This window comes from Phalangium opilio, unplaced genomic scaffold, assembly GCF_054372755.1.
Source record: "Phalangium opilio isolate 3A_F unplaced genomic scaffold, DU_Popi_V2 ptg000031l_1, whole genome shotgun sequence".
NCBI lineage: Eukaryota > Metazoa > Arthropoda > Arachnida > Opiliones > Phalangiidae > Phalangium > Phalangium opilio.
In genome coordinates, this window is record NW_028324158.1 from 10,461,302 (window position 1) to 10,718,640 (window position 257,339).

Here is a 257,339-nt window from a genome sequence, read left to right on the forward strand (position 1 = left end):
GAAACTAAAAGATGAAACGCTAGATATCTAAATTAATTATTAAGGTTCGTGTTAATTAAAATTTATAGATTTTAAGGCTTCATTTAGACACATAAATTAATTAGTCAAATCAAGAAATTAGGTTAACTTGAATGCCTATCTCAGTTGTGACGTCAGTACCTAGGTAAAACGTCACGGGCTTAGCTTTGGCAGTCGGTGGCCATATTTGCTATGGGAAAATAGCATGGGTGACGACCTAAAAAATGTCGCTTAATTGAAAGCCAGGTTGGGTGGAAAAATTACCATCTCTTCATATCAAACCATATTTAATTCATTTTATACAATTAAATTCAATATATCTCTTAGTTTAATAAAGACTAGTGTAGCCGAAAAATACGTTAAATAATCATCAATGAAATAAATTAGGCTTCAATTAACCTTTATCGAAATCTAAACTTAGTGGATCACCCCCTATTTACGGGTACAGAGAAATTGGGTCGGGTATAACACTAGGAACGATTAGAAAATTGGAAACAAGACTAAAAGACTTAATACAGCGAGCCAACGAAAATTAATTCGAAAATTTAATCCGCTTAAGTTTTAGACGTTCGTGGAATAAAGAGGAATATTAAGGAAAATTAGGAAAAGGGAGAAAATATAGGAGAGAGAAAGAGAGGGGGCGGAAAGATTGAGGAGGGGGAAACTTGTCTTTTGTTGCGGCTGGGTATTTTTCATGGTCCATTCGAAATAATAAGCCAACTGATGACGAAGTAAAACAAGAAGATTGGGTAGACAGCCAAGGTCTTTCGTCCTGGAGGCTGAGAATCGCCCAAGAAAGCCGTAGCGGCTGCGAACAAATCAATTTAGATATATATATATATATATTGTAACATGGTATACTCGTGTTATGTCGTAGGAAAAAAATACAGGGTGTTCTTGGCGAGACATTTTTGAGTCGAAAATATTCAGAACCATCCTTTGAAAGTTTTAATTAAGGTGTTATAGGGATAACCCCTTAAATATAATAAGTAATAAACTGAATAGTCAATTATATTTTATTTAAGGGGTCATATGTTAAACACAGCTCTAATCATAATGTTATAAAAATTAAATTTTCGACTCAAAATCGACCACTGTACTTCGGTGCTACCATCTTCCTTTTATACAGTGGAACACCCTGTATATAAATATTCTGTGAAGAATGATTTACTAATGGAGATATAATATTGGCCGTTTTCGATTATATATTATATATATGGTTTAATAAAAATTAAAGAATATAATAAAGTAAATAAAGCTTTATACATGAGCTAATGAACCACTGGTCTCGTTCTTAAATATAAAACTACACAAAAATATTTTAATTGGCCAATTTATTTTCAACCAATCAAATTCCGTCTTAATTATCTAATAAAATAAAATAAATTTTCAATTGTTAATTAATAAACTAAAAAGGCTATTTAAACTCAATTAAATATAATAAACAACCAATATTTTGTATCTCCACAATAAACCAACTTTTGAAGATAAATTCTTCTTCAATCAACTTTAACCAATTCTCAGAGATGAACAGATGAAAAAAATGTAACGACTGTCGTAGTGAATAAGCGATGATACAATAAACCAATTAAAACCATCATCAAAGCCAACAAGAAAAATACTAAAACCAATGCGAACTAAACCACCAAAACTTCAACAACATGAAAAATACCAAATCCAAATCTCAACAGAGTCTGCTGGTAATAAACAGGTCGGGATTTTCACAGAAAAAGAAGTTGGAATTGATCAAAAGAAACAGAACAGCGGGACCATAAAGGAAATTAACCAATTGGTGCGGAAAAACAAACCAAATACATGCAAAAAAGGAATAAAAGGGGAACTTTTAACTACTGACAATCCAATATACTACGAGGGAATTCAAGGATTTCTTGGGAAAGAAAATAAGAGAAGCGTGCTGTACTCTCTACACCCCTATTGTTCGAATGACGTGAGTATAAAGTTAACAACATTTAATTCAAACTGCTCTGCTATATACCCTGCCGAATTTCACTTTGATTAAAGTCAGGTGCATCTTATAAGCGTGTATAGCTTTAAAAGCCATTTAATCTTAAGGAGAAGATGGAAATGTAGGGGGTTAAATTTAATTTAAATAAATTATTTTCAAAATCGTGCAAAAACATAAGTAACCTATCGAATTATAAGTGAGTCTTAAATAAAACATGAAAATAATGGTGGTAGGATCAGACTCAAAATCGCATCGGCCATAGAACCATTTCAATATAGTTCGATCCCACCACCACACCCTGTATTTTATAGCCATAGCCTTTAAGTAGTAATCAACTATACCATAACCCAATAAAATTATCCATAAGTAAGGGTCCTCAAATTTTATTTAACTTTCATGCAGTATACTGCGACAACCCTGGTCCTGGTTATATCGTACACTTCTCGACTTCCTACGTACACCTTTTACACCCCACAAAACAAACCGGAAATACGTTTTCTTGTTACATCCCCAAGTCTCTCACCCACCCCTCCCCATTTACTCTGTTTCAATCTTCAATCCTTTAAAAAAGTACAATAGAAGTTCGGTTCGATCTGTTTCAAAATAAACCCTCTTTCCTCTGTTTTTTAAGAGCGTTTTTCTTTTTTTAAACTTTACTAAGCAAAGGAGAGTTTAGCTTAAAAAAAAATGGCCGTCGTCTAGCTAGCTAGCTTTGGGTACCGACTGTGGCGCCACCGTTCGTTCGTATATATAGGGGTCCCAAGGAACGGGCGTTAAAGAATTCAACCAAGCGTACGAGGCCCCGAAATTGCCCGTTCAAGCGAAAACGTTCTTCAGATAAAACCGCGCCTTAGAAAGAGGAAGAAAAAAATTCTCCAAAAGAATACAGGAGCTTTTTTGGCAGGGTTTTTTCTCTCTCCTACCAAAAAGAGGCGAGTTTTCCCCCAAAAATAGTCTAACATTCAAAAGTCAAACTAAGCAAACTCGGCATTTTGCTCTTATTAATAAGAAAGGGTTAGAATTTAGGGCGGGCGGGCAAATGGATGAAATACATAACTTGAAATAGAAAAATATGCTTTCTGTTCGAGAAGCTCATTGAATCAAACTCTAGTCAGAAAAACATGGCTCGATATCATAGTCTACAATAAGCGCCTCACAGCTTGTTTTTCCGATGGGTTTACTACCTGTTTTTGTCGACGTCACACAAGGGCGTTCAGTGCACGTACCAAAGAGATTGATTATGTAAAAGTAAGTGTGATCGGTTTTCCTCGCTGAACGCCGTCAACATGTCCTACCCTAGCGTTCTACACTTTCCTGAAATTCTATAAACATTCGCTTTCGCGTTATCTAAATTTGCATACCCTAATAATCATATTTCAGAGCTTTTGATATAAGACTTCTAAATATGGACTTCTACCCATTCTTTGGGTTACGAACTTCTGAAATACGATGTCTAAATAGTGGCTGCAGTTTTCATACAAACATTAAGGTAAGCTGAAATGGCTGTTCTTGTAATGTTTCAACTATACGAGAAGGGTAACAGACCTTTTTCATACTGTTAGGAATACATACATCTACTGGGAATCATAGTACAGGCCTTCAGTGCCACTGGCAGATTGATTGGAAACTATACTCTCATAGAGACTCTGTAACTTACGAAGGTTCGCAGAATCACCGTCAGATGGCTCGAGCGTTGCGCCATCTGCCGGTGATTGTTAGATCTTTTGTAAATAACCCAATATCTATGGGAGTATACTTTCCAGAAGGCCAATTACGAGACATGACGTATAATACTCAAGCCCGGCCCACAAAAACCCGCATAGAAATTAACATGGTATATAACGCTGCAAAGTGATTCCTAGTAGACATATGCATTCCGGATACTGTATATAAAGACTTTGCCTTTTCAATTTTTGGCGCGTTTAGGAAAAAAAAATTTTTTATATATTTTCCAGCTGATTTCAAAAGGGGTCCCGAGAGCGCCTTATGGTGTTGGGGCCCCCATAAAAGATAACGTTCAAAAATCGCACCCCGAGGCCTAGACGTCAGGCCTTTCTCTATCTATTGAAGCGCAAAAACCGCGAGCTCTTTAATTTTATGCAAATAGAAACAAAAAAAAAATCTCCCAAAATCTCAAAATCCGGGAAAAATTCTGAATCAAACCTTTGAAGGGCTAACCCTCTAAAAAAAGAAGAGAAGCGTTTTGTACGATTTTTTTGCGCTAGAGTTTCTTTGAATAAATTGAACCAAATGCGGTTTATTCTCTAAAGGGACGGTGAAAAAATTCAACTATTTCCCAATTATACAGGGTGATACTCCAAGAAGGGTGGTTAGAACACGAAGTATGGTAGGTTCTATGGGAAATTAATTTTGAGTCGAAAATATAATTTCTATTTCATTTTGCACCAAGAGTTCAATGATTAGAGTGTTTTACTAGTGACCCCTTTCAGCTTCATGCTCAAATTTAGGAGGTCTTCCCTAAAATACTCCAATCATAACCTGTAAACGCAAACCCTTAATGTAAAATGGCGTAGAAGTTAACATTTTCGACTCAAAATCGCCGCATAAACACTGTACTTCGGTTCCACTTTTGGAATACCCTGTGTTTCGAATTTCTTTCATAGGTTCAAGTTTAAAACCCCGAAAAACTGAATGAAAATATAACTTAATTGATGTGGAAGCTTTAAGCTTTAAAAACCTTTGGGTATGGTATAGCAAATAGAAAACTTTTCTGCTTAGGAAAGTCGCCTTTCACTAATTATTAAATATTTAAAAGTTAATTCATTCACTCCCTTACACCCAAACTTCAAAATCATTCGACTATATATTAATGCGTAATTAATTAATTAGCATTACAATAAAATCCTTAAAAATGTAGCTGTTAATATACAAAATTATGCACCAACCAAAGCAAATCCCAAATTAGTGCAGTGTGAAACGAAACATGTTTCGGGGAAATGCAAGGATTTTTAAACATAAAAGTTAACATGAAAAATGTGCGTGATTCGTGTGTGACTCTGAGAATTTTCGGTTACCAATTTGAGAGGTCAAAGGTTAAGTATAATAAATAAAATTTAGACTTACCGAAAGTTGCCCACGCAAATCCCAACATGGTGACGACGAATCGGATTATAAACAGCGCCAATGTTTGTTCCGAGGCAAGTAAAACAAGACGGCAGATGACTAAGGCAATACACGGTGCTAATAGGCAATATCCCAATACGCAAACGCTTTGAAAAAATGATCTAGAAAAATAAAAATAATCACAAAATAAAATAAATAAAGTAGTTGCGGTTAAATTGCAATATAAATTACAGATTTACAAATAATTAAATTTGAATCTAGTTTAGAAAATTTTTAAATTTGAATCTGGATTAAAAAGAAATAAAAATTTTCACCGATATCAGTTTTAAAAAAGAGAAGAAAAAAAAAACATTCCCATAAGACATCACGTAAGCTATCCGTTAATATAATTGGTTAAAAATAAATTCCATTACGTTTAACTGAAAAACATTTTTTTCTTTAAAATGGAATGGTTTGAGCTCGGGTTTCTTCTGCAGATTCAAAAGTAGTGCTTGGTTGGATTACTAATCTTAAAGTTCATAATAACGAAATTCTTTACTCCCGAGTCTTTAAAATCAACTCTAGGAGAGAGTGGTACACAGTGCTGAGAGAGTATAAATTTTCCCCCCAACTTTTTTCCATGTCACATGGTAAAAAAAAAAGTTTAAAATAAGATGAAATAGGTTTTCAGAAAACTCATTTAGCAGCATTAAGAGACGCTACATTAACTTTTTTGAAAAAAAAAAAAAGGAAAAGAAAAACGGGTGAAGGCATCTAGATATCCTTCAAGACTCCCTTATCCTTAAAACTCGGGGGGGAAATTTTTTTAAAAAAATATATATATTAAGTTAAATGCTTGTCTAGACTCTGACTATCGTCTAGTTGGTTGCACCATCTAGGGACTCAGGGAGTAGTAAGTTTTTAAATTATTTTTAAATTAAAAATTTGTGTACAGGGTTCAGGGTTCAGGGTTCAGGGTATTGCCCTACACGTGAAATTAATTACGGTAAATTATGGGGAAAACTGAACCGAACTGTGTATTAACCAAGGGTGATATGAGTCTATTGCCATTTCAATTATAATGACCGAGCTATATTGATCAACCTGTACATATAAAAATTTGTGTACAGGGTCTTGGTTGTTGCCCTACACAAGAATTACAGTAAATTACGGAGGAAACTGAACTGAGTCGAACTGCGTATTAACCAAGGGTGATATCAGCAATTGTCATTTCCCTCGTGATGGTAGACAAATGTCAAACACTATGTACATATAAAAATGTGTGTACAGGGTCTTCTTGGATGTATAGCACCAAACGTGAATTGTAGTAAATTATAGGGAAAATAATTAACTACTTGGGAATCAATCATAAACAAGGGGTGCAATTATCGAGCACCCTGTATATTTAAGGGTTTGAATCTGAAGATTGTATTGGTTAATATTGGTTGAAAAACATAAAACTGTGGTTCTAGACATAGAGGAGGGAAATGCTATCTAAGGAATTAAACTTTTCCCTTAATTTGACGCTCATCTTTGACTTTAATCGGAGTCGAGCAAGGAGAAAATTGCTTCTCATTTTTTGAAAAATTGCAAACGAATTAATCTTCAAAATATATATTTTTTTCAATTCCAGTTTCTTAACATTATTTTTTTGTTGGGAGGCATCATCAAAACGCTTGAATTGCTCCGAAATGAATTATATAAAGTAATTTTAACCAAAAGAAGTGTTTCTCGAAGGTTTCATATATATGTTTGTATTTTAATTCAAGTTGCAACACTCCGAGAAAATATTGCAGTAAAAGAATAAGCGTTCTGGGGCTTTCTAGATTTAACCCGATTTAAAAAAAATATTTACTTAAATGATATTTAATAATTAATTTAAGTTAATTTTGGTTATAAAACCTTGCCAGGGTTCCCATGGCGCTTAATGCACGAAAAAATAATAGGTATTACAGGTTCAAATATGATCAATTTATAGGTTCAAAGTTTCAAACTTATGTTAGTTTTATAAGTTTAAAATTTCGAATCATTGGATCCTGCAATATCTCTTCCGATACCCACAAAAAATATTAAATTAAATCATGCTTAAATATTAACACACTTACTACAAAATCAGATAGATGGTACTCAACTATACCTCCATCACTAGAAATACCTCTACACGTTGTAACTTATCATTATAATATTACAAAACCAAAAGAAGAAACTAGCTAAAAATACTCAAACTACGTGGCGAAACTATTAAGTAATTAAAATTAACCAAAATTAGGGTTAAATAAATCGAATAAATTACATTTTTTCCCATTTTTCGTTGACAAAATTGCAGAGCGTCTATCGCCGAAGTCGAACATTTTTAAGCCTAACTTCCGTCTTTAATTTACGGTTGCCTAGCAACCAGAAATGGATTGGTCAATCACGGCTCGCTGTAGTTGTATAGCGTAATAACAATAAGGTCAAGACCAGAATAATACGAGAATTTCTTTTTAAGGCGGGAATTTCGAACGTTTTAAAATGAGGAAAACATAATTTTAATTAATTTTGTTCTATAAATATGAGAAATTTTGATTTTTAATGGTTAAAAAATAGCTATCGAGTCTAAAATTTGATTTTAGTAACAATATTATCCAAGTTTTCCCAACTTATGGCAAACCTTGTTTTAAACAACATATCAAAAACATAGGATAAATTTAACGAATTATAGGTTTTTTATAAGAACATCTCTGAATTATAGGCATTTATAGGTACTTGGGGAGCCCTGCCTTGCCCCGGCCAAATTTCAAGTTTCATACCGTTTAATGGATGGGTTAACTCTTCTAAAATTTCTAAATAAGGTCAAACTTCCGAAAATTTAATTAAAAATAAATTTGGCTTTAATTTAAGAAACGTCGCGAGATCAAAGGGTTTTTTCCCATAAAATTCAAATGTTTTTCAATGAAACTAATCTAACGAATCTCCCGTCCCACTTGAGACAAAATTCAAGATGAAAACCCAATAAAAAAACCAAACCAGTTCAAGTCCCATTGTTTCGACATCACTTTTGAAAATAAACGACATCACACCCGACCCAAATCAAAAAAACCAAAACCCTGAGTGATCTTTTTTTTCTTTTTTTTCATTCGCAGGCACTTACATATTTCCTCCCAAGAGTTTGGAGTTCAAAGTGACGACCGCGGAACCACACCAAACAATGATAAACACTTCGGTGAACTGCGGTCCTCCAGAATTGACATTGTCGGCCGCTTCAGACGATCCTTGCAAAATCCTAGAAAACAAAATAAAAACATTTTATGGTCGTGTCGAAAACGGACTTTAAAAACAAAAAAAACCAGAAGAAAAGAAAAAAAATTCTGCCAGAGGAAGTAAAGAAATATTTTGTCGTTTTTCCAAGTGGAATCCTTTAGACTAGCATTTTCAATGCAAAAATACAGTAAAATGTTTCAGTCAAATATCACACATAGTTGCTTGACTTGAATGGTTAGGAAAGCACGCCGCCTATATTTATTTAAAACTTTCTGAACCATTTCCTAGGGTTATTTCTTGAACTATAGGGCTTATAAAGTTGCAAAAATTTCATGGTTTCTTGATTTGTTTGGAAACTATACTGTCTATATGGAGAATTGTAAATTTCTCTAAAGGAAATATAGGAAAATGTAGGAGTAAATTGATGAAAAATATAGGGGAGAAATTGGTGAAAAAATATAGGGAGAAATTGATGAAAAAATATAGGGAGAAATTGATGAAAAAATATAGGGAGAAATTGGTGAAAAAATATAGCGAGAAATTGGTGAAAAATATAGGGAGAAATTGGTGAAAAAATATAGGGGAGAAATTGGTGAAAAAATATAGGGGAGAAATTGGTGAAAAAATATAGGGGAGAAATTGGTGAAAAATATAGGGGAGAAATTGGTGAAAAATATAGGGAGAAATTGATGAAAAAATATAGGGAGAAATTGATGAAAAAATATAGGGAGAAATTGATGAAAAAATATAGGGGAGAAATTGGTGAAAAAATATAGGGAGAAATTGATGAAAAAATATAGGGAGAAATTGATGAAAAAATATAGGGAGAAATTGATGAAAAAATATAGGGGAGAAATTGGTGAAAAAATATAGGGAGAAATTGATGAAAAAATATAGGGAGAAATTGATGAAAAAATATAGGGGAGAAATTGGTGAAAAAATATAGGGAGAAATTGGTGAAAAAATATAGGGAGAAATTGGTGAAAAAATATAGGGAGAAATTGATGAAAAAATATAGGGGAGAAATTGGTGAAAAAATATAGGGAGAAATTGATGAAAAAATATAGGGAGAAATTGATGAAAAAATATAGGGGAGAAATTGGTGAAAAAATATAGGGAGAAATTGATGAAAAAATATAGGGAGAAATTGATGAAAAAATATAGGGAGAAATTGATGAAAAAATATAGGGGAGAAATTGGTGAAAAAATATAGGGAGAAATTGGTGAAAAAATATAGGGAGAAATTGGTGAAAAATATAGGGGAGAAATTGGTGAAAAATATAGGGGAGAAATTGGTGAAAAATATAGGGAGAAATTGATGAAAAAATATAGGGAGAAATTGATGAAAAAATATAGGGAGAAATTGGTGAAAAAATATAGGGAGAAATTGATGAAAAAATATAGGGGAGAAATTGGTGAAAAAATATAGGGAGAAATTGATGAAAAAATATAGGGAGAAATTGATGAAAAAATATAGGGAGAAATTGATGAAAAAATATAGGGGAGAAATTGGTGAAAAAATATAGGGAGAAATTGATGAAAAAATATAGGGAGAAATTGATGAAAAAATATAGGGAGAAATTGATGAAAAAATATAGGGGAGAAATTGGTGAAAAAATATAGGGAGAAATTGGTGAAAAAATATAGGGAGAAATTGGTGAAAAATATAGGGGAGAAATTGGTGAAAAATATAGGGGAGAAATTGGTGAAAAATATAGGGAGAAATTGGTGAAAATAAAGGAAGACATTGATGAAAAAATATAGGGAGAAACTGATGAAAAAATATAGGAGAATATAGGAATTATCATGAAACTATAGAAGAAAATAGAAAGGACTTAAAAATAAAGGAAACATTCTAAGAGTGGTCACCATGTAAGCTGAAAAAACATAGTGAAAATGAATTACACCAAGTATTTCTTAACCATTTCTTCAATGACTTCTGGTACAAGCCATCTCCCAAAGTTACCATATTTTTGCATTGAAGATGCAACCGATTTTTGGAGTACTAGACCTATCTAGATGTTGTTTTGTTGAAAAGTTCTTTCGCGAATCTTTTTTGTTTAGTAGCTCTCGCATTTTGCGAGTGAAGAATGGTAGATAGAGTGGGGGTGGTCCTCGAACGTGACTAGGATGTTGGAATATTTCTACTTACATTGCCAGAAAAACGCACAACATCAAAGGTCCCCATAGATCCCCTGCCACAAAGAAATAAAACAAAAAGAATGAATATATAGAGAAGTTTCAACTAAGAATGCAGTAATGTTAAAATCGTAAACCACTGTCCCAAAACAACACGTCTCTTAGCATCGGACAAGCTGCAAACTCTGAGTCGAAAAAGGGGTATAAAACAACAAAAAAGGGACCTTCCAGATATTTTCTTGTTCTTTATAACAAGCGTAGACATTTTCTCAGTATGTAAGTGACCGATTCGCGTTGTATGACTTAATAAGTGTAAAGCTATAAACTGTATATTTCTGGGACAAATCCCTACCAGGCTTTCTACTCCCCTTAGTACACATTGATTCAAATACCGCTCTGAATTCGACATAAATAAATAAATAATAAATTGTAACGGATGTTTTTGGCCTATTTTTGATCTACTATAAAAGAATTGAATAGATGATCCATAAACTTCACCGTGTTTTTCATAAAAAAGAATTTCTCTGTCATATATAGGAATAGATAAATGTTTCACACTTCATGAACAAACAATTTATAGTGTAATATAATATTTGGGTTATTGATTTCTATAGAAATCCCGTCTCCTAAGACAAAATTATACCTCAAATTAAATAATCAAATTCTCCCTCTATGGTTTCCCCATAAGAAAATTACCATCAAACGCTCACGTGCACGTGAAAACTGAAAAGCGCGGGAAATTCTAAGTGCACGTGGGAACTGAAAAGAGCGGGAAATGTTTCTCGCGCCAAATTTGAAGTAATTTACATCTAAAGTGCATGCTGGACATTTTTGTACACAATACATTTAATCAATTTCTTAAACATAATTAATTAAAAGAAACTTACAATCTTTAAGTAAGGCCGTCTTCTGTTTAGGATACAGAACGTGGAAGAATTTGGTCCCAACAGCTTTGAGATCACGCATCTAAAAAACGATAAAAAGAAACAACAAAAATAGTTAAGAAGAGAATTAAGTCAACGCTCCATGGAGCATAACATGGAAAAATCAAAAACGTAACCCTTTCTGCAGACTTTAAAGTAAAGATATTCATCTAAGATGTAGCTAAGAAAAGCCGGAATAGGTTTAAAGAAAAATTACCACAAATTGAATGGACCTTTCCAATATTAAACTGGGTCTAGCCCTACCACAGGTATAAGTTGTACTGTGCAGTTACCTTCGAAAAAGTGTATGGAAAAGGCACTAGCGATTACCATAGAAAACGTCCATCAAAAAGTAAAGGGGTTTTGGTGCTAACCAAACCTAGCACAGCCGATTTCTCACGAGAGAGAGAGAGTGGGGCTTTTGGGCTTTTTGCGCTTTTTCCGGCTTTAATATGAGATAAGAACAAAGGAATTATATAATGGCTTATAATTTATAGAGGAAATAACAACGTATAAAGGGTAACTTCCCAGCTACTCTAGCTTTTTGAGAAAATAAACGGCCGGTTAGGGAAAGAGCTAACTATATACGTCCACTATAGCACATTTTTGATGATAAAATTATTTTTATAAACAAGAGAGGTTTGTTTAAGGAGATGCTATAAATGTCTAGCTCGCTTTCAAAAGCTTGGTTTGTTTGTTTATTTGTTTATAATACCGGTGGAAAGGGTGTTAAATAAAAGCTCTATACAATCAATGAATCAATGTTGTCATAATAAAATGGATTTGAAAAAAATAAGCTAATATTTACACCTTTCTTTCGAAAAAGATATACACAAGTTGCTTCTGATAAGTCTGCCATAGATTAAGGGGGATGTTCTTTTGGAAATCGATTTTGACTCGAAAATGTCGTAACTTCTATCTCCATTTTGTTAGGCCTAATTAGGGACACTGTTTTCGAGTTATGATTTGATGGGGTGTTTTAGGGATGACCCTTATTAAATTAGAAATCATTGTCTAAATCAGTTTCTTAATTAAATTGAAGGGGTCATCCGTAAAATACTTCAATCGATCAATCTTAACTTGAAAACAGTGACCAGGACGGGAAAAAATGGAGATAGAAGTTACAATTTCGACTCCAAAATTTCTAAAGAACATCCTTATTTATATATGGCATACTTATCAAAAACACACTGTATATATATTACTGATTAATGTTTACCTGTTTGTTTGATTTTAAAGAGATAAAAAGTAATTCATTTCAAAACAAAAATTCTTTTAAAATCAATCGAAAAAACAAATAAACTACACCAAGTCCTAAAATAAAACAAATTATTGACTAGGCCTAGCTAGCTAGCTTTTCTGGGAACTCAACTGAATACGTAGAAAGTCAAAAACATTGAAATTCAAAAATAAAGTTGCCTGGGGACTAAAACCAACCAAATCTACGTTAGTAAAATCATAAGTTCATCACTAAGTTTGTCACTGGTTACAAACTGGAGCTTGTCATGAAGTGATTGAAGTAGGTCATAGATTCGAGGTGAAGCGACGCCTAGTGAGGCGCTGTCAAACTTGGGCTTAGTACAGGGGGAGATGGAAGTCCTGCAAAATTAACCACCGAGTGTAGGACTTCAATTCTCGCGTCCGTCGTTCTCCCTCGAACTAGCTCGAGCTGTAAGTCTCTAGCATACTTATGGAACATATCTTATAAACTTATGATAAATCCAAGTGAAGAGTATAGAAGTAATAGTGAAGCAACAGTAAGTTCAGGCTCTTTTTGAAGACCCCGTGGGCATCAACATCTCTCCTCCGTCATACAGGATTAAGGGAACAAATTCATCAAAATCGGTCGTCAACCCCTAATTGAATTGTCCAGGCGGAAATAAGATTTATAAACAGGCCCGATGTATAGGAAGTAGAAGGAAGTACGTACTACCACAACCCAACTTTTCCCCTTAAATTAACATTGAAAGCCTTGGGCTAGATGGCAAGTGGATTGCGTATATACGCATGCACCGGCCCATTTGGTTTCCCCTTCACTAGTTCAATTAAAGAAGACAAAAACCCCCTGTCGGACTATTTCCCGAGGTACCTAGTGAACTGAACTACCTATCCAATGTATTTTTGGCAATCCCCAAGACGACCATGGTACACTCCAGGGTAATCAAGCTTTAAGAGTTTATATTACCTTTTACTAAAAGAAACTGAATTAAGTTGCATTTTTTTTAAAAAAAAAAAAACAAAGTTAACTTTAAACTCAATTATTGCGCAATTAAAATGTTATTACGATGTTAAAAAGGTTATTTTAAACTTTTTCGTATCTTCGCTGGTACTATCATGGAATTAACAAAGGCTTTTGGGGAATTGAGTCCTCCAATGGCAGTATATTAGAGAAAATATTTACATTGTTCAACCTGTAAATTGCTACAATTTTCCAAACATTATAACTGTAGGTTTTTACAATATTATCAGCCTTTCATTTGAATTAAAATTAGTTAATATATGAGCTGGATTAGAGCTATTGTATCTGGCACCTGGATTATATCATAAGTTTATAAAATATGTTACATAAGTGTGACGTTACCTATACTTTGCAATGCTAGAGACTTACAGCTCGAGCTAGTTCGAGGGAGAACGACGGAAGCGAGAATTGAAGTCGTACACTCGGTGGTTAATTTTGCAGGACTTCCATCTATACCTATTTAGTCTGTACTAAGCCTTTGACAGAGACTCACCAGGCGTCGCTTTACCTCGAATCTATGACCTACCTCATTCACTTCATGACAAACTCCAGTTTCTAACTTACCAGTGACAAACTTATGGAAGGAATATATCTTATGAACCATTGAATCCAAAAATTTCATGAAAATCTTTTATATTTAAACATAATGAGGTGGTATTAATTTTTTTCTCATTACTCTAACAGACGAGGACATTAAAATCTACATAGTTCTTCTTGTTTTACTACCACATCAAATTTAAAGACAATAGGTGAAAATTCCATTGAATAGAGTGTAAGAAATTTATTATAATTGAAAAGGTGGGGGGTTCTAGGGTGCGGCCACACCTAGGCAAACTTGCTTTAATTAGAAAATCGTTTTTTTTTTGTGGACTGCTTTAACCTGGCGAGATTAAAAAAGCCTGGGTGAGATGCTAGCATAATTATTTTTCGATTACCAGAGCAACTCCTCGTGAAAGGAAAAGTTATTCCTTTTTTTCAGTTCCTTCTTTAAGGGATATAAATAAATCAAGAATGATTAAGGAGGATAATCTGACACGGACCATTTCAATACCTTAATACGAACGAGCGTGATTAGAAAGAAATAAATAATAATTTTACCGATAATTACTTCCATCAAAGGCAAAAATAAAAGCAGCTCTTGATTTAAATTTAACAAGTCTATGATAGAACGACACGGACCATTTCAATACCATAATTTCACGAGCATAATTTAGCGAAAATTACTTCTGTCAAAGGCAAGAATAAAAGTAGCTCCTGATTTAAATTAAACAAGTCTATGATCGAAAGACACGGACCATTTCAACACCTTCACATCACGCGCGAGATAAATAATAATTTTACCGATAATTACTTCTGTCAAAGGCTAAAAATAAAATTAGCGCTTGATTTAAATTAAAGAAGTCTATATTAAAAGTCTAGAGGAGAATTGAAATCTATTGATCAGGGTTTAAAATTCATTAGAAATGTCTGAATCTAAGGACAAGGAGAGTAAGGTTTAAATTATTCAAAGAGGTCTGGTTGCTCCAGAAATTTCCGCTCGCTTACCGATTGCAGAATGCTACAATGAAGGGGGGAGGAAGAGATAGATCTTTCATTCGCTCATTAGCGAAAATAATTTATCCGCGATTTAATTAGGTCGGTATTAATTGGAAGATAAATGGGGAAGGCCATTTTACGCGAGATATCAATGAACGGGGGGATAAAAATTGTTGTAAATTATTGGTCAATTATAATAGGCCTTATCAGAAATTGATGCTTCATTAATTTTCTATCTAGGTAATTAAAATATTCAAGCAAAATGAGGATGGGGTGATTTAATATTTGATTCATGGTTGGCCAAGACCATGGAGGAGGAAAATTCGATTCTGGAGTCGTGAGCCCCTTTCTCATGCAATGCACGCAAAATTTACCCATACTACCCCACGATTTCAAATTTGTTTACGGGCATAAGCCTTAGGCGCCATCTCGTTATAAATTTTAACAAAGTTCGAAAGTGGGTCACCATTAACTTATATTAGAGTCAATCCTTTTTCTGTAAAAATAAATAAGAATTTCTTGCCTCTGAAGAAACTAAATAAATAAATAATTAAAACTGGTCTTTTTCTATGAAGTGACGAAGAAAGATAAAATTAAAACAAATTCCTTAATTATTCGTTAAGCCTTGGGTTGGGTTGGGTCCCTTCATAATTTATTAAAATTGCCTCCGGTTTTGAAAGAAAGAATAAAAAAGAAAGCTCTTTTTGCGCTTGCAATCAAATGAGCCGAGCAAAAATCGAGTACGATTATTTCTCGGAGATTAAAAGGATGGCAAAAGAGGGGATCTCTTGTTAATATGATTCAACAAGAACCCATCCATTATGTCGCGTCCTAAGCCTAACGTCCTTGCTTAACTAACGCGAACCAATATAGTTTCAGTATAAAAACAAAGGCTTAACTTAAAGTAAAAGTGTAGGGGAGTGGGACGTCGTTTAACCAGGGAGCAATGCAATAGAAAAAGGAGAAGTTAACTAGCATTCTACACCGTGAGCCTATAGATTCCCACAGTGGGAAATAGGGGGATTTAATTGGTTCCTCCTAGTCACGTGGGTTACTGTTTGTACATTGAGCGCCCTCTCTCCAACACAAAATGTACTATTTTCAAAATAGTCTCGTCTTCGTGATTTGGCGCAACTACATTTGTAGCTTTTAAATAATGACTAAATTATAATAAGAAAAAAAAAATATAAAGGAAGTTAAGGAACCCATATAGGCCTAACTTCAGGGTGATGTTACAGAGAAGTAACGACAATTTTACGTGGTATGATTATACTATGACGGGTCAGTCCTATAGGGTCTATTTTATGTTTGCTTTATGCACGAGCCATAATGACCCTAAATTTGCCTTTAACTCGGGGACCCAGTTAGAGAAGGTTATAAAGATCTAGAGCGGCTCCCGACTAGACCAATTTGTTTCACAGCAAAAGGCTTAAGGGGAAAACTATGATCCATATTTCCTTCCTCCATCTCATCTTCTCGTTAGGGTTAGGGTTACTTCAAAAAGGGGGAGTAGCTTTGGGATCATCACGCCATCTTTATTTATTCTGACGGATTATTAATAAGGGCTATAAACTATACCATGCAGGATTACGTGGAAATAAATTCTGTTGTAATTCGAACTTCTCGGTTTTCACCCTACTACCCTTTTCTACTCGAAATACGTATCCTTTAGACCCATACTTTTGGAGATTACTACTGGGTTATGGAAGCAATTGGGGAGAACTCTGACAACGTCCATGGGTCACTTAAAGGACGCCAACATCATGGCATATTATATTTTCTCGCGTCTATTGAAATGGTTCCATTACGACAATAATATTTTGGATAAACTCGTTTATATTTCTGACCTTTAAATTAAAGTACTAGGCAATTCAGATTTTGCAAAATAAAAATTTCAAACTTTACATATCTATTAATCTTAAAACCAAGGCTTAGTTCACGTAATCTGTCATTATGTCATAAAAATTAGGCCTAAAATTTCAAAACCAACTTCGAAAACAAGCCAAAAATAGAAACACTGTATCATCGTGTTATCAACGATGTATTCAACCACACGTCTTTCTAAAAAAGATCGATTTTAATTAAGCATAACGATACTTGAATCGTCCAAGGAAAAAAAAATATAGACAGCATCCTTAAACCTCGATGATCTTTTTATAAAAAAGGCCTACAAGGAAGTAATTTTAACAAGAAGGTTGTATTACAAACTCCACTAGTCCTCTCCCCCTAAGATGTGGTACATCCAATCAATTGTAGCTGTTAGGTTCTCATCATATAGGCCATAGGAAAAAGAGCAAAAATATGAGAAAAGAAGATCTAGAGGGCCAAAATCTTAGGAGATAAAGAGCGAGTTAGGAGGATGAGCCACGAAAAGATATGGTCTAAATTTAGACGGCTATCAATTTCCACAAGGGGGCGGTATGGTACGATGCGGTCCTGGGGTGACGGGAGCTTTAGTGGGGGTTTTTTTTCTGTACAAGAACTCGAGACCTATCCAGGGATATGGAAGAATGGGCCGGGGTTGTTAGTAACTTAGTATACACACTTTTTTCCCCTGCATCTTTATGGCTACAGAGCAACTTTGCCCAAGAGAAAAAACATGGTTAGGTTAATTGAGACATTCAACCGGAAGGGGGGTATCTACGTTAAGGAACCCTAAACAAAATTTCAAATTGAGCTGCAATTCTACTATGCACGTGGTGCTTGCAGCTAGTGGTTACTAATTGCAATTGTAGGCTTTTATATGAAAAACTTACAAAAGTGTCTTTGATTGGTTCATCCAATGTGTTAAACTTTGTGCCGGAATGTGCGCTTGGAGAGTCGGGTATGTTCATATCGCCTTCCAATGGTTCCTCATTAGCAAATTCCTGAAATGAAGATGAATCTTGCGATAACTTCTTAATCGTTCATTCCAAGGAAGCATGAAGGAAGAGAAAGAGTATAGAAAAGACCAGTTAGAAAAAGAAATCACAAAGCATATCCATATTTCCAAGAAATCAGTACATCATGCAAAGTTAAAAAGTAATCCCTCAAAGATGTTCAATATTCCTGATAAAATAGAATAAATTCTTGCTTTAGGAAAGGATTTTTGAAATTTGAACTCGTCAGATTTTAGAGCTAAGATACAATTAAAATGGGCGGCCGGTAAAAGGGGCCAGTAATTGAAGCTGTTAAGTGTTTCTCATTCCTGTTAATGCGAACAAAACTTAGGTTTAACAATGCGGCTTAAAACTAACAGACAGTTAATCCGTTAATTAAAATAAAAAAACCGGTTTTAAACCACCGGTATCGGCTTTTGGTTAATTGTTACAATTTAAGTTCTTTAGAAAAATTAGAACGCTTAATTAATCCAATTAAAACCATGTAACCAATTAAGAATATTTAGAAATATCAACCTTTGAAAATTAACTATTTTTTAAATAATAAAAAAAATATAATTACCTGATATTGAGCCATGTTGAATTGTTATATATGTTGACAACAAGAAATGATCTGAAATGAATTAAAAAAAAAACATTAAAATAAAGTACGATTAAACCAAAGAAGCTTAAATTTCATCAAAAAAATGAAAATAAAAAACCGCGCAATGCAATTAAAAAAAAAAACAAGAATTAAGGTAAATTTCAAACCAAAAAAAAAACTAATTTAACGTTAAATTAGGTCTAATGCTTATCCTCCCTAAGCCTAAGTAGACCTCAAGGAGATTCAAAAAGATTTAAAAAAAAAAGAAAAAGAAAACTAGACCCTTATTTCTGCTTTTAATTTAAACACGCGCTAATGGACGTCGACACTTAAGCCGATTAAATTAAAATTAAAACAGGAAGTAAAGAAGAAGAAGAAGTAGCGAGAGAGAGAGAAAAAAAGAGTGGAAATTATCTGAAGAAGTAAAGGTTCCGCTTCTGACAACGAATAAAAATGAAAAGTTGGACAAGAAAGAATAATAAAAAAGAAAAACTTAAGGGTTAAATTAATGAGAATGACCTTAGCAACCTATGTATAGGATTAATCGTTGTTTGCTGCTCTAAAGACGCGGTACTGTACAGGGTGGAAACTTTCCACATAACAAGGCCCAGACGCATATAGCGGAAATGCATTTTTCCATTTACCAATTTGACCAAAAAGGATGAAATAAGACCAAAGTAACTTCTATCAATTTGGGGTCGAGAATGTAACTTCTACAGCAACATTTTGACCTTAGGGTCACCCGAAATAACTTACGATTAGGGTGTTTTAGGGATTAGAATTTAAATTTTGCAACAAAGAACGCAGGACGATACGCCATTGGCCAAAGGTGTAAATATTAAATTACCTATGAAATCTCACTTGAACTAATTTGAATTTTAAAATTATTCGGAAGAGGCATGTCCTGGATGAAATAAAGGCTAAATATAAAAAACCCAATAAAACCCCGACAAAATAAAACCCGGTTTTTTTCGAACCCTGGATGTTTCACTAAACAGATAATTCTTATAATTAGTAGAAGAATAGATAATAAATAAAAAAAAATCAATTAATTTTTTCACATTTTCACCTTCCCTTTAATGCATTGCAGCGCGCGTTGCAATTGTTACGGTATTACATAACCGGCGGGGATTCCTTTTTCTAATTACCTAAATGTATACAGTGGTGGTGGCAGGGCAATTCCAGAAAGGTTAAACTCTTATAATTCCGACAACGTTTTCACGCAGCTTTTCCTCCAATAAAAGCAAGCTAGCTATATTCGCGTCTCGCTAGCTCGAGGTAAATTGTTTTTGGGGAAGAGAAACTCTTTTGAAAAATGTATTTCGCAGCTAGAAATAAGCCCCGCACCTCGACGCTTAATATCTTTTTATAACCCTAGCTGCTGGCTTCATTTGTTACATTCGCGGAAAGCCTTAAAATCCACTCCTAATTGCGGCATGCATTTTACTTAGAGTTATACGTGTACGGTGCTATGCGCGTTTACTTTTATATTATCTTAGTTTTAACTCTTTGTGTTCAAAGGAATTTCCCAATTCTTAGTGTATACTAGGTTTCTACCTTTGTCTGGTCTTAATCTTAAGTACAGCGAGATTAAATGAAGAACTATGAATATTAGGGTTCGAACTAAATTTTTATATTGGAAATAACTGACCTAGTTTTGCCAATATCTCATACCATTTTAAGGTAACTTTACCAGCAGAACCCACTTCAATCATGATCACACCTTACCCATATTTAGCATTGCTAGAAGCAATCATGCTTCTAGCAATAGCTATTGCTACGTCACACACTGCTAAGTCCTAACTCAATTCTGTTGGCCACACTGATTGGATTTAAGATTGCTTCCCCCCCGTGGCGTGAAATAAACCCACCATTACGTCACGAACCTTAGCTCCTCCTATTAAAAACCTTATGATATCAAAGACTCGATAATAATTGCTTGACCACATGCTTACACATAGGTCACTCGAGTCCAAGACCATACCACTAGGGTCAACTAAGGTCAATTTATACCTTCCATGTTTACATCTTTTAAAAGCATAAATATTTACCTTCTATGATAAAAATTTTAAAAGGACTAATTTGTTATTTTTTTTAAATATTTTTTCATCCTTCTTTTTAAAAAGGAGTTCTTTAAGAGCTAGCTAGATCCCTAAGGTTTATAATACACAAGCATTATTTTCTTTTTAAAAACGCTACGACTCTTGAAAGAAGGAAAAGGAATGAGGAGCTATACTGTACGCTGCGTTCCTTATTACGTCAACGGCAGCTGCCTTAAAAGAACTCCCCCGTTTCCTTATATTCTCTCTCTCTCTCTCTCTCTCGCTCTCTCTTTAAAGATCAGGGAGCCGAGGATCCGAGGATAAAGAGAAATCTCTTAAGGAAGCTTTTCACTAGCTCCGCAACCACCCTTATTCCATTTATATACAGCCTATGAACTCTCACAGGGGTTATCGACTGGGATATCAGAGGGGGGTACCACCACAACAACAAGATGGATAAAATACTAATAAAAGGTCACCAAAAAAAATAAATACACATCCAATTTTCTTTCCTTACAATCATCTGCGTACTCTACTCTATCGTCAATGAAACAAATCTGAATTACAAGTAATGATCTACTCCTATACTGATAATTCTCTATGTTACTAGCTTTTCTTCACCCTAAATTTGTCAAATCCGAGAACGTTTGATTATTCATAGTTTACAGACAAGGAGGATTCATATCATTAACACAAGGAGGCCTGGCTTTAGAGTCACCCAGTGAGTCAGCTCTCTTTGTGTAAACCCTGAAGCCTGGCCTCCCTGTGTAAATGGTATGAATTGACCTTGTCTATAAACTATGTATTCTATATATACTACGATAATTTTGTGACCAAAAATATAACTTATCGACATAAAAAAGAGGGTGATACATTGCCATCCGTCTCAGCGCAATCTCATGATACTAAAAGACTACAGCGCAAGCGTCAAAAAGGGAGATGAAGTGCAGAGTTTTACCCCCGTGTCTTTCCCTATTAGTTACATCGAAATTGTCTATTCAGAAAAAATCAACGTAACATCTACTCCTATACTATTAAATCTCACTTTCCCCTATTATCAATTCCACTTCAGACAAATCTGAGAATCCGTGGCTTAACTTTCATCAGGCACTTATACACTACATTACCACCAAACTTAATCGCGGAACGCACCTAAAAAGACTACACAACACCCACGTTGTCATAGAGAAAGCATATATACGTACGAGTTTCCCAATCAAAGTAAAAAAGGCCCACCAAGAAAATAACGCAATAGAGCATTAATAAGGAGGAAACACTAACGGTACTGTCTACCAGACCCAACCAGTCCCACCCATCGCGGACAAAAAGCAACTTCTTTAGCATACATATTGGCACGATACGGCTTAAGTCTTGACGGGTGGCGACGCCATTGTGTCCGCAGATTAAAAAACAAGACTGAAATCCCTCGCCATAGGTGACAAATACATCCATTCGGGATACCCAAAGCTTCATAAAGCTTTTCTTACCCCGAAAAACCAAACCACCATACGACAACAACAGCGCGTTATAAAATAACCGTGCTGGAGAAAAAGCGAAAGCCCAGCACCGCAGTTCTTCTACACCCACCTCAATGCCTTTCTTACTCTATATAAAAATAGGGTTATAGCAGCTATCCATACGTTCTTATGTAAAAATAACATAGAGTGCCCTTATTCTCAGTTGAAAAAAAAAATGAATGAACCCTTTTGTGCTACAGTTTATTAAGCTAAACAAGAACATAAGCTTCATATTGGTTGTGGTTGGTTCAAAAGGAAATTCTGAAATGCCACTTATTTATTATGGAAACATGTGCGGGGAGAAAATAAAGTTCATGAAGGTTTAATTTTTGGTCTATTCTTTTGAAATCAGTTTTGAGAGGAGGATTTTCATATTGAAAAGTCCTTGTAAATGGGATTGCGGAAAGGCAGGAGAATAAAGAAGACTATGTTGTAATTTTATAATTTATACTCTAAAACTTAAGGAAGGTTTTCAAGGAAATTCCCCAGACTTGAATTCTCCTGGATAAGCAACTGACCAGGTTTTTATCTGCATCACCACCAAAACTGTCAAAACACCACCATTTTTATTAACTTTTGACATTACAAAACTCTTAAATCACTTCGGATAAAAATTTTACAATCTAACAGCAACCATAAAAATGGCCGGAATGGTTCTCTATAAAACACACAACGTTAAGTTGAAAGTTCAATACTTAATACTTCATGACTTTACTAAGTTAGCCAGCGATTTCTCTTATATACCTGGCGCTCGTGATTGTATCATAGTTCAGAAAACAGTGGCGTTGCTATAGTAATGTGGTATTAAAGATAGTTTTAAGACGTCTTTTCCGCCCTTTATAAAGGGGTTTCACCTCCCATAAAAGCCGGCTGGGGGTGACTGAGCTATAAATGGCACCCAATTTGACCGCTGGCCCCAGCTAATAACCGTAAAAGGTCGGCGGGGCGGGAGAGAGGGGTTCATGGCGATAAAGGCCTCATTCCGGGGTCACAATCCTTGTGCTTCAAGTTTTAACTGACTTTGCGCTCTTTTACACAAACAAATAACATTTCACAGGGATGTACCATAATAATAGCAATACAAACTTCCACACATAACCCTTCAAACCAACCCTAACTCAGAAGCACGTCAACCAAAGTGACCCAATTAAGCCATCAAATGTTTTAGACCACCATTAGCATTAGAAGTCGGAGGACAGGAACACTGATGTCCTCGTGAAAAATGTATTGGTCTTTGCTTATTATAGCTTGTGCCAATGACAATACTGACAAGTACAGCATAGTACCAAGCTATATACATTTATACCTCTCTTTTATTTTAGGCGCCATTTTCTCTCTGGGGCGAGTTGCTAGCGCTATATTTTATATTGCTTAGTTAAAGACCTCATCCAGGGTTCTAATTGGGCCCATGGAATCCCCGAGATAGCAAGCACTCTTTTACGGGCCATGGGTGCATGGCGTTGTATACTTACAACTTAATCAGAACTTTCCCCTAGCTTTCTAACCTATAACCAATGCAATTTTATTACAAGTATTAGAAGAAACTTTGGGGTATCCTATAGCTAGAATGGCTCCCTTCATTTGGAACATTTATGAGTTTTCCATCGTATGTTCAATTTTAACTTGACAGGCAGTATTACCCGTTCCCTTGGATAAGACTTAATTGATACTGTTTCTAATGTACATGGAGGATTTTTTAATTAGATAATTAAATATTTGTATTTAAATAAATACATTTCTAGACCAATTATTTTGGTTTTAATAATATTTATAAAAAACTTGCAAAAATATTTTAACCCTATTCTATAAATACATCTGTAGTTATATTAAAAATACCCTTATTGAAGGCAGTCATCGTGTACCCAAAGGGTTCAAATATAAGTTAAATACCAGCATAACAGTATTGTGTTTGGCGCCATAGAACCCACAAGGCATGCGGGGTAAATCCACCTTCATAAACATCGTTACCCAACTATTACAGTTGGGTTTCGACGAGCATAACATCACACCATACAGTATCCCTACGGTTAAACCTTCTGACACTATAGCTAGCTACCCCCCCCCGTTCCATAAAAGATTAATACGCTCTTAAAGAGCGGAAAAAGGCCCTCGCGCTAAAGTGTATTCGCGTTGTACCCCATTAACAAAGTAAATCATACATCAGGTAAAACTTAACCCTGGTTCAGTTACGATAAATATCATTAACCCTTTGAACGCGAATAGATATCAGTCGAGATCCCGCCAAATCTGACGCGAGAAACGAAATAAAAACGATCGTAAAAATGGCTAGCTAGGGAAAGACCCGCCGCTTCTTCTTCTCCTTCAGTATAGGCCTAGATTCTCGCGCCATTTCCAGAGGAAAAAGGGCGGGAAAAACGAATAAAAGTGTATATAAGGGTGGCCCAAATGCCTAGGTCCCAAAACTCTCGCGAGGGCACTTGGGTAAGGGCTAGCTTTTATAACAGACCCTATTAACGCCATTACGTGTCGTAATTTTTGTCCCCCCTTCATTCTCAATCGCCCCCTACAACTATACCCACCCCACCCCTTAACCTTCGACCTTTAATATAAAAGCTTAGGTCAGCGTCGCCAATTCTCATTTCGCGCCGTCGGATAACATTAAAAAGAAGTGTGGGAGGAATGCATATATATTCGTTTTAGGCCTAACGAACTGTAATGATACTTAATGTTTGTAGATAGAGATAAAAATATTTTTCCATTGTATAATAAAGTGGTTTTGACTGTTAAGAGGATTGTTAGTGTGTTTCTGTATTAAAATCCTGGGTTTTCCGCGACTTTTTCAGAAAAGTAAGGTCGTAATCCCAATCTAACGCCTTTTGGATACACCTAGATATTTTCGGATAAAGGGTTAATTAGATTTTCCCTACATTTTAGATCCATATAGGTTTTTTTCAGCGCATCTTATAACGTAATATTCTTAATAAACTCGGGATGGGGTTGGATACTTTTTCCGATGCGTTTATGCCACGGTATTTAGATGATAAATGGAGCTGCTTTTGGCGTATATTGATTATAAAGCTACACTATATAGGGGAAGACGTCGCCAAGTCACGTGACCCGTCAGAAGCCCTCTTCCAATTAGAGGAATCCATCATTTCCTAGACGTCTAAGGGACAAACACACCTGTTACCTGATGAACTACGTAAAACGTAACGTACGAAATGTAGCTACATCCTTATTCCACTATAGCATAATATATAGAAGCCAAGGCTTAAAGTCATTTTCTTTTAGAATAAATCTAAAAAAATAAAGAAATCTTTCGGAAGCTGAAGAAAAAAAGGAAGAAATTTCTAACTCTTCCTGGACAGGAATTTGTATTGTAACGCTAGAAAACAAAGGGGGGCCAACCATGTTACCGTCACTTTGAAATAAATAAATAAATAAAATCGGATCCGTTTTGATATAAATAGGGTGCAAAACGCGTCGAGAAAACAATGGATCATTCGCCATTGTCAAGAAGTAAGGAGCCATTGAAAGGAATCAAATCCCAATTGCAGAATGTAACGCAAAAAAACACAAGACTTTATCTTATTCTTTTTACCGAGTATTTTCCTCAATGAGAAAATGGTATAGCTCTACCTTCGCGCGTATTGCAAACTCAAGGTAATAATTCACTAAAAAAAATAATACATTGGATACAAAAATAGGGACACTCCCAGAGAACCGGCTAAAAAAAAAGTTGAATAAATCGTCTTTTTCCTGTGCCGTTCTGGGTTGAAAACGCGTCCTGTTGGATAGAGTAGGATGTGTGTGTACTGAAGCACGAGCTCTGGAACAAACCACAGATGAGATGGTTTAGGTCAACACCCAACAAACTTTAGCTCCAGATAAATTTAAATCATTTATTCAAAATAATAAAACCTCAATTCCCATTTTAATTTTTGTCAAACTAAGAGAGAAAATTCTAAACTAAACTATTTTTATAGTACTACAACTACCTCGTCTACTAATATCTCAGGAAGAGGGTATGGGAGGGGAGCTGGTAGAGAAGGCAAGAATGACAATTCAATTGCATCTCATCGAAAAAGGGAGTGAGGAATTGCGAGAGGTCAAGGGTCAGCTAGGGAACTACATGCATCAAACAAAAAAAAGAGGCCTATTTACAAGTCTAATCTATCCACGTATACTGTACCTAGACTTTAATGTTTTCCTATTTCCCTGACTCTACAAGACACACAATTTGGGTATATAAGCCCGGGGAACTGCACTTACATGTACATGTACATCGTAATAGGCACTTGAATATATGGAAAGATAAAATCAAAAATGATTGAAGATTGGTTTTACATTACCATATTTTCTATAATAAATTACGATAATATGTGCCATAGTTCTGCAGTCACGAAAAGGATTAAATAATTTACTTCCGATAATGAACTTCCGCAACATATTATGATAACCAAATTATTTCTTCCAAGTGGATATTTTTAAAATGAATTTGTTTTCATAAATTTTAAATAAAAATATAACAACTTTTGTAAAACCGATTTTCCAGGTTTTTTCCCAAATATTTCTAGGTTTTTTCCCAAATATATTTCTTTGACTGTCCCAGGTTTTTCCCCATATATTTCAATTAGTTTACAAAATTTTCTTTATATATTTCCCAGAGTTTTCCAGGTTTTTTCAGAAATAGTATTTCCCTAAAGTACCTAAACAATCTGAATTTCTGTGCTCTCTCAGAAAATAAACTAGGCCTATCATTGAATCTCCTTGTACAAGTTCAAATAAAACTTTTTGAATTTTCCCATGCACTGAAACGGCGTTAGAAGACATCTCTAGCAAGTCACCGCGTCATTTCGAATAGATTCCCATTCCATGTTAGTTTTTTTTTATTGAAAAAGAGAAGATAAGCTAAAATATTTTGACTGTGGGCATTTTCTTTTTTTTTTTCTTTATTATTCGAAGTAGAATTTAGAATCGAAATAAATCCTTTCTCCCCCATCTTTTTAGAGTGTCGCTTTAAACGTTAATGATAATGTTCCGCCGGTTTCCATTTTCAAATGCCATTTCAAATAATATACGGATGGCCAATTTGATTCTATTTCTTATATCCAAGCTCTTATCCTCAATCCTGAATATATCCCCCCTCTCTCTCTCTAAAAAAAAAGCCTCTTTATTTTTGACTACAACATCTAGAAATACTGAGAAAAGGGGCGAAAGGTTTTTTTTTAATATCTACAAAGGGAGGTTGAAATTAAAACGCAAACATATTTATAAAATAGAACGTTTTTAAAAGGGGGAGGGGCGTTTAGTGTCGTCTGCTTCAGGGTTAATAAGGAAGAAACATTGATGGGTATGTATGGAAGCAAAGACGTTAGATAGGGTCTTTAAAGTTATCAGTCCTGGTACTAAGGCTTTGACAGCAGCGCCTGACCAGGCGTCGCTTTACCTCGAATCTATGACCTACTTCAATCACTTCATAACAAGCTCCAGTTTGTAACCAGTGACAAACTTTAACTTATGAAACATGTCCTATGAACTTAAAGGTTTCTTTTCCATGCAGTTAAACGCGACCTACTTAAAACCAACTTGTTATTCATCAAATGAAAAGAAAAAATTTCAATTACCGCAGATAAAACTAATACGTTATATAATTAACAATTCAAGCTCGAATCCTTAATTCAATGACTCTTAATTGACACGGTAAATTAAATTCCAAAGTCAAATTCAAATTAAGGCCTATTTTCTTTTTATGTCCAAAACTTCAGTCACACAATCCCTTTAAATTTGTGGCGTGTTTTTCTGCCTTTTTACCCTTGGCCTTTCGGTGGGGGGGGGGGAAGAGAAGGAAGGGAGGGGGCGTTGGGGTCCATGTTAGATTAAAAATACTCGGTCGTTGACTGACTCTTTAGCATAATGGTTGGAGACTTTTCCTTTGTTATTCGGGGTAATGTCGCTCTTAGGAAATTTTTTCGCGTTGTTACTCTGCTGCTCTAGAGTGGTTTGAGGAGATGTTTTAACGTCGTTTCTAGTAAAGGGTATACCATCCAATGAGGAAGGGGGGAGGGATTCAGCCTCTCCTCCAATTCCTACGCACTTTGGGCTTGCTCGGTAGCCAGCCACCACCGAATCTTGTTGTTAGATTGACTAACAAAGGGGACAGCAGCCGATCCCGGCTAATAACGCTTTTGTTCATCTTGTCGCGCGGTGGCTCTTTAACAAGATGCTAACCGTCTTCATTTCGCTAAAGTCTTCCCCTCTACCCCATTCCCAAAAGCTTCCCCTTTCTCTCTCTCTCTCTTTGATATGGTCATGCAAATTGAGACTACCCTAAATGCTTCCTGGTCATTTTATCCAAAAATTCCCTTTCGGAGGCCGGAAAACGACATTTTTTAAAATGGAATTTTTATATTAATACTGAAAGGGGAGGGAATTGTTTTTAGTTAGTTTAATGTTACTTTGTAACCGACGTGTTTGTATGGTTTGTTGTATTTTATTTTATTTATTAGTCAGTATTGTGTTTATGTTTACGTATGTATTACCAGGGATAGATTTAATTTTAGAAGTAGGAATGGAGAACGGTTAGTATTTACTTCAGTCCGACTCATAGACCACCCAGTATAGAGCCCCTCCCTCCAACACGTAACGAAAAGTTTAAATTATCTTATTGGCTCACTTAAACTACGTTTTTATGACGTTGTTGACGGGGACGGGAAAAAATACGTAATTCCTTTTTACCTCTGTCGCTATGACCCGCCTCTTCTTTCATAACTGCCCCCCCCGTCCCGTGGAAGGGGGTCCGGGACTTTGACGCTCGCCCACATTACTCTGTTCTCCATTCCTACTTCTAAAGTTAAATCTATCCCTAGTAATTTCTATCATATTTTGCCACAAGGATCACCGTTAACGAGTTATGATTGGAGTGTTTAACGGATGGCACCTTTATAGTAAGAAAAAAAACTGAAAGACGATGCTAATTAAATTCAAAGGGGTCATAGGTGAAACACTCTTCATCATAACTCGTAAACTGATTTCAAAATGTCAGAGAACATCTTAGACTCAAAACTGTCCAAAGAACCCACTGCCAACCACATTTTGGGCTAATGTTTAAATTCCCTGACTTGTCCCTGCCCATCTTAAAATTCCCTAAGTCGAGGGAACAAGCTTTGGAAAAATTGGGAATCGTGAAATGGTACACTTTTTTTTTCAAATGTAACCCGTTCGAAACGGGATACACACCTATCCGCACAATACCAAAAAATAAAAAGAAATAAAATTCCCAGAAAGCATTGCGGCCAAGAAAATCGTGACTATTTGCCAGCAAGAGAAAGAAAAACATGTATAGTGCGGTTCGGAGAAGAAATCCCAAAAAGAGACGGAGAATAAAAAAAATAGAATGGGTTTTTCGGGATGTCTATTTCGGTCATAAAAGCAAAAACCTTTGTCGATGGAACGAACTGACGCCTATTTCTAGTATACTTTTACGGAACATGTACAACAAACATCAAACGTTTGGCCAAGCAACCGTACCGATATATACACACAGTATAGCACCACAATTCAATATCATCCTCTACTTTTTTTCAATTTTATTTTTCTTGTTCGTCAATTCAAGAAAACCTCATTGCTTTTCTTAACTTAGCTTGTATCAGAAGTGTTTTAAAAGAATGTAATAAGGACGACCAAAAAGACGGTAGAGATAAAGAGAGACTTCATGTTGAAAACATCATACTGGGCACTACTCCTAAATCACACTTTCTGTCTATTCTATTTGCCTTTGACTGGATGTAAAAATACGACAGAAGTCTGGATCCCATATTTTGCATTTAAATAAATTGCTATAATTAAAAAATAAAATACTAAATTTAAAAGTAAAATTTAACATCATGTTCACTGCATATCTATTACCCAATAACAATATCCAGACACTATACTAACATCAAATTACGAGCTTCTGTCTAGGTATTGCAAAACCTAACAAAGAAATATTCTTTTTTAACCTTATCAACAAATGTAGGTTAAGTGAATGCTATAGAATTGAGAAAACTTCCAGCCTAAGTCGGGTTTATTTATTTTTTCCCCCCCGGAACATTTTTGATGCCGGAACCTTTACTATATATATCTACTTTATTTATTTTTAACTTTATCTACTTTTCTAAATCGGAGAAAAGGTATAAAAGACCACCAGGCAATGCTGGCAAAGGCCTAAAGTCTCCAAAGTTATAAGTAAAATTGAATAAAAAAATATAAAAATAAGAAGCCAAAACTCTTCTGGAAAAAGCTATAGCACCTAGCTTAGAATTTATATTGGAGCAAATGGTATTGAACAACTTTTTCCTAGACGCCGCGCCGAATCAATTTTTTTTTCTTTTTTCTTTTAGGGTTTGTGCAGTTGAGTTTTGATCTTTATACGTTGAAAAAACACGGGCTGCTAGTGCTATATATATATATGAGAAATAAGTTCAATGGAGCAATTCTTAGAAGACCTTATAACTCTAAGGGAAAAAGTATAAGAAAAAATATTGGGTGGTAGGTACATGGTGTTCTGATTTATTTTTCTCAAAAGTGAGCGACAAAAAGGTGTTGTATTGAAAAAAATAAAAAAAGGTAGGTTTAAAAATCAGAGGCATTTGAAGAAACGGTGTAATCATTTTGTAATTCACAAGTTTGCTTAAAATTTTTCTTCCCCAAACGACATATTTCCTAAATTACGACAAATACGAATTGGTTTAATACACTTGACAGAAGAAATGGTTTTTATTTTATCTTTACCGCCATCTTGTAAAATGGCGCCCAAATAATTAAATATCAACTTGTCTAATTTAAAGAAGAGAAAAATCAGAGGGATTTGAAGAAACGGTGTAATCATTTTGTTTTGTAATTCACAAGTTTGTGCAAATATTACTTCCCAAGCGACATATTTCCAAAATTGGGAAAAATTCGACTGAAATTTTGTATTTTGATTCAATATCCTTGATAGAAGAAATGGTTTTGATTTTATCTTTACCGCCATATTGTAAAATGGCGCCCTAATAATTAAATATCAACTCGTATAATTTAATAAAAGTACAGTCCAACCTGTACTGCTCATTAAACAAAAATTAACCATATTAGCCCTAAATAAAATTATTTTTTTTTAAAACTTGGATTTATTGAAAAAAAAATCCCTTAAAATAACCCAATGCTTTCTCCTAAAAATCTCTAGTACGAAAAAAAGTACAGTTTAACCTGTACTGCTCATTAAACAAAAATTAACCATGTTAGCGCTAAATAAAATTATTTCAAAGTTTTAAAAATTGGATTTATTGAAAGAAAAAAAAAACCCTTAAAATACCCCAATATTTTCTCCAATATTTGAGCACGAGATCTAGAAAAGCGTAGGACGTGACCAACACCGAGGGTTGTCATATTAAGCTACAAGTAAACATAAAACATAAATTTACAGCAGGGTTTTACGATTTTAAAGTCCCCATGGAGACACGCTGCCTATTTTTGTTCAAGAACTTTGATTCAATGCGTTCATAGTAAAAGAGGTCGTATATTTTATCCACCTTGAAAATGTATTACTTCATTAAATGAAATAAGGTGAACACTTGTTACTCTAACCTAGATCCCTTTAAAATACTTTTCCTCGGGAAAAAAGGGAAAAAAAACCCACTCGTAAACATAGTGTTTTTAGATATTTATGTCTTTGAAGAAGATGAAATTTTGTAGAAAGCTTTCAGAGCCGGTTTTTTGATTATTTACAAGAAAGAGATTACGCTGTCCTTCTTCATCCTTGAAAAACTTCAAAGCAATTAAGTTTAATATAGGGGTAAATATATATGCTTTTTACTGTGTGTGGGAGTATGGAATTAGTCTGAGTGAGTTCAAAAACCCTTAGCTATTAAAAGAATGTCTACAATCTCAGGGGTATCCAGGAAAGCCCACTCAATTTTCTAGTTCGATAAATGAAAGCTTGGTTTTCACTTAGAACTGAATTGGAACTGAGACAAAAAGGCACAAAAACGTTTTGGAGGAAAATTGTAAAGAGGAAAGCTGCAACTAATGAGAACTGAACTTTAGCTCGTGTTGTTCTTCAAATCCCAAGGTTTGTTTCTGCTTGAGAAAAAGAGTACAGGTCAAAAGTCCCCAATACAAAATATGTAGCCCGGGGCTGGAAGCAGAGATGGAAAGCACTCGTATCTGCGCGCGCACCTGATGAAACGTCATTTTTAAAATCGCCTATTAAGTTTTGGTTATTGATCGACTGATTTCTCCATATTTCAGAACCTAAATAGAAGCAGACGATGGAGCTAACAGCCGAATTCTTAAACTATCTAAGCAATGATTCCCTTAAATTATTTGTAGTATTATACAGTCTCGTGAAAACCGGGCTTATCTCTCTGACGATAAACAAAAATAAGTATATGCTTTTATTCCCAAAAGTAACGTGGGAATATTGCCAACAGTAGGCAAAATAAAGCCTATAAATACTTCCAAATTGTATTTCCACGTGGGTAGTCAAACCGATTAAAAATATTTCATATTTCAAAAGAACAAAGTTACGTAACGTGCATATAAAACGAATCATTAATTTTAATTATATTTAGAATTAAGCAACCGATCGATGCATTCTAACGGAGCTGAATTTTCCTCCAACGAATAGAAAAATAGTAAAAATAAAAAAAACAACTCAAATATTTAACAATGCAGCCGAAACTCTATTCATGCATTTATGAACTAAAGAGCGTGATTAGTTCGCGAATAATGGTTTAATTAAATTAGAACAGGGAGGTATTTATAAATAAAATAATCTCCCTGCCTTCATACGTATTAACAAGCCATTAACGAATAAGGTATTCTTTTATATTGTTAAAATAAAATACGGAAAATCTATAATTGGATCGATATAAAAAGCAGGCACGAAAAGCGTAATGTTTTATTCAATATTGTTATATAAAACTGCTCCATTAATATTGCCATCTCATATTACTTCCATAAAAGAGTTAATACTCGGTACAATGTTGAAATAATATATTGCGTAATAACAGAGATTAAGTGGGTAGAATAGACCACCTATAATTTATAGTATTTTTCTACTAGATTTCAAAAGAATTGCATAATGGCACGATGACGCTTAGCGGAGAAGCCAACATTTAGGGTAAAACTCCTAATGCATTTTCCCATAGCCCCTGTAGAAATGTTTTACCCGCAACACACCGGTGTTCAGTGTGAAGCCACCCAAAAGAGGCAAAAAAATATCACTGACGCTCAACGGAGAAGCCAACATCCTGGGTAAAACTCTTAATGTATTTTCCCATAGCCCCTGTAGAAATGTTTGAAGCCACCCAAAAGGGGCACAATAAAATAAAATTACTAAAAACATTATAAAATCTAAATTTTATTTTATTACCGCATTCGATACGCGATTTTAACCACGACATTCGTAGCCAGATCTTAATGATCCTGGATGTTTTATACTTAAGAGTACGTATTTTGGAAAGTTCTATAAGAAAAAGCTAAAAGGAAATAAAAAAAGCGTTGGGTAGAAAAGTGTAGGGAGTGCTGGTTTAGGGCGTTATCGGCTTTTGGCAGCCTTCGTTCCGCGTAATAAGCAGAAATTCTCGGTTCAATAATGAATTGCTCAGAGATGTTCTTTGACGGAGCGGAGCGTTGGTGCGCCAAGCGTTTTCCCTACGCCCCCCCTTTATCCCGCCCTGTACTTAAAGATACCCTTAAATCATCCGCAAGTACTTTCTAATAATAATAATACCCAAAGAAAATTCACCCAAAAACCTAATTTATTCAACGTAAAAAATCGATTTAAAAAAGATGACTTTCCAATTAGCATTGGTTCCATTTAAGTGTACCTTTAAGGGCCAAACCGTCCTACTCTTAATACACACTCCATCCGTTTAAGGACTCCCAATAAATTTTCATAAATGACTAAATTGTTTATCGATACAATAAAATGGGAGGTTTCAACCGTTCAACTACAGCTCCCTTTCAAAAATTATGCAAATCTTGGTACTCCCCTCTCTTTAAACATCAAATTTCAATAATAAATATGGTGCGGTTCATTTCGAGTTTCGTGAACTGAACTGAACTGAATGCAATAACGAGGATAAAAAATTATTGGGTTATAGGCTTGTCCTACAGTAAAAGCACAATCTTATTTCTTAATTATAAATCTCCCTGAATTTTTTGTCAACAATTTCCCTGATACTTCCAGGTTTGACTGGTTTGTAGGAACCCTGAACTTCATTTCATCTACTTCTAATGCAAAAGCAAGACCTCTACTCCTCATTAGTCTCATTTACCGAATAAAAATAACAAGTCCTTGACGTAAAAATGCGCCAAGAAGTTAAAACAAGAAAAAAACGTTGAATATTAAATTATCTCTCACTCTCTCTCTCGACACCTCTTCTAGTTCTACACCCAAAAAATGGTCTTAACTATTGGATGTTTACTTAAGCTCAGAGCCTAATTAGAGGGCTTGGGGCGGTCGTCGCAAACACGGACGGACGGAGGAAAGACATCCGAAAGATGGCGCGTACCGACCAACGATTGGCCAATCTGTCTCCATCTATAGCAAATGAGATAGATCTAAACCCAAGCAAGCTCGAACGAACACCCAAAACTAACCTCATCCATAGAAAATGTAAGTCTATCCATCTAGAGGAGAAGAACTTTCTAGACCAGTAGAAAATATCTCCAAACGAACGTAAACCGACTGAGAGATGTGGAAGATGAAGGAAAGATCTAACAGCTAGAAGGAGCAATTGTATAGATGAGATGGTTGAGAAATTGAATTAATTGAAATAATACAATATTAACGATGTTTTGAAATCATATCTCTACACAAAAAGGGTTGGAACAGAAATGGATGTTATTTAGGGAGCTCTAAAATTGTGGTAGGGCCAGAATACAGCGAGCACTCGGTGGAAAAGTCAAATTTTTAATTGGAGTGTTTTAGAGATGGCACCTTAAAACTGAAAGATAATGCTAATTTAATTAAGCGAGATCATCAGTAAAACAAGTACTCCAATCACAACTTACAAACGGTGTCCCTAAAATTACATTTTCGACTCATTTAATTTAATTGGACTTCGGTTATATCACACCCATTTTGGAACACATGCACAGTTCTTTAACCATTTCATCTACGAATCCTGACGAAATCGTACATGCGCACGTGAGATGAACGGGGGAGGGGAAAGGGTGGATAAAAGAGAGAAATAGAAGTTGAGCACTTTGAGGCGGAAAAGTGCTGCAAGCGCCCTCTAGATTCTCGTAAAAATAACTCGACAGCCAGCCAAGAGGAGGTATATATACGAGGGGGGGGGGTAAAGATCTAGAGTTGTGTGCGAGAGAGGTTGTGCTTGGGCCTCGGGACATTCATTATCGGACGCCAACTAGAATTAAGTCCTTCCTCTTTTCTACGACTCCATCTCGTTCGTTCCGTGGCACTTCGTTCGTCCCCCTCCCTCTCCACCCTCACCAGGCCTACCTACACTCAAACACCCGTACCACCATGAAAGGTTTGGGTCACATCTAGAACAGTTTCACCAACGGGAATTCTGTAGATCAATTTTAGGTCAAGTAAATGAGGTAGAAAAGGTGGGATAAATTGAAAGTAAAAAATGGAAATAAAGAAGTTCAGAAACTCAAGCAGTAAGGATAACGACCAAGAACCAAAAATATTCTAACATCTCAAATACCCGATTGTTTGACGAAAGAATCAACAGATAAACACCAGAATTCGTGACGTAAATATCATATTATAGGAGCGAAGTACCTCTTTCAACCTGCCTTTACTATTAGTTCACATTTGATTATTTTAAAATTTCATAATTTAAAGATTGTTTGCGATAAACTTCGAAAAGCAAAGAAAAAAAAAGGTTAATGCGAACAGAAAATGAAGCAAATGTCAAGTCTTATCGAAAAGTGGGGGAGGTGAAGGGGTTTTATACAGTTGGAAAATAAGGGAAGGATATAAACGTTGGAAAAGTGTCCTCCTATCAGGAAAACCTTAGATCACGTGACCAGAATCGGAACCGACGGAATTAAAAGGAAAAGAAAACAGAACCCTACAATCCGTCGTCACATTCGAGCCCCGCAGCGAAAACAGAACTTAGTCTAGCAGCACTCCTATATCTCCTTCCAAGTAAGATTTTTTACACTCCAGTAATTTATTAAATCCTTACGCGAATACTGAACCATTGGAAAAACAAACAAGCTTACGACAATTGTATAAAATAGCTCTAGCTGGGAATATGAATTTTTCATAGAGGATAATTTAAAAATTCAATATTATAGTCGATATTCAGGGGAATATTTAAATAAATTCTGGATATAAGATAGAAAGGGTTAAGGGGTTTTCTTCCCTAATTCCCACTTGATCAGGGGGGTCGGTCGAAGTGGGAGGTGGGGAGTGGGTAACGGCAGCAGCGGTCATTCCTAATTAGTTCTTCGTCCAGATTTAATCATTAACTCTTCTTACCCCATCTGAAACCATGCAGAGAGCCATCCTTGAACTCCCAATGCAGCCCGAGCACATTTACCGAAATCCCCTGGATGCTTATACGCTAGTTTTAAATCCTTCAACGTCCCCCTTTTACAAAATTCAAGCAGCTCTCTTTTAAAGCCCGGGGACATTTTGAGTCAAGGTTTCGATTTGGTTTACAAAATAATGTATATAATGACAAACCCCAAATCACCCAAAAGTCTTTACATCCCCAGAAGCAATTGAATTTTTCCAAGATGAGAAAACAATCCAGTTTAAACTAATTTAAAAGGATGGGATAATTAATTATAGTAAAATATCTATATATATACCGTTTCCGGATAAAAGGAGCTACGCTAAAACGCTTATTTATTTTTAATTGGTAAGATCATATAAAATAATTAATATTTAAAATTAAAACCATGATTCTATCTATAATATTAAAGAAGATATGAGCAATTAATGTTAGGCCTATTTTTGTAGCAGACGACGTAGGGTACAAAATTATATTGGACGAAATGTACCACGTGACGGTTTATTTACTTATCGCTCATATCTTCCTTATTATTGTAGATAAACATATAGTTCGAATTTGAAATATTCATTATTTTATATTCTCTATTCAACAAACTAGTAAACATTTTCGTGGTCCTATACCAGATAATTTTCCTCTAAATTTAATAATTTTTAATTCAATTTTAAAAATATACCTGTAGAATTTTAGGTAAGGTACATGTACTTCTAGATTGAGTTTCCCAGCAGCGAAAACGAGTTAAATACTACGAGTATTAACAAGAAATTTGCGATTAAAAAGCGTACAAAATTCCCTATGGGTTTTTAAGTAAGGTCACGGTGATTTTTGCTTCAGTAATATGAAGTGGGAGCAGAAGGAAACATAAATTTCGCAATTTGCATTTAAGAGTTGGTAATTCATTCGCATACGTAATCAGTTTTTTTTTTAACTTAACGAGTTATGGCCTACTGCGCGATTTAAAGCCTAAAATTCTCTCTAAAGTCATTTGCACGAAATACATTTGCGATAAACAAATCGTTTGCCGTATAGAAAAGCTCAACAAAGAACTTTAAAAATAGAGATTTAGCATTTTATAGACAGAATTTCAAGCGATTCTTTCAAATAAAAAAAAAACTAAAAAGTTCATTTTGACTTACCGTTTTGTAGTAGATTCTTAAAAAAAAAAGTTTATTTTGACTTACCGTTCGTTTTGTTGTAGCGCAACTAAAGTTTTGGAAACTCGATAAACACGTAGTATTTCTGAAATTAGAAAAAGGAAAAAGAAAAATTTTAGTAGATATTTATCTTTTTAAGCAAATTTGAATATCGATAATAATTTAATAACTGAAGCTAAATTATGTAAATTAGAATTTAAAGACTGTTATAAAATTCGGATAAATGAAACATAACCAAGAGCTTAAAATTATATTTAACAATGAAATAACAACAATATTAAAGTTATCTTGAAAATTATTAATGGAGTTTAACAAAGAAAAGATGAAAAGCATTTTGAACCAGCATACAAAATTTACCATAATTCCAATTTCTAAGATTATATGCAATTAAATATTCTATTTAAGAGGTAAAAATGTTCTTGGAAACTCGTTAAAACTGAACTTTATAATAGACCAGAATACGTAATTACTTTGAAAACCCGCTATTCCCGATTGACTTTCAAATATTCAACCAGTTTTCTGTTTCAACTACGTTACATCTTTAAAAGGAAAAGTCAAATCCAATTACCAAGGGACGAGCACCATTGAATTTAGTAAAGAATTCAATGCCTAAGATAACTAGGCCTCGGTTCAACGTCCCTTCGAAGACGAAGATCGCGTGTTAGGTGAAGTAATGCCAATACTGGGCACGCGTGTCCTTGCTTATTACCGTCAATTAACGAGTTCCTGGCAGACATGGGCGCTCTCCTCTCCTTTTGGAGTGAAATGAGCGTTTTGAGAGGAGATAATCAAAAATTATACTATTGTGAGTGGAGGGTGAGTGGGAGTGGTAGGCCTTTAACAAAACAATAGGCAAGAAAATGAGCGCATCGTTATAATATCATGAAACATTGGAGTGAACCTCTTTGCCTACTCGAAAAACCTATATTAAAAGAGCGCGAGTTTTTACGGGCGGTGTAAGGGGGGTGTAAAAGAGGGTGAGTTTTAAAAACATGCGTTTCACAATGCCTCGTGAGTGTGAGAGGTGAGTGGGAGGAAAAATATTTTGGGAGAGGGGGTTCTCTCCTTCTCGCCTTTGGAGTGGGGGGAAAATAAAAATCTTTCCACTGTACCTCGATGGGGGTTTGGGCGACTAGGGGGTAGGAAGGTAAATAGAGAAACAAAACTGACAGCTGTGTATTGAAATAGTCATGTGACTGTCTGGGTTCCCTGTGCTTGTCTGAATCGGTCTAGTGGTGAAATACGAATGCTTATTGGTTGAAACAAAACTTCGAGAATGTTCTAGGAGCGTTGCTAGGCTTGTAGTGTAAGAAAGCCTGGCAAACTAGATTCAATAGATGAAACGAAGTGGGAGAGTTAAGTTGCTAATTTAGGGAGACTTAAGTTGAAAGTTTAGGCATGGATAGTGAGGAAATGAAATCGGATTATGATGGTAGTAATGAAACGGAAGCGGATTATGATGGTAGTGATGAAATGAAAGCGGATCGTGATGAAGAAAAGACTGAACAAAAACATCAGCAAATAAAGAAAAATAGCGGTTTCTGTTTTGAACTTTCAACTGCGGGAATGCGTCTGAAAAACTATTACACTTACGAAGGACATACGTTCTATGAACCAACCAGTTCATATCTACAGTTAGTTTTGAAATGCGTTTTTTGTGATAAATGCATCAAGGGAAATGTAGGAAATTCAATATACAACTTTGAACGACATCTAAAAGTGAGTGCTATTATCTTTTACTTTTACTTTTACAATTACATTTTTAAACTTACTGTCAACCTCTTAGAGACTTCATAACATCGAGTTATCTAAAATAAAAGTTAGTGGAGAATGTGGGAAAATTCCCGTCTGTACTCAATCTGCACCAAGAACTCTCTTTGACCTTGGCTTTAAATACACTGGTTCAACGTCTGTCAATATGAAAGGAGCTTCTACCAGTGATTCTTCTTGGATACAGAAAAAATATAGACATGCTGTTTTGAACTACATATGTAGAGATGGATTGCCATTGAGCTTGCCGGATTGTAAGTGTTTACAATCAGTATTCTACTGTTAAAATTATACTTTTACAATTTTTGTTCTAATTTCCTGCAGCTCCTGGATTTAAGGAATTTATGCATGAGTTGAATCCAGAAATCAAAACATTATCAAGGCAGACAATATGTAGTGATTTGAAAAAATCAATCGATACAGTAGTAATTCCCGCCCTAAAACTAAGTTTGGGTTCTATCGATGAATGTGCTTTGCATCTATCTCTCGATATCTGGACCTCTAGATCAAGAGAGGGAATTATTGGAATTAAAGCACACTTTTTATCTGGTATATATTTATGCATACTTAATATATTGAAACAAGTATTTCATTTTCTACCTTTCATAGATAACTGGGATTTAGTATCGAAAACAATTGCCTTTAAATATTTTGGAGAAAAACACACAGGAGAAAATATTAGAGAAAAAGTAGTCCAAGCTCTACGAGAATTAAACATTGATCCCTTGCAGGTATACTCGATGCGGTTACCATGTCATGAATATAGAACCTTTTAAAGTTTATCTAATCCTTCCTTTTACTTAGATTGGAAAGGTCATGGCAGACAATGCTTCCAATATAACGGCTGCTTTTGACGTAGTTCAACGAATTGGCGTTGACTGGACCCCAATGGCTCCAGCAATTCGAAGTGACAAATTTGACAAAACAAGCAACTCGGACGAGCATGAAACTGAAATTGATTTTTTTGATAATGAATTTATTGAAAATGATGAAGAGCACCTTCTTCTCAATGAACAGGAAGGTACGATTTGTGTAATTATCCTGCAGGAAATGGAGAATAAATTTGAAATTCTTATACAATGAATATGTTAGCTCTCTCTGAAAAGGATATTGCGGAAATTTTAATGAATTGGGACCGAGTGAGATGTGCGGCTCACACCTTACAGCTGGTTGTGAATGATGGCTTAAAACTTGATGAAAAAGCAGCGTCCGTGATAGAGCATTGCAATAAAATAATCCGATTTATCCGAAAGTCCAATCATTATTCAGGGGAAATAAAGAAATTAACCGGAAAGGACTTACGCATTGCTAATGTGACACGTTGGAACTCGACATTGCATGCGCTGGAAAGACTTAACGAGGTTAATTTGAATACCATCTTAATTTCCGGGTCATTAGATTTGAGTATTCAGTTATTTACTTCTATTTTAGGATAAAACGTTTTACCAAGTTCAACAAGTACTTTTGAAAGCAGCTAATGAAGAACGCAAGAAACTTGATTTCGCATTGCCTCCAACGTCAATGAAGTACAATAAGACACGTTTTAAATTTAACAGAAATTATACTTTAATCATTACTCTATCTTTAGGCTTGATATTTCAAATTTGATTAAGCTTTTGAAACCAATTGAACAAGCAACAAATATTGTTCAAGGCGCTAAATATTCAACTTCAGCTGTCGCCATTTCTGCAGTTATGTTTGTTTATCACGAGCTAATTAAGTCAAAACCCTGTCAATATACTGGTTTGAAATATGGGCTCTTAGAGAGTATGAAGAAACGCTTCCAAGAGTTATTTCATGAAGAATCATTTCTAGCAGCTACCATTTTAAATCCCAGGCTTAAACTTGCTCTATTTGAAGGTACACAAGGTATTTCTGCCAAACGTTTCAAGTTTTTATGTAAAAATAACCAATATTGTAGGTGACCAAGCGAAACAAATTGGACTAGCTTCAGTTGAAAAAGCTAGACAAGCCTTAGAAAATTTACTCTCTACATATGCCCCAGAACATTGCGATGTTTTATCTCATGAAAATAATAATTTAACAGTTGCACAAAATGAAGCACCAACAGGTAAATGTGCTGGAATATTTTTCTGACCTATCTTTCACCTGGTTTTTGATGGTTCAACACTATATTACGCAGGCTTTTTTGGGTTCCTAGAAAGCATGGTCCCATCAAAACGAGGGCCAAGCTCTTCACATGAAATCTCAGAAATAAACATGTATTTAGCGGAACCCTACTCAACTGAGGACCCACTGAAATATTGGTCTTCAAATGAAAAAAAATTCCCAAGGTAACACCTTTAATCCAATCTAACTCTAAAGAGACTGATTTTTATAATTTTAATGCAGATTAGCTAAAGTTGCAAAAGTTGTGTTGTCTATTCCCGCGTCATCTGGCGACGTTGAAAGGCTTTTTAGTGTAGCTGGGGCATTAAAGCGGGCGCGACGTGGCCGATTAACTCCAGTGCAACTTGAAAGATTAATTCTACATAGAGAGTATAGAGTTGCAAACTTGCAATGACTATGAAAAACAATATTCCCTAATTGAAATGCACTAAATGTGATAGCATAAGTAACATAATAATATGTTACTTTTGGTGATAGTAAAAAGTACAAATAATTGAAATAAATAAATAAATATGTTCTGCTAGTCTAGTGAATGATCTAGTCTACCTTTTCAAATAAAAAATTTACTATTAAAATAATGTCTCATATTTTTTTTTGGAAAGTTTTGATGAGTGAATTGTTGCTAATGAAAGAGTGACACGGAAGGTGAGGCTCTGAAAGTACCGGAGTAATTTTCATATTTTGCACTCCTTTACTATATATATCAAAATTTGAACTATTTTTATGAATTACTAAATAATGATGAGAGGATGAGGTCTGAAAAATATTTTAGATTGAGAGAGATGAGTAGTCTTGGAAAACATTTTACATAATAAGAGGTGAGAGGAGGTTCAATAAAACTACGAGAAAAAATGAGTAGTGAGAGGAGTGAAAAATTTTTAATTTTATCTTAATTGAGATGAGAGGAGGTGTAAGAAAACTACGAAAGAAAATGAGCAGTGAGAGGAGTGAAACATTTTAATTTTTATCTTAATTGAGATGAGAGGAGGTTTATTAAAACTACGAGATAAAATGAGCAGTGAGAGGAGTGAAAAGTTACTATGATGTTTTGTTTGGGAAAGGAGCGAGGTTTACTGAAAAGTCCTACTATGGAAAACCAGTTGGAGTGAGCTGCTCCTTCCCTGCTAAAAAAATTTGAGGAGTGGGAGTGGGAGAGGCTGGGGGTTCGCCCATGTCTGGTTCCTGGGGCAAAGACCCAGTGAACGTTCCTATATGCATGCATACAAGGAAGTGGAACAAGAAGAAAGGAAAGAAAAAGAAAAAGTAGGCTTAGCTTCAGAATGTGTGAATGCAAGGTAGGACCGCCTGCCACCGTGCCACGCGGACTCGAGTCACTTAATCTAATGATACCCATGGGGCAATTGACGGCGCTCGAACCTGCGAAGCAACATAGATAAGAAATGCCGCATGCATCTCACGCCTATCTTAGACACTATATGCCTTTATTTTCCTAGATATAACCACGGAACAGGGAAATGAGGATGAAGACACGTTTTCAGAGGACATTTTGCTATATTCCACAACAGGGTTGCCATAGATTTTGAACTTAAAAATTCCAGGGGTTTCCTTAACCGCTTAAAGTAATTAAATTGTTAATTTTAAAGTCATAATGTTGCGTACTAGGAACAAATGTATTATTATAAACAATGGTTCATAAAATTTTCGATATGCCAAATAACTGCAGGGGTGTTTTTGAGGAGTAATAGCTATGAGTGTGGTTATCAAGCCTCACAAACGTCCCTGACTTTTCCCATGAATTTTTACACTCAACAAATTATTTCCCTGAAATTTCCAAGTTCTCCAGGTTTTCAAGGTTTGTATACACTACATGAAAATTACCTAACCAATGTGATACTCCATGACCTTTCTGACAAGGCAAGGATCGTTAGTAACAAGATTCTATACGCCTCCTTCACGCATACACCTAGTCTTACTCTTTCCACGAATTGTCTAAAAGTCAATGGACATTAGACAAACTATTTCTTACTTTAGTATATACGGGTAGTGTTTTTCTTATCAAAGACGAGAGAGAGATAATGGGAATTGCACCCGCTTAGAAACTATATTTATAATGATAAGGAAGCCTGGTGTAAGACGTTTTAAGTCTCCGTGTCTTTATAGAAGGGTATTCTTCTTTTGAAAAGTTGTATATTACTGGTTACGCTACACAGCCCATATCCAGGCACCGTATACCGTTCCGTTTACTTTTATTGTTTACTGGGTCATAAGGTCATAGTTGTTTTTGTGTGTGTTTTTCTTTTCTCTTTGCGGTTCTTCCACCACCGTGGGACCACGGTGTGTTACTATGGGAACGTGCCACGATATTTATTGATTACATAAAGTTCTTCTTAAAAACGTGGAGGGTAAACAGGAAGTAACCAATTTGGAACATTATAACTCTGGAAATTAAAAACATGGTTATGTCTATATAACTGAACTAAATACGTCGAATTTCAAAGTATTTCTCTAAGTGTAATAAGTATAATAACCTAGGGTGTAGAACTTCCTTCATTTTTATACGATGTTTTTATAGGAATTATTAAAGTTTGTTTACGCGAATTATTAGTCTGTTTACATAAATTATTTAAGTTTTTCGTGTGAATTATTTAAGTTTTTTATGTGAATTTTTAACGTTTTTATGTGAGTTATTAACGTTTTTTATGTGAATTATTAACGTTTTTTATGTGAATTATTAATGTTTTTTATGTGAATTATCAATAGCGTATATATGTAATATCTGTATAATTATTATTTTTAAAAGGTTAAGTATAAATATAACATTTATGACACGATAAATAATAATGAGTAATTATTAGATAATGATTTTTGGCGTGTTTACACGTTATTTTTTGAAAGTAGAGTAATTAGACTTAGAGGTTCATTAATGTGGTAGATAAAACGGTATGAATTTAAGCTTCAAATTTTAGACGAACTACGGTCCATGGAAAATGTAGATATATAAAACCCCAGGAAATTTAACCGCTGCAACACCCATTATTCATTATTTTAATTTTTTTGTTCCCTTGTCGCGTTAAACTTCCTTTCAGAAAGATTCGATAGAATTCGAACAGGAAAATTTTTAGGAACCTTCTAAAACTCTTGTCGGAATAAAACGTAATTGGAAAGGGAAATTGACAACAATTTTCAAACACGTGCATGCATGCGTGTGTTAGGGTTAGGTCTCCTGACTTCCCGCCTTTTCCTCCTCCCAGCACGTAACCCGGGTGACGTAGCTCGTGCCACGGGAGGAAACTTTTTCCCGCGCGTTTTTGATTTGCAACTAGTCCGGAAATTAACTATCGGAACGCATTTCCGGTTTCGATTATCGACAATGCTACCACCATGGGTATATAGTATTATATATACTAGGCCAAACTAGGCTTCAAAACTTGGTGCTCGTTTTAGCTTTACAATATAGTTTGCCAACCTAATTATTTTATATCCGTTTAGGCATATAAGTCTAGATAAATTTATAACTGGAATAACTATGGGCGCAATGTTACAAAAAAATGGAAAGGGAAACAAAATGAACGAGGAAGTGGAAATAGAAATCAAAATTTGGTAGCAAAAATCTGACTCAGAAATTCATTGTCTTGCTTTAAAATTAGATTTAGGATAGTTGGCATTAAAGTTGGAGTGAAATGAGAAGAATTTTTCGAAACTTGACTTAAATATTTAGGCCTAAAACTGGTATAAATTTTCAAACTTGGAATTAGGCCTTAGTTAGGTTTAGTTACATATTCTTTCTCTGAATTTAAATTAGGCTTAACACCGATTGATTTACAAAAATACCTTCAACTTCTCTTTAGAGATACTAGAAAATTTAAATATGCAAATTAAGCTTCCGAGAAATAAACAAAAAACGAATAGCAAAATTTGAGAAATTGTAAAGTTAATTCAAATGATATGAAATAAAAAAATTATTTTCAGGACGTTGAAATTCCATTCGAATTTAACGTTCTTGAGTTGGAAAGATTTTAATGCATTTTTAGGCCAAATTTGACATTCTTCTCGCCAAAAAAAAAATTAGATTAAAAAAAATGTAAAAAAGATTGGGAAAGATAAATAGGAATTTATAGTCTTAAGATGATAGAGAAAAGAAAAATTTATTCGCGCCATTAACCATCGATTTCCATTTACCATCTCTCGTGTCATTCTAAATTTGAACTAAACCCTAAACCTATTTCGTAATGCACTCGTAATCCGTATAGAAAAACACTACACGCCACACATCCGCAACAGTGCAAACTCCGCTTAAGACAAGCTATCTTACGCCAAAGGAGAAAGGAAAGTGTCGCCTTTTTTCCATGGAAAAGGAAAAATTAAATGACAATTTAACTTGACAGCAATGACAAAGGTTGAGTTAATATTAGACTATATCGTAATTCGTGGTCATGTTAGACTGGAAACAAAAACCCAAAACCTTGGGTTTATATTATGGTAAGAAGAATCAGTTATTATTCAGTTTTATCGAATTTTCTGGGGGGGGGGGAGACGAATAAAGAAACAAAAAAAAAAGGAATTAATTTAATTTTTGGGGTTTCTAAAAATGGGACAATTTTTTTATGAGGGAAAAAATGTATGTAAGAACACGTTAATGTGAATTTATGTATCAGAGAGATTTAAATATTGGGAATTCTGTGACTAATGACTTTGCGTCAATTAAAGGACAAATTTATGGGTTGTTTAAAAAAATTAAATTAAGCTTTGAAGCTTAAAATATTAAAATTCAAGATTTCAACGAAATAATGAAAGTGTCCCCTGTAAGGTGGCTTCTCCCTGAACACTGAGATGCGGCAGGAAAAACATTTCTACAGGGGCTATGAAAAAACGGAGGCCAATGCTGGGTTAAATTTGACTGTACAAGGCGTGAACGGAGATCAACTTCTTGACTCTATTGATAAGATGTTAATACATAGATTAGCTGTTGGGCTGGACTCGCTTAGATCCGAAATGTCATCAGATTTCGATCGTAAGCTCACCGGGTTGAGACTCGACATGGAGAGCTACTGTAATCAACTGGTCACGCAAACAATTAAAACTGAGATCAGTGTGGTAAATGATCATTTCGCGGCGGTAGAAGTAAAGTTGACGGATGTTTCTGCGGAGGTAACAAAGTTGAAGGAAATGAATTCGCAGAATGTTGAGGACATTCGCCAGCTTACGCAAAGGATTGAACAGGCTCTTTCACCGGAAAGTGACCATGTACCGAAGGAAAGCGCAGTGGCTATCATGGCTCGGAGAGTAGTGAAAGAGGTGCAGGATCATGAGGCCAGGGCCCTTAATATAATGGTCTTCGGTTGCGAAGCGCAGGAGTTGGATGATCCGCATACAGCCGCAAGTTGGCTGGAAAACGCTTTGGACCTTGAGCCATCTTCAGTCAAAATTACCGACATCCGAAAATTTAAACCTTCTGGTAACAAACCCCGCCCATCTCGACTTACAGTGGAAACACAGGCTATGAGGAAACTCATTTTGGAGAAGGTTGGTGGGCTTAAAGATAAGCCAGAGTTTAAGGGGGTATACATCCGTGAAGATCTGTCACCGCAACAACTTTGGCGACGTCGTGCGTTTTACTCTCGCAAACATCAAAAAGCTGGACGGAGTACATCGAGTGCCGCCGAGGACGGTGGTGCTAACAACCAACAATGATTCGGAGATAAGCAGTGGGGTCGTGGGAGGAGGAGGAGACGTAGGAAGGCCCGTGTAAATAGTAATTTCAAAATATCGTTCCTAAACATCCAAAGCGGTCGGAAGCGCGAACTCTGGTCTGAACTGTATCCCCAAATGCTACAAACCAACACTACCGTGTTCGCTGTCGCGGAAACTCATTTACGCGAGGACGAAGTTCCAGAATCGTGCCCGGGTTTTCGCTGGTTTGGTGTAAATAGACGGCGTGAGTCGAAGAAAGGTGGTGGTCTGGGAGTCATGGTCGCGGACCCTACGCCATGTCAACTGGTGCGATCTTGCGATGAACACATGTGGGTGGAGATGCGGTGTGGATCGATTGATATACTGATGGGAATTGTGTATTTAGCAACGGCTAAAGAGGACGCAAGTTGGAACGAAAGTATTTTTCAATGTCTTGCCAGAGATCTAGCCCATCTAAATGCCCATGGTCGCAAACCGCTTTGCATCTTGGATGATTTTAACGCCCACATTCCAGACTTGGATGGTCGCGAAAATTTGACTGGTCGTAAACTAATTACTTGGGTTATGGATCACGACCTAACGATCATAAATACCCTCAGCGAAGTATGTGTCGGCAAGACCACTTGGTCGGCTCGGGGGCTGTCGACTACCATTGATTATGCTCTTGGGAATGATCAGTTCCTCTCCCTTTTATCGCGCATGGATATTGATGAAGACGGTCTTATTAGCCTCGGTAGCGACCATAACGCCATAACTCTGACCTTAGATGTCTCGGTAAGACGTCACACGAAGGTGGGTCCGGTTTCGTGCCGCCCGCGTTGGAGGACCAGTGACCCGGTAAAAATGGAGAACTTCAAAATGGCGACTCATGAAGCGCTGCGTGGTAGGCCGTCCTTGACGCTGGACGATTTTCAGGCTACCGTGATTTCCGCAGCATCTGATACGCTGGGCCGTACGTCGGGGACTGGCACGCGAAAACCGCTGAAGCATTGGTTCGACCCTGAAGTGAAGATGGCCATTAATAAACGCAAGGAGGCGAACCGTCGGTACCGTAAAGCAGCGCGTGAGGGTCGTCGTCTTGACAATACAGTTTCGCCGGAATATATATCGCAGCTCTGGAATTCCTATCGCGAACTGAAACGGAGCGTGGCACAGCTTGTTGCGCGTAAGATTGGAGAAGTTAACCGAGCTACGGAACGCGATATCCTGTCGGATAAACGTTTGGCGAGTAAAAAATTCTGGCGGTTATTTAACCCACCACCTCAGACTCAGACCGTCGCGGCGGTGAAGGCGGACGATGGTTGCACGGTATTATCAGGCCCGGCCGCAATACGAACGAGGGTTTTAGAATTCTTCCGCGCGGAGGAAGCCGCTTTCCTTCAGTGCCACGCATCCCTTACCATCCCAATTGAACAGCGAAGTATCGATCCCAATCTCTCTCTTGTTGAGGACATTCAGGTTCAGGAAATTGACGCAGTTTTAAAAGCCCTACCCACGGGGAAATCTGCAGGCGAGGACTCAATATCCTATGACCTTCTAAAACATCTGGACGATTACTCGCGACGCGTTTTGTGTGAATTGTTTAATGATATCATGCAACAGTCTACTATTCCCGACTCGTGGGGGCTCACAGAAATTAAGTTATTATTCAAAGGTGGGGGAAAAGACATTGAGAATATCGCATCGTTCCGTCCAATAGCCCTTTCCCAATGTGTATCGAAGGTCTTCATGGCGATTTTAAAGACTCGGCTCGAACGATTTGTCGAGGAAAACAGTATTATGGGGGAGCTGCAGAACGGGTTCAGGAGGGATAGGAGAGGGTCGGATAGTTTATTTGTTGTTTCGCAGTTGATGGACATTGCGCGAATTGAGCAACGCCCAGTGTTTTTCGCGTTTCTGGACTTACGTAAGGCCTACGACAGTGTCTGCCGTCCGCGATTGTGGGCGACCCTAAGGTACTTGGGCATTCCTGTTAGCTTCGTAAATCTCTTGGCTAGACTTTACGACGGCGTAAAATATCGCTTCTGGTTTGGAGGGGATGTCACGGACTTTATGCCTAGCGGGGTGGGTTTGAAGCAGGGGTGTCCCTTGTCTCCACTTTTATTTGCGCTATACCTGGAACCCTTAGATAGGGCCCTCAGTAAATGCAATTATGGGTTCCCTCTTCGTTACCCTGGCAGTGCCTATGAGGAAAAAAGGATCCCGGGTGGTTTCTTCGCTGACGATATTTTTGCTGTGGCTGAGTCAAGGGTCTATCTACAAGCCATTCTGGATATCTGTGGGTCGTACGCGATCGAGTATGGATTGACCTTTAGCACAGACAAATGTGTCGTCTTCGCGAACACTTCACCAACACCTGGCGGGACGGACCCCATTTATTTACAGGGTGGGGTTTTGGCGGAAGTGCTAGAGGTGACATACCTAGGTGTGAAATTTAACAGTGGACGCCACTCCATGGAGAGCCAGGAGATTAGTTTGGCGGCGAAGGCAAACCGTTTGGCTGGCGCTATTAAGCACAAAGCGTTGCATTCCTACAACAAATATAGCGTCATGAGAACTCTATGGAAGGCGGTAGCGGTCCCGGCCCTAACCTACTCCAATGACGTCCTGTGTATAAGCGCGGATACATGTCGACGATTAGATAGGGCCCAGTTTTCGGTTGGGAAAGCTGCGTTGGGGGGAAATTTCATGACGGCCTATGCAGCCGTCAAGGGTGAAATGGCGTGGTCCGAGTTTGAGGAGAGGGAGGCCAAGAGTAAGCTGCGGTATCTCGGGAGGTTGTGGTTTATGGCGGAGACTCGCGTCGCGCATTGGGTGTATCGCTATGTTCGCACGATGCGCCGTAAAACTACATGGCTAAAGAGGTTAGAATACCTACACGAAAGATATGGCGCCGGCTTGTCGCGCAGCTCTATTGCATCGCTGCATGAATGGTACCTAGAAATAGATAGAGCGGTGGTAGCTACTTCCCAGGCAAGATGGCGGATGGAGCTTGCTCGTCATCCGAGCTTAACCCTTTACAGCCTGAAGGAAAGCCCGAGCCTAGAGTCGTTCTACGACAATTCTCTCGCGAGTGGCTATTTCTTCCTTGCTAGGACGGGGGCCTTGCCAACCAGCGAACGCTTGTCCCACATTTTTGGGACCGGAGATACTAGTTGCCCTCTTTGTGGCGCGGTCAAAGAGGACATAGCGCATGTCATCTTGGAATGTCCAGCCCTGGAGTTGGCGAGGGCGCCGTTTAGGACCTTTGGGTTGCCCGCGATTGAGGATACCCTGGCGCTTGGCGAGGGGCTACACTTAGAATTGGTAGGGACGACAAAAAGCATTCTCCGACAATGGGCCAATTTGCGCCAACAAAGCCCACCTTAGCCTGTTCTGCAATTCGTCGATGTACTTAGTCAATTGTTTAAGTGTTTAACTGTTTAACTGTAAATATTATATCGATTCCTGTATTGTATATCATTGTTTATTGTTCCGGACCTGTGAACACCGAGAGTGTTCCTCCCTGATTTAAAAGGGATTGTTTACAAAAAGGTCAATAAAATATTCATTCATTCATTCATGGGAAAATACGTGTATTTCGTAACCCCTGTATGCAGTCTTTTCCTAGTAGCATTCATTTTATTTTCAATATTTATTATTTATTTTAAAATTGAAAAAGAAGAAAATATTTTTAAAAATTCACTGAAAATATTAATTTACTTCCCAAGTTTCGCATTTTAGGGAAAAAAGACGTTAATAGAAAAATTCTAATGAAAATTGCGCATCAATGAAATGGGCGAACGAAAAGTCTAGTGTCTTTCTACCAACATTGAATTATTTTACTGAAGGAGAAAAATTTTCTCTAAACAAATATCTTGAGTAAATACCACCACCACCACCGGATTTAATTTTGTATTTTCTTTTCGCGTCCTTTTTTTCATCCAAAGAATTCTTTTTAAAAAAAGAGAGAATTTTTCCATTAAGTTTAAATATTTCAATGCAGAGAGCGAAAACATTTTCTAAAAACGCCTCTTTTTCCACCCAAAGCTTAATATTAATTTATATAAAATAAAAAAATGGCTTTTTTTAAATTCAACCAAGGCGTAAGAAAGAGACTGAACAGAGGGGTATATCACTTCCTAGCTTAACGACGTACTTCTCAATTGATTTAATACTGTTTAATCACGATTAACTTAGGCTAATTAATTATGTTCGGATATAATTAATCACGTAGAGATTAAATAAATCATGTTTAGAGTGATTACAGTGCTAAAATTTTTAGATTTTTTTTCGTATAAATTGTGATAATATTAATTAAATGGTGATTATGCATATCGTAATTAAATATTAAATAAATGGTGATGAAGTATATCCTGATTAAATGAATTAAATGGTGATTAAGTACATCCTAATTAAATGAATTGAATGGTGATTAAGTACATCCTAATTAAATGAATTGAATGGTGATTAAGTACATCCTAATTAGATTAATTAAATGGTTATTAAATATATCGCAATTAAATTAATTAAATGGTGATTAAGTACATCCTAATTAGATTAATTAAATTGTGATAAAATATATCGCAATTAGATTAATTAAATCGTTAAACATTTAACTAACGATTACCCTGATTTAATCACTTCACCTGATTAATACACCACCTAAAACCATGATTGCAGAAGTGACCTACCCCTCGTAGGGAACGTTACAGAAATCACTTTAGAACCTTTAGCTTCGGGGGCATAACCCTATTAGTTTTTTTAAGCGGTTTTTTTTCTTCTTCCTCACCAGGGCGACCGTAGTGTAATTTATTTTAAAATGTGGGTGGAAAGGGGGGGTTAGGGGGTTTAACATCAGACTCATTTAGGCGAAAACTTTGCACTGGCAAGCCATATCCTTTTCTTTTTTTCCCTAACAAAAACTCTTTTCTTTAATTCGGCGCATGCGTGTAGCTGTTATTTCCAAGCCATACTCTTGATCCGCTTACTATATCGCGTCCCCCCCCCCCACTAGAATATAACGGGATGATAGAAAAAAAGTACCAAGGCTTAAGAAACAAGATGTAGCTGAAGGATTAATGAAGTATTGAATTACGATAATGAACATAACATATTATTGTTACTCATTTATCAATAACAATAATAAAAAATTAAATAATAATTTAATTTAAATATTTTAACGCCAAGTTGATAATTATTTGTCTAAAACAACACGTCAATCAACTCATTTCACGTGGTTTTGCGCCAGTAATAACTGCATACGTTTGTTTAATCGCTTAGCATCTTGGAAGTACCTTCGAGGTTTTCAAAATCGCCTCAAACAAACGTTATAATTGACTTAAATAATATTATCAATTATAAATTAAGTCCTGTTCACACTTGACCAATAAAAATATTTCAATATTTGTCAAGCTTGGTTAGAGTCAGTTCAGTTCAATTATGCCAACAAAAAACCCCTGACGGACAGAAACGAAATTCAAAAGCGACCGTCGCCATCTTGCAAAGAACAAAAAGAGAGTTAGAGAGGGCCCCCCTTTTCAAAAATAGCTGTTTCAAGCGTATAATAATGCGGCCAGTTTTGGGGGGAAACGCGTTTTGTAGGAAAAAAAACGAGGGGATGGTTGGAGGGAGAGAGTGAGTGAAAGAAAAAAAAAGTAGAAATTCCTAGTTTCTTAGGACGGAAATTGAGCATCGTTTCAGTGCAAGGAGAGAGGAGAGAAGAAATAAAAAAATGCATCCCTAGGTTTGCTATAGCTTGGTATACTTTTTTTAAGGGGGTGTTTCTCCGACTCTCGCTTCATTTGGCACCTAATCTGGCAAAGACACTTTTCCTAACGCCATCTCGCGACGGTTCCTTAGCCACATACCTCTTTAACTTCCTTACTTCCTCCCCCCCTCACCCATGGAAGGGAAGATGTTGGGGATGGATATGGGTGAATTTTCTTTTTTTTTAAAACATTTGTTGCTATGAAAGAAAATATATATATATATACAGGGTGTTTCTGAAAGGTCCATCAATAATGAAAGGGCGTGTTTATTGGGCCATTTTGAGTCGAAAATGTTCAATGGCATTTTTCCGTCCGGGCCACTGTTTTCAAGTTATGATTGGAGTAATTTACGGATGACCCCTTAAATTTAATTAAGAAATTTTAAGACAGCGCTAATTTAATGAAGGGGTCATCCCTAAAATATTCAAATCATAACTCGAAAACCGTGGCTCGGACGGCAAAATGTCATAGAACATTTTCGACTCAAAATGGCCCAGTAAATACGCCCTTTCATTATTGATGGACTTTTCACAAACACCCTGTATATATGTATTTATATCTAATATCAGAGCAAAGTGGCTCTAAGGTTTACCTCCCCCCCGGCTTTATTTAACTGACCCAGTTTTGGGATATCGATGATGCTTATTACATTTCGTAAGGTAAGAGCTTTCAAATTACCTTAACCTGTATCTTTTTGGAATAGAAGGATTTAGTTCAAGAAGTACAGTATCCAAAAATATACAGCGGACATTAATACAGCAGGTGATGATTTTAGGTTTAAGGAGCACTATATTGAAGTGTAGAAATAACGTTAATCTTCATATAAATTGTAGAAATAACGTTAATCTTCATATAAATTGTAGAAATAACGTTAATCTTCATATAAATTGTAGAAATAACGTTAATCTTCATATAAATTGTAGAAATAACGTTAATCTTCATATAAATTGTAGAAATAACGTTAATCTTCATATAAATTGTAGAAATAACGTTAATCTTCATATAAATTGTAGAAATAACGTTAATCTTCATATAAATTGTAGAAATAACGTTAATCTTCATATAAATTGTAGAAATAACGTTAATCTTCATATTAATTGTAGAAATAACGTTAATCTTCATATTAATTGTATAAATAATGTTAAACTTCATATTAAAGTGTAGAAATTACGCTAAACTTCATATTAAAGTGTAGAAATTACGCTAAACTTCATATTAAAGTGTAGAAATTACGCTAAACTTCATATTTAAGTGTAGAAATTACGCTAAACTTCATATTTAAGTGTAGAAATTACGCTAAACTTCATATTTAAGTGTAGAAATTACGCTAAACTTCATATTAAAGTGTAGAAATTACGCTAAACTTCATATTAAAGTGTAGAAATTATACGCTAAACTTCATATTAAAGTGTAGAAATTACGCTAAACTTCATATTATAGTGTAGAAATTACGCTAAACTTCATATTAATTGTAGAAATAACTTTAAAACTTCATATTAATTGTAGAAATAACGTTAAACTTCATAATAAAGTGTAGAAATAACGTTAAACTTCATAATAAAGTGTAGAAATTACATTATCATAACGTAACATTCCCGTTTGCATATGACGTATAGTGAGTGTCAACAAAGATAGACACGTCAAAGTAAAACATTATTTCATAAAAATGAGCCATTTAATTTAATAGCCCCTCATTTTTTAAAAATTAACCATAAAAAGGTTTTTATAAGACAACCCATTAACGATTTATGAACAACATAACAAAATCCACATAGAAAATAAAACGAAGTCCAACTATCCCAACAGACATTTCGTAATAGTACAGTTATTTTTTTTTTCATACGGTTCTTAAACACAAGCAACACGACTAGCGCTATAAGACGGGGGAGGTCAATCCCAAGCTGGGAGAGTTTCCCGGGTTTCCTTGAGTAATATTTTAAGACTCTGTAGGGTTTATTTAAGGATCATATAGTAGCTTTCCCCCTATGCCCCACACGCTGGAAGAAGTTATAGGAAGAGATAGTAGGATAGATGCAACAACAATGATCTCTGGGATCAGCGATGCGGATTTGATAGGGAATATATAGTGATCTATAAAGAAGAGAAGGAACTATATAGGAGGAATAGATGGAATTCGAGCACACACATGTATACATATATACCTTTGTAGATCGAGTACATTATACCATTACGAAGGTACAATGTTGAAGAAGCTGATATCTATGGGTTTTAAATGGGGCTAGTTTTTAAAGGGTGGTTGGGTTAGGGACGAATGGTATATTTAGGAATGACATGAACTTAAGTTTGTTCGCGTTTGCTTCGTGAATGAAGGCGGATTGTTAGGAAGGGGCGTTTCTTCGTAAAGTGCAAGTCTCATGAAAAAATACTTGCGTTGGAAAATTTAAAAAAAGGGGGAAATACGATAATTTAAATTATTTTGTCACGTATTTTTTCACCAATTTATGTAAAACGCAAATTGGTCAGCTTGGTTCACCCAGAAATGCAAATTGGAAATTTTAATTTTTGGGCAACTCAAGCCATTAAGGCATTTATAAATTTAAAATTTTAGGGGAAACTTGAGCTGTTTAAGAACATAATGTAAGGAATTATAAAAAATATAAACATTCTTAAATCCTTAATTTATTGGGCAATGAAAGAAGCCAAAAATTTGTACCCTAATCATAGGATGAAGTCAAAAGAAACACCCAAATCTTAAAAAAATAAAACCAATAACGTGACGTGTCGAATCATCCCCTGACTTTAAAACTCTTCACGAAACTGTCCCTTTATCACAACGTCCCTAGTCCTTACATATATCCTCATCCTTCATTCCACTTTTCTCATCGAACGACGTTAAATACAGAATCCTACTTGGGAGACGATGGGTGGGAGAGACGGAGGATGAAGTCCTATAGATTCCGCTTCGACGAGCTTTCCGAGGTAATATCACATAAAAAAACCTCCATCCAAGAGGAGAAGGAGGGATTGTAAGGAGCCAAAAAAGGACTCTTACTTACCGAAATAAGAAAACGCGAGCAACGCGAGTGAGGAGCTAGGGCCGCGTCGGAATTATAGTACTAGATCTGAATTGAGAAAGAGTGTAGGGATGGGGGCTGACTATAGCTTTCTTGTACGGATAAGAGGGACTTTCCGATGGTGGATATACGCCAACGCTGGTTTTTAACATAAGGACTATGACTTGCTGATGCCTAAAGAGGATGGTATGAGGAGGGCTAAAGGCGTCATCTAGTGGACTTTCAAGATGTTTTGATCCAAAGCCCCGTTCGCATAACCTTATACAATACATATCTTACTTCATTCAAATAATCTTAATAATTAATAATACAGACAAAGCTAGATCTAAGTCTCAGACAGGCAATAAGAAAAAGAACCAAACGTGGATATTAAGAGACCGTTTCTTAATAAATTAGCTAGCTCTTGCTGCGGTCGGTCGGTTGTTTTTGGGGCCACTAAAAGAAAAGGACATCAGAGAAAAGGGTACAGAGATTAAAATGCTCATCTTTTCTTGTTGTAAATAGAATATAGTGCAGTCGAAGGTTCTAACTTGAAGTAGGCAAGGTATTACTTGAAAATATCTTGGTATTATGAGCTTCCCAAATTCTCTAAATAGTAGAAAAATTCATCGCATACCTACTATAAATTTACGAACACTACATAAAGGCGTCTCATGCCCTTCAAATACAGAGTTCAAGGTCATAACAGCCCCAAATGTTTAATTTTCAACTCTAGGCAATTAAAGATGCTTTTCCAAACAGCGACATCGTTATCATAGATGACGAACAAAGTTAAATCAACAACAGAATCAAAATGATGAATTACAAGAAACTCTGTATGGTCTATAGAAGAAGATTTTGTGAAGAAAGTTACCAACGAATTATGACCTTCTGAACAAACAGAACGAAGTGAAACTGGAGAAACAAAACTAGAAAAGCGAGGCAGGGTGGGTATATGCGGAAAAGAGCGAGTGCAAGCCAGGACAGGACAGTGCTATAGCACCGTTTTCCATTCATCCTTGAAAAAGGACAGATACAATACGCTAGCTCCTTTCAACCCTGTTCCTTAACAACATAAATTTAACCTACCCTCTTTCATAAAGGAAAAGGGGGGCTTCAGGGCTATGCCCCTCAAGGGAAAGATACTGAAAATACCCAAAGAGAGAGAGATGGAGGAGGAGAAGAGTGCACAGAGCCGCGGGTCCTACAAATCTGGTGTCGTTTATTAATGATCCAAAACCATTGTATTCGAGGCGCTACACCACCTAATGTTAGCCCATGCAGTGTAGATAGCCACGCCTCGTGATTCCGTTTGGCAAAAGGCTTAGCTCTGCGGTACGGTTCCTCTTTCAGTCTTAAACCCCATTCAGACTAAACTAAAATCATTCGTAATCAGTCTGTTAACACACGTGTCAACGACTACGTAAAAAATAATAATTCGCGGGTTTAATTTGAAAATAAAAAAATTCAGTTTAGTCGGACAGTGTCGAGATGGCACCACATGGTTAGCCATAGCTCACTCGATCATGCCTTAATAACGCATGATCGAGTGAGTTACGCTTTAGCAGACAATACAAGAAAGTTTAATGATTCTTGGTGCTGTATTTCTAATTTTGTGTTCGGCTATTTTGTATTTTAGTATTCAAAGGTCTAAGGTCTTGGAACAAAACAATCACCATATACGCGACTCGTTTTAAGTCGTCTGCTATCACGTCTGAACAGGGAAATGAACGTACCGACGCTACGGAAAGATGTTACTCCGTCTGAATGGAGCTTTAGTAGCTAGATACGGAGATGAGGCGGTGGAAGGGAAGGGAGAAGCTTTACGCATTCGCAAACAATAAGGTCGACACTAATCGGCATTTTGTTACACAGTTCGTCAAAGGAGGAAAATGACTCCAAATTCGGCCAGAAGCCCGACCACGAAGACGACGAAAGACAGAGAATTAATTACTAATGTGCAGGATTGTGTTATGTTTCGTTTTGTTTTGTAGTCTGATGTTTATAATATTGTATACTTCTTTTTGCCCGAGAAAGTTGTTTGTTGTTTTAATAAAATGAGGCAGAAACTTCTTGTACCTCAGGAGTTTAACAAGATAAGTGTTTAGCTGGTTCGACTGAGAATATAAAGGGTGCTCCAAAATGGCTGATTATTTAGGATCGAAGTACAGTGCATGGGAGCTTGCTGGTTCCATGGCCAATTTTGAGTCAAAAATGTAATTTCTATGACAATTTGTCCTAAGGGACTCTATAAACAAGTTATAATTAGATCATATTAAGGATGACACCTTAAATTTAAGTAAGATAATGGTAATTTTAATTAAGAGCAATAATAACTGTAAACTGTGGCCCTTAGGGCAAAATATCATAGACGTTACATTTTCTACTATAAAAAAGCCCATAAAACCCACAATACTTCGGTGCTACCACCTTTTTTTTGGAATATTTAAGTACGGCGTTCAAGAAAATAGGTTAAAATTAACCAGAAACATTATAATAGCTATATAAGTGTGTTTATCAGAAATGGAGCGACTATTGGGCTCAAGAATGGCTAAAGTCTAGTTAGAGTAGACAAAACCCAGAATACCACGTGACTATCACTATCATTTACAAAATTAAACGACCCAAATAAAAATATCTCGCAAAAACCATCAATTTAGTCAGGTATGGGTAATTCCCATAACCACGCAAATAATTAAATATTTACTTCCAATACACGTACATAAATAAAAAACACACATCGCAAAATCCCAGGCGCTCGCATCGCATCAGAACATTTGGGGGGTCATAGGGAAGTCTTTCATAATCCATTTCCCAGGACCATGGAGGAGTGTAGGAATATTAGGAACAGTCCGTGAGAGACAAGTTCGTAAGCAGCTGCCCCCGTAAAAGAGAGAGCGGGTTGGCGAGCGAGCGGGTGTCACTAAATTATTTATCAATAGATTAAATATTTTAAAAGTCGCTCGCCAGGAGGATGGTAGTGTGGTAGAATTTTGAAGCGTCGGAAGAGAGAAAGTCATACGGGGCGTCGAAAGCGACCTCTTTTAATATATTCCCTAAGTTATCCATCAATGTCCGTCTGTCTTCCCATTACCACAGCCCTCGGAGGGAGTATTACAGCAACGGACCCCCCACACACCCAAAACTAAACTCAAACCTCTACATCAGGCTCCAAAATGCGTTAGTTGGCCACTTTATCCGATCATCGGAAACTGTGGCAGATTCATTCAGAGCTAGCTGGAATCCAGTCATTTATAGGAAAAATAAGAAGAAACGCCCCAAGGTTATCGTTCGTATCCGGTCAGTTTTATACGTCATTAGCAATTATAATGACCGGTCACGATAACTGGACAAGTTTCCAAAATATTTAATATAAATTGAAAAGAGACGGTGAAAGAAATGTATCAGGAAAATCCTGTAGTGTCTGCAGTTTAAAGGGATAGTACCATGAGTTCATAAGATATGTTCCTTAAGTTTGTCACTGGTAACTTAGAAACTGGAGCTTGTCATGAAGTGAGGGAGGTAGGTCATAGATTCGAGGTAAAGCGACGTCTGCTGAGGCGCTGCATCAAAGGCTTAGTAAAGACTAAATAGGAAGATGAAGTCCTGCAAAATTAACCACCGAGTGTAGGACTTCAATTCTCGCTTGTCGTTCCCGAACATGACAAAGCACAGGAAGTGTCATACTTTTGTAGCATATCTTATAAACTTCGTAGTGTCAATTTCAAGGGATGGTTATCATAGCAATGACCCTTACGCCCTTTTAATCTGAAATAACCCCTTAATATTGAATAATAATTTATAACTACGCACTTAACCCTTACAGACAGACCTACGACCAAACTTTTAAATAAAATCAACGCGAAAGAAAACTTTTAGCTCTAGAAGGAAGCCAGGAGAGAGAAGAAAAAAAGTTTGGCTTGTTGTAATAGGATAAAACTTTGAAATAACAGGGATTTGGGGATCTCTTCTTTCTCTCTCTCCTTCTTCTTCTAGAGTTGACGGGTTGCGGGGTTCTAGTATTATTTTAAGAAAACGAGAATGAAATATCGATTAAATATTCATAAGCTACGAAGCTCCGAAAAATCGCAGCAAGCTTTTAGTAGTAAATTCATTCAAGAAAAGAAACGAAAAACTAGTTTTTAAGAAGAACGTAATCGATTCCCGTCGATTAGGACCAGAGAGAGAGAGAGAGAATTTCCAGTCGAGATGTTTATCCTCGATGAGATATTCCTCATTGGAATTGCAGATTAAGAACTCCTAGAGCTCTAGAATTATTTTCATTTGTCATCCCCCCAAAACGTTTCTGTCCCCAATGACTTAATAACCCGAGATTCCAAGAGACCTTCAAAAATTCAAGGAATTAATTATTTAAAACCAAGTTCTGAATGAAAGGTAAATCGTTTTGTTTTTCATTTAGATTTAAAAATATTTCTCTGAATATTCCAAGAAACTTTCAAATTATCAGTCTGTTTTTTAGGTTGTAATTGTTCTGAAAAACATCAAGTTCTTCATTTTGAAAAATAAAACTTTAAACTTCAATTTAAACTAGGACTATTTCAAATGCCTACGCGCCCGAGACTCCAAGAGACCTTCAAAAATTCAAGGAATTAATTATTTAAAACCAAGTTCTGAATGAAAGGTAAATCGTTTTGTTTTTCATTTATATTTAAAAATATTAATCTGAATATTCCAAGAAACATTCAAATTATCAATCTGTTTTTTAGGTTGTAACTGTTTTGAAAAACATCAAGTTCAAAAAGTTCCTCATTTTGAAAAATAAAACTTTAAACTTCAATTTAAATTAGGCCTATTTCAAATGCCTATAAGCGAAAAAGGGACTAATTTTCGTAGATTAACCTCGTAATAAGGACCGAGTACAAGCTATATACCAAAATATAAAACTATACAATTTACAAGAGGAAGTCCACATTAAACCGCGCGCCGTCTAATGAACTCGGCGGATCATAGTATTTACACAATGTCAAAACACAACAATCCCTTCATTCCTCTAAACTGATTTGGAGTTTGCGGTTTAGAGTTTTGCCTGGAAGCGAGTGAATGTCAGGAAGATATATATCATTAGCTTTGAGTTTCCCCGGCTATATTTCCCCCCGTTTTTCCTTAATGAATTTATTAATTTCAATTATGAATATGAAAAAGGATTGGAAATAATAACAGCTCAGGAGAGAAGTCGGGTCAACTTACGTCAAAGGAAACGCAACCTGACAAAAATTATTTAAGACACTCATAACGCTAGTGCCTTTAACACTCGTGATGACAATGAACCAATTCATGGCCTGTATGGCTTTACTCAATTAGAGATCCAGCGAATTCCTTAGAAGGATGAAGGGAAGAAACTCGGGCAATTCAAATATATAAAAAAAGGATGAAAACATCATGAAGAGCAAAGAAAAAAATATAGAAAAATAAATTGGCGTTGAACACGCTGCAGAAAAAAAAATATAACTGGAGCAGTCAGAGCCTGGCGAGAAATTAGGTTGGCTAGCTAACTCGGTTAACACGGCCACAATATTTCTACCATTATCGAGTTTCGGGCGACTATAGCTAAACTAAAGGCGCACGGCGGCCATCTTCGCGACTGTGGCGCCTGGGTCCCCCCCCTCTCTCTTGCTCGGAGTCTCCCTTCCACCAATCAATAGCCATAAATTCAGGCCCCGTCGCGCCCAATTGATAGCGCCAGTCCTACGGTATCCCACTTTCATCCGTATATCCTATCCAATCCTATTCTATGAAACGAAGGGAGCGTATAGTCGCGAGAGTGGAAGAGGACACAAGGAAAGAGGTTGACAACATCAGTCGTCAGTAAGACTAACGGTGTAGGACGTTTCCATCGAGTAACGACTCCAGGGACCGTCATGGATAGACGAGAGAGCGAGAGAGAGCTAAGGAAACTCACATTTCACTCTCGAGTAGGTTAAATTGAAGACGAATTTAGGGAAAAGGACCAAGACGCGCTGCGCATCAAGCCAACCCAGCGATGGAAGAGAAATTGGAGATGGGTGATGTAGAGGATAAAAATGTGACGAGATAGTTGAGGAACTAGCCTACAACACGTATAACGGATAAGACAAACACTTATTTTTGAGTAAGATATCGTTGTATGATATATTTCTGACCTATGACACCTAGAATCTACCTGCGTTTATGAAGCTGGAAATAAGAATGAGCGGTCTCATTTCACAAGTAGTACAGCTACATTTAAATGTACGCTGATCAGTTCCATAATGCATATTGCATGCACAACTGCAACTATTTACCACGAGTTAACTTAACTCTCTTAAATCTGTCTAAAAAGGTCTCTTTGATGTAAAACGAAGTATAGACAACCCTTAAACCCTCAGTATCGGACCCATAACCGTCTCTGCGCACTTTCTAAACGCAAAAACGTCTAGAGCGCAGGCGCAGAGTAGCGAGACGGAAGGCAAAGTTTTACCCCCGTGTCTTCCCTGTTAGCTACATAAAAGAGGCTTATTGCGCAGAACAGTGCGCGAAATACCTTTTTCTTTCTTTTTTTTTAAGGGACACATGACCAAGTCTCCCCTGTACACAATATCCCTGGCTGCGTTCAGTAACACTCATCAGGAAAAACATCGAAGTTTGGGAAAATGAAATCGGTGTTCTTTTGACGTCATGATGACGTTGCAGTTGTTGAACGGCACAGTTTTGTTAATCGATGCTTTTCTTAATGGCGACGGTATTATGATAACGTTACGGCAGAGGCTTAAATAATAAATCCAAGATATTTACAAAGATATTGTACTTCAATTTATCAATTAAATCAAAATTCTGTCAGAATCCATTTTTTACCGAAATAATATATTGCTTTTTAGTATTATTATCCATAAGGATAATATTTGTCAATTCTACATTATTTTAATTGTAGCGGCGCAAAATGACGAAATTTACGTCATGAATCCGATGCTCATCAAAAAAAAACCTCCTCTCACAGCTGATTTTTCTGATGGGCATCCGATGAGCATCATGACGTCACGCCCAAAGACGCGAAAAACCGTTCAGTAAGACATTGATGTCATCTTTTAGTCATCGATGTTTTTGATGCCGGTTACTAAACGCAGTCCCTGATAAAGGCAACTATCAAACAGTTCAACCATTTCATCTGCATTAAATAACCGATGCATGCCAGAGTACATGGAAGATAGAAACTCACTGCATGGGTATCACTATCTCTTCGCTTGGACTCGGTTTGATTTTGAGCTCGAAAGAGTTTCTCTAGCTATTATTATCAAAGTTAACTTGAGGAGAAACAATTTTGGGCGAAAATCGAATTTTTAAAAGCCGCCCATTCTTATATTATAATAATAGCATACAAGTCTCAGCTCCCAAGCAAAATTATTATTACGAATTCTGCATCGCGAGAATTTTCCAATTAAAAGTGATTATACGTAAAGAGGATTACATCTACGACGAATTTACCCGGGGACACAATTAAAATTTTGTTTAATATATATAATCATACATAATCTATAAGATAGGTATATCTATAGTTTAAAATAATTAAATTTTGACGATAAGCATCTTCGTTTGAAATTATAACGCTGTTGGTAGACAGTGATGTGTTTCTGATAAGTTTGCCATAAATTAAGAGGCGTGTTCTTATAAGGTCAAAGTGAGTGCAAAGTGTCACTTTAGGGGTCAAATAATTTTCGAGAGTCCATATCTGTTGTTGACCCCATGTTCTTTAACACATTCCACTCAGATTGTCCCAAATAACAAACCCTTTAATTTATGGCAGACTTATCATCAGAAACACCCTGTATACCGTAGGGACAAAGACGCGTGTTTGAAACGGATTACAGCGCAATCTTTTGTTTAAAGTTTTCGAAACTTGATTTTAATCTTCAGTTGGATATTATCTTATCGATACAAAATTTTAATAAATTAGGCCTAGATATTATTGTACAAATTCCTCGTAGACTAAATCCTTTAGGGAAGGGGGTAACACATTCCATACAACGATCCGAGCAAACAGGGATGGTTTTCCACGAATGCACGTAGACGAATTATAGAAATATTAAAAACGCATTCAATTTTCATTCATATACATTTACTGACCAAGGCCTAACTAAATCCCTATATTTATGGGGCATTATTTTGCCCTAAGAGTTTGGGTTTTCTCTACACTATATAGTTTGGTATAATATAATGGTGCGGCACTTAGTCCCATAGGAATATCGTGAAGAGGGTTAGATAGGCATGCAAGCTAGAGAGAGAGAGAAGGTGCAAGGGTAACCCTATATCTACGAGTTGTGGGATTTAAGGAAGCTTTATATTACTATAGTATTGTGTTTATAGGATAGTCTATAGGATAGGGGAAGGCTAAGAGAGGGGGGTCAGACGCCGGGGACAAGAGGGGGGGTGAGAGTTCCAAGGGTATTTGGCTACGAAAGGGAAAACAAATTTCTCACTTTGGCGCCCCGATCGTTTCGATGGAATGTGTCGCTAGGGGCAAAGAATGAAGTTCCAGCCATTGGTGGATAACAGTGCCCTTCTTGGTGGCTCTTAATACCCAATAAGAGTGAAGTTAGCTTCAACTTATATAATTCAAATATAAGGTGGGAAGGTAATGTATACTATTTCATATTGAACTTGGGAACTCAAATAGGACTTTCATGTACCAGAGTTAAATGGTGTCGTGTAAATAAACACTTGTTAATCCCATGAGTAGGACGTTTATAAATATTTCGTTTAATTACTTGGGCCCTGATTATTGTAATCCCAAGTATTTGTATCGTTGGAAAGGAGAGAAAATAGAGCTATAACATATACTCAAAGGAAATTCCTGAACCATGTTAAAGGGTTAACCATGTTAACTATATGGAGAGAATGTTTATGAACATTTCGCTTAATTACAGGACCCTGTAGAATAGGTACATCATTTTGACAATAGTGCCTCTTCAGCATTTACCAGCTTAAACCTTGCTTAAACACACGAGTTCAATTTTGATCAATTGAATCCCTTAGGCCTATATCCGAAGTGCGTTTAGGCCTACAGGATTATCGGGAGTTACGATACGGTTCAGCTAAGAAGGGTGTATGTAGTACGTAGTTGGGTAGGGTAAGTCAGTGCATGAGTTAGCGAGTGAGAGATAGTGTAGGAGGTCTATTAGAGAATAGGCATGCACCCAACGCATCTCGTCCGTGTTATAGATAAAGCGAGTGAGAGAGCACCAAGCCGAGGAGCCATATCTTAGATTGGTGTAGAATCCCGGGGGAACCAGAGTATTCTCGACAGAGCGGCAAAGGAGCGAGGAGAGACGTCCGTGGCCAACTAACCCTTTCCTTCCAAAGACCAGGGTTAATAGATAAGATGGTTATTATCAAGTCTTTAACTTGTAGAAAAGCAAGACACGTGTCTAATTAAGCGAGAAAACCGACTTCACCAACGTGAACCTACGAGTTCATAAGATATGTTCCAGTGACAAACTGGAACTTGTCATGAAGTGACGTAGGTCATAGATTCGAGGTAAAGCGATGCCTGGTGAGGCGCTGTCAAAGGCTTAGTATATTCTAAATAGGAAGATGGACTGCAAAACCGAGTTCTAGTGAATACCGCTTGTCGTTCTCGAACGAGCTCTCAGTAAGTCTCAAGCATGGTGAACGTAAGGGGCATAATCCGAATGGGCCTTGCACTGTCACTTCAACCATCTAATCTAAGGTCTCTCTCGGACGTCCAAGACGCTAAGCAATTTTTTTCTTCTTCCCCTATTGCAGAATCCTAGAACACCCCAACTAAGAATAACGGTCCGAATAAGCGCTAGCGTCCCGTCCCGCTGGCTGCTGGGGCAAAACCAAAAGACGAAAGGCTCACTCGAAAAAAAAAAATGCAGCTCTAGAAAAATATCTTCGGTCCAAGCTAGCGCTAGCTAGCCCTAGTTTGCTTGGGAACATTATTGGTAAGGTCGGGGGATGCCAAGAAGAAACCCCTAAGGCTAACGCGGAACCAGCAACGCAATCAATTAGATTGGACCTCTTCCGAACCTATCTCAAGGGGTTTTTCATTAACACAATACTATTAACTCACCCCCCATCCCCTCCTGTTTCTATAGCGTATATAGCTTGACATCCCCCTTCCTAACTGACAAATATCGTTTAATTTAACGATTGACATGTTTCGCCTATAATCCAAGATATCTAACTAACAAGGGGAGGTTTAGGAACGTAGACTCAGCTTTAAAGGGGGGTTTTAGACGTTTGCTCTCCTACCATTGTACAAATATCCTGCAACATACCAAATTCATGTTACACCTAAAACTCTGGTTCTACGGACGTAGAAATCCTTCGAACATATTATATTTCAACTTATTAAATTTCCACTTACGATATTACATTCTGGAGGTTACAAATTAGCAATCAGGGCTCGAGTAATTAAGCAAAATTATAAAGTAATGTCACTTGTATCGCACAGCACTCCTAGAAACTTTCAAACGCACCCTCAAAGTTCAGAGTAAAGATAACTTCCCTTCCAGTCAATAACATTACAATGTCACATTTTTTTTAAGACGTTACGTCAGTCATTCAAGTAAAAACACACACAAAATGACAGTTTTTCTCGCCATTTCATACCAACTATAACAAAAGATTTTGATTCAATACCCCCATCATGATCGCATCTCTTCGCAAAGTCATTGAAGTTAAGAATGAGTCCATATAACAAAAATGCTGGAAGAAAAATATAGAGAAAAAAAAACAGAGCAAGTAGATCATTCTTTCCAGCATCCTCTTCCAAAGAGAGAAAAAGTCTACGAGCAAACTATTATGGCATCTATGACGAGGGATGGGGGAAAGAAAAACTGTTGAAAGAGAACTCTTAAAAACGTAATTCAATTTCGTGAGGTCTCATAGCCTTCACATTGAAGAAGATATGCTGGGGCTTCTTGGAGAGAGAGAGACGCGACTTTGTTCGAGGAGACACGATTAATGAAGAAAAAGATGGAAATAGTTCCATCAAAAAATAAAACGAAACGGTAAAGGGACAGTATTACGACAATTTGTCTCCGAGTAGAACTGAGACTGATCTAAAAGACTAAAAATGTCTAAATATCTATAGTTGAGACTTTACAAAGTAAACAGATGTTATTGTTATTGTTGTCCGAAAGAAATCTCTTCAAGTGACCTTGAAATACCAGAAACAAACAGATCCTCATTTGCATATCCCTCCTGGACCCCAATTTCTAGCAGTATAGTCTAGATAAACTTGATTGAGATGAGTATTTAAGGTGTTCTTTGAAAGAACGGTCATTGCAAGGCAATTATTATTGACCTTGAAACACCAGAAGAAAAAAACCCACCAGATCCCATTTATGGGTGACCGCCCTAATAGTACCGAGAACGATAAAATGACCTTCAAATACTAGAATCCTGATCTTCCTCGATCCTGCATTACATCGACAAAGCACCCTGCTTTCCCATTCCAAACAGCAGAAACTTCACAAGATCCACGCTTAACCCAAGCGAGAAAATAACCGAAAATATCCCTTTATAGGAAACCCCATCGCAAAATGAACATTTTACAACAACTGTCCCACGCATTCCGCGTCTCCCGACGGACACTACTTTATCAAGAAGAAAGAGTTTGACAAAAAAAAAGCCGACTCAGCTAGATGAATATTGGTTCGAGAGACAGGAGAATGGTTACAGAATGTGTCAGGAATACATACTACTACTTGGAATCATTATACCCCCACATACATCCCATGTTTATTTCCATACGGGTTTTGTGGGACGGCCTTGAGAACTTACTATCCCGTCACTCCTTATAATTCTGATGGCGTCTTTAAATTCTAACTGAGACCTCAATGGCTTGAAGCAACGCGAGGTCAGATCCGCCCAGATACGTTGAGAGAAAATGTCTTCACGACTATTCCAATCATCTGTATGCATTCCTCAATGTGTATATAGATATAAGAGCGGCCAAGAAGGGGAGGCAAGGAAACTTGGTTATAAAATGAGTGCTATACTATAGTAGTAGCACCGCCATAAAAAAGGGCATAGCTACTTTTTATACTTTGAAAAGCTTTTTAAAGAGAGATTCGGTGGCGGTCGTTAGGTACCGTGGCAGGCACGTTGTCTGGAGTATAGTGTGGTGGCATAGCTAGGCTAGCGGTACGCGTTTCGAAAATTGGGTAACAAAAAACCAATGGAGCGACTGCACCAAATGGTGACGTCTTCGCGGTCGTCCCCAAAATGACAAATGACGGACATTGTAGCGAGAGGGCGCTTCTCAAACTCAGTCTGCCTATTTGGCTTCGAAGAAAAGAAAGAAGAAGAAGAAGAAGAGATACGCCAGCGATATTGCAAGGAGTATAACAAGAAGGACGTGAATAGTAAGGTATAATATGGGTTTAACTTCTCTTAGAAATGAGTGACCCAATCATGGGCGAACCAGTTGTCAGGTGCTACGTCACACAATTGTTTTTGAAATTAGACATGTCATTTTAAACTATTTCACATAATCACATCTGTAATTCACGTGATTTTGTTATACAGTATGTAAAAATATATAAAATGTATTTAACACGTGCTGCTTCCCGCCAAAAAACCCCAAAACGCGCGCCACGAAGATCTCATCGGATAATTAACACGTGCTGCTTCCCGCCAAAAACGCAAAAACGCGCGCCACGAAGATCTCATGGGATAAGTTACGTATAGTATCCCATATAAGGGCGCGAAATACAGTAAAGAAAAGAATAGATAAACGACATTCAGGGTATAGGAGAGAAAAAAGGGGGATGGGAAAAGCAAATATTTATGGGGCGCGATAGTTTCGCATTCATTCCGACTATTTTCTCTTTTCACGCGCAGTTCCCATGATATACTTTCGCTTCATAAGCCCTTATGGAGGAGCTAGAGATTTCTCAACAGCTAGCGCCCAAGGTATAGCGCGCACTAGTCCATATACTTCAATAGGTTCTTTGGAATGACTCTCTTTCGCCTAGCCAACCCCTAGTTACATAACACTTCAGCACCTATACGGATCAAGCATTCGCTACATTACCGGATAACTGTCAAATAAATTGCGCGCGACTTGCTCCTTATTTCCCGCCCCCTACCATGCACGTTCGCGCCAAAAAAGAAGAAACTTTGAGTTCCGCGAGATGATAAAAATGACGGGAATCTTACCGTGATAACTTTTGGCGGGAGTGCTCTGAAAGGCCTGCGGGGAGCAACTTTTTGGTGCAGGATGGAGATGAGTTCTTAGAAGAACGACGTCCGTCCTATAAGATCTCCGGAGTTTAGTAATACGTGTGCGTAGGTATTAGGTCACGGTAAATAACCTGAAATTGAAGAGGGAGAATTAGACCTTTTGATACCAGAAACAATTTATCAGTAAATATTCGGTAGTATACGAAGTTATTTGGCGTTGTTTTAGAATATTAAGGATATTGTTGGTTATTTAAGATGCAGAACTAAATTGTTCTTTACGATGTTTACATCACGTGATATATTCAAAGGAAGAATTATATATATATTGCCAAGGGAAGAAATACACCATTATCATAAACATTTTCTATCTCTCTCTCTCTCTCTCTTACAATCCGCTCAAAGAGTATGAAATGAACTACTAAGCAATTCTAATTGTTAATTTAAATTCCATGAAACCAAACTGAAATATTTCACATATCGAAAGTTAAACACAAGCTATAGTAAAACAATTTTTTATCATAAAACTTAGTTATATCTTGGATAAAATTAAATTAAACTAAAATTGCCAGCAGAATTTTTTAAACTTACAAATAAATCATATTAAAACGCATAAATAAATCGTATATTTCTTATATTTAACCTTCCGATCGATACACCACTCTGAATCAAAAAACATGTAACGTGTAAAATCCTTATTTAATTTATCTAAGAACCCAACCCGAGCTCTGCGTGTTAGAAATCCAAAATCCATGTAAAATCCAAATCCATAATTTTTTTATCCTAAGTTAGGGATGGGATACACAGCTTAAACTTGGGTTAGAGAGGGTCTAAAAAAACAGACCATTTAATGATGACCCTAAAAAGCCGGTCCAACAAAAACTCGAATCCTTTTCCCTCACCGTGTTACTAAAAACTTTGGGAACGTAACAAAAGTATACGGTAAAAACGCTGAAGGGATTGAGAGATCTGTAGTTTTGAATTTCAAAAGAGAATGCCCAAAAACCTCGTGGGACAATACATGGGCAAGCCCCTTGGAGGAAGAAGCGGGCTAGTTTTTTTTGGGGGGGGGGAGCTAAAATAAAAATCTGGGCAGGCAGTATTCTGTTACGTCGTACGAAAGAATTTCTTTTTCTTTTTTTTTTAAGGATCCTAAAAAATCGGAAGAAGAAAGTTAGCTTTTAAGAACATTCGACAGCATGCATGCACGCTTCGAGAATAAGTAGATTCTTCAGAAGTTGCATGCCTTTACGTTTCTTCTACCTCTTTTTAATGTTTAAAAATCTATTCGACCTAACCTCGGAGTTGTGTGTGTATGTGTTCCAGGCGAAATGTTCTAAAGGTTTTTCTAATAAAATTGTTGTTGAGATTCTACGAGCTTTCTTTCAAAAAGGAACAGTGAAACGTGTACAGTTTGTGATATACCGGAAATGCATGCGGAAGTAAAATGTAAATTTTTATACTTCCTTCTATTCGATAAATTTCAACCGATTTTAACCAAAATTAATAGATTGATTTATCATAATCTGTTATATCGTTTTCGTTTCAATCTGAGGACGGCCATCTTAGAAAATGACTGCCAGATATAATATAAGTAAGAAATAACGCTAAATTTCAACTGATTTAACCATAAATTTTTGAACACAGATTGATTTTATATACCAATGACGAGCTGCATCGCAAATTACGGTTTAAATCAGCGGTTATCTTGAAAACTGGCGACTCTATAATAACCATACGTCCTTTTAAAGGCCTTTCCAGACGATGCAACTTTTGATTCAACTAGATGGGTCAAAAAATTGAGTCGGTGATCAATTTATTTTTATTTTTTTTTTTTTTTTAAGCTTGGTCTAGGAAGGGATATCCACACTAAGTCAACTCGCGACTTATTTACAGGTGGGTCCCTTTACAATGCATAGAGGGGTGGTGGCTAGCCCCTATGCCACAGCTAACCTACAGCGCCCTATACTAACTATTACCGTTAACCTCTGCAAGTTTTGATGGAAAGGAGAAACCGGGTTAGACCGCGGAGGAAAACTCCTTTTAACAAGCGGGGAGAGAACTTGCAAACTCTACGCAGAAGGATTTGTTCCCAGATTTTCACCCGGTGGTTCAACTTATTCAACATCTGTTCACGAGACCCAACTAGTTTACTCAACTCAAGTTGACTCATCTAAATGAGTCAAAAAAATTGCATCGCCTTTAAAGGCCCAGTCATTGGATCTAATACCAATCAAAAATATAAACCAACTTAATTCATTACAATTAAAAAAATAAATTTTCTTTCGATTAAATGTTGTTTCACGTTAACTTTAAAAAGGGCTCTATCCGAATAGGAATTTTACACTCATAGTTTAGTCTTCGAAAAACCTTAAGGCTTAAAATTCTTTGATGCCGCAATAGAAAAATCCAGATTCAAGATGCTTAAACCCTTAAAAGAAAGGCGTAAAAACTTTTACGTACTTTCTTCCAAGCTCTCTTTTTCAAGGCTTTTTACATCGAAGAGTCGTAAAAGGTTTTACTATTGTTTTTCCTAGCCGTTATTCCGCTTTAGTTTATTACCACCACCACCACCACCACCACTTCTTATGGGTTTCTGACCTTTTTTATGACCTTGTCATCGTGGTTAATTAGACAGCCATATTAGGCCTATTAATCATTTTTATTAGACCTGGTTAGGACATACACGGCTCAGGTTAAACAAAGCTAAAAATTTATTAGGGTCATACAGTCAAAAAATAAAAAATAAATAAATTTACAGGTTAATTGGTTTAATTACGTAATAAAACTCCTACCACCCCCCCCCAAAATGTTCAATCTTTTTCACGTGCAATTGTAAGAGAAAAATCTGGTGGCACGTGAAATAACCTTTACATAATTTTAAGCATGCGCAATAGCGACATCCATTTATTTATTTATTAAGCGCCAAACCAATTTTACACGTGTTCATTTCCCATGCAGTTTCCCGGCGTATTTGAGAGTCAAGCCCTCTTAGCTCTACATGACCTAAATTCCCGCCAAATATACTTGGGCGCAAAACCTATAACCAAATTTTATAGTCAACGCCCCCAAGTATGCTAATGAAGATTACAAAACACTTTAACCATTAAGTAAACCACCCCAAGAGAACGTGTATACACGAATATTTACCAATCAGTCTGAACGAGACCAAACAGAAATCGGAGGGATCGGACAAAAACCTTAATTCCACGCATCGAAAACTATATATATTTATAATTTAAATCATTTATATGAAAATTGTAAGTAAACTATCTCTCGTACGTATAATAAGTAAGGCTACAATATTAAGTATAACCCCTTAAAGTCGAAGCTCATTAAATATAGATGAAAATTTCAATGCTAAAGTGGTCTCTATATAACGGATACGGTTAAGGCGTGCTATGTAATAATCAGATTTAGGGTTTAAAGCTGGAAAACGGCCGTTAAAAGCCTCGGCGACTGCGTAATAAGCTCGTTTCCGTATTCAGGTTATAAGGATATCCCCTATTTTAAAGGGTCCTTAAACACCACGATGAAATATTGCCTAAATCCTATTTGCAAGTATAAGTGACTTATAATCAAATAAACTATCAAACAAATGGTATATACGGATGGTAGCGATAAAGATGTATAAAGTATATATAACACCCAAAAGAATGGGTGTGAGGATTTCTTCTTGTTTAGGGTTACTTATTCCTTAAGAATTTCCAAGGATTTTTCAATTCAAAATTCCCTGACTTTTAAATGTTTTCCCTAACCGTCTAAAGTCATTCTCCCTGATAAATTTTAGTAGTTTAGTTTTGAGAAAAGTCAGAAATTTTAAAAATCCCTGATTTGTCCAGGGGTTCCGAGAGCTAAGTCAACCTTGTCCCAATATTGGAACACATCTAAATAAGTATTGAATAATCCATTTGGAACCGAGACAACCAGGCTAATAAAACCATGGTGCACTAAAGCTATACCCTACAGAAAGGAAGTCGAAATCCGAAATTCAACACAAAATCACAGGCATTTATTTGTATCTAAAACAACTAACTGGAGAGATAGAAAGAAGGAGATGGGGGGTGGGAAAAAAGGGTTAACTTTTAAAAGGTCTGAAAGACGTAAAATAATTGTCCAATAATCCTAAAATAAACAGGACAGCTCGTAGCGACTCGGTTAAGAGCTAGTGTTCCCTTTTACCTAGAGTACAGCTAGAGATAGACTGGAATGTGGTATTAAATAAAGAGAAGAGCTTCTCGCCTATGCAACCTCCTAATAGAGCATCCCCAATCTTATATAATATACCGCATTGCAACGGGATGGAGTGTGAGAGAGAGAGAAAAGATACGGCAAGGAGGATTAATATAAGGAAAGGAAATTAGACCACTTTCGTTCACAAATTTTGATGAACACCCTTTGATGATGAAAATTGCACGCCTTCAGTTGTTCTCTTATCTAATGACAGTAAACTTAATGTCAACACTATATCCCTTATGCCAATTAATAGACCAAGACCCAAAGAAGTAGACGATTTTAGGGTTAAAAGAGAATTAAAGTTTCCCTACTCCTATTTTGAATGCTCCTTGGGTCAAAAAAGGAGCGCGAGATCGAGCCATGCCATGCCATGGAGAAGAGAATAGAGAATCCGAGTCTGTCAGATAAATTGAAGCAGTTGGTATGTATGCAGCAGCGGCAGCAGAGGCGCGGCATTGAGCTATGAGTATAGTAGAAGTAGATTCAAGAACGGGATGGTGGTGCGAGCCAGCTAGGAGACGAGTTCGTTCTAGCATGAATTATTCAGAATGGGCTAATGCGGTTGACGTGGAAACCCTGGGGGATAGTTTTCCTGCATGGCCTCCTAACCAAACTATATAATATTCCAATCCTTTTCCTTTCCAAGAACGAACGAACGAAAGAACTAACTATCCAAGAATAGACCATTGCATTAATTCCAGCACAAGAGAAGCAAACACGACATAGGTGATGGAGACTGGAGGACACCTTCTTGGGTTATTTGTAGGCACCGCTAGAGGCAGCTTTCCAGGACGTGTACTGAACTCTGCCTCCGTCTGGCGTTGCATCTTGGCGCCAGGGAAATAACCCCCAAGAACGTGACCTTCGACCTGTAGCAATAGCTAAAAAACCACTGCTATATACTAAAGAATTACTAATAAGTGTTTTTTTGAGTTATAATGAATTAAAAAAATACCTTTGGTCTAAAGCATATCTATCTAATACGAGATTTAGTTAAAAACTGGACTGTAATAAACGATCAGAACTTTCTGTGACCACGAATAATAAACATTACGTTTGCATGCTGAGGCCAAAACAATACACCCTCACCCCTTCCCTATGTGTTGGTTTCTCATCAAGTAATTAATGAAATAGTCTATAGATTCCCGGAATTCATCACATGTAGTAGACCTATAAAGAAATCACAAAAACTGTACTATAGGAGTACGAGGGATTCTTACTAACAGCGTAGTAAGAACGCATTTCTCTATCTTGGTCATCCTTCGAAAGGACTTTTAATTTTTTTTCTTTTTTCGGTTTGTACCTAACGTTTTTCTACAGTTAACTCTTGTCCCGAATCGTCTATATAGCAATGTTTTTCTAACTTCGAAATCGTTAAGCTGTGGCGCAAAAGAAATTCGGTGGGTTTTTTTTTATTTCTTCTTCTATTTTTGAAAGCAGGGATTCCAAAGAGGAAGGAAGCTTCCAAAGTGGATATAGGTGGCCCTGTTAATTGACATCCGTTTTCAGAACTGTTTCGCGGACCCTGAAAGTTTTGGTTTATAGAAAAGGGGGTAGGGCGGGGGTTAAAACGAGAGTTCAAGAAATGTTAATGCGCAATTTTGGCGAAGTGTTAAGTGCTGGAAATTACGTTTGACCCCCATTGAAAATTAAGTAAGAAATTTTGAGAACCAAATTCCCTGACTTTTCCCTGACCTTTTAGGGCGAAAGTGTAAATATTTACAGCACTTTTTTGAGTGCTTATAATTAAATAACCTCTCTACATAAAATTTTCCATTGTATTTCTTGCATCAAAATGATTAAGAAACATTTTAACTATAAATAACAGTCTAAGAGATTTTTAGAGAGTGCTTATAAAAACAATTCTAGACATTTTTAAGGATTGCTCTTGAGTTTTCAGTGTTAAGAGAGGATGAGGAGAAAATTTCATTACTCTTTCAATGAAGACTTATTTTACCCGCTAAAATCAAATTCCCTGACTTTTCCGGCCCATTTTTAAATTCCCTGACTTTTCCAGGTTTTCCCTGAACCGTGGCAACCCTGTCCAATATGGCCGCCAAAACCGAGGTAAGACGTCACGAGAAAGTTCGTGGTAGCAGACTATACTTCGGACCTATATCACACCCCTTTTATAACACCCTTTATTATTACACATTTGGGTAAATAAAACACGCAATATCTAGCCACTTAAATGTACACACACAGACACTTCTGGCTCGCCTACACTTTTAGTCAGTATCTATCCATTCGTTTCCGGTTTTTGGAGACTATATGTCGATCGGGGGGTTTGGGGGATATCGATTTTAGTTGGAGGTGGTCTGCACACATCCCAAAGACCACCAAATCCAAGGGGCTCAACGCTCCGGGGGAGATTTCCCAGTCACGTTATACCTATAGCTGACCAGCAGCTTATAAGCTGAGCTGATCATTTCATGACCCTATACCCATCCGTGAAATTTCAATATATTGGAGAAAGAGCTAGCTAGCCTAATCTAATATTATGCTAATCGATTGATCAAAAGGTAGATGATGAAGGGGGGAGGGGGAGAGGCACAAGATATTTAACTAATTAATTGATCCGGTGCCAAGGTGCTTGCTTGATATTATATTAATGTAATCTTTTCCTGGTAATCGAATTCGATTTCTCCCTTAAAGTTTCACTAAATACACGCATCAGTTTTCCATTATGACTCTTAGTAAAACCATAAGATTATATAAGATATGATCCTTCCATAAGTATGACACTACTTATACCTAGAGACTTACAGCTCGAGAGAGAACGACAAGCGAGAATTGAAGTCCTACACTCGGTTGTTAATTTTGCAGGACTTCCATCTTCCTATTTAGTCCGTACTAAGCCTTTGACTGCGCCTCACCAGGCGTCGCTTTACCTCGAATCTATGACCTACCTCCCTCACTTCATGCCAAGCTCCAGTTTCTAAGTTACCAGTGACGAACTTATGGAAGGAACATATCTTATGAACTTATGTTAAAACGTATAACCTTGCGCTATGCAATATATAATATTTATTCCATTATAATATTCTTCTTAAGCCCTGGCTAACATAACTAAAAAAAAAGAAACCTGTAGCGTGTTAAATATCTTGACGTTTCACTTTAGCTCCTTTGGAGCTCAGGGGAAAAGTTCTAAAACAGAAGCTTAATTTGCCATACGTTTGTTGAAAACGCGAGACATCTTTACGGGGGTGCTTTACACGTAAACACGGCAATCCCTTACACCGCATTTAGGATGTTGTCTCGCGATACTATCACACGTAATATTAAGTTCCAGCTCCTTTTCATTTTTCGTAATATACAGCAAAGAGCTCTCTCGCACGTCATTTTCAATCTTAGCATCGCTAAATCGCTAATTGAGTGTAACAGGCAACTTGAATGCAACCTATAGCTATATTATCACGTCACCCTTATTTTCCCATCCCTAATTCTGGTATAAATAACTTCAGCAGAAGATAGAAGTGAAGTGAATTAACAAACTATAAAAGTGCGTTTAATTTTTGCTTCCAGACTTAAAAACTTCCATAAACTTCAACCGTTTTCACTGATATTTGGTACGCTGGTTCATCATTTTATACTTCACAGCTGCCATAAATATCAACCGATTTCACTGAAATTTTTGTACCCTGGCTCATCATTTAATGCTTCACAACTGACAAGTAAATATCAACCGATTTAACTGAAATTTCTACCCTGGCTCATCATTTAATACTTCACAACTGCCATGAATATCAACCGATTTCACTGAAAATTTGGTATACCCTGGTTCATTAATTCATAATTACCACAAATTTCAACCGATTTCACTCAAAATTTGTACCCTGGTTCCACACATCCATTATGCTCCCAATGGATATCTTACAGTACTCCTTATTATATAGTTTAAACTAATTTCCACTTAAATAACAATATATCGATCCGATTACTTCTGGTTTACGTTACTTCCGATACAAGGCCTGAAAAATAGAAATCAACAAAATCTCCATACACAGTCTCATTTAAAAGGAAGCTGTCTCTCCTTTCCGGAAACAGGAAGCTGGAAGTACATATTGTAAACTTCTATCCGTAGAAGCTTTTGTTCTATAATTCTATGGCCATGGGAGTGGGGCTAAAAGCACGAATTTAAAAGTGCCAGTATATTATAGGAACACGTCGTACACACACTTTTGTTTTGAGTCAAAAGCGCCCTCTGTGTAAATATTTAATCTAGATAAAGGGTAAATTTAATGAGACTCAATTTGGGGACAATTTTGAGCCATTCCCTCTCTGTTCTATGGTATATGGTTAATTCCTTCCCCAGCTATCATTACAAACAGTCTACTACAACTGCACGCCCTCAAATGATGTGTATATCACCATAAGTTTATATGATATGTTCCTTCCATAAGTATGACACTTCGTAATGCTAGAGACGTAGAGCTCAAGCTAGTTCGAGAACGACAAGCGAGAATTGAAGTGCTACACTCGGTTGTTAATTTTGCAGGACTTCCATCTAGGTCCTATTTAGTCTGTACTAAGCCTTTGATAGCGCCTCACCAGGCGTCGCTTTAAACGAATCTACGACCTACTTCAATCACTTCATGACAAGCTCCAGTTTGTAACCAGTGACAAACTTACGGAAGGAACTTATCTTATGAATTTATGATATCACGAATGAGGCTTGTTATGGATGAAGTTATTTTAGTATTCAGTTTGCAATTACCGTCCCCCTTTCCCCCCTCCCAGTTTGATGGTTTCTATAGTCTCTTAGAATCTTGTATCGATCCCAGAGTATAATTTTTCCAAATCCCAATGATTTAATCTACGTTCTTGTAATAGGCATACAATTGATTTAAATTATTTAACGAAATTAAATACTTCTTAGGTTATTTGATTCACGATATTTAATTATCAAGGCGCTAAGATATTAATATAATCGCTAATAAGCTTATCTCGACTATATACCTGGTGCCACGGAAATTACCGGATGCATTCCATGAATATTAATATTTTTCCTCTATAAAGAGACTATTACCACGCATGCGCGCGTTTAATGGATATAAATTACATGTACTTTAAGCGGCTAATTATTATTTAGAGTTTATTAGATGAAGACACCGAGAATTTTAAACTAAGGTGGATATAAAATATCAGAATTATACCTACAAGAACAAGAACAAAAAATTTAAATTACGAAATATAAAACAAAGGTTACTGAATTTTCTAAATTAATTTACATAACATTACAACGGGGGCTTGGCTTTTCCACAATAGTTCGATAAATAGTGGAAAGGAACCAGTCACAAGAACAATGCATACTCTTTAAGCGGGTCCGGTCGCATTGACCAACGACGAAACCCTTGATAAAATGACCTATTATTGACCAAAAGATATGTTCTAAATATAACATAATAATAGACGTATAAAGATAAGTCCGAGGATGCTGGTGGTACGGCGCATCAGCATCCGGGATGATCTCTTCTCCTCCTCATCCTCCATCTCTCCAACATCCTCTTCCTCAAAATATTCCCATCCTCTTCCACCATAACCTTTAACCTATTATTACACAATGCAGCTAGCTACCGGTAATCTATAGATCATTATATTAGTCGCGGTTCGTCGAAAAGGTCTGATTTTTAACGACAATAGAGAGAGAGAGAGAGAGAGAGAGAGAGAGAGAGAGAGAGAGAGAGAGAGAGAGAGGCGGTTGTTAATAGAGTCTCTCCAACTTCTACCCCATCTTCCAACCAAGTACAAGTACTAATAATAAGGTAGGGGGGCCATGACTAACGACTGAAAACTTCTATTATACCTTTTGTAGAAAAGGAATTCCGATGAATGGAACAATTTGTAATGAAAAGTATGTCGGATTTCTAGCAATGGCACTGCAGAATTAAGCGATAGAGAATCTAAAAGTTTTAATTACGTCGACAAGGAATGGCGTACCGGGCACGAACTTCATTTTATTACGATCGCGATGGTTTAGGTAGTAGCACCTGCGGGAAATTTTGGGGTAGGGTGTATATAGGAATAAAGAACTTTTGCGTTCCAGAGAGAGAGAACTAGGGAGAGAGAAAAATCTATATTTCGATGAATAAAATTAATGAAGTCTTCAAAAAAAAAGAAGGTTAAAGTTCAAGGTAATTTTGTAAGCCCCGGGGTTCTCTGTTATAAGTATACTAACGGGCGATCAAAGTCGGATATTCCAGGGAAGAGAAATAAAAAAAAAAAACAATCTAGATCTTAGCAGAAAAAAAAAATTTAAATATAAAAGACACCTTTTTTAATATTATTATTATTCGCTGCAAGGTGATAAATAGTTTGAGATGGAATTTCAATCCCAGGGACACAAGGAGTGTTTGAAATAAAAAAAAATAGAAAAAGCTTAACTGATTTAGGACCGATAATGAGCTCTCCAGTTACAGTAACTAATTTTACTAAGTAAATTGGAGAAAACAGACTATTAAAGTAATTAACGAAAAAAAACCTATATTGACCATCTCTGAAAGGTTCGAATTTCGAATTACAAAATAACCGCAAGAAATCTTGTCCTACACATCAAGGAGTCAACACTGACCATGGAACCCTCAAAACCTTTGCTAAACCTACAGTAAAAGATACTTATCTTTCGGACACCAATAAAAAACAATGCGAGTGAGTGAGTGACCCCTCGAAACAAAATACATTGCGAGAAATCACGGTTGGGTCATTTACATTGGGTGTCCCTTTGAATAAAAAGTAAGAGTTTCGTATATCACATCAGCTAGAGGGTTTTTCCTTTTTTTTGTGAGTGTTTTTGTGAGAATTCTGTAAAAGCGAACCTCAAAAAAAAAAAAAAAAGGTTCAAGCGAAAGAGCAAAGACACCGAGAACTCAGAGAGGAGAGAGAGAAAGAGAGAGAGAGAGAGAGAGAGAGAGAGAGAGAGAGAGAGAGAGAGAGAGAGAGGAGGAGCAGAGAGTTGAGAAAAAATGAAGATTCAAGAAAAGAAAATAAAGCACTAACAGATCCTGCTTGAGGGAAGTGATTCCGACATAGAGATGCGCAAGTTGCTGGCAGAAGCTGGCAGCGAGAACGAAAGCTTAGTATTTTCTTGTATTTTTTATCCTTTCGCTTTCTCTTCTTTTGTTTCTCTATTTAATCAGAAATTCAATTCCCGCTCACGTTTTCAAGATAGATACAGTCAAAAGAGAATTTATCAGCTCAGGGAAAGGCGCGCCGACCAAAAGAGGCTGCTAGCTCGAATAGATTTATACGCTACTCTATTGGACTGTTTATTCTTTGCTTTTGTTTACCATTGGAAATTAAATGAGCTTTCGATTATAAATGAGCTAGATTTTCGAAAAACATTTACTCCATCACCGTATAAAGGGTCAAAAAACCCAAGGAAAAGTCATGGAATAATGCCAACATCAAAAACAAACCGTAACCAAACACAAAGTATAACAACCCTAAATGGCTATATTGAACTTGAAATTAGTCTAAACACAAGGAAACGTCATAAACAGAGCCTCTATGTTGAAATACATTGAAAAATGCTAATAATATCTAACGATTTCATGGAATTTCTTCAATATAAGGGTTACAAAAGTAAATTGCGATCATTATTGAAATATGCTTAAACGTTCATGGAATAATCCAACCAAACACAAGGTATAACTTTAAAATCAGTAGAACAACCCCAAATGGTATCAAGACCTTGAAATTAATCCAAACACAATCAAGGAAACTCTATAGAACTTTGAAATACACTGAAAAATGCTTATAATACCTGGAAATTTCATGGAATTTAATCACGACAAAAATAACCAACATATAAGACCTCTTAGGGTTACAAAAATAAATTGCTATCATTAGTCAAATACGCTTAAACTTTCATGGAATATTCCATGAACTTGTACGACATTCCTAGAACCAGTGGCGCCATCAATATGGATTCTGGCGAACTATAGCAACCGCCGAAGGAGGAAGGGGAAACGTGCCTAGACGTGTAAGGCTCTGGAAAGAGAGACCAACACGTCTCTGACCCGCTTAAGACTAAGAGAGAGAGAGAGAGAGAGAGAGGAAAGAGAGAGAGAGAGGAAGAGACGGAGAGATATATATAAAGCAGGAAGTAGAGGGGCACGAGCGAGTAAAACCCAAATTAACGTCACAGCCGTTGCCTATCTTCCCCGTTAAACTGCGACTATATTTATAGTGGCTGGCCCATAGCTCAGGCTATCCTCTTAGTTTTCTACCACCACCACTACCACCGTCCACCGTCGTGCCACTGAAGCACCGCTGTCCCTATCTTATCCGTTAAGGCTTGTCATTCTTTACGCAACCTGCCATCCCCATTAAAACTTAACTCCTGCTAGAGTTTTTCCCCCGAAAAATATACGTAGACCCCGTTGGAATTAAGGTGTATCTTATAGGCTTAGGTAACGTTGAAGTATCATGGAGACAGGGCTGGACTACCACCAACGCATAGATATTAAAATTAAGGCTGATTCGCAAAGAATACTTTGAAGGGTAGGTAAAGAAGGCAGCGGCAGTGGCACGTGACCAAGGAGAGGCGTGGTTGAAAGAAAACTACTTCCGGAAAAACAATGACTAGATGTTAAGCCCCACTCCATGTTGAGTCTTTGGCACGTTTCGTCACGTGGTGTCTGTGACGTATTTCAAATAATTAGAACCCACAAATTGTCAGTCCCTTCAAGCTATACCCTAATAAAATTAAATATTTTAAAATACATTTGATTTGGGGCAAGCTAAGGATAACCTTATCACCAAAATAATTCCCAGATTTTTGTGAACCCTAGCCGATCTCGTTATAAAAAAACCCTAAAATGTTTTAACCTCTTTAACAAAAATTTCTAATAAATTTCCATAAGTTATATTTATTCCTAATATCTATGATTCCACGCCATCTCATTATATATTCACCTTCCCACGCCTTTATCTCTATTAAATCAATGTACGCGAATATATTTACGTAAATGCACTTAAAAATGCAGAAAATTGTACGCGTAATAACTGCGAATGAAGATTTAATTGGGGGCAGGCGAGATGGAACAGCAGTGAAGGAGGGTTGTTAGAAATGCACCCTTTGCTGCGAATTTTGACTTCATTAAAGGGAACAAGTCGAACATAGTTATAAGGGAGGAAGTGGGGAAATATGGCGGAAAAGAGGATTAAGGTAATGTGGTGGATCAGAGAGAGTGAAAAATGAAACAAAAGACCCGGGTTGAGGGGGTGATAATGTTTTAAAAACCCTTCTCTGCATAAAAGATTACAGGCCGCCAAGTACTATTTTATTTTATTTTTATTTTTTGTTAAATGCGGCCCATTAGGAATATTTTCACTTTTATATTTAACAAGAACCAAAGACACTCCTCGAAAGTGTTTTATTAGTTTAATATTGCGTCCAGACTTTGACTTAAATAGATCAAGAACCCACATAAAACCTGAGAACGTATGATGTTAGGTTTCAACAAGCTTTTTTCTATGTTTATCCTAAATTCAACTGAAATAAAACACCATTTTTAACAATGGTGTATTTTTTTTCCACCGTTAAGCCCTTAAAACATGTCATGTTCTTATAACTAGGCGCTTGAGCTAAAAACATCACCTAAATATAAATCCATTTCAAGTTCAATTTACAGCGTACACAAAGCTAAACTACTAACACACCCTTATAGAGAGGAAAAAGAGGACTCACTGCTTATCAGGTATGGTACATACAGTACGTTGCTTTGGGCACAAGACAAAATTCAAATACTAGGCCTAACTAAAATGGAGTCTACCGCAGCCTGACTATAGGTAATCGGTTCTCCTATTGAAATTTCCGTATATAAAAAGTCTCTCAACTTCTTAACGCGAGTTATTCCCAACAACAAAGTGCAACTAAAATAGGGCTAGGCCTTAGCCAGCGGCTACTTATAAATAAACTTGTCGCGAACGAACTAGGCTAGACCCAACGATCCCAACTAAGCCTCGGTCACCAGTTTTCAAAAACAAAAATAATATAGCAAAGTAACAAAACCTATTGCGCATGCCAGTAATAAACGCTGCAAGCTATGGGGGTATAGTTGCAGACCCCAGGAAAAAATTGGAGAAATATCGTAATTAATTGCAAATTAACAACATCTTAAGTAAATACTTCATTAGAGTCTATTTCTCATCAATAATAAATAGTAATTCCCAGTAAGGTTCATTCAACGTTAATTTGATAAAAAAATTCATACCAAAGGCGTGATTTTACTGCAACATTTCATTCATTCCAAGAACGGATATTAATACATAGCCTCGTTTGAAGTGAAAACGTCAATAAAGGTAAGGCGGGGCAGTATTGGAATTACGATAGTTTACTACGCGTTTAACTTAATTCATAGACTACTAGCGAATAACTCAATAACACCGAATGGAAACTAGACCTATCAACAACAACCTACCTTAATCTGTTCAGATATAAAGATTTAATTGCGAAGAAAGTACGTTCACCAAGGGAACTAAACTACTATTGACCCCTATCTGATTTTTTTTACCTAATCCGTATTAACTCTAGTGACGCGAATGGAGCAAAGGCACACTTACGGTATAATATAAGCCCCGCATTTATTACGTTGCTATGGTTACTAAACAACTACGTCGTAGTACACAGATCCCTTTTTTTAAAACGAAAAAGCAGGGACTCTGCATGCTCTGCATGGGAACCAACCATTTCGGGAACATAGACCGATTTGAAGTTCTAGGGCTTCACAAATGCCCAAAAATTGGGTTCCTATTTCGAAATTAAAGTATATAGTTACGTAAAATATTTCAACTTCTCTCGCCTTAAATGCTAAGGTAAGAAATTCGATGTTATGTCATTTTGAATGCACTATATAAATCGACCAGCTTCTTTAAAAGAAAAGAAGATAAAATAACTAAAAAATATCGGAATGTTTATAAAGAGGATATCTATATCTCCTTATCTGTAATAAAAATCAATTTCGCTTTCGGATATAGCTAAGACTTAAGGATCGGTTTCGTGTTATATAATATTTTGCCACCAAATTTATTTAGTATATTTGTCATTTCAAGGTCAAATTCAAATGGTTAGGTTGCATTGTCGTACGATCAAGTGCAATTATTGGGGAATGTGTAATAATCTAAATAATTTTTAATTGCATATTTTAATAAGGGTGCACTGAAATTTTTCGGTAAATACACTACACCTTTGCTGTATTGTGAAATTATTGTATTGCACAATAGTCGTTATATGGTCAATTGCAGTGTAAAAGACCAAACCTTTCCATAGTAGTGACGACTCCCTCATTTGAAAACCACCCCAAAAATATTTAAAACATACGATGATCCTCCTAACTAATATCTAAAATTCAAATTAAACTCCCATAGTAATATCTTAGTTATGGTTAATTGGTAGTAGATAACTAAAACCTTATTTTCCAATCGGAATCCAAACTCCTAAACATAAACTTAGTTCTCCTTGACTGTTATAAACTGTTTTTCAAAAACTAAAGAGAGACTTTAAATATTGAGAAGGGGTGTAGCAATTTAACTTGAAATTTACGCCTTACTAAGGACTTTCTAAAGACAGAAATAGAGAGAAGGAAATTTTCTATACTGTGCCCGGGCCCATTAGCAAAATTAGGGGAAAAACTCTATAACACTTTATCGTTGAAAAGTTTAGACTGTAGGGCCATAAAAATATTTCAAAGGCTGCGAGTAAGTATACGTAGTTACGTTAAGTTAACTGGTCAGACTGTACACAGCCAACAGTTTCTCTTAAAGAACTTTTGGGGCTAAAGTCTGGCCATTGCGAACTAATTTCAAGCATCCTTCATCTTATACCCCTTTTCTAAAGAAGGCCGGCCGCTGACCAATTCAGAAAATATACGCCTAAATTTAAAAATACACATACACAGTTTACCTCTTTCTTAACTGTTACGGAATTTATGTGTAACTAAAAACAGTCGAGCATGTAGTTATGTCAAAACTTTGTTAAAGGGATTCTGCATTCTAGAACTTTGTCAAAGGGATACTTCGGGCTAAAACGTTTTATTTTTTAATCGAAAGAGCGTATAAAATAGTGAATATGTTAATTGGAACCATGTTTCTATCTATAATATTAAAGAAGATACAAGCAATTAAGTTTCCGTAATGGATGGCACTACGCGTTAGGCTTCCCAGCGAAGCACTGGGGCGTACTCCTATTGGACGAATCCGTCAAGTTGTACTAGTCATCCAATAGGGGTAGTCTCCAGTGCTTCACGGAGAATCCAACGCGTAGTATCCGTTCATACTAACAGCTCGTATCTCATTTAATACTGCAGATAGAAACATGATTCCAATTGACATATTAATTATTTTACACGCTCACTCCGATTAAAAAGAAAACATTACAGTCCGACGTATCCCTTTAAGTGTCGGATTATATGGGAACAGAAAGCATAGTCGTCTGAGATCTCTCCACCCTTAATTCAAATGGACTAAGAAAGAAAATCAAAGTTAGTTCCGGTTTGAAAGGAAGTCCAATGAACAATACAATTCAAAACTATACACCCTTAATTGCCGCAGAACCATACTTATATATTTATAAAAGAAACAAAACAGGGTTATGTATGTATTAGTCGACTTCTCAAAAACATAGCACCATCACCACACACAAGTCCAATCGCAAAGAAAAGAGAACGGGACTTCAACTTCAAGACTTAGTTGGAGTATTTGGTGGGGAACCCGTAAGTTTCCGGCCGGCCAGCACGGAGCAAATATATATAAAGGGGAAGTAGGTAGTATATAGTTTTAAAATTGGGTTGTGTTCTTTTCAATGGCATCTTGGAGCGACCAGGCATGAAATTGAAGGATGAATAGAAGGACCGCTTGATCCGTTTTGACCCCGGGGCGGCGATGGATATACACCCCTTATAGACCCTTTCAATCCAAATAAAACTATACCTTTGACCGTAAACCTCCATTTCTAATCAATTCCACAAGGACCAAGTCAAGCGAGTTTTCGCCCAAACTTAAAATTGGAAACACTTATCCGTTTCTATAGACTGAGAGGAATTTTCTCCGAAGCTTGCTTTTCTAAAAAGCCGATTTCTAGACACTCTCTACAGGCCTACATACCCTTGCCTTTTCGTGGAGTATACAAGAGAGTAGAATGAAAGAGTGAGAGAGAGAGAGAGAGAGAGAGAGAGAGAGAGAGAGAGAGAGAGAGAGAGAGAGAGAGAGAGAGAGAGAGAGAGAGAGTTCCGGAGAACGTAGGTACTTAGATAGAGGATGGATTAAATAAAACCGGTCATTGGGGAACGTTACAGTTTCTAAAAGGACTTCAAAGGCGCCGCGCCTCTATATAACATGATCCCTTCTCTTTAAAAAGGAGAAGCGTGTTTCAACCGAAACTAATGCGGATATGGATATAGAGTATGTATGTATTGATAATCTCCAGTGGATACTATGGATACATTTCGATAATCCTACACGGTTTTGCTCTATTTATCGGGACAGAAGCCTGTTTAAAGGGGATGTTTCATAAATATCACATGATACTTGTTCGTTACTTTGTATATAAACCGCTTGGGATAGATTAAAGGCCCTTAAAATTATAGTTATTACGTATAAGTTGACTTATATACGTTGAGAAAATGGCTATATACGTGATGATTCCTAGTAGCAGTATGTATGATGATCGGGTCAACTAGGTCTATATTTAAGAACTGGTAACATCTTGCTAAAGCCATACACTTATTTTATTAATTAATTAAAATACCTTTAACCTTTTCGTATTAATGAGACATTATGTAAATATTGCCATCTTAAAAATGCTATTAACTTAATATTAATGAAATTTCCTAATAGAGTGTAAACCTTTAGTTGCTATATTAATACGTTAACAGTCCTTAATAGTGTGTTTATATTATGATGCACTTAGCAAAGAAATCCTGCTGATTAGGCAATATGGAAAACACCAAAACATATAGTTAACCAAGCAAAGTTCAATATATACGATGGAGACTTTTGGTGAAGAACTGATTTGAACTGCATGTCTGATATTTAAAAGGGTTGTAACCTGACTGGAAAAGGGGACGAGGGGATGGATACTTCGACATGGGGCAAAAATAAATTTAAAGAGTTTTGAAAAATGAAGTAACACGAAAATATTCCATATTTACTTAAACAAACGTGTCTCAGAATCGCCTATAGGCTTTTAGCCTTTTAGGGAAAACAGAATAACAGTATTTCAAAAATATAAACATTTGAAATGATAAAATTTCAGTAAAAAAGGGGCGGGGACAAAGAGAGTAATAATACAACTCATTGCTTATTGAAGGAAAAAGATAAGTTATAAAAATAAAAATCAGCAATAAAAGTCTAGTATAAAAGATATCATATATAGCTTTCCCATTTCGTGCGCTATAGATCCAATCTTCCATCCGGTTCTTGTTTTGTTTTTCTATATCGTTCCATACTCATAATGGAATATCAATAAGACAATAGAAGGGCCTACTGTACTTTTACGGCTACATTACAATCCATACCGAGGGGTAAATCACTACGTGAAATTGTCCGAAATCTAATAGACTACCTCCAAACGTTTTAGGTAAATTTCATGAATGAAATCTTGAGTGACATAAATTTTCGAGAAAAATGCTTTGAAATCTCACGAAATTTCTTCAAATTCAAATGCTTCAAAACCTCAAAACTTGGGTGGTGTAAATGACATTCAGAGGTAATCTGCCCCTCGGTCTACGTATCGTGGACAACTGACGCGCAACAAAGGCAAAGACCAGAAGTACAAACCATAAATTGACAATAATCTGTATTATAAGTATAGAAAAGACGAATGGAATACTCATGGTCACGAATCACGATTTCCAACCTAAGAGGTTCGCTAACTTGTAAGAATAAGCCGCGGAAAAACAATAAATACTTTCCCACAAAGCCAATAATATCTCTAATATCAATTCGGACATAGGAGGCTGGGAGTTTTTTTTTGGTTTTTTTACTTCTAATCGCCCAATACCATGCACATTTATCTTTACTTCCTTTACAGATAAGAAGAGGTTGAAGACAAAGAAATATGTCAGTTAGTTCCGGTCTACTACGACAGGTTGCGCTTTTACCAGCAGGTGGTCAACCTTGGTTTAAAAATGTATTAGCTTGTAAAGGCAAAAGGTTCGCGTATGCTGCAACCTTAGCTGTTTACGTCTATCAGGTAAGTTTCTTTCTTTAAATTTAAGTGTTTACAGTAAACAATTATGTATAAATATTTTTTTTTTCAAGTATTCAAACGAAGTGAGTCAATTCGTTCTTGACTCTGTCATATCAGTTAGCACCAAGACAATTACTGGAATAGCGTGGCATCCCAAAAACGATGATCTATTAGCAGTGGCCAGTAGGGATCCACTTATCGTGGTATGGAGCGTTTCGAATCATTGCGCAGTCGCGCAAACGTGCATGGTCAGCGTTAGACCATTGGTCATCGCTTGGCATCAAGACGACTATGACGCCATTATTTACTGCGATGAAAAGGGGCCATTGTATCTATGGAAAAATGTTTCACCTAAAGGCACCGTAAGTTAACTCGCCCATAGACTTCAATATAGGCAAAGGGATTTAATTGCCAATTCTCTTTCCGTTATCCTGCTCAACAAAGTACGTAATTTGAAGTAAATCAACGTATCACAACGCTGTTAAATTCCAAACGAATTATTAAACTTACAATAAGTAAATAATAAACCCCTATAAGTCACTTTTTAGTAATATAAATCAGATTATCATCTTGAATCCTAAATAATCTTTGAATTTACTTCAAATTACGGGCTTCTTCGGCCTAAAACTTAATGGTATTACTTCATTAGAGTATACGTTGAGGTTTTCTAATGCCAATCTAGAATGGAGGGCAAGGAAACGCGCTGCTAGAGCTCTTGGTTGGAAGAAAAAGCTCTAAAGAAAATTAATTCCTGTATTAGGTTCATCAGTTAGGGCTAAACCTATCCCAATACGAGAATTCCATACATGAAAGATAGTTCGAATGAATCCCAACTGTAAAAAGGTTTTAACTCAATTTTTTTGAACAAAGATAAGATATAAGATAAACAAATTAAACATCTAGCAAGATTTACAATATTCTTGCAATCAAATTCTTATAATCCACCTAAAAGTTGAAACCTTTATTGGCGATTGTTTTTGGGATGAACTTAAGCCTTTCGCTAAGTTATCTTGGTTGTACGTTGCAAAGATCTTATACGTTTTTAGACTGGTAACTTCCACTCTGGGGCACTAATGGCTTTTCTTAACCTATATAAATCGTTCGCTAATTATACCTCTGGGAATAAATCCACCAAAATCCCCGACGTTCCTAAGAGCTTATTCCTTTTCTATAACGACAAGGTCTTACGAATCATTGCTAGAAATCAAGGTATACTTATTAATTAAAAGGGTATCCGTGTTAATTAAAGATCTAGTTCATAATAACCCCGAAAGGCCTAAGACTGAGAAGGATTCGAAATTTTGGTACATGGGAAGACTTCTATTTTAAAATTTTTAATTACCTGCGGAGAACTTAAATGATGCCTTTAGCAATCAAATTGGTCTATATTTCATGTTTGATTATTTGTTTGTACACATCAAAGAGTCTACGAAGCAGCGACGGACTAATTAGGAGGGAACAACAACAATGGAAAAGCGTTCAGTGGAAAGAAATTCCACCATTCAACAGCGCCGTAACTCATGCACGTTGGCATCCTACAGTTCCAGGAAAATTGGCTTTTGGACACAATAACGGAACCATTTCCTTGTACATAAAAGGTTAAGACATCTTAAAGTACTTATCCTACATTTAAAACTTAATTATATTACCTAAACTGGAAGTAAGAAATTTATACACGACCCCCAAATGGTTTCTTTTTACCGAAGCTCAACAGATAGAAAAGATACACAAACCTTAAATAAGATATGGTGGGTAAGAATAAGAAGCGTAATAATGTCTTAACGCTATTCACGATAAGGAGAGAAGGGAGGAAGGTTCTTAGCAATTTATTCGGATCACGTGGGGCGAGATAGCTAACCGCGTGTCCGACGTGTCGGAGCTTTAAGCCAAAGCATTAGCGTAAGAACAACAAAACTCCATTTAGGAGGGACGCCAACCATTTCGCGCCAAATCTAAAACCTTCGCAGCTTGTTTTAATAAATATATTCGCCCTCTCTCGCTATACTCAATTCTTATAAACAGAAACCTGTATTTCGAAATAGCAATCTCTGCCAATAAACATTTCGTCATGTTCCCTAACTTCCCTGTGTGTGTGTGTTGATCACCTTCCCAACTCCATGAAAATTCCTTGAAATGTAAGATGGATCACTTTCCCAACTCCATGTCAATTCCTTGAAATGTAAGATGGATCACTTTCCCAACTCCATGTCAATTCCTTGAATTGCCAGATAGATCACCTTCCCAACTCCATGAAAATTCCTTAAATTGTCAGTCAGATCCAGTTCCCAACTTCATGAAAATTCCTTCAATTGTCAATCAGATCCACTTCCCAACTTCATGAAGATTCCTTCAATTGTCAATCAGATCCACTTCCCAACTTCATGAAAATTCCTCGAATTGTCAGATCACCTTCTCAACTTCATGAAAATTCCTTGAATAGTCAGTCAGATCTCTTTCCCAACTTCATGTCAATTCCATGAATTGACAGATCACCTTCCCAACTCCATGAAAACTCCTTGAATTGTCAGTCAGATCACCTTAACAACCCCCTGTCAATTCCATATGCTTCAAAACTACACTTAAACCCCATAAACATAAAACCGTTTCGAGCAATTGTTATTTTCTCTCTTGAATCTGTTATTACATCTAATTACGAACTTCTATGCATGTTTATATACAGATCGGAAAGCCGAGCGCCATTTTGCCGTTGTCCCGGAAGGATACTGGGAAGCTTTTCAAGAGAGTAGCAAAGACAATAAGTGCAATCAGTCCATCTCAGCCATGGAATGGGACCCTCAATCCCAAAGCTACATTCTAGTCATTTTAGGAGGAAGGTGCATGTTTCTATTAGACACTGCTCTGGAAAATAGCGTCGTGGTACAAAGATACACTCCACCGAGCAAGGCAGTTTCCCTACAAACCGTAGCTTGGATACCAGGAGCTCCCGGTGTTTTTGTAACGGGTGGTAAGAGATTTAAAAAAATTTTAAAAATCAGAAACAAAATATTAGAGAGAAGCCGCCATATAGGGGCAAACTTCATAATGTTAATCCTACGAGCCCCTGTAAAAATGTTTCACCCTCAATACACCGGTGTATACTACTATTGAAACTTATCTAAAATCACAATTCTAAATCGAGTAACTAAATAAATGACTGTTTTGTTATTTTTACAGATTGCGATACGGGAGTTTTGAGAGTATGGAGTGTCTCTCAAGAATCTCCATTAGAAAGCATTCGTCTCAAGCAAACGGGGTTCCAAGCTCTATGCACCCTTCCCAAATGTGGTTCCAAAGAGGAAGATAAACCTACATCGGCTTCTAGCAGGTCGATGGCTACCAAGACCTCCGTATCTTACAAGAAATTGGCCTCGCCTACGGGTAAACTGGTAGCCCTCTTTATTGACGGAGGTAGCGGGGTTTACGACCTGAGTCTAAGAAAATGGGACTTTAAACAAGAAATGGTCGGTATCGAAAGACAATAAATAAAGTTTGTTACCAATTTGATCTAGAAAGTTGAATTTCAACAACCCTAGGGGCACGTGGAAACAATATTCGATTGCCAATTTAAAGGGGAATCAGTGGATTTGTTAGCCACAACTAGTTACGATGGTACGATGAAAATATGGGACATAACAACTATGACACCGGTAAACAATATATATTTGGCCTTTTGACCTTTCAAATTGTGGTTTCGATTTGTTCTAATTGACCCTTTTCCGCTATAATTATACACACACAGGTAACAAGTTCACCTGGGGATGAAACTGTCATTTACTCGCTTTCATGGGCACCAGGTGACATCGATTGCATAGCTGCCGCCACGTCAAAACGAGGAGTTGTAATATGGGACATAGCAAAGGGATTAATCTCCAGGAGATTTACAAGTGTAAAAATATAACTAATTACTTAAGTGCTTGGGTAATTTAACAAAAGACGGTCATAATTTTGAACCCAATCTTTGAAGGTCAAGATGACGCTATGAAATTTTACCCTTACAATATTCCTAACAAACCCGTATTAAAATTAAATAAACCACATTCAATCTAAATTACACCCAATGACCAGTACCTAATCAGATTAAAACTAACTCATATATATATTGTACCACGATTAAATTAAATTTTACATTAATTAACAGCACGGTAAATCAGCTTGCGTATATTGCGTCGCTTGGAACCAAAAAGACGCGCGGAAAATCGCTTCAGGCGGAACAGATTCCCAATGGTTCGTAAAGGAATCGTTATAACTATATCATATTTAATTTTTTTTAATTCCAATCAGGCACTTAAGCCAAAGGAAAGTTAATATTTAATGGAACTAATTATAGAATTATTGGCCCGCAGCTTAGTTCATCAAGCGGATGGCAAGTTGATGCATACTTTGAGACACCCGGCGACCGTTTACGGCTGCGATTGGCACCCCAGTAACGAGTAAATATAACATACCAATTCCCAAATTACATACCTTAAGAGAGAGGGAGGGAGGGAGAGTAAGAGGGGGTGAAAATGCATAATTATTGTAAATTAAAGGGCGATATTAGCAACGGCTTGCGAGGATAAAGCCATTCGAATATTTAGCGTGACAACGGGGAACGTGGAACCCATTAAAACCCTTCAAGGTATGCCAGAAAATTAAGCCTTAACTATTGTGGTATTTATAATGTACTCGCATGCTAATTGTGGTATTTTAAAAGGTCACGGGGGTAAAGTATTCAAAGTTAGATGGTCACCGTTGAGAGAGAGCTTGCTGTGCAGTACTTCAGATGACCAGTAAGTCATAAACTTAAGGCCTTTTCAGACGGAGACAACTTGTTGGGTCGTGTGAGCGGAAGTTGGACAAGTTAGATCACCGAACTAAAAATTTATCTCTGACCAATTTTTTCTGACCCATCTAGTTGAGAGTCAAAAGTTGTACAGTCTGATAGCCCATCTCCACTAAATATTTTTTATTTAAACTTCAATAGTACCGTTAAAGTCTGGGACTACAGTAGCGACAGCTGTCTTCGAACCCTAATCGGTCACACAGACTGCGTCCGTGGAGCTTGTTGGTCACCGGAAATACCGCACATTCTCATAACCGGAAGTTGGGACAGTACCATCCGTATATGGGATACGAGAGACGGTACTTGTTTGGACACAATACACGATCATGGAGCTGATGTTTACGGTAAGTAGAGAAACAATATTGAATAAACATCAACAAATTATACCATGCACGCAATGTACCTCCTTAAAATTTCATACACATCTTGTTCGTTTAATTATCAAATTAATCCATTATTCCCGATTAAGTTATACGGGGCCTCCGTGTCTTAATACTCGTGCATATTAATTAGTTGGGGAGGGTGAATCCCGGCTGACTTAACGTAAGGGTTCCAAATAAATACGACGTGGGTTTTCCCCATTAGCGAGTATACCGCGTGTATTAACGCAGCCATGGGCTTATCAGCAACCCGATCCTTAAGTTTTAAGCTCTTTGAATACGTATAAGCGTCACAGACTCAGTAATTAAGCGTAAAAGACAACCGAAGCGTCTTTGTCGCAATGCTATTAAAAGTATTCGTTATTGAAAAAAAAAACAGACGTGGAAATTGCCAGAAAAATGTTCAATAATCAAGGCTCGAGTAATTAAGCAAATTAATTGCAATACAACTATTGGCAAACAAAATTTCCCTGATATTCCCATGTTTTTCCCCTATATATTACCCTGACATCTTTAGGTACAAGGCCTAGCTCCAAAAGGGCTTTTTTTAGTTGAAGCAACTCCATCAGAGCAAACTAACTCTCTACTAACCTCACAAATTTCCAAGAGTTTTCCATGAATTTTACTAAATATACAAATTTCCTTGAGTTTTCCATAAAATTTACTAAAAAATGTAAATTTCCATGAGTTTTCCATGAATTTTAGTAAAGAATATAAATTTCCTTGAGTTTTCCATGAATTTTAGTAAAAAAAATATATAACTTCCCTTGAGTTTTCCATTAATTTTACTATAAATATAAATTCCCCTGAGTTTTCCATGAATATTTAGCCAACAATTAATTTCTATGACATTTCCAGGTGTTGTACAAACCCTGTTAATAAATCCGAGAGTAGTTGTAAAATATCTCCTTAGTGAAACACCCCTCGGACAGAATATAAAAAAAAAGAATATCTTTTTTCATATATAACCAACTTAGAAAGTTAAAGTGAAAATATTCAAGCTCGGGTGTATTTGGATAGAGTGATGGATGGGGCATAAAAATAAACGGGAGGGGGGAGGGGCGGAGAATGGTCCATGTGAGGTCAATACGCGTTGGAAAGGTATAGAGAAGTGTCTAAAAAAAATAAAGAACGCCACCTATAGCCAAGCAAGCGGCTTAACCCACTCCTTTGGGAGTTTCATTCAATCTTTAGGCCCTCGATTCTACCCCCAAAAGTAGCTTCGAATAAATAAATAAATATGTATCGGAATATAATATTGAACAAAATAAAAAATATAGCAGTTTATGCATGGAATATAAAAGAAAACTGGTAGATAATGGAGAGTTGTTAATACTTTCAACAACAGAGTTGCCACGAAATTTTCAGGTTCAAATTCCCTGACTTTTCCAGGTTTTCCCTGACCCTTTTACGATTATCCCTGAAGTATTCAGGCAGAAATTGCCATTATTCTAAATATAAATAAACAAATGCATTTAAATCCCATTTTTTTGAATATTTAATGTAAAACATTTCGGTGCGTCCTTTAGAACTGCTTTTAAAACGTCAACATGCAGTTGGATGGTTGAATCCCCAGATATTTTTAGCCATGCACTTTTCCCTGAAATTCTTAAAATTCCCTGACTTTTTTGAAATTATCTGACCTGTGGCTACCCTGTGTTCAATGCTCTAGATGAACCAATTAAGATCTGCAAGTAAACGAGCGCAAATATTGCACTTTACGTTGCAGGACAAAAAAAAAGGAGGGGGAGGTCAATTTCAATTTTCGTTAAGGTGAAATTTATCGCGAATAAAGTTTCGAATTTCCTTGGCGTAACCCATACATGCTATATACTAAATATATATAGAAATAGAAAAATATGAAAAATAGGGGATGAAAAATTGGCTTTTTTTCAAATGGTAACAACTGGCCGACAAACTCTATATTCTTCTTATATAAGGGCATTTTATATCTAAAGAAAAAAGAGAGGAGAGTAAATGTTCCATTCCGCTTATACAGGCATTTTATAACGGAACAAAAAACCCTTTTTTCCTTTTTCTATCCAATCGTATTTTATATACGTTTTGTATTATATTCTTTCACTATTATCGAAAGGGTCAACTGCTTACGTAGCAGGAACAAATTCGTTTAGTAGATTATAGAGTGAAAGAGGTCAAGATTCGGGTCAAGAACTTTAGGGGGGGGGGCGATAAAGTGAAATATTTTGTAAAATTACCAAAGAATAAATTGGGATAAACATAAAATCTTTCTCCTGGACTGAAAAAACAACCAAATTTTTGCGTTGGATAATTTTTGATAAAAATAAGATAACTTAAAATCATGGACAAAGGCCTAACGTTACAAAATTTAAAGGCCAGGTATTAAAATCAAAGTAACTCAAGCTGATGCCACAGCACACCTTATTCAAAAAACCACCCACGTGACCCACCTTGGTATCCCACGTGTGGGAGTTAACCCCCCCCCCCCTCCTTGAAAAAATCAATCTTGACGCGTGAAAAAAGAAAAAGATTGATTCCTATTCTCTACACACTTTAAATTTCAACTAAGTCTAGAGTCTATCTCAATAGGAATTTACAACAAAGTATATCCTTAAAAGAATAAAAAATACACGGGCATAAAGCAAAGGGGGAATGGACCCTTAAACAGTGTTGCAATGTCAACTTGAATTACTTTAAAACAGTATTGAAGGAAACTTTGCGAAACTTTTTCTTTTACCCCATCTTAAAATAGGTTTGGCCTGTCACCCACGTCGTCCCTTCCTGTTGGCTTCATCCTCCAGAGATTCAACCCTTAGACTATGGTCTTTACAACCCCTGGCAGCAACCTTACATGCCAAATGCCTACTGAATCAACCCATGGAACAAGTCTTCGCCTTTAACGTTGGTACGTATTTGGGTTTGCATGACGTAACGTAAGTTTCTTATCAGTTAAGGGGATAGAAAGAAAAAGAAAATGCGTGGATCAGATAAAACTTGATCTGACTGGAGGAGGTTTCGTGGATGGATGGTAATTTGAATTAAAATGGTAATGTTTTTTCAGAAGGAGCCTCAACAGATAACCCTGATTCTAGTTTAAAATTGTGCGGAAAAGCTTCAGTTAAAATACATCAGTCGCTGAAATGTATTGGAGATGAATGGGAGAAAGAAGCGCCTTTGATTATATCGCCATTTTTCTGCGTAAGTGTTTGGAGAGTTATTTACCTTTAATCTCTTGTTCTATAAGAGATACAGGGAAGCCCTTTGAGTATGTTATAGCCCTATTTCTCCTCTTTCCAAAGACACTTAATACTTGGGGTTTTCAACAATCAGGGCCCGAGTAATTAAGAAAAATGTTCATAAACGTCCTCTGCATAGGATTAACATGCAGACGACACCTTTTAACTTTAGTTTTATAAGAGATACAGGGAAGTCCTTAGAGTATGTTATAGCCCTATTTATCCCCTTTCCAAGGATACTAAATACTTGGCATTACAACAATCAGGGCCCGAGTAATTAAGCAAAATGTTCATAAACGTCCTCTCAATAGGATTAACATGATCTTATTTACACGACACCATTTAACTCTGGTTCTATACATGATACAGGGAAATCCTTCGACTATGTTATAGGCCTATTTATCCCCTTTCCAATGACACCTAATACTTCGTGATACAACCACCAAAACTCCCGTATAACCAAACAAAATATAATAGATCACAAATTGATGAATATATTATCTAATTTTTTGTCAGTATTCCAAAAGCATCGATAACTTCCTTGATCTGATAAGTGTCCTTCAAGGGAAGGACCTTTCACGTCTCTCACCTAGTTACGCTAAAGCTCAAGTTATTCACTATAAACATTTGGCTCGATTTCAAACGGTAATTGATTAATTAAATTTCCCTAATTAATTCATGTTAAAAAAATATTAATTTACTATAGAGCCGAGCTCAACAATTAGAACTGGTCAAAATGACCCGTTTCGGATCAGGAGGAATTGGTGCACCTAGCAGGGAAGCCAGTTTGGAACAAGCAGCGGAAATATATCTCTTATTGGGGAACTTACAAAAATACTGCGAATTAAAAATGGAATTGGGAGAGGTAGTACGAAAAGTTGATCTAAATCAATCATGAAAATATTTTGACAAATAATTATATTAAAAAAAATCTTCAGTGGCTACTGGCTCTATCAGTCGCTCCAGCAATTTCCTTGGACTTTTGGAAAAAATCTACCGAAAAATACTCCGCTTTAGTTCGCAATAGCTCAACGCTTCTTCAAGCCGCGCCTCATTTAGCGGCGACTAGAAACCAAAAACAATTGGTCCAATTACTAGCTAATCACGGAATGTGGCAGAAGGCATTGACAGTCGCGGCCGAAATGAAAAAAATACAAGAGGATGATAATCAACAACCGCCTTTAGCAGTTGAAGAAGACCCAGCTACGGATACCACGGATGAAAATACGCAACAAGAAGCTAAGGAAGTACCTTACGAAAATGGACCCAGACTCAAGTAATAATATATGAAAGAGGATCTGATATTTAAATTATATCACTAAAACGTTTCGTTATCTATAGCTTACTTAACGAGTGTGTGGAGAACTTATCAGAATTTCACCTACAACAAGGAGCCCCAGTTACAGCCGCCGCTTATCATTTATCAATTGATGACGTCTCGGTATGATTTTAATTTAAAGCAAATCGAGGGTCACGTGGTTCCCCTACAAGTTGACTTTCCGTACGAACTCCATTTTTTACTTGAGAGCTGGAGTTCGTAAGGTAAGTCAACTTCTAGGGGAACCACGTGATCTGCGCTTTGCTTTAAATTTGCCAGAATCAAACTCTTCTGAAAAACCTATTCTCTGTTTAATTACGATAAATAATCTTAATTAAAATTGTTTCAAACAGTCTGCCATGAACGCTCTCCTAAGAGGTCACGAAATGGAGCTAGCCATCGCTTTGGGTCAAGCATTGGATTTCAAGGAATCCGCGTACCAATGCGCCTTATATTCCGTGGCATTTAAAGGCACTAAGAGAGGGGAATGGTAAATATTAAGAAAGATCTAATTAAAAACGCTTTTCAATTAAATTGTCTTCTCTAAACTCGTAGGGATTTAGCGGTCGACGTAATTAATATGAGCACAGTTAATGATACACCAAAAATTCAACTTGGCGCTAGTTGCCCTTTAACCCTGGTCGAGAGAAATAAATTGCAAGAAAGGGTTGGTGCGCCCACGACTTATAAAATTAGCTACGATAATCTAATTGTTATCATTTAAATTGCAGTTAGGGTTACCAGACGTTCAGGCTAGCTTATTAGTGGCTGAGGAGGCCTTAACAGCGTGTCAAGTTGGTCAAGATGACGAGCTGATATTGAAGGAAAAAGCTATTTCGCATTACTTAATCTCAAATCGACCCATCGAGGGTCTTAAATTGGGATTAGATACCATCAGAGGTATTAATTATTCATAGTTCGTAAATATTTGTAAATATTAACAGACAATGAGGGTGTTGAATTTATCCTAGATTGTCTTTCAAAAGGATCGTGGAATATGTCAAATTTATGGAGCATCATACAAAAACTAGCCTATGTTAAAGCTTCGATATTATCAGAAGATTCAAACTCAAGGTAAATTAGCCAATCAATGACGTCAGGTTTCAAATTCCACAATAATTATTTTTAAAAACATTAAAACTAGATTATGCAACGAGCTGCAACTTTACACTTCATATTTGGGAGCATTAGCCGCGATATATCTTAAATACAATCCCATTGTCAAACCACTTTACAGTCAAACCAGTTTTTTCCTTGCAAAACTCGGCAATATCGCTTTGCCAATAACTTTTGAACAACTAACATCAGAGATTCACGCTTGGGAATTATGCAACGTTATGAAAACTACGTAAGCTTCGCGGGAACAGAACTAATTGAGCAAAACCTAATTAAAATTGCCATTAGATTGAATGGGGAGCAAGAACAAACTTATCAAGAGATTCAAAGTCATTTGGAAGGCTGGAACTCGCCTTTTATCAAGGGGGAAGTAATTGTAACTGGTGGTCATCTACCGAGGCATTCTGATCAACATCGGTGTATTATATCGGGGAAATCAATAAAGGTATGTTTAACAAGCGCAATCTCATACCATAGTAATTCTAAACTACATAATAGACGTAGATAACAAATTATATCAGTAAACAATAGTTTACGACAAAGATAAGGTTTACTAATCTATGAATTATAAATTTCAGGGCCCAATATTTGTGTTGGATGATGGAAAATCAGCCATGTCATTGAGTAACGCCATCATGTGGGCTAGGGTTAACCCATTTTCCCCCTTGGGTACCGGACTAAGAATTAATCCATTCTAAATTATGATTTCTTTATGTATATAGAATTATGTAAATTAAAAAGCAAATTGAGGTTTAAATTTATCATTTCTACTGACATTAATGAGTCGGGGGTAGTCTGTTTTTGGAATTATGAAATACATACTGATGAAAGACGTTTTAATAGTATACACCTTTGTAATTATAACTGTATGGCTTGGCTTTGTGTTAAAACTATCATAACAACTACTCTTTTTAAGTAGATGAAACAGTTCAAGTCCTATTTTATACCCTACTTTACACATTATTAAAATGCTGTACCCTTAAACCCTCAACGAAAAAGTTTATGGTGATACCACACAAAGAAGTCGTTACACAGATTTGCATTTTCCCGCCAATCACCAAGGCTTAAGTAAAAGCAAGCGAAATACATCGTAACATTGGCACTTACCGATATCTTCAATCCCAGTTTTATTATCTCCTTTCCTTTCCAACGTAGTTTCCACGGACTTTGTTTCTTTTCTTAAATTCGACGCGGATTTCTGGTATAATATAAATTAACCTCCAATTTAAAATTTAATTATAAGTGTCTTAACTCGCTGCAACGGCTTTTGACTGACGTTTTACAAAAAGCCTAGTTTGAAAGGTCACCGCCAGATGGAACAAAGAAAGTACGTATGACACGTGATAAAGCCGGTGATGTCATTGATGAAATATGAAAACACGTTATAGCACGAAGATGTTATACATATCCGTGGTTATAGCACGAATTTAGCCATAAGTCTCGGTACCTTCTACCTTGACACTTGACAGGGAAACAGCGGAAAAGTAAGAACGTTTAATTTAAATTTTGTATGAAATATAAATAATAAATAATCTATAAAAATTATGGTGAAAAGTATTGTGTATAATGTAAATCGAAAGTAATAAATTAAATTAGATAAGATAAACCGAATGACTAACGAATATTTACGTTTCATGATTTATAAATGCTTAACAGTGATTAAAATTAAATGAAAGTGAAAATCGTAATTTAAGTTAATTATAGCTTAGTAATTAAATTATGACGACTGAGGAAAGTAAGAAAAGACTGATAGACTTCTTAAGTGATGTGGAACCCAAATACGTTACCCCTTACCTGGTTGTAAAAGATGCTATAAGTCCCGAAGATGAAATATACATTTTATTCAATAATTCCTCGGCATGTTTAAACGAGACTAGGGCTAAACTAGTCGAAGTTTTAATCGAAAAAGGTCTTAAGTCCTTGACAATATTTTTCGAACACCTTTATGAACATTATCCTTGGTTAACGAAACAAGTAAAATGTGATTACTTAGAAGAGGAGTTGAGATACAAACTGGAAGTCGGTTACATACCATTAATACAAGCCTGCGAAATTGATAGAGCCAGTATTGTGGAAGAAATTCAAAATAAGTTAATTTTGGCTGCCTTAAGGGAACAAAAACCCCAATATATCATTGTACATGGAATGGTTGGATCTGGAAAATCAGTCATAGTCTCTCAAGCGATACGTCAATTTCAGTACCTAGAACTTTACTTTCCCGATGGCGTATTCTTCTTAAAAATTGGCCAAGTCTTGGAAGAAAATGCCATCTTACTCAAACTCCAGTACCTATGCAAATATTTCGAAGATAAATACCATCCTGAAACCAAGGAAGCGGCCATACAATTCCTAAAGAGAAAAACCAAACAGTTTCGTAAATTCTTGTTAATCTTAGACGATGTTTGGGAACAGTCTGTCTTACAAGACCTGACAATTGGCTGGACTATATTAGTCACTACACGTGACAAATCAAAGTTAACATTTAACAGAAGATTGGTACAAATGATTGATATGCCCAAGGGATTCACGTGGGAAGAAAGCATGAATTGTATTTCTCAAAGAGTCTACGCAAATCCTAGTGATCTAAATATTTGCGCGTCAAAATTACATCAGCAATATAGAGGATTACCAATTATGATTAACATAATTGGAACAGCCATGGAAGAACATGGCAACGATGACAATGAAAGATGGGTTGACGTGTACAATACCTTATCAAAGGAAAACGCGGGAAGAGCTCGCAGGTTATCAGGACAGGAGGATTTAACTGAAGCTCTAAGGATGATGGTTGGAAGCCTGAATGACGAACTTAAAGAGTGTTTTAAAGATTTTCTCCTTTTTTGGGATGATTATTACATTCCATGTCAAGTAAGGAGTGAACCCTTACTAATTACCTTTGGTCTTTTTATGATAAGTAAGATATCTTTAAGGTGTTTGAAGTGTTATGGGACAAAGATCATTTCGATGTCGAAAATATCATGGATGATCTCGCCAAAAAATCTCTAGTCCAAAAAATGAAGGAGGAAGATTCGAAACACAAATGTTACGCGATCCATGACTTATATTTGAAGTTTTTAAAGAACGAATTTGATTCTGTTAAAGTATCTAAAACCACGTGATAATTGAGTGTTTGGCCAAATTAATCTTTTCTGAATTACAGAAAGAACGTCATAAGAAACTGGTCAATAAATACCTGGACAAGTGTCGTAATAAAGACGACGATACTTTAGATCTCAGTTTATTACCACAGGACAATTACATCCATATCTTCCTGGCCTATCATTTGATAAGAGCGGAAATGTTTAATTACTTTCCCATCATATTTTTCGATCTAAAGTTTCTCATTAACAAAGTTAAAATAACCGGTCCACATGATCTCCTCCACGATTTGGTCTCTTACTCAAACCATTACGAAGGAGTACGTTAATTACCTGAAAGAAGGTGTTTATAGCAACATTCTGAACGATTTATTCATTTGAATTGATTGTTTCCAGTATGAAGATACTCTGAATGATTTTTTACACTTTATAAAACTCAACGGCCACATTTTGTGTAATGCAGACGTTGACGTGGTCCAGTTAGCTCTAAATGAACCACCGTCTTCCTGCATTTACCAACAAGCTAGGAAACTAATTGAGAGATCCAATGAACCCCTTAACATAATACCCTCCAATCCCGTCCTACCGAGTCAACTATATTTTGAATACTGGTTTGTGTCCCCCACTCTTGAGATATCAGACACCCTGAAGTAAAACCTGGTGTTGTTTTATAGCAATCGTACTAACAACTTTGACAGCATGTTGTTAAGTAAGAGACCTCACGAAAGTAGCGTTTCTTGGGTAGTTTTCAGTCCTTGTAATCGAATTATCGCTTCGTGCGGTGATGATAATTTGGTCAAAGTTTGGGATAGTAATTCGGGGAAAAATCTACACCAATTTGTGGGTCACACTGATTCGGTAACTTGCTGTAACTTCAGCAAAGATGGTAGATATTTGGCATCATCTTCTAGAGATGGTACCGTGAGAATATGGACGTTGGATTTGTTAAAAGATATAATCGGTCGGTATAATAAAATACGTCACAAAACTTTCAATTAGCCTTATTCCTGATCAGCGCCATCTACCCATAGCGGTGACTTTGAGAACTACTGTAAGCGGCAAGCCAATCAGATGTCGCTAAAATCTGGTGACGTCATTTTTGGTAAGAACCGAGAGTGCCAGTCAGTGACGTCACCAGATTTTAGCGACATCTGATTGGCTTGCCGCTTACAGTAGTTCTCAAAGTCGCCGCTATGGGTAGGTGGCGCTGATCAGGAATAAGGCTAATTAGTTTATAAATTAAGTATAAGTATTTATGTAATAGAAGAATGCTCGTCACCCGCGACCCCAAACCGTCCAAGAAGTGATCAATTTATATTCAGTGAGAGCACAATTGTTGATGAAAATTGTGCTAGGGTGTTTTCTAATCATGAAGGTTGCGTTTTAACTTGTACCTTTTCTCACGACGATAAGATGATAGCTTCCGGTAGTGAAGATGGAACTGTTCTTGTAAGAATTTTTTATCATTAGCGCTGCCAGAAGTCCATTATATTAGTCTATTTAATTAGGCTAATTTAATGGACTTATGTTAGCGCTATAGAACTTGCACTTGACAGGTTTGGGACCCCTATACCGGCGATATTATTTACCAGTTACGTTACCACGAAACATTGGCTCAAATCAATCATTGCTGCTTTTCACCATCCAGCAAATACATCGCTACCTGCGCCAGTGATTCCTACGTTGTCATCTGGAACACTGATACCGGGGAACAATATAAGAAACTCTTTCACAAAGACAAGAGTGTCGAGTTTTGTAGATTTAGTTCCAATGGTAAAACATTAATCTCGGCATCTGGTCAATACGTTTGGAAATGGGACCTTCAAAACGACGAACCCGTGTACCAATATAATAACATGAAGACCGAGTTCTACGTCAAATGTTGCGCCTTTTCCTTGGATGAAAATTATATAATTGGGGGGACATCCGCCCGAGCTGTTGTTGTTTGGACGGCGGCGAATGGAAACATTTACGCGTCTTACAAGTATCATTCGGCGCAAGTTGTTTGCGTTAATATCGCCAATGATGGGTCAAAATTAGTTTCCGCTTCCGAGGATGGAACCGTTATGATTTTTGACATGAATGTCCTGAAACAACAGAATTCCATGTCGTTAGTCAGTTTAACACCGGAGTTTTCAGTTCGATTTAAAAATGACGAGCCTGTTGTGGCGACAATTGACGAGTGCAATAAAATTAGGGTATGTTAGGAAGGTGTTAAAGGGACTGTAAAGAAGGCATCGGCGGGTGGGTAAAAATTATTTGAAATACGTCATAGGCACGTGACCAAGGAGAGGCGTGGTTCAAAGAAGCTTAGTTCGTTTTATTTCGAAAACTACCACTTCATGGAATTGGCGCTGCAATCTCGCGAAAAACAAGGACTAGATGTCCAGTTCCACTCCATGAGGAGTCTTTGTATCTTGTCATCACGTGATGTCTGTGACGTATTTCAAATAATTTTTACCCACCCGCCGATGCCTTCTTTACAGTCCCTTTAATTTAACCAAGAAGTGATATCTAGTTTACTAGGGAGAAGGTCTAAATTCGTCCTATTTCTAGCTTTATCTCCTGTCCAAACGTATAGTAGGTCCGGAGTTAATCCCCGCCTCTAAATTACAACCAGCAATCATCTCATTGGTTCTTGAAAACTCACGTCAGCCAGCACGACGCGAATGACGAAAATTACAATCATATTTTCCGACTGAGGAGAGGCAGCGAAATAGCCCGGCGCCTCGTTTTACGTCCCCCCTTGTATTTTGAAAGGGGGAATGGGACTATGGCGCGCGAATTAATACTTAGGCATCTTATTCTTCTCCCTAATAAACTAGATATCACTTCTTGATTTAACTTTATACAAAAGTTTTAACCAAGTACTTTGGTTCATATTTGAACAGGTTTACCAAGGTTTTCAAGGTACTAAAATCTTCTATAGCTTAGAACCCGAAGAAGATTTGATAACTAGTTGCTGTCTATCACCCGATTGTACAAAATTATTATTCGGGACTAATTTGGGCATGGTCTATATTTTATACCTTAAAACGAAAGTTAAAATTCGGTATGACATACACTGTAGTCAAATTACCTATTGCCAGTTTCTGGATGAAGGCAAAAAATTTATCACAGCTTCGATGTATGGACTCATAGTTGTGAGTTAATTAGATCTGATTTGATAATTTAAAATCTTAATTACTTAACTAATTTAACGTTTCATAATTAAAAGTTTCACGAACTGCTTAATGAACGCGATGAAAGCGTGAATTTTAAACCAATGGTAATGCATAGGGAACCAATAGTGAAATGCGTCAGTTACGAAACTAAAGAAGGTTCCAGACTCTTAAGTTGTTCGAGAGACGGACTTCTAATTGTATATTACTTAATTAATGTTAATTAACAATGTTTGTTCCGTATTTAATAATAATAATGTAATCTCATATATAGGCTTGGGATCTACAAAAATCTGAAGTTTTATGTAAAATGGAACATAAAGATACCGTCACAAGTTGTGACGTATCGCAAGATAAAAAATTCTTTGCATCAGCTTCAGTTGATAAAGATGCAATTGTACGTGACGTGACGTGACGTATATGTCACGATAATTAATTAAATTAAGTTCGTGTTTAAATTAAACGTTGATTCTTTTCATTGTGTAGATATGGAATGCGTCCGACGGTAAACTCCTTCACAAATTTAGTTTCGAACACTGCGTTCGTTGTTGTAAATTTTCACCTAATGGTGATTATTTAGCGGCTGGAGATGATGATGGCATAATTAGGGTAATTACTCTTAATTGTAATTAAGAATAGCTCTAGAATATAATCCTAAATTAAAAATATAACATTACGTTTCCAGGTTTTTAACTTACTTAAACCTTCTAAAAAATACCAAGAATTTAAGGGTCACATTGGTTTTGTTTTTGACCTTTCATGGTCACCTTGTTCTGACCGTTTAGTGTCAGTCGCGGATGAGATTTGTTGGTGGGATATACGCGATGATAAATTACTTCAAAAATTTCTAGTTAAGGGGAACAGTATCAAGCGTATTTACGCTTCAAAAGACTTTAAAGTTTTTGTTACGATAGACGCGAATGGAATTCTGTATATATTGAAACAAATTGATAATTAGCGCTTAGAAAAAAAAATTTAAATTAACTATGATGAAATTAATTAATCAAAATGTCTCTTAACGATACGGAAATATGTTAAAAGATGGGAGAAGTTGTAAATACTTAAAATATGATTAAGTTGTTAAGGAAATTATTAATTAAAGGGAGGGTGAAGTAGAAAATCAAGTGATTTTTTATCGATTCTTCTACTAATTATAAGACCAGCCTGCATAGTGAAACATTCAGGAAATACCAGTTCCGAATGATTTTAAAATTCAAATTAGGTTCAGATTTTATGGATAATTTTAAAGAAGGACTTCCGACCAATCGCGTAACGCCCTGCCTTTTTATTAACAAAATTCTCGTGGCACGCATGCTCCGTGTCTCGCGCCACGATTGTCACGTCGCGCGCCTAATTTTACCAAATCTCGTGATAAATTTCATTCAACGCGGAACGTGCCACGAGAATTTTGTTAATAAAAAGGCAGGGCGTTTCGCGATTGGTCGGAAGTCCTTCTTTAAAATTATCCTTAAATTCTGAACCTAATTTGAAATAATTTTAAAATCATTCGGAGACTGTATTTCCTGAATGTTTCACTACGCAGACTGGTCTTAAAATTGGTAGAAGAATCGATAAAAAAATCACTTGATTTTCTACTTCACCCTCCCTTTAAGAGACTGATTCACAAAAGTGCCTATAAAGTATAAAATAATTCGAATTATATGTAGAATATTTATCGTAAATCGTAAATCGGTGGCTGGTTCCAATTTTACAAACTCCGAAATTCCAATTCACAATTTGGATCTCTGAAATTTATATATATTGTTTTCTATGATGGTTGAATGATCGAATAATTTTGTAAAACTGATTTAAAATGATTTTCACCTGATTTCAAAAATCGTACGAGAAAAGGCCTCGCGCAATAGCAAATTGTATATCTTATGAAGTTTTCGAAGCATTTACAATTATTTTATATACATTTACCTACTTACTACTGAAGAAAAACAGTATTTTTCAATATGTACCTTTGTACCATGCCCTTTACCAAAATGATACAATGTCCCATATACTTACCAAAATGATTTATCACACACCTTAATGAAGTGATTCCGCCAAAAATTTTCAGTTCCTTTTGAAATAAGAAAAAAAAATTAATTAGATAAAGAGTTTTAAACTCGGGATTTTTCTTGCCCAAGTGCAGTTTCAGTTTCACGTACTTATGAAGGGGCATTGCATTTTGGAGGATTCGCGCATTCCACTTTAGCCCAATCTGTCTTTGAGGTTGGTCTGTTAACTTGACCGCGGTCGGGAGGGCATGCACTGTGTGAACCCTCTGGAATGTCCCCTTTAATTACCATTGCCATTAAATTGACTGAACTTCCTCCTAAGGAAAAACAAATCAAAAACTGCCAGCCAACACAGTTACCAAAGCATGAATTATACAATGCTCACTTTTACAACTATACTTATGAAAAACCATTCAGAAGTTACGTAATATTCCGTAAATCTGCACGTCCTTACACATTTTAGACCATGGGCGTGAGGAAATTTGTTTTCACGGAACAGGAACTCCCTATCTCCGACGCCAGTTTCGGTTGTCAGCACGCTCAAAGCCAGGTCACTATGTAACCTAGCTTTGTGCGTGCTGACAACAGACGAAAGCACTACAGGATCTAAAATCTCGAGATTTAAACACTGAAAATGAGTATTTCTCTCGTATCTTTCTTGTCAGCACGCACAAAGCTACATTAAATAGAGACCTAGCTTTGTGCGTGCTGACAACCGAAGCTGGAACAGAGTATAGAATAAGCTGCCTGTCGGTAGAGAGGGGAGTAGACTGTTTATCCCTCCCTCTAGGCGCGCTTTTGTAAGAGGGGATACTGTACGCGCCTGGTAGGGGGGATGACACTGAGCTAGAGCTAGATGTCAGTTCTACGTATGCAAACGTCATACCGTTCTATCTCTTAGCTCAGTGTCATCCCCCCTACCAGGCGCGTACAGTATCCCCTCTTACAAAAGCGCGCCTAGAGGGAGGGATAAACAGTCTACTCCCCTCTCTACCGACACTACTCTATGGTATGACGTTTGCATAGTAGAACTGACATTACTCTATCCTATAGTGTAAAAACAAATTTCCTCACGCGTATCCTGTAACTCGTAAGAACTGGGATCTCTACTGAAGTGTCTAGAGAATTTACGGAACATAACGTGACCTATGAACTTACACAACTATCCATAAAAAAAATATACATACAAATTTTGTACGATTAAAACACCTATACATAAACAAAAACCAATATTTTTGTACTCCATATATAAACAAACTGTAACTTTTACAATCTTATATATATATATTAAAAAAAATAGAAATAAAAATTATATTTGGCACAATAAAAACCATCAAGAGTTGGAGAACCAACTTGTAGGTTTTATGTTACTTTTCAAAAAACATTTTTCTTTTTTTTTTTGCATACATTTTATAGTTTTTTTTTTTCTTTTCTTTTAACAATTAAATTACCTTTTATCATGATTACCTACATTATTTTAAAGGTAATTTATTTTGGATTGTAAGTTTGTTTCAACATATTTACATGTAAATGCAGCTTTTTCAAAGCTTCGTTTCAAAAAACAGCGAGATTTTTAACAATCCGTTTTTTAATTTTTAATTTTTTAATTTAATTTTTTATTATACACGTTTAAGGATGGTTGAGGTCCCTTAAACTTATTTTAATTTTGAGTTCGTTTTGTTTTGGGTTTTTTTCAATTATAATTATAACTGTCCCATCCACCAATAATTCATAAAAAAAAAGGTTATGACCCCCCCTCTAAAATAGTTAAATTTTATATACAGAGAGTTTTTAGTTTTAGGAAGTAATTAATTAATTAATTAAGGGGAAAGATAATTAATTTTAATTAGATTTTTTTTTCTTCTTTTTTCGTTGGGTTGGTTATTGCTTTGGTGGGTATTAGGAGTATCACCATTAACAACAACACCTTTATTTTCTTTTATTTTAGTCGCCAATAAATAGAATATAGTTTTATTGTGAGCATAAGTGACGTAACTAGGCTTAAAATTGACCAAGAAGTGATATCTAATTTATTAGGGAGAAGGTGTTAAGATGCCAAAGTATTAGCGCGCCATAGTCCCAGTCCCCCTTTCAAAATACAAGGGGGGGACGTAAAAGGAGAGGCCGGGCTATTTCACCTCTCCTCAGTCGGAAAATATGACTATAATTTTCGTCATTCGCGTCGTCGCGCTGACGTGAGTTTTCAAGAACCAATGAGATGCTGGTTGTAATTTGAGGCGGCGGGGATTAACTCCGGACTTACGTTTGGACTGGAGATAAAGCTTGAAATGTGGTGCGAATTTATACCTTCTCCCTAATAAACTAGATATCACTTCTTGAGTTGACCCAAAAGCTACATTTACAGATTGGTTTAATACTGAATTCCAATCAATTTTTAAATTAATTTCCTGTATTTATCGCGTGTTTCCTGCACCAGAAACGTTAACTCCGCTAACGTTACTTAGTTAGTACATTATACTTATCAAAAGTTAAATTTTCCTAAGTTAATTTAATATCGTTAATTCCAGTTCAATTTAGTTCCAAGAAACGTCACTTAAGTTCACATTTTTCATATATATATACAATAGAATAGATAAATTACATTACACACACTCTCATGCCATTATGTTATATTTTTATGTAATTTTTATTTATGTTTTGGTGGGCAAATGGTGTGGTACGTTGCTTTATGGTATCGTAACATCAAGAAGTGATATCTATAGTTTATTAGGGAGAAGGTATAAGATGCCTAAGTATTAATTCGCGCGCGCCATAGTCCCAGTCCCCCTTTCAAAATACAAGGGGGGATGTAAAAGGAGGCCGGGCTATTTCGCAGCCTCTCCTCAGTCGGAAAATACACGTAATTTTCGTCATTCGCGTCGCGTTAACGTGCGCGAGTTTTCAAGAACCAATGAGATGCTGGTTGTATTAATTTAGAGGCGGGGGGGGGGGGATTAATTCCGGACCTATAAGTTTGGACTGGAGATAAAGCTAGATTATAAATGTGGGGCGAATTTTTACCTTCTCCCTAATAAACTAGATATCACTTCTTGGTAACAAACATTTAAATGATTTCAAGAAAAGTGTATGTAGTTTTTGGAGTTAGTTTAAATGAAATCAGTGCTGGATTTCCAGGGGGTATTTTTTCTTTAAATTTTAGGAGAAACCGATTCGTAGAGTACATAGAAGGGTCCTTGCAATTAGTATCTTTACCCTGTAATACGTCACACGTCAACTTAGACCAGGTAAGTGTATTTTTATTGTTTTATTTAATTTCACTCGATTTCACTTCCGTTTTAATCAGCTACATATTGAAAGGTAAGCTGCACTCGTAAACCCAAATGTTTATTATCAATCATAACTCATGAGAGCGTGTAAATTTTAATTTCTCGGGGACTTAATTGTGTTAGTTAATTAATACCGTATTAATATTAAGGAGTTCATCAACATCTCACTGTTACGTCAAAATTCAAAATAAACGAAAAAGTATATAAATATATTTATAATTTCAAGGTCGATTGAGAGTTAATTGAGCCAGTTTTTATCTATTATACCTTCGGAATACTGTGGATTAACGTTTTTAATTAAAATATATCAGTACTTAAATGCCGTTAAATATATATACATATATATTATTTAAAAATTATTGCCTTGATTTTTTTTTTAACTCTCAATCGATCTTTCTTGAAATTTAAATAAATTAAATTTCTTTTTCATTTTGAATTTGCGATTACGTACATATTTTGATGATATATATATATATTTATATATAATACAATTGAAAATAAAAATTAAAATCTAGTTATTAATTAATTAAGGGTTCTAATGGATGGGGCGACGACGAACTAAATAAAACAATCTTTTTAATAACGTAATTAACAAATTAATTAATTAAAGCTATATAATAACTGGTTTAAAATAAATTTTACGCTAATTATAATTAATGTATAATATTAAATAAAAATAATCTAAAAATGGGTGGGGGAGGGAGGAATTAATTTAATTTAAGGGGGAAGTGCTGGAATGAAAGGTCGGACATTCAAATGTTATTTCAGTGTTTAAATTTCAACAAATAAATGCTATAATCACGAAGTGCGTTCAATTTTAAGAGATCTATACTTATCATGGTACCAATTACCACTGGTACGCGAAGTTGCGCAATGGCTAACAAAAACTACAAGGTCTGCAATATACTTCAATTTTAAATAAAATAGGTAATATATTTTAAATAAAGTAGGTAATATATTTTAAATAACTTGAGATTTTCTTTTGAATTGAGTGGCAAATATTTTGGGCCACTCCTGTAATTCCTTAGGGGGATGTCCTCAAAAGTTCATGGATTTCAACCTAACCCAAACCCCCTAATTCATTTGACATGTGTCAAACCCTTTCATTGTTAGGAAACTCGAGCTTCCAACAAATTTCCTACTAAAAGCAAAAGGTAACAATGCCTTCTGTCTCAGTATGGTTTCTGATAACCCTAAACGTACTTTCCGACCCCCTCTCTTTTTTTACCCACCCGCTATGCTAAGATCTATAAGGAAGATTGTCTTTTGTCCCACGTTCCAAGAAGCCAAGCCCCTTTAAAGATAAAACCTTGGGGGTCCGTGTAAACATTCCACAGGTCCCGAGGGGTCAGCTTAATCTATGCTAAGCTCTATCAAGAAGATCGTCTTTTGTCCCACGTTCCAAGACGCCAAGCCCCTTTAAAGATAAAACCTTGGGGGTCCGTGTAAACATTCCACAGGTCCCTGGAGGGGTCAGCTTAATCTACGCTAAGCTCTATCAAGAAGATCGTCTTTTGTCCCGCGTTCCGAGAAACCAAGCCCCTTTAACCATAAAAACCTTGGGAGGGGTCCTTGCAAACATTCCACAGGTCCCGAGGGGTCAGCTTAATCTATGCTAAGCTCTATCAGGAAGATCGTCTTTTGTCCCACGTTCCAAGAAGCCAAGCCCCTTTAAAGATAAAACCTTAGGGCTCCGTGTAAACATTCCACAGGTCCCTGGAGGGGTCAGCTTAATCTATGCTAAGCTCTATCAGGAAGATCGTCTTTTGTCCCACGTTCCAAGAAGCCAAGCCCCTTTAAAGATAAAACCTTAGGGCTCCGTGTAAACATTCCACAGGTCCCTGGAGGGGTCAGCTTAATCTACGCCAAACTCTATCAAGAAGATCGTCTTTTGTCCCACGTTCCGAGAAACCAAGCCCCTTTAAAGATAAAACCTTGGGGGTCCGTGTAAACATTCCACAGGTCCCTGGAGGGGTCAGCTTAATCTACGCTAAGCTCTATCAGGAAGATCGTCTTTTGTCCCACGTTCCAAGAAGCCAAGCCCCTTTAACGATAAAACCTTGGGAGGGGTCCGTGCAAACATTCCACAGGTACCAGTACGGGGTCCCGAAAGGTCAACTTAACCCAATACTACTTTATGAATGTCAGACCCCTCACCCCTAACACGGAACAGGGGGATGGTGTTGATAAAATTCAAAGAAATATAAGAGAAATTAAGTAAAACCACAAATATCAGCGGATGTCAAAAAATATCAGCCAATCATTTGTAGTCGATAATACCCTCTTTTAAAAAACTTAACGTAACGAAAGAAAAACAGTCGAGAGCAAAAGGAAGGATAGTGTAGCGTATAGTGTATGTGTGAAAAATAAAGAATAAAGAAGAAAAAAACAAAATGTTCATCAATCTTACTTCCTTTTAGAAGAATCCCATTTTCAAAAACAAAATTACCTTGGGCTGATTGAGGATCTCGAACGTCTTAATTACTTCTTTTTTGTATTTACTTATTTACGAACCACAAAAATATATCGTAATAATTTCCTATTCGAGTCAAACATTTTTTTTTTTATACATATCTTCGAAAGCACCAAAAATATAGCTTCATTTCCTTCGAAAAACCTACGCGAAAAGTTTTATTCCAAGTCCAAAAAAAACTGGTAGGGAAAAAGAGTCCAGTTTTTAGGGGTTTTTTTAGGGTTTTTTTGAAATATTCTCAAGTAGTTTTTTTCTTCTTTAATCGAGAAAATATCGACATTTTCTTTTTCTCTTTACGACTATCACTTTCATCTACGGAAGCCGAATCCGTAGAGTTCTCTTCTTCTAACGTAGGAGGAGGGTTAGAAGGTAGACCTTGACGTAAGGAGGACATGAGATTGCCTTTCTTACGCCGGCCAGAAACGCTACCACCTCCTCCGCTAGAAGAGACGGAACCACTGGGTGATAATTGACCGATCCCTTTAACGACGGCTGCGGGGGCGGGAGTTTCCCAGGAATCAGTTGAATCGGTCCTGGCCAACTGATTGGATGGATTGATAAGGGAAGTATCCGGCCACGAGGGTGGTCGACCAAGGACCAGGTTGGTTGAAGAAGATGAGGAAGAAGAACTCTGTTGATAGTAAGGGGAATGATGAGGAGCTACGGACGCCACTGATGCTGCTGTTACTACCACCGTATTTGGGCTAATTACGCGGCCTCTAATAGACGTTGACGAGACAATTTGCGGACTATCAAAAGAGAAATGAAACAAAAGGGAAGGAAATTTCTTACTAAAGTGTTCATCCAACAAACCGACACGCGGGAAAACCCACCCAAACATAAACAAATAACATCAAGACCAAATCGTACGGTTAGTTTCATATTAATTAGCATTTGATTAGTTATACATTTAGTTCGTTTTTTATCGCTAACTCAAAGATGGGGAAGAATTATCTAAGTCTTGGCTCCGTTTTGCCCCGCCCTGCCCTGTCGTATATAGATCAGATTTCAATTTACCTATCTCCGCCACCAACGATAAACGTGGCGGCTCTATCTTCGGGCGGAGCTGAAGAAGCGCGTCCGCCATTAGTAGTAGCTAGAGGGGATTGAGTAGTTGGCGGTAAGAGGACGGTGGCTCCTTTGGCGGCTTCTTCATTATCGTCCAGTTCCCCATTGTCCACCTCATCGTCAGTGGCCACTTCTTCATCCAGCTGACTAAGTTGAGAACCAGAGACAGCCGGACCGGGCTGACTCTTGCTCTCGGAACTCAACGAGTTGGATGACCCGAGCCGGCCCATTTGAACATGCTCGCGTCGTAACTCCGAAACAACTCCTGGTGATGGTAAATGAGCGTTTACGTAGCCAGGCATTGTTATTACTGAGCCTAACGATTCGAGCAACAAATGAATCAGGGGGGGAATATATATTAGCTTTCTAAAGACACTATATGTTAATTTTTAATACTACCAATCACGTACGTTACGTTTATAATTTTAATTAAGTTTTAAATTGAAAAAGAATATAAGCGTGTAAATAATTTAGATTTGGTTTAAAATGCAGCTGAAGAACGAGAGAGACTCGTAAAGATCGAACTCGTCTCTGTCTTCAACTACAACGTGTTAAAGTTAATTAAAACTTCAAGAAAACAGCTAATTAGCGGTCTTATTCCTGATCAGCGCCATCTACCCATAGCGGTGACTTTGAGAACTACTGTAAGCGGCAAGCCAATCAGATATCGCTAAAATCTGGTGACGTCATTTTTGGTAAGACCCGAGAGTGCCAGTCAGTGACGTCACCAGATTTTAGCGACATCTGATTGGCTTGCCGCTTACAGTAGTTCTCAAAGTCGCCGCTATGGGTAGGTGGCGCTGATCAGGAATAAGGCTAATTAGCGATAGAAGAAAGGAAGACAAGAAAACACGTGACAAGTGTGTGGTTTCCTCACCGTTACTATAAGTGAGTTCAATGCCGGTTAAAACGGGTTGCGTAAGTTGAGATTCTAAGAGGCAACTAGAAGAAGCATTTGATCCGATGGAAGTAATGCTTCCCCTAGCGCTCCGAGAAGATAGAAACGCGGGATTTGGTTGACATTGTACGCCGCACTTCAGACAAGCGGGAGGAACGGAGGCCAAGAAGAGGGCTGCCGAGCGGTGTACCAACTGCTGCACTGGACAGCGTCACGTAGGTTAGAGTCAAACAACCAACGAGCACAAAACCAACCAGATTCAAGAGAAGAGAAGACAGTGAGAGAGAGAAGAGAGAGAAACCGAACCACCATCACCACCACCACCCGAAGATTAAAGTTCATTGTTTGTCATTCCATTCAAATCGTTCCGCAGCCAGCCAGAGACGTATTAGTATTTTATTTATTTTTTTTTGGGTTAGAAGTGTTGGAAAATGTGAAAAGAAATATAGAGAAAAAAAAAAGTGGTTGGGTTGTCAGAGGAACATTAAAAAAAGTAGTTGAAAAGAGACAGAGAAAAAATACCCCATCACCTATTAGTAATAATTAATACAAACTGAACGGTGCCTCACTCAAAATGCGCAATTGCAATTGCAATTAAGTTTCGATTTTAAAAAATGCACCCACGGTCGTCAAAATATTATATCAATTTTACACGAAGATTGAGGCATGTGCGAATATATTTCCCTTGACTTGTATTGTATCTAGCGTACAATCGCAAAACGTACACTTTATATCGCGACTATAAACGCTAATACTTTTGCCTAAAATATGCATCAATAAATTTAATGGACCTAAAAGTGACCGATACTAATACCTTTATTTAAATAAGCTTAACTCTAAAAGCAACAAACAACTTGTAGCCCTCGCACATGCCTTTAAAGACGCGAACAAACAACAAACATCAACGACAAGTAACAACACGGACTGAAAAACAAAAAATGACTGATGCTTAACCTGCAGAAGTTCCTCCGTAAGGTTGGATAGGAGGAGGAACTTGCTGTTGTTGAGCGGCTAAAGTCTCTTCATCGAGCAACGTCCCTTCGCTGCAACTTCGAGACATATTGCTCCTCGCTGCAATAAAACGTTTCAATTTTGAATCTACAAAAAGATCCAAACGAAAAAAGACGAGAGTTATATTTCAAGCAATGAAAAAAATTGGGCCAGAGTTTCCTCAAAGGTTTCGTTTTACGATAGAATTAATCTTTTCAACCAAAAGTCGATAGAGATAGACGGAAAAAGTAGCCATTGAAGTGTGTTAATACGAAAAAAGAATCGTCTACCGAACTAATTTAACAAAATCAACAAAATTAGATACAAAACAAAAAAATCTACGATGATAAAAAGAGATAGCATAGAAAGTTGTGTGTGTTTCCTTCTACTACTACGAAGAATGTGGTAGTATTTCGCGAAATTCTAATGTGTCAGTGTGTGTGAACATGTATATATGTATATAGAAACGGAAAAGAAGAGAACCAAAAAAACCAAAAACATCTTTTTTTAAAAACATTTCTTTATCCTGCTGCGCTTAACGATAAGGCGCAGCCCCCACCCCTAACCTGAAAAATGTCCCAGTGTCGATGTACTCCCATTGGCTACTGTTGTACCCCTGAGGATGGCCTCCAATTTCGCCGCACCTGGATTCATCACAATGGGGAAACCGCACAGCAGTTCAATTTGCCTCCATCTTTGAAGTCTTTCTTGTAAGTCTTTCGTAACTTCTGAAAGTGCCGCCCTGCAACGACATAACCTCAAACTCAAACCCATGACGTCCCTAGTCTCATTTACACACTCAACAAGAACAACGAACGGAACAAGTGAACAAAACCGGCCTTACCTAGCTTGCAAAATCCAATTGTCTACATCATCTATAACACCACCATGAGCAATTCTAAACGTTCCCAAGAAACTGGATCTCCTCTTCCTAATTTTTTCGCACTACAACGCGCAAACCCAAAAAGATTAAACGTGATAGAGCCGTGACCCTCGAGGTTGCGCCACTAACATTCAATCTCACCCCTTCTTTTGCAGCGGCCAATTGTTGCTCGGCGTTCGCCTTTTTAGCGTTATAATGTTTCTGTTCCAATTCGTAAGTGAGCTGCAGCCAATGTTGTAACGCTTGTGGAGGCGACCAAGAACGAGCTTCAAAGTCTTGTTCCATTCTCGCTAGCTGCTCCTTCGTCCTCCTCAATTCGTCTTCTAACTCCAATCTCTTGGATATCTCTTCTTCCGGACTCGAACCACCGCTGGAGACACCGGTGACATCGCCGTTGACAGCAGCTTCCCTAGCTCGACTCGATTCCCTTCTCATGATACTCGATTCTCTTTCCTTAATCTTTCTTTGAAGATTTTCTTCTCGCGCCTTGTCCAGTTCTTTGGCCAAAACTTCCAGAGCTTCTTCAGCGTGTTGAAGACTCTCCATGTCCTTCATCATTTTCTTCATGTGATTTTGCGAATGTTTATGTTGAACATACGCGAACCAGCACCCACCAATGGCTATTACTAATAGCAGAACCAAAAGGCTGTCTTTGACGTAGTTGTGGTCTGCGAGAGCAAATGGACAACTACTAAGTCAATACCAATGCTTTACCACATTATGACAATTAAGAACATAAGTTCGATGTTCTCTTTACATTAAGGCAGTGAAAAACACCAATGGGGCTATCTCAGAAGAATTAGTGTGACGTCACCCATACTATTTGCCCTTAGAACCCAAGTACTACCAAACATGGCTGCCCACTGCCAAAGTTAAAGGGGCTGTTCGGACCATGGGACAAATGACGATCTTCCTCATAGAGCTTAACATAGCGGGTGGGTAAAAAAGGAGAGGGGGTCGGTCAGCCCCTTTAAGCCCGCGAAGTTTTACCTAGGCACTGACGTCACATTATACTAATTTACTATACACTGTTTCAAGCAAAAATTCCTCAACATTGAAAAAATATTATTATATTATAAACTCTTGCATAGTGTTTATTTATTACAACGGGATAGGCCTACCATCTGTCAAATAACCCTAAAGTACTACGCCACTTTTTAGACACGTTACAGATGCGGAATATTTATTACCCAATCTGTTTATATAAGAAGTCACTCGCGTTGTCAATTAAGTAAGTAAAAGAGCTACTTAAAAAAATGTAGACTCACGTCTGGGAGGCCCGAATAACACAACATCCATGGATTTGAGGGCCAATTTCTGTTTATGCCGGTGATCCTTGACACCCAGCACCTGGGTTAGATATTGCATATTTGGAACCGCCATCCTTTTAAAACAACATTGAAGAGAATCAACTTAACCCTTTAGTTTCTATAATAGTCTCAACTTTACAACAAAATATAAACATTTTGAACACTTTCGCGGCGAACGGAAGATTTTAAGGTGTAAACCAATTTAAAGGAATGACTGATGGATGGAATGAAGTCTCACCTAGGTAGGTGGGAACCGTTTACGTTAAGATCTTGGAAGACTTGAGCATATTGAGGTAGCTCCACATTCTGCACCAACCACTGTATCGTTTGCTCCGTTGTCCAATTATGTACTATTGACATAAATTACAATTTTTTATGGTGCGTCCATAGACATTTATACACTGTATTTTGAGGTTTTGGCCCAATTTTAGAATGAACGACTTCTTAGACGTATTTTTTGTTATTTCCAACTTTGAATAAGCAGGGTTCGGACGAAATCCCTGACTTTTCAAGCAGCTTATCCCTGACCAAATTTTGCCAATATCCCTGATCATTTTAAGGTGTTTACCAGAAGCCACTTCATAATTACACATGGGCCCATATTTATCATTGCTCGAAGCAATCATGGTTTGATATACCAAACAAAATCTCTGTCCTATCCCTGACCTTTTAGGAAGAAACTTTAAATCCCTGACTTATTCCCCCATTTTTCAAAATCCCCGAGTTATACAGGTTCCCTACAAACCCTAATACGCCAATATTGATTTGATTCGAATCGAAATCGAATCGTTCAAAAGCTTTTTGTAATTTTGTATGGCGATCAATTAAACTAACAAAAGAAATGTCACACACCTTCGGAAGTTTTCCACGCACGCCATAATTCATCAACGCTAATGTGTTTGTCATTACCATGAAAGGTTTTTTGACGTTCACCGGCATTTTCATACTGCAATTCATCTCTAAGAAACTGTAATGAGATTGTAATTTTTCGGAAATTGGAATTGGTCCTCATAGAAACCGTACCGTAGTTCATACCGAGGGTCTAATCACTCAACCTAATACGTGTACCTGAAATCTTGAAGACCCCCAGTTCGAAAATGATTACACGTAAATCTTAATCGGTGTAGAAGGAATCTAACAGTGAGTAGCCCCTCGATTTTGATCGAAGAATTCAATATGGGTAAAGATATTGTAACCTTCGGAAATTGAAATTGGTTCTCATAGCAACCGTACCGTAGTTCATACCGTGGGTCTAATTGGTGTAAAGGGAATCTAAACAGTGAGTAACCCCTCGATTTTAACTGAAGCATTCAATAGGGGTCACGTTATCGAGAAAGGGTTAAAGACCTTATAATCTTTCCTTACATCGTAAAAAAAAATAATAACTAACTCGTCCTTCAGTATTGAAGAAAGTTCATAACCTTAAGTTAAAAAAAATAATAACAAAATATTGCGAAATTCATATTTCATGGTTATTCAGGTCAAAAATAAATTTTTCTTTGAAATATTTCTTTATACTTCGGAAGAAATTGTCTAGGTTACCCCCCCCCCCCCCAAAAAAAAATCAGTTTAACATTGAAGATATTATTTATGGGTTGTAAATATTTTTGAAGATAAAAACCTCAACCTTGCAAAAACTTTCCCCAAGTATTTTTCTTTTTAAAATCCCAAGCCGTTCTCAGCATGAATTTGACACAAAGTTTGACACATGGAATGATAATATTTTGTCACTGAGGTGCAATATTATCAAAACGACTATACCTGTATACCACTTGCTAATTTTAAAAACGTGCACGTGCGCTATATAGAGTACAGTCTACTTAAACCTAGCGTACAACTTTTCATATTACACAGGTGTTCTTAAGTAAACCACATACACTAATCCCCATAGGGGCATTTTTTCCCTTTTTCGATTGAATAAGGTCAATGTTATATGCATTTTGTAACCTTTTAAAATGCCTTAATTATTACGTTCTCGCTAATAACAGGAATTATATACCAAATCTACATAATGACTCATTAAATATTAATAAATAAACCGGCATATAACATATAATTTTTGGAAAAAAAAAAATTATTTTAAACTTACGGAAAAAATACCCTGCTCTGAAAATGCTTTTGACTAACTAAAAAAATACGTAATTTTTATAGCTTGAAAGCTAGCTGCATTAACACTTTTTCAACTAGAGATATCTAGACCTGAGATACCTTTACTCTATGACAGGCAATAAGCCTGAAGGGAGGTAAAAATTATGAAAAATAAAAAATAAAAATCAACTCGTACGACCCTCATAAAAACAGTTTCTCACTGTTCATCCAAGCTAAAAATATTTTCAATTTTAAAACCGATGGCGTATAAATATCTATATACAGGGTGTTGCACAAAGGGTGGTACAGTGGGATGCTTCTATAGGTGATTTTGAGATGGTCCCGAAAATGTTAAACAAGATATGGTTGGAGGGTTTTATGAATGACCCCTTTATTTAATTAGCACGTCTTTCAGTGCTTAAATTATTAGGCATAATAAATAATCGGTGTTCAGGGAGTCTGAGAGTGATTAGCCCCTCGTTAAAATCAAAAGCCGCGTTCACACTGAATAAATTCACAGTACGGATTTCGGTTTTCCAGTGCGAACATAACCCAAAATTCCGCACAACAAATCAACAACACATTTATCATTATTATTGTAATCCAAAATCAGTGTTCAGGTACTCTAAGAGTGATTAGCCCCTCGTTAAAATCCGAAGCCCGTTCGCACTAAAAATATATTCCCAATACATTTCCAGGTTTTCTAGTGCGAACATAACACAAAATTTCGCACAAATAATCAACAACACATTTTACATAATTATTGTAATCCAAAATCAGTGTTCTGGTACTCTAAGAGTGATTAGCCCCTCGTTAAAATCAAAAGCCGCGTTCACACTGAAGAAATTCACGATAAGTATATAGGTTTTCTAGTGCGAACATAACCCAGAATTAAACACAACAATTCAAAACAACACATTTTTTTCATCATTAATGTAACCCGTAATCGGTATTTAAGTACTCTAAGAGTGATTACCCCCTCGTTAAAATTAAAATTCACGTTCGCACTTAAAAAATAAAGTAAATAAAATCACAATACATTTCCAGGTTTTCTAGTGTGAACTTAACCCAAATATTTCGCAAAACAAATCAACAACACATTTTTCATCATTATTGTTTCCCATTCGTTAATGGATAAAAAATTGCTTCTATCTCAAAAATAAATCTAGTCTAGGAATAGAGAGAGAGGGGGGGAGTATAATTCAACTTAAAAATAAATTGACAGATTTTTCAACTCCCGTACTCAATTTTTCAAGATACGGAGGCTAAAAGTAACACACTTTAGGAATCATAACGGATAACCATAATAAAAAAAAAAAATAAACCCCACTTTTCAAAAAAAAAAAAAAAAAATATCATTTCGCAATATTGTATAATATTACAGATATAGAGCGGCATGCTATGCGTATACAACGCCAAGTAGGCCACACTCCCTTGAGCCTCTAAGGTACGTACAAATTAACCGATATCACACCAACCAAACCAAAAAGTAGGCCTAATTTCTAAATAATAATTAAAGAATGCTGAGATAAGATGTTACGGAGAAAAACAAAAGTTTTTTTTTTACCTCATCACTTTCAGATATATCTATATTTCCATTTGCATCATCGTCTAATTGCCTATGTAGAAAACTGATTGCTTCAAAACTTGGTTCATCGTCGCTACCAACTAGAAACAAATTAGATACGATGTTTTTTGTTAATACTAAATTAACATAAATGAAGATTTATCTAAGTTCAAAAGGGCTAAGACTCTTTCAAAGGGTCAAAAACTTTGGGTTAGGGCTCTTATAAGTTATTTTCTATAATATTTTTTATGGAGATTTGACATTTTAAACGGCTACCAAAATTATGTAGATGCAAAAGTTTATAGATATAAAACAAAAAGTACACTTCCAGAACAATTCCCTGCCTTTGGCTGAGGAGCAAACTACCCTTCCCTCAACCCCCTACACTAACCAATCAAGAAAGAGCTTTTCGAAGTCATATGTTTATAGAAAGTAGTAAATAGTGCTGGTGATCCAAACATTAATTTTTGGTACTAGAGCTATATCAGTTGAAGGGGGGAAACGTCACAGTTGGGCCTGCCAATAAACGGAGCCGGTTTTCAAGAGGGGGTAGACGCTCTAGATCTCTGTGTACACCTGAGTTCAAAAGAGTTCAGCTTTGACAGTGCATAGAGTTCAAATCCTTCGGAACTCAGAGTTCAGCTTTGACAGTACATTGAGTTCAAGTCATATTGTACACCTGAGTTCTCAAGTGTCTTCCCCCTCGGTTTTCACCCTCCCTCCGTGCGGGCCGCTGAAGAACTCTCTGCTAAATTTTCTGCACAATATGGCGCCTAGGCGGGGACTGGCGAAACCCCACCTTAAAAGCTCTCCTTCCCCCCCCCCCCGAATTGAAATAGCTCTAATACCCGCGACTTATTGAGCCTATAGCCCTTTTCGCATGTCGGAGGGTAAAAGTGGGGGAAAATGCGAAGCGCATGCGTGTTAGTAACAACGTGGATAAAATAGCAGACTACGGTCTTAGCCTCCGCGTATTTCCTCATTACTTTAGAGGCATCAACTTTGCCATTAAATCTAATCATTTTCGATACATTTTCTTGATTTTTTTTCTTAGAAATTTGGAAAAAAAGTGTAATAAAATTCATTTAAGCCAGTGGTTTTTTAGTTAGTTCAATTTTGTACCATTGTTCAATTATTTTTTTTTCATATGATTCTTAAGCCTTTGCACTATGCCTGGATGCTGTGTTGTGGTAGTGGGTAGGATGCAAGAATCAGTCGTATAAAGTAAAGAGGGATGATAAAACAGTGGAAATTAAATTTCACATAATTGTTGTGAAAAGGAGAACGAGTTATAAATCGAAAATGTTGGAACTCCAAAGACGGGTATATGTAACATGCATTTCGTTAGTGGGTATCGGACCCTGGTCGGGAATCGGCGGCCCTCGCGGGGAAAGCGTTCTTTTTTTGACGGGTTGCTCTCGTGGTTTTGCCCGGCGCTGCTTGGATACCGACATTATTTATGAAGCCGACACTAAGCCTTGGCTATTAAGGGAAATATTTTCGATATTATAATTTTTTAAAGCTTCAATGAGCATGTGTTTTCGCCAGTAGGATTTAAATATAATTCCCATATTTTTACAAACTTCTTTAAGTTCCAATATTTTTAGTTTATCACAGTTTAGATTCAAATTTACTCCGTTCTCTACAATCCCAGCTATTTCCCCATAGACCGATGGCGTCGTCTGCTATTTTATCCACGACCCACGACAAGCGCATGCGCGCATAAATTTGCGAAAAGGTCTATTCACGGCTTTGGCTTCTTCCCTGTACCACGGTCGGGAAGGTAATCATACGCAGAGGGGGTCGACACTATTCTGGGTCCGGATAAAGAAATTCTAATATTATAAGGCGCGAGCAAGTTTCAAGGAAGTGTACTTTTTGTTTTTATATCTATACACTTTTGGTAGATGTCTATGTACTTTCGCGTGTCAAATGCGTAATTTTTCAAGGAACTAGCTGTCATATAAAACCTACATTAGGCATAAAATTTAAATGATTTTGATCTTGAATTTCTTATATTTGATTTAAAGAAGAGATATCTAAGTATGATTAATGTTTTTCTACAGTAAAAAAAATGTAACAATTTTGAAATTTTCTCTGGAGTATAGATGGTATTTTTTGGACATTTTCCAGATTTCTAACCTTAGCATGGTTAACTGGTTTATCCATCGTGGAGTAAAGCAATAAACATTTAACCTGAAGAGTTTCTTTTTTTTTTTTACAAAATGAATTTTTGGCTTACACAAGCAATGACTTAATTAAGTTCAGGGTTAACATGATCTAGAAGATCTAAAGAGGTCTTTCCTGAACAGGGATATAGATAGTGTGCAGATAAGTGTTGCCAGTCATTTGTGAATGTAATTCAATAGATATAGATAGTTTTCACTAAAGGGGTGTCTGGTCAAACATTATCTCATTAAAACAGCACTTAAAACTCCCTGACTTTGTTGAAATTCTTAAAATTCCCTGACTTTTCCCTGACTTTCTAGCTTTCCCTGACCAGTGGAAACCCAGTTAAGAAACTGGAGAAAATTTCTCTAGCCCCTTTAAGTTCAAACTGACTCATTTACATTAATTCTGTAAACTTAATGAGAGACACATCACTTAATATAAAAAACACTTGTAGGATTCATGTCCACTTTCTTATTTCCAAAAGGGAAGGGTCTTGACCCACATTTAAATAAAAAAAAAACCAGACTATCTTCCCTTCTAAAGGAATGGTAACCCTTAAACAACTCCAAATTACTAGTTTAAACAGGAAAATGGCTGGGGCATAACTTTTTCTACACTGCTTATAACAGATCTTTCCTAACTCAATTTAGAGTCAGGTAGGGACTGTGTGTTAGAAGTTGTACAGTCTTTCAATATAACAGAGATAAATAAACATGCAAAACCTTTCTTTTAAGAAGGTAAAGGAGCTAGGTAATCCTTAAGAAGCCACACAATACCAACATGCAAAATGAGGAAGCATTATTTACCTGGTTTTAAGCTTTTGACATCTGTTTCTTCTTCCTTCTTTCCATCAGATTTTATGGGTTTACTATCGCTCGAATGTAATGAACTTTTAGCACCTGGGGTTTTTGATGGAATACCACCGGGGCAATTTGTTTTGGAACATGTCTCTTCAACTGGTGGAACTGGGCTTGTTATTGTTTCAGCCAGTTTCTCTTTCGAGTTACTTTTGCTGGACAACAAAGATCCGGCATTCAACCTCTTAACCTTGAGACCGTCAACCGATTTGCCCCATAACAATAATATTAAAATACTAGCGCTAACGACTACACGAGTCAATGACAGCACTTTCACTTTCATCGCGAGCAAAAATGAATGGGAAAAAAAGGCTTTTCAAGTCAGTCGGCGACTTTAAGCCTTGGCTTTTCCCAAAGTTGCAACTACGGCCTTTTTCGTAAAAAATTAGATAACCATACCATTTAAAAAACACATTATTCGATTAATTAGTTAACTACGCGAGATTTTTTGTTTAAAACACTTAAATTAATTTGAAAATAAGCCGAATTTAACATTAATTACCGGGAGTCGCGTCCAAGGCTGCCCTCATAATTTACAAGCCTTTCTTGAATGCCGATAGAGGCCGCGTCACTGACTGACGTTCATTCAATTTCATTGGCTTCCCCGAACCACGTGATCATCCTGTGGAAAATGTCCCTCAAGCCTGGTAAATATTTGTACCGCTTGCATTTATAGTAAATATTTATATTGTAAAACCATAAAAAATTATTTATTATATTAAAATATTGTCAAAATTAATACAATATAATACTTTTCTTTAATTGAAGATGTAAAAATAAATTTTTAACTTAAATAAAGGATTAAATGGGTCAAAATTGCTCTAAGCCTTGGCTGAACCTCACTAGTGCCATCTAGTATTCGTAGTATGTGTTTAAATACTAATTGCCATTTGATTAATTAATTAATTAAGGTAATCAAGAGCGAGCATGGAATGATCCGCCAGTATTTTCTTACGACAGTACGCAACCGACGGTACCACGTAGAGGCTTATTATCTGGTAGAATACGTCATCCTGCACCCCCTACTCAACCTTTACCGATAGGTATAACAAAACTATAACAAATCCCATCCACTCTTTGGCACTTAAAGCTCTAATTCTAGGTAGTTTAGTACCTGACTCGAGCCCAATCGAAGAACAACCACCGTCAAATGTAGGGGGTGTTATAATTCTCCCGCCAAAGTCAGACACGGCAGTGCCTTCTACATGCCCTGCAGTTTTGTTTCCTCCTTCAGGGCAACCTACTTGTAACGTTGTTGTGGCATCTAAAGATGATGCCAATAAAGAAACGCCAGATTTAAACATCGACGATGAATCCATGCACGATAAAACCATGGAAATCTTGAATCATTATATGAAATTAAGTTCTTCTCATATGCAGGTAACTATATAGAGTGCTGTCAGAAGCGCCAGTGTGACGTCACCCATGCTGTTTTCCCATAAAGAAACGATACTTTCGCTGCTCTAAAGAGCGCAAAAGTAAAAACGGTAACTGTCATGGCCGCTCATTGCTAAAGGCAGACTCTTGACGTTTAACCTTGGATCTGACGTCACAACTGACAGCACTCTATTGAAGACATCGTTGTCTGCCTCCGAAGACATAGTTTAACGTTAAATTAAATTTATAGCCCAGAGTTCGAGAAGACGTTTCTAAAAGGCTATCGATACTTAGTACTTGGTGGACGGGTCAGAAACTTTGTTCTGAAGTTAGAAAGAAAGTTTATATCCTTGCCAAAGGTACAGGTAGCCACCATAGTTCCGAAGCAATGATGAAAAACCAAACGTAACATCGCTAACTTTTAATTTAGCAATGGAACAAGAAGATTGGGATGAAGCTCACAAATTGCACTTAAGCCTTATGGTTGATTATGTTAGTGAAGTTAGCCAATGGATGGTTGGCATCAAACACATAATTAATGAAAGCCGAGAACTGTGCAGCAAAAAACCGGAATCTGATAATTAAGATTAAGATTAATTAGTTCTAAGGCGATTAAATTAAATTCGGTTAATTAATTTTGAACAAATATTTTGTAGATATACGTTGTTTAGTTGTTAAATATTAATTGATTTGTTCGTTCGTTTTAAAGTCGGAAAAAAATAGTTTCGCTTCACAAAAATGAATAAAAATAAAATTCAAGTGATAACTATTAATTAAATTAACCTAATTTGTTTTTTAAAGCTTATAAAAATAATTAATTAATAATTTTGTATATTTAGGTGTCTGTAATTTAAAAGAAAAACTAAATTAAAAAAATTCAATTATACAAGTTGTCGTGTATTCTTCTTATATTCTATAGAAAAGTAGTTTTTATTGCAATTAGAATGAACTCCGTCGTTTTTGTATAAAAATTTATAGAGACTTTTCTATAATAATATTATTAATTAATATTTACATCGTTTTCTTTTTTAAACGCAATAAAACTACCTTTAAGAGTTAAGGACTAATAACTTAAAGAACACTTAGAAGAAAGAAAGGGGAAAAAAAAACACTAAACCACTTTCAAGTGCACTTATTCTCAGTTGTCGAAGTCGTCATGGCTGTTGAAGCAACCTGAGCTGCGAGATCCGCGAATTTCGCGACGTAATCCACGCTGCTTTCATTTATTAGGCACTGAAGATGCGTGTCAACCTGAAATATTAACTATTAAATGCAGAAAAACCGGCTGATTTCCCTGAAATGGAGGCGGGGGGGTTCGGGTTCGGGTTTCTTACACTGACGTCAGGTCCAAGTCTTGATATTGTTTCTAAACTTGTCCCCAAAGAGGGTCCGGGACCAGATGGCGGCGTGACCACCATTTTTACGGGAGACTCGAATGATAATAGACTGCCAAGTGAAAAATCCGACATTTCTCCATTAATCCAGTTATTTCCCGGACCACCAGGGGAGTTGAACTTAAATTGATGGCTACTGGGTGACGAAGGTGGTGTAGCTTGAATTTGATCGGACACTAAAGGATCGTTACTATCATTTTTAATAATGAGATGATCATTGGAAGAACTTTCATTTTTCGAGGAAATACCAAAAGCTGCACGCGTGAAAATACAATATTATCAATTAAACTTAACGTTAAAAGTAATTATAATTAATTATCTTACGTGAAATACTGGCATTTGAATTGAAATCTAATAACAAATGTTCAGATTCATTTTGTGGAGGTATGTTTAAAAGAGAACAAATACTGGAGGCTTGTTCAGTTGGAGCAGGAGGAGGTGAAACGTCCATTGTAATGTTAGGGTTCTCGGGTATTGAAATTTGTGGAGGAGAACCTTCACTTCCCGCGGTAAAACGCAAGTTACTGATGGTTTCTTGCACGTTTCCGTCGGGCGATATCACATTTAATGAAAGGGGCTGAAGTTTGTAAAAATGCGCAATTAGCCTTATTCCTGATCAGCGCCATCTACCCATAGCGGCGACTTTGAGAACTACTGTAAACGGCAAGCCAATCAGATGTCGCTAAAATCTGGTGACGTCATTTTTGGTAAGACCCCGAGAGTGCCCATCAGTGACGTCACCAGATTTTAGCGGCATCTGATTGGCTTGCCGTTTACAGTAGTTCTCAAAGTCGCCGCTATGGGTAGGTGGCGCTGATCAGGAATAAGGCTAATTGGTCGGACGGTGACAAGAGATTGTTGGGGTCAAAAACCATACTAACATTTATACTGATTGAATTTGTTTGGCCAAGAGTGTCTTTGGGCAAACCAGTTGTTTTAATCACAGACTGCGAGTTTGTAACAACATCACGCGTTGTTCGCGTTGTTGTAGTAGGAATGGCCAATGGATTTGTACTTGAAGAAGATGAAACCAATGTACTGCTCAAAATTCCCGGTGTGAAACTTAATCCTTGATCAGTAAATGAAACTGGATTGACTTGTAAAGGAGCTAAAACCATAAATGACGCTTTCATTTAAGTCATTTTCATTTTCGGGAATGGTCCGTTGTGAATTACATTTTGAAAGTCCGTTGGTTGCGATTAAAGGCGAATTGGGACCACCAGCATCGCAAGGCAAAAGGTGAATGACTGTTGTTCCAGAGTTATCGGAAGACTTAGGAAGTGAGGACCTTTGTGAAGCTATGGAACGTCCTCTACCTCTAGAACGTTTCTGAATAGATGCCATCATCTGAAACGACATTATTCAGACACCTGACGGCTTCAAGTAACTCAAAAGTAACTCCGACTTACATCAGAGTCTTGCGAACTGTTCTTCAAATTCCGCGGAGCTGCTCTAACTGGCATTGCAAAAGTATAAGGTTTCGGATCTTCTTGGGAACTTCCAACATTATTATTGGCTACAATTACACTTGCGAGTTTGCCATCTGTCGTTATAACTTCAGTAGGTGTAATTGTCGAAGCGCTTTTATTGTTCTTGGCATTATTAGTATTAGTGCGTGGACCATGGTTCCTTGAACCACCACCACGACCACTTCCACCCGTTTTAGATGGAATTGTAGCGCCACTTCTGCACTGTGAACGACTTGTGGGGGAAAGGGGAGTCTGGAAATGAACTAAAATGGTTAATATTCCGTAAGAATTAGAGTATTAGGACATTGTTGTTAAGTACTTGAGGTTTAGATTTAAAATCTGTGAAATAAAATGAGGCAATGTTAACTAATTGGCCTAAAACATCCTCCAATTGATGAGCCCGCATCTTTTGAGGGATTCTAACAGCTTCTGGTCCTGATTCAGGAAGAACCTTGACCTGGGGGTCACCTTGAATTTCAAAATCATATTCCAGTATGATTTTATCCGGGTGATTTAACTAAGAATGAAAGTGCGTAGGTCAGTTGAAGGAACTTCACCATCACCAACTAATCCTTAAAGTACCATGAGATATAGTTCTCCAATTGAGAGTGTCCCGCACTCTTCTCTAGTCCAACCATTTCTGATTTTAGTCATCAACTCTTGTTCCTTTTTCTTAATTATGTGGTCTTCTTCTTGTCCTCCCGTTTTGGCAGCCTCATCCTCTTGATCATTAACTTTATTACCATCACTTTGTTCAACATCTTTATTCAAAGTCTCAGCTTCGGATCTTAAACTCAAAAACTGGCCGAACGTTAAGTTGTTATTTTCACTTTGGTTAGCTAAAAAGAGATCAACAGCGACTGGACAAGAGTTTTCGGTTGTCTTAGCATCCTTTTTGTTGTCCTTGGAGGCAGTTTTACGTTGAGGTTCAGCGTTTAAGCCCAATTCAGATTCCTTTTCTACATCAGGACCAATTGCGATGTCTTCTTCAACGTCTTCTTCGTTACTGGCGCATTTTTCTTTCAAACCATCGAAAGATTGAATCATATTTTTGAGCAAAGATAGAGATCGTTTAGCTTCCGTTTCAGGATCAGTAACAGTAACATTAGATTCTTTGCGAATTGTTGCGTCACTGTCGTCTAAAGGTTTCTTATTCTCAACGGTTGACCCCGCATTCCCAAACTCATTGTTTTCTATCTTATCCTCGGCGTTTTTTGAGCAAATTCGATTATGAATGGCATTTAAAGGTCGTATTCGTGACCGGCTAACTTTGCGATTCTTTTCCGCGGTGTCCTTTAATCGTTCACTCATCCCCAACCCTTTAATGTAATTGTCCAAACAAACGTCAGCGCTTGAAGTAACGTCCATGGAAGCGACTGACAATGCGCAAAACATTTTTTCATTTTGCAAATAAACTCTCAAATTCGGGATTTTTTCTTTTGAGCTTTCTAAATTCGAAAGTTCTGGCAAGGAAGCCAATAGTTTCTCTTTCTGACGTAACCTGTAAGGTTTCCATCTTTTCTCCAAGAAGGCCAAAAGTGTCGATAACCGTTTATGGAGACTGACTCGTGTCCTGACACGAGGATTTTGAGCCATACTTTGAATTCTCATCCAAGCTGCGTTTGTTTTGGGTCGAAATTCAATTAAGACGTCTTTGGGTAGTTGAATCTCGGGGTCTTTGGTATCTGTAATGTACAACTCGATAAACAATCCCTGTTTCAAACGATGCGGACCCTTAGACACATGGCCCCGCGGATTTCCATCCCCTCTTCATAGACGATCTTCCTCAACACTTTGCCCCACCGATTTCCGACCCCTAAGTAGTTCCCTCCTTGTTAATATCCCCCTTCTTTCACTCCCTCCCTCTGGTTAGGTAGGGGGGCTCGGAAATCCGCGGGGCCATGTGTCTAAGGGTCCGAAGGAGCCCTTTAAGTATACCTTCAATGTTATTAAGTTTTTTCAAAGCCCGACAAACGGGCGTTCTAATCCTAAATGTCTTTCCTCTGCATTTCAACGTTGTTACTCTATAATATTATTATTAGTTACATTTAATTTAATTTAATTATAATTAAACCCCTGGCCAATTAATATCTACCCATGAAGAACAAGTTCTTTCAATTTTTGTTGATTCTTTCCGTTTAAACCTTGAATATAATAATGTCGTGTTTAAATTTAATCCTAATTAAAGCGAGCGCTTAAACTCACAAGCTCCTTTCTTTTTACGAAGCTCGGCGTAATTTATCAACCCATACAACTCCAATGTTTGTTTTTTTACATCTTGGACATTCAAGAATTTCATAATTTTATGCCAAGTTCGATAATAAAAAAATCGAACTTGATTCTTGTTTTTAATCATATTTGGAGGAACTCCGCGTTTTTTGCTTTTCTGAGCAATATGGTTTGAAATGCTTTCAAAATCTTTCCCATACTATTACGCAAATATTTATAAATATTCCGTAATTAAATTAATTAACACTAATTAGCAAATATTTTATTCATTAACGCACGCACCTCGCAAAGTGCTTCAAAAAATGAGTTTTTATCATCTACACTCCATAATTCCCAACTTCTACGAGTTCTAAGTTGGCCTGGTTTTGTTGGCATTTGTTTACTTACTGTATATAATTAAGCCTAATTAAAGTTACCGTACGTGTAATTAAAATGTATAATTTAAGTGTCGTATTAACCTTTTTTCTTATTAGCTTGCTGCGCGCTATTACGGGTAATTACCCTAGTTTCCTTGGTAAGAGTACGTTTATTAGAAACCCGGGCGCTACTCCGAGGAGTGACGGCGGGGATAGCCGTCTTTCCGTCGCTTTCGACGGGCAAAATATTTGACGGTCCCGCGGCTAAGTGAGATCGGCTTCGGGTTCCGAACATAACCGCTGAAGAACTGGGATTCCCCGGCGGTTCTCCAGCGCTATGACCGCCGCCTCCTACGATACGATTATCCGTCGCTTTCGCATCTTCCCGACCCGAATTGTCCGTAGCGGTAGCGCGATTCGCCCTAGAAAATCAACATCATTCTAACATCGCGTAATTTCGATGGCGATTCGTTAATTACTAGTAATAATAATTAATTCTTTAAGTCAAAAGAGAGTAGTTAACGTTAATAATTATTTAAATAGACAATTACGCAACACGGGCAGGCAAAAATATAAAAGATGGCGGACTAAATTTGACGAGCACAACCAATTTTGGAACGTCTTCCCAATTTTTGGGTTTATAAGTTAACTTCTATAATTATAAGTATGAAATTGCGCTATTTAAACTATAATTAGGGCATCTGCGTTTTAAATTAAGACCAATTCTTAAACGGTACAATAATAATCGGGATGGGGGGTGCCTAACTAAAATTGCAAGAATCCACACACAGAAAATGGCGGGGTTTAAGTGTTATTATTTAGACGAAACTTTTGACAATTTCGCGCTAATTTATGCAAGAATTTAAGTAAATAAACATAAAATAGGGCTTACCCTTCATCATTCTTATCATCTTGATTGTTTTGAGACGTTATTCGCTTACGTTTGACCATTGAAATGCGGTGTACCGTCCGTGATTTCCTTCGATGACCTCAAACGACGTCTCTCTAGACACTTCTCCTTCCAAAAGTGACAGAGGGAGATGCACGGGAATTCAGCCTAGTTTTCGGCCGAGTTTCGCGTACTTAAAGCGGCATGACAAGGCAGTGGCTCTACGGACGGTAAATAAGTTACCCCCTACACTTTGACCCCTTGAAAAAATACTTCCGAACTCGATGCAAAACTAAAATTATTTAAACTAAAAATATAGTCGTCAAAGTTTCACTCTAAAAAAATTTCTCTTAAATTTAATATAAAATAACATCCTTAATTATGTTTTTAATCACAATTAAGTGACAAGAACAGTAATAAACATTGCATACACACAAAAAAATTAAGGTCCGTTCATAAATTACGTCACACTTTTCCCCTAATTTTCGACCCCTTTTGCTACACTTACGATTGGTTTCACAAAATCTTTGGACTGCCCCTCCTTGGAATTAAAGATAATTTATGGACGGGCCCTAAATCATTTTAAAGGGTTTGAGACCCTCTAACAATAAAGGGATACTGACATGTACAAAATCTTAGGACTGCCCCTCTTTGGAATAAAAGATAATTTATGGACGGGCCCTAAATCATTTTAAAGGGTTTGAGACCCTCTAACAATAAAGGGATACTGACATGTACAAAATCTTTGGACTGCCCCTCTTTGGATCTTAGGACTGCCCCTCTTTGGAATTAAAGATAATTTATGGACGGGCCCTAAATCATTTTAAAGGGTTTGAGACCCCCTAACAATAAAGGGATACTGACATGTGGTTGTTGTGGTCTAAGGTTTGTGTTAATAAATAATAATAGGCCAAAAAATCCCGTTGAAGCTAAAAGTTCGAAAAAAATTTTAAAACAATTTGGCCACGTGATCAAATTCGACAATTTCATGAATATTATGAAATATTTATAAAAATCCAATAAAAATACAATAAAATTATAAGAAAATAAAACATTTAGGTGGAATAATATTTATTTATTTTTTTTTTTTTTGAAAATGAGAAAATTAATTCAGTCAGATTTGGAAGAACTGTTATTACTTTCACCGGATAATTTTCTAAATTAATTAATTAATTAATTAAAATATAACTAATTAAAATTGGCCTATTAAAAAAAATAATAAAAAGTATACAAACCTATCTCCGAAAGCAGCCGCTATTCTTTTAGAAACCGGAGTTGTCATTGAAAGTTTTTTAACTTCAGTTTGACTCGATTCTTTCCTAATAACAGACTGAGATACAGTCGCAGCAGGGGCACTTGGAATGTTTGTTGTTGTTGTTGTAGTTTTAGCGGAAGTAAAATTTAGATTAAAAGCGCTTTCGGAATCTAAAGTACGCTGCTGTTTTAATCTTTTCACTTCCTGATTGACTCTTTCCCTTTTTTTTTTCAATAATTTAAAAATAAATAAAAAGAAATAGGCCTTACTTCAAAATACAGACTTCTACGCAATAAATAAGTAATTAAATAAATTACTTTTCAAATCGTTCATTAGTTAGCTGTCTTTTAGTTCTATCAATATCCATTTCGAGTTTCTTGACCTGCGTCTTATAACTAGCCATTTCCTTACATTGATTTTCCCTAAAAACGTTTCCCAAATGTTGAAAAAATCCCTAACTATTATCAAGAAGTGATATCTAGTTTATTAGGGAGAAGGTATAAGATGCCTGAGTATTCGCGCGCCATAGTCCCCGTCCCCCTTTCAAAATACAAGGGGGGACGTAAAAGGAGAGGCCGGGCTATTTCGCAGCCTCTCCTCAGTCGGAATTAAATACGTAATTTTCGTCATTCGCGTCGGGCTGACGTGAGTTTTCAAGAACCAATGAGATCATTGCTGGTTGTAATTTAGAGGCGTGGATTAACTCCGGACCTAAGCGATATCTAGTTTATTAGGGAGAAGGTATAAATTCGCCCCACATTTCCAGCAGCTTTATCTCCAGTCCAAACATACGTAGGTCCGGAGTTAATCCCCGCCTGTAAATTACAACCAGCATCTCATTGGTTCTTGAAAACTCACGTCAGCACGACGCGAATGACGAAAATTACAGTCATATTTTCCGACTGAGGAGAGGCTACGAAATACCCCGGCCTTCTTTTACGTCCCCCCCCCCTTGTATTTTGAAAGGGGGACTGCAGGGACTATGGCGCGCGAATTAATACTTAGGCATCTTATACCTTCTCCCTAATAAACTATAGATATCCCTTCTTGCTATTACTAAAAGCGCAATAAAATCCCCTTACATTCTTTCCTCAGTTTCTTTCAACCTATTCCTTAAATGTTCAACTTCCGCGGACATTTCCTGTCTGGTCAACTGTTGCCTAAACTCTTTCTCTCGAGTCGTAATCATTAAAGATTCCAAATTATTTACCGAAGTCCGAGAAACGGCTAAATGTTCCCGTAATTGAACCATTTCTTCTTGAAGTTCAAGTAGTCTTTTTGACAACTACGCATCCCATACCCCGATAGAAAATTAAAATTAGGTCTAATTAAAATAGGCCTGGAAGAGTCACGTGACGTACAGATGGGAAACTAACCAAATCTTTATCAGATTCTTCGGTGTATAATTGTTTTGAAATATGATGGTTTGTTTCATCAAGGGATTTGCAAATGTCCCTTGTCGCGTCTAATTCTTCGCGTAATCTAGAAGTTTCACTTTTAGCTTGATGTAACTCGGCTTCAAGCTCTTGTACCGAAGCGTTTAAATTGCTCAATTGGTATTGGTAGTTTTGTTGAGCTGATAAATGCTGAGAGTTAAATTATAATTATAATTATAATTTAACATTCCAAGAACATTTTTAATTTTAAATAATAGCAGAAGTATATAATACTTCTCTTCGAGAGAAGTGTACAACCACAAAGCGGGGTAAGTGTAACGTCACTCTTCCCAACATCGGAACATTTAGAGCAAGGTTACTAAACCGAATCACATACACGATAAATAGTTCCCTCATCATTACTCTATTAGCGTTTAAATATTTGGCAAGACGCATGCATGCGCTTGTGAATTTTTGTCCCACGTCAAGACTCAGTTTGTGGGATGATTGCTGGGGACGAGGGGGTAGACACTTGAGAACTCAGGTGTACAATGTCTTGAACTCAATGTACTGTCAAAGCTGAACTCCGAGTTCCGAAGGCTTTGAACTCAATGCACTGTCAAAGCTGAACTCTGAGTTCCGAAGGCTTTGAACTCAATGCACTGTCAAAGCTGAACTCTGAGTTCCGAAGGCTTTGAACTCAATGCACTGTCAAAGCTGAACTTTGAGTTCCGAAGGCTTTGAACTCAATGCACTGTCAAAGCTGAACTCTTGAGTTCCGAAGGCTTTGAACTCAATGCACTGTCAAAGCTGAACTCTTGAGTTCCGAAGGCTTTGAACTCAATGCACTGTCAAAGCTGAACTCTGAGTTCCGAAGGCTTTGAACTCAATGCACTGTCAAAGCTGAACTCTGAGTTCCGAAGGCTTTGAACTCAATGCACTGTCAAAGCTGAACTCTGAGTTCCGAAGGCTTTGAACTCAATGCACTGTCAAAGCTGAACTCTTGAGTTCCGAAGGATTTGAACTCAATGCACTGTCAAAGCTGAACTCTGAGTTCCGAAGGCTTTGAACTCAATGCACTGTCAAAGCTGAACTCTGAGTTCCGAAGGCTTTGAACTCAATGCACTGTCAAAGCTGAACTTTGAGTTCCGAAGGCTTTGAACTCAATGCACTGTCAAAGCTGAACTCTTGAGTTCCGAAGGCTTTGAACTCAATGCACTGTCAAAGCTGAACTCTGAGTTCCGAAGGCTTTGAACTCAATGCACTGTCAAAGCTGAACTCTGAGTTCCGAAGGCTTTGAACTCAATGCACTGTCAAAGCTGAACTCTGAGTTCCGAAGGCTTTGAACTCAATGCACTGTCAAAGCTGAACTCTTGAGTTCCGAAGGATTTGAACTCAATGCACTGTCAAAGCTGAACTCTACTGAGTTCCGAAGGCTTTGAACTCAATGCACTGTCAAAGCTGAACTCTACTGAGTTCCGAAGGCTTTGAACTCAATGCACTGTCAAAGCTGAACTCTGAGTTCCGAAGGCTTTGAACTCAATGCACTGTCAAAGCTGAACTCTGAGTTCCGAAGGCTTTGAACTCAATGCACTGTCAAAGCTGAACTCTGAGTTCCGAAGGCTTTGAACTCAATGCACTGTCAAAGCTGAACTCTACTGAGTTCCGAAGGCTTTGAACTCAATGCACTGTCAAAGCTGAACTCTGAGTTCCGAAGGCTTTGAACTCAATGCACTGTCAAAGCTGAACTCTGAGTTCCGAAGGCTTTGAACTCAATGCACTGTCAAAGCTGAACTCTTGAGTTCCGAAGGATTTGAACTCAATGCACTGTCAAAGCTGAACTCTACTGAGTTCCGAAGGCTTTGAACTCAATGCACTGTCAAAGCTGAACTCTTGAGTTCCGAAGGCTTTGAACTCAATGCACTGTCAAAGCTGAACTCTGAGTTCCGAAGGCTTTGAACTCAATGCACTGTCAAAGCTGAACTCTGAGTTCCGAAGGCTTTGAACTCAATGCACTGTCAAAGCTGAACTCTGAGTTCCGAAGGCTTTGAACTCAATGCACTGTCAAAGCTGAACTCTGAGTTCCGAAGGCTTTGAACTCAATGCACTGTCAAAGCTGAACTCTGAGTTCCGAAGGCTTTGAACTCAATGCACTGTCAAAGCTGAACTCTTGAGTTCCGAAGGCTTTGAACTCAATGCACTGTCAAAGCTGAACTCTGAGTTTCGAAGGCTTTGAACTCAATGCACTGTCAAAGCTGAACTCTGAGTTCCGAAGGCTTTGAACTCTATGCACTGTCAAAGCTGAACTCTGAGTTCCGAAGGCTTTGAACTCTATGCACTGTCAAAGCTGAACTCTGAGTTCCGAAGGCTTTGAACTCTATGCACTGTCAAAGCTGAACTCTGAGTTCCGAAGGCTTTGAACTCAATGTACTGTCAAAGCTGAACTCTGAGTTCCGAAGGCTTTGAACTCAATGCACTGTCAAAGCTGAACTCTTTTGAACTCAGGTGTACACTGAGATCCAAAGTGTCTACCCCCTCGGCTGGGGATTTAGCGCCAAACAACTATTGAATTCACCCTACGGTGCGAGAGTTACCCATTTGTAGTTTGATGAGCGGGAAAGCAAACTAAAAGGGCTCCTTCGCCTGGGAAGAATGACGTTACATAACTAAAGCATTAAGAGGATACAGAGTGTCATCCTTCTTCTATTATCCCCTTCTGATAATAGCTTGGTCCCAAATTAAACCAGAAACCACGACCACCACTTACCATTTGAACTTCACTGTCCAAGGCGTGTATTGTTTCTTGGCACTGTTTCAACTCTGTATCTTTACTAACTAAAACATGAGTAACGGAAGAATTCTGCGCCTCAAGTTCCTTATTTTGACTCTCGAGTAAATTATTCTCTTGTGAAAGATGTTGATATTGTTCCAATATCTCGCCTTGTTCCTTTTCCTTCAATATTAAAAGTTCCTGAATTCTTTTAACTTCCGTGACGTATTCCTGAATCTGTCTCTGAAGGGCTAACTTATCATTAGTAACAGACGCTAAATCATCCCCAATTCTTTGATGTTCTGTCGTAACGGAAGTTAAATCCTGTAAGAGACGTTTATTCTCACGCGTCACGGTGTCCAGTTGCGATTCGAGGCTAGATATTTGGTTGCTCTGTTCCACAGATTGAAATTTAAGCTTCGTTAACGCTAAATCCTTATCTTTAAGTTCGGCCCTCATACTTCTATTAAAGATATATTAGCGGGGACATCAGGAATTGCAATTGCGCATCAGGAACGTCGTCAGGAATTGGCCTTATTCCTGATCAACGCCACCGAGGCGTAGCGGCGACTTTTGGAACTATAATAATACGGTAGCCAATCAGAGGTGGCGCTGGAGCCGATTGACTCTGATGGAGATCTGTTATTTTCTCAATTTTGAATCATGTGAATAGCCAAGGCTTAACAAGCGATATGGTTTCGTTTTGTTGATCTTTCTGAATCATGTGAATAGCCAAGGCTTAACAAGCGATATGGTTTCGTTTTGTTGATCTTTCTGAATCATGTGAATAGCCAAGGCTTAACAAGCGATATGATTTCAAAAGTATTAAAAGTTGATTTTACTTTTCTTATTCTGTCTAATATTATGAAATAAGACTTTCGGAGTAAGTTTTCATTCGATTTTGGTCTATTTGGAGATTATTAGGTTAATAATAATTAGTTAAAACATGTTTTTTGAAGTTGAAGCGGTAATAATCAAAACAGAGAAAATAACAGATCTCCATCAGAGTCAATCGACTCCATCGCCACCTCTGATTGGCTACCGTATTATTATAGTTCCAAAAGTCGCCGCTACGCCTCGGTGGCGTTGATCAGGAATAAGGCCAATTAAGAGGGCGCGTTTAATTGTAAACTTACTCCACGTAACTTTCCATATTTAAATACGAAGCCTGCAATGTTTGCGCTTCAGCTTCACGATGTTGCAAATGATGCGTCAAACCAGCAAATTCAAAATCACGTTGAATTTGCTCAGAGTTGACGTCACCTTTCTCTGATTCCATTGTCGAAATCATTGACTTTAATGCGTGAATTTCGGTTGTTTGTTGTTCAACGATGTTTTGTAATTGTTCTGTATTCGTTAAAACATATTATTCCTATAACAAAATTACTCTAAATAATTAGTAGAAATCAATCAATATTAACCAAGCTTTGACGTTTGTCTGTTTAAATTAGCTTCAGCCAATTGTATCTCTCCATCCTTTTCCCGTAGTTGATGACGTAATCTTTCCATATTTCTTTCACTTTCAGTTAATTGTTGTTTTAACGTTTCAATTTCGTTTTGGTTTTTACGGACTTTATATTTTAGGCCGACAACCTCGGTTTCAACAGTAGATAGACGACCTTTCGGTTTATGTTCCTTTACCTTAACGGAATCATCCTAAAACATAAAAAAAAGGGTTAAGAACATTTAAATGATTTAAAATACAAACCGAACCTTTTCCGAGGGGATTCTAATTTCCTCCATTTCGTTTATTCGTTCCTCTAATTGGGCTTTTTCATTTAGAAGTGTCGCTTGAACTCTTTGGTATTCCTGAACTAAAGAATTGTTCTGTTTCCGTAATTGCTCGTTTTCTCTCAAGGCATCGTTTCGTTCATCGGTAAGTTTTGAAATTACGTCATTTTTTGACAAGGATGACGCACTTACGTTATCATCATTGTCATTGGACTGAGAAAAAAATTAAATTTAAACGCACGTCTTCATTCATCTTTACCAATTAGCCTTATTCCTGATCAGCGCCATCTACCCATAGCGGCGACTTTGAGAACTACTGTAAGCGGCAAGCCAATCAGATGTCGCTAAAATCTGGTGACGTCATTTTTGGTAAGACCCGAGAGTGCCAGTCGGTGACGTCACCAGATTTTAGCGACATCTGATTGGCTTGCTGCTTACAGTAGTTCTCAAAGTCGCCGCTATGGGTAGGTGGCGCTGATCAGGAATAAGGCTAATTACTTTATTTAAATACTTTTACATTGCGTAATTGACTTTCAAGTAACGCCACTCTATCTTGCAGATTAGAGTTCTCATTCTGGAGAATTTGACAGTGGCGTCCAAGTTGGTCATTTTCCTTTGATAACTGGTCGATAGCGTCATCCTGTTCAACGGAAGATCGCTGACCTCTCGTATCTTCGACTAACTGCATTTGAGCCACGTCATTTTGAAGTTTAACTATTTCTTCGTTAGCACCTTTTAATTGTTGGAGTAATTCTTCTTTTTCTCGCGATAATAAATTAACATTTTCTTGAAGCTAATGACCCAAAATAATTAATATCAAAAATTATCTAAACTAAATTAATTTCAATTAATACTTGTTCAATTTTAATCTGAACTAATTGATTATAATTATTCATATCTTGTTTAGCTTCATCTCCGAGTTCATTCTCAGTAGCTGATACACTCTATATATGATATTTAATTTTTTTATAGATTATCTACCGATCTTTCATTCAAACAGCGTAAATTTGTAAAAATAAGCGCGATAAATACTTTGTCAACAGTACTAACGCAACCACTAGGGGCCCTTCTACGTTCTTTGGACATATGTTCTTCCAATAACTCGTGATATTGTTTCTTATAGAAGTTTCTTTCCTCATCCATTAATTTTAACATAGCATTATCAATTTTAGGCGAAGTTTCATTTGATTCCTTCAATCAGATTAAATAAATTATAGGCCTAATTAGCCTTATTCCTGATCAGCGCCACCTACCCATAGCGGCGACTTTGAGAACTACTGTAAGCGGCAAGCCAATCATATGTCGCTAAAATCTGGTGACGTCATTTTTGTTATGACCCGAGAGTGCCAGTCAGTGACGTCACCAGATTTTAGCGACATCTGATAGGCTTACCGCTTACAGTAGTTCTCAAAGTCGCCGCTATGGGTAGGTGGCGCTGATCAGGAATAAGGCTAATTCTTATTAAATTAATTAAAATTTAATTTAAATCGTAGTGTACAGATATCTTTCCTCTGGAGCTTTGCAAAAGCTTTAATAACGCTCTAGTTTCTTCCTTATACTGATCACGTTGACTTTCTAATTGAGCTACGTAACTCATTAAAGAATCTATCGTATCAGAATTTTCATTGTCAGCCACCGAAGCCGCATTTTTTTCGTTTTTATTAGAAGAAGAGTTTCGGCTTAATCTATCAATTTCCAATAAAAGTTCTTTCTCTGCAATTAATTTTAAGTTTAAATCTCGGAGAGTTAGTTAGTTAGTTAGTTGCATTATATCAAGAAGTGATATCTAGTTTATTAGGGAGAAGTTATAAATTCATTTATCCACATTTATAATCTAGCTTTATCTCCAGTCCAAACAAACGTAGCCTGTCCGGAGTTAATCCCCGCCTCTAAATTACAATTACAACCAACATCTCATTGGTTCTTGAAAACTCACGTCAGCGCGACGACGCGAATGACGAAAATTACAGTCATATTTTCCGACTGAGGAGAGGCTGCGATATAGCCCGGCCTCCTTTTACGCCCCCCCCCTTGTATTTTGAAAGGGGGACGGGGACTATGGCGCGCGAATAGAGTAATTTCTTTCCCGTATACGGCAACGTCATAACCCTCTATCTCTTACCTTAGTGATATCCCCCCTCCCCTCCCCTTCCCTTCCGGGGGGGGGCAAATAGTATTCTCTAGTACAAAGTTGCCCCTAACGTAGGGGATACACAGTTCACTCCCCCTCTCAACCGAAATTATTCTATACTTAGGCATCTTATACCGTCTCCCTAGTAAAATAGCTATCCCTTCTTGATTATATATAATACCATTACCATTGTTGGTAAGTTCCTTAACTTTCTGCGATAATTTATCTTTATCTTTGTTTATTTCTAAGATTAAATTCTCTAATTTAATAGTTTGTTCATCTGAACCCGAAATACTGCCTTTCAATAGGTTAATTTGATGTTTTAACTCATCATTTTCCTAAAATATACAATTACTAATCGTAGTTTCAAATAGTTATATAACTGTTAATTAAACTTTACAGTTTGCATTGCATTAAGGGATTTCTTGCAACTTTTTAATTGGTCCCATAATTCCTCCTCAATTCTCTATAATTGCGTCATTAATGTTTTTAAGTTAATTAATTAATTAAGAAGTCAATTAACAACGTTCTGAACTTGAAGTAAAGAATTAACTAACTTTTTCTTTACTAATATGTCTGGTTGATTTAACCGATTCCGTTCCATCAAAATGAACCCTAGATGTTTTATCTTTCTCCGCTTTTTGAGGCAACTTACGAAGCTCTTGAGATAGTTTCTCATTTTGAGCTTCAAGTTGCGATACTTGCATTCTTAGATGCATTATCAATTCATTTTTATTCTCATCTATTTCATTGGCAATAACTGCCTCAACTGCCCTCCCTTTTTCCAAAAGTTTTGACAAACGATTTATTTCCATATCGCGTACGCTAATTTGATTTCTAAAGACATCTTTTTCTTCAGAGACAGATTGTAACTTTTTGTTTAAAGATTGTATTTGTTCTCGCAGTTTAATCATACTGCTATCCGCAGCTTTAAGGATATCGGCCACATAGGCGTCTTTGCATTGATGTTGAACCTGCGGTAACGTTGACGGTTGCGCCAAAGAAGGAGGTGGAGAAGAAATTTCCAATCTTTGACGTCTAAAAGCAATTGGTTGCTTTTTACCACCCGGGGTTTGAATAACCGCTTGTAAATTCTTCTCTTGAAGTTCGAGAATTTTTTCAGATTTCTCACGCGATTCATTTTCAAGCGTTTTTACTTTTAACAAGTATTGAGAATTAAGAAAACGTAAATCCGAGTTTTCCTGATCGAGTTTTCTATTATGGATCTTTTCCTCTCTAAAGAGGGATTCAAACTTTTCCTTTTCGGTTATAAGTTGATGTTTTAGTTTAGTATTTTCCGCGTGTAAGCGGCCGTTTTCTATTTTATAAGGCTCGACAGAGCTTTCAAATAAGCTACAATTCTATAAGTATCGGCAATAACAAAATTCCTAGCTGTAGAACTCAGTCCTTATTCCTTAAATTATTATAGGGCAAAATTAGGCCTACCTTTTGAAGTTTAACAGCTTCCTTTTTGACAGTTCTTAAACTTTCAATCGTTTGAACTAAATCATTGAACAATCTTTCAACTAAAGGTAAAGATTCAACACCCAATGTTTGTAAATAGCCCATTTGGTCCAAACGTTTTCGTATGGCAGTTAACCTATGCCCCGTTTGAGTTGTTCCTAAATTTAAACAATAAATCGTTAAAAAATTCATATTATAATACGGATATTAATTAATTTTAACTTACCACAACTCATTTTAAGTTTTTGTAACTGACAGCTCAAGCATCAATAAACAACACGACTATCGCCATTTTTAAAAATCCCACCAAAAGGCAAACAGGGATGCCAGATTGAAAACCTTCAACCCGCCAAAACCAAATTGGAAACAAGCCCTTGAAAAAACCGCCAATCAGGCTGGGAAATAAGGATATTTTTTAAACTAGTCCTTTGGACCAGTGACCCCCTAGTGTCTGAAATTATTTACTGGTCTCCGGACTGGTCCCAGCCTTTGCTCTCCAATAGATTTGCAATTAATAAACTGGTCCCGAGGACCAGTAACCCCCACTTCTTGAATTAAAAAACTAGTCCAAGCAATTAATAAACTGGTTTTGGACCAGAGGAAGTGTGCTATTTCCCAGCCTGCCGCCAATCTGTACTTTGAAAAGAAGCCCAAAAACTGACTAAGATCTAAACAATCCAGTCCAAAAACAAGCCAAAAATTTATCGTGAAAATTTGGAATTTGTTTTTCTTTTAGAAATTTCAATGCATATTACATACTGACACCGTTTTTAAAACAAAATGAGCCAACAGCCAATATTTTGGAGAAGAAGCCCAATTGGCGGCTTTCCAGCCCAATATGGCATCCCTGCACCAAAGTCCTAAAGGTACTAGAGGCTTGGATGAGACTGTACAGTCTCATCCAAGCTAGAGGGAGGAGTCAGATTGTCAGGGCTGGAAATCAGCAGAGGCTGGAACGGGAAATAATTTTTACGGCGCCTTTTACGATTTCAAAAGCACGTGAACTCTCAACTCCCTCCCTTTCAAGCTCTATATCATATACGCGATTCTGATATTCAGATTTAAATATAATTAGTAAAGCCAAACATTAGGAAGCTTAATTAATCATAATAAAAATCATCTAAATTAGTTAATAGATATATCTGAAAACTTAGTAAAAACTTTTTTTTAAAATAAATTTAAAAAAAAGCTGTAAAGCGCCCCCCCTTGTGACAGTTCATTATTTTTTAGGGGGGTACCACCTTGCACTACGCACTTGACACTTCGACCTTGTAGGAAAAAAGGATAGGCTTTGAATATTCGGGTGGGAGTGTCGGGACACCTGCGGATTCGGAGAAAAAAAAAATTCCACTGTCCTTTCTCAATAGGTGGGAGAGAAAAAAGAGGGGATTTATTTTATGGTCCCAAAAGCGTGTCTTTTGTGTGGCGCCTAATTTTTTTTTATATATTTTAAAGCAAAGCTAGCTCAAACAGGAACGAAGGGGGAAAATATTATCATTTTGCGCTCACTCGTTGTTGAAGCGGTCACCATAAGTGTTTTCGAGAACAAATTGTCACCATTGTCTGCACATCTTCAGTGGCTTTAGAGCTATGGTAATTAATTATTAACTATTAATAAATAAACTTTAATAATGATTTATTTATTTTGAACTTGAAAACAGAATTCCAACAGAAGAAAAATGAGTATTTCTTCATCCCCAACTCCAAAACTTCCAGCAAGCTGCAATTGCAACCGTCCAGTGGGCTTGCTCTTATGCCGCATATGCGGAAATTTTGAACCGGGACGGAAGGTAATTAAGTTAATTATTCACCCACCCGAGAATGTTTTTAATTTTAAATCATTTAGCAACAACATTGCACTGAACATCCAGCAACTGTTCATTTGATGGATCTAAGAGTTTGCCCAAAGTGCAAATGTTACGATTCATTGACAGAAGTGCCAGTGTCCCATTGAAGTGAACGCACTTTTTCGTTTTTCTTAAGAAACTTTTAATAATATGTCATCTTTTTGTAAACAAAACTTCCACACATGTAACAGTTAAAAATGTAAATAAAATGTTAAAAATGTAATATGAGCTATTTTTATTCACTGACAAATCTACAAAAATGAGTAATTAGGAACATATTCATTAATCAATATGACGTCAGTACCTAAATAAAACGTAACGGGCTTAGCTTTTTCAGTGGGCGGCCATGTTTGATACCGCTTTGGTTCTATAGTGTGCTACCACGAAGCTAGGGGGGAAAAACTGTGACGTCAATATTGGGTCCCGAATTTGTATTGCCCAAGCTGACGACGTCTCGCGACTGCCAATATGGTCGCCTGAAAATAAGGTAAGAGATAAGAGCATGTGACGTCACTACAAAGTTCGTGGTAGCACTCTATGGGCAAATAGCATGGATGACGTCACTAATGGATTGAATTGTGTGGAAAAGCGTCCTTTGTGCATAATTGAAGTTTCGAACGAAATATTTCATCAGTGTAATAAGGAAGTCCGATAAAAGAAACTGTTCATGACAAAATAGTTTAGACAAATATTTCAGTTGTTCGTTCAATGATTTCAATCTTCAATAACTGATACTAACAGCACATTATTTGTAAACAAATGAAAGACAAAGTGCAACAGAACTTAGTTTTTATTCTTCAACAAGAAAGAAAACAAGCAAAACGAAAATTTAATTGATTCCTTGTATCTTTATTTCCAACATAACTTCGTAAACAAATAAACAAAAATTTACAATATAAGTTTTCATTTCAAGCAAAAACAAATATACTCAAATATTAAAATAACCGGAATTATTTAATAATTAATAAACTTGTGCAAAATGATATTAATTACGTAAAGAGCGCAAAAAAGCCAGTGTTTAACTTTTAATTATTAAGTTTTTCTAATAAACAAAATATACATGATTGATTGATAATATTAAAAATGTCAATAATAATATAATCTATTACAAATAAATCTTCTACAACTAAACTTGCGTCAAACTTGCACGACGAAAGTCGATGGGAAAATGCCATTTTTTTGGCTTTTATCGCTGTAAAGATATCCTTTCCACCAATCAGAGCTTAATTTCTCAACAATCACAATACGATCTCCTTCTTCAAAAGATAATTCATCAGCGTTCTCTGGTATAAACTGGTACTTTGCAACGCAGATAGATAACTAAAGTTATGTTGCAAATGAAAGAGTTGAAAGATAAACGCGAGATAACAACGTAAAAAAGCATTTTTACATTATTTTGATTCTCCTGATCATTTTCTTCGGACTTTTGAACAAAATTGGCTGGGAATTGGCCTTCTTTACCGTTAGATTTACCATAAAGCCAATTTTGATTAATACGGTAAAGTACTTCAATATCATCTCCTTCCTAATGAAGAGTTTAATTCACTTAACTTCCTCTTAAACTTAATCAAACTTAAACTGATCATACTTGAAAAGCTAAATCTCCATCCTGTTCAGCTTCAAACGTGTATAAAGCTTTGACAAAGCATCCTATCACGTTAAAATTAACTTAATTATCACAATTAAACTACGAACTTCGCTTCTTAAATCTTAATTACCATCCGTTTTTGAGGAGGATGTTTGAGATAATTGACTAAAATTTTCATCCTGTGACAAAACTTTTACGTAAGTGGACGGAAAGAGACCTTTGTCTCCGTTCAGTGTTCCCAACCACCAATCTTCACTTGGTTTATCAACTAAACCTACTATATCACCAGTTTTGAATGATAATTCATCGGAATCATTAGCAACGAAGTCAAAAAGAGCTTCGCACTTAGATAATGGCGACATCTTCAAGTAAATTCATAAATTGTACGAGTTAACTAAGGGTATACTGGTACAATTACTAAGTAATTTACCAATGGGCTTATGGTTTCATCTTCAACTACAGGTGGAGGAGGAGGTGGTGGAAATTGAGGTTCAGGAGGTGAAAAAACACTCTTTGTTACGCTGCTACTATGTTTATGAATGATTATGTTAATTCATCTACCCCAAAACTAATTAAAGGGACTTCAAAGAAGGCATCGACGGGTGGGTAAAAATTATTTCAAATACGTCACAGACATCACGTGATGCCAAGATACAAAGACTCCTCATGGAGTGGAACTGGACATCTAGTCCTTGTTTTTCGCGAGATTGCAGCGCCAATTCCATGAAGTGGTGGTTTTCGAAATAAAACGAACTAAGCTTCTTTGAACCACGCCTCTCCTTGGTCACGTGCCTCTGACGTATTTCAAATAATTTTTACCCACCCGCCGATGCCTTCTTTACAGTCCCTTTAATATAGCTAGAAACCTTGTATTTGAAATGGTTTTCGTCGTAAATTCAGAGCTGGTAGTGTTATAACTACTATTGCTTTTCATTGGCGTATTTTTTTCTTGACCATTACTATTATTCCATTTATTAACAAGAAAATTCTCTACATGTTTGTTCGAAGAGGTTGTTGTTACTGCAGTTGTTTTTGAACTAAAAACTGAAGTACCGGGGCCGTTGTTCGTTTTATTGGAAGTTGAGCTTGAATTACCAGTGTAAGCATTCCATGCTGTTGACGCCACAGCTTTAGTAGCGTTTGGATTATTAACCATGGTTGTCCAAGCAATGGACGCAACTTTTTTCGTTGCATTTGGATTGTTTATGGCGAGATTAGTTAGAGTAGAAGCGGCTGAAGATTTATTATTTGACGAATTAGAGTTGGGTTTGGAAAAGAATGGATCCAGATCAAACAGATCATTCAATGTAGATTTAGATTGCGGTTTGTTTGTAGAATTGGTGTACAAGGATTGCGCGTGGTTTGTAGAAGGTGGTGGTGTATCAAAATCAATCAACGAAGTTATATTTCGCGATTGCTGTTGTTGTAAAGGTTTGTTTAAGGCACTGGGAGGTGGACGAGCTGGTGCTGGAGTTTTCTTAAAACTAGCACGTGCCGGTCCCGAATTTAAAGGTTTGATAATATTGGGCTTATTCGATTGTTGTTGTTGTTGGGATGGATTGATAGGGGTTGTAAAAATATCCCTTAAATCGGCTAATAAATCGGGTGTAGATGATTTCTGAAAGTACGTGTTATCGAGTTTAGAAGTTGCGTTGCTAGGCATGGGGATATGATAAGGTTTAATCAGGTCAGGGATAGATTTAATTTTAGAAGTAGGAATGGAGAACAGAGTAATCTGGGTGCGCGTCAAAGTCCCGGACGGACCCCCGGGAGAGGCGGACTGGTCATAGTGACAGAGGTGAAAAGGAATTACGTATTTTTCGCCGTCCCCGTCAGCAACGTCATCAAAACGTAGTTTAAGTGAGCTACCCAATAAGATAATTTAAACTTTTCGTTACGTGTTGAAGGGAGGGGCTCTATACTGGGTAGTCTATGAGTCGGACTGAAGTAAATACTAACCGTTCAATCCATTCCTACTTCTAAAATTAAATCTATCCCTGGTTTAATCTATTACTTGATATCCAGTTGAGGTGGTTTTAGCTTGATAATTTTTAGGGGGAGCTAAACAAAGTTGTTTTGAGATTAACTTTAATTTCTGAGTTAAACATATATTTGGAAACAAAGGAGGTTCATACAAGAGCTGGAAAATTTAGTGGGGGTGTGTGTAAAGAGGTATTTTTACCAAAACATTCAGCAATTTCATGCTATTCGATAGAAAAAATAAATCTACCTTAATAATAATAATAATAATAATAATAATAATAATCTAAGCTTTGCCTATGAAGGGATTTCCACACTAAGCCTTGGGCTTGTTTACAGGTGGGTCCCTTTACAATGCATAGAGGGGTGGTGGCTAGCCCCTATGCCACAGCTAACCGACAGCGCCCTATACTAACTATTACCGTTAACCTCTGCAAGTTTTGATGGAAAGGAGAAACCGGGTTAGACCGCGGAGGAAAACTCCTTTGACAAGCGGGGAGAGAACTTGCAAACTCTACGCAGAAGGATTTGTTCCGAGATTTTCACCCGGTGCCACAGTCCGGGATCGAACCCGGAATCCTCTTGCTGCGAGGCGAAAGCGCTAACCGCTACGCCACCCCACTACTTAGTTTGCAAATTGCAATTATAAACATTTTTGTATAGTTAAGCTTATTTTAACTGAAAATTTGATACTAGAACATCAGCATAAGTTCATAATATATATTTTCTATAAGTTTGTCACTGGTTACTGACAGTTTGTCATGAAATGACGTAGGTGAAACGTCATAGATTCTAATAAAGCGACGCCTGGTGAGGCGCTGTCAAAGGCTAAATAGTAAGATGGACTGCAAAACCGAGTATAATCGTTCTCAAATTAGCTCTCAGTAAGTCTCTAGCATTATGAAGTATAGGGAGTTAACGGTTCTGACCCTGAAACGTCACACCCTTCTATCTCTTACTGGAGTTTCATCCCCCCTAACGGTTGGAAACAGTATTCTACGCGCAAAAATGCCAACCAGAGAGGGGCTGAATGACGTCAGACTCTCTTCCCCCTAGCCAGTTGTTAGCTCCCTATAGGTAGTGTCATACTTATGGAACATATACTTATAAACTTATGATATCAGCAAGTTAAAATTTAAATAAATGGTTCCTTAATTGTTTTTTGGGCTCAAAGATTTCTTTTAAAAATTAATAAACTTATAATTACGCCAAAAACAATGAAATTCTTTAACATAACTAGAGTTTTTGTTTTAGCCCTTTCTATAACTTTCCAGGTCTGTAAGAACACCCCCCAAGTCTCAAACTCTTACCAGGTCTAGGTGGAGGTTTCTTTTTGGCTGGTTTTAGACCCACAGGTCTTATAACCGTGGGTCGACTTAAAACTTTAGCATTATTATTAACAGTATCATTTGGTACATGACTTTTAAAAGTCGATGGCCTTGTCCTATAGTAAATTTTTTATATTTTGTTTCTGATTAAATCAAAATTGGTACATGTATCACGAAAAAAAAATGGATTCATACATGTTATTTATCCTGGAAGTGCCCCCAGGAGGGGGAGGTGCCGGCCTATGTGTTTTAAATGGCATATCCTTTTATAGTTAAATGCTTATTTGGTAAATAAGGCACAGAGATATGATAAAATTGGATTTACAAAGTCATCCTAAAGACATAATAAGCCAATGTTGAATGAGAATCACTTTCTCACACACATACACTATTATTGTGTTATGTAATTATCAGGGTTCATACAACTTTTGAAAAACAAATTTCCCTGAGATTTCCAGGTTTTTCCCCCATATACTTCCCTGAGTTTTTCAGGTTTTTCCCGTAAACATGGAGCAAATGTTAACGAATTTTACTAAAATTTCGAAATTTCCCTGAATTTTACCAAAATTTCGAAATTTCCCTGAATTTTACCAAAATTTCGAAATTTCCCTGATTTCCCTGAATTTTACCAAAATTTCGAAATTTCCCTGATTTCCCTGAATTTTACCAAAATTTCGAAATTTCCCTGATTTCCCTGAATTTTACCAAAATTTCGAAATTTCCCTGATTTACCTGAATTTTACCAAAATTTCGAAATTTCCCTGATTTCCCTGAATTTTACCAAAATTTTGAAATTTCCCTGATTTCCCTGAATTTTACTAAATTTTTGAAATTTCCCTGATTTCCCTGAATTTTACTAAAATTTCGAAATTTCCCTGAGGTTTTTGTCAACTATTTATTTCCCTGATTTTTCCAAGTTTTCCAGGTTTGTATGAACCCTGATTATGCCAAACACTTGACACTCCCTTTAAGTGTGATAATTATATAAGATATTGAAGAAAAAATACTATTTCCCTAAATTAAATCGAAAGTAATTCTACGTGCCTAGAGGCGAACAATCAAGTTTTACCTTGAAAAATTTCCTTCTTTAAAAATTACTTTCCCTATAGCACCCTAAATTAGCTTAGTAATTGTGAATTCACAAAAACTGTACTTTGGAACAAACTACAAAACTTAGTAATAAGGTTTTTCTATATTTAAAGAATAACAGCTGAAAATATAATTGCTAAAAAACCAAAAAAAAAACACTAACTGCGTGCTACTGTCAATTTTAAAAATGTTGCGTAAACATTTCAAGTGTCCCCCCCCCACCAACCCATTCCGTTGAATGAATCCGTTATGGTTTTTCCAAAAATATATGACCAAGGCTTAGCGTATTTAAACAAAGTTTGAAAATTCTTACTAAAGTTAAATTTTGACAATAGTTAATGCTACATGTTATTAACAACGTTCAAATCTTTCAACTATACATAACTATAACAAAATAAATAAGATAAAAACTCACAAGTATTCAATTTTTAGAAGAGCTGCGAAAATAACGTCCTTTCTCCTACACTTCTATCACAACTGACAGCAACTGGATTTTTAAAAAGCTGATTTGATTATAACCAATCAACGGTCTCCTTACATTCAACCAATAAACACATATTGTTTTATGGCGCGAAATTTTAAATACACAAATGAGCGTTTATATTATTCCGAGAATCGCAAACGATAAAACGCAACTTTTGATTGGTTCATAGATCCTTTGACGTTACGTATAGAAAGAAAAATAATTAGCTTTTGGCTTGAAAAATATTTTCTTGAATGATACGTTATTATCACATCCTGTGGGGCGCCGGGAAATTACATTAATAAATCTATTGATTTATCAAGTATAATATGTTCTAAGAAATTAGTTATCAGCAGAAAACTATAGACATAAGCTTGTTTCCACTATTTCCTGAGGTACAAAAAAATACAGTTCCTGTTTTACGATCATAAACACTGAGAACAAAACATCAGTATATCAATTTTTATCAAGTATAGTTGTTAAAAGTACAAAGTACATAAAAGATTAGATAACATCTCATGTTAATAGTCAAATACACTATTACAGATCACTCCCCACTGGTGGCTATAAGAGTTATAACCCTTCAGTGTTAAAATATGTCAGAACTACACATTGAACTAAATAATGATGATGAGAAAATTAACTATTTGGCAATTGCCAGAAGCTGTTTCAAATCTAAATTTGAAACTGAGCCCGAATTTTTCGTTAGAGTACCTGGAAGGGTAAATCTAATAGGAGAGCATATTGATTACTGTGGCTATGCTGTCTTTCCCATGGCTATTGAGCAAGATATTATTTTGGCAGTGGCTAAGAATGCTGACCAAAATATTAACCTAACTAATCTCAACCCAGCCTATGAAGAAGTATCCGCTGACATTGATAACCTGAAGATTGACCTCTCAGAACCAAAATGGTTCCATTATTTTTACTGTGGAGTAAAAGGTATCACCGAGGGCAAACTAAACAACAACCCTATTGGTTTAGATGTAGCTGTTCATGGTACTGTACCACCTTCAGCTGGTTTGTCAAGTTCTAGTGCACTGGTTTGCGCAGCAACATTAGCTACAGCATACGCGAATAAGTAAGAAGCCTTGGCTTGGCTGTAGCAGACGACCCGGACCATTCTCCTCTAGTCCGCAAACCCAAGGCTTATCAAATATTTTCTTCCACAGCCTTATTTTAAGCAAATTAGACGTGGCATCTACTAGTGCAATTGCTGAAAGATACATAGGAACAGAAGGAGGTGGAATGGATCAAGCAATTGCTATTTTGGCTGAACCTGGGAGTGCCAAACTAATTGAATTTAACCCCCTAAAAGCGACTAACGTTTCCCTACCAGATGGCGCTACATTCGTGATTGCTAATAGCTGTGTTGAAATGAATAAAGCCGCAACCTCTCACTATAATATAAGAGTGGTAGAATGTCGCTTAGCAGCTCAGGTTATTAACACAGCAGCTTCAACACAGTCCAAAAATTTAACATTTATTCTTGCAGATAATTGCCAAGAAAAAGGGTTTAGATTGGAGAGCCCATCGTGTATTAGGAAACGTACAAAATGCTCTCAAGGAATCATTATCCGATATGTCAGCAATTGCTGAGGAAATTCTTCACCCTGAGCCTTACACAAGAGAAGAAGTGTGCCAAATTTTAGACATAACCGATGAACAATTAACGGAGATCTCTCTAAATGAAAAGACTAAAACCTTAAATGAATTTAAAGTAAATTAAATTAAGGATGGTTTTGCACAATATTAATTAATTTGTGGAGTTTTTAATTTAAAAAATTTCAATATCCAATCCAGCTTTTCCAAAGAGCGAAACACGTGTATGAAGAAGCTGACAGAGTATGGAAATTCAAAACAATCTGTGAAAGTGGATCCGCTACGTCTTTAATCGAACTGGGTCAATTAATGAATGCGAGCCATGAAAGCTGTAGAGATTTATACGAATGTAGTCACCCAGAATTGGATGAATTAGTTAAAGTTTCCATTAAAGCTGGTGCAATTGGTTCTAGATTAACAGGAGCAGGGTATGCATACGCTTCATCTTTAACCCTTTAAAAGCAAAGCGCGGGTCCAGTGGATCCCCTACAAGTTGACTTTCCTTACGAACTCCAGTTTTGGCTTGGCGAAGGCAGGAGGCATTTGTGGGCTGGATTATAAGTGCCCATATAAATCCCGCCCACTAGCCTTTGACAAGCCAAAACGGGAGTACAGGAGGAAAGTCGCCTTGTAGGGGACCCGCGCTTTGCTTTAACACCCAAAAAATGTCTACAATTACAAGAGTTAATAAATTTTTATTTCAGATGGGGAGGTTGTTGCGTATCTCTAGTCCCATCAAACATAATCGACACCTACATTGCAACTGTTAAAGAAAACTACTACTATTTAACTCAAAGACGGAAGAAAATGGTTTCCACTGCAGTTTTCCCGACCACACCAGGGGCTGGAGCTTCCATTTACACTATTGAAGCTTAAAAAACCATTGTATTAAATAATTCCATACCTCAAAGTGCAATCAATGAGTAGATTTAATTATTAATTGGAACTGGGATCACCGATTTGTAGTTTTTTTATCACTGCAGAAAAAGGGTTAGGTGCCATATATTTTTTTTAAATGGGGGAATTAGTTGGGAATTTTGAATCCTTAATGGTTGGCCTATTTTTAATTTTAGTCAAAACCACTCTAGTCTTAATTTCAATTAAATTAAATTGATATTTGGAACTTAATAAAATAAAAATATATATTTAATTAATTAATTAAGAAATTATTATAATTTATTTCCAATTAATTAAGTTTAATCAGATTCCGAGCCAGAATATGCTCCTAACAAATTTAAAGCATTACTCTGAGGAGCTGCTAATTTTTCCGCAGGTTTTTCCTGAACTTTAATTGCAGCTGGTTTAACCCTGACTAAAGATGAAAGGGAACTTTTTTTGCCCAAAACTCCGACACTTTTCTTCTCCCATGCCTTTGGTTTTGATGTTATTGTTTCTGGCATTTTCTCCTAGATCACACCATTACATTAAATTTAATTAATTAGTTAATTAAGAGTTTTAAAGACTAGTAATTTAGTAATTTACAGATGTCAAGATTTCAGTTGGTTTCTTTTTCTCTTTCTCAATTTTAATTACTTTCTTGACTGGTTCAATTATTTCTTCGTCACTTTCTTCATCGGCTAAACGTTTTATGATTGGTCCTTCTGCCTTTCCAAATACAGCTCTAAAGGATTAAATTTAAATATTAAGGCTATTATTGCAAATTAATTACTTAGATTACTTAATAAAATCTTCATCTTCATCTTCTTGGGTCTTTTTATCAGCCTCATTCTTCTTTACAACAAATTTATTAAGCATTCCTTCAAAATCAACGCTAGCTTGTCTTTGATTTAAATCTTTCAAATCCTCTAAAGCTTCTAAAAGATCCATTTCTTGTTTTGAAGCTTTAGTTCTGTTTTCTAAAAGCTGTAAGACTCAAATTGTTTCAATTTAATAACTAATTTAACTATAATTAAAGATAATCTACCATCATCGGGTTATTCTTTTCCTCATCTTCAATTTCTTTAGCTTCTCGCTCAGCCTGTTCTTCCGCTAATTTTAAAGCTTGGAAATTTCTAGTTGCCCCATGTTCTACAATATAATCCGCGTTTTGAGGATCTGTCTAAAGTTTTACACCAAAATAATTATAATAATAACAATTATAATTAACTTAAGTCTTAATTAGGTCATACTTTGAAGGTTATTTCTGCCAAACAACGTGGACATTTGATATAAAACCTAAAAACTTTGATTCCCAAGTATTCCTCATTTTGTACCGTTTCTTTTCTGGCGTTAAACTTTTTGCCTTTGTATATGTATTCACCACAAGTGGTACATCTTTTAATTATTACAAAATATACATCATTAAAGAATACAGAAGATATACACAAACATTTGATGTTAAATTCATTCTACCTCATATTACATGGAGCCATCAAACGAACAGTATATTGTCTATCTTTAGGTAAACGAAGTCTGGGAATTTTTGACGGATCAAAATCCGGTGGATAATATTTCTAATTAAAGTAATCATTATTAAATAATTTTTACGTTTTTAGCAAAGCCAAGGCTTAGTGTGACTTAAATGTAAAGACTCTAACCTCATTATTAGAGATTTTATTACAATATAAATCAATAATTTATGATAAAAAGAACGATTTCTTACGTTTAAAACTTTTCTTTCAGACATTTTTCACAATAATTTCAGTTACAAACTATAACTGCAACAAAAACCAATTTGTTTTTATATTTTGTAGATGTTTGGATCAGACGACGGAAAGTTGTAGCCTGGGGCAGGGCCGGAAATAGGGGAAATTTCTTATAGGACAAGTGTCCAGAGACGCCCCCTTTGACTGGAAAAATTATAGGACATTGTCCACTGAAGTGTGCAAAAATAGTGTCGCATCTTCATAGTCAAGCTATCAAAACTTGAGAAATATTTACTGGTCAACCGTCCAGTGACCCCCTTAGTTTTTAGAAAAATTATAGGACATTTTAAAATTTTATTGGACAATGTCCAGTGTCCTGTGCTTATTTCCGGCCCTGGCCTGGGGTTTATGACCTTTCAGTTTAGCGCCATCTAGGAAACATGTCATGACCTTTCAGTTTAGCGCCATCTAGGAAACATGTCATGACCTTTCAGTTTAGCGCCATCTAGGGTTCGTAACCCTATATGTCTACCACGTGTTTTGTCGCGGACCGCGTGTAAAGTGCAACTAAATTTGAATTACCGAAGCTAACGTGCTACTAAATACAACCGAGTTCAATTTCAGATATTGAACTAATAACGATGCTTACAAGTAAAACATTTGTGCGAAAAACTCGTAAAGGGAATGTAGTTAAAATCGTGCGCGAACACTATTTGCGCGATGACATTTGGTGTGGTTCTCAAAAATGCACTATATGTTCTGATCCAGATCCCTGGCTACAAGGCGACCCTAAAAGCAAAAGTTCTTTGCTTTCAAGTCCACACTACATTTTACCCGATACCAATGTGGCATTGCATCAGGTAAGTCACTATTTTAATTTGCATATATAATATAAACAGAAACGCGACAATGGTAGGCATAAGACTAACAAACTTTCAGATTGACGTTCTCCAAGATCCCACATTCACAAACGTAATAATTTTACAAACTGTGGTACAAGAATTGCGTCATAGACACGCACCATCTCATACCAAATTAAAAGAAATTCTAACAAATAAAGATAGGCATTTTTATGCATTCACAAATGAGCATCATAAGTAATTAAAAACTTGCTTGTTCGGTAAAAAGAAGAATTAAAGGGTTAAAGCTGTTTATAACTTAGGGAAACGTACGTTGAACGTTTACCAGGAGAGAGCGCTAATGATCGTAATGATAGGGCTATTAGAGTAGCTACAAAATGGTACAACACTCATTTGACAAGTTCAAATACCAAACTTCAAGTTGTACTTTTAACAAATGACCGGGAAAATTTAGAAAAAGCATTAGAAGATGGTATCTTAGCTTTTACATGTAGGTGATTAAAATATTTGCGTCATTGCGGATTTTTGTTAATTGTCTAATTTCAAATGTTGAAGTCAGGGAATATGTGGAACAAATGAAAGACCACCCTGATTTGTTAGATAAATTAGCCCAAATCCCCAAAAATAATGATGAAGGAGTAAGTTTAACCCTTGCAAACTTCGTGGCTAAATACTAGTAATAATTAATTCTGGTTTAGTCAGTTCATATGAACAAGAAAACTAAAATATTCCCCGAACATTGGAATTTATCTCATATCCAACAAGAAATTAAAAATGGCAAAGTTCATCAGGGAAAGTTTAGTGCTAGCCGAGATAATTATTTAGAAGGGACTGTTTTCATTGAAGATGATGAAACGAACGCTGTATGTTAACTAAATTGAAACCAGGGATAGATTTAATTTTGGAAATAGGAATGGAGAACGGTTAGTCTGACTCATAGACCACCCAGTATAGAGCCCCTCCCTCCAACACGTAACGAAAAATATAAATTATCTTATTGACCCACTTAAACTACGTTTTGACGGCGTTGCCGACGGGGACGGCGAAATATAAGTAATTCCTTTTTACCTCTGTCGCTATGACCCGCCTCTTCTTTCATACCCCCCCCCCATCCCGTGGAAGGGGGTCCGGGACTTTGACGCGCGCCCAGATTACTCTGTTCTCTATACCTACTTCTAAAATTAAATCTATCCCTGTTGAAACTACATATACTTTGCACAAACCCTTCTTAAAACCGGCCCTCGTTTTTATCAGGTTCTAATTCAAGGGTTTAGCAATTTAAATAGAGCTGTGCATGATGATATAGTTGCTATAGAAATATTCCCAAAGGAAAAATGGGTAGCACCAGCCGCGATAATCTTGGAAGATGATAATGAAAATCCTGAAGCTAATGCTTTAGATGTATGCAAATAGATTTTGCCAGGTTTATTAAAGAAAATCGCTAATTGTTCACCAATTTTCATCCTAAGGATGAGGTGATAAAAAAAGCTAAAAAAATACCAACTGAGGAAGCTAAACCAACTGGTCGCGTTGTTGGTATAATTAAGAGAAATTGGCGGCCATTTTGTGGCACTTTACAACCATCTAACATAAAAGAAGTTGGGTTAAACATTTCAACTCTTTCGTTTAAAGTCTAAACTAACACTCTACACATAAAATTCCAGGCTAATAGACACTTATTTATGCCTGCTGATCGTAGAATACCAAAAATACGAATTGAAACTAGGCAAGCGGCCACTTTACTGGGACAAAGAATAATAGTGTCCATTGATGGATGGTCCCAAGATTCGCGTTACCCCAATGTAAAATTCGACTTAACTTCAACTTTAAAGCATTTACTTGCTTAAAAACATAGATATATATTTCAGGGACACTTTGTTAAAAACTTGGGGGCAATTGGGGACAAAGATACTGAAAATCAGGTTCTACTTTTGGAACATGACGTTCCTCACCTCCCATTTTCGCAAGCTGTACTTGCTTGCCTACCCCAGATGCCATGGGAAATCACAAAAGAAGTAATCGTGGCATCCTTAGCTTACAAACAATTGGTTTCTACAAATTAACTTCAATTGACTTACAGGAAGAAGCTAAAAGAAATGACTTGCGTCATATCGCCATTTGTAGTGTTGACCCCCCAGGTTGTACTGATATAGATGACGCCCTACATTGCTTTAAACTTGAGAATGGGAACTATCAAGTTGGGGTACATATCGCTGACGTGTCGCATTTTATTCGGCCAGGGACGGCAATTGATAAAGAAGCCTCGGAAAGAGGGACAACAGTATATTTGGTCGATCAGGTAAGTTTATACGTTTTTCATACTAATTTTCAGGGTTTAACATGAACATGTCATGAAAACGTTTTCTTAGAGGATTGATATGGTTCCCGAATTACTAAGTTCTAACTTATGTTCTTTAAGGGGGAATGAAGAAAGGTAATTAAGCTAAATATATAATTCCGGACAATTGTTTGGTGGCAAATATAAACCCTTTTTCAAAACAGATACGCGTTTTCGTGTATTTGGGAAGTAACACCTAAGGCCGAAGTTCTTTCGACATATTTTTGCAAATCTATTATAAAGTCGCGTGCAGCATTGACTTATGCTGAAGCCCAATTACGTATTGATGACCCTTCAATGACTGATGAGGTCACAGAGAGTCTTAGAGGTTTAAATCGTTTGGCAAAGATATTAAAACGAAGGAGAATTGATAATGGGTAAGTCTGTGTTATAATTAATCCTTAGATTTACTTTAATTATGGTTTTAATTAAGGGCATTAACATTGGCTTCGTCTGAAATTCGATTCAATTTGGATTCCGAGACTCATGATCCCATTGATGTTAAGTCCAAAGAACTAAGGGATACTAACTCAATGGTTGAAGAGTTTATGTTGTTAGCTAACATATCATCGGCTAAACGAATTTTGGAGGAATTCCCTGATTGTTCTTTATTAAGAAGACATCCAGTTCCCCCACCAGGAAATTACGAAACTCTCTTAAAAGCTGGGAAATCTAAGGTAAGTTTAGGCTAAAAATAGGCTTAGGAGTTACTGATCAATGGCTTTGTTTTTCAAGGGTTTTGATATTGATATTCATAATGGGAAAGGTTTGGCAGCATCTTTGGATAAAGCTGTCATTAAAAGCAACCCTTTCTTTAATGTTATGTTAAGAATGGTTGCCACACGTTGTATGACGCAAGCTGTGTATTTTAGTAGTGGTACATTGCCGGAGGAAGATTACTTTCATTATGGACTTGCAGTCCCAATTTACACACATTTCACATCACCAATTAGAAGGTGGTTATTAAATTAGGCCTAATATTGGTAATTTCTAATGAGTTTTGGTAGGTATTCAGATATAATAGTGCATAGGCTCTTGGCTGTTGCAATAGGTGCTGATTACACGTATTCAGATTTGTTAGACAAAAAGAAGACTCAAGTAAGTGTCATTTATAGTATTTTAATGCTCTGAACAGTTTGGAAGTTACCTTAGGTTTAGGAAACATGCAAACTTACCTTTATATAGTATTAGACGAGTTATCCTGTTATCATCTTTGTTAGAATCCATTGTTTTGTTAAGCCTACTTTTGTTCTAAATGTTCAAATTCACAAACAAGCCGAGGCTTAACAATATCTTCTACCGATTGTAATTTTTTTAAATATTCGCGCTTATTTTAGCGAAAATAGTTCGTAATTAACATTTTCCCACTTAATACTAGTTAATAACATAAATTTTATAAAATATTTCCAACAATTACCGTTAAAAATTTAAAACAATTCCCATCCACAAATACGCGACTTTCTTAACGTTATTTCCCTTTGAAAATGAGCGTCAAATTCTGACAGCGGGAGAGCCAATCATTTACCGTTTTAAATCCGCGTTTTCCATGGAGTGATTTTAAGGGATTGACAATGAGTTACCCTAGCATTATTTTAACGAGGCTTCTTTTATTATTGCTCCATGGTGAAAGTTTTCTTTTGTTGCCAAATTCAAATTCTGATTTTACACGTTTTACAAGGTACTTTGTAATAACTTGAACTTTCGTCATAAAATGGGACAATACGCGGGTAGAGCGTCAGTAAATTTATACACCCATGTAAGGAAAATGATTTATTGGACCGTTTTTCATCTTTTACAATGAGAAATTCCCCTTTTAGATCTACTACAAAGATCGTAGTGTTGTTGAAGAGGGTTATATTTTATTCGTAAGAATAAATGCCTTGCAAATTCTTCTACCCAGTGTCGGTTTAGAATGCACTTTATATCTAAAAAACAAGAAAGAGCAGGATAGTGATGTTAAATTTACTTTTAACGAACAGGTTAGTCTTTCATAAAACTAGGCCTAAATGTAATTAAACCTATTAATTATCGACGTCTATGATCAGGGACCCTCCCAAATAGCTGGGGATGTTGAACTAAAGCAGTTTGACCCCGTTAAAGTCCTTGTTAGCATCGAAAGTGTTGGAGTTCAACATCAGAAACTGGTTATTAAACTCGTGTCCCCAGTTGTAAGTGACGGAGAGTGAAATGCATGCGTGACAATCCTTCTAATTATAATTGTTGATAGGTTCCAGGTTTTTCCGTAGAAGTTGACGAGGCGACGTCACCACAGAAGAAGAAACGCAAAACTAAATGAAATATTAATTTGTAATGATTTTACATGGAATAATAAATTGATTGACGATTATTTTATAATCAAAACAGAAATGAGTGTTTATTAATAGCGTAAAATAAGTTACATTAGCGAATGACAACAATTCTTTTGCTTACCGAGGCTCTAATACTATATTGTCTTTAGAATGGTTTCCAAAATGCGTGATACTATTCCAAGACTAAATACTACTAACTAACTAACATGAGCAAAACTTGCGATTGATTAAGTTAAATCATCACTGTTTTTAATGGTAATGAGCTACAGGGGCGGCAGCGATAGGGGCTGCGTAGGTGGCCCTATAGGTGTATGGTCCGGCGGCGTAGGTGGCCACAGGGGCAGCGTAATGGGCAACGGGTGCGGGATAATGCACAAGTGGTGAAGCGTAAGCTGGCGCGGGGGCGTAGTAAGCCTTGGCTGGTTGAACGATGGTCTTTCCAGGTTGGATATAAGTTTGAGCTGGTTCTACAATGGTTTTGGCCGGTTGAGATTGGTAAACTGTAGTAGGAGTCATGACGACCTCGCCGGAGTGACCTTGGGTGTATCCAACCATTCCAGAGTTGAGGTGAGCCAATTGGTTGTGTCCGGTGGCTCCAATTTGTTCTTGGCCAGCGGTACGGCTATGTCCGTAGCGACCGTAACCTCCGGCGTTACGGAATCCAGTATCGTCGTTCAAGCCATATTGAACTCCGTAAGAACCGTGGTCGTTACCTATGTCTTGGTTACCGGCCATTTTGTCGTAAGCGTAGGCACGTTCGTATCCCGCTCCTCTGCTTCTGGCAAATTGGTTCTTTTGGTGGCTGTGTCCTGTGGCAGCACCGTGAGCACCGGTCAAATCGTAATCTCTGTAACCCGATTGGTCGTGGTTGGCGCGATCGCCGGCTGCTACATCAGCCGCGCGAAGTTGGTGATTGTATCCGCTATGTCCCGTCGCTCCTTGGACTTGGTTGGCGTAAGCTTGGTTTCCGGCTTGTTGGGCTGCGTGGGATCCAGCGGAGTGACCAGGTGCTACTCCGTAAGCGGCGCCTTGATGATAAGCAACGGCTGGACGGTGGTAAGCTACAGCCGGTGTATGATAGGCGACTGCTGGTTGAACGGCTAAAGGAGCTGGTACTTGACCAAAGGCGACTATAGCCAATGCCAAAACAGCCAAGACAGTTGAAAACTGTAAATAAATTAAACAAGGGTTAAATACGATCAAAAGTTAAGCTTCAGTAATACTTTCGATGACATACCATTTTCATCTTGATATGTAAATGTTTTTTGGGACCGTTACTGATCTAATGTTCCAGTAGTTGAAATGGAGAGATTATGTTTCAAGAAGTCGGCGTCTTTGCCTTTTATATCAAGACGGAATGACGGCATATCTTCACAATCCACTCCCTTTAGTTTAAAACCAAAGTATTGGACGAAAAAAAATTGTATGGGCGTCGACTGAGCTTTTGCCTCTCATTTTCGTTTCGTTTCGTAACGGCACTTTCAATTTCTCCATTGTGGGGTCAAGGGGTCCAGAGACAATACTAGAGTGGTGGACGCCTACTTACGGACCCACTAATCTATCTTACCTCGTCTTTACGAACCCCTTTTCAATTCTCTATTTAATTCCGGACCCCCTTCTTCAAAACTTAGACGTTTTTAGGACCTTTTCGTGGGGTTGAAATAAGAGAAAAAACCTCCGTTTTTACGAGAACGAGGACGTCAAATGGGTCAAACAGTATCAATCGGCGCGAGGCTGAGCGAAAGACATTAAGCCTATTGTGAGAAATATTGAAGTTCAGAGGAAATTATCATTAAGAAGCTGTAGTATCGAGTTTTGCCCGTTAGCCGTAATTTTTGTTCTGTCTGAGAGATAGAGAAGGTTTTTACGATCAAATAATACAACTGGGAGAGTCACTTTCCATTTAAAATAATTATAATGCCCATTTTACCCTGAACTTTTTAGTTTAAGGTCGCTCCATGAAATTTTAAAATTCAAATTAAACTTTAATTTCAATAAAATTCTACTTATTATTTTTCGCATAAACGAAGTATTTCAATGTCATTTCGTCATAGTGGATAATTTATAGGCTCTAGCTGAGAAATGAGTAATTGAAGATACCAAATGAACCAAAGTCATTGATAAGTATCGAGTTCGAACATTTAAATAAGAAATGAGTTACGAACACATGCTCTGGATAAATTCCAGAGCAGAAGCAAACACCACAGGGACTGGGCAGGTCACCTTCTTGGGTTACATCCCTCGCGCCAAGAAGAACCGCTAGATGCACTGCGAACTGTGTGTTGGTTTCTCTGCAATGGTCAATATTCGTTCGTAGATAAAGCTAAGTTACAGATTATCCCCTCATAACACCAATGCATCAGGAGAAGTATGCAGACTTGAAGGCGAAGGTTTACACCCTGTACATGATGTATATTACTCATAGTAGTGTTTTTTGCTGATGATTTCGGTTCTGTGATTGTTTGGGGGTACGTAAATACATATTATTTTCATTGAGGGAGTGACCATCTATCTACTCGTATGAACAAAAAATAATAATGATTAGTGTCAAGGATTAACTCCCGCAATTTCTTTCAATGATTTTCGAGGATTTCTGGGAAGGGTTTCAAAGCCAAGTCGGCGGAGAAGAAACTTCAATAAAGTTCAAGTGGACAAAAATCTACTGTATTAAATTAACTTCAAGTTAACTTAAATTCGAGTGATTTAAGCACTTATTTTGATTGGCCTTCTTTCATCTCTGTTTAAAAAAGGTAAAATTAATATACAGTGTTATATTCTAGTAATTGTACCATGATTAAAAACAAATATTGAAGTTAATTATGTTTTTTTCTTAATTCGTATACTCCGAAATTATTTTATTAATTTAATTACATTTATATATAATCTTTATTAAGCTCTCAGCTTTACTCAATTTATATTGAATTAAAGAATACGCCTGAATTTAATTATTTATGCCTCGTATTATTCATTAACTTGAAAAAAAAATTCAAAAACTTGAGGAGGCCCTTGACACGACAACCAACTGTGTGAAAACGATCAAATATATATTTACCTTCTCGTTATAATTTCTGTGAAACTTAATTCATTTTCAAACTAGAGCTGCTTACTAAAAACATTAAAAATGGCCCCAAAATATCTAGGTTAGCGGGTGACAAACAATTTTCTTTAAATTAAAATTTTCATAATAATGCAAACTAGGTAGGAACTTTTCCTGACTTTTTAGAACAAAATCAATCATGGACAAACTGACATGAAAATGGGATTATACTTGATCCCTATCAAATTATTAATCCCAAACAAATTATAAAATTTCCTGAAATTTTAACCTAATTATAAGTCCGGTACTTTCTTACACAAAATACAAAATCAGAGGAAAATATCATTAAATATTACAATTTATTTCCAATTTGAAACAAATCATGCATTTCGGAATTTAAAATTCATCCCAAAATATAAGAGTAATTATGTGAGAATTTATAAAAAGAGAAACAATCAGTTGAACATTAATTTTAGTAGAAGACACTCACTTTTATGGACTTTCATAATCCACGGCCATCTTAAAAAATGGCGGCCATAAATGTAACCTAAACCTTCTTTATGGAATAAAGTTTGTGGATTTCAACAGAATTCTTTGTTATTTAGTACAGTTGTTCCCTATATCCTATAGACGGTTCTTATATCTATTGGGGTTCGATTTACCACCATCTTTAAAAATGGCCGCCTGAAACCTAATAAAAATGTCCCAACGGGTTTTGCTACTAGTAAACCATAAACGTAAAGCTAACATGATCTTGAGGGACCAATCACTCTGTGTAATAGATCCTAAAATGATTCTCAGTTAACAGAGAATGTGAGAGTGATTAGCCCCTCGAGCTTACTTAATCAACTCTTAAATCATAGCCAACCATCCCTTTAAAAAACCAAATCACACAAGAAGGTATCTCGCACGTGCCATAAATGGAACGGTACACTGCCACTGTCCCTTCTCAAATTACGAAAAAGCAAAGAGATTTGAAGCGAATCTCCCGGAAAAAGATTTGAAAAGAAAATGCTTGCGCCAAAGTTGCGTGTCTTTCAATTTAAGAAAACTCCTCTTGAAGAGGAAAGGCGCGATTTGACTCGATGACTCGAAAAACTCTCGTTTTTTCTCAAGAAAACCCGTTAACCGGGCGCGTATATTTGTTCATAATCTCCAGTAAATTAGTTCACGGAAAGGTAATACAATAGGTGTGTGTGTGCTCTTCTTATTGCTTCTTCCACAATATCTAAATTCTTTTATTATCTCTTAAAGGAAAGCATTCTAGCCTCGATAACTCTCAATTAGTCGAGGCGAGTATGGATATTCTGGGCAGGTGTCAGAAAGATTTTCAATCAATGGGTCATTTAGGCGCGAAAAAAACAATGAGCTACTTTTTTCCCGCACGTTTTTTTTTGGTTTGAAACTTATTGAATTACTTCCATATCTATACAGAGCAGTTAGGCTATAATTAGGCTTAGCATTTATTTTGTTTTTTCTGTTCTAAGTTACGATTATTGACTAATTAGACTGAAGTAATGAAATGGGAGGGGTAAGGGAAGAGACGCTGTGTTTTTCTTGAAGAAATTCTGGGTATTGATTGTTGAGTATTGGTAACTACAAACATAGACCAGGATAGTTTTACGCGTAATTAGGGAAATATAGGGTAATTTGGGGTTTTCGATCGTAACTTATCTTTTATTTTTCGTATTTACAATGGTAGTGACTCAAGTTACAAACATTTAGAAGGAATTTTCGACAAACGTATATAGGAAGTAATTAGAAATATGCATAGCCTACGTCACAGACTCCAGTACCTTTGGAATAGCTAATTAGTCACGTGATTGATACATTAATTTAAGATAGAACATTACTAACAATCTTTTTTGTTTTTGAGATTTTGAGGTGTGGGCTCAACAACATGATTCTTCCACCCCTACTCCGTGTGTTAGCGATGAACTATTTTTATCACCACCTGCTCTAAAACTGTGAATAAATCAATCTCAACGTTCTCTAGAATAGCAAAGTTAACTGCTCTAGAACAAAACGAACTGAGGAAATAAGCTAATCAAGTTCCAAACCATGAAATCGAAGCAAAAATTAATAACTTTCAATGTAAAAATACTTTTATTTTGTCACATTACGAGCACCCATAAAATGTCACATTTTTACACAATAATTCACGCGCCATCACAATAAAAAAAATAAACAATATAAAAATTAACATTACACACAAAATAAAATAAGTAAATTAATGGAGGAACGTCAATTTCATTTTTCTTTTAATTAAATTCCATCACCTTTAATTATTTATTTTTATATTTTTATTAATAATTCAACTAGAAACGTGAGCGTTTAATATTTTTTAAATATGTTTCCTCCATCTTTGAAATTCCATAATTCTTTATTCTTTTGGGCACGAAAAGGTATTTCCGATTTTGTCGAAAATAATAAATAGTTCAGCTATCTTCTTCTTATTCTAAATAGTGAAAATATTTTATGGCTCTGGATTTAAAATCCTCCTCCGAATCCAATTTGTCTGAGAAACGAGTTGAAATTTTGTCGAACGTCCGTTTTCCTTTCTTGAGAAGGTTCGGATTGTGACTGTTGAGGTGACGTATTTGAGGGTTGGGGTGCAGCTGCGGATTCCGCGCTTCTCATACCCATAGAACCCATTACGCTATTCATCATTTTCTCGGCTTCGGCTGGGGTCATTTGTCTGTCGCTTTGAATCTGCATTTCAACTACTTGCATGCGACCATTTGGATCTTGTGGGTTTCTAATCGTGTATTTGACTTCGCGTCCTGAAGCTCTGGCGAAAGTTTGAGAGTCTTGTTGCTATTACAAATTAAGAAACATAATCTTTTTAACAACAATGCAATCTCTAAACTTGCAACAAAACATTCCATTAACAAGAAAATTGTTTAATTTCCTGACAACTTACTTCAGAATCTAAATATATTGTAAGAATTGAATTTATGTCTGATCTTACCGTAAGGAGGTTCAAACCAACATGACACCCTTACGAAAACTGGGTTGCAATGCATCATACTAAATCTTTTAAAAGTGCTAAGTTTAAGAGAAAATTTCAAGTTACTTACTTGTGAGGCTTGTTGGGCAGAAGGCGCTGCTTGTGGCGCTGCGTAAGTATTTCTGTAATTATTGTTGGGTTCCGGTTGATGTTGCAGTTGTTGTGATTGAGGTTGTTGTAGTTGTTGGGATTGAGGTTGTTGTAGTTGTTGGGATTGAGGTTGGGGCTGTGGCTGTGGTTGAACCGCAACTGGCGCTGGAACTGGTGCCGGAGCGATGTTCTGATAAGTAGGTTCCTGTTGGGGTACTGGCGCTTGTACGTTTTGTTGTAAGGCTTGGTTTTCATGCGCGGGTTGATATTGAACCTGCATGGGTTGGTACTCTTGTATCGTTTGGTATTCAGGAGCCACTGGTTGGTGTCTGGCAACGGGTACAGCTGGGTATCCATGGGCATACCTTGGAAGGTAGGCATGTCCAACTACGGGTTGCGCTTGAGCGTAAGCTACCGGAGCATGGGCATAAGCCACAGGGGCTGATGCGTAAGCAATTGGGGCTACAGGATGGTAGGTAAGGTGCTGGTAGGCCGTGGGAGTATAAACCGGAGGGGCTCTAGGACCCATTGGGGATATCACGGTTGGGGCCCTAGGGGCCAATGGGGCTTGAACTGGGATGGGACGATGATTGTAGTAGTACACATTCTGTGCGGCTCCTAGACTGAGAGAGACAAGACTTAGAAGTATTATCTGAAAAGAGAAAAGTGGAAATTTTTCCAACTTAAGTCCTTTAATCGAGTCAACAATAACTGAAGACATCGTCTGAGATACACCAAAATAATCCATTAGTTCCATCCATTTTACAGTGTCCACTAAGTGTTTACAACCAAAGGGAGTTACGCTTGGACACTGCAACACTGTCTTGAAGATATTCCTCAGGCCCCAAAATCTCTCAAAGGACTTACCGCGGAATTCATGTTGGCTCTTTGAGATTCGCTTCTATAACTGAGATTGAGAGTGGACCTCACTTTCTTTTATGCTCTCTAGAGTCTGGACCGGTAATCGTAACCGTAGCTAAGCCTAATTCCTTTTATTTCTTCTTTAGGGTTGAGAAAGAGCGAGAAGAGGTGGATTCTACAACAGAGAAAAAGTCACTTTTTTTTTTACTTTTCTAAACTTTTCATAGGCGATTCTCCGAAGAAAACGCCCTCTACACAATATACTTATATAAGATTTCCCGCCACTTGGCCCGTTTTGTCCCAAAGGAAACCCCAGTTTAAGCCTAATCTCGATTATGTCCTTGCTTGGTTTCCCCCCTCTTATCATATCCCCCCTTTCAATAACTTTCTGAACGGTTAAAAATCAGCTTGAAAATGTTTCATCCGAAGTTATGTGACGAAATTCCAACCCAAAACATATATCAATCTAGTGCTTAGGAATGTTTTGATAACTTAAGCCTAATATACTTCTGGGCTGATTATTTTTGAAATTTCCAACAATATTTTACACTGAATTTCTCACCTTTAACTGATGATAATTACTTCGGACGTCGATTCTAGGTTAAGCGATAGGTTACGATGGCCTCCCATTTCTCCGTTCTCTGATTGGTTTAAAACTAGTGTGTCGTCATCGAACGGTCATTTATTGGTTAATCTTTTCGAGTCTAGACCGTGATATAATTACATTCACACACTTAATTGATGTTACCCTTTTGTTATAAAAGGATTTTGTTATTTTTCTGACGCCAATGGATTTTTATAATTCACACGCCCATATTTCAATGGGATATTTTCTTTAGAACCTAATAATTAGTTGTTGACTTCGATTTTTGGAACATTAATACTATACCTTTTGTTCAACCTTTATTTTTAATCAAGGGGTTTGTGTAAGTCATGTTTTTATTTCTGAAAGTACCTCTAAGATCGACTTTTTTGTAGTGTATGTAGTGTAATTTCTTAACACATTTAGGCTTATCAGAGACTAGATTGTTTTGACTAGATCTTCTAATGAATTCTTGTCGAAGTTTTAGGCTCAAAGTTGAATAAATTTATTGATTGGGTGTAGGTAATAATTACCACTAATAATTAGTGTAATATCTGTAGGATGTATGCGATTTAAACAAATAAGAACCAAATTGTTTATAAATTAAAATATAATACATATTTATTCATAATAATAAAATACACAAATATTACAAAAATAATTAAAAAGTCACTAGACTGAAATGCGGAGCTCTGTTTTAAATACTTATATATATTTACATAATTTGGCGTCAATGCGTAATTAATATACCGTAATTTAAAAAAATGGCTATCAGAAATTTGAAAGAATTCGTAAAAATATTAATAATTAATTTCTGTAACCGTAAGGTTCTCTGTTTCCAATGAATTCAAACTTTTCATTGCAAGGTGGTTCTTTGCAGAGAGCTTTACCATGCGCCCTAACGTATCCGTAACCTCTTTCGTACTCTTGACCCTAAGAAAAAGAATAAAATTAAAATTCAATTAATATCCTTGACATAATTAAAGTATCATTAGGTAACACATAACCTAAAGTAAAACAGTAAAAAACATAAAGTATGAAAGGTTAAGAAAAATAGTATGAAAGGTATATTTCAGATGATGGGTTTTCAATTCATATATACATACCGGCGCGTGTTGTCCATAACCAATGCCGTAACCGTAAGAATAGTACCTCTTGGCCTCTTCTTTACCATTACCGTGATGACCCTTGGGTGGGTCAACAAACTCCCTTTTTTCGTACATAATGACGTGATAACCCGGCCCTTTCTTGATTGGTTTCTGCTCTTTGACCTCTTGTATTGGTTGGCTAATTTGACTCTCGTAGGCTTGTGGTATGTGCTTTTGTACACTGACTTGGGGTAATTCCTGGGCATAACCTTGATCATGGGGCGCATGTTGGGGATAACTTTGAACCTGAGGCACATGTTGTTCGTAACTTTGAGCCTGGGGCACGTGTTGGGCGTATCTGATAGGAGACAATTGTTGCTGAACAGGTCGATGTTGGGAATATCTGACTGGCGACAGTTGTTGTTGAAATGTTTGAAGTTGGCCATGAGGATACCCATGTTCTGGTGCAACGTGAACCGGTACTCTTTGATGAGACGATTGTTGCAACTGTACTGGTGGTCTTGCAGGTGGTTCGCGGTATACTGGAGTGTTTGGGGGAATTCGAATCAGGGTTCTCGGTGGTGCGGGTTGTTGAAGGTTAACTGTTGAACCAGTACCCGCACTATGATCTACGACCATGGCATGATTTTGACCGAAAAATGGTTCGGGATAACCACCATGGTATTGACCCACTGATAGTCCAATTAGGGCAAGCTATATTGAAAAAACAAAAAGGTATACAATTATTATTTTTAATTGCTCGAGTGTTACTATAAATATAAACGTTAATTGAAGAGACGTGTAATAATCGCCTCGGCAATTTTCCCAAGCATTGAAACAAGAATAAGGAAATGAAAATTAATTTTCACAGCGATCTCGATCACGTGTCTTTAGTTTTATTTGAATATACACGGTACGATTATTTATTATTATATTGTTCCTTATAAAATTATAAATTTCAACTCGAGAAAGACATTTTTCCTTAAAAATAAAATATGTTCTTTTTTCATTTTCTTCCACGTGTTTAATCTTTTAGCGGAATTAAAATTGAATGAAATTGACTGAAAATTAAGTTTAATCACAGTCATGGTTTAATAATAGTCAAAGCTATAAAGTTACGGCGGGTACGCTCTCGTATTGTATTCAGGTTTTTTTTTAATCAATTCCGCTTTCTTGACCAATTTAATATAATTATTCTTGTCAGATTATTAACTACCTTGATAATTGATATTACGAAAAATTTTATATGAAGTTTTGTTCGCACTGTGAACGCAAAATCGTTATCGGTTAGTTTAATCAAATGGGTTAAACATTTTGCTTTTAAAGCAATTACAATGCCTTAACCTAAGACCATTAAACAGTGTGGTCTTAATTAAAACTGAGCCAAGAGTCACGCCACAATCATTATAATTTTAATTAGTTAATTAATGAATTTAAAAATTTAAATATTTTTAACTCTAATTTTTAGAATAATAATTTTAAAATAGTCTTCTAATTTTATTAGATATTATTAGAAATTTTAAATACTTCGACGCTTTGTGAAATTATAAAACCAATTTCTTACTAGTTAACTTGACAGTTTTGGTTTAGAAATCTTTGAAAAAATTTGAAAAATGCGATATTCAAACCTTATACCTATATAGGTTTCAACATAAATTCCAATGTTGCAACATCGCATCTAAATTCCTTGCATAAAAGCTAAAACATCTTAAAAATTCTTGCCCTTATTTCAAAATATAAACTTATATATATAAATTTATACCGAAATTTAACTCTTAAAAATTGAAATTAAATCCCACAAAATTGTAATTAAGTCGAGCCATAGTTTTCAGAACTTATCTGGAAAAGTTCAACCTTAAGTCGAAACCAGTTTGGTTAATCTCGTTGTTGTTGAAAGATAACGAAAAGACATACCGTCAAGCAGAGGATCCTGTTCATTGCCATATTAATGAGAAGGACAATTAGTTAGAGAATCTTCCAGAGTAATGTAAACCCTAATATCTAGAGAGACCCGAGTATCAACTTTCTTCTACGGACCGGTGGTCCAATCTGGGGAAAAAATGTTCTTGTGGCCGTTTTGTATTTTATCTTTTTTTGGTTCGTTCAATAGAGAATGTGTAAAGTATTTTTTTTTCTTTCTTCTCTCTTTTATTTTCATTAGTTTTCTCTTTCTCTCTCTCTCACTCCCTTTCTCTCTTTCCCTCTTAGTTTTTAAAATAGGAGGGAATGAGAGAGAGAGAGAGGGAGAGTGAGAGAGACCTAGTTTCCAAGGTATGGCCAATATTTAACAGTCTAGGCTATTGTTTTTCCTTTCCCCAAAAATTACTTTACGACGACGTTCTGGTTTCAAGTTCCAATCTGTCCCAAGGGAACGCTTACTGAATGCCACCTTTCTACGTATTTTTATTGATATTTTTAATTTATTCCAGAAATAAGGAGTAATTTATTTAAATTTGGAGGAAAATTGGGGATTATTAAAAGGGTTTGATTTAATGGTTTGGATTGAAATTGAGTTGATTATTGAAGGTGTTATCGTGAATTTTGAGTATTTTTCATGAAGTATTTGATGGGTTTTGGACTTTTAGGTTAAAATTTAAAATAATAGAAGACAAATAAATTTGATTTGATCAAAATCGATAAAGAATTACGGCATATTTAACAAAATATTAAATATTCTAATTTTGTGAATTATTTTTATTTTTATTTTATAATTTATTTATTTTTTACGGACGTATTTTCACCAAATTTTCTTTGTTTTACAGCTTATATTCAATCTGTAATTTAATTTATTGAAAAATATTAATTTTATTTCTAAAATATATTTAAATTAAAATCAACTTTATTTTCGATTTAAATTTAAATAGCCAAATGGGAGTGGTCGACGGGTCACTGACGTCCACTGTTAAACGCCAAAAGAAAATCAAAAGTTTTTGGATTCGCCTCAGTAACTTTTATGTATTTTGTCCTAATCTTTTTAATTTGCGTCTAAATTTCTAATTTTGAAAAAAAAACTGTCCAAAAACTTTTGATTTTTTGAGGTTTCTAGTGTGTCAAATTGAAAGACGGTGATTTTACACTATCTTATACCGAATGGTACTGCTTATAGAATTTTGTTTTTTTTTTTATTTTTGGGAAAGATATAATGACCTATAAAAATTTACCCACCTCTCCCTTTTGGGATAAATTGACCTCAAAAAGGTTCTTAAACTTAATTGATGAATATTTAGTGTTTATGGGAAAATATTTAAAGATGAAACCAAGACGGTAAATTTGCATAAAAATATAATAAATTTTATTTACATAATTATTTAATATATACAACTACGCGTCCTCGCTTTATTTATTTAGGCACCTGGAGGGTCCCCAATATTTGAAATAAATTTATTAAAAGACCATAATTTGAAGTATTATATACAATTTAAATTATTTTAACGTAATATCCCATATCCTTTAGAATGTTTATAACTTCATATTATGGGTTTGTGTTTATAACTCAGTATTTATCTTAAATGTTGGGGGCTTGGCTCTTAAATCACAGATTTGCACGCCCATTCACGCTGATTTCTAGACTTACGTACGAGGAAATTCGTCCACACACGAAAGTTTTAAAAATAATAAACTTTTAGTGTGATTTAACACTGCTAAAACCTTAAATTATGTCATGATGGCCTCCTTATTCTTAAAGATTTCAACCGTGTTGCTGCAAAACTTGCTGCTGATGAACGTGTTGTAGCTGTTGTTGGCGAACGTTTTGCAATTGCTGCTGTTGAGCGTGTTGTAATTGTTGTTGGTGAGCCTGTTGCAATTGTTGCTGTTGGGCTTGTTGAGCTTGTTGCAATTGTTGTTGTTGGGCAAGCTGTATCTGCTGTTGATGAGCTTGTTGAGCTCGTTGTTGCTGAGCTTGCGCTTGAGCTTGTTGCTGGTGGATTTGTTGCAAGTGTTGCTGGGGAATTGGTACTAGTTGTACCTGTGGTGGAGGTTGGGACAGGAGTCGTAATGGTTGTTGAGGAGGCACTTGTTGGGGATGTTGGGGAACTACTTGAAGTTGTTGTTGGGGAATAACCCGGATTTGCTGTTGTTGTTGTTGTTGTGGAACCACTTGCAGTTGTTGTTGGGGTACCACTTGCAGTTGTTGCTGGGGAGCCACTTGAACCAATTGTTGTTGGGGAACAAATTGTTGCTCAGGACCTGGTGGAGGTAATGGGGGTAGAAGGTGAACCACCTGTTGAGGAGGTCGCTGTACCAATTGAACTTGGTTCACTTGGTTTGGTTGAAGGATCTGTTTGAGTATATATTTTTTACGTTAGTATTTAAAAGTTGATGAATTGAAACTCCTTATTTTATTTCTTACCTGCACTGCATGGTTCTGTCCTGGTTGCTGTAGTACTTGTGGGTTGGGTGCTGACGGAGATCGAAGTGGAACTTGTGGGAAATTAGGTCTTGGTCCCTGTTGAAGTTGCTGAGGATGATTGGGTTGCTGATGTTGATGGTTTTGCACGGATTGTTGCGAAAATGGAGCCCCCTGATGATGAGGATTGGGCCTTAGGTGAGGTGGGGCTTGAAGAGGATGAGGTCTAGGGCCAATATGTTGACGATGAAAATGTTGTGGTGCTTGTTGAAGACGGCCATGATGTGGAAGAGGTCCTTGGTGATGGGGACCATGATGAGATGGTTGCTGAATAGGTCCTTGATGATGTGGCCCATGATGAGGAGGTGGTGGTGGTGCTTGTGGATGTGGTCCGTGAAGAGCCGGGCGTTGATGATGAGGTGGTTCTTGAGCATTAGGTCCGTGATGAGAGGGCCCTTGAGGATGATGTGCAATATGCGAAGGTCCTGAATGCTGAGGTCCAAAAGAAGGTCCCGAATGAGATGGTCCTTGATGATGAGGGCCAAAGGAAGGTCCGGGATGCGAAGGTTCATGGTGTTGAGGTCCATGATGTGACGGTCCGGATTGAGAATGCCCTCGATGATGAGGCCCATGACTCGAAATATCATTAGGTTCATGATGAGACGGCCCTGAATTAGGGAAACCTGGATGTTCATCATGTCCGTGATGAGGGTGTCTGTTAAGATCCAACCCATCATGTCCAGATCCAAATTCATGAGGTCGTACATCTGGAGTTGGTTTAAAGTTAGGGGCTTTATGCGCTTGTCCATGTCCGTGAGATCCAATGATGTTCGAATACTGGACCGGTTTGGCCGGTTCACTTTCATGATGATGGTGATGGTGATGATGGTCGACATGATGTGAGCTGGTAGGGGGCGTTGTAAAGTGAACGTGGCTCAATGGAGGAGAGGGTCTAGGAGCTGGTGCGTGATAGCTTGGTGTTGTTGAAACTGAAGGTCTACTTTGATGACGGCTGTGAGAGTCTTCGTGATGTTGTCCGCGTCCACTGTGTTCATGTTTGTCCTTATTCTCCCTAAATCCACCATTTGGTCCATGGTTATATTCTTCAGGACCTCCTGGTCCGTAAGGGCTACTTATGCCCCCTTCTCCAGCAGCGCTGTGACCTCCATGTCCAAAATTATCGTAAGTGCTGCTATGCCCAAAACCTTCCGGACCACTTGAAGAATGATGAGAACCGTCGTCGTTGCCATGATTACTATGACCACTGTCACTACCATGATTACTATGACTACTGTCACTACCATGATTACTATGACTACCGTGGCTACCATGATTACTATGACTACCGTGGCTACCATGTCCGAATGATCTTGGGGCGTGAAACTCTTGATTATGTATTTCTCCACCGGGTATGTCATGCTGACTTGGGTAGTTGTCTTTGTCCAAATTATTTGAGTTTCCGGCACCATATGAGTCAGAGTGACCCGAGTGTGTTGCGTCCTTAACCCTATCAAAGGATCCACCTAACCCATTCTCGTGATGATGGTACGGGCTATCATGGTACGATGGACGGTGTCCATCTCCGGTCGCGGCTTTACTGGGTCCTTGATACTCTGAAAAGTCACTTCCATGACCTCCTCCTACGCCTTTACCGAATCCATCGATGCTTTTGTGTCCCATGCCCTCGAAATAAGAGTAGATTACGGCGTCTCCATCTCCCCCAGGCCCTAATCTGGTTTCTTGTATGTGATGATCTTCTCCGAATGGGTGATCCGCCGCTCCGTCACTCGATTTGAATGTACCTTGAATTGGCAAGGCCGAGGACAATAGATAAAGGGCGCATAGTTGCGCTATCTGAAACGATATTAATACGACGTAATTTGATCAGTATAAACAATGGTACGGTCGTAGCTTACGTAAAATAACCTGTACCTATACACCTTCAAGGGATAATGAAACGTTTCACTTTATAATTTAGTTAACTATCTTCCTAAAATGACCTTGAAGGTCGAATAGTCAGTCGATAACTCAAAAGCTCATTCAATAAAACACTAAGAATATGTTTCTCTTCATGATAATTAATTCAAAGTTTCTATTAATATCTATTACCATTTTAATTCAAATTAAGTAAGGTTAATCTCTAATTTACTTAAATTAAATCCCCATGGTTACTAGCTGTATCTCACGCGTACTTTCACTGGAATGATATATATTAATCCATTGGGACGTTCCAAGGTTTCAAGAAACCTCACCAAAATCCTTGGACTTTCACATTTCAAAAACGCAAGAAACCGTATATCCGTATATAGTACGTTTAAGACCCGTTTTAGGCATTAATACACATGAATATATCCCGAGTCTCGGACGTTCATTAGACGAAGTAAAACATTCCATCCGTGTCAGAACAATCATTTCATGTTTGCCATACCCTTGGGGCAGTTTCCTTTGGTTCTTTAAGCCATGCAAGCGTGGTTAAGAAGACACTTTAACAATTCGTGGATCTGTTTTACTTCGAGTAACAAACGTCTCCGGGGTTGAACACTGTAGTTAATCCAAATAGAGGCTCACCAATTTCATGTTTTTGCTGTTATATACTTTCACACTGTTCTTGATAGAGTGCAAGATGTACACTCCTACTCCGAACGAACACAAAGAAGCAACTGCGGATGTGAAATTTGGTCTACAATCCTTTTATACCGCTTCCCGTTTATATTATTTCACTTTTATTTCCAATCTCGATATAACGGGGTAAAATGGGCGGAGGATTTCACCCATATTAAACACCCATAAAACATCCTTCCCCCCTAGAATAGTTTCTTTAAATATCAAATATTTAGGGGGAGTATACTTTTGAACATCTATTTGCTACCGTCTTACCTTATTTTAATAATCAAGGAAAAAACCACCGCAGTTCTAAGAAAGTTTACCCTGTTTTTACCGTAAGCAAATGGGTGAATTAAAATCACATCGAGTCATCTTGGTGGTTTCTGGAGACCCCTTAGTGCGTTAAAAACATTCCTACGGGATTCTGAACGTTTGTTTATGTTTGTTGAAGTAATATTGATATGTTAGGGGAAATAGGGAAACTAATTCGTGAAAGGAAAGTTGTGGGAAGGTAGTTTTGAAGATGTTGTTTCAAATTGCGTGAATGAAATGTATCGGCGCGTGAAGAATAAAGATTTTTACCACTGGGTTTGATAATGCTTTCATTGTAAGGCGTTTCAGGATTAGTTTACAATATTACTCAGTAGGTCGTGAGAATTCCGTTAAGGGACTGTGACGATATTGTCTGTTTTACTAACTTAGATGATGTTTAATAATTAAGTTAATTGTTATTTGTTAAAGTTAGTCACGAATTCACAGTATAAGGCTGAGAAATTATGGTTTGTTTGAGTAAGTTCTATCTAATTAGATGTTTTAGGCTTACTTAAATAAACGAAAAGTTAAGGTACACGGTAATTATCATCGTTAACAATTATTTTAATTACAAAACCAAACATCATATATGGAAAATTATTGCCTTGTTGTCTTGCGGTTGCCTACCTAATCCTCAAACAAGTTTATGAGAATATTTACTTGTAACCAAGCCTTCAAAATACGAGGCATCTCTTACTAACTTATTACGTATTGTCAACTCAGGATGTTACGAACTACAAGTCTGTGAAGGTTCCTGCACGATGGGCTTTACGTCGCCTCACGGAAAGAGGAACTTACTATATCAGTAGGTTGAATGCTTTTTGCTATTTTTTTTTTATTTTTTTAATGCCAAATTTATAATTGACTTTCCCCTTCTAGCTGCGGAGTTTTTACCCTTTTAATAGGATATTTGCGTATTTCTGATTTTATCGCAACAAAGTATTGTAGTTAATCTATCGTTATCCTTTAGTCATCAACGTAGCGAATCATTTCCGAGGGAAAAGACTTATTTCCTAATAATTTTCTACACTTATTTAACTCATTACTTCGCAATTTTTTTAGGGTAATTCTGTAACAATACTAACCCAATTATAACCTTTATAAAATATAATATAAGGGGAAATAGTTAACAATTTCTTCTATGTTACAAGATGTTTCGAGATTCATTTTACATACTTAGATTACATTATTGAAACTGAAAGGATATTTTGTAGGATAATCTTTGGAATAATGATGTTATAAATTGTAATTGAGTTGGATTCCTGAAAAAGGGAAGTTTTATAAAACACTTTCTCGCAGTTGTTTGTAAAGATTTAACTTATTTTTATCTTGGATATCAAAAAATAGGGCTTTTTTCTTTGTAGATATATTTCAATTGAATTTCAAGGGAAAATTAGTATTTAGTGCTTTAATTAGGTACCCGAATGATTAAATCGCTTAGTTAATCATGCGATTTAATTATTAGTAATGTGCGGTAATGTCAAGGGAAGTTGTGGGCGGTTTTATTTATGGTTTTAAAGTTAAGGTGAAATTTTACGCATTTTCTGAATTTCTTCAGTGCGTTTTGACAATAGGTTCAAATCGAACCTTTTATGTGAGATATTTCAATGTCACTCGTAGGCAATTTTATTCGAAAAAGGGACATTTTTTTAAGAAAATAACGACCAAAGAAGTGTTTATAACTGTTTAGTCCATATGAAAACATGTTCAAAAACCTGTTTAAAGAAGTTTTCAATTATATTTATAACCCATTGCAATGCCAGAAAAAAAAATAATATTGAAAAACAATCATTAATCATTTGAAATAATTTACAAACTGTAGTTAAAACTTTCAATTCGCTGTTTCGTAAGCGGACACAAAGTTTAAAATTAAGAATGAAGCGTTATCTTTCCAACCCTTATAGAAGAGAGATGAAATCCTTCGTTGAATAGCTAGGTCATTGAAAGACAAAGTCGATCAAAAGAGGTATTGATATCAATATCAATATCGATATAAGAATTAAGGGGTATAAAAACCGAGGCTTATATTCATTTTAGAAACAAAGTATATTGTGTCACGCAAGAAAGAACGTCGAAGAACCTATAAATATCCATATTTGGTTCGTTAATCTGAGTTTGTATCGTGATAAACAACTTTCATTTTCCGTACAAGGAAGATTATCCGTTTACACCCATTCCATAAACATTGAGACAATGATCTAGAAGATTTGAAACAAAATGCATGCATTTCGGGAATTTTCACGAATTACACCCTAATTTAGGAGGTATTTTTAGCCCTAATATTTCTCGAGATATAACTACGATTTAAACCAAATTTTAATATTTTTAAAATATATATTACTTAAATTGCATAGAAAATCACAAAATAGCAATGAATTAATGATATTGGAATGTCGGAACATGTGAAGAAAAAAAATCCGATAAAATTCTGATTATTATTAGAAAAGATGCAATTAAAAATGTCTTATGTCTGTTTGTAACGCAGTCGCAGCGTCTATCTCGCAAAACATAACGTCCAGGGATAAAATAGAGTCTGGTGTTTGACCACCTTGACGTAAATTTAGGCATGACTTCAAACGATACGGAGTAAAATTTGCTGGACTGGCAACTTTGAAGCCCTTTCTAACGTGTTTGCATCCTCATACCAGATTCCGTCGGAGTTTCACTTCCCGTTACGTGTATTTGCCTTTGATTCTACGTACCATGCAGTGTTACAAACTAAATAAGTTTTAAAAAAAATAAAAACAATTTGCATATCGAATCCAAAACGTTTTAGGAAACTTTGACCAAAATTATAAAACAAATATTATACGTTTTACCGTATGTTATTTATGCAAATATTTTTACGTTACATTTAGAATCTATTTTTACTATTTTTTCTTTCTGCTAATAAGTGATTTACATGCCATTTAACCATATGGGTTCTTGAATTAAATTTAACCCAAAACACTTTTCCTAGTTAATAAATTACAAATTAAACCGTGGAGATTTGAAATTAGACTAATCTAAATTGCGATTTGAACCGGAAAAGAATTATGATAATTTATTCAATGATAAATTCCACAAATTTATTTTTATGTATGATTAGTCAATATAGAAATTTGTATCACAAGTTTATAATATGTTGTATAAGTTTGATAGACTTACGATCAATTTTAAGAATTCCAATAATTTCCTATTATATGATTAAAACTATAGAAGAAATTTATTAATTCAAATGAATGATGACATTTGAAATTAAATTAAAATGAAATTTATTTAATGACTACGCATGAATTATAATTAGTTTAAACATAGTTTAATTACAAAATTAATTACTACTAAGTTTACTACTGGAATATACTAAATTTTTAATAAAAACAATTTTTAAAAAAAATAACATTTGCGTATTATTACTAATAAAAATTTAAGAAAAAATTTGGGAGGTCCACGAAAGGGAAACTTATTACGTCATAGTGTCTCTTAAAGCGCGCGCGACGTCTGGTATCTTAAACAACATTTAATTTCCTCGTAAGTTAAAGTCAAAACAGGAAATTAATTTTCACTATAGATCAAAGATGGCGAAAGCTGCTCACAAACATACAAGTAAAATTTAATATTAACCTAGTTTTATTAAAACGAAAAAAAAAAATTATTCCCTCTTTGGCCAAATTTTGGAATTTCAAATTTTTCGTGCGAAAATTGAAATTTACCGCAGCGCTAAAATATGAAGCACTCCCTTTCTTCTAATTCAAAAGATATACCGTAAAATACACCCTGTCGAAATAAAACAAAAGATGTCTATAAATATTTAAAGTTCTTTATTCTTATTTTAATGATATGCGTTATATATTTTTTGAAATGAAACTTTCCCATTGTTTAGAAAAATAGAAGAATACACTTTCACCCAAAACCCCGCTGCAGTTTAGGACGCTCCCAAAACACCACAACTTAGATAGTTTAGATTTAAATTAGACCAAGCTTGTAGACTTAGAAGTCAATAAACTAAAGAATAAAAGGGACAACCGTGGTATTCAGAGTTCTGATGTCTCAGAGTGCTAAAATAAGTTGTTATTTTAAAACATTAATAACTCAAGTTCTGCGTTGATCTAGGAATAAGTATTAGGCACCGTTGGAAAACGGAGAATTTAGTCTATTAGACCGTCAAAATGTTTGTTCTTAGTGGTAAAATGAACAGAGGTCAGGCGTCCATAATGTACTGTAAACGTTATTCCATAAATAACTTTTGACGTTTTTTTTTTCATTTTTGGACGCCATTTTTTAAGATGGCGGCGGATTGATAAAAATATTCCTAAGTGCGTGCCTACTACTTAAGAGCAACGCTCCTGCAAAATATCAGCCTTCTAGGTCAAGCTGGCGGGGTCAGGACTTTGACATAATAATAGAAAATTTAGATAAAACTTTTCTATAAAAAAATAAACTTTTATTTATAACCATTTTATTAGTATAAGAACATCTACAACTTCACGTTATATACATCTGATGATACTTAAAATCTCAAATAATTTTCTAACTAGATTAGATCGGGCGCCCTTATGAAAAGTAAACACTCATTTTAAATCCAACAACAGTTAGCTATTAAAATTAACAAAATCAGATCACCCTGAGAACGTTAAGGTTAAATAATTGTTCCATTAAATGAACTGTGTGTTCCTGATTGATAAGTATCATTTGTAGATACATACATTGTCTCTGCCTCTTTGTCTTTCAATTCAAAATTAAAACAATTTTAACGTTACCGCAGCGTTTCAATTGTAATACAGCGTAAAGCATACACCTCGTGTTTTGTGTATTTCGTAATATAATGTCTTCCGGATTCGATTGCGAAATGAAAACAATTGGAAAAGTCTCACGTCGAGTTTTTAACTTAATTTCTATCAACGTTTCAATCAAAAAAGGAATGTTTTCATGTTTTGTTTGAGCACTGTGCTTGGTTTGAATTTTGTGTTAACTTATCAACTTTATTTATTTTGTGAAATGTAAATCTTCACAAATTTTGTTGTTTCTCGCGTGGATAGATTGCAGGCAACCTGATTAATATATAATATAATTAAGGCTTGGTCTTGTTTAATTTAATTAAGTTAAATTATCTTCTCTTCTGAAAATTGTCCATCAGCATCCAGACTTGACTGTGTGATCATTATCTATTTTTTAGCAACTTTTTTAATTGACATTTGAGGAATTTTCACACCTTTGGCAATACGAACAATAGGTCATTTGCGATAAGTCCTTTCGAAGTAGATGTACAATACAAACTGTACATTGTACGAATGAAATAATGTAATATATAGTTTTATATATTTATTAAATTTATACAGAAAATATGAAACAATACTCTCTCTCAGAAAAGGTGTCAAACCAGGAAATTCGTTTGTAATTATTGTAGCGAGATGACTTAGGCCTATTCAGTATTCACACCTTTATGAAAGAGTGCAAATTTAGTATATAAATAAATAAGTAAACAAAAATAAACAAATAATAACAAAATTTTATGACCTGTGCTACTTTTTATTAACTCTAAAAAAATCATTAGTCTCGTAATAATTAATAAATCGCGTTTTCTCTGTGTAATTGAACCGAATTGAACTCGGTCACGTGTACATTTTATAATGTATGAAAATCCATTCAATATTATTTTAATTTCTATTCAAATTATTTCTTAAATAATAGTATCAAAACAAAGAATATTGTATTATTTTTTATATATATAAATTTTTATTTTAATCACCATTGTTTAATGAAAATGAAAGAAAATGTACACACGGTTTTAGTATAAAAACTCATAATTAACGGAAATCTAGGTTTATTTCAAATCAATTATTTAATTTAGAGGAATTAAAATTACATTTTTTAAAAAAATTAAAAATTCTTCTCACGTAGGTACTTTGATAGGGAAAAAATTAAACCGTGTCTACGTGACGATGAAGAGAGGTTGGTCTTTAATTAGTTCTGTTAACCAATTAATATGTTTTTTCCCTCTCAACCCCAATCAACCGCGAAACCTTTTCTTTTAATTGACAGCTTCAAATTGATCTTCTTTTGAAATAAATAAAGGGCATGTTACGTTTAGCGCCCCGGTATTTGAACTTTTAATAAAGTGAGGTTGAAATTACGAAATGGTACTGTCGAATTAGGCTTAGATTTGTTTAAAAAAAGTTGAATTGGGCTTAGAATTTTAAAAAAAAGTTGAATTAGGCTTAGAATTTTCAAAATAAGATTGAATTAGGCCTAAAATCACCAAAATTAATTAACCAAGGCTTAGAAACTTCAATTAATAGCACCAAGAAAAAAATACCTCACAATCTCAATGCCAAAAAACTACCCTTTTGTTAAATAAACATACCACTTTCACTTTCCCTTGAGGAAACCACCATAATCAAAAGTGGAACCGCGCCTTCGTATATTCGATTCGAGCACTCACTTAATTATAATAAATCCTCATTAATTCTTCGCACACCCCACCGTATAATTCTTTTCCCACCAGTATCTATCAACTCTCTAAATTAAGAATAAATACATTTTTCATATATTATAGGTCGATTGTGTTACGGTTAAAGGAAGAGTGAAAAGGCTTAAAACGAAATTGAAATCAGTTTCATTTGATTCCATATTAATAAAAGATAAAAGATAAAATAACACTCTCCCTTTTTATAAAAGTTTCAAACAAGAGGGGACGAATTTTTCTTTCTTCTATAGTTCGGCTATTATATAGAGCTTTGGGAAAGAAAATATTTCTTTTGTTTATAATTTGTTTACTTGGCCCCGGTACGTTATTTTGTCTCTCATAACCCTTTCACAATCTAAATCTATACCTCGCTATACCTCCTCCCCGCATTGAAACACTTTATTGTCTTGCTCCGATCTTAGCATATACGGAAATCTAGACCAATATATATATAAAATGAATATTTTAAAAAGAATGATGTATACTCTAAATTACATATTGAAATTGTCATCCTTAATCTGATATAGCCCTAGTGGTCAGCGAATACTCTGGGCCTAGTGTGCACAGAAATTATGTTAAATTCAGTTCTACTCTTAATTTGTATGGTTGGGTCTGCTCTATCTTAATTGATAACACTCTCTGTGTTTATTGAAACTGTTTTCCTTATCTTGAAACCCTTCCAACTTTTTGAGTTGAGGCAGGAGTTGAAACATCGGCCCATTAGCTCAGTTGGTTAGAGCGTCGTGCTAATAACGCGAAGGTCGTGGGTTCGATCCCCCCATGGGCCAGGTTTATTTAAATTAATTTTGAATTAATTTCCTTTATATACCATAAGTATGACACTTAATATACTTCGCAATGCTAGAGACTTACAGCTCGAGCTAGTTCAAGAACGACAAGCGAGAATTGATGTCCTACACTCGGTGGTTAATTTTGTAGTCCATCTTCCCCTATTTAGTCTGTAATAAGCCCAAATTTGACAGCAGCACCTCACCAGGCGTCGCTATAACCTGAATCTATGAACTACATCAATCACTTCATGACAAGCTCCAGTTTGTAACCAGTGGCAAACTTATAACCAACATATCTTCCGATTTAATGAATGTTTTGAGGAAACCAAGTCGCTCAAAGCGTATATCTGAACTATTTGGTACCTGATACTAATGACTTAAATCTCATTAAATAAAGTATAAGATGACCGTCGTGCGGGATCAATTAAAATTAAAAAAATCTTTAATAATATATTTTGTTGGTAAACACAATTTGATTGAAGGTCTCAACGAGAAATAAATAAATAAATATAATAATGCTGGTTCCGATATTTAAACGAATAGTGTTCTAGACTCTAGAGACTGCATGGAGAGAGATAGAGAGCTAGAGTTCAACTTTTAAATTCTTAACAATACCCAAATTGACAGTTCCATTGTCTTATCGTGACGTAACTGGATGGAATTTGCGCTCGCTTAACGCCACCTTAACTCACGAAAAGACCATATTCTTATATTTGCGCAATAAATAATGAAATTCAAATTTTATAATCCAATTTACCATAAAATGTTTTACTACAGTTCATAGAAAGTACCCTATACCTTCGATTTAAAAAAATTTCATTTATCATTTACAATTTTTGGGTTTTAGGTTTAACGTTATAATATAAATGATTTTGTTTTTCATAGAAATTTTTAATTTTAAAATATAAACATATTTTCTTTAATATTTCATATTTAACAAAAGTTACGATAAAAACCTTTACGTTTTTATATAGAGTGTAGATGTAGATGTAGATACGAGTACATTTAGGCCTAAAAATCACACAATATATTTTTTTTTAACTTTAATTATCAAAATTACTTGTAAAAATTTCCTCCCTTTGTTTTAAATTTCACAGGAAAAAAAATTGGGTTTGGTTCCGAAATTATTTTATATAAAAATTTGATAATTATAGAATTATTGGCGTCAACAGATTCTTATATATTTCTTTATAAGAAATAAGTAAAATTATAAGATATTATCAAATACATTTTTATTCAGAAATTAAGGATTAGTTTCTTAATCTTAGTAAATTACATTTCACTTCCTCGGAACTATCTTATTAAATCAAATTGATGTTAAAGATTATTGTACATTATTAAGTCTGAAATTTATATAAAAAATGTGAAATATCTGTCAACCACATTTCGTCCTAATAATGTCAAAATTTATTGTATAAAAATTGAACAAGAGGTGGAGTTTTTGCAATAAATATGATAATCAAATAACAATATCAATTTATATTAACAGTTAGATTGGTTTTTTATACTGTATGCTTATTGTTATTGGTTTTTCTAGCGACTCTGAATACTTTGGGACGATTTTTTCGTTCAACCAGCCATGGAAAAGTGAAATTCTATTTTATTTCTTATAAAAATGACATTATGCCATTCTTAACTATTTTTTTTAATATATTTAAACCAAAAGGGTAATTGTATCGGGCTCAGGGTCTCAAATGAAACGGAAGAATAAAGTTAACCCGCTTAGTCTTTTCTTAAAATTTAGGCTTATGACGTTTTAGGATCAAGCTTTATTGGTTAAGTTAGCCGCAAAATGGAACGTTCGAAATATGACAAAACTGGCCCATTTTTGAAAATAAAACTAATTCTTTATCTTCCATAATCATTCTGTTTTGGACAGTCTTATTTTCGATGGTCAGAACTCTGGTTCTATAAAAGATTCAGGGAAATACTTTGAGTATGTGATAGCCCTATTTATTACCTATCCAACGATACTTAATACTTCTGAGTTTTCAACAATCAGGGCCGAGTAATAAAGCAAAATGTTCATGAGGTCCTCTCCATAGGATTAAGATATAATTATTTATTTTTCTTTCAACTCTGCTTCTATAAGAGACACAGGGTAGTCCTTTGAGTATGTAATAGCCCAATTTCTTACCTATCCAGAGATTCTAAATATTTAGGGTTACAATTAACAATTAGGGCAATAGCAATAAGCAAATTGCCAATTGTAGTTCTAGATTAGACTTGATTTAAGTTCAAAAATATAACCACTAATAATTAATATTAATACCATAGGCCTCAAACCTCAGTTTAAATAGCAAAAATGAAAAGAAATCTCGAATTACAGTCCTTAAGATTTAAATAAAATAATATACTAAAACCGATTAGATTTAAAACAATTGGTGGGATAAATTTTCCCAACAAAATTTGAGTTCACCCAACCATGGAAAGAAGCTTCATTATCAATTCCGGTTCGTTTTTTGATCTAAGCTTACTATGAAACAATCACCGGTTTAAACCATAAATTTCAATTTAAGACACATACTATACTTCAACTTTTTCCTGGATAAACTTGATCCTTTAAGATCCTAACGAGTTTCTCTGTCAAAAGTTTTATTTATTTCTTTATTCTTTCTTTAAATTCAAATTTGTTTAAATCATATTATACCGTGTGGTAAACTTGTTTCCTGGCCAAATCGGATTTGGTTTAAGATACGTTACTTCCCCCTTTGTGGCGCAGTAAAGACTTATCGTGAAATTTTAGGAAGGAAGAAATGATTTTCCGATCTGACTCGAGGATCAAGGCCGGAGAATCTCCTTTCCAAGAAAGACTTTTCATTTCTTTTTATTATCATCTTTCATTTAACGAGTTATGAGATACTTATCACTTACTTAACTACTATACTCATCATTGAAACAAGGTTTTAATTAGGACACATTTTATGATCCATTGTGAATCAGTTTTACAAGTTTTATAGCCTATAGCTAGGCCTAATTTCACACTACTGTATGGGATCTTAAAGGGATAGTATGAAATAGCCCATCTGGGGATAAGACGTCAAACTGACCCCATCCCATCGCCCATTGGCTTAGGTTCTGGTTAGGTTAAGGTTACGTTATGCCTAGGTTGAGGTTAGGTTTAGGTTACGTTTGCTTAGGTTGAGGTTAGGTTTAGGTTACTTTATGCCTAGGTTCAGGTTAGGTTATGTTAGGTTAGGTTAAGGTTACGTTATGCCTAGGTTCAGGTTAGGTTTAGGTTAGGTTAAGGTTACGTTATGCCTAGGTTCAGGTTAGGTTTAGGTTACGTTTGCTTAGGTTGAGGTTAGGTTTAGGTTAGGTTATGTTAGGCCTAGCTTCAGGTTAGGTTTAGGTTAGGTTATGCCTAGGTTCAGGTTAGGTTATGTTAGGTTAGGTTATGTTAGGTTTAGGTTACGTTATGCCTAGGTTCAGGTTAGGTTTAGGTTATGTTTTGCCTAGGTTCAGGTTAGGTTATGTTAGGTTAGGCTCAATGGGGGGTAGCTTAGTATATTGATATTCAAGGAGCATTTTCTCGATTCATGTGACATTTTTGATTGATGACAATTTGATCTTTCACAATCTCAAAGTTTCGAGAGAAAAATATTATTAAAACGCACTGAATTCAAAATTTTAACTAAGGCTTAAAACTAGGCTTATCGAATAGTGTTGTTTGCGTATTTTTGTATTGATCAAAGGTGTATTTTAAATTACGTATATAACGTACTATCCCTTTAATTTGAACAAGTAGGCCTACGGGACAAGGACTTCTGGCGTTTGGCGTTTAACGAGGAAGCTTGTGACCCTGTCCATTGGAGCGACCCGTCCACTACATTGCGCAAAGGACGTAAAATAATGCGCGTACTACAGTTCACGGGTTTAAATAAGTGATTGTTGCGATACCTACGAGTTTTTATAAATCTCAAATAATAAGGGTAATATGAAGGGTGATTTTTTGGTAGCGAACAAAACACCTTGTTACTTTCAAACTCGCTTGTTAGGAATGGATTATGTTAATCGTATGCACCGTCCGTAACTCGATATTTAATTGCACGCGGGTTCAAATGATTAAAAAGCATTTTTTTAATAAGATACTTATTATTCTGGAATTTTAACTGTAAGGTCATAATGAAAGGTTTACACTTATAAACTCATTACGATTTTGTAGAATCTCTGTGATAATTTGTGATTGTTATTTATGCATAGCAAGTTTTGTTGCCAGTTTGAATCTCATAATAGTAGAGACAGGTCCCATAAAAGGTCAGAAAAATAGCGTGAAATTTGAAATTAACCCTAAAATGTCTGTTAAATATCTTGGAAATTGAAATATTACCAAAAGGCCATGGGAACAAACCAGGAAACTTAATTTTGGAACTACACAATTAACTCGAATAATTCAAAGACTTCACACGAATTCTACAGAAACATGTCATTTTTGAAACCAAATATTTCTCTGCAACATGTAGTTCAAATCTTTCTGACCCAATTAGCTCCGCTAAATCAAAAAGTAGCTGCAAATTATTCATCTGGTGTTGCTCAGTATAATGTTGAAACGTATTAAATTAAGCACTTCGCAAATACATTCAAACATTTCAATAGCGTTTGAAACAGTTTTTTTCTACATAATTTATTCTTATTAACTTCCTCTACTCAGAAATGTGAGAAATATTCAATTTAGAAATTGTTAAGTACGGTAGCGTACGAAATTCTTCTTTCCTGCACGTTAAATCAATATAGGAACTCGAAACCAACAAACCCAACCCCATATCGTCCGTGAGAGGTGCCTTATTGTACCACCAAGATCGAAAATATACAATAAGTAACGAGTAACTTACCACCTACTTGAAACCAATTCGAAATTTATATAGAGAGGCACTTTTCAATGTATCCAATTCACTTTTATCGTATTTGTAAGCTTATGAATTTTCGAATACTTATAACTAGACTAGAATGTGTCTCGTCGCGTAATAGGCCGTTTTAAAGTTCACATGTTGTATGAAACGTTCATTTTTCACTGGTTTATTATACCTTATTGCGGAGATATTTATTTTTTGGTTAAATTTGTCGGTCATCTTGGAAAATGGCTACCACACAAAAGTAAACAAAACTTCAAGATGCTATAACTTCCACAAATTTATACCGATTCGTCTGAAATTTTAAACACTGGTTTGTCATACCGTTTTTTAGATCTGTGTAAATTTTAGTTTAAATTGGTAGTCATCTTAAAAATTGGCGGCCAAAAATGTAACCTAATGCAAAAATAGAGGTTAATTTGACCAGTTTTCAGTGAAATTTTGAAGTTGTTCATTATACTCTATAGCATATAATTTTTAATTTTCATCAGCTGATAAATGACGGACCGGCTTCGGCTATATTCCTTCTTTTCCCCCTGTACCGTAATCTGTATCTCGCATTGGGACTTTAAACCGAGCCTTTTTGGAGAAAATACCTCATACTATTTTATTGTTATATACTCAAGTTATGATGTATAAATTTTGTCGTCATTTTTATACAATATTTGACTGAAAAGAAATGAATTTTCTTTTTTTTTTTAATATAATATGGGTCAAGATATTTTCAAATCCCGTGGGACAATAAGAATTTAAGAAACTTTTCGTATATTTTAAGCGGAAGATAAAATGTTTTATCTCGATAGAATTAACGCTACAATTTACAATATACCATAACCAAACCTAGCAGAGTTTTACAAAAAAACTTCAAATCAGTATGCAAAAATCTGTAGCCGCGGTTTTTCACTTTTTAGGGGTGCCAAAAAAAGCAAAAGGCGGAAACAATTACCTCAAGATAAACAATTTATTATAGTTGTTATATTTTAAATTGTAGTTTATTAAAAAGTATTTAGTTTTTTAAATTAATTTCTTTTTGATTATCGATTTAGTGAAACTAATTCGAAGTGAAGCATTTAAAATTCTTTCTCTCTAGGGAAAAACATGTTATTTATTTTCTGATTGGTTTCTACCTTTTTTCCTAAGACAGCTAGTGAATTATGTAAATGAATTTTTTAAGTAATTTGAATATTTATTGGTGTCGATTTAATTATGATTAAAATGTATTTTATAAAAAGAAGATAAACATTTGACAAAAGGCTTAGAAATAAATTATTATTAGGGTTAAAATAATTCAAACTAGGCTTAGAAAACAGTTTAAGCTAGGCTTAGGAAATAATTAAAAATAGGCTTAGAAATCAATTTCAAAAAGGCTTAGAAAATATTTCAAAATAGGCTTAGGAAAAAAATGAAATTGAAATAAATTCAAACTAGGGTTAGGAAATAATTCAAAATAGACTTAGAAAAAATTCAAATTAGGCCTAAATAACAATTCAAATTAGGCCTAAATAACAATTCAAATTAGGCCTAAATAACAATTCAAATTAGGCCTAAATAACAATTCAAATTAGGCCTAAATAACAATTCAAATTAGGCCTAAATAACAATTCAAATTAGGCCTAAATAACAATTCAAACTAGGCCTAGAAGAATATAATATATGCATACAATAAATTAAAAAAAAACCTTCATAAAACAATTGAAACCGATCTTGAAACCTCAAATTATTCTTACAGAAAAACATTATAAAATAGGCCTAACTATATATCCTGAACCCGTTTAAAATTAAAGTTTTTGGAGTAAGTTTTGAAACAATAATTAACTTGTCTTCCATGTGGTTTCTCCCACTCATTAAAAAGAGAGAATCACTTTCAAAAATTTAAAAGAAAAAAAAATTGCCGATTCGACAATTTTAACGACGAGTAAATTGAAAAGAAGTAACTACAGTACAGGAAAAAACTACAGGTTAGGGTTAAACCTAAAATTAAGAACTCTACAAAAGGAAGCCTTAAATTAAAAAATAATCATACGGTAGTTGAATTAACCTTTTAATAATGGATTTGGCCCTTAACTATATCCGAAACAATTGACCCATTGATACGGATTAACTGTTGGGGACAAAATAATAACAATGAAAGTCACCGCGTATCCCGTAACCCCTTTTAAAGATAAAGAGAACGAAAATAAAGCACCCAACGTGATCTCATTAAATAGAGAATGCAGTAGTAAGAAGCGATCATTGTCCGAGGGGCTAATCATTACCTCTCAGATATGTACAACGATCAGACTTTGGCCCCTCGTTATTGTCAAAACCCAAAACATTTTCATTTAATAAGTTTGTGAGAAGAAATAGTAAATAAATTTTGATTTTAAATTGTACTACACTTCACTTAAACTAATCTAGTCTAGAAATAATTTAATTATTCATTAATCAAAATTAAATATCTAAGCTTCGATGTAATCCACGATGTAATCTCTGAAATTACACGTGTTTAGTGAAAAATTGACAAACACGTGTTTTGTGAAAAATTGACAAACTCGTGTTTAGTGAAAAATTGACAAACACGTTCGTTTGTTCTCGCGCCAAAACTTGAAAAATTTAACTTCAAAAGCTCGAGAAGTTTTCATATTCTCGCGCCAAAACTCGAAAGATATAACTTCAAAAGCTCCAGACGTTTTCGCACAGTTTTAAACACTTTCTCTTAACTAAAGTAATTTAATTTCAAGTTTCACTCTCACTTGGAAAAAGGAATTGAAAGTAGTTGGCAGTTTTATAATAAATGAGACTTTACACAACAAGAGGAAGAAAAAAAAATCACAATGATTCAATTATGAAGCAAAGAAGAAAGTACGCGGTACTGTTTCTACACTATAATATAAAACAATGAAGGCTTTGATTAAAGCTCGGTATAAGATCATGGCGGAAGCGGGCGCTCAAATATAAGAAATTTCGTAACTTTCAACAAACACACTCCCCCGAAATTGACTATACATGGTCCTATAATGATGAAAAAAAGAATGAAACTTTACGAGAGTTCTCGTAAAACAAGTACGCAATCCGTACAAATTAGAAAAGTTAAGACTAGGTGGGTCCTGTAGAGCTAATAGAGAGATTAAGTAGGATTCTGAACTACCGATGCATCCCAATGATGGTTCAAAAACGACTTTATTTCTGAAACCACAGTAACGCGACGTTCCAAAGTAAATTTCTGACCCCTGGGGTCAAAGAATAAACTTTTATTAACTTTATTATATCTCGATATCTGATTGATACAAGCTAATGTGTCCGGTATCGTTGGACAGAGGACACACAAAAGAATATACCTACCTTTAAATAATCAAACCAACTTCAACTCAAAGTAACCCATAGATAGTGATTTAAACTTAAGAAACTAGGGGAGGAAATTTCTCTAGCCCCTTCAGTGCAATGCAAACTATTTATTACTCTTCAATTTCTGTACCATCCGTTCCAATACGAGCTTAACCTGTCTATAATTAAATTTCCAATACATCCGTAAAATTCGTCAAACTAAAAAAAAAAGAATTACGAAAATAATAAGTAGGCCTAAATAATTCCAGAAATTCCGATAAAATTAAGCTATTACCTTTAAAATTTCTTAAACTTCATTATGTATGACTCCATGAAGTAGAAAATTAGACCGCAAGGTTGGGTTTCAAAATTGGATGGTTACCATAAGGAAGGTCAGTTATTTACAATTCAAAATTTTAAAAAGAAAAAAGGGGGAGGGAAAATAATCTAATAATTCAACCTACCCCGACTGTTGTATCCTATTGGCCCTCTTTCCTAGTCTTTAATTCTCTCCATCCGTCGTTGGATTTTTAATCCGTTTCCATCCCCCCTCTTTCTCTTGGACTTTCTTTATCTATTCTTTCTCATTAATACACCTTCCGAATGCATGGCGAAAGTGGTTCAAAGGGGAATGAAATAAAAAATGTGGCCAGGTATAAAAGTGCGGGACCGGACCCGTTGTTAGTCAGTACTTGTGTTGTTTCCAATCCATTGTGATCGTACAAAATGTGGACCCAGGTAAGGATGGATATTATCACAATGGGTTTATCATTTCTCATTTGTGAGATGAAAAAAATTGTTCCGAGGATATTATTTGAATTTCGACGCGAATGGATTAATTTTGAATACAACGGGATTATGCAAATTTTCAAATTGATTTTGGAGTATAGTGGACAGTGAACGAGATTTAAGATTTAACCCACGTGTTTTGATGAGAGATTTATATTAGGAAGGGTTTAAATTTGAGTAGTTAGAATCGATTAAGTAGATACTTAGCTACGGGATTTTACATATTTTAAGGAATTTGTACTTGAATATTTGGTATTTTTACTTCAACAGATTGCACTGTTAGTCGCTTCCGCGGCCGTTGCGCTGTCAACGGATTTACAAGCGGAGGAAACGGGTTACCATCACCCTAAGTACGTCGTTGTCCCTGGTGTACACAAGGAGAGCCATGGACATGGAAAATCTTACGGTGGTCATGTACGTAAACCCAACAAAAATTGTGACTTCTGTATCAGTTTCAAAAAATATTGACCGATCTCGCTTTAGGACCACTTGGACAAATCTTACGGTGATCACGGGTATGGAAACTACGGAGGACACAAGCACCATTTGGATAAATCTTACGGAGATCATGGACATTACGGGGGTGACTTGGCCAAACACCACAGCGCCCATGGTTCTCACCACGGATTAGACGCTAACCATCACGATAAGGGGGCTTTCTCTAGGGATAGAGGTTATGGCTACGAAAAAGCTTACGCCTACGATAAGGTTAAGAAACTACACGATATCGGTGGACACAAGCACGCCCATGGAGGTTAGTTGTCTCTCTTTAAGTGCGACAAAGTTAATAAATTAGAAAGTTATCTAACCACTTTACCATAAAATTAAGGGCACCACGCTGAAGCTGATGACTACGCCACCAAACACTATGGAGGTCATGGTAGCCACGGTCATTTGAGCACTGGAGACTCCGGTCACCATGGATCTCACGGACACGGTCACTACGGCAAGCTCAGCAGCGGACACGGACACTACGGTAAAAACTACGGACATGGTCAACAATACTACCAACCAAAGGTATCCTACCCCGTTGTCGAACACCACCACGCTCCCGCTCATTACGCCCCGGTGCACCACGCTCCAGTACACCATGCCCCAGTGCACCATGCCCCAGTACACCATGCCCCAGTGCACCACGCTCCATTGCAAGTTATCGAGCACGTGCAACCCCAAGTAATTCACCACGCACCTGCACCATTGCACGGGTACGGTGGTGGCCATGGACTTGTCGCGGAGCACGGTTTGGGAGGAGGTCTCGTCGGTGGACAGTCTCTAATCTACCATCATTAAAGTTTTGGCGCCAAAAATTTAAAACCAGTTGTGTTGTTATAAATAATTGAAACATATAGATTCATGGAAGTAATATTTATTTTTATGTAAAAAATATACTGCAACTTGTCTACCCCTCCCTCTTCAATTTCAAATATAAATAAAAACATATTTTACGTTTATTCCTTGAGTTTTGAGTTGTGTTTAGAACATGAGGTTGTTAAAGGTTCATGGTAATATAAATGCTACCATCTAAAATAGCAAACCCCCTCAAGAAAAGCATACCATGATCATAGTTATTATCTATGAGCATACTTACACCATACTTTGTACTACAAACATTTGAGTAAAATAAAGTTAAAACATCGCATTTTTGTCTTCGAACTCATGACCTAAGTTTTCACTTGTAATACCAAAGATAAATTGAAGGAACCGAAAGTAAGAGGGCAACGAAATCTTTGATTACCAAGAACCAAAAATATCCTAACGTCCTGAGCAAATGCCTTTAGAGCGGAACTACTTCTGGAGGAGTCATAAACAAAATAAGTTATAGAGATAATAAGACTTCATGTCGAAAACACTAACAGTGCCTCACTACCGGTTATTTCAATTTGATTTGGCCATACAAATTTTCACTTATTTTGTCTATATTTTAAAAATTTGTTTGATATTATTTTCACAGGTATTTTTTCCAGCTTAAAAAGGGAATTTTTACCTTAATAAATGAAATCCACGAAGTCCAAAATTAAAGTTCTTTATTGAAATTTTAAATTCACATATTTTGAAATAAAAACATGTAAGAATAAGAATATTACATACTAAATAGTGCAGAGATAAAGATTTAATTAATTATTAAGAATTCGATGCAAGATGAAGTGGAAATTTAATAGAATCATTATATTAAGGCCAAGTTATGACATCGTCGCTTCATTGAAGAATTCCCATAATTCTATCACTTTGTTTGTAAATTTAGCTTAAAACTGTAATTTTCCGGGCCTAACCAGCTTGTAATCTATTGATTTATTTCAAAATAATCCAATTTCGCGTTAAAACACCGTATCGTGTATTTTATCAAAGGACAGACAAAGATATGCTTCATCGAACATGAGCTTTTAGGGACGTAACACGATAAGAAGCGCGAAAAAATACATACCGAAGAAAATCAGTAAGTTTGTCATAACACTGACGTTGAAAAATAGGCCTTATTCATTCATGTCCGCTTGTGTCAAACACGCGGAAATGGACAGTACTTAATTAGTGTATGCCTCCGTTCAAAATTCTACCCCCTTTATTGGTATAGCCACAAACCGTATCATTTCACCTTGTTTCTTATAAAAAATATCGGGGTGTGGAACTGTAGGCATATGGCACACGGTGTTACGTAACCATAGATAGCTACATTCTTAAAGTACTCGACTGTCATTACTGTAAAGTCCATTTCAATTTAAGATTGCAACGAAGAAAGGGGGTAATTTATATATAGGGGTATGATTTTACTTTTGGAATACTTATATTGAAACCAACCTTAATAATATGAAAATCGAAAGCGTTATAAAATGTATATATTAGTTACGGAGAAAATCAAAAAAAATTAAAAAGAAAACGCTTCGTATTGAGAATAAGAAAATGGGAACATAGAGGTGTTGTTTGTTCAGGTTTCTAGACCGAATAGAGGCAAGGTTTATGTTAGTGCTTTCTCTGGTAAAAGCTCTGGGAGTTAGTCAACCTACGAATGAATTCGTAATAGCTGCGTGGACAAAGGGGTTTGTTTTCTAGGAAGGTCAGTACTACCTGTTGCCGCGGTGTAAAATCGGACATGGTATGTTTTTTTTAACGTTCTTTACCGACGCTTGTTACGTCTGTTACGCTTGTTTTCTCCTCCCACCTTTTATTATTCGACAAATTAGAGCCGCAAGATTGGAAAATGAAATCGAATTTTTAATACGATTCCCCCATAAACCTAAATAACCCAATACTTACATACATACGCCTTGGTCCGGTGAAATATTGGAAAGTGGTATAAAAGAAGGGTTGACCAGTCGGAAAGATATCATTCCCTCAACGTTCTCTCTTAGAGAAACAACTTGATCAAATACCCCAAACATGAAGGCGCAGGTAATTGACTCAGTTTTTTACCAATCATTGTCGCGTCTACTTGTGAGGCATTTGGATTACTTAGAAAGAGATATTGCATCGTAATTTTGTGTCAAATATATGTGTTCACGGATTTTGATATAAAGTTACCTGGACTTCAAATTGAGATAGAGTACGTCAATAACCAACGAAAAACAAGAAAGTTTCAATACTTCGACGTCCTCTGCAACTCTAAGTTGAAAACTGTGTATCTCAATTTGAAGCTCTGCATTTCTTGCCCCATTGTGTTCACGTAAATATAAATTTCAAAATTTTATTTCCTAATATTAGATCGCTCTGATTCTATTGTCCGCCGCCGTGGCGATGGCCGGACACCAAGTCCACCACGAAATCATTCCTGGTTTTGAAAAAGAAAGTCACCATCACGGAGGATCTCACGGTGGACACGAACACTTGAACAAACATCATGGTGGACACTCGCACGGCCATTACGGAGGACAGAAGCATTTCGGAGCTAAGTCTTACGGTCATCACGGACATCACGGTGGTGGACTGCAAAAACACCACAGCGCTCACGGATCCCACCATGGTTTGGATGCCCACCATCACAACAAGGGTATCTTCCTCAGGGACAAGGGTTACGGCTACGAAAAGGCCTACGCTTACGATAAGATCAAGAAGATCCATGACATCGGAGGACACAAACACGCTCATGGAGGACATCATTCAGTCCATGACGGTTTGAAGAAACATCATTATGGCGGTCACGGAAGCCATGGGCATTCTCACCACGGGGGACAATCGCATCATGGAGGACACGGACACAGCCATTTCGATAAATTGAACAGTGGAAAGCACTACCATGGAAAGCATTTCGGACACGGACACCACGAACATCAACCACAAATCGTTATTCAACACCACGAGCCCGTTCATCATCACCAACCAATTATTCACCATCACGAACCAATCGTGCAACACCACGGAGGTTTCGGAGGTGGCCAAGGAGGATTTGGTGGCCAAGGAGGATACGGAGGTGGCCATGGAGGATATGGCGGAGGACAAGGTGGAATCGGAGGTGGTCTTGGTGGATTCGGCGGCGGAGAAGGTGGTCTTGGTGGTGGACACGGATACGAAATCGTCCATCTTCAATAAACGAAGTTAACATCTGTAAATTAACTCGTCTAAAACACTTATTGTTTAAAATAAGTAGTTAAAATAGTTTGTAATATATTATGTAGATCAACACTAGTGATATTTATTATGAAAATGTAATCTTTACATTGTTAATAAAGTATATATTGTATTTATAATACGGAAGATTGCGTATTTAGCGATTTATTTACTTAAAAGTAATAATATCAACGATTTCCACTCCAGTATATGAATGCCACTCCTGTAATACTTCATCCATGGTTTAGAAACACTTCAATTATTTCCCGATAGATGGCGCTACCATCTCCATAGATGACCGTTTCATTACCGTTGATTCGTTTCAATCGCAATTTGCTACTATATTCATTATACACGAACTCATACTTGCTTTAAGCTCGCATAGAATTTTACGGTTGCCGCGTAATAAGAAGTTAGGCCTAAAAACCAGTTTTTCGCCGCCGATTTTGCTGTCAAGCAGTGTTGTTTTCTCGACCAGTCAAACGAGGCTTAACAAGTGTCATTTTAGTTAAATTCGACGATAATTAAACGCTCAACGTTTCGACAAGTCATCGAATCGAAATCTTTATCAAAGTTTTGCTCAACTGGTGCTAAATTTTCGAATTGTAAGTCGATCTTCTTAGTTTTTAGCATGTAACGTGTAATGGCGTACGCCATTAGTGTCAGATTTGGGTTCTTCAAGACTTGGCACAAGAACATGATTTTGAAACTGGGTGGGGTGACTCGCTTTTGATGCAAAGCCAATGCTAGTTAGTTAATGGGCGGTAGCTTTTAATATTATTGAACGTAATGTTTAAAACATGATGAAAAGTTCATCACCTAAAGTAAAACAATTCCGTTCTGAGAGATTTAGAACCTTCATTTAATTTTTACTGTAGCTACATTACACATGATTACTCTAGAGTTAAATAATGGATTCCTGCTATCATAAATTAACCAAAATATGCATCTCTTACTGACAACAAAATTTAGATTGTAAAATTGTTGCTATCCAAGCCACTCAACAACTATACACTATACATTATTCTGAATATATTATTTCAATTGTGGAGGCGTTAAAAGTAGGCCCTTGTAGTGGTATGTCAGAATATCACTTAACTTTCCTGTGACTCAAGCGTTGAAATGATTGACATTTGTTTTAATCTAATCAACTTAATAACGTCGGTTTATGCTATAAAAGGCTCTTCTTAGACAAACATTCGATATGGGAGTGTCCCCTTGATTAGCTTGTTATTATCAGACCTTGATTTTCAACAAGAAAATTAAACTAATTTAACTAGCTTATAATGCTATCAAAATAATTTATGGAACTTTTATTATTTATTGTACAAAGTTATAAACTATAATAACAAGTTACTTAGTTACCTTAAATTAAATTAAAAATTCAATAAGACCGCCCCATTCCTAGGATGTGATAGTTTAGATAAGGTTTGGTTCAAGACAGTTTTGATTTAATTAACTGTGAGCTGATTAATATAAAAACCGGTTTACAACGTCAAAATAGTCGCGCTTTTGAAATAGATATGCTTCTGCTATAAATAAAATAATCGACCTTGACATTGGCAATCTAGATATTTAATCTAAAAGAAGGGTTATTAGCTGATAGACTCTATAAAATTATGGTCCAAAAAAATTCAGTCTTTGCGTTTTTGTCTTTCCGAGTGAAGCCAAGCGTAAATATAAAGACGGCATTTAACGTTTTTTGATAAAAACCTAAGCTACGGAGAGCAATGTCCTTTTTTGGCATCGAATTTTTCCAAATTTTTATTCCCCAGCGAAAATATTTTGTCGGAGGAAATAACGATAGGCACTTTTGAATGTCTCGTGGAGTCGTGGTTTCGTGGTGCACTGCTTTTTTTCCCTAAAAGTTTCTATGGAAAAGAGAAATTTAATCATTTTGATGGTGGGCATGAGTTTATTCAATTCTCCTACGAATCTTTATTTTATTTTATTTATCTTTTTTTTTTGTAGATTTAGGTTATAGCAGGGATAGATTTAGTTTTAGAAGTAGGAATGGAGAACGGTTATTATTTACTTCGGTCCGTATCATAGCCCAGTATAGAGCCCCTCCCTCCAACCAACACGTAATGAAAAGTTTAAATTATCTTATTGGCTCACTTAAACTACGTTTTGATGACGTTGCTCATGCGGGGACGGCGAAAAATACGTAATTCCTTTTTACCTCTGTCGCTATGACCCGCCTCTTCTTTCATACCCCCCCCCCGTCCCGTGGAAGGGGGTCCGGGACTTTGACGTGCGCCCACATTACTCTGTTCTCCATTCCTACTTCTAAAATTAAATCCATCCCTGATTATATATTCAATATTCCTACAAGAATTGTATTTACTATTGATAACCAAAAAAATTGGGAGTCTAACAATTGGAGATTATTTTGCTCAGTAATAAGACTTTCGCGTGTATGATGAAGTTAAAATTGTTTTTAACGAGCTTCTGCAATATTTCATGGACATTTTTCTTTTGGGGGTTCTTGAGCTCGAGTTTCCCCTTCCAATAGAGTCTTTTTAAGGATTTCTAGTAGACTTATATATGTCTTTTTCATTGATTGAAAAATTTGAAGACCGAGAAGACCGATTTTCAAAAGTTTCACCTTTCGCCTGAGTTATTTGTATGAGGTCAGAGGTCATGCCATTATTCAAAATCTATGGCGAAAATAAATGACACATTTTCTGGCATGCGTGCAGCTCGGAATACGAATTAATTGATTTTATATTATTTATTGTTTAGAATTTTGAAAAGATTTTAAAATAAGGTAAAAAAGAACCAAATTATTTATAAATAATTTCGTTCTAATTGAATTTTTCTTTCTTCAAATTTTAACATATTTACAAATTTCTTAACTATAAATATAACGATGTAAGTAGCCTTCCGTTTAGTAAATTCGTGCCATACCTAGTTAATTTAATTATTAATTAGATTGGCGCTGAAATTAACTAATTAGTCGTAGGCTACGCACGGTATCACGACGTGTCGTTACCCACGAAATCCTTATTCAGAGTCGTAAGTCAAGGGCATCTATTATTAAGATTTCAAATCGTGAGACTCATCATTTGGAAAAATTTAAAATTTTACCGTCGGTCTTTTCTTTCCCTCCAAGCTTCATTAAGCCTAATTTCCATCAATATTCCGATAGATGAATGGAATGGTGCAAGGTTAACATACCGTAGCTGAGGGCCTGGACGTAATCTCTCCTAAATACATATTTTAAAATGACTTATAACACGTTTTTAGCCAATGTCCTACCCCTCTACGAATCCCACCGTAGTGATACTCAATGAGGCATGATGTGACGTAACTGTCCAAATTTAGTAAACCGTGAATTTTAAAAGGAAAAGATATGAACTAGACAACTTTTTTTTCTCTTGAAAGAAATTGCAAAATTTACAATTTTTTTTATTTTTTCTTTCTTCATTTATTGTGGTTGGTATTAATTGTACAAGTGTAGTTTTTCCATAGCTTTTGAGGATGTTTAAAAATTTGCCCAAGCATTCAGAGGAAGTTTAGGTTGGGGTAAAAAACCAGAGCACATTTTTTACCGGAAACGGAAGTTAGATTGATTATCATTTTTGAAAAAAATTTTTTTTATTGTATAGAGGGGGAGGGGATTGGGATAGAAGGAATTCTACAAAATCTAACAAATCTCGTACTTGTATAGTTTGGGTTCCCAAAAATTTGTACTTTTCTAAAAACCCATTTTGCTGTTAAAGTACGCGTCATAGAAGTCTGAAAATGGGTGCAATCGATCGGCAATAGTTCAAACTTTACTTTTTGGTCTGCTCGTTCACTTTAGTAAATTATTTGCCACTGAAATATCTGATTTTTTTTTTTACAAAAAGTGTTTTAAAGCAAAGGGCGGCTCCGTTAATGCCCCTTAAAGATAGCTTTTCTACTAAACTTTGAAAGGCTAGTTAAGACAATGGCAGGAATCAATGGGACCAGTGCATTAGGTCGGATTGGTTCCTGCCTTTGGCAAGATAAAATTCGTGTCTAGAAGATAGGCCAGAATGCTAGGGGGTTGCTTTAAGAAAGGACTATTGACCGTAGTAATAATTAATTTGATATCTAAAAGAGTCAGATATTTTTGACTTAAATCGTCAATTCATTATTGCAGTTATTAAAGTTGATAGAAATAATGTAATTTGCATTGGAATTTGTCTGGGAAATTTTGAGGGATGAAAATTGATGTGGTACTTATTACGAAACTTCCTTCTAATTTTTTTATTATTTTTTTTTCGTTAGACTATAGCGCATCCGGGGGTGTAATGTAGAGTTTTCAAACTGATTTATGTAATTATTTTATTCATACTCCCTCTATACTCTAATAAATTGAATTGAAAAATAAATTAGGATGTTTGGGATTTATGAAATAATGTTTATAAAATATTTACAATACTGCCACGCGGCGCAATAAATACAAAACGTATTTAAACAATCAACTTATTCTTTCAATATATCTAATAGGAACTTAGATTGAAAGTTTTATTGGGTAATCAGTACGTGTTAATTACGTTAAACATAAGTTTATAAGATATGTTACATGATAAGTATGACAATACCTATATACTTCGTAATGCTAGAGACTTACAGCCTCAGCTCGAGCTAGTTCGAGAACGAAGAAACCGAAAAAAGTCCTACACTCTGTGGTTAATTGCAGGACTTCCATTTAATCCTATTTAGTCTGTACTAAGCCTTAAAAGCGCCTCACCAGGCGTCGCTTCATGACAAGCTCCAGTTTCTAAGTTACCAGTGACAAACTTATGGAATGAACATATCTTATGAATTTATGGTTAAATAATAGACAATGTTTCAAGGTGCTGATCAAATGCATGCACCAGACTTTTGAAACGAGAAAAAAAAACATTGTTAAGATCTTTGATCTTTTCTGGGAAATTTGTAGCTAAGCCAATTTTAACAACTCAGCACAAGCACTACATATCTCGTAATATCTAATTACGTACACGTAATTAATCTTAATTAAGTAATTAACTGATAAGAAGCGTTACCTAACTTCAACAACTCTTCAACTAGATTTCAAGGTGCCTTAGCTGTTTTTGCATGATTCTATATAAGATTTTGGCAAATAATACATACATTGGGAAAAAACAGTGCAATGTCCTGAAAAACATTTCTGGCTAGATTTTTATAATCTTTTTTTCTTTGATTTTTTCATGACATGACAAGTTACTGTCATTGACATTAGGACTTAAGAGAAATATATTCTTTATAACAATATTTAAACATATACTCATAAATCCCTTCAATTTTTAAAGAGAAGATATAACTTAGTGTTTTTTTGGTTTATTATTTTTAGACCAAAACCAAAATCATTATTTTAACTGCTTTCCCTGTACGTTGGCTAGCTTCCCAGTTTTCACAAGTAAACAGAATGGTGGTGGTGTTATATGATAGTTTAACGCCTTTAAAAAGGTGGTAACTTATAACGTAAACCCAAGTATTGGTCCTTTTATCGCGGTTTGAATAGCAGAGGACCGTTAGTTGGAAACCTTCTTTGTACATACGTGGTTTTGATGTCGACCTATTGGCCTTTCTAACCCCGTCTCTAAAATTCTCTGTATATTTTAGCTTATTATTGTATCTAATGGTGTTTTCTAAAAGTAGGTCTATGGTATAATGTAACAATATTGAAGGGAATATGAAACACTGAATTTAATATATTAAAGTGAGGATGAACCTGTTTTAATATTATTTTCCCCAAAGACATAATTTAAAATTTTTTTTTTAAGAATAACGTACTTTTTAGCTTACCCTTTTTCCTACAGATCTTAAAAATAGATTTTGCGTTAATTAAGGCACACGATTAACAAAAGAGAAAAAAATAAATAAAATTGCAATTAGTCAAACAAAGAAAAATTCATATTTTGCTAAAAATAAGGTCACAGTTGGATGAGACTTAAATTTTGTATCTTTTTTCCCCTTAGAACGTATTTAGCTTTGGGAATATTGGGATCTAACTAATTTATTTTTCATGAAAATTGTGAATACACATCACGAAAACGGTTCTGTGTACTTGCAGTTGGGAGGGGGAGGGTTCGATGTATCTTCCCCTTAATGGATGAAAGTGGTAGATCAATTAACTAAGATGAAAAGCGGTTTTTTTTTTAATACTATTTTGCAAGCTTGCCATAAGGGACAAAACAAAACAATAAAGTATTTCTGGAATTTTATTTTGACGTTTGAAATTTATGGTGAAAAAAAAAATAATTGGGAGAGGAGGTCATTTAGAATGATGATTTTCCGTTTATTATGACGAACCAAGTCACGTGTTTTTGCTCATCTCATAGATAGATCAGAATCTAGGGTAGCATTACTATTGAATTTTTCATCCAATAATCAATTTTATCGTTATTTTTTTTTGGTTTTTGTAGATTAATTTGCGGTTTTAATTGTTTTTTTTTGGTAGAAATGTCTGTTTAATTACAGTTTTTAAGCCTTTAACAATAGACCTTATAATAGAATACCTTTCTTTAAATTAAATTAAAATAGAAGACATTGGATATGTTTAACTATACCATTTAAGCATAATAGTTAATTAAAACAAAAGTTAAGTACTAACTTAGAAAGGAACGCTAATTAAATTTAATGTACCATTGTTGTCTAAAGAAATGTGCGTGTGTACATAACATAGTTTGCGCGCGTTTCTAGCTAGGCCTTTTAAGAAAATATATAACTTCAAACTTGTGAGATTCCCTTGGGGTTCTTTTCTTACTTTGTTTATTCTGAGAAGAGCACTTCTCATTTCATTTCCCTTGACATGGCAGCGGAAAGAGTTAGTTGCATTAGTTGTTATATAAAGTTAACATGGTCTGCCATTGCCATATCTCTTTATATTTTATTCTTACCAGAAGTGAGATGAGACTAGAAGTACTGAGCCAACCACATTCTTCACTCGGCGAAAGTGAATATTCTTGATAACACACCAACGGTTGGCCCTCTAGTGGCGGTTTCAGAATTTTCCCTCCAAAACGTGAGACGCTCGCGGTGGTAGACGGCCGAACTAGATTCAAGCACCCGCGTCCGTGTTTCGCCGCTTTAGGTTGAGGGGAAGGGGGTAGGAAATTTTTTTGGAACTCGACCAATTTTTTTCTCTCTAGCGTAGGCGCGATTGAAGCGTCGTAAAATCCTCAAATTTGTTCACTAATGCCAGGATCTATTACCAATGCTAGAGCCCTTCACTTCTAGTCTCATCTCACTTCTGTTCTTACGTATTTCGCGAGATGGGAAGTGTGGAGACATTAAACAGGAGATGCAGGATAGGGAGTGGTACCAAAATTGAAAGAGACATTATTTAGACCTCGTGCTAAGAAGATTCAAGTCTCGCGCACCGAGGAACAGTCACTTAAAGTCGTCCAAAGCTCAAAACCTCTCAATTACCGCTTCGATAGTGACTTACCCCTCGTCAACTAAAAATCGTGATAACGTAGCATCCATGAAACGTGCTGAAAATGGCCTCATCGCTTTACCAAAACCCAAAAGTGGCTTCCAAACATTGGTTTTGTTGAGGTTGGTTGTACATTGAAAACTGGTTGTTGGGAAAACTTGTCGAAGAAACGGTTAAGCTAATTCCCTCCTTCTCTTTTTCCATTTCAATTACGAAAGGGGTCAGATAGCGGGGGTCAAATCGAGTTTTTGAGTTATATTGGTGCCATTGGAGTTAGTGCTTTTTAAGAGCGAGAGAGAGTGGTTTTAAGGTATGAAGAGGCCCTACTTCTAAAGCGATTTCGGGGTTAAATTATTGGGTGTCTCTTTTTCGATTAGTAATAAATTCATTTGAAGAAAACTGCAGCACGTGGTGAATTTGATTTTTCTTTATATAGGGTAAAGGTTGAACTATGGTACCCATGCCTTGCTTTGAAAGTGTTGTTGTGAAGCTAGAGCAAGAAGCAATATCTAGTTTATTAGCGAGAAGGTATAAGATGCCTAAGTATTCGCGCGCCATAGTCCCAGTCCCCTTTCAAAATACAAGGGGGGACGTAAAAGGAGACCGGACTATTTCGCGGAATCTCCTCAGTCGGAAAATATGTTATTTTCGTCATTCACGTCGCGCTGACGCGGTTTTCAAGAACCAATGAGATGCTGGTTGTAATTTAGAGGCGGCGGGGATTAACTCCGGACGGACCTACGTTTGGACTGGAGATAAAGCTGGGAATGTGGCGAATTTATACCTTTCCCTAATAAACTAGATATCACTTCTTGGCTAGAGCTATGGCCTATCTCCTGCATGCTGTAGCTTTGGAACAGAATGATCACTAATTCGAACAGAATTCTATAAACTTTTCACAGTCGGTTGTAGATAGCGGTTCAGAATTGCACTAACAAATATCTGGCAACACTCGTCCGCACACTATCTATGGGTGTACGGGGAATTCGAAAGTCATTATCACCTTGTTGTTTAGTCTAATATCTAGTTCACTCTTTAATAGCAGGTTCGCAAATATTTTTGTTGGGTGTTTTCGCGTTATAGAAGGTCAGAAACTAAGATTATTTTAGTAATAGGATCGTACTATAAACCCCGTATCTGACATGCAGCGGGGAGAATTCGCGAAATCCATATTTTATCGCAGCCTACTACAAACGTATCATCATTAATGGAAATATAGTTTTGTTTTTTGGGTGGATGTGCTGGGCTGCTCACGAGAGCGGGAGCTAAAAATGTTTCAACAAGCGGGAGTTTTTGGTGGCGCCAAGGTGTCTAGACTGACCCCTGTCTTGGGCACCGTTCCTGACCCCTCTATAAAGCTGTGTAGCTAAATCCGTCTTCTTCTTTTGGAGAAGAGTATGTGTAGGCCCTAAGTCAAGAATTTCTGCTAGTGATACTCTGAGGGATAGTACATTCAGTAGTTTTGAAGTTTCATAATTGAAGTTCTAAATTTTGGTAATTTAATTGTTGCGGTAAATCAATTATTCCCTATTTTTTTTTAAAGCATTTGAGTTACTCTTACGTTGCTTTCTTTTGTCTCAAGATTTCTTCACTTAGATTTAAAAGAGATAAAGATAATAACTATAACGAATCTTACAATTAAGTCTGTTTTGATAATAGTTCTTTGAAAATCAGAATCCATTTTAATAAAAACAAGACGGCCCAAGGGCTCGTAATAGTAGCCACATCGTACGAGTGAATAGCCCCTCTATACCCTACCCTAATGAGTGGATAACCCCTCTATAACTTAACCTAATGAGTGAATAGCGCTATCTTTTACAATGCTTAAATGATTTACCGTGCATAAAATATTTAATTAAAATTAAATCTCTAACCGAGCCCAGTTACCCTATGTGTGGGTTGTGGTAATATAGAGTTCCTTTTAAGCTAAAAAATAACGATAACGAAAGCGAAAACTCCGGCCACAACTACTATTACTACTACTACGGCTCGGGTCAAACTAAGAGCCTCATCGTATACTACGATGTGGCTAAAAATATGGTGTATTCGTAGTTTTTAGACTAGAAGGATTGACACCATTTACACCAGGATTACCAGGCTACTTTGGTAAGTTCTCCACATTGTCCACCAAGTAGCCTGCGCCTCCTGCCGTGTAAATGGTATCAATCCTCCTTGTCTGAAAACTATGTACATCATAAGTGTTTTAAATTATCTTAAATAGGAATTTAACTAAATAGATAAGATCAAAAAATAATCTATTTCATATTAAGGTCATATACTTTGCAATAGATCTAAATATACTAATACACACAAGTTAGAATCTCTCAATATGAACCCATAACGGTTCCTTTTATTCTAAATCATACCTTAGATCATTAACTTAAAGACATCTCAGAACAGAACTGAACCAAGCTTTGTTTACCGATGCCCTATTATATAAAACATTAAAACCTTACCCCCTTAATTTGACCAAAATTTCAATCTTTTTCTGTTGACTTGAAAAGAAATTTGCCGACAATTTTTTGCCCATGGGGGTGTTAGTGACGAAATACCTTATACATTTCTTTTAAAGACCCAACCAAAAGGGTGCATACACCAACCGTCTTACTTTAACTACTAAATCATAGGTTTGACAAACACAGAAACCTTTTAGTTCCCTACTACCTGGTTATCAAAAAAGAAATTTAAGAATAATATAATATAATAAAATATCCTTTGTAGAGTTTTTAGTAACTGAAATTATTTTCTTTAAAAGAATAGGGTAATGGCAGCCCTCTGCCTTCGACTGTATTAAGCTCTATGGGGAAATAACATGGGGTGCCATTAGTCTATTATCAACCATACATCAAATCTTTCTTTAGGACCCAGTCCTAGTTAATACTTGAAAATGTCTTCCTTATTCGATGACATTATCAAAGTTTGAAATCTAACCTTTTTTGATTTCTTTTCTCTGTACTTTTATTTAAAGGGATAGTGCCTTAAACAAATCCTTATATTGTCCATAGCTATGGCAAATGATTTTAGTCGTTTTGGGCAGCTTTCACAACAAAAGTTTTGACTCTCTGACTGACTCAGTCATCAAAAATTCCCGAGTTTCTTTACTTAAGAAAACTGAAACAAGTTTATTCGTGATGTATTAAAATTTGTTTTTTTATTATTTCAAATTCACGGCCATATTTTAAAATGGCACCCATTATATATAAATGCAAAAAAAACCTGTTTAAAGTGAGAACATCCTTGAGTTTCAATCTCTAACTACTGCGGTTCACTATAACCTATAGATGCTAGCTTTGTTATGGCTTTTGGTTTGCAATATCCCATTCGCCATCTTTCAAAAATGGCGCCCATATTTAGTGACCGAAACATCTTAACAAGATATATAGCTTTAATTGTAAAGCTATCCCTTTAAATATCAAAATTTTTGTTAAAATATATACCTCACAAGATGTTTTCTTTTTATTATTATTATTTTATATATTTTATAAATTATTTTTTCTTCTTATGTTGTGTGTGTAATCTTTTTTGGCATTTCGGGGTCAACCGTATTTACTGCATAAAAATCCAATTATACCGTGTAACAAAAATATATCTCGCGTTTTAAACGCTAGTAACTCCTTTACCCAGAACGACGTCTCGAGGGGCTGTTCACCTTCCAAAGTCCCTATACACCGATTACGGATTACGTGTAATCATTTTAGCACTGTTAAGGGCAGGGCTTTTAAAGATTACACTGGAGTAATCAATTTAATACAGTCAAAGATACAGCGGTGTACACCGAGTGACCAGCCCCTTGCGACTTCTTAAGAACTCCTTTCTCTGGCGACAAGTTTTACCGAGTTTATATTCAATTGAACTGATTTGAACTCACTTCTATAGTTACTAGTATTTCTGTACTATTCCATAAATGGTTGTGGTGTATAAATCCGCCCACCTACCTTGAAAGAAGCCAATATATTTGAAATTTTAATATTAAATTCAAATTAGAAATTTGCAGAAAAAATAATCATTTTGATTAATTTTATTTTTAGTTAATTATTGAAGGTCGTATTGAGAGTCATTTTTAACACATTTTATTAATTTCGGTGGTTCAAAAATTATAAAGTCGAAACAAGTTTTTTTAATAATAAAATTACCCTATTTTTCCACGCTATCACGAAACCAGCAAAACAAATTTAAAATAAACACAAACAAATTTTTATATTTCCATTGTATTTCCACTATTATTATTATTTACAATTTACGATTATTGCATTACATATATGTTCTTTCTTTTCGACAATCAAATATTTAATTCCAGAGAATTCCGAAGATTTAACCTCGATTATTTTTTATTTTTAATTCAATTATGGGTTACATTACAATATAATCCCGTAACTATACCCAATAATTTTCTTTACACAAATGTTCCCCGCCTCTTTTTGACACTTTTACTAAAACTTAAACCCTTTATCTACTCAATTAGATGTTGTAAATTTAATTCTTTTTACAAAGAAACGCGTCTGCTTAATCTTTAGTTAATAATAAGGTAAAGAATTCGCACCCCAAAGGTGTTAAGTGTGTTAAATATTGGATAAAAACTTGTCTGTAATACTTAACGTGTCACTATTAATTTTAAAATCAAGGGATTCATAGTGCGGTTTTTGGTTTTCCCAATCATTTTTAATTTTGGTTTAGTTAGGTAGCTTCAGGGTGTTTTAATTGTAATATTTGATTTCAAAGTGAGAGCCGCAAATTTATTTATTTTTTTTTTTTTTTTTTTTTTTTGATGTTACATGCAATGTCCTAACTTTATATATGAATCTTTTGGTGCTATTTGGGTCGTCATTCAATCATTTTAGACGTTAAATTAAATTATTTTGCAATTCCTATTAAAGTATTTGCAAAAAAAGCTCTCATTTTTGAACTCCAGATGAAATTGATAGGTTCTTTTGTATTTGTAAATATATATATGGGTGTAATCTGTAATGTCAGGTCATGTCAGTACTCAGTAGCTGGTTAAAATTTTGATATTTTATTTAATGAAAAGGGACCAACCACGTTTGAAAATTAAATTTAATTGGCTAGGGAGTATAAATAATTAATATTTTAAATTGGAACCATGTATTTATCTAAAATATTATAGAAGGTACATGCAATTATGTAAATTTACTGTTAGGCCTTGGTGTGAGCAGACGATGCTTCGGGTATAAAATTCTATTGGACGACCTGACCATTTTTGTTCGTATTTTCTTTGAGATCTGAGATAGTTCAGGGTTAATACAAACATGGAAAAATACTCGGGGACGACTTAGAAATATCATATGAACTCTGCTTCCATATTCATCTTAAGGTATTTTCTTTTGAACTGAATTAATAATTGAACTGAACTGAACTAAACCATAGCCAATACAGCTAATGTGGAGATACCGTACTAAGCTAGAACTACCCTGGAATAGCTCTGATAAAATCCTATTAACCCTTTGTTAAAAACGTATTTTCTTTTGAACTTAATTAATAACTGAACTGATCTGAACCATAGCTAATACAGCTAATGTGGAGATACCGTACTAAGTTAAAACATGGACGAAACAATACTGAAGGACGAATGGCAGCGGGAGAAAGTTGAAAAAGACTTGTTAATTCGCCTTCTAGCGGCAGATAGTAGCAAACCGGAGAGTGGGGGGGCATATGGGGGAATCAGTGTTCTGAAAAACCGGGGTAACGACATTAGGCACGTGACAAAAAAGTCAGTAATCATTGTTCAACGGATTCAGGCTGGTTCCAAATTTCAAAAACTGAAATGGGAAAAATTTAACTCCTTTGGAGTCCTTTCATATAAACCTTATCAGCGTATCGCGAATCGCTGTTGCAAAGCTTGTAAACACAAATTTTTTTCCTGCCCATTTTCTTTAAGCCTTGGACAAAATGAGATTGGAGGATTAAAAATTTAGAATAAAATCAATGCCGATTTTAAATAGAAGTTGTATTAATTAAAAATACATTGAATAGCCTTTTAATTGTTATGATTAAACGTATAGAGTATAATAAGAACATACCTTTAATTTCATGCAATTTAAAAATTTGTGATTGCAAAGTTACGGCAAAATTTCAAAAATCTTTTTTTTATTGATTTTTTTTTGAAGCAGTTAACGTCTTATTTTGTCTAGATGGCGCTAGCTTTCTCCGGGATTTGACTCACTATTTTTCATAACCCCCCTCCATTTTGGGGCTGAAAAGGGGGAAGTAAGCTTAACATTGGTTGTTTTGTCGCTTAGTATGGGGCTCTATGGGCTGCCATCCGTCCTTCAGTATTGGTTCGTCCATGGTTAAAACAACCCTGGAATAGCTCTGATAAAATCCTATTAACCCTTTGTTAAAAACAGAAAAAAAAATGAAAAATCACTTTGCCAAAATGAGTAGCATAGGGTGAATCATCTTTTGAAATTCCTGGTACACTAAAAGCGGCATTTATCATTGGCCCGCCGCTCAGTTTATTCCCAGAAACGTATAACAGTTCAGTTCGTGCGCCGGTTACGTAAATTTCAAGCTTTAAAATCAATAAACCGTGGAAAATACCAAAACTCCCTCGAATTGAAAAGCAAGGAGAAATAAAGCTTAGTGTAGTAAGTCTCTGGGATGTCGTAAAAAGTCGTAAATCGTAATTAAACAAAAAAATAAGAGAGGTATACATTAGCAGGGATTTCTCCTTTCGTTTTTGATAATCTTCTGGTCGATCTCTTATAGACCAGTTTTATTTTTTTTTTTTTTTTTAGAAAAACCCCTTTTATGATCTAATCTAATTCCAGACACAGAGGGGTGAGTTACTCGACACCATGCACCACCCCCTATAACCCAAATTGGTGTACAAGAAATTTGAGAGTGGTTAGCCCCTCGAAAACAACCCTACCCATCATCTAATAAAAGATAAAAAAATTCGCTTTTTTAAAGGGAACATGACATGAATGTTTTAGGTTTTTAGATGTCATTATTTTAATAATAGGTGTCATTTGTATCAAGTTAAGCTCATCTTGATTTTATTTTTGCTATAGTTCTTTAGCAGCTTGTAAAACACCAATTTTCTCATAGACAAACGAACATCTTCTCTCCAATATTCTATTATAGTCTTTGAGCGACTTGGACTCCCCCTTAAATTTATTTTTACCTCTCCGAGTGACGTATGTCACGGAGAGGTTCTAATTTCGACGTGTCTGTGTGTGTGTGTGTGTGTGTGTGTGTGTGTGTGTGTGTGTGTGTGTCTGTCTGTTGTTATACCCACGTGACCGCGTTCGCAGTTTGCAAATCGGAGCAAACGTGTTCTCAATTTCCGGAAATTTCGAAAATTGTATTACACTTACAGGATATTACTCCATTGCCTGTCTAACATCACCAGCCTCTGGTCTTTGTCCATCCCACATGGACACCAGTCTGTACACACTGGCTTCTAATCACAATCGTCTGCTGCTCTTTGTCCATCCCACATGGACACCAGTCTGTACACGCTGGCTTCTAATCCCCACCCTCTTGTGGTCTTTGTCCATCCCACATGGACACCAGTCTGTACACACTGGCTTCTAATCACCACCGTCATCTGCTCTTTGTCCATCCCACATGGACACCAGTCTGTACACCTGGCTTCTAACACCACCATCTTCTGGTCTTTGTTTTTGTCCATCCCACATGGACACCAGTCTGTACACCTGGCTTCTAACACCACCATCTTCTGGTCTTTGTTTTTGTCCATCCCACATGGACACCAGTCTGTACACCTGGCTTCTACTCCATCATCATCGTTAAGGTTAAGACATACGCGGCGATCGGCCAGGGTTACGAGAAACGTCCGGCCTCCCTAAGGTGGGGCTTCCACCAAAGGTTCACGCAATTGCGCTGTTCTTATCCATAGCTGCGATTCGACACCCTTATATACTACCTATTTGAGTAAGGCGACGCAACCGGCGTATGCTTCATTTCAAACGCCAATATTAGTCAAGTCTCTCAAGAATGTTTAATTATTCTTTTTCAAAACGATGTAACTCTCAATAAGGCGAACAACTATCGAAGAAAATATTTAATATTAATTATATTTATTTTAATATTTAAGATAATCATGTCTCTAAACTCAAAATTAATACGGAAAGGGTTAAACAGTAGTCTATGTGTTTGTCTATATGTGTCCGTCCGTTGTTACACTAGTGCGCTGCGTTAGAAGTTCGTTTTTGTTTTGATGTGTAAAGAAATCCTTCAGAACCTTAATATTCCCGTTTTCCATAATATAAAATGAATATGTGGAAATATTTTTCGTAATTATGATGCATTTAGTACTTTTGTAGCTTTAAAGCTCTATTTCATTTTGATATTCCAAAGATTTTTTTTAATATTATTATTTAAAATGGATGTTTATATATTACTTAAGCTATACTACATCTGTTTATAGCATAATCCTTCCTAAAGTGAATACAAGCCTAACGCTACAATGTTGGTCAAATGAACTGTTATTTGTTAATAGGCCTAGTGAACCAAAAAGTAAACGCTTGGGTTTGGTTTTCGTTTCTGTAATGCAGAGACATTAACGGTTCAGAGTGAGCCGAAAGTTAAATACACTATTAAATAATTAGGCTTAGATTATATAATCATGGTGGAAATCTGGGCCGCGTTCAGCAGAGCCCAGCGCTGTTAGCAGTGTCCTACATAACGGGATTTTGTTTTTGAATTTTGACGTCACGGTGCTTAGCGCTGAGCTAGCGCGGTCTTCAAAGAAAATAGTCGGCCTTTTGGATAACGTGACGTAAAACGTGTAGTTCTCAGCTTGGCGAAAAAACCATGGATGAATCAATACAAATAGCTCTATGGGACTATAGCTATTTAATTGGCGTGAAACCAGTTGATCACGCGAGAATTTTAAGAGATATGTTAGTTTCTAATTTTAATTATAAAAGTTGTTATTTATCTCTATAAATATGTTATCATACAATTTTTGTTAAGCCTTGGTACCTTGCACGCTTTATTGCGCTAGCGTCATTTATAAAACGCCGATGACCGGAGAAAAGCTATGACGACAGAGCTCACCGGTAAACATTTCCAAAATCCGCTGTCTTTTTTGGTGAGCTCTGCTGAACGCAGCCCAGACCAGTGAAAGGTCTGATCGTAATCGGATAATAGCTTCGTGTTTTCATGCTTTTCATGGTACGCATTTACTTTCAGTGTGTGTAGCCACAAATAAGCTTTGGTGTTATGTAACGTTAACAGTCATGTTAACAAACTAAGAAAATCGTTGAGGTGAAACGAGAGGATAGTGTTTATATGGCAACCCTGTTGTGAATATGGCTTTGAACATAGAGGGCATACAGTTGAGGAGTAGAAAATTGGGCCTTTACAAACACGTAAAGGTAGTATCCCTCCAAAGTTTTATCTCTTCATTTCCCGTTTCTCCCCCATCGGATGATGTTAATGTGTACAAGTATATCATTATTGGATGTAAAATGTCGTCTGATTTACAGTATATTTGCTATGCTTTGTATACTGCTTTAATATTTCATATATTTTAACTTAAGAAACATTTCCATATCTGGGTAAATAAGTTTGTAAGTAGTCGTCTTGACTCGGAGAGGTAATATTTTGGTTTTCCCAACTTGTTTCCCTTTCAAGCCAACATCAGTTTTTTATTTTAAATAAGAAATATATATATAAATTTAATCCTGTTTGATACGTGGCCTACAACGGCGAACTTTTACATTTTATCAATAAATCCGTTGGGGGTCTACAAAAAATCTCCATGAACCTAAAATCACTGTTCATTTATGCTCTCCATACCATACTGTATACTAAAATAGGCCCTGAAACTATCATGTGTAACACTCCAATTTAATTGCTTCCGTTTAGCCCCCCCCCTAGCGCCCCACTTCCGGTCCGTTTCTAATAAAGTTTGTAGATCAGGCAAGGCCTAAATTTTTCCCAAAATTGTGGTGACAAAAAAATAGCTCACGAAATTCCCAGGACCTATAGATGAGTCACCAACCTAGCCTGGTAGGCCAAAAAAACAGCTCCAGTCAGCGGCGCAGACCCTTTGTCATTGGCTTCTTTATTAACGTTCCCCTGTTACGTAGCTCGTTTTGTCAGGGAAGTAGAATCATCAGCGTACAGTCAAGCTTTAGCTAAAGCCGGCTTCTACACACCCTTAAACTAGTCGGTCTCTCGCTATCTCGTCGAACGGACGCGCTCAACAATCGCTCAAAAAGTTCTATTCATTTAATAAATCGAATTAATTTAATAAATACTCGTTAATTTTATATATAAATATCATTAATTTAAATAACATCCCCCTTACCAAGTTACTTGGATTTAACGAGTGAAGAGCGTTTGGTCGCCTAGTCTATATTTATATTTAAATTTGTTTCAAATTCGGTAAGTTTTAATTTTAAAATATTAATTTTTTTTCTTTCTTTCTGGAATTATTTCAGTTTTTATTTATTTAAATGGAATTATTATTAGGTGTTTTGTCAGGTAATATTTTTATATAGTTTGAATTTATATTTAATCGGAGATTTTTATTAATTCAATATTATTCCTAATTTTAAAATTGTTTAATGTCTAATTCAATTTTAATTTTTGGGTTATTTTGAAATTAATTTGAGAGAGTTACACGTGCGTTTCCACCCTTCCTTCAGAAAATTTAGTTTTTATTCAAATAATTTTTTAGAAAAATTTTTTTAAACGGAATTATTTCAGGAATTTTTAATATCTAAGTTTATTTTTTAAATCGAGCTAAGCCTATTTTTATTGATTTTTAATATTGGATAGCGTAATATACAGAGAGCAAGCAGGGCGGAGGTCTAAAAGGCGCTCAATTCCTTTGTTGATAAGGCCTCTAGGCGCGGCTTGCCAACCGAGGCTAGATTTTTATGAAAGGCTGAAGCAGTCTTTTTTATCTAATTTGTTCTTTTTCTTGATAAAAATATTTTTCCCGAGATTAATGATTACGTGTATGTCAGATTTAGATTTAGGAATTTATTATTTTAAGTTATTCTTTACACCGATGTTCTTTTTTATAAAGTGTTAACCATGTTATTTTTGGGTCTATTGTTAATTTTAAAGGGTTGAACGAATGCATTTTAAGTCTTCTTTTGGCTTAATATTTGTTAAATTGTTTGGAAGAGTGAATCACGTCATGCTACGTCATCCATGTTATTTCCTGGATGCTGGTTGAATAGATGACGTCATCAATAGAAGGGAAATTAGGCCTAAAGTAGGCCTTAACCTTTAGTGATAATAATAGGTTGTTTATTATTATTTGTTGGTTAATTAATAAAAAAATAGGCCTAAATAGTCTGCTTAGGCAAGTTGTAAGATATTGAAGTATCCACGTGGGATTATACAAAGGTCAAGTTAGCTTTGACACTGGTGACGTCATATTCAATTAATGTAAACAACACCCTATACTATTTTTGTTAAGAATTAATCTAATCTTTAACCCTCGCAAATCCACTTTTAAACATTTTGAAAAGGGGGCGTTTTTTCGAACTAAATTTAACTTGAGAGATCATCCTTCACCCTCAACTCAAGAAGGTTCAGGGGTCCATAAAAATTTACCATAGGTTTTTTAAGAAACTTCTATACGCCTATTGGGGACCAGACCAGTTTTAGCATCAGTGTGGGATTTTTGGGTGCACTTTTGACCATCACCAAATTTTTTTATGTATTGGAGTTTAGTAAATAGTTTTAGTAGAAAAGCAAGCACCCAGCTGTTCCGGACAAGATAACAAATGCCGGAATAATTCTGAATACGCAATAATAAATTGAAGTTCAGTATACCTCAAACGTTACGGGGGCTGTCGCTTATCAACGTTTTATTGACGATTTCGTAAGGAAAGTACCTGGGGAAAACGGTGGTGTACGACAGGCTTTAGTTAATATCAACCCCAGAGTTCATTGTTCCCTAGGACACACGTTTTACAGCTGCATCCCACACGGCACACGCGTACAATATTTCAATTCAATCTATGTGGCTATGTCCTCGATTTTATTTTTCTAAACATGAGGGTCTATGCTTATTTTCGACACTTAAAAAATTTCGCCCTTGACAACCCACGACAATTTTGTGAACGTTTTTCATTCATAAGGACTTTTTTACACTTATTTTGTTGATTTTAAACGTGACACCCATGAGGTACCTTCTGTCACCTCGCTTTGATTTTTCTCTATTAGATCATATGTCCAAGTAACTTTTAATCATTCATGGCTTATTATTTTAATGCGAGAAATCTTAATTAGAATGTTACTTTCGGGGATACATTACCACAGATTAACGAAACAGAAAGTTCTTATTGTGTAATATTTTCCTTTGTTTGTAAAAGTTTACCATAAGTTTATAAGATATGTTCCTAAAGTATGACACTACCTATGCTTCGTAATGCTAGAGGCTTGGAGCTCGAGCTTGTTCGAGAACGACGGAAGCGAGAATTGATTGAATACACTCGGTGGTTAATTTTGCAGGCCTTCCATCTTCTCCTATTTAGTCTGTACTAAGCCTTTGACAGCTCCTCTCCGGGCGTCGCTTTACCCCAAATCTATGACCTACCTCACTCACTTCATGACAAGCTCCAGTTTCTAAGTTACCAGTGACAAACTTACAGGGTTGGCAAAAATCCGGATTTTTCTTGAAAAAGCCACTGGTATGGTTTTTTGCTGGTTTAAACCGGATTTTATTGGATTTATCCGGCTTTTTTAAACTACTCTCTAGTGCTTAATTTTAGCACTTCTTTTTACATTTTGTGCGCTAGTTGTCTTCTGCTGGGCCGTCTGATTGAGAATCATTTCCCTTAGAGATGAGTAGGGCCCCTAATTTAATCGGGATTTTTCAATGCAACCCGACCCATATCGGGTCGAAAAATCCTAGGTCGGGTTGGGTTAGAAAATTACTTAAAACGTTTTGCTGGTCGGGTCGGATAGGGTTATCATACCATCAACCTGGGTAGACATTTTTATATCTTCAATAGGGCAGGGTCGGGCCCGGGTAGACATTTTTATTATCTTCAATAGGGCAGAAACGGGCCCGGGTAGACATTTTTATTATCTTCAATAGGGCAGGGTCGGGCCCTGGTATGCTTTTTTTGTGATCTTCAATAGGGCAGGGTCTGATAAAGATTTTTCTAAATGCGCGGTCCGACCCAACAATTTAGCGTTGCGAAAAGTTCAACTCAGTCTCATGATTTTTGGGTGGGGCAGTGGGAGGAGGGCGCGTCAAACTAACCCACAATATATGGGAATTGACCATTTCGATGAAGTAAAGAGGTAAAGACATGTGTGTCAAACTTTTCCTTCCATCTCACTTTATGGTGCCTGCACTGTACTCTATTATCATATTTTTTGAAAAATCCACTGGATTTTTCAACGTGGTTTAAACCGGTTTAATCCAGGTGGATAAAACCGGACTGGTTACCAGCGTGCCAACCCTGCAAACTTATGGAACGAACATATCTTATAAACTTATGGTGTGCCGTCTAAAATCTGCATTAGAAATACATTGTTTGAATTGAAAGGGGTAGTCCTATGGTGATTGAAATTTTACGTGTAGTTTGTAAATTACATTGTGGTGGTAATATTTTAGTTTCAAATTTCTGAACCGGGTGGCGACCGAATAGAGTTTATTGTTCGTTATGTTTGAGTGATTACGGCGGCCAATTCAATGATTATCAGAGATACGGTTGATAGCTCGCGAAAATTAGCTTCGGAAGAGGGTTTCACCAACACCGCCACAGTCACATCATTTCTTTTAATAGATCGTCTGGGATTTTATTTTTAATTTTTTTTCCCCTGACATTGAAAATATTTCCTCTCCAACGCGGATTTAATTAACGTACGGATGGTTACATTTTTTTGGCATATTGATTGACATTTAAAAAAACAATGTGTGATATTTCGGTTTTCCTGCAGAAGGCTATCTCTTAAAGTAAATGCGCTACAATTATCTTTATTTGGGAAATTTTGAATGACAAATTTTTGCATTTATTTAAAGTTTATCTTCGGTTTTAAACTGAAGTTTATCTTGCGTTTTAGTAAGCGTAAACTCAAAATTAACTTAAATTTGTATTAAAACACTAATTAGGACTTGACAATAATACGTCATGCAACGTCACTGTGCTAAAAGAGGTAACAAGAAAGGGGTGGGTCAAAATTGGGCTTAAAGTATAGCTTTCCATTCTGCAATTAATGCAGAATCCTTCCAAAATATATTACTTTAGTTAATTAACTTCAATTATTACAACCTGAACTGAAATAGATTAAAAAAAAAATGATAAATTTAATCTTAGCTAGACGTTCAAAGTCTGTTAACTTCTAAATAAGTTCAAAATTAATCAAATGATTTCATTAAATTAATCTCAAATGACTCAACACCTATACCCTAGTTTTTGGGTTAATTGTTATGTACTTACAAACGTTTTTCTAATTCATATCATTGAAGTGAGTGAAATACCTATACCTATAGGTGTTTTAGAATAAGTATTATGCAAGTGAAATTTAAACTATAATTAAAGGTTTCAAGTCTTGTTCATTAATGATTCAGAAACTCTACGTCACTCGATAGTGTAGGCCTGTATATGGGATTGCCTTTCGGTGATTGGATGGCTCTTGGCTATACAGTTGGTTGGGTTAGTTAGGGTTTTAGGCACTTGAAAATATGCGTAGGTGGAAATTTTTGAGTAGGTTGTAGCGAAAGAGGAGAAATGGAGACGCTGTTATGTTATTAGTTACGAAATGTGAAGGACTCAGCGCCGAAAACGCTTAAATTTGACCCTGTTAACAAAATTAAGGTGCTTGTATTGGCTACAATATTTCTAAAGACGTTTTATTATACTCGTATATACCACTTTTAAATTGTTAAATTAAAAGATAGGGCGAAAGGCCACTTGATTACATCATCTGTTGAATTTAATTAATAATCTATTCATTAATTGATTGGTGATGCAACCTAAAGGAATTTGTTTTTACTGTGATATTATATTGATTTAATTTGTGGTATCAAATTGGGGATGTTATTTAAAGATTCTTTTCGGTATGTCACAGCATTACGTTATCCTTTACAACGATACCTGTTAATTGGGGTTGCAATTAACAATCAGAATTAGTAAATGATGATAATTCTTTAGACACACTTCGTCTTAACTCTGGTTCTATTAGAGATACAAGAAGTTCCTTTCAGATGGTAATAGCTTTAAGTCTTCCCTTCCCAAACGCTACTAAAAACGTCACGTGGGGTTACAACAATCAGGGCAACAGTAATTCAGAAAATTAGCAAAAGATAAGATTATCTCTAATATTATTGAATTCCCCCATTTTCTAGCGCCATAACTGATAGGAAATTAAGTGGATATCCGCGAACAGTGTTGAGGAAATGATTTAAATTATTTGAAACTTATACTTAAAGTTAAGGCTATATAATAATTTATTTACTAATTTAGCTCTGTTTCAGTTAAAAGTTGGTAAGAAAAATTCCGCTTTAAATTAGTTCATTTTGGCACATTTCCATAAACGTATTGTTAGCGTTTAAATTTCTCTTATTTCCATGCACTCTTAGGAAGTCTTTCTTTTACTTACTTCCCCTTTCGCACTTCCTAGAAACTTAAATAAATATATGTAGGGGCTACGAACCATTGCCTAAGTTTAAAAAGAAAAAGGATTTAAGCATTAGACATGCTAGAATGACGTTACATATGAACTATTTAGAATAGCTAAAAAAAGGATGCTAAAAAGTTCTTCCTTCTAAAGTTTAGCTCTCTAAAACCATGAACAAGCAACCACTTTTGTGACGTGTGACGACTTTCAAAGAGTTTTCTTTGAAATTAAGTATCACCCCACTTTCCAGACGTTTAGGACAACCGACATAAGCTGAAAGTCTTTGTCGATTCGTTAAGCCAAAAGAGATATTTTGTTTGAGAAGTTTTTTATATTTTTTTTCATTTGCACTTTAACCTATTTAATTTTTTGGCCCATTTAAAAATAGGCCAAAAATGTTTCCCCTCGCGTTGATTACCATAATAACCTTGTACCCTACGCGATATTAAAACCGTGCCAAAAATAAATTACAAGAATTCTTTATTAATATTTGCCAAAAATAAAATGGGGAAAATTAGCTAAGACTAATTTAATTATAAAATTGAGCATCGAGATGAATTTAATCTAATTGTTTCGCTTGTTACTAAGCAACACATGGTATGTATTTCCACCCTCGTTGTGTGGACGCAAAATCAATAGAAACGTCTAGTGAAATTCTCTCCCCCCCCCTGTGTTTCCGCCCCGTCTAAATTTTGATCCTCAGCCTCTTGTAATCCTCATCTCCAACGGAGACCATCTCATTTTAAGAGTACAATGCGTATGGGGTGTTAAAAGCCTGTGAAGTGAAGTAAAACGTAGCTTAGTTATTCCGTAGACTTGCCTTATCAGATACAAATGCAAGATGTTTCTTCCAAATATGAACTTCAAACATTACAGTTGTAAAATGTATAGCTTAGAAACTCCCATCGTCGCGTTCAAACCTCTCTCTTGCTCTCTAGTGAAATGATATATAGTGCCATGGCTTATGTTACCGCTGTCTAGACTAAAATGAATAATCAATTAAATCTTATACACGATAATCAACTTGGGTGTGCACTGAGGGCAACCTTAAATCCCGTACATTTCCCAATGTAAACTTACTATGAAACCAACACCCATTTTGCGCGTGCCATTTCCCACCTTCAAACTGCACGTGCTGCCGAGTTAACTTGAAATAAATGTTGATAGCATGCCTGATAATAGGATGGGTTTCGCTTCAGTGACAGGATAAGGTGACTACAGGATACGTGTGAAAACGTGGAAATACAGTGTCGGTTGGCAGTGTATTATGGGGGTTCTCCGCTTGATATCCGCTCTTAATTCGGCACCACACTCGGTTCGATGCGGGGGTGATGACCTCTTTCGCAGACAGAAAGAGGCTACGAGAACCAAGGGGAAGTTGGTTTGGGGAACAAGGGGCGGACATGGGCAAGGCCCCCAACAAATCGATGACTGCGTAATTGAAGGTTATGTGCCACGGGCTTTGGGTTTTATTAGTTTTGTGCAAACATTTCACGATTTTTATATGAGGAATTGCATTGGGTTAACCCATTAAACGTCCCAACAGTTTTTTATCAGCTTACCGAATGAACATCAGCAGTTTTTTAATAGTTGAAGTTGCTGAAATTTATGGTAATAAGATGAAAGAACGGTTGTTTTTAAGTGGACCTTTTTTTAAGAAGAATTTTTATTTTAGTTTCCTTTTGAAGTTCATTTTATTTTGAAGTCTTCGAAACTTCAAAGTTTAAAGGAATCGAGAGAAAAATCCTTTTGATCATCTGAAAACCCAATTTCTTACCTTTTAAATTGATATCAAATACTTGCCACTTTGATGTTCTTCTAAACAGGGTTTGAAAAATGGCAAGAAAATATTAAAAGTACTTCTTATACTTCAAGGGGTTGTAGGTCTATTCCGTAATTAGTAACCCTTAATTTTTACAAATATTTAGGAGAAACTTCAACTTGTCTTGCCGCGTATCTTAATGTTAGACATCGTTGTTATCTTATTTATTGAAGCAGACAATTGCAGACAAAATTATGTGAAAGCACTATGCATCTTCAATTCTGATACGAATTATCTGAACCATAAACAACCCCCGGCAACACACAGAAAAAAAATATGAATAACTACAAATTTGTTAAATTTAATTACATTTCTTGAAACATGACTTCAGATTACAACTAAACAAAAATCAATCTTGCATATCAAATTTGCATCTGTTATAAGAACCTATTTGACGTGGAGAATTTCACCGTCCTTGTAAGAACTTCAAAATTACCGAAAACCAAAAACTTACTCCTTTTCAATGTCGTATCCATCCACTCCCTTAAACATGCATGTGAATTAAGAACCAAGATATGGTCTGCTGAACTTGGACGGGGTTTTAGGTACGAGTCTCATTTTAATATCTGGTCCGCCTGCCAAATGTAACCATCCCACGTTTCCTGTATTCGGAAAAGAAATTGGACTTCAATAGACCATTGCATTAATTACTTGCAAAGAAACCAACAACAGTCGCAGCAGGTTATTTCCCTTGGTGCAAACCAAGAGGCAACGTAAAAGGGCGCCCGAGTTCGCTGTACGTCGGGTGCTGCCTCTAGCGGTGCATGCGATGCTTCTTGGATGGTGAGAGGGAAATAAGTTACCCAAGAAGGTGACCTCCCACGCCCTGTTTCGTTTGCTTCTCTTCTGGAATTAATAGAATAGTCTATTAGGTGTCATGGACGGCTCTAGTTAGACTATGTGAAGGGTTAAAGGCTAAAGTGTTTCCAATGTCGTTGAAAATTCAGTCTTCAAAGTTTCTAAACATTTCGATAGTGATGTTAGTATCTGGCGTTTTCTCTAGACATCTGTCCCAAACAGCTGCGTTACTCCATCTCTTTCATTTATACGTACATTTAGCCTAGGCCTAACACGGCACAGGGTTTTGAAATGCATTGAAGGAAGCTCCTTTGTGCGCCTGTCATCTGTCACAAAATTAAACCCAGTCTCCTTCCTCCCACGCTTATGCAAAATATATAGTCTGCGCATAGTGAATTTCACTTAGGCCTAATTTAATTTTAAAAAATATAAAAGCATATGGACTCTCATTAAGAATGTATTTATGTTACTATGGAAACGAGTGTTGATTGCTGGGAAAAAAGCTGGAACAATAGTAGTTTAGGTTTACTATCAGAATTGTATAATTTTAGATGAATGACCCTTTCGAAGGTGTTTCAATATTACTTACAATAGTAATTTGGGGAGTTTTCTTTACCAGAAGTGGAATAATTCAGTACATTTGTGGTTTTAACTAAGTGTTACGAAACAGTTGTTTTAACGCCTTTGGACTCAAGAATTGTTATCCAGTATTTTTGTTATTTCTTTCTTTCTTTCCTTCCTTAAGGCTTAATTACTGTGCTGCCCATTTTGAGTTGAGCTAATTACGAAATAATAAAAGAGAGGTCTTAGTTGGGGCCTCTTTGAAATTTTTGCTAGCGATGTATATCGTTGGTTGTGTTGTACCCCTGGTTACCCCATAGCTAAGTTCATCAACGCATTCTCTATACTTTCTAGGGCATTTATATGAGGAAGGTTATCAAGATATGATGTATTGGGCCTCTTAATCTGCTAGCTTTCCATGTTAGAAATAAGAATGTGCATTTTATATCGTGTGTTAGAAATTCTTAACATAATCGTGTGGCCCTATTTTTTTGTGTTCAAAGATATCGTCGTGAAATGAGTGGAAATATTATGTTTCAATTTAAACTTTTAGATACACTTAGTTCAAAAATTTAAGCATTTTCCCCTTTAGCTTTTGTCTAGTTTTGAGAAGAATGTTGAACTATGTCCATTTGATTAAAATCAAACTTTAAGGATGATTGTTGATAGAATGTATTACGTAATTTTTTCTTAATTTAACAAATTCTACGATAGTTTATTTTCATTGGTTCGAAGAGAAATTGCGTAATCGTAAGAATTGGGTCGACACCAGTAGTAAAGGCCCCTTCAGACTATAGTCGGTCGGCTCGTTCATTTCCCTGTTCTGTTGTGAGAGCGGACGACTTAAGTGTCACATATATGATTTTTGAGCCAAGACATTTGAATATTAAAATGACAAAAACCGTGCCAAGATGCTTTAAACTTTTCATATAGCTTTGGTTAAGGCATAGCTCACTCGATCACGCTTCAGTAAGGCATGATTGAGTGAGCTATGGCTAAGAATGAGAAGCTAACGAAGTGACGCCATCTCGACACTCACTGCCAGCCAATCTTTTACCTATAGTCTTTGACGCGTGTCTAGTTAATCGAGCAAAACGACTTCACCGTCTGAATGGACCTTAAGCTTCTTCAGACTCGTGTGGAAAGCGGGAAGACTGTATACACATCACATCTTTATATTTTTTTAAACCGCCAAATGTATACGGTACGGTTGCTACTATAACTTAAAGAGCGTGTGTGTGTTAAGCCTAACTATAAATCAACTGCTTCAAGTGCTGTTTTAAGAATGTGACCCCATTGACTTCCGCCCTAGCCTCCTCGTCTTAGTCCACTGCTTACTAAGCATTTTCCATAAAATAACCCTCAAAATTAGGGAAGAAATTCTTCGTAAAGAAGAACTTCCCTTCCGCCTTTGAGTAATGACACGCCGTGTTAACTCCCCATACAAAAGAATAGGAACAAGGCGGATATGAGACATTAAACCATTTTGCTTAACCTGAACATGGATATGACAAAAATATATTTAAAAAAATCAATTTCGATACCAAGGCTTAAGGAAAATTTATATATTTTTAAACTCTAGCTGAAATCTGATTAGTCATAGAAATAGAATGTGTTTTAAAAAATTTCCTATAGGATATAGGTTAAACTGTAGATGTATAAGAGTCAAAACAGTGTCAACAACCAACACACAGCTGCTTATCTAGGTTCCCATAGCTTGAAACTTCACCTACGTGTCGTTGATTCTACTTCTAAAATTAAGGGTAAAATAAAAATGCCTGTCAGAATTTCTAAAAAAAAAAAATCATAAGCAGCAAAACACGTGCGGGTAAACAGTCACTGAAATTCTCGCGACTGGGGTTATAATTTGATACACAAAGCAGAGCTAGCTAGCTAGTTGGTAACCCTAAAAAAATATAATTAGTATATCTGGAGCATAGAGCATTGCACCGCCGTTTTTGGTATATGTTCTTTTATACTGTGTATGTATTCTTTGAAAGGAAGTCCTTTGTTCCTTGTCGTTGTGTCACAGTTTCACAAAGGCAACAGATTGCAAAAGACTATAAAACGGTGGTATTTACCATGGCCTGTTTTTAAACCACCCAAGAACAAATATTGTCGTTTGCTCCCGAAGTACTTTTATTGAAGTTTTAACTATTTAAATTTATGTTTTCTATTTTCTATTATATAATAATAATAAAGGTTAGTTAGTTGGTTATTAGGGATGACTCGCTATAAGTTGAAATGGCGCCAAAAATTGGTGTAGTGTGTGCAGACGAGTATTGCCAGACTTTTGTAAGGGTAATTAAACCATTATCTACAACAGACTGAAAAGCTTGTAGAATTCAGTTCGATTCAGCTTGAATCTGCTCTAATAACAAATTACTGTCAACCCTACCCTGAAGCCCTGTTAAGGTTAAGATAATGGGTTGTGGAAATTTCTCTAGCACCCCTTTACACATTTTCTCGTGGTCCATTTCAACTTCAGTGTACGAATAAAACCATTGGCGTCACCGTCTTCCTAGAACGTTACTCGAGCGCGAACAAACCATAGTTTTACAACCAACCTTGGTGGTAGTTGGTAGTACTTTAGAAAACTGTCGGTTTTCCAATGTAGAAAACCTGCTGTTTAACTTTCGTTTTATGGTTATGGTTTCAAGGTTCAAAACCAACCATCTTTAAAAATAAACTTTGCATGTTTATATCTATTCTAAATATTTTCCATTATAAAATAAAAAAAAATAATTTTCATTCTCTAAATCCAGTATTTTATTTTATTATTTTTATGTAGATCCTTGCAAAATGTCTGGAACGGCCGATTTACCTAAGATCCCAGCTGACTTCAAGAACGAACTTGCTAAGTTCGACCAGAACAAAATGAAGCATGCCGAAACCCAGGAGAAGAATCCTCTTCCATCGAAAGAAGGTAAGCAACTTTTATTATTAATTTAATTACTTTTAGCCTCATCGTTTCCTTCTCTCTAATTCTCCCTCCTCGAGGACCATGTACGCCAAAATAATTTCTGTATTAATAAGCCAACACGTCATCTCTCGAGAATTCCAGATCTCTTTGCATAAAAAAAATACCGTATTTTTATTCATACACCCATCCATCCTGTTCTTAAGATGTTCCCCCTCCCCATCTCTCTATGTAGGGCCTTTCCTTTGAATGTTTTTAGTGTTTTAGGCTAAGAGCAACTTTACTTTGAAATTTGGGTTAACGAAAGTGCTTTGAAGATTGAGCTTATAATAATAATTTGAGCTTTTGTTTAAGAGTGAGATAATATTTGTTTAAAGTTTTATTTAATTTATTTTCAACTTCAGTATTAAATTTTAATTGTTATTAAACGGTAACTCTCCTACTTACGCTCTACTACTATTGTAATAAAATTATCTTAAATAATTTGGTCCTTTATTCAGGGTTCATAAAAACCTGGAAAACTCAAGGAAATAAATTGTTGATAAAAAAACTCGGGGAAATTTAGAATTTTTAGTAAGTTCAGATAGTTAGGAAAATTTGTGAGTTTGAGTAAGTTTGCGATGAATGGCTTGCTTCAACTATAAAAAGCCCCTCCCGTTGTTATTACTCTATTTATTGGACAAAAACACCTGGAAAACTCGGGAAAATCGGTTTTCCAAAGGATGTATGAACCCTGTTTAGTAGTCTAGTTTAATCTTTTAATTTAATATTTTATGTGAAATAAGTTTTTTAACTTTAAGTCCCTTTAGTCGAATTAATGATGAATGTGCCACAAATTTCACGTCGATGAAGTTAATAATATTAAAAAATATATATAAAACCATATAATTTACAATTGCGGAACATCTTTCATGGCACTTTTATAATATCATTTCCTATCCAACCCTTTTGGTAATCTTCTTAGGCATTAACCAAACCAAAAGTCCCCATCCATACCTCAGTCAGATAGCGAAAAATAGATATACCGAAATCTTTTGTGAGGTTTCGCATTTTGGGCGGAATTTGATAATGGTTCCTTCTTTATGATTATACCGGGCTTTGGTAGGAGATTACGAAGCCAACCTCAAATCTAGCCATGCGTGTCCAGTTTTGTCTGTATTCATTGCCCAGTCACTGACCCCTTCCATTTTTCCTATAATATAATTTTCACACGGAGAGTTTACCATCTTCAGTAATGAAAATAGATGGGTGTAATATTACATAGGTGAAGCCTTTATATGTGGTGTAAGCTTATGATTAAAAAAATGTTTTAGTTACATTAGGCTTAGCGAAAGAAAAAAGCAGTTGAAACGCGTTGGTTGGCCCTGGACACTCGTAAACTGAAAATATGTATTCCAAAAATTAAGCCACGTTTTTGTAGTAGATGAGATTGTTAAGGAGATCTTTAGAAAGACAGTTGTGGTTTTTATATTTTCTTAGTAACTCTAAATACAGTCATATTCGTTGATACCAGATAATTATTTTGTTTGTCGAAAATATTTTTTATCAATCTCAACCATCTAATCTACTACATAACCATCGAAAGATGCGTTTGAAATACATATTGATAAATTAACTACCGATTTAACCACATCATTAAGCGATATTTTTTTTTAATGCGAGTTGTTTCAATCAGTGACTTGTAACTTTTTCACCCCTTTTGATTCGTCACAATTAATCCGTAGCAGCGTAACAAATTAAGTAGATAGTTTTGAGAATATTCTTTTATATTTTTTTCCCTAAGCCTTAATTTGAGCGGATGTGGTAGGTCACACCTTGTTGAAAAGTGCTTAGCAAGGCATTCTCTACAGGACTGTATTTTATTTGTTATCTTTTTGAAATTAAACTGTTGATAGTCATTAGGAAACTTTATTGGAAATATTCCACAGGAAGTTGCTGATTTTTTATTCAGTGTTGCTTAGATAATGTAGTTATCAATATAAAGCAGACGTTTGATTATGAAATATTTAAAAGATAATTGCGAAAGAACGTCTATGATTTATTAGATAAATATTTAACGTAATTTAATTAAGTCTAATTACTGAGGTTAAGAGTTCATTTACTCAAATTCCTCTTTTAAACATTCGTTACATGAAGACATCATATTCAAACCACGTACAATATTATATTTTGGTTTTGTTAATTGATGCACATTTTTGTCTGCATGATTTTTAAGTTTTTCGTGTATTTTTCGTTTTTGTTGCACGTTTTATTTTAAAACTTAAAATAAAAACGCACATCAGTGGTCGAGACTGAAAAAACCTTGAATCAAATGAGCACCATCCTTCAAAATGTTGAAAATTTCGAGCGAGGAAATCTGAACCACGCTGAAACCGAGGAGAAAAATTGCATGCCTAAACCAGAAGGTATTAATTTGATTAATTTTAAACACGTTATAATAATAATTATCAGATTTATTATTATTACAAACAAGACCCAACTTAATTGAAATTAGACATAAAAAAATATCAAAATCAAATGGGTTAATTACATTGTAAGCATGAATCTTATTGGGATGTAGATTTTCAACTTATGGTTTATTTTTATGCACCATTATGTTTTTATTTACTTCAATTCTCTTTTTCGTTTGGCCGCACTTTTTTTGAATCATTAAGACGTAGCCCAGGAGAAAGTCCTGGTTGATGTTAGGAATTTCAAGAGACACTCCCTTAAACGCACCGATACGGAAGAAAAAATTGTACTACCCAGTAATACTGGTGAGATCCCATAATAGGCTTAATTTAGGCTTAGCTTTATTACTTGCATAAGGCGCAAAAGTAGAAAATTAATAGTTTGCCCGCCTAGCTCTCCTGATTTAGAATATAAACAAAAGTTCACAGTTAAGAGCAAAAAGTGTACATCGTTCTGTTCCCAGGCTTTGGCTGTTGATGCCATGAGAAGCAAACGACCCTACTCTCAATCTACACGAGAGGAGAATCAGATCAGATTTTGTTTTTAAGAAAATAGTGCGCTATGTTGGCGATCCAAACGTTAATTCTTGGTACTAGAGCCAGCATCATATGAGCCTGTTCACGCATGTTCAATGTGCTACGGTCAGAGGGGGGGTCGACACTATTCTGAGAGCTAAAGGGGATTATCAATAAAGTATACTTTATTTTTATCTGTGAACTTTTGAAATAAATACTTCTTATTCTGTAGCTAGCTGGTGGTGGTAACAGATTGTCTAACTTAGGAGCTTCTGGAAGTATGGTACTTTTCTCTTAAACTGGTGGAGGGCTCTCATGGGGATAGTAGCAAACTTTTATTTTCTATTACCATAACGTTTTTGGTCGTTAAAAAATTACAGGCTATAGCTTAGTTACTATCACTTTAAATCTGTTTCTTCATTCTGTTTACTTCTTCCCCTTGAATACCCAGATCAAAAACATGATTATAATGTTTCAACAGCTTGGGAAATCGCTTAGGAAAAAAAACCATAGCGGAGTTAAGTTAAAATAGCTTTTGTGGTTTGGGTACACAGCTGTCTCTTTATGCTTATGGTGTTCAGATGTTCTTAAACGGCGTACTTAGTAATACAATGTATTAACCCTGTTTTTTTAGAAAGCCCATTGTATTATATATTTAAGCTTACTAATTAGTATTTACAACATGTCGCTTTAAACGTTAATTAGAAAACATAGTAACTAATTGCTTATTAATATAAGCTTTTGCGTTTTTTAATATTTAAAATATTTAAGTGTTTTTGTATTTTTAATTTGTGTTGAAATTAAGAATTGGTTTTTTGAAGTGGTATTGACAATATGGTTTAAAAGAAAAACTCCTACCTACCCTTTTACCATAATTTAATCGTTTTCAGCTCCGTTTAACATCAATTACATATAATTAAATTGAATAAAAAATTCATGGGGAGAACATTATTTTTAAGCGAAATATTTTTCCAGGAAATTTAAAATAAAATTGTTTACAGGTTCGCAACCTCAAAATAAGACCAAAAGAATTGTGATTAAAAGAGGTCTTTCGAGGTCTTTATCTAAAAATGAAGGTTAGCAGGCTCTAAGTTTTTTAGCCTGTTAATTTATATACAAAAATTGTAATATTTCCAAAGTGTTTTTGTAATTAACCTTAACACAATTTTGACTTAATTGCGTCTTATTTCGGATTCCCTTCATAACAACGTACATTTAATGAGTAATAAACTGTAATTTGAAGTAATTAGTAACACTGAACTATACGTAATAGTTTGGCTGTCTGTTATCCCCCCAAATTTTACAGCTTTTTGTAAAATGCATGAAAATGTACTCCACTGTATAATAGAATGGTGAGTGTTGATTTTCGGGTTTCAAATGAGTAAACCATGTTTTTCTCACGATATTATGGTAGAGATTCATCGTAGCTTTAAAATGAAATAAACCGCGTGAAAATCGGTCAGCAAATAAGGAAGTTTCAAATTTTTCATGAAAATGTTTGTTTGAAATATTTTCAAAGTATTCTTTGAAAAATTCGCAACTTCCTTATCAACCGAATTTCATGTTCTTGATCTCATTTTAAAGCTCTTTTCAACCTCTATCAATATCCATGTTTAAAACTTGATCATTTCATAAAGAAATGCCGATATCAGTTAACCAAATATTCCACTTAAAGATGGTCCAACAACACCCGAAAAACCACAAGCACCGTTCGGATACGGTAGCTTACGAAAAAGGGACGTTTCTAAATACCAAACAATTAAACCACAAGCCGATCCCTTGAAGGAATTACTTAGTTCCATTAATGGATTTTCGAAAGACCATTTGAAAAAAGTTAAAACAGTTGAAAAAGTTGTATTACCAACTCAAGAAGATATCGCTCAAGAAAAAGCCTCTAAATACGCTGGAAGAGCACCAGCTGGTATGCCAGCGATGCCCGTTGTCAATAGGGCTGATTTGCAGAATGCCCTTCATAAAAGAGGTGCGTTTACATTACCAGAAATATCTTTACTTAAATTTCCTCATAGGCTTAAGTTAAACTTTAATTAAGTCCTTATCTACTATATTAAGTTTAAGTTCCAATTCTTACAGCTCCCCCACCTCCTCCACCAGTTGAACGACGACCATCCTTTACACGACAAGACTCTGGTTCTCGAAGACATCCTTACAGTCGTCAAGAGTCTATAAAGAGACCAGGTAAGCGCATTCCTCTTTTTCAAAGCTTTCTTAACCATACCAATTAGACTTAGACCTTAATTAAGAAACGGTAAACAATTGAAACACGGTGCTATTCGACATATACTATCCTGTTATAGGTCGAACACACGATAACCCACTCCTAACTTCAGTTGAAGAGTTTAGCCGGGCAGAATTAAAACCAACTAAGACAGTCTATAAAGACGTTCTACCAACCAAAGAAGGTATATACTTGTATGCCGAAATTATTTTCTTGACCTCTGTAGTAAAGAAGGAAGGTGACCCCTTTAGATATATAGTTTTCAAAGACGTGATGTGCAAAGTTTTTTTAGGGTGTAGAAATAGTTCCTAATAGCTTCCTCTATTCGGGGTTTTAACGACTTTTCCAAATGTGTCTCTGACAAGAAATGTGTAATAAAACCTTGCAGACATAGAATCCGAAAGAGGTCAGCAAAAGCATTTGAGGGGAATACAGAATTTCGGACATAACAAACTGAAACGCTGTAAAACGAAAGAGAAAATAGTTCTTCCTACTGCAGAAGGTACTTTATCGTCGTCGGTTGTTTTCATATGTAAAGTAATTCTCCGATAGTTTTTCAAAAACTTCGCTGTAAATAACTTTTACAAACGATAGAGAGCTTTCAGTAGTCACACCTTCGGTAGCCATATTGGGTGGTCTCAGCTTCATTCCTGCTTTAAACCCACCAATATGGCAGCGTAAATTATGTCACGAGTCTCAGCTCCTCCTCCAACTGAAAGCTCTCCTAGACAAGTACTATCGACGCTTTGAACTTAGCGGAGAATCATTTTACTTATGAAAAATCATTTGAATAACGATGCTACTAGGCTATTGGAACGATTGCATGAGAGTGTCAGGAACTTGTCGTTTATTTTTGCTATCGGTCGTTTGAAATGATGTACTATGGTTTAACCGTGTCAATATACGTCGTCGTACAGTGGTGTTGAGACCAAACACCACCATCCTTACAATTCCCCTTGTCTTTCTTATCGGAGTTGAGTGTTTAGCCTAAACCCAAATTGTAGGTGGGCCATATTCTATAAATACCCAGTTTACTCGCTGCTGCACTCACTTCCTTTGGCATATTGCCGCCAAACGGGTGAATATCTTGGCCAGCGATATAGATCATAAGCAAAAGAAAACTACTGGGAAGTTAAAGAAAATTACTCCGAAGTTTTCTTCGTTGTACGTTAAGACCAACTTATATAGAATTTAAAACTCGAAACCTTCCAGTTAAACAACTGCGTATAGTCATTGCGAAAAAGGGATGTCTTACCTAAAAATAGCACCGTGAACTTAGTGATCTAGATTACTTTTTTAAGGTTGACTAAAGTATTTGAGATTTCCGAAATTTGCGTCGACCCCCATTTCACAGTCATATGTTTTTGAATTTTTTTAACTACATGTATAATAGTATTCCATACGTCATACCAAAGTTACTAAAACACATTTTTAACTCTGCTCGTTGCTGCTTTTCACCTGAAGGGTTTGGCTGTTTTGACGCATTTTTACTTAGACTAGTTTTTAGAAAAAAAAAGATTGTGCGAGGGTGGGACGAAGTTTGCAAATTGTTTTTTATTTTTCTGAAAAAGTTTTTCTCTTTGAAAATCGGCAGATGTTCTTCAGGAACGACTTCAGCAGGATCTAAAGAGTGGAGTTGAGAATTTTCCTAGATATAAATTGAAACGGACAAAGACTAAAGAGAAAATTTGTCTACCCAAAGCTGAAGGTAGCATTGCTTAGTTGGCGTAACTAATTTTGGATTGGTCACGATAGTTTGTTCTTCATTGCATTTTCTCTTTTCTTTTCTTTTCTTTTCTTTCTTGGTCGGAATTTAGATATGAAGAACGAAAAGAATATGCAAGAATTACTTAATAATATTCAAGGTTTCTCTAAATTTAAATTGAAACCAACTAAAACGGTCGAGAAGAATGTACTTCCTTCCAAAGAAGGTAAGATTTATGAACCTCTTAGTTTTTTCTGTAAACTTTTACAGCCTGCTTTGAGATTTTCCCCTTGCAGTTTAGTTTCATAGCTTTATAGTAAGAACCGTTTTAAACTTTAAACTTTGATAGTTAAAGTGCAGTATGCTGAGAAATCGGGGCTTTACCTAAATATTTTCATTGTGTGGAACCGGGGCATAGAATTTTTAAAATATGACATGCAGAACGTTTTAAAGATAAATATGAATAATTTTGAAATATTTCAAAATGAGCGTTTCCTACGCGAAGATTCATATGAATTGATGAAAGTTAGTTATTGTGGAGTTAGTTTTACTTGCAGTTTATGTGTATAAAATATAGCCCCTTCTATTTTTACAACATCAATGATAAACTGTAAATCATTGCCCAAAACTAACGATAAATTCTGATTGTCTCCTTTGACAGATATTGCGAAGGAGAAAGTTGAAAGACGCGGATCACCTTACATACCATTGGCCAATATGCCATTGGCTTACATACCTTCACCTCCCGCTCCTTCAGCGGACACCTCACGTTCGCGACAAACTGGTACGTAGCGCTCTTCTTACTACTTTTTTTTTCTTTTTTCCTAAAACCACCACCATCTTCGAAATTACTGGCATATCTCCAATGTCAACTGCTTTCTTTAAAATCGCTCTGAATCAGCTTGAAAATTTGTAGGTTGTGAGCTATGATCCATTTTTAGACTTTAGTAGAACGTTAATTCTTTTGACTTGAGATTATTTTACCCCAAGAAATAAATAAATATAGGCCAGTAAGGCATTTTTGTTCATAGACGTTTTTGTTTATATTTACATTGTTTTACAGGTTCCGTAGCTTCTGGATCCAAAGATTAAAAATGCATAATTAGTGTTAACTATAGTGTAGTGTAGTGTCGCTTCAAATAGTGTATAATATAAGTAGTGCTATATTTTCAAGGTGCAGCATGGCTTCAAGCTGATTTAGAAGTTAGATTTTTCGCTGAAAGCAGTTGACTATTTTTACTTTGTTCAGAGCTTTAATTTCTTGCATTTCTCACACATATTTATATTTACTATTTGTTTACGCCAACAAACATGTATATTATGTCCTATACCCGTTGCTTCATTTTAAATTAATTTAATTGCGATAATTCGTTATTAATGCATTGGCTGCGATAATTCGTTATTAATGCATTGGCTGCGATAATTCGTTATTAATGCATTGGCTGCGATAATTCGTTAATAATTAATGCATTGGCTGCGATAATTCGTTAATAATTAATGCATTGGCTGCGATAATTCGTTAATAATTAATGCATTGGCTGCGATAATTCGTTAATAATTAATGCATTGGCTGCGATAATTCGTTAATAATTAATGCATTGGCTGCGATAATTCGTTAATAATTAATGCATTGGCTGCGATAATTCGTTAATAATTAATGCATTGGCTGCGATAATTCGTTAATAATTAATGCATTGGCTGCGATAATTAGTTTTTAACATTTACTTATTAATATCGTTAATATATATGGAGTCGATTAGGCCTAATTTATGTCGAGGTATTGTTTTGAATGTTTTAAATTATTTTAACTATATAAGTTGCAATCCACTTAAAAGTGACGTTATTGCAAGTGAAATTCTTCGAAAGATTTGTCCTTTTATGGGTTGCAACTTGTATGGGATATTTTCAAAACATTGTGTTAGATTTGTGGTATTCTTCTTGTAGAACGTTTAAAAGCGCCAAATGCTGATGTTAGCAGATCGCGAAGCCCATCTAGTCAAAGATATGCAACGAAAAATGGTAGATTTTATATTTTAGACCTAAACTTGTGTTGGAGATTATTATATCTTGACTTATAAAACCGTATAGACGGAGGTGGAGCTAATTTAGAAGAATTACTTAATGGTATTCAAGGCTTTACTAAACATAACCTACGAAAGGTTAAAGTTGTTGAAAAGAATGTTTTACCCTCAAAAGATGGTAAATCGGAATTGAATTCTTTACCTGAACTTCAAATTAAGTACCAAAATTCATTACGTAGATATTTTAATGGAAAAGAATATGAAACGGGGTGTAAGCGCCATTCCCCCTCCTATGACGTATGACGAACCAGATATTACTTCTGATTATGCCCCTGAGCCTTCGTACTCAACAGACACTCCTGTAGTTGAATCCCCCATTGTTAGTAGGCGCGCACCCCCGTTGTTAAGTTCAAATGCGCCACCTCCGCCTCCACCTATGCCTCAGAATGGTATACCGCCTCCACCACCAATGCCGGGTAATACTAGCATACCCATACCACCACCTCCACCGCCTCCAATGCCTATGTCACAGTTCATACCACCGCCACCACCAATGCCAACGTCACAACCAATACCACCTCCACCACCGCCTCCAATGCCTAAATTTGAGAAACAACCATCAATACAAACGCCTCAACCGTTTGAATCCAACAAATCGGCATTATCACAACATAAGAATGACGTAAGGAGGCGTTCCAGCGCTGACGTAGGCGAGGCTACACCCCCTGAAGAGGAGGAGGAAACCGAAGAGGATAGAGAATTAGAGGCGGAGTTAAGTAAATTACTTGAAGGTAAAGACGTGGATCAATTAATCCAAGAGCTCCTCGAAGATGAGGACGCCGATAAACCTAACAAGAACTTGAAGTCTACAGAGGGCCCGGTTAAAAATAAGAAAGCTCGCGCTGGTGGTAATGGTGGTTTTGATGAGGTATTGGCTAGTATCGAAAACAGAGGCAATATTAAACTTAAACCAACTCAAACCGTGGAAAGAAACACTCTACCAACGCAGAAGGATATTGAAGGTGAGAAGGTGGCGATTGAAGACCAACCTGTTCAGCCTAAGCCAAAGGAACCTGAACGTGGAAGGGAGCGAGTGAAGCAGCAACCGGTTAAGGTTGAGGAAAGTTCTGATGAGGAAGAGGAGGAATCTGAGGAAGAATCGGAAGAGGAATCCGATGAGGATGATGAATATGATCAGATTCAGTTACCTATCAACAAACCAGCGCCGGTGCAATCAAAACTGGTTATTCAACCATCTACTAATAAGCCTGCCGCCGCTCCTGCACCTACTGTTGATAAGACAAGGCCTGTTGTGACGCAAGCAAATAAACCTGCCGCTCCACAGTCGCCCGCAATTCGATCACGAGATTCCCGGCCTTTGGATACACCTACCAAAACTGAAGTTACTCCTATCCCAGTTAAATCTGTGGCTACACCTGCTCCTGCTGTTAAAAATGATAGTCCTGGTCGAGTCAGATCTGTAGCTACACCTGCAGCTCCTCCAGTTAAAAGTGTCAGTCCAACTCCAGTTAAGTCTGTGGCTACACCTGCATCTCCTGCAGTTAAAAATGATACTCCTGGTCGAGTCAGATCTGTAGCTACACCTGCAACTCCTCCAGTTAATAGTGTTAGTCCAACTCCAGTCAAAACTGTGGCTGCACCCGCATCTCCTGCAGTTAAAAATGATACTCCTGGTCGAGTCAGATCTGTTGCTACACCTGCAACTCCTCCAGTTAATAGTGTTAGTCCAACTCCAGTCAAAACTGTGGCTACACCCGCATCTCCTGCAGTTAAAAATGATAGTCCTGGTCGAGTCAGGTCTGTAGCTACACCTGCAGCTCCGGCAGTTAAAACTACAGTTACTCCTACACCAGTTAAATCTCAGGCTACGCCTGCTCCAGTTGCACCTGCAGTTAAAACTACTGTTACCCCGACTCCTGTAAAATCTGTCGCTACTCCAGCATCACCAGCTGTTAAGACTACTGTCACCCCTACTCCAGTTAAACCTACTCCAACACCGCCTTCACCCGGAGTTAAAACCACAGTTACCCCGACGCCAGTCAAAGTTAAACCCGAACCAGAACCTGTGGTTCGTAAGGTATATGGTGGTCCTAACCGACAATCTAATGCTGCGCCACAACAAAGATGGCCACCTTCTAAACCGGAACCAGTTGTTAAACAAGAATCTTCCGAAGAAGAAAGTGAGGAGGAATCTGAGGAGGAGGTGGTACAAATGAAACAGCAACCGAGATACGTAACTCCCACACCTCAACCTCAAAGGAATGTCAATGTTCCTCAGGGTCCTAAACCCCCTGTAATCTTGAGTAATCAACCTCAAAGTAGGTTGTACCAAGCCAGAACAGGACAAACTCCAAATACACCTGTTGTTACAACACCGCTTACGCAAGCAACGCCCCAATCGAAAGTACTTGTCCATCAAATTACTCGTAAGTAACACGTGATAATATTAACTCTTGCATGGCGCATCGTTTACCGTTTTCTGTGCAGGTGAGGAAAGTAGTGAGGAAACAGAAACTGAAACTGAATCAGAAGATGAACCGGTTAAGGCGCCAACACCAAAAGTGGTCAGCAATATGACCTTTAACTTGAAAAACTCTCCTGGTCAACAAAACGAAAGTAACAGAGGTCCCGCAGTTAGACAAACTAGCGTCAATCAAACTGCGCCACATATAAGACCACAACCGTCTCAACCGGCGCCCAACAATAACTTTCAAAGACAAATATCTCAACCTAAACCTGTTGTACAACCTCAACAACGACCTGTTGCGCAACCTCCCCAACCCGCGGCTCAAAGACCGACTCCAGGTTGGGGTAACCAACAAAGTGTTACTAGATTGGTCCCAATAAAGTTGGAAGAATCGTCATCGGAGGAAACTGAAAATGAAGACGAAGTGCCTGTACAAGCACCACCACAAAGACTAAGAATGGACACTCCGATGTCCAGGAATAAAAATGTAAACAGTAACATATCAAATAGATATCCTTATGGTAAGTTGATGACGTTGTTACATCTTCTGTCAATAAAATTCAAATCAATTCTAACACTTTTTGACTCTTCAGCGAAGCAACCCAGTATGGATCAACCTCGTATGAGGGGTGATTCTCAACAAAATACCCCTGACAGTTCGAGGTCAAACTCTCAAGAACCGAGAGCGAGAGTCGTTACCCAATTAAAGATTTCCCCCAATTCTTCCCACTCCCCGTCACCTGACCCCCAACCCATGAATGCCCAACCCAGGAGACGCGTTATAATTAGAAAATCACCCCAGCCTCAGAACGCGTAGGTTAGGAAAACAAAAGATATAGTTAATAGCGCGCTGAATTTGTACAAATTTTTTAAAGTAATCTTTAACATGGGCCTTAATTATATTAATTTATTTAAGTTGTTTAAAATTTAAATCTCTCCCTCTTTAATTGTTATTGTATAGTTTTAAAAATTTATATTTTAGCTTTTTTTGAGGTTTTCAAAATTTGTTTTTTCTAATGCATTCCCAGTTATAATAATTAACAGATTATTTAGGCCTAAAATTATTTATGTAAATACAGCAGCTCTCTGGGGTTATTTTAAAATTTTTTGAAACACTCAGTTAAAGCACCAAGGTGGAACCCGCCACTTTGCACGTAAAATTATTATTAACCTTTGTTACGTTACGTTTTATAACTTACAGGTTTATCAATTTTGAGTCTAATAATTTTTTGATTTTTACAGCCAAATATTAACAAATCCTATTACCCTTTAAATATTGTCAATACTACTTCATTAATTTATTTGAAATTAAGGAGAAAATTTAATTTAATTGAATTGCATTTTTTTTTTTTTTTTTTAATTTTTTTTGGTTTTGTTCGCATTACTAACATTTCTAACCAAATGTTTTTTCTATTTCCACTTTTGTGCTTCTATTTCGTCCTTTTCCCAAATTCCCTTAAAATTCGATATTGGGGTTGAATAAATTAGAAATTCAACAAGAAAAACTTCGTCAGAACATTGAAGGATTTGATACTTCGGTGCTAAAACACGCCGAAACAAAGGAAAAGAATTGGATTCCAACTAAAGAAGGTTCGAAATTAGTTCATAATTAATATTTTCCACCTTTAATTAACCAGTGATAGATTTAATTTAGAAGTAGGAATGGAGAACGGTTAGTATTTACTTCAGGCCGACTCATAACCCCTCCCTCCAACACGTACGTAACGAAAAGTTTAAATTATCTTATTGGCTGCTCACTTAAACTACGTTTTGATGACGTTGCTTACGGGGGCGGCGAAAAATGCCCGTAATTCTTTTTACCTCTGTCGCTATGACCCACCCGCCTCTTCTTTCATACCCCCCCCCCTCCGTCCCGTGGAAGGGGGTCCGTCCGGGATTTTGACTCGCGCCCACATTACTCTGTTCTACATTCCTACTTCAAAAATTAAATATATCCCTGAATTATCATATTTAATTATTAAAAATTTAATTAACTAAATTAATTAGCCATTGAAGCCGAGAAGACTTCTCAGTGAATGGAATTATCCACAAAATAAAAACACAAAAAACAAAATGGGACTTTTTCTAAATAAGCTCCTTATCCCCAATTTTTCTCTTTTAAAAAAAAAAATCAACAAACGAATTTTTGTATTATTTTTCTGAAAAAAAAAAATGTGTGCGTGAATTTAAGTATAAAAAATTCGACATTGAAGAAAACAAAACCAGTATGAAAAATAACCTGGATTAAAATTGAAAAAGTTACTGGAAGTTTTGGATGGGCTTATTTTTGAGCTTCGGGGTTGGCTTAATATGTTTTCTCTGCGCAAAAAAAAAAAAAAATTTAAATATTATTGGCAAAGAAAAATTGGGTTTTGTTTGCTTGTATGGTGCCAAAAAGTATTAATTATTATTACAGAACTGTCCCTTCATCTTTAATACAAAAAATAATAACTAAAGACTTAATCTAACGCATTATTTCGAGACCCCTACCTAAATAACACTTGGCTCTATTTGATTATATTTTTTTCGTACTAAAACTTGAAATTTAATTATTATTATTATTATACAAAGCTCTTAAAGCGTGAATGTTTCCGTTGTATTTAATATTTTTTTTTTGTAAAACGTATGTTTATCATTTAATGTATTCAGCCCCCTGGCCTTAAATAAAACTGACCACCACAAAATATGCTTTGTAATTTATGGTTAACTTCAATTCAAAGGTTTAACCAAACTTCAGGTAAGTTTAAAAATTATAAGTCAATATTTGGGAGTATTAAAAAGGTTTTTATTATCACATATATTATTATTTTTACACAATTTATCAAAATTATACAAAATTTTATCCAAGTAAACCACCTCCAGCGCCTTTGTATGGGAAGGCCCCAAATCCAGCAGCTTTGCCCCCCTTCCCGAAGCCACCCGCTTTGGCACCGCCCCCAGCCCCGAATCCAGTGGCTCCGAACCCACCCGCACCTCCACCGGTGGCCGAACCACCCTTGAATCCTTTGACACCACCAGCTCCGAATTGACCAAGTCCAAGACCACCCAAAAACCCACCCTTGCCTCCGAAAGCTCCACCCTTTCCAAAGGATCCTCCGAAACCACCCTTAGCTCCCTTTCCAATGGCAGTGTCCAGTCCGAAGGTTTTGGTATTGGCGAAGGCCTTAGTGTGTCCGCCGAAGAAGCTTCCTCCAAAGGCACCACCTTTGCCACCCACTCCACCGAAGCCACCTTAATTTTTGTAAAACAGGTTAGAATGATACTTTAAAGTGACTAGAGGTGTTAGTAATTGTACCTCCTGCCTTGCCACCTCCTACACCACCAAGTCCAGCGATACCGTGTTTCCCGAATCCAGCACCACCTCCGTAACCGTGACCATGGAATCCTTTACCACCATATCCTCCTTTACCAAATCCTGTTTAGAACAACAATACTTGGTAAGACGTTCATATTTTGACCCAACTGTCCTTCATTATTACCTCCGCCAACAGCTCCAGCGGCACCCCCTTTCCCGATACCACCGGCGGCACCACCCTTGGCGAAAGCAGGTATTCCTCCACCTCCAGCACCGCCGATTCCAGTTGCCGAGGCCATTAGGTCACCGTCGTAAATTATTTCGGAAGGTGAGGCCACTAAGTCTGAGTCATAACCTAATCCGGAAGCTGAGGCATACATGCCATCGTCGGCCACTGCGTATTCCATTGCTGTATAACCAGTACCTCTTACCACCGACGTCAAGAAGCAAAGAACTGCGATCTGAAAGAAGTGATTCTAAGTCTATGCAAGTACTTGTTTAGAAGTTGTAACTCAAGTACTTACGATGGACCACATTTTGGGATTGGTTTCTGAGTTTGATCTGGTACTGTTTGGGAAAGGGTCCCAGCCTTTATATACCAAAAGATCTCATGTCCATGGATGGATGGTTGAAAATACTTCAAGTATATTTGGAATAGGAACTCAGTAAGGCGTAGATTTTGGTGTAATTACGATCTATTGTTGGATACCATTCTTACAAAAGGATATATTTAAGTTTTTTCATAAAAATTTGTTTTAACTTTGTGTAGCATTATTTACAATGTTAAAGTGATCGGTTCGATGGTTTTGGGGTGTCATTGGAAGTATTAATACACCGGATATGCATTAATTATTTTTATAAACTTCATTCCAAATATATTTGTGAAGAAAATCTAAAAATATTATAGGTAAATAGTTTAGTTTTTGGGTGTATTTTAAAACTTAAATGAAGGAGAAAATTATTTTTCAGATTTAAACATTCAAATTTCTCGGCTTTATTCAACTTCCCGTTTTTCTCGATTATTGTGACGTCATTAATGAAGTTTCGGTGTTTAGCATCTTTATATTTAGTTGTAACTTGTCAGACAAAATATGCATATTTTAATTGTTTTTCACACTAAAATAATTAATTTCATACAAAACCGTTGACAACAGTTATTTATTTTTAATTTTCTAAAATTAATTTTAAAAATAAACCGTTAAAATCTTTGCGCCTTTTATTCTCTAACGGTGACGTCATATCACCCGCTCTTTTTTTCAGGCGCGAGCCCGCGTGTCGCGGCCAAGACGAGTTCAAGGGAGCGAGTTGTAAGTTCATCTTACCCCAAAACGTCTTGAAATAATAATTATTTTAGTGAAATTACTGTTATTTAAGCAGTTAAAGTATTATAATAAGAAAGTTCGGTTTAATAAGCAATAAATAGATATAATGACGTGTTTCAAAATGCAAGTTCATCGGCGAGGTAGAGGTAGAGTTCGAGGTCACCTCGTTACGTACGGTATTGTACACGAGGACATTGGGCTTAACAAAATCATGCCTTCATGCATCGAGATTTCGCCATTTATGAATTTTATCCTGTCATCGGATTTCTATGTACGGTGTGTCGGTGACCCAATGTCAAGGACGATTAACAATTTTAAAATGAAGCCAATAAGCTAGGCCAATCAAACTTATCAAAGGCATGAAGCCCATCTTATGCACTGTAAGTTTCAATGCCACATGGAAGGATAAATAATGTTGGCGAAGGACAAGCGATGCAGCTTTATACCTCCAGGAGTCGTTAGGTTAGGCTTAAGTATCAACCATCGAGTACGTCGAAATGGGTAAGTCCATAACCTTTTGCATTTTGTCCTGTCTTAAAATTCTCTGTCCCGTTGTGTTGTGTGTTTTGAATAAATTACTTGAAACGTAATTGAGACCCAAGCATGGGATCAAAGGTTGTGGGGCGTAAGTACTTCTAAATGGTAGAAGTATTTAGGTAGGCTTCAATATAAATAATTAAGAACAGTGTTTAAATAATATCACCACATTTATTTTGGGTATTTCAAAGTCAAACATGGTTGTTGTTGTACCAATGAATGAGGTACATGTTGAACAAATATAACGAAATACAAATTTTTTAACATAAATATTTACTGTAACAAGTAAATGGTCTTAACTTTTCTATAAAGACAATAATTACGACAATATTTATCACAAACTTAAACACAAAACCCTTCAATTTTACTACATTTCTATTATCTTCCGAGCAATCCTGCTCCACCTCCGACATGAGGGGCGATTCCTTTAGCTCCACCGAATGCCCCTTTTCCCAAAACACCAGCTGTCCCGCCACCACCCGCTCCGAAACCTTTGGCGCCGTAACCTCCTTTAGCGCCACCGGCCGCGGCACCACCTTGGTACAAACATTAAAAATGTGTTAGGACCTAACTTTATCATGTGTGAAAAGCTGGCAAACATTACCTTTGAAGCCACCGAACCCTCCGGCTCCGAATTGGCCCAATTTTCCACCTTTGAACCCACCTAAAACAAAACAAATTAAGTTAAAGAATTGAAGACTTCGATGTGTTTATCTCCATTCAAGTAAACTTACCAGCTTTTCCGGCGTGCCCTCCAGCTGCTCCGAAAGTGGTTCCGAAACCACCATGAGCACCTTTTCCAATTGCGTGGTCCAAGGCGAAGGTCTTAGTGTTGGCAAAGACCTATTTATAATGAAAATATTGTCACCTCCAATGTCAAAGTTCAACTAATTCTGATTCTGTAGTACCTTGGTATGTCCCCCGAAGAAATGTCCACCGTATCCACCTTTAGCTCCATGAAGTCCTCCGTAACCCCCACCGGCTTTGAACCCTCCAGCCCCACCTGCGCCTGCCAATCCGTGTTTACCGAATCCGCCACCACCTGCACCGGCGTGTCCGGCAAATCCAGCGCCTCCAACTGCACCTTGCCCGTAACCACCCTTCTTGAAACCTGAAAATAACCCTTTTTAGCTGAAGAACCGTAAAAATAGTTCTACCTGAATATACCTTTGGCACCATATGCACCCAATCCTCCAGCCGCACCACCTTTAGCAAAGGCTGGGGCTCCTCCACCACCAAGACCTCCAAGTACTGTCCCGGAAGCCATTAGGTCACCATTACCCTCTAAGTACTCGCTGTCATCCCGTCGAAAGGGTGATTCAATGGGTTCTAAGGGAGCTATGGGTTCCAATGCGTAGACAGCTCCAAGGAAACCCAATAGAAAGATTACTAGTGCCTATAATTGGACAAGACTCGAGTTGTAATTGCGGCTTATATTTTAAACTTGTCTTGTCTTGTGACGTGACTGCCAGTTCTAAGAACTTGGGCGAGCACTGGTGTACACAAACGAAACTTACCATGTCGAAGTGAGTGAGGTTCGGTTATAGTTTATTTCTTTCATCGCGATTGCCTTATATACTGACAGTCCTGAAACCGATCTGAACCTCTTAACTACCTTCCGGAAACACTTAAAATTTAAATTTAGACTCCTTTTGATTCTTTGAAATCCGTAAAAGATCTATTTAAATCTAAAACAAATCAATGAAAAGGGTTATAGTGTATTGTCACACCTCTGTCAATTTTTTTCAAAGTGAACACCTACTGAACCCAAACCAGGGGCAATTTAGTGTGATATCCACGAAAAACGCCTTTATATTCAGTACAATTTAAAGTCAAACGGACTATTTAGGATTTAGGGGCGGTTGTATGTTAGTATATTTAACCGCAAGAGAAAGTCCGAAGGCCGTGTAGTTTCACTGAATCGTAACGTTGACTACAAAAAATAACACCCTCCTTTTAACAAATTGTATTTTCTAAAATAATCAAAAGCACAAAGCGCGAAGTGACGTACTGTACGTCACAATGTAATAATTAATGTATAGTATATTATGGTTTTGTTACACCCTTCGTTACACCTTGGTTACACTATAATAACTATGCCGGTTTTAATTTTAATGTAAATACGGAAATCATGGATCCTCATAAATATTGAGTGCTTTGTTTTTCTCATCCTTAGTTTTTACTGGGTACAATAGTGGAGTATATGGAGTTAGGTTAGTCTTACTGTTGACTAGTGATTAGCGTCGCGTGTACTGTCAATTCCAAGTTGAAAATTTCTTAGGCAGGTTGTGAATGGAAGATATGGATAATTTATGCAAAAACTTTGTAAAGAAAGCTAATTTTTGGTAGTAATGTTTTTATTTGTTTTTTTAACAAAAAAACGCAAAATTTATTAAGCATTATACACAATTCTGGGTTGCCATTCGCGAGATAAACAGGAAATAAGAAGGAAATACAAAACATCACAACACAAAACAATTTTAAATAATTTCATAAGACCATTTTAAAGTTTCCGTTAATTCCATTTTCTTTTAAAGTTTTTAATATTTAGCCGTAATATCCGCCATTACCGTAGTAATATGGGTAACTAGCCCCATATCCGTAGGCTTGTTGACCTCCTAGACCACCTTGACTACCGTATCCCTGTTTCGTATAGCCTTGTCCACCGTAACCTCCATTTTGGTAGCCGATATTGTTGACGTCGTTGTAATATCCTTGGTTTCCTTGTCCGTATACTCCGAGACCTCCGTTGTAACCTTGTCCGTTGATGGATTGGTAGCCATTGGCTCCTCCTTGCTCGTTTAGGATGGCCCCTTGAGTACCGTGGTTGTAGGCAGTGTCCAAGGCAAAGGTTTTTTGGTTGGCGAAGGCTTTAGTGTGACCACTGTTGTAGTTGGCTCCGAAACCTTTTCGAGACATTAAAAATTTAGAATTCACTGAAAATTTTCCTAGGGTTTCGTAAATTTCTCAAAACAACTTGAATATTTTTCATGTTTTTATAAAACCTCCAGATTTCTGATTAAATATTCAAATACCGCGTACGATTTTGCTTTTGCTAAACGCCTTAAATTCTAACCTAAAGATTGAGAGTTGAAAACCCTTGATTTTATCATGCTTTTGACGAATTTTCAATTACTATTCTATTCGAATACTTTTGTATGAAATATGGATTCAGTTCAAAATCTTACCTGTGTTGACGCCTTTAACACCTCCGTAAGCTCCTTGAGATCCGAAATTTTGACTGTTAATAGCGTGGTTAATATTTTTGACCGCTCCGCCTGTTCCGGCACCCTTAGCTTGATTTATGATACCACCACTACCCTGGGCAGCTTGACCATAACCCGAAGATCCACCAGCAGCCGTTCCGTAAGTGGCTATTTCATCTCCACCCGCGTATCCTCGTTGACTCGGTAGTCCACCACCGCCAGCTTGAAATCCCCCGATAGCTTGGGACACAGAGAGCAGGCCCGTTAGAACCACCAAACAAGATAATATCTGAAATAAATAAACAAATACATATGGCTTCTATTTCATAGCTTATCTATCTAATATTAAAAACGTACGCTTTTCATTCTGAAATCTTTGTTGATATCGCGTCAGGTCAGGTACTTGACAGCAATTTTACCACCCGTCTTACCCAGAGGCACCAATGTCTTCGTGTCACATTCAAACAACACTGAAACTCGCTTTATATATAGCGTCACACCTTTGACTGAACAAATGGTCACCATTTAGTCACCCCATATTAAACAACTTCATTAAAAATATTTGGCGAAAACCTTGCGAAAATAAATGACATTGAAGTCTTTAAAAATTAATAGCTAAAGTTTAATTGGCGTTACGAAAAGAAACCGATTCTTTTGATTATAAAAATAATAAAATAATGGTACCTTTTGATACGCAATTTGGGCATAGTTTTTATTTTATATTTGTCGTGGTTTAACCAAGCTTGCAATGTGTAGTATTATATCTGCTAATTCATTTGACACGTAGTTGAAGAAATGATGCATAGTTAAAGGTCAGAGAAAATTAAGTGTATAAGTTGAACGTTTTTGGCCCTATTAATTCACTAATTGGTGATAAAACGTTTCTGAGGCTGTATCTTAGGAGTATGTAGCCATAACGTTTTCTTTAAGTTAGTTAAACTATATCATTCAAAGGGGTAGAAAAGCGACGTTTTTGCCAACTCAAATTGGCAAGTTTTTAAGATTGCAACAAGTCTTTTCTTGTGTTTATTTAGTGAATTTTAGGTTCTATTAATAATATCTAAGTCGTTTTAATCATAATGTAATCAAATTAGACCACTATTTAATAATGGTTACCAAATTATTTCGTAATTTATTTTATAAATACGTTACAATATGCTAATTTCGCCCTAGTTAAATAACCCTGGGAATTATTACTAAAAACTACATCGAATAATGCTCTTCTACAACATAATGCTTTTAAAAATAAATACGGTTCTCGTATAAGATTTGTTCCACATGGTTGTACCAGGAAAAGGTCAGCTGGGGTCATTTGTTTTTGCTTTTTCTGATGTTTTAAAAATTAGTAAGTTTTTTAAGATTCAACTCTCAGATCGTATGGGATACCTCAAACATCCTTTTTCCTGCTCTGATTAAAGACACACATTCGGGGGTGGGATACTTTCAATTTTGTGTAATAAGAATTCGACATTGCGTTATCGTTTCAGGACCTTAAAAGTATCCGATACCTCAAATTACCCACGTATTATGATAAAGAATATCGTGCACCAGGGAAACCACCTCGATATACTTTTAACTCGTACCTATCTGTCAAACTATATTTATATTTATCAAAATTCAATCACTAGCTTCGAAACTAATCACTTTCACCACCATTAAATGGCAATAAGTTAATATTACTATGTGAGAAGGTATTATAATACCGAAATAGATTTTTACCAGACGTAACATATGAACCAGTTTCATAAACTATAAAAAACACACGGCTTCGAGATGAGATATAAGTTAGGCATAAGTTTATAAGATATGTTCCTTCCATAAGTTTGTCACTGGTTACAAACTGGAGCTTGTCATGAAGTGAGTGACGTAGGTCATAGATTCGAGGTAAAGCGAAACCTGGTGAGGTACTGTCAAATTAAGGCTTGGTACAGAGATGGACTACAAAATTAACCGAGTGTAGTCAATTCTCGCTTGTTCTCCCTCGAAGTAGTTTGAGCTGTAAGTCTCAAGCATTACGAAGTATAGGTAGTGTCATACTTATGGAACATATCTTATAAGCTTTTGGTTAGGGTATCGTAAATAATATAGTGCGTTTAAGTTAAAATAACGCTAGAATATAGCTTGTTAACTTTTTAAACTTTTAAAAAAAGATTTATTATAACATCGCCCCATTTTAAAACGAAAAACTATTATTTATTCCTGTTTTATAGTTTTTGTTTAATCGGACTATTTTTACCTCCGGTGATTTTGATCTCTGTTTATTATACATATAGTTGTTAAATAATGTTTTTGTTTATTTGACCCCAGAATAGAAATAGCTTTTATTTTTATGTTTAAACTAAATCTAGTTTGGTTATAAATTTAAAATGACTTTCACTATGGAAATAAGGATGCAATCATCTGATGTCTGGTAGTTTTTTATATTTATTTTATGCTAAAAGTAGGTTAGAATGTTTTTGGTTACTTTCTCGCCTCCATTTTAAAAAAATGGCGCTGTATTCAAACCAAGAATGAGAAAATACACTCTGAACAAGGTTCATCAACATGGAAAACCCGCAATTGTTTTAGAGCAGAATGACTTGAGGAAAATCATAATAATTAATTTTAAAAATCATCAGTCTAAAATTTAATAAAAGTTAACTCAAATTTTATATGAAAATCTTAAGTACAAAAAAATAGAATTAACTGTTCGAAACATAATCAGGTAAATTAACCGAAACTTAACCCTTTGCATGAATTAGCAATTATTTCATTGAAAAGTTAATTTAAAGTCATTAAATTCTTAATTAAGAGCTAACTCGCCCTTGAAAAATGTATCAAAGTATAAACCGCCGCGTTATGGGTTTTCTTTATATACAGTATATTTCTTTCAAAAATACACCTCGTTCTACATGAATACCCTATTTACCTTCTTTCATACACAAATGAATGATTTCAGTTTATAAGAAACTTACCCCCTAAACATAGTATTTATTTGACAATGAATTATAAAAGTAAGCAGCACCGTTCGTTGCTGACTAACAGCGCCCTTGGCATATTCGCTTATTCAAGCAAATCGAAGTGTTTTCTAAATTTTTCTACTCTTATTTTTGGGTGTAAAAAGTCGTTTTTCAAATGTTAAGCGCATTTACAGGTATTTTTACCTGTAGGGGCGATGCGAAGAAAAATATGAATGATGAGAGAATCGAACTGATTTCTTTCGTGCCGACGGAATTAGTGAATTGGAAAGAATTAGTTTTGAGAGATTAAAGTAAGCTTCTGTCCGCCCATATTGAATGAAAAATCTTCCCCTAATATTGGCGTTTCAAGGTTAATTGTTGCCCCAAATCCTCGCTCTCATCTTGTCTGGAGTAGTTTCTATGAAATGTATGTAAATATATTATTGGCTTATTTACCGTTATTTTGCGGTTTAGTTGCTTGGGTAAATAGTAATTATGTTGTCAAATTTTAAAGTAAGGGATTTGAATATAAACAAAATAAAAATACCAGAAGCAAATAGAAAAAAACGGAAAGTAAGGCGTAGAGGCGCTCTATTGCTCATCTTCAATTCGTCAAGAACCGTTTTGAACTAGTTTTAGTAAGTATAGATCCCCTTAAAATTATCAGGGATAGATTTAATTTTTGAAGTAGGAATGGAAAACAGCGTCAAAGTCCCGGACCCCCTTCCACGGGACGGAGGGGTATGAAAGAAGAGGCGGGTCATAGCGACAGAGGTAAAAAGGAATTACGTATTTTTCGCCGTCCCCGTCAACAACGTCATCAAAACGTAGTTTAAGTGAGCCAATAAGATAATTTAAACTTTCTCGTCACGTGTTGGAGGGAGGGGCTCTATACTGGGCTATGAGTCGGACTGAAGTAAAGGCTAACTGTTCTCCATTCCTACTTCTAAAATTAAATCTATCCCTGAAATTAGGTAACGACATCGAGTCAGTTTATCATTGCTAGTTCAATGATCGGTTTTCTAGAACACCTTTGGTCTGCATCTCGACCTTTAAATTCATTTTTTATACACTATAATTTGATTAAATTAAACTTAAAGCTACCTTCCTCGATTTCTGAGTATTATGAAGTCATTAGTGTTAATTGGATCTAATCGAAATTTAGTTCGTGATTATTATTATAAGGGTTTTTTTCTTGACCAACTTCTTTAGAAAATTCCTATAACCCACATAACTTCGTAAAAAGCACGGTATTATATAATTAAATCGAGATACCATTCTGTAATCAAACCAAACATAACCCTATAGGAACGTATGACCTTTATTCGGAACAAAATAGAAAGAATAGTTCAAAATTACCTTTTTATAATGATAATAATCAGATGATACCTTTACGTTTCTATTTTGAAATACTGCACCGATACAAAACCATTGTTGTTCAAATTTGTACGACTACGTGGTGATTAATTAAGGTTAAGTCTATTCATACCAGCTGACCCCGTAATTAACTATCTCCTAAGAGGATCTAGATTAATTAAGTCAATACAGTAAGCTTTATGAATTTTAATTAAATTATATTATATTTAATGTTGATAATATTTAAATTTGTATGTTACGGTATGTCGTATATATAGTGAAGGTATATTCGGTATTTTGACCTCCTGACATAATTCACAAGCTTTGATGTATTTTTTTCTTTTAATTTGAATTGGGAAGATAACAATTAACAAAACAAATAGAAAATTTTCTATCTATAGAATGCAAGATTGGGCATGATAAAATGCTATTATATTCTGTGTATGTGGCTTTATTTTTTTAATTAGGGGTTTGCTAATTAGACAAACCAATTCTAATATTAATATTTTTAAATCGTTTTCACGTTTTTCCATCAACTTAATTATACATTATGTATGGTTTAATATTTTTTATTTCTTGTTAAATTTAGTATATGAATATATAAAATGTTGCCTATCTAATACCTCCACTAAAAATAATTTTTATTATTGTTAATTAGTTTTGGGGCTTGAAAAATATGCCAAGAAAGGATAGCAACTGCAGTTACTTCCATTTCACACACAGCTTATAGTAATGTTTTAAACGAGTAAAATGTACAATTTGTCGACTTTATTGAATTTTGATGACATACTAATAATTTAATGATAGTTTTTATCATTTTCATCGCTGTTTTCACGCAGATATACTCATTTTTTTGGTAACAGGAAGTTATGTACTAAAAATATTTATCTGTAATCACTTTTGAATCTTCGCCGAAATCTCATCGGAGTTTCAAATATGATTTGGAGACTTCCCACTTTTGATAACGATTTAACGAGACGTCTAAGTTGATCTAGATACACACTTAAGGCCCCGTTTTTCTCAAAACACAACTTGTGCCAGTCATGGTAAACATTCTATTCAATATTATTTCATTAATCTTACTGGGGAATTTAATTTTAACAATACATATTTCATCACCACTTTCTACGGTTGTCAGAGACAAGGGGAATGCGCTGTTTAGTTTTGAAAAACACTTTATTATTTATTTTACTGTTAAGTTAAAACTGGGCGTGTGGAAATTCCGAAGAAATCCATAACTAGAAGTGTTGAGGTCAAACATTTATGGAAACAAAGTGGATCTTTCAACAAAATATCTTTTATTATTTCGAGGTGTTTGTGATGGTTAGTTTCTGTCCAAAAGCCCTTGACCTTCGACGCTGAAAAAGTTTAGTTTATAGAGCCAATTGACATTAAGTAAACAGGGAAGGCCACTGGTCAGTTTCTGTCCAAACGTCTTGACTGCAAATATAGTTTTGTAAGCACTTGTACTTCAATTTCTACGCTTTATCAACTTCTGTTACTATTAAACTTAATCTGAATTAGATGCTCTAGATTTAAAAGTTGATATTAAGTATACAGAGAAGGCCACTGGTCAGTTTCTGTCCAAACGTCTTGACTCCAACTATAGTTTTGTTTATAGAAAGTAAACACTTGTACTTCAATTTCTATATACGCTTATCAACTTCTGTTACGACTAAACTTAATCCGTATTAGACGCTCTAGATTTAAAAGTTGTTACTCATATAAAATTGAAAAGGTTTATAAACTATAATATCATACACGCTCCTCCTTCTATTGAATTCTTTCTTCAAACAAACAAGAAATAAATACCTAACCTTGTATGAGGTCAAAGCTCTTTCGCGACTGCTAAACTCAAGTCAATTCAATTCTTTAACAGAAATCATTTTTTAAGTTTCTCACAATTAAATCAAAAGTCATTAAGAAGGGCCATATTTTAATCTTTTTTTTTATTTTAAATAATTGCTTATCAATATTTCTAACTGGATCCTTTTTCGCGGCCACGTTTCGAGCATCGCTAATATTTTAATAATTTTTAAAGAAGGAAAACATTGATCAATTTTTGATAAAATAATTATTCTTCAATCGTGATTCGAATTTAATTTTATTTTTATTTCAGGCAGTCATTCATTTTGTAGTCTATTTTTGAAATTGCATGAGAAAGTGTTTCAGACAGTTCGTTTTGTTTTTTAAGGGGTTTCAAATTTCGTGTTTGAAATAACAAAATTGACCTTAATTGCTTTAGTTAAAATAGATCTCCTTGGGTATATAGTTTTCAAACTTACTAAGCTTCACTCGTGATTTCGTTTTTTATTAGAGTGGGTTTTATTTATTCGGATAAGTAGCGTTTGAATAATGTTATTTAATATCAGAAAAACAGGCTTTGAATTTAAAGGTTTATCAAACTCTGTTTTAATTATTTACATATTCAATTAGTAATTATAATATTGCCTTAAATGCGCTTGCCCCCGGGGTAAGGTACTAATCCAAGGGTAAAAACCCCAGAATGTTAAATTTTTATTTAATTTAATTTTTATTACGTAATAAACGATAAAGAAAGTAGGTCGATATTTTGACCTTCAAATAATTTTTCTAATAAATTTTCATTTTTTTCTAAAAAATAAACGAACGAGATGTTTAGGGGTAAATTGAGGTAACAATTTGTCCTGAAGTAATCGGTTTTTTAGGAAAAGTAAAAAAATAAAAAAATAAATGGCTGAAATAAAAAATTGACAGGTTCAAGAACCCGTCGCTTTAAAAAATTTAAAAAAAAGGTGAAAAAAATTCTTTAAAAGGAAAACCATTCGTTATCTTTAAATCTTTTCGAATAGTTTTTTTTTATATTTCGTTTATCCTGGTATGTCAGTTGAATTCACTTCTTTACCTTACTTCCAATATTAATTTATTTAATTCACCCATGAATATTTACGTCTCAAAACGGGGGCTGTAGTGTAGTCTGCTTGTTTTTAGATTGGTCTTCAACGTTACCAGTCCTGCACCAAAATTGGTCCGTATCGTTTGAAGACATCTTGATTCTACGTTCACATTCTTAAGAAAACAATAATTATTCAAACACCAGACTCTATTTTACCCCTTTTTTTGGAAACGGGCCTATCAACTCTGCTCTTATATCTTTCTTTATGTTCAAGCCGACTCCAAACATTTTATCTAAATTTAAATTCAGTTTTCATGAGCTAAGCTTACAAATTCATGCCTTACTTGCTTGCTTGCAAACGGTTTCTTTTTAATTACAATATTTTGGTTCCACTTTTGCTCAGCAGCCTCATCTCTATAATATGTTTAAGAAAAGGTTTTCAATTTTTGCCTCGTTAAAAATTCCACGGTCGTTTTAGTGATGGGTTTACATTAAATTAGAAATTAACATTTGGGGCCACCGGAAAGTTTTTGTTATCCATTTAATTATCTAAGAAACTTCTTGAATGAAAATCTTTTTGGGTCTTCTTAAGTTAAACGAAACCTTGTACAAAGTGCTAAAAGGAAACTTTTTCTCGACGTTAATTTGTAGAAATAGCGTGAAAAAGTTCGAAATTATGCCAAAAAAACAAAAGAGGATTGTTATTCTGTTTAAAAAAAGTGTATTAATAGTACAATAACATTTTGCAGAACATTATATTTTAAGGAAGTTTTTGGAACTATATAATTTATCGCTACGATGCATTCATTTTGAAGGTGGTAATTTTCGATCCCATTTGCATTTGTTTTGAATCTGATCTTAAGAATATAACTCAAATTCTTTTTAAGAAGTTATCGGTGTCTTAATGTAAAGTGAGACCTCAACTTTTTGAGTTTCCGCTTTTTAAAATTAGACATATTATAACCCTCGACATAATACTTAGTTTTTTTGCAATTATGTTATATTATAATGTTTTTGAAGAACTTCCCATTATCAAAGTATATACAAGCTCTTTTTATATTACAAACACAGTTCTTTAAATCCGTTCAAAATTCAAATTTAGTTCAATCCTATTAAAAGAGATCGTCGAAAATATTGTAAACATGTTTTGAATTTTATAAAATTTTGAAATCATCATAATATTTTTTTAAAGTAAAATTGCTTCAGGTTATTCAATTATATATTGATTCCGAATATACAGTAGTTATTACGGAACGAACCGGATGAAATTAGCCTAATTAACTCCACATTTCCAGTCATAATGGGCTATATTTTATTTTTCAAGTTCAAAAAGTTGAAAAAAAAAATATTAAAAAATGGAATAATAATATTTTTTTTTTTTAGAATTCCTGACCAATATCAAATTCCGGTCTCTTTTTTTCTTTAATATAATTTTTTCTTTCGAATAATTTTTTTCTATATATATTATACACACTTAATTATTTTATTATGCAATTTTCAATACGTGATTCGCTTGAATTGACGCGATTTCCCATGCGGCATTCGTCTGTCTTCCCAGAAAAATGGAAAGCCAAATATAAATATTACGTTATCTATGTCTGATCTAAATTGTAACGAAATTAAGGTCAGACGCGAATTTTATAATCTAACACGCTTTCAAAGACAGAGAAAAAATACGATTTAATTGTTTATTTTGTACCGGTAACGCGACAAAAACGGTGTTTAATTAAACAGTAACCCCCTTTACACGTGTTGTTATTGTGATAATAAACTTCAAGATAAACGAAAACAGTACATAGAGAACATAGCACTCCTTTGTTTTCAAATTTGGTGGTATTTGAACCGTATTTCCCTGAATCTTCATAGGGGCTAACCACACTTGTAAACGGGTGCCCTTGTCTTAGAAGTAACATTTTCGACTTAAAATTGGTTGCCCATAGAACCATCCCAGTATACTTTGGTCCTATAATAAATAACCCTTTCTGGTACTCACTGTATATTTAAACACGTTTTTTATATTTTTATAAAATATATATTAATCCATATATACAAAAATATTTTGTCTTCTACATTATTTAGATCATTGAACACTTAAACACCAACCAGTGAGAGTTGAAATGCAATTTCAGTAAGCTTATAATTTCCATTTCAGGTATCGTGTATGCCACTATAAAATCTAGGCTACTATATTTAACAATAGAGAGACTGAATGAAGGTATACACTATTTATTAAAAGAAAAAAATAATAATTTTTTTCTATTTGGTTTGATGGATGAAGTTCATCTTGAAGTAACTTTTTAAAGAAAGTTTGCCGTGATCTTTCACTACAACTACAACACGTCTAGCTAAACCTAAAACACGTTGGTTCCATTATAATAGATTGTGTCAAATATACCGCGCTTATTTTCTATACTAAGACCAGGAGATTGGGCCGGGAGAGAAATTGGCTCACGACATGGATATCCAGATTTAAAAGCTTTAGCTGCTCGGCTTTTGAAATGTATTGAATTCAGTTTGTCTGTGATACTATTTTTAGCAGTAAAAAATAATTTGTATCTATTCGTGCGAGTCAGTATGGCCTGTTGCTTGCTTCTGTGTTTGTGGTATAATATCCTACCTAGACAATAAAATTATAGTTTCCAAGAAGATATCCTAATTTCCCATAAATAATAATAAAAAAAACTGTGATGTTGTACAGTGCTGTAGAGATCGACCAATTTTCTCATTATATTTTGAATGAAAATTCATTTTTACTGTAACAATATACTGCCGACGGAAAAAATTGGTATGGTAAA

General features: G+C 36.1%; 21 protein-coding genes, 1 long non-coding RNA gene and 1 other non-coding gene across 42 annotated transcripts; 12 read left to right on the forward strand and 11 right to left on the reverse strand.

Annotated features, from left to right (window-relative positions):
- Positions 1 to 288: 288 nt before the first annotated feature.
- LOC149690564 (protein YIPF6) lies at positions 289 to 100,835 on the reverse strand. 6 transcript variants are annotated; one of them, XM_089870134.1, is made up of 10 exons: positions 100,668 to 100,835; positions 69,263 to 69,417; positions 37,810 to 37,867; positions 18,566 to 18,616; positions 17,881 to 18,018; positions 11,314 to 11,392; positions 10,440 to 10,482; positions 8,178 to 8,309; positions 5,069 to 5,229; positions 289 to 826 (listed from the first exon to the last, which is right to left on the reverse strand). In XM_089870134.1, exons 4-10 carry the CDS (start codon positions 18,578 to 18,580, stop codon positions 711 to 713), a joined length of 684 nt encoding a protein of 227 aa, XP_089726260.1. In that variant the 5' UTR covers positions 18,581 to 18,616; positions 37,810 to 37,867; positions 69,263 to 69,417; positions 100,668 to 100,835; the 3' UTR covers positions 289 to 710. The 6 variants fall into 6 exon arrangements, with proteins under 6 accessions (XP_089726260.1, XP_089726258.1, XP_089726262.1 ...); XM_089870132.1 differs by having other exon boundaries at positions 17,881 to 18,021; XM_089870136.1 differs by having other exon boundaries at positions 17,881 to 17,991; positions 100,668 to 100,834.
- On the forward strand, positions 39,190 to 40,095 carry LOC149690565 (uncharacterized). Its single transcript, XM_089870824.1, has 2 exons — positions 39,190 to 39,501; positions 39,569 to 40,095. Exons 1-2 carry the CDS (start codon positions 39,196 to 39,198, stop codon positions 39,836 to 39,838), a joined length of 576 nt encoding a protein of 191 aa, XP_089726950.1. The 5' UTR covers positions 39,190 to 39,195; the 3' UTR covers positions 39,839 to 40,095.
- Positions 88,498 to 100,383, forward strand: LOC149690566 (WD repeat-containing protein 17-like). The gene is made up of 25 exons (XM_089870523.1): positions 88,498 to 88,712; positions 88,781 to 89,071; positions 90,133 to 90,307; positions 91,390 to 91,674; positions 91,884 to 92,170; positions 92,243 to 92,356; positions 92,449 to 92,595; positions 92,848 to 92,933; positions 93,053 to 93,139; positions 93,239 to 93,327; positions 93,403 to 93,478; positions 93,673 to 93,875; positions 96,643 to 96,795; positions 96,952 to 97,088; positions 97,643 to 97,771; positions 97,833 to 97,991; positions 98,065 to 98,402; positions 98,468 to 98,567; positions 98,798 to 98,934; positions 99,000 to 99,111; positions 99,176 to 99,344; positions 99,416 to 99,518; positions 99,589 to 99,792; positions 99,849 to 100,005; positions 100,139 to 100,383. The coding sequence occupies exons 1-25, from the start codon at positions 88,578 to 88,580 to the stop codon at positions 100,256 to 100,258; spliced, it is 3,993 nt and encodes a 1,330-aa protein (XP_089726649.1). The 5' UTR covers positions 88,498 to 88,577; the 3' UTR covers positions 100,259 to 100,383.
- An 86-nt stretch (positions 100,836 to 100,921) lies between the features above and the next one.
- Positions 100,922 to 109,177, forward strand: LOC149690567 (apoptotic protease-activating factor 1-like). Of its 4 annotated transcripts, XM_089870118.1 has the most exons (13): positions 100,922 to 101,044; positions 101,265 to 102,428; positions 102,491 to 102,661; positions 102,721 to 102,978; positions 103,055 to 103,269; positions 103,333 to 103,619; positions 103,923 to 104,107; positions 104,215 to 104,856; positions 105,550 to 105,801; positions 105,876 to 106,019; positions 106,094 to 106,216; positions 106,306 to 106,428; positions 106,505 to 109,177. In XM_089870118.1, exons 2-13 carry the CDS (start codon positions 101,280 to 101,282, stop codon positions 106,775 to 106,777), a joined length of 3,822 nt encoding a protein of 1,273 aa, XP_089726244.1. In that variant the 5' UTR covers positions 100,922 to 101,044; positions 101,265 to 101,279; the 3' UTR covers positions 106,778 to 109,177. The 4 variants fall into 4 exon arrangements, with proteins under 4 accessions (XP_089726244.1, XP_089726243.1, XP_089726245.1 ...); XM_089870117.1 differs by having other exon boundaries at positions 100,943 to 102,428; XM_089870119.1 differs by having other exon boundaries at positions 100,943 to 102,428; positions 103,926 to 104,107.
- A 2,686-nt stretch (positions 109,178 to 111,863) lies between these two features.
- Stim (stromal interaction molecule) lies at positions 111,864 to 125,701 on the reverse strand. Of its 3 annotated transcripts, none has more exons than XM_089870125.1 (11): positions 125,368 to 125,701; positions 122,390 to 122,490; positions 119,587 to 119,701; positions 118,973 to 119,084; positions 118,693 to 118,808; positions 117,566 to 118,092; positions 117,386 to 117,486; positions 117,186 to 117,283; positions 116,506 to 116,622; positions 114,603 to 114,969; positions 111,864 to 114,334 (listed from the first exon to the last, which is right to left on the reverse strand). In XM_089870125.1, the coding sequence occupies exons 1-11, from the start codon at positions 125,699 to 125,701 to the stop codon at positions 113,824 to 113,826; spliced, it is 2,499 nt and encodes an 832-aa protein (XP_089726251.1). In that variant the 3' UTR covers positions 111,864 to 113,823. The 3 variants fall into 3 exon arrangements, with proteins under 3 accessions (XP_089726251.1, XP_089726250.1, XP_089726249.1); XM_089870124.1 differs by having other exon boundaries at positions 117,108 to 117,283; XM_089870123.1 differs by having other exon boundaries at positions 116,506 to 116,649; positions 117,108 to 117,283.
- Positions 125,702 to 125,933: 232 nt separating this feature from the next.
- LOC149690569 (steroid receptor RNA activator 1-like) lies at positions 125,934 to 127,684 on the forward strand. Its single transcript, XM_089870131.1, has 5 exons — positions 125,934 to 126,065; positions 126,330 to 126,461; positions 126,521 to 126,798; positions 127,046 to 127,154; positions 127,226 to 127,684. The coding sequence occupies exons 1-5, from the start codon at positions 125,969 to 125,971 to the stop codon at positions 127,378 to 127,380; spliced, it is 771 nt and encodes a 256-aa protein (XP_089726257.1). The 5' UTR covers positions 125,934 to 125,968; the 3' UTR covers positions 127,381 to 127,684.
- An 11-nt stretch (positions 127,685 to 127,695) lies between these two features.
- Positions 127,696 to 133,573, reverse strand: crm (cramped chromatin regulator). Of its 2 annotated transcripts, XM_089870121.1 has the most exons (14): positions 133,136 to 133,573; positions 132,346 to 132,665; positions 132,170 to 132,273; positions 131,864 to 132,086; positions 131,754 to 131,802; positions 131,597 to 131,682; positions 130,241 to 131,343; positions 129,978 to 130,175; positions 129,599 to 129,910; positions 129,365 to 129,536; positions 129,071 to 129,297; positions 128,514 to 128,766; positions 128,130 to 128,443; positions 127,696 to 128,046 (listed from the first exon to the last, which is right to left on the reverse strand). In XM_089870121.1, the coding sequence occupies exons 1-14, from the start codon at positions 133,192 to 133,194 to the stop codon at positions 127,918 to 127,920; spliced, it is 3,549 nt and encodes a 1,182-aa protein (XP_089726247.1). In that variant the 5' UTR covers positions 133,195 to 133,573; the 3' UTR covers positions 127,696 to 127,917. The 2 variants fall into 2 exon arrangements, with proteins under 2 accessions (XP_089726247.1, XP_089726248.1); XM_089870122.1 differs by lacking the exons at positions 131,754 to 131,802; positions 131,864 to 132,086; positions 132,170 to 132,273; positions 132,346 to 132,665 and having other exon boundaries at positions 133,136 to 133,572.
- Positions 133,574 to 134,232: 659 nt separating this feature from the next.
- Positions 134,233 to 144,237, reverse strand: LOC149690571 (uncharacterized). 4 transcript variants are annotated; one of them, XM_089870114.1, is made up of 18 exons: positions 144,086 to 144,237; positions 143,842 to 144,017; positions 142,953 to 143,756; positions 142,796 to 142,861; positions 142,583 to 142,733; positions 141,763 to 141,977; positions 141,297 to 141,455; positions 141,119 to 141,208; positions 140,782 to 141,057; positions 140,247 to 140,477; positions 139,955 to 140,189; positions 139,670 to 139,880; positions 138,531 to 138,996; positions 135,749 to 135,973; positions 135,470 to 135,672; positions 134,705 to 134,809; positions 134,368 to 134,607; positions 134,233 to 134,288 (listed from the first exon to the last, which is right to left on the reverse strand). In XM_089870114.1, exons 1-18 carry the CDS (start codon positions 144,093 to 144,095, stop codon positions 134,243 to 134,245), a joined length of 3,909 nt encoding a protein of 1,302 aa, XP_089726240.1. In that variant the 5' UTR covers positions 144,096 to 144,237; the 3' UTR covers positions 134,233 to 134,242. The 4 variants fall into 4 exon arrangements, with proteins under 4 accessions (XP_089726240.1, XP_089726241.1, XP_089726239.1 ...); XM_089870115.1 differs by having other exon boundaries at positions 135,764 to 135,973; positions 140,776 to 141,057; XM_089870113.1 differs by having other exon boundaries at positions 140,776 to 141,057.
- A 733-nt stretch (positions 144,238 to 144,970) lies between these two features.
- Positions 144,971 to 145,929, forward strand: LOC149690572 (uncharacterized). The gene is made up of 4 exons (XR_016383759.1): positions 144,971 to 145,226; positions 145,315 to 145,452; positions 145,521 to 145,649; positions 145,706 to 145,929. It is a non-coding gene; the product is annotated as an uncharacterized LOC149690572 (long non-coding RNA).
- A 605-nt stretch (positions 145,930 to 146,534) lies between these two features.
- Positions 146,535 to 152,253, reverse strand: LOC149690573 (uncharacterized). 2 transcript variants are annotated; one of them, XM_089870127.1, is made up of 10 exons: positions 152,107 to 152,253; positions 150,798 to 150,936; positions 150,585 to 150,718; positions 149,309 to 149,355; positions 148,161 to 148,912; positions 147,725 to 147,818; positions 147,425 to 147,656; positions 147,295 to 147,356; positions 147,097 to 147,231; positions 146,535 to 147,026 (listed from the first exon to the last, which is right to left on the reverse strand). In XM_089870127.1, exons 2-10 carry the CDS (start codon positions 150,860 to 150,862, stop codon positions 146,844 to 146,846), a joined length of 1,704 nt encoding a protein of 567 aa, XP_089726253.1. In that variant the 5' UTR covers positions 150,863 to 150,936; positions 152,107 to 152,253; the 3' UTR covers positions 146,535 to 146,843. The 2 variants fall into 2 exon arrangements, with proteins under 2 accessions (XP_089726253.1, XP_089726252.1); XM_089870126.1 differs by having other exon boundaries at positions 147,725 to 147,821.
- Positions 152,254 to 152,426: 173 nt separating this feature from the next.
- On the forward strand, positions 152,427 to 154,922 carry Galk (N-acetylgalactosamine kinase). 2 transcript variants are annotated; one of them, XM_089870129.1, is made up of 6 exons: positions 152,427 to 152,639; positions 152,701 to 153,235; positions 153,327 to 153,594; positions 153,650 to 153,874; positions 153,958 to 154,184; positions 154,461 to 154,922. In XM_089870129.1, exons 2-6 carry the CDS (start codon positions 152,751 to 152,753, stop codon positions 154,630 to 154,632), a joined length of 1,377 nt encoding a protein of 458 aa, XP_089726255.1. In that variant the 5' UTR covers positions 152,427 to 152,639; positions 152,701 to 152,750; the 3' UTR covers positions 154,633 to 154,922. The 2 variants fall into 2 exon arrangements, with proteins under 2 accessions (XP_089726255.1, XP_089726254.1); XM_089870128.1 differs by having other exon boundaries at positions 152,427 to 152,624.
- Positions 154,881 to 156,479, reverse strand: LOC149690575 (splicing factor YJU2). Its single transcript, XM_089870130.1, has 7 exons — positions 156,359 to 156,479; positions 156,109 to 156,209; positions 155,886 to 156,030; positions 155,681 to 155,815; positions 155,435 to 155,619; positions 155,239 to 155,377; positions 154,881 to 155,162 (listed from the first exon to the last, which is right to left on the reverse strand). The coding sequence occupies exons 1-7, from the start codon at positions 156,380 to 156,382 to the stop codon at positions 154,953 to 154,955; spliced, it is 939 nt and encodes a 312-aa protein (XP_089726256.1). The 5' UTR covers positions 156,383 to 156,479; the 3' UTR covers positions 154,881 to 154,952.
- A 349-nt stretch (positions 156,480 to 156,828) lies between these two features.
- On the forward strand, positions 156,829 to 161,906 carry Dis3 (exosome complex exonuclease RRP44-like protein Dis3). Of its 2 annotated transcripts, none has more exons than XM_089870138.1 (19): positions 156,829 to 157,201; positions 157,281 to 157,438; positions 157,504 to 157,691; positions 157,757 to 157,839; positions 157,900 to 158,064; positions 158,456 to 158,602; positions 158,671 to 158,799; positions 158,866 to 159,003; positions 159,070 to 159,216; positions 159,282 to 159,500; positions 159,571 to 159,635; positions 159,704 to 159,916; positions 159,973 to 160,216; positions 160,275 to 160,495; positions 160,547 to 160,637; positions 161,218 to 161,295; positions 161,357 to 161,518; positions 161,585 to 161,707; positions 161,767 to 161,906. In XM_089870138.1, exons 1-19 carry the CDS (start codon positions 156,983 to 156,985, stop codon positions 161,833 to 161,835), a joined length of 2,859 nt encoding a protein of 952 aa, XP_089726264.1. In that variant the 5' UTR covers positions 156,829 to 156,982; the 3' UTR covers positions 161,836 to 161,906. The 2 variants fall into 2 exon arrangements, with proteins under 2 accessions (XP_089726264.1, XP_089726265.1); XM_089870139.1 differs by having other exon boundaries at positions 161,774 to 161,906.
- Positions 161,907 to 161,915: 9 nt separating this feature from the next.
- LOC149690577 (uncharacterized) lies at positions 161,916 to 163,163 on the reverse strand. Its single transcript, XM_089870140.1, has 2 exons — positions 163,086 to 163,163; positions 161,916 to 163,015 (listed from the first exon to the last, which is right to left on the reverse strand). Exons 1-2 carry the CDS (start codon positions 163,092 to 163,094, stop codon positions 162,098 to 162,100), a joined length of 927 nt encoding a protein of 308 aa, XP_089726266.1. The 5' UTR covers positions 163,095 to 163,163; the 3' UTR covers positions 161,916 to 162,097.
- Positions 163,164 to 167,113: 3,950 nt separating this feature from the next.
- On the reverse strand, positions 167,114 to 169,010 carry LOC149690578 (uncharacterized). Its single transcript, XM_089870825.1, has 3 exons — positions 168,853 to 169,010; positions 167,966 to 168,637; positions 167,114 to 167,702 (listed from the first exon to the last, which is right to left on the reverse strand). Exons 1-3 carry the CDS (start codon positions 168,862 to 168,864, stop codon positions 167,376 to 167,378), a joined length of 1,011 nt encoding a protein of 336 aa, XP_089726951.1. The 5' UTR covers positions 168,865 to 169,010; the 3' UTR covers positions 167,114 to 167,375.
- A 1,024-nt stretch (positions 169,011 to 170,034) lies between these two features.
- LOC149690579 (uncharacterized) lies at positions 170,035 to 172,555 on the reverse strand. The gene is made up of 3 exons (XM_089870826.1): positions 172,432 to 172,555; positions 170,536 to 171,231; positions 170,035 to 170,362 (listed from the first exon to the last, which is right to left on the reverse strand). Exons 1-3 carry the CDS (start codon positions 172,459 to 172,461, stop codon positions 170,237 to 170,239), a joined length of 852 nt encoding a protein of 283 aa, XP_089726952.1. The 5' UTR covers positions 172,462 to 172,555; the 3' UTR covers positions 170,035 to 170,236.
- A 1,650-nt stretch (positions 172,556 to 174,205) lies between these two features.
- On the reverse strand, positions 174,206 to 177,442 carry LOC149690580 (uncharacterized). The gene is made up of 3 exons (XM_089870524.1): positions 177,434 to 177,442; positions 174,869 to 176,719; positions 174,206 to 174,808 (listed from the first exon to the last, which is right to left on the reverse strand). Exons 1-3 carry the CDS (start codon positions 177,440 to 177,442, stop codon positions 174,206 to 174,208), a joined length of 2,463 nt encoding a protein of 820 aa, XP_089726650.1.
- Positions 177,443 to 184,940: 7,498 nt separating this feature from the next.
- On the forward strand, positions 184,941 to 185,014 carry TRNAI-AAU (transfer RNA isoleucine (anticodon AAU)). The gene has a single exon. It is a non-coding gene; the product is annotated as a tRNA-Ile (tRNA).
- An 8,829-nt stretch (positions 185,015 to 193,843) lies between these two features.
- Positions 193,844 to 195,562, forward strand: LOC149690582 (uncharacterized). The gene is made up of 4 exons (XM_089870827.1): positions 193,844 to 193,908; positions 194,230 to 194,373; positions 194,443 to 194,713; positions 194,789 to 195,562. The coding sequence occupies exons 1-4, from the start codon at positions 193,897 to 193,899 to the stop codon at positions 195,247 to 195,249; spliced, it is 888 nt and encodes a 295-aa protein (XP_089726953.1). The 5' UTR covers positions 193,844 to 193,896; the 3' UTR covers positions 195,250 to 195,562.
- Positions 195,563 to 196,975: 1,413 nt separating this feature from the next.
- On the forward strand, positions 196,976 to 198,564 carry LOC149690583 (uncharacterized). Its single transcript, XM_089870828.1, has 2 exons — positions 196,976 to 197,343; positions 197,653 to 198,564. The coding sequence occupies exons 1-2, from the start codon at positions 197,332 to 197,334 to the stop codon at positions 198,475 to 198,477; spliced, it is 837 nt and encodes a 278-aa protein (XP_089726954.1). The 5' UTR covers positions 196,976 to 197,331; the 3' UTR covers positions 198,478 to 198,564.
- Positions 198,565 to 198,903: 339 nt separating this feature from the next.
- LOC149690584 (uncharacterized) lies at positions 198,904 to 241,698 on the forward strand. 3 transcript variants are annotated; one of them, XM_089870142.1, is made up of 6 exons: positions 198,904 to 199,100; positions 227,470 to 227,604; positions 229,881 to 230,003; positions 230,253 to 230,354; positions 240,503 to 240,604; positions 241,022 to 241,698. In XM_089870142.1, exons 2-6 carry the CDS (start codon positions 227,481 to 227,483, stop codon positions 241,048 to 241,050), a joined length of 480 nt encoding a protein of 159 aa, XP_089726268.1. In that variant the 5' UTR covers positions 198,904 to 199,100; positions 227,470 to 227,480; the 3' UTR covers positions 241,051 to 241,698. The 3 variants fall into 3 exon arrangements, with proteins under 3 accessions (XP_089726268.1, XP_089726270.1, XP_089726269.1); XM_089870143.1 differs by lacking the exon at positions 198,904 to 199,100 and adding an exon at positions 216,047 to 216,289; XM_089870144.1 differs by lacking the exon at positions 230,253 to 230,354 and having other exon boundaries at positions 198,913 to 199,100.
- Positions 232,221 to 240,464, forward strand: LOC149690585 (uncharacterized). The gene is made up of 11 exons (XM_089870141.1): positions 232,221 to 232,545; positions 232,656 to 232,760; positions 232,880 to 232,984; positions 233,189 to 233,302; positions 234,395 to 234,508; positions 234,618 to 234,731; positions 235,167 to 235,289; positions 236,450 to 236,524; positions 236,594 to 236,704; positions 236,766 to 238,973; positions 239,035 to 240,464. Exons 1-11 carry the CDS (start codon positions 232,488 to 232,490, stop codon positions 239,829 to 239,831), a joined length of 3,924 nt encoding a protein of 1,307 aa, XP_089726267.1. The 5' UTR covers positions 232,221 to 232,487; the 3' UTR covers positions 239,832 to 240,464.
- A 174-nt stretch (positions 241,699 to 241,872) lies between the features above and the next one.
- LOC149690586 (uncharacterized) lies at positions 241,873 to 242,974 on the reverse strand. Its single transcript, XM_089870829.1, has 3 exons — positions 242,834 to 242,974; positions 242,494 to 242,770; positions 241,873 to 242,429 (listed from the first exon to the last, which is right to left on the reverse strand). Exons 1-3 carry the CDS (start codon positions 242,843 to 242,845, stop codon positions 242,266 to 242,268), a joined length of 453 nt encoding a protein of 150 aa, XP_089726955.1. The 5' UTR covers positions 242,846 to 242,974; the 3' UTR covers positions 241,873 to 242,265.
- Positions 242,975 to 257,339: the final 14,365 nt, after the last annotated feature.

Bases quoted from the DNA above. Each gene is read 5' to 3' on its own strand.
- LOC149690564 (XM_089870133.1), bottom strand. The intron at 10,483-11,313 runs GTAAGTTTCTTT...TCTTTGTGGCAG, and splicing joins GACGGCCTTACTTAAAGATT to GGGATCTATGGGGACCTTTG. The intron at 827-5,068 runs GTAAGTCTAAAT...ATTTGTTCGCAG, and splicing joins ATTTGCGTGGGCAACTTTCG to CCGCTACGGCTTTCTTGGGC.
- LOC149690565 (XM_089870824.1), top strand. From the start codon at position 39,196: ATGAAATCGGATTATGATGGTAGTAATGAAACGGAAGCGGATTATGAT. The intron at 39,502-39,568 runs GTGAGTGCTATT...TCAACCTCTTAG, and splicing joins ACTTTGAACGACATCTAAAA to AGACTTCATAACATCGAGTT.
- LOC149690566 (XM_089870523.1), top strand. From the start codon at position 88,578: ATGTCAGTTAGTTCCGGTCTACTACGACAGGTTGCGCTTTTACCAGCA. The intron at 93,328-93,402 runs GTATGCCAGAAA...GTATTTTAAAAG, and splicing joins ACCCATTAAAACCCTTCAAG to GTCACGGGGGTAAAGTATTC. The intron at 98,403-98,467 runs GTAATAATATAT...CGTTATCTATAG, and splicing joins GAAAATGGACCCAGACTCAA to CTTACTTAACGAGTGTGTGG.
- LOC149690567 (XM_089870118.1), top strand. From the start codon at position 101,280: ATGACGACTGAGGAAAGTAAGAAAAGACTGATAGACTTCTTAAGTGAT. The intron at 102,662-102,720 runs GTATCTAAAACC...TCTGAATTACAG, and splicing joins ACGAATTTGATTCTGTTAAA to AAAGAACGTCATAAGAAACT. The intron at 104,857-105,549 runs GTATGTTAGGAA...ATATTTGAACAG, and splicing joins ACGAGTGCAATAAAATTAGG to GTTTACCAAGGTTTTCAAGG.
- Stim (XM_089870123.1), bottom strand. From the start codon at position 125,701: ATGAAAGTGAAAGTGCTGTCATTGACTCGTGTAGTCGTTAGCGCTAGT. The intron at 117,487-117,565 runs GTGAGATTGAAT...TGCGCGTTGTAG, and splicing joins TGGCCGCTGCAAAAGAAGGG to TGCGAAAAAATTAGGAAGAG. The intron at 117,284-117,385 runs GTAAGGCCGGTT...ATGTCGTTGCAG, and splicing joins AATTGGATTTTGCAAGCTAG to GGCGGCACTTTCAGAAGTTA.
- LOC149690569 (XM_089870131.1), top strand. From the start codon at position 125,969: ATGCCGATAGAGGCCGCGTCACTGACTGACGTTCATTCAATTTCATTG. The intron at 126,462-126,520 runs GTATAACAAAAC...CTCTAATTCTAG, and splicing joins TACTCAACCTTTACCGATAG to GTAGTTTAGTACCTGACTCG. The intron at 126,799-127,045 runs GTAACTATATAG...TTAAATTTATAG, and splicing joins TAAGTTCTTCTCATATGCAG to CCCAGAGTTCGAGAAGACGT.
- crm (XM_089870121.1), bottom strand. From the start codon at position 133,194: ATGGTCAAACGTAAGCGAATAACGTCTCAAAACAATCAAGATGATAAG. The intron at 131,344-131,596 runs GTATACTTAAAG...TGTACATTACAG, and splicing joins AAAACTTAATAACATTGAAG to ATACCAAAGACCCCGAGATT. The intron at 128,444-128,513 runs GTAAGATAATTA...TCACGCGTGCAG, and splicing joins TTCAAATGCCAGTATTTCAC to CTTTTGGTATTTCCTCGAAA.
- LOC149690571 (XM_089870113.1), bottom strand. The intron at 141,456-141,762 runs GTACACTACGAT...ATCTGATTGAAG, and splicing joins GCTCCAGAGGAAAGATATCT to GAATCAAATGAAACTTCGCC. The intron at 135,974-138,530 runs GTAAGTGGTGGT...TTTAACTCTCAG, and splicing joins TGGACAGTGAAGTTCAAATG to CATTTATCAGCTCAACAAAA.
- LOC149690573 (XM_089870126.1), bottom strand. From the start codon at position 150,862: ATGCCATTTAAAACACATAGGCCGGCACCTCCCCCTCCTGGGGGCACT. The intron at 147,657-147,724 runs GTAAATTACTTA...ATTTACTTGAAG, and splicing joins ATGAAACCATAAGCCCATTG to ATGTCGCCATTATCTAAGTG. The intron at 147,232-147,294 runs GTATGATCAGTT...ACTCTTCATTAG, and splicing joins ATGGAGATTTAGCTTTTCAA to GAAGGAGATGATATTGAAGT.
- Galk (XM_089870129.1), top strand. From the start codon at position 152,751: ATGTCAGAACTACACATTGAACTAAATAATGATGATGAGAAAATTAAC. The intron at 153,595-153,649 runs GTTATTAACACA...TTATTCTTGCAG, and splicing joins AATGTCGCTTAGCAGCTCAG to ATAATTGCCAAGAAAAAGGG. The intron at 153,875-153,957 runs GTAAATTAAATT...TATCCAATCCAG, and splicing joins AAACCTTAAATGAATTTAAA to CTTTTCCAAAGAGCGAAACA.
- LOC149690575 (XM_089870130.1), bottom strand. From the start codon at position 156,382: ATGTCTGAAAGAAAAGTTTTAAAC. The intron at 156,210-156,358 runs GTAAGAAATCGT...TACTTTAATTAG, and splicing joins CTGAAAGAAAAGTTTTAAAC to AAATATTATCCACCGGATTT. The intron at 155,163-155,238 runs GTAAATTACTAA...GGTGTGATCTAG, and splicing joins CAACTGAAATCTTGACATCT to GAGAAAATGCCAGAAACAAT.
- Dis3 (XM_089870138.1), top strand. From the start codon at position 156,983: ATGCTTACAAGTAAAACATTTGTGCGAAAAACTCGTAAAGGGAATGTA. The intron at 158,603-158,670 runs GTATGCAAATAG...TTTCATCCTAAG, and splicing joins CTGAAGCTAATGCTTTAGAT to GATGAGGTGATAAAAAAAGC. The intron at 161,296-161,356 runs GTAAGGAAAATG...TTCCCCTTTTAG, and splicing joins CAGTAAATTTATACACCCAT to ATCTACTACAAAGATCGTAG.
- LOC149690578 (XM_089870825.1), bottom strand. The intron at 167,703-167,965 runs GTAAGTAACTTG...AATTTGTAATAG, and splicing joins CTGCCCAACAAGCCTCACAA to CAACAAGACTCTCAAACTTT.
- LOC149690579 (XM_089870826.1), bottom strand. From the start codon at position 172,461: ATGGCAATGAACAGGATCCTCTGCTTGACG. The intron at 171,232-172,431 runs GTATGTCTTTTC...TTTTCAATATAG, and splicing joins ACAGGATCCTCTGCTTGACG to CTTGCCCTAATTGGACTATC. The intron at 170,363-170,535 runs GTATGTATATAT...TCTTTTTCTTAG, and splicing joins GTTATGGACAACACGCGCCG to GGTCAAGAGTACGAAAGAGG.
- LOC149690580 (XM_089870524.1), bottom strand. The intron at 174,809-174,868 runs GTAAGAAATAAA...CGTAAAAAATAT, and splicing joins GACAGAACCATGCAGTGCAG to ATACTCAAACAGATCCTTCA.
- LOC149690582 (XM_089870827.1), top strand. The intron at 194,374-194,442 runs GTACGTAAACCC...ATCTCGCTTTAG, and splicing joins GAAAATCTTACGGTGGTCAT to GACCACTTGGACAAATCTTA. The intron at 194,714-194,788 runs GTTAGTTGTCTC...CATAAAATTAAG, and splicing joins ACACAAGCACGCCCATGGAG to GGCACCACGCTGAAGCTGAT.
- LOC149690584 (XM_089870142.1), top strand. From the start codon at position 227,481: ATGTCTGGAACGGCCGATTTACCTAAGATCCCAGCTGACTTCAAGAAC. The intron at 227,605-229,880 runs GTAAGCAACTTT...AACGCACATCAG, and splicing joins TCCTCTTCCATCGAAAGAAG to TGGTCGAGACTGAAAAAACC. The intron at 240,605-241,021 runs GTTCGAAATTAG...TAAATTAATTAG, and splicing joins TTGGATTCCAACTAAAGAAG to CCATTGAAGCCGAGAAGACT.
- LOC149690585 (XM_089870141.1), top strand. From the start codon at position 232,488: ATGCCAGCGATGCCCGTTGTCAATAGGGCTGATTTGCAGAATGCCCTT. The intron at 234,732-235,166 runs GTAAGATTTATG...CTCCTTTGACAG, and splicing joins TGTACTTCCTTCCAAAGAAG to ATATTGCGAAGGAGAAAGTT. The intron at 235,290-236,449 runs GTACGTAGCGCT...TTCTTCTTGTAG, and splicing joins CTCACGTTCGCGACAAACTG to AACGTTTAAAAGCGCCAAAT.
- LOC149690586 (XM_089870829.1), bottom strand. The intron at 242,430-242,493 runs GTAATAATGAAG...TGTTCTAAACAG, and splicing joins CGCTGGAGCTGTTGGCGGAG to GATTTGGTAAAGGAGGATAT.